This window comes from Xiphias gladius, chromosome 1 (genome assembly GCF_016859285.1).
Source record: "Xiphias gladius isolate SHS-SW01 ecotype Sanya breed wild chromosome 1, ASM1685928v1, whole genome shotgun sequence".
In the NCBI taxonomy this organism is placed as follows: domain Eukaryota; kingdom Metazoa; phylum Chordata; class Actinopteri; order Istiophoriformes; family Xiphiidae; genus Xiphias; species Xiphias gladius.
In genome coordinates this window covers 7,468,869-7,696,545 of record NC_053400.1, presented here as the reverse complement: position 1 = coordinate 7,696,545, position 227,677 = coordinate 7,468,869, and the positions used below count along the sequence as shown (strand labels likewise).

Genomic DNA, 227,677 nt, shown 5'->3' with positions numbered 1-227,677 from the left:
TGACTCTCAGGACAAGTCTTGTATACGAAGCTCGTGCGTTAACATAGGACAACAGTGGTGGATTTTGCCTTAAATGTGGGCAGGAATAATCAAACGGTAAAACAAAATCTACATTTTTGCAGTAGGTGACGGTGGGGATTGGTAGCGTATTTCACCTCGATATATTAAAATAACAGTTTCAGCCAAATGTGTTTTCTGACCATTAAGTGACAGAATTAGGTCTGGCTCTGTGATACTCACTGGATTAGTAAAGAAACGAACAGTTACGGTCACACTTACCAGTATTCACCTCACATTTTTGGCCACGCTAGCAGAATGGCTGTAGTAATGGCTGTGTCGATCTGTCGGTCAGTCCAATACTGTGGCCCAGGCTGAAATATCTCAACAACTCTTGGAGTCACAACATCTAATGAATTATTTGGAATAAAAGTTTGTAGACATATGGTTGCCAGACAATGTATCCTAAGGTTTAGGTGATCCCTTGACTTTTCCTCCAGTGCTACCAAGAGTTTGACATTTGTGGTTTTGAATGAGATGTTTCGACAACTGTTTAATCAATTGCCAGGAAAATGGATAGACACACATTCATGTTCCCTTTTAAGATTAAATGTAAGAGCCTAGTTAACCCCTTAACTTTTCCTCCTTGAACCATCATCAGGTGAAAATTTTATTTTGCCCAGTACTATGGTTTAGTAGTAGCAGTAGTTTAGACTGAATAACTGCAAAACTGAGAATCCCATGAGCCTCGGCTACATTTTGTGTTTAGTGCTCATTAGCAAATGTTAGCATGCTAACACACTAAACTAAAATGGTGAACATGGTAAACATTACAGTTCTTTAACATTATTATGTTATCATTGCATGTTAGCATGCAGACATTAGCGTTTAGCTCAAAGTGCCATCTAAGTACAGCCTCACATAGCCACTAATGGCTGTAAACTCTTGATAGATTTGTGCATCCCAGGATATTATGTATTACAATGTCATGTATTGTTGGATAATAAAACCTTTGTCCTAAAAGTTAATGACCAAAATATAAAAATATGGCATCTTGTAACTGCTGATGGTCACACATTTCCCATTGCTTTGCTGTGACTGTGGTGACTAGAACTTTAAGGTCAATAGAAATGAGAGAACCTCCTTTTCAGATGCCATTAATCATACCTGCCGTGTGCCTATTAGCTAACTTCCCCTGCTATGAAAATGAAAATTGAAGTCAGGTATGACTCATAGAGGCACATAGCCGACCTTGTTTAGGAACTTAAAATAATTGTACATGAGCTTGGATTTAACTGACATTACAGTAGTAAAAACTGACTTTTGTCCACTGAGAATCCATAAACATCTGCATCGTTATTATTTCAGTCCATCATTCCCCATCATCTGGCTGTTAATTGAATCTTTGTCAGCCTAAAAAGCCACAACATTCTCTCGTCATATCAGCACCACCGTAACCTTATCATGTGTTGTATGACTAAGTGACGGAGTGGACCAGTGGTCTAGCCATAGTGACTCATCTCTGGACATGACACGTCCAGCTCTTCTTTTTGTTTTCTGTCTGGGTGAACCTGAGATGACTCTGGATGTATGAGTTATACCTCCATACTCGCAGAGAGAGAAGACAGCAGTGGACAAGCTTTGCCACTCTGAAGGCAACGAGACAGGGCTAAATATATTTCATGTGGGTTTTCTAATTCATAAACCTCAACCACTTCCTCTACTTTTCTACCTGCTACAGAGCAACACTGGAATGGTTTAGATACAGGGTTAATTTGTTTAGTCATACGATAAAACACATTCGTACTTAATATTCCAATAATTAAATCTAAACATTCTCTTTATTGATTGATGTTTACTTGGATCAATTTGTTACAACAATTTAAATAAATATAATTTGTTTGTTTCATATATTAATTTGTCTTCATCCTTTAGTTAAACCTCTCTCTGCCCATTTCTGTTCTTATTCTATAGCAGTTTTAAATATGGCCTGTGGAACTGTAAATTTTAACGGATAATGTAAACGCTTACTAATTCTGTCACAAATGGTCAGTCTATTTAGTCTGGTTCCAGGCCTCACCCAGTGACCACCCACATCTTAATATAGAACTGAAAATGAAATGACTGTTCAGTTTGATTATAGCTATTGGTCTACTGCGGAATCTCATTCCTCGTTCAAAGCTATGTTTCAGAAACATTCTGGCTGCCTTGTTAAGTGCAAACTGCAGTCTACCTTTGTCTCATTGGGTTGCGTTGGACCACTACACAGCAAAACAGAAACTAATTTGACTATAAATTTAATTGTGGCCTATGATTTGCACAAGTTTCGGAGGACACTGAGAATAGCGGATGGCTGCTACTTTCATAATGCTTATGTATTATATTATATTTAGAGTTTTATTTCTCAGTAGTTTTACTTCAGTGATTTCCTTTTTTCAGAACTAAAAGAAATGTTGTAATTGGTGGTTTTAGTGTCCTCCACCAATTTAATCTATCTCACTCAGCTAGCAATAGGAAAGAAGTCCATAAAGTAAAATTTGATCATGTGACTTTGTGATTCTTGTACTTCTGTAATGTACTGTCATCTGCAAACATACTTCTCTTTGTATTGTCTAATTCTACCAGAAACCATCTGCATACAACATCACTGATCCAAGGTGGAAAACCACACGTAACTTTACGGGAGGAGAAGTGAGGACAGTACAAGGAGAGTGTTTCCTGTCATTAAGATTGGATTTTAAGTCACTGGCAGAGTTTATTCTGTGTTTGGGTGCCCAACATTTAATAGTTGATCAAAAAATGTTATAGTGTAAAAGAGTGCCATAATAGAGATACTATCATGTTATAGTAAAGCTCAAAAATGAAGCCTTTATACACAGTGGCTCTTACACCATCAGTTTGATGATGAGTAAAATTAGAGAGATTAATGCGTCTCATCTCTGATTGGCCTAGGATGGGATTTGGCATTATGTGTTTACAAGCCTTTTGTCCCCTGGCTGTAAAGTATTTTCACAGTATGTTAATGATGTCTAGATTGTGAATAAAATGTGTTGGTATTGAGTAGTATTGTATTATTCTGATTGTATTCTTCTCAGATGTGGCAGTGGTGTGCAGTCTTTGTCTGTGTAGATTTATCATCATTATTTCGACTCGAAACTGTGCAGTCTTTTGCCTCCATTGCAGGCTTCATGCTCAGTTTGATTGATAACGCCCACCGCAAAACACCCACGAGCACTTATACTCTCTGCACCTGCTGCTGCCTGAGGATTTTTTCTGTAATCTCAAAGCGCAGATGAGCCTGTTGACTGACTCATGTTGAAACGTGTGTGTCAGTTATCTTTTTTGCCATTTTACATCTGGAAGGTAATTGGAATGAAGGGTAAAGTGCTTCCTTCTTTGCTCAGAGATTAAATGTGAAGAACTGCACGTGAGCTATAGGAGCAGGCTAGGTCAGTCTAGCCTATGATACGAAATAGCAACTGGTTAGTGAACCCTTATTGTCATTAAAAGGTTGCACATGTGATGCTCATACTAATTTTGATTAAGTTTCATGACTAAAATAAAGACATTTACACAAGAGAGGACATACAAAATACTATTATGGGGAGGCACATGTTGACCTGAATGCGTCTCAGGCTCATGTTGAACTGAGACACAGAAAATGAATATGACAGAAGAATGGTATGGTCACCTCTGTAGTGGTTAGGCAGAACAGCGCTGAAAGGAGGCCTTGTTGCTTAATTTTCTCCTCACGTAATCAGCAACGGTAGGCAGACAAAATGTTTCTAGTTGAATAAAAAAATGATAGATAATAGGTAAAAATCAGAACACAGGACAAAGAGTGTTTATATTTTGTGCCCATGTTCTGGTTTAGAAATTTTAAAGAGGTCTTGAAATTGCTGTATGTCCAGGGCATTCAAAACCATTTGCATGGTCCTTTAAAGTCCCTTTTTGATTACACATTATTTTGTCTACCCTTCAAATATAAGCAATAGAGGGTTATTACTCTCTACGCACAGCAGGCAGCAGACCATACATCGAACTATACATATGACACCAGAATTTTCATAACATTGCCAATATTTGCATATATAGACATGACAGAGCAGTACTTTGAGTAAAACGCAAATGTCAACATTCTCACAGTGACTGTTTCAACATGCTGATCTGCAGGTGTAATGGTATAAAGCTTACGATGTTCACCATCTTAGTTTAGCATGTAAGCATGCTAACATTTGCTAATGAGCACTAAAATCAAAGTACGGCTGAGGCTGATGGGTATGTCATTAATTTTGCATGTATTTGGTCCTAAACCAAAATTATGGATCAACCTGAGGGAGATGTGAATTTCTGTGCCAAATTTCATGGCAAACCATCCAATAGTAGTCAAGAAATTATATTCAGAACAACAAATGTGAACCTGTTGAACCGTGAATGTTTGAATGCAGATTCATGGCTGTCCATCTAATAGTTTTTGAGACATTTCAGTCTGGATCAAAGTTGTGAACCAAACTAGTGAGAGACAGACTGACATAACCATCCCTCAAGCAATGCCTGTAACGTGGCTAAAAACATTCCCTTACTATGTGCAATGTGGTAGCCCATTAGTACAATGGGAACACATTGTACTGAACAACATAACAACTGGGTATTAATTGGCACCAAAAACTGACGAAAAACTTTTAATCCCAACCACTAAAGTAAAAGTTAACTGGCCTTATCCGCTAGTAAGTGACTTGCCCATTGCCAGAGGTACTTGGTGCTTAATGTATCCGCTCTGATTCTGTCAGGAGGCTTCACATTACATGGGTCAGCCAGGATGACAGACAGTCAAGCACAACCTTTTTGCCATGTATTACGAAAAGAAAAATCACTGGTGACCCATTTTGAAGGAGGACCACTCTGGATATTTTTAGCACGCAGTCCATTGGAAAGAAACCATATTTTGCTAATCTCCTTACCCATCAGACACTACTTACAGCTTAGTCTGCCAGCAAGTAGACCTAAAGTTTACCTGTCCAGTCTGTTGTCCTATTTATAACACCATGGAACAGAATACACAATAATGCACTATATGTAACAGTTTGGCTCTCTTAGTTACAGAGAGAATTTTGAAAACACAGACTTTCAAACAACGTGTCAACTTTGATATCTACTGTATGTGTTGTGGAAACAACTGAAGTTTTGCAGTACGTTTGTTCTGTCTGTACATTCAGCTACTATCATATTTATGTTGGTGAGTGTGGACAAAATATTGATAATTGATTCAATTCAATAATTCAATTAATATAAAACAAACAATTCAATAGCAGCACTAATAAGTTTCAAAATGACGGCAGAGTTCAATGAATAGCTTAGTCTCAACAAAAACAAAATCTGATAAGCCCCATACAGTAAAGGCATGATTTATGGCAAGGCTGTTAGATTAGATTGCATTAGATGTATTTAGGTTAAGCTGAAAAAGTAGATGTTTACAGAAAAAACTACTGCCAATTATTGAACCCTTCATTGTTCAGTGTTCAGCCTCAACCACTTGGATCACAGCCTCCATAGAGGGAGGAGGGCAAAGTGCAAATTGTATAGTACTATGAACTATGAAGTGTATACAGAAGGGTAGATTTTTGCAAAAGCACTAAATAAAAGAGAAAAATAAAGACAAAACGGTAAAGGCTGATCCTAAGACATCAGAATGGGTAATATAAATTGAAGGAATTGTGTCTTAAGGCACTTCCACTCTGATTGTTGAAACACTTTGATCGGCGTACCAAATTTCTCAAAATATATGGGTAACACTTATAATAGGCAATTTTATTTCTTATGCCATTTTCTTTTCATTTTGTCTCACTAATATGATTGGTCATGGCTCATCAACATCTAATGGCTTTCTTAGATTAAATTCTGATGATGTGATAGTATGGAAATGTTTGGTTTCTCTCTATAATATTGTAAGGTCTTGACCTCATTCTTTAAAGTGCTTTAAGATAATGTATTCGATAATTTGTCGCTTTATAAATAAAATTGAATTGAATTGAACTGTAGATGTTTGTACGTGAAAACATACATACATACTAAATACTGGAGCTTTGTATCTTAATAACTCTAATAAATAAATAAATAAATGCTTAATAAGAATAAATCCTTTATAAAAACTTTCTTGGATATCTGTAGTAAGATAGGCAAATCACATGCTGGTCAGAGTAGCACTTAGCTAGTTTTACCATTAAGACACATACTGTGTGCACACATCCAGCCTCTGTGGCTCTGATGTAGAATCAGTACTTTGGTTATCAGCTGACTTCCCTGTCAGCACCTTTTAGTCTGTTAAATTCCATCTGTCCCACATGTAGGTCTTTATTACAATGGCACATTTTGTTTTCAAATATTATTTTATATTCTAGGTCAAATCAAAACACATAAAAGGGTTTAGTTTTGACATAAAAATCATAAAAGAAAACCATATTACTGCTTAAGAAGAATTCTGGAAACAACCAGTTGAAAAATCTAAAAGTGTCATACAGTGAGAATAAAAACTGAGATAGATAGTAAATTGTTTGCATAGCAATTAAAGGTCCCTGTCGAATTCCCTTGCAAACAAACAAAAATTATGTTTACATTCAGTATTTTTCACCTAAACACACTGTGTTTATCTTTGAGCTCTAACATGTCAAGTGCATTTTCTTCCTCATAAAACATTTGTAAAGCCAGTTGTTGTTATAAGTTTGAACCCTGCATTGTTTACAACCATATGTACTAGCTAGCACTTTTCTTTTTCTTTGCCTTTGTTGGAGCAGTGCTGTATATCTTGGAGCATTACTCACTACTGTTGATCAGTGAAGTAGTGTGAAACCATTGGCTGGGATGATTATTGCATCACCTGTGTGTGCTTGCGTGCGTGTCTTTGTGCACACGCATGAGACAAGCTAAACGGTAACCCACTCATAAAAAAAAAACTGCTCCATAGCATCATTAAAGGTCAAAAACTTGACGGGGTACCTTTAAGTATAGGGTTTTTAATCAATGCACTGGTAACATCTGTGCTCAGGTAAAAACACCAGCAAGTCCTCCAACATACATGGCCATATAGGTCGTTTGTCTCTACCCTCTGAAAAACAGAAGACAGTTGGTTGCTGACATATTTCACTATTCTCAGCAGTGTTATAAGCAGCAGGTCAGGAGGTGTTATGAGTCCAGAAAACTAACCAGTAAGGTCAAGTTGTCTCAGGCTTGAACCAGCCTGGTGCAGTCGTATTTGTTGGTTGTGGAAGAGGAGGGTTTCAGGCTGGATCACAGTGACGCAATGAATGATATTAATACTTAACCTCAATACAAGCAGCGCAATTACTGTGGATTAACGTGAAATGATTCTGTTGTCTGTGGAGCTCGGAAGGTCATAACCTGTTTGGCCATTACACCAGAGTCTAACTCTGCATAAGCCAAGAGCCAGCACTAATCCACCACTGTAGACTGAGGAGAGGAGAATGTGCAGCTGAGAGGTAAGGCAATGACATATCACCAGTATGGCTGTTTTCTCCTCTGCATGGCTACTGCCCAGTGTCCAAAATGGCAATGATAATTACAAAGTACTTTGATGTATCCTTTTATTATGAACCTTTTCCATCCCGTTTGTATTGATTATATCAAATAATTGATTCCACCTACAAGAAAGGCAGCATGTTTTAATTGAATCTCTCCTTTGAACGTCATAGAGAGTTTGGACCAAACACAGGGCATTGACTGGTACTGTTTAGCATCCCATTTCTTTTCACTCTCAGAAAAAAATTAGAAATTCTGTTTATCATTATTACTTAACTGAATCAGATAGAATAGATAATGGTTTAATAAAGGGTTTATGAGAGAGTTTATGTCAGTTTCCTTTTGTTTACGTGAGTTTCTCTTATGCTTAGCAAGAATACTTTTAACAAACATGTCAGTACATTTTTATGTTACGAGGTAGAGTAAAGGCTGAGTGACATCTGGTGCAGGTCCTTATAGATTCAAACTGCACTGGGTCTTACATGCATCACCACTACTTTATCGCATGTTTTTCTACTTTCCATGGTCAGAGGGGAATGAGCAAATGCTTTATGATGCCTTATCATGTTGTTAAAATAATCATCCTGTCACTGAAGAGGAGATTGTGACAGCTCAGCAGTCTATGTCATGGGCTGTTGGTTTGAATCCAGGTCATAACCTTTCCAACAACGGCTTTCTGTCTCAGCAGAATTTTTGTAATTCTTCCCTCTATTGTCTAACTGGAAAGGAAAAACAAGATATTTCCAATTTTCTTTCTTTCTTTCTGCCCTCAGTTTTGTCTTCAGTAAGTGATAAGCATGCTCAGTTGGTTTGAGATCATTTGACTTGCCTGGCCATTGAAGAATATTCAATTTCTTTGCCTTGAGGAGCTCTTTGGTTGTTTTCACTGTATGTTTTGGGTCAATATCCATCTGTACTGTGAAGCACCATCCTATCAGTTAAGTAGCATTTGGCTGATTCTGAGCAGATAGTAGATAGCAGCCCTATTCACTTCAGAATTCATCCTGCTACTTCTATCAGCAGCCACATCATCAACAAACACCAGTGACCCAGTTCCATTGGCAGCTAAACATGTCCATGCCATAACACTGCCTCCACCATATCTGACAGATGAAGAGGTTTGCTTTGGCTCATGAGCCGTTCCTTTCCTTCTTCATATTCTATCTTGTTCCAGAGCTGGGGAGGCTTTTTTAGATGTTTTCTGGCAAAGCCTAATCTGGCCTTTCTGTTCTTGATTGTTACCAGTGGTTTCCACCTTGTGGTAAAACCTCTGTATTTGCATTCATGAAGGCGTCTTTTGATTGTAGACTTTGACAATGATACGCCTGCCTCCTCAAGAGTGTTCTTGACCTGGCTAGAACTTGTGAAGGGTTTTTCTTCACCAAGGAAAGAATTCTGTGATCATCCACTTCAGTTGTCTTCCGGGATCTTCCAGCACTTTTGGTGTTGCTGAGCTTGCCAGTGCAATCTTTCTTTTTGTAAATGTACCAAATTGTCGATTTGGCCACTCCTAAAGTTTCTGCCATCTGTCTTATAAGATTCTTTTGTTTTTCCAGCCTAATGATGGCCTCCTTCATTTTTATCGACACCTCTTTGGACCACATATTGAGAGTTCTCTAAATGGTTCCTAAAGTTCCTAAACAATTAATGCAATATTTTTGTTAAATCCCTTGAATTAAAGCTGGAAGTCTACACTTCAATCACATCTTGATGGCTTCGTTTCAAATCAATCATGGTGGTGTACAGAGGCAAAAAAAATTGAAAATTGTGTCACCGTCTCATTATGTACCTGACTGTAGCTTAGAGCCGCAGCCTATTGAACTGAGGGGACAATAAAAGACATAAATCTAAGTGGGTAGATTTAGTTTAGCTCTTTGCATATAGCATTATTTAATTCACTTTCTGTTGTAGTAACATGGTCAGAGCTAGCAGTAAGACTGTCACAGCCCTCAAGATACTGTGGTATACTTAAAGGCCTATTTCAAACAAAGTTAAAGAAAAAAAAGGTCCTTTTTTGTGTGTAAAGCACCACAATGAGATGACATCCCCACTCAAAATCACATTGTCGGAAGTCCCATTTGGCAAATAAACCGAAGCATCTGCATGGCCCGATATTACTTGTGGAAAGAGAAAGAAATCGATATATTCTTTTCCTTCTGTCATTTGGCTAACAGATGCCAGATGACAGATGTTCTAAGTTGTAGATGTGTAGGAAATTCAGGCTTGATGGCAAAAAAAGAGTTGTTATTGTGCTTTTTTTTATGTAGGAAGCAACACTTAGACAACAGTTTACTTTGGGGCACATATGATCAACAACACAGGGATTTCAACAAAGGTTTTTACACCTTGAGAGCTTTAATCGTGTGTAGGTGCTGTATCAAAATTACTTGAGCAGTAAGACGGGGAAAACAACGAGTCTACCAGCCTCAGTCTGTGTACTCGGATACTTACTGTATGTCAAATCTCACTGCAGATGGCAGATAGCAGCTGGAGGAGGACCATTCTTTCCAGTATTTTCATGTTTGGGCTCTTCTGAGAATGAAATACAGATGTAAGACTGAAAAAGGCAGAAGTGATCTTCCTTTGGCAATGAAAAGAAGAACATTGTGCATTACAGAGGGACTTGTACGAAGGAAATTCATCATAATGAATAAATAATACAGGGTTGGGCAAAACTGAACTCATTCTCATGCAACAAAAGCACAACATAGCCATATAGAAGTTAATTCTACAACTCTCAGGTATATTGTCAAGAAAAAGTAAACATTAGGCTTGGGATGCATCAGTTTGTTGTGTACAGATATTCTAGCTATTTTGAGAACTCATAGTTAATGCAGTTAATAAGAGCAGGTTCGATTTGGTCCTGATGAAAGTGACGCTACTAAGGACAGCGACGTCTCATCGCGTTTGCGCTGGCTGGGTTAAAATGAGAAAACAACTGAACTGACGCCTGAGATGCCCGTAGCCGCGTCGACAGCGCGACGGACGCGCGTAGGGACGAGAAGAGGCGTCCGAGAAACTCCCCTCAGACGGAGGGGGGGCACTGATACAGACCTGCGTGGACGACTGGAGTCTCCTCAGCCTGCCTGGCAGACCACTCAGAAAGTCAGTGCTGTACTCCTCGTAGCCTTGCGCGGAGATGGAGTTCCATAAAGAGGATTTCACTTTGTTTGGTCAGTGTCTGATCTGAGAAATACACTGCTTCACGGACATTAATGTAAGTCTGACGAGGGGATTTCTTGTATTTATGCATTAATACTTCTACTTTACTTTCTTGTCAATACAGAAAAGCAACATTCTGTACAGTTACGCAGGCAGTAATGTGTGTACGTGATATATGTTGTTGAAAGCGTTGTTTTTAAGCTCATCCTTGAATTTTAAGCCTAGAAACCAAATATAATTCACGATAATAAGAATATTTTTAAAAATTATTTCTATTTGCCATCGGCTGCAAATCTCAACTGCTGATTTATACCTTTGCATAATTTGGAAACCACGTTTACTTATGCAAAGTAGAGTCCATTATATCTTGTATTACATGCGATTTTAGCTACTCAGAGATTTGTATTGCTTGCTAAATGGGAAAGCTTGTATTCTAAATACCAGGCTAAGGCTTTCCAGAGAAAAGAAATATGAGCAGAATTTCTTTAAACCATTTTTTTTTTTTTTTTTTTGTCAGATAAGAGGATATTATGATTAGGGTGTAATTAGCTTGATTGGTTGTCAGGTTGTCAGGTGTTGCTGTTGGTGGTGCTACAAATCCAGTGGAGTGAAGGTCAGAAAATGAACGCTTCCTCCTGCTGTGGTCCTCCAGTCATCATGTATCAGCAAAGCCCCGGATTTGACCTCAATGCCAGCTGTGACTGGCTGGCTCCTCACTGTAACTGGACATCAGTGGACAGAGCGCCGCAGCTGCCTACATTTTCAACAGCAGCCAAAGTCAGAGTGATCATTACCTTTATCCTGTGTGGCATTTCCACTCTCTGCAATTTGGCTGTGCTGTGGGCAGCCAATGGCCACAAGCGCAAATCCCACGTCAGAGTGCTGATAATCAACCTGACCGCAGCCGATCTCTTGGTTACCTTCATCGTGATGCCTGTGGATGCCGTGTGGAACATCACAGTTCAGTGGCTGGCCAGCGACCTGGCCTGCAGATTCTTGATGTTCCTCAAACTACAGGCCATGTATTCCTGTGCCTTTGTCACAGTGGTGATTAGTCTGGACAGACAGTCGGCTATCCTCAACCCTCTGGCCATTAGCATGGCCCGGAAGAGGAACAGGGTCATGCTGATGGTGGCCTGGACTATGAGCGCCTTGTTCTCAATCCCTCAGGTAAGGCCAGATGGCACTGGTTTGACAAGACAAATAATAACAGATTGGTTAGTTGGGTTAAACAGAGATTAACCAATTTGAAGAAATCTATTCAGAGAGAAGTACTGGTTTATAGGATGCAGAGAACTGAGCCCTCTCTTGTGTTAGGCTTTTCCTCGTACAACTGAAACCTCTACATATATTATCTCAGTCTCATAGAGGTATTCAACTATTGGAAAACTACACATGCTAGAGGAAATTATAATCTGTCTTTACATTTACTTGAATTGACTTCATATACATGTTTCATCATTCTCTCTGTTTACAGTAGGGCTGCTCCATAATAGTCGACCAACCGTTAGTCAACGAGAAGAGTCATAGTCGACCAAGTTCTGTTTGGTCGGTTGGTCGCGGTAAAAAAAAAAAAAAAAATCAAACTCCACAGGAAGTGGCAACACTCAGTCACTGTCAGTCATGGACAGACAATGGTCCCTGTGGTTATTGGACAGTAATTACATACTGTATGTAACCTGCAGGAAATCCAAAGCATGGGATCCTCTTGAGAGGGTAAGGGACGACCACAAGAAGGTGACAAACACAGCTTTTCATTTGAAAGATGTAAGTCAAACCATTTCCTGATGCCCCTGAAAAATACATATTTAAATAATTTAATTAATATCATAAACATGCAATGACTAGTCGACTAATGGCTTGAACTAACGAAAAACTAGTTGACTAGGAAAATCTTGGGTCGGGGCAGCCCCCAGTTTACATCTCTCTCTCATTTACATAAAATATGAGAAATTCTTGATTCTTTGATCCAGGAAAACCTGCTGCATGATTTAGGGGGCCCACAAGGTCTCAGCGTTAGGGATTAGTGGCTCTATCACTGAGTAACACAAGGATGGGAATCACTAATCCTGGCAGTATAGATGCTTCACTGTAACCATGAAGATAGTTGGTGGCACAGCATGTAAACACTGTTGATCGTGTTATGAGAAAAAAGCAGGAAAAAAAATGTGGCGAAACGATCCAACCCACTCAACCAACTATGATGCAGGATGATTCAGCAAAACACTAGATTACGTTTAATGCCGACAGTCTTAAATGTTCAGTACCAGTTATTTTAAATCTATGATTTGCATATAGCAAATAAAATAAGATTGGAGCTGAAAGGATTAGGAAATCATTATATCAGACAGAAAATTATGTTTATGTCACTTTGGGACATGGGAAATTAAAATGGACATTTTTGATGGTTTTTGACATGTTATAGAGTAAATGATTTATTGATTAATTAAGAAAATAGTTGGGAGCCATAATTATGATAAAATTATGGCGAAGGCTAGGACACGAAAACTTGGTTAATAGTTAGAGAAAAATCTTCTTGATTAAATATGAGAAAGTCAACACTAACTAACTGTTTATTGCTATTCTTGTCACACTCTCCATTCTCACACAGCACATGCTGCACATTCTCATACAGATAACAGTGGCTGATACACTACTCAAAATTCTTAGTAACTTTTGAAACAATGAGCCCTTCATTTCAGACAGATGTAGTCAAAAGCACGCTTCTCATTTCTAGCCTGCAGTTATGCCAGCAGAAATGACAGCTGTCGTTAGCAGGTCATGGTAACAATGATACAACCCGTAGGAGCCTAACAGGGACAGGCGTACCAGACCTTTGTCATCATGGTAACACTAATACACTCGCAGTTAAAGCTGTGGAACAGTTTGGTTGGGCTTATTTTCAAAAACCACTTGGTTAGGAAACGATGATGGTTTGGGTTAAAATAAGTACTTACTTAAGGTTAGAGGACCTTTGTCGTAATGGTTACAATATTTAACATTTGGTTAAGGTTGTGGAGCGGTCATGGATAAAAGAAACAACGCTGACTATTGGTTCCACACGGGAAACTACCAGCAGTCTCCTATGTGAAAGTCCTGTGTTTTTTTAAGCCATCCATCCACCCCAGCCTCCTCCTAATGTGGATTTTGTCGCTCTATATAATGTCACCTGACTTTCTCCTTTGCTTCTGTCATAATTACTACGGCCACTGGACGACAACTAACAATTCAATGTAACTACGGGTCATAATAAGATCCTGAAAACTTATGGAGTAATTTTTTAGAGGACAGTCTCTCTTAAATATAAACTTCATGGCTATATACACAATGTAATGCTAAAAATTTGAGGCTAAAACTGCATGTCCTAGCCAAGAAATCTGCATCCTGGCTGATGAGCCATGTCGGCATTGCTCCATCAAAGTGGCATGGGCCCCGGGACTACAATTATTTGAGTCATTATATGAGTCAAATAATGAATCAATTAACTGGATTCTTCTTAAAGGAAATTTTATTTCAGGACCACTTTCCACCTTCTTGGTTGTAAATGTGTCAAAAATACCATTGAGTCTATTCTCATAGAAATATGAGGCTATTTTTTTTAATCAGAGAGGCTGAGCAAATGCATGATTCTGAAATTAACTTTGATTTTTGTGTTTTTGAGCTCCACTTTCACAGTTCTTTCCAGACATTTTTGCAAATGCGCTCACAATTGACGTAAATTTCCACTCATGCCAGGAATTGAAAAACTCATTCATTGGACAGTAAAGACAGGCACATCATACGTGTGATTGACATTCGTGTGATTGACATCGAATGACTCTCAGCCTGCCAATCACAGTAGCTTATTTTTCTGGGAGTACGTACTGCAAAAAGTCAAACATGATCTTTTTTTCTCCCCCTAGCCTAGTAGGCCCATGATGTTGTTGGGCTCCCGGGCTTGAGCCCGTGCATTAAAACAGCAGTGCATTTAGGAGACAAATTAAAAAATAGCATTGTTCTTGTACTGCTGTGTAGAACTTGTTAGTTCTAGTATTATAAGTATGATTAGGAAAAAAAACTGATATAAAACACAAACAGAACTCTGGCTACTCATTGGACATACTCAAGACAGTGGGTAAATTTATGCTTTACTGTTCATATTTTCAAAAAGTGTATTTTCACTTTAAATGTTACAAGAGAAATTGACGTAGAATGGGGACTAACCACTGTGTTAGGAGAACGCTATCTCCGGTAATGAGTTTTGCTGGGGTTGCAGAAGTACAACTTTACCCAAAACCATTTGAAAAGCAGGACAGAGCTGTTAACATTGACCTACACTCTAACTGCAGCATCCAGGACCTACTTCCACACGGTGGGGAAATACTTCACTGTTGGCGTTTTTTTTTTTTTTTACACCTTCAATGACACCTGTAACATTACAAAATTATAAAGTATGAAATGGTCCATGGTTTTGCTATGATTGGACAACCATAGCGTTTAAAGAACTGTCAGTTGTTTGTCTGAGTTGGGATGCGAACTCAGGTCACGAGTGTCAAAGTGATATGTGTCTAGTACCTACTGTCCACCGCCACTCCATTACTTTTTGCCTTGTTATGTAGGCACACATTAATAACTGGCATTGAACACTGAAATTTAGAAGTAAAATATGTGACCTACATGAATGTGACTCAGAGGGATACCGGGCTGCTTGGTCAAACCACTGGGATATCAGTATGACATAACGCTTTAATCTTTCCATCTCGCCTCTGCCAAACAGACAGGGCAACGAAAATACTGGATGACAACTGCTGCCACAGAGAAGCTATCCTAATATTATTTAATTTCTAAATCCACAGATGTTCATTTTCCATAATGTGACCATCACGTATCCAGCCAACTTTACTCAATGCACCACAAGGGGGAGCTTTGTCACCCACTGGCAGGAAACTGCCTACAACATGTTTACATTCTCTTGCCTCTTTCTACTGCCACTGGTCATAATGATTATCTGCTACACCAGGATCTTCATCCAGATCTCCAAGCGGATGACAAAAAAGAGCTGTAAGTTCTCTGCTGAGGCCACTGTTTGGTTGCTTACAACATAGAAAAGGGGGTCAGGAAAGGAGCTCTCAGCTATCCATTAATGTCTGACTTTTTTTTCTCTACTCTAGTGTCCTCCAATGAGCCACATCTACGTTGTTCAAAGAACAACATCCCCAAAGCGCGAATGAGAACTCTGAAAATGAGCATCGTCATAGTGATCTGCTTCATAGTCTGCTGGACTCCGTACTACCTGTTGGGTTTGTGGTACTGGTTCTTCCCTGATGACTTGGAGGGAAAAGTCTCTCACTCCCTCACCCACATCCTGTTCATCTTTGGTCTTTTCAACACCTGCCTGGACCCCATCATCTACGGTCTCTTCGCTATACGCTTGCGCAAGGGGCTGAGGAGCTGCTACCACAAAGCCACAGTGAAGTCAGACAAGGAAACTAACACAGTGATAATGGAGTCTTTGAAATGTACTGCTGCTGCTCTGCCCTCTAACAGGGGAATGACCACTGGTGAGGAAGGACATCAGTTGTGAACAGGCTGAGCCGAAATCCACTGAGAACAGGTGTCTGGCTGTGTTTAGTCAAGGAGAAGGAGGACAACCTTGCCACCTCAGGGCTGAGAGCAAAATATGATGTAGAGAAAAACCGAGTAGAACCAGTAACTTTATGCTGTTTAATGAACTGGTTAAATTATTTCACCTTTTTTTTCAGTGTTACTTGTTTCTTGGATTTTTTTATTTCATGACAACACCTAACATGCACGTGTAGAATAAGTCTGAAAACAAAATATCCATCACTGTGTAGACTACTGTGTTTGTATCCAGATGCGTCTTTATGTGTGAGGTGCTTGAGGCTGTCCGTCTTACTTCAGGGTTATATAACAGCTTTATGCACACAGTCTGAAGCTGTTTGATGGTTTGCGTGTTGTGTAATAAATAAGTCTGCTATATATAATGTACATTCACCGTACTCTGCAAAAAGCTTCAGGGCTAAATGAAAAATAGAAGATGGTGTTTGTTAGGTTACACAACAGCGTTGACTGTGTTCTGTATGTGGTTACACACTGCCTACAGGTCTATTTGGAAGTCTCAAATTACTGTTGAGTTTACTGAGGCTGTGGATTTGCAGCTTAAAACAAAATAAGACTAGAAGTTTTCGAAATATAATATCCAGTCTGTTCCCTTAGGAGGACAAAGGAGGTACTACATGACCATCATGTTAGTCAGACAGCAATCATACGGTTGGAAGTATGTTAGCGTTAGCATGTAAGCCACAAGTCGTAGGCCATAGCGTTGTTTGTGTAATGAATAAAACTGTGATAAACATAAACAGTATAAACTGCTTGTGGGCGGCTGTTGCTCAGGTGGTAGAGCGGGTTGTTGAAGGTTCGATCCCCAGCAACTCCTGTCCACAAGCTGAGGTGTCCTTGGGCAAGACACTGAACCTTAAGTTGCTCCCGATGCGCAGTCCAGCGTCTTGCATGGCAGCTCTGTTTTGTGTTGTGTCAATGGGTGAATGAGAAGCAAATTGCAAAGCGCTTTGTAAACCGCTAAGATAGAAAGGTGCTTTATAAGTGCAGTCCATTTATAATGATGAGATTTCAGTTCAGTAGCCTGAAAACATGAAGAAAACTATCAAGGTCATGCTGCAGATGCCCAAGAGACAAACTGAATACAAAATCCCCACATTCAATATAATCCATCCACTGGATAAACGGTCAGTCCAACTTTTTATTATGTGTGTACAATACAGATTCCCGCATAAGTTTCTCTAACAGACTTGAGCTGTGACATACAGTATGCTATTACAATGGGCCTTTTTCACCAAAGACTTTTTGTTTTGACTTGTACTACTACATGCACTTTTATACAGATTACAGTTGTATAAGAAATTTGTAATGACATTATTATGTAAACCATTTGACTGCTGCTCATTTTCATTTATGTCTACAATAACTGGTCATGTTAATTTCACCCATACACCTGGAAAAAATGGATATAGTGCTGCTTTTACAACCCCAAGGGGATGGGGCTAACTACCAGTTATTTTTATTACTGAATTATCGGGCAACTGTTTTCTTGATTAACTGATTAATTGTTAGTCAGAAATTGGAAAAAAAAATGCACACCAAAATTTCCTAAAGTCCAAGCTGATTTTTCAAATGACAAGTTTGGCCCAATGAACAGTCCCAAAAATCTGATATATTCCATTTCCTGTCTCATAAGGCAAAAGAAAACATTAAGTCCTCATAACTGAGAAGCTGGCTATTTTCGCTTTCAAAATTACTTAAATGATTAATCAGTTATCAAAATACCTGCCAAACGATTGTCTGTCGATTCAATAATCAATGAATTGACTAATTGTTCAGCTCCAGCTGTTACCATTGGACCCATCCTCCTTCAGAATCTTTGAAATGGCACATGAAGTGATGTGGTTCACCTCCATATTCAGTATATGTGAAGGGTTTTTTTTCCAAGTGTCTTCAGTACAGTAAACAAATCTAATCAAAATTCACAGATTGGGTGCAAGGAAATGTGTGTTGTTACAAATTGCAAATACAGTATATGGCCATTAAATGTATCAAAACAACAATAGGAAAAATGATTGCATAGAAAATTATGCCAATTGAATAATTGCTAATCAGTGAACATTAGTATTTTGTTTCACTAAATGTAAAGATTTTAATAGTTTGTAACAAACGAGCTGCAGTGTAGACTCAACAAAGAACAAACCCCATATAGCCAGTGCATTACTTATTAACTAATTATTGGTAACACAGTTCATTTATATGTATTGGATTACAGTTTGAAGCGTAATGATTCTGTGTTTGGGAATAATTAAATCTGCATAACTGCAATATAAATTTTGATATTCTTTTGTCTCCAGGGGACTCTTAAATATGATGTCTCCAGGTAGCATCAGGTGGCTCCAACAGCTCCAACTCTATCTCATAAAATTCTTCTAAAGGCAAATCCAAGACACACTAGAGGTAAATTGCTGTGGCCACGCAAGAGACAGGGCAAAAAATCAAAGCATGTTACGCACCAGATATCAGCTTAGTCCTTTCAGCCAGGCCTTGTATAACTTAATGGATAGAGCTAATAGAGCTAGGAATAAGGGTTTGCATCCATCAAATCTTGTTAGTGTGATGCATTACATTGTATCAGCAAGAGAGTGCGTGAGCAGCAGTCATATGCGCATTGCAGTGGACCATATGGCTTGACAGGAAGCTGAGCAACAAAGGCAAATCTCTCTTGTAATTGGACAATCTTTATTCCAGCCCCCTCCCTTTCTTGTAGCCTGTAGCCACAATGTAATGTAGTTAGTTATACAACAGTGTACTACTGTATGAAAGAATGTAAGTTACTAATCCCCTATGTAACCTTCTGTCTGTTTGGTTTGTGAAAAATACTGCCAGTACTACCAGGATCTTAAGGGCAGTGGATGGTTGTATGCATAGCTCCAGACTCTGGAGACAAAAATACCTGCAGAAAGTGACAGGAGGAGAGAGGTGTGAGGCGAGAAAGCTCAAAGCTACAGGAGAGAGAAGAAGTAAAAATTAGTAACATGCATTAATGGGATATGAATGTGTATGGATGGAGAGGGAGAGGAGGAGAGAGGAGCTCGGTGCATCATGGGAAGTCCCCCGGCAGTCTAGGCCTATAGCAGCATAACTAGGGGATGGTTCAAGGCAAGCCTGAGCCAGCCCTAACTATAAGCTTTATCAAAAAGGAAGGTTTTAAAGACCCACCCCAAAGAAAATCAAGTGTTTAACCATGTTAACATGTCCATTTGGTGTTTTTAATATGATACAAGACATATCATGACTGAAATAAGCAGTCAATGCCATGGCTGATTATGTCCACCTTGAAACTGCAATTGAAATTGCATTGACAGTCTTAAAAACATGGATTCAGACAGCCTGGGTTTCACAGGTTGAATACCCAAAGAACAAATCCTGTCAACTTGCAGGGTGGAGCAAAAGAAACTTGAAACCTCCGGCGCAGAGGGGACCTGTCAGTACAGAGAGTGACAGTTTGCATATGCACAACCAATACCGCTGTGTCAGCCACTGCCATTTACAAGCTAACAAGCTGAAAAACAACAAAAAAAACCAAAAGATTCTGACTACACTTACTATTCCGATACGTCTGCCAGTTGGCAATTTTTGGTGCACAACAAACTCCTCATCTAATAACACCTGAAAAATATGAGCTCTTCCTGCTTCCATTTTGGATCATCTGGAGAGTCTTTAGAGAGTTGTTGGGGCAGCCTGATAGTAACGAATTGGAGCCAGCGGTCCAGCCAAAATATCAAGCAATCAACACCTCTAAATCTCACTATTTAACATATTTTATTGTTTAATCTGCACAGACAAAAAGAAATGTAAAAACGACAGTAGTGTGATATAGTGTAACTATATCTCGATGATTAGTAGTTTATCTGTCCACCCAGGAAAGCCTTTGCTCACTGAAAAATTATAAATTTTCATTTTTTACATTACTTTTATTATGCATAAGTTAATGTGTGTGCAATGTAGTACTTACTTAATTTTGGAAGTGGTGGTAGGTGTATTTTTTAACCTTTGGAACTGAGACAAATATATGTGATATACTGTAAACTCATTTTGGTTTATGGAATTCGTTTGTTGTGATACCACTTTTGCCGCTGTCTTTCAAGACACATCTGTTATTGGCATACTGGGTAGGATTTTCTGTCCAGATTGGCTTGTGTCTTGAACAGGATGAGATGGATGGTCCAAGTCACTGCCGGTCTCTATGGGGGCTTGTAAGCTCAGAACATTTTATCACTGATGTTGCCATCCCGCAATCAGTCCCACTGAATCCTCTGGAGACCCTGAAGCTAGGTCCCTGTTACCAGAGCAGTCAGCACATGTGGTCAAGGGCGATGATGTTACTCGTTCTGATTAGCTAAATGACTGAATAGCCTTTGGTTTAATGACAGAATAAAAAGATTACACAGCCATAATCACCTACAACATACATGTAATCATGTAATACGTTTAATCTGGTTGGTCACCTGCCAGGAGCCATATCACTGATACAGGAGCTGGAGCCAAGACTGAAAAATACTGTGCGTTGGATGACTGTTTACTGTTGCAGTAGAACAAATTATTGCTTACATTGTCTTGGACCCACAGTTTGGTCTCATCTCTTCTTATCTGAAGAACGCCAACTCATTCCCTGTTCACTGATCCTTCCCAGGCCTGTCCACTCCTATTACATCTCCTAGTAGTGAGAGTGGAGCACACTGTCTGATGAGCACATCATCACAAAGGCTTCCCTTCAACATTTATCTCAGTCATACCACTCACAAAACAGATGTTAGTACCTGTAGCTTGCTAAAGGACAGCTGCTGAAGCCAGCAAACTTGCATGTTTTGTGTTTGTCAATTCAATGTGCTGATCATCATGAAACTCACAAGGATGTACTGAATATGTACAACATATTCAGCCACTTGAGGACAGTCCAGTGTTACACACCACTGGCTCTGTATGAACAGTGCTTTTTTTTTTTTTTTTGCACAGAGTTCATCTGAAATCTGTGCAGTTTTGTAGCTCTGAATCAGCCAGCTGCTCTGGATGGATCTTTTAGCCTCTGGTGAAATTACCACTGCTCACTGCTTCACTTTTCTCACATTATGTCAGCTGTGTCAGATGATGACTGAGATATTAGCCTGGATTCATTCAATTGCCTGCAGTACCTTAGCCATTGTAAGCCTCAGTGAATTCTGTGGCCAGAAGAGTACAGATTGAGCTAGCGATTAGGCTGGAGGGTCTGTTTCGCCAATTGGATTCAAACTTGTCTGTCACTGTTTGTTGACAGTCCAGTTCCTGCTGTTGTGATAAAACTACAATAGGACAAAAGTACATGTAAGAAAGTACAATGATGACTTCTGTAAACTGTGCCTACTGTCTTATGTGGGTGCATTGAACTCTGAGCCTTTAACACTAACTGTTCAGTGTATCGCGCTGAAGGACATTTCTTTTTTGGGCAGTAACACTCTTAAGGAGCTGTGTGGAGTTTTTGAGACCGTATTTTGCAGCAGGGGGGCAGAAGAACACAGGTATTTCTCACCACCTAATCACTAAGTCATTAATGTGATTTTCTGTGCATTGTTTATATGGTCCTGTGGTTCCATTTTCAGGAAGAAAACATCACCTTAAAGTACTTTTCAGTAGCTTTACATTCAGAGGAAGGAGTCTATAAAACTCTTGTTTTACTTGTGTCAGCTAAAGTACCACTTTTTTTTCCCAAAAGTGGGAAATCTCACTTTGGAGCCAAACCCTTTTAATTTTTAAAGGTCACTTTCAGGTAATGGTAGATTTGTTGGGTGGGTATTATCGCTGCAGTTTAACCACTCTACCATATAGGCTAATGCAGTTTTCTCTGTCAAACACTGGTGCAGATAAAGTGCAGAAATAGCTAAAAACCATCAAGGGCACATTAGACTGTAAGCTCAGCCCCCACTTTCCAGAGGCAGGGACAATCATTGGTAATTGGTTTTGTCATATCAAAGTGGCATCAAACACATCTATACTGACCTTTTCAAATATGTCAACACTATCAGGAACTTGACTGCACTTTGAGTCTTCTGCATTGTCAACCTGGAGACATTTGAAGAATTATAACCTACTTCTCAAGTGAATTAATGTTGATTCAGTCAAATAATATTATGGTTATATTTCAATACAGCAATTTTCTTACACTTAATGCTATTATAAAATGAATATTAGCAGTGTTTCTGTCACAAGTAACAAAGGAACCCAAAAGCTGGGCACAAAACCTCTGGCTTTTTACCAGAGGTTTTGGAATTATTTTCTATAATCATTCGACTTACAAAAACGACTAGAATCGTTGCAACTGATGAGGCTATGCATGGCCATCTGACTGATGGTAAATGCTGTTGTGGTGAAAATGTAAAATGGATTCCTGTGAGGCACGAAAGGAGGATGAACTTTAAGAACCCCCTAATATCAGTTTCTGTGGATTATTCAGGTAGGCTGTTTTTTTTTTTTCTCCTTCAGACTGGGGAAGAGAGTTGGTGTGTTTAACCTCACTCTACATTCACTTTACCGATATAATTTCGCGATCTATCTTGTTAAAATGGAAACTCAATGCCATGTTAGTGCAGTAAGTGTTTTCTTTCAGTTAAGTCTATGATAATTCTAATTCAGTGCAAGAAATGTTAAAAAAGGCAAATGACTATTTATACACATATTAGGTGTGAAAGAAACCTTGTAAAAAAACAAAAGCTTGCAGCTACTAAAGGATAAGAGGGCTAAGCACCTCCCTGTGTGAGGGATTTTTAAAGGCAATTTAGACATTTAATTGGTTGTGTACACTGAACTACACAGCCTGATGTGAAAAAAATATTGTATAATGGGAGAAGGAATTGCAGTTTATGCACTGATTGACAATTTATTAGTATATAAACAGCTTTAAGATAATAATCCATAGATAACTGAGTATCTGAGGTCTGGTGAAATCGCTGAAGTTAAGTTAAAGGATGTAGCTGAAATTTGAATGTCGTCCTATTATCCTGAACGTACTATATATTGAACATAATGAACCACTGAACATTACAGCTTACTGCACTCTCATAATCAGAGCAGTGTGAGCTTCTGAGAGCTTCAGGACAACGATCAGTTTTGATATGATCAAGCTGGACGTCATCAGAAAACATTTTCGAAACTTCATTATGCTCCTCGCAGTTAAACATAGAAAACACACAAACATGTACACACGAGAGGGTCCCATCCCACCCCATCAAAATGCGTGGGAAGGGACACGTGTACTATTTTTTTAGCACTGCTTAGCTGGAACAATGTTATCTTTTTCTTTTCTGCATATACTTGCACAAATCTTCAGATTAGAGCTGCTTCCTGGAAATCATGCTGGTGCACACAAGCAAAGCATTTCAAAAATTATTTGATGCTGTTGCTCCATATGCTGTGGCTCTATTTTTGGACACTAAAGTAATGTTTGTTTGTTTTTTAAAATTCAATTACACATTTTTGTGTTTTTGAAAGAATTTGAAAGACTTGTAAGAAATGAAATGGGAAATTAGATTCACTGCCAGCAAGTCTCTATCTACTATTTAGAATATTGAGAAATGGTGATTGGGTTTGTTGAGCTTACTCAACACACAGCACTAATAACAACACAGCAAAAAACCTGAGAAGCAGAAAAATCTCTGCATTAGACTGACTTCTTGTTAATCCTGGTTCTTCAGATGCCTAGATGACACTCCCATCTTGAGCAGTACAGTCAGTCAGTATGGTTCAATGCTTCGATCATGGCCAGTTTCACAGGAGAAGTGGCTGTGGCAGATATCCATCACTGCGTCCTCTCAAGGAAAAATCAACCCTTGGACTATTACGATGTTTAGTACCTTAAAGGAATTATTGAAATAATAATAATTATTTTTTAATTTACAAGTCCTTTGTTGTGCCTCCTCCTACTCATATTGCCTCACTGCCACTACTAAGTGATTTTCAAAAGAAAACTTGGCTGGACTTAAACAAAATATGGGAAGAGAAAGCAGTACAATACTATATTGATGGTAAAAGCAAGAGAGCTTTTAGCTTAGAAAAAGATTAATGTCAAAGGCATTGAAAACAAAACATGTCTTGTGGCTGTTCTGATGGATTCACACCAACCAAAGTTGAGCCCTTGCTGTTTTAAATGAAATAAAGTGTTTAATATAATTACTAAATGTAAATATAAAAATATAAGTCAATAAGCCCAATCGAGTACTTTGTTGTCAGAGACAAGAAAAATACTCGGCTAAACAAAAAAAGACCCTGAAATTCAAGTTACATTGCAAAACACTGTTTTTTTAAAGATTGAAGTGGACCCAAAATTTTCCTTTAAAGGACCAGTGTTCAGGATTTATTTATCTATTGGCGGAAATAGAATCTAATATGTAGAATTATGTTTTCATTTGTGTATAATCACTGAAATCCGAAACTAAGAATTGTTGTGTTTTCGTTAGTATGAGCCCTTCACATCTACATATGTCCTCTTCCATGGAGCCCACCATGTTGCACCGCCATGTTTCTACAGTAGCCCATAATGGACAAACCAAACACTGACTCTAGTGAGGGCCATTCGCGTTTTTACATTACCTGACGGCCACCGTAGTTTCTCCTACACGCTTGGAAAGGGAGGGGTGAGGGGAGGGGTTTTCAGCTGGTTGCAATCTACAACCTCACCACTAGATGCCACTAAATCCTACACACTGTTCCTTTAAACAAATTATCACAGTTTCCCCCCTAAAATAACATGAACATATACCTACGTAATATTTATCATGATATTAAGCACCTAAGCTTCAATAAAGAAAAAAGCTGACCAATTCAACTCTAAGCACAAAAATGTTTGGTACTCTCTATACAGACTGTCTGTAATTGGACTGCTTGAAACTGAAATTTCAGCCATTTGCCAGAAATTTGTCTAGCACAAAGACTGGACACAAAGGGAAAAAGCCATACTGGCTATGTCCAAACATAACAAAATCCACCCACTAGCACTAAAGCTCATGAATGAACAAATTATATCTCGTTTTTTTAATCTGCCAATCAACCGAGAGTAAAAGGAACAAGTTGTGAATGTGGGGTAATGTAGCATGCTATTCATTGGCTAGGAGCAGTAAATTCCTGAATTCTTGAATGGAATTTTACATTAATGAATAACTTAAAATAAATATAACTTAAATATACAATAACCTCTTGAATTATAATAATTTAACATGATCATCTATAGTATAATATAATAAACAAAAAAATAAAATCAACAGCAAATTTTTGAAGTATACATACCAACTAGAAAATAAGCAGTTGTAAAAGTTTCAAGCAGCTGTTACATATAATGATCATTATGTGGAAATATAATTATAGTATTGAAATTCTTATCATTTAAATGGTAATTTTTCTTTTTTTCATAATAGCAAAAAAAGAAATTCCTGCATTATGCCAACTGACATGTCCACAATACTGCTCTCTTCCTTCTTCAGTTGGGAGTAGGGGTGGTTCATTGGTAGGGGTATGTGGATGGGGAGACAGGGCTGCTGAGCCAGAAGCTGCGTCTGTTGGGCCTGGCACCAGGGGCAGGGACAATTGATTCAGTGTTAATAGCTTGCTAAAGTTTGCCTGTATTGATTAAATTTTAACTAAACGAGGAGTGAAATGTAAACACTCTGAATTTTCTTGGAAGAAATAAAGTTAAAACGTCCTTTTGTTTCTCACTCCTGTCTTTCTTTTCTTTCTTTTTGTTTTTGGAAGCCAGGTTTTTCTTTAGGAAGCTGAGACATGGGGTTTTTGGCCAATGCAGAGGCTCTCTAGATGTTTACTTTTTGCCAAAAACAACAAAAGACAAAGAAACCATCAGTTTTATTAGTACAATGTAAACAAAATATTCTATTAATGATGATTGGTTAATAATTCAATATTGAAAAGTAGAAGTAAAAAGCTATTGTTAGGCTATAAACAAACTACACTACAGCTGCATGACTTAAATGTCACCACCACTAAGCTTCCAAGTAATAATTTGATTTAGAACACTTACCCTCTTCTACAAAAGCCTTTCCTCTTAGAAACATTATAACATTATTAATATTTTGCAGGTGAGTAGATCGGTTTTGGTGTTCGGCATGATGATGTTTAATGTCCCTGACAACTATGACGTAATTTATGTTGTAGAATCAAATGTGAAAATGTCTTGGGCTTGTGTTAACCACAGACCTTATTTCAGGCATCTAACCAAAAAACAATTCAAAAGGGAGGGAACCTGAAGTGCAAAAATGCTTATGTTTTTTTCCGGTTTTTAGGACTCATTCCCGCAACACTCTATTAGGTGCTGGTACAGTAGATAGATTTTGTTACCTTTTGACACAGCAAGGCTAGTTGTATCTCCATGTTTCCAGTCTTTGTGCTAATCTAAACTAACCGGCTGATGTCTGTAGCTTCATACTTAGCATACAGTCATTAAAAAAAAGGATAATGATCTTTTCATCTAACTCCTGCCAACTTGAATCTACAGATTTTTTGTTCACTTGGGGTTAGTGCAACAAGCTATAAGCAAAAGATTGAGATCTCACCCTTCACTGTATGTTTTGATGAACTTGTTAGCTATTTACACATCCTGCAGAAATGTAGCAACAATTTATATGCAGTCTTGCTAAATGGCTAACTAATGACTATAAGTCCAGTATTCACTCTCCTTTCAGCTCTGTATTTGATCTCCACCAGTTCTTGAGAAAAATATACGGTCTTAAGCTACTAAATCGTGTTGCCGAAAGCAGTTGGAAAGGAGGTAGATATGAGCATTGAAATTGAACTAAAACAGTAGTAAGTGACCACAAAGTACAACACTACAATCCTCTGTGGATGCATCACCGTGAGCCACCCTTTGCACATCATACGTAGTCACTTGATCGGTAAAAATATTGTTTGAAGCTAGTTTAAGGGTTTCCTTTTCAGGAAGTGAGTGGACACTGGATATTGTCAGAAAATCTGCAGTATGGCCAAATACAACCCAAAAAGATTCATTAATCAGAATGTTGCTAAAATACCTCTCATCTCAAACTACATTTATTTTGTCTTCATTTTCCTCAGAAATGTATTATCTTCTAGAAATCATACCTTCTTGTTTGATAAAGTGGAATAAACAGTATATTAATGGTATTCGGCATATTCAGCTGGAACAAGTCACAACTATCAATTTTGTTAACAACAAATAAGCCTAATTAAGGTTTTAAATAGTTACTGAATTATGAACTGATGAATAATATTTCCATGATTATGATCTTCTTGTTTGATCTTACCTGTGAAACTACTGTACCTAATGGAAAAAAACACATTTAGCATCTGTATTACTGATTGCCTCATTGGGGCGTCTGGGTCAGGAGGTAGAGCAGGTCATCCATTAACCGGAACATTGGTTGTTCGATCCCTGGTTCCTCCAGTCCTCATGTCGGGGCAAGATACTGAACCCTAAATTTGCCCCCAATGTATCATCGGTTTGTGAGTGTGTGTGTGTGTGTGTGTGTGTAGAAAGCGTTCTATGTATAGAAAAGATTGCTGAATGAATGCGTTAGTGTGAATGGGTGAATGTGGTAATAGTGTAAAGTGCTTTGAGTGGTAGATAAGACTAGAAAAGCCCTATATACGTACAGTCCACCACTCTCCGAGAGGACCCCCAAGAAGACCAGGTATCATTCAGTCGGCAGCTAACTGTGATCGTAATGTAACAAGAACATTATGTTTTCATTCAAACTGCACAGACACGACATGCTTGATGATTCTGTTCCCCACACATGGAAACGGTGTCTCCAAACAACATATAACAATGGGTAATACTCATTGAAAGTATTGGAAAAAAGAGCACTGAATTAAAGCACACACACACACACACACACACACACACACACACACACACACACACACACACACACACACACACACACACACACACTAACACACACCCACATAGACACACACACACCTGCATAATGACTTGAAAATGTTTAAATATCCATATGCTTTGTAGGTTGTCCATTTCCGAAAAGCAAGTCAACATATGACAATTTGCTGGCAGGATTACTTCCTTATTCAAAATGCTAAGTCTATATTGTTTGTTAACAATGGAGTGCCATCAGAGTGGATGGTTTGTTGGGGATTTTGAATAAAATAAGTGGCAAGATGAGAGTGTACTAGCTTTATAATAAAAGGGCCTCAGTGTGTGTGTGTGTGTGTGTGTGTATGTGTGTGTGTGTGTGTGTGTGTGTGTTCCTGACAGGTATGTATGTAAACGGATGAGGTAGATGAGGCGGTAGTTAAATGCAATATGGCTGTCGGTGAGTTCTGCAGCTTGAATTTTGCTTATCAGTGTTTCCTTTCTGTCAATAGATGAAAGGGCTGTGTAGGATTAAAGAAAGCTTTGAAAATGCATGCTTACACAAAATATCAAAGTGTGGAAGAGGGGAAAGTTTTTCAGGGCTGGTTTTTGTCCCTGTCAGATGTGGACGTTCATTTGGAGGTTGGTATGCAAAAGGTCAGGGAAGATGTTATGTTAACTAAATTTCTGGATGGAGGATGTTGCCGTCCCACCAGCAACTACTATTTAGCTGTCCTTGAGCGAGGCATCCAACCTGCTCTCAGTTAGACATAGAGCCTCCTCTCCTTATAAGGCAACAACTGGATGTAAACTGGCTTTGAGTGTTTAAGATTCATGCCTCCAATGACAGTATGCAGAGTGACATCTGGTATCTGCTCAGTAAAACCAGTCTCTTGTACCAGTGAAGGAAATATATAAATTATATAATACTGAAATATAATATAGTACAATATGCTGATGGATGAGACGGATGAGTTTCTCATTTCCTCCCACAGTCTCTCAGGGGATTTGAATTTGTGACCTCCTATCATCTCTAGACCAGGATGAGACGAGACAAAATGAAACTTTAATGACCTCAGTGGGGGAACTGCGCCAAAGCAGAAGCAGACAGTAGCACAGAGAAAGCATGCACATGCAGTACAGTATTAGCACATATTACAGTGTCATTACTATCAGGTGCTTTGCTGCCATCTAGTGGCACAAAGTCCAAATGCAGTACAACACTTAAAAACGTAATAGGCTCAATGTAGTATGTTGTAATAGTAGTAAATATGGTGATAGTCTCCCCTCTAGAGACTTTTTGTTGACTGATAGATCCTGTTCATCCCTGAGACTCTTAATTCATATTCCTTCATTTAGATCATATACATTCAAGATGTTTGGTTAAGTTAATCCTCTCTCTGTATATAATTCTCATATAATTTCATTTAATGAATGTGTTTATTCAACCCAGTTACAACTAAATGGCCTTAGTACAGGAAATCTGCTTTCATGGTTGAGTAAGCTGTATTTGCCTTATATTTTCTGTTCTGGGTAATGAGAAATGTTTGTTTCATGTAGGTGCGGAGTTGTTTGCATAAGTAGTATAAATACTGCATACTGTTAGTCCTACTCTGTGTTGAATAAATCATAACTTGAGGATATTTTCTTCTCCTCTATTTCTTACCAAACTACCTTTGGCGATAGCACATTCATTAAAGCAGCTATAATTAAGGATTCTGTTTTGCATAGGAGGTCTTAAGACTGGGATCTTGTAACCAACACCTTCTCTGTCACATCTCAGCCTCGTGCCAGCAGGTATGTGTTTTCTCATCTTACATGGTCCTTCCCAACCAAATTAAAGTAACTCTTATCTTTTTTATTTATCCAGGGAAGCTTTACTGATAGCAATGCTCTCTATTTCAGGAAGGCACTGTGCACACTCACACCGTTCATGATTTCATGCCAGGAGGCCACCCAGTACAACCACATTCTGATCTGTAGCAGCTCCACTGAGGAAGCCGAGGTTTATGGGTCTTGCTCAAGGGCATCTCAGAGGTTGCAGTGAAAGAGGGGCAACCTTTAGACCACCGCTGCCCAAAAATAAAACAACATTAAACACTATTACAATTGTACCACCGAGCAGCCAATGAGAAAGCAATAGTGTGTGACGTTTCCAACACGTGGAGAACTCTTCACTCTAGGATTTTAAACTCTGCCTTTGGGTTACTTAATACCGGAAATGTGACAAATGGAAAACTGTTTTTATAAGTGTGTATTGTGGGGTTTGCTGTAAGGTACTGTTTTCACAGTCAATACTGTCATTTAAATTACCCTTTTTATATCGAATTTAATGGTGGAAAGTAAGTTGATATATTTCCTCAAGTACTGTGCTTATGTACAATTTTGAGATACATGTAAATTACTTGAGTATTCCAATTTTATGCTACTTTATACTCCTATTTCATTCTTCATCCACATTGTCGATATTGTACTTTTTCTGCACTACAGTTACTCAGATAGGATTTTACAAACAAAATATATTATCGGCCCCTAAAGCATGGTGCACGGTTATAGATGAAATGACCCAACATTATGAATACTTACAATTAGCGCCACATTAAACAACTACAATATTTAAATTCTATTTATACATTAATACATCAGTGGAAACAATCCAATACATTAGGAATTATAATAAAATACTATAATCATACCCACAGAGGCCTTTTTTTTGGCACAGTGAGTACTTTTATTGGTAATACTTTAAATTCATTTAGAGGATAATACTTATGTACTTTTACTTAATTCTAATTATGAATGATGGGCTCTTACTTGTCATGGAGTATATTTACATTGTTGTGTTGTTACGTTTACTTCAGTAAAGGATCTGAATAGTTCTTCCACCACTGAATGGATAGTATTGAATCTTTATTGGCATTAATTTTAGTGGCCTCCAGAAGACATTACAGAACACTCTTTAAAATGTGCATGCTGTGTAGGCATTGGTATTTACATTTAAGGCACTTATCTTATCAGATCTGGAGATGCCAAAATTGAAATGGAAGGGCCATGCAAATTAAAACCTTCTCCTATAGCGTTATCATTTGTAAGGCCTTATGATGACCACAGGTTTCAGCTTTGTATTTTTTTTTGTGTGTTGCTTTAGTATATCAGAGAAAGAGAAAAACTATATAATCCTGAATATAGCCTCTTTTTTTCAGTTAGTGAGATATTTATATATGCTCACAGAGTGCATGATGATTTAAGTCCCTATTATCCTGACCGATTAGACATCCCCTGCAAGGTGTTCCTTGATCAGAAATGTGGTGCCGCAGTGGCTGTGGTAGTTTGCTTTTTCTTTTAAGTTTAAGAGAGCGCCTTTTTCAGAGCGTGAATTTTGCTGTCGCACATTGTTTATTGAACTTACTGGTACTGCAGTCCCACAAAGAACTGCTGGTTTACAGATCTTTTCTGTAAGGGGTATTCGTTTGCTGTACATTACAGTGTTAGAAGCTGCTTTCTGTCTGTCTGCTGTGTATTGGAAGAGGGATGGCAGAGACACAGTAGTTGGCAGGCAGGCAGCCAAGGTGAGAGATACCACAGGAAGATGAAAACAGATGGGATGACCATGCAAAGGCTGCCTCTCACCAGGCTAAAGGGTAAACAAATCTGTTTAATAATAATCAATAATTCACCTAATCATTCATCAAAATTTGTAAACCATACTATGTTCTTGAAAACATTATCTTTAAAGCTGATATCTATTGTCAAAAAGGAGAAGAATCTCCTCACTTTCTCCCACCCACTCACATCACACCCCCACTGGGCTACAGTGTCTGAGCACCTGTTTCATTGTGGAGCTGAAATGAGAGATGCCACTCTGAGAGACTGTTAGTGTTCCTGTTACTTTACAGTGGTTTACACCATTAGAAACAGTCCCCACTGGAAGATTTGTTTTCTTGTGCTCTGTTGGCCCCTGCTGAGATTTGAATGTTTCTGCTCATGTCTGCATACATACAAATTTTGCAATACAACACTATAATCTGTCATTTTTTTACTCTGTCTTTATTAGAGACATTGGCTGTTCAATGCTTCTTGCCTTTAGTATATATTCTATCAACTGAACATTTGAGGGAATATGGTAATTAAACCCCAATAAAATGAATAGCATTGATACCATATAGTTATTATACATATTGCTTAATTAGTGATAAGTGGAAAAAAGTGTGGTTGTTGCATTTTAATAATTGTAACTTTGATCAGAGGCATTGTTGTTAGCAGCCGTAGAGCATGTTGATCCTCATGATGTCCCAGTAGGACATGCCCTGCCTTTGGCCGATCTAGACGTTAGGGTTGTTGCTCATGGTGAAGGGGATCATCACTAAACATCAGCAAAGAGTAGAGACAATTAAAAGGTCCTGATAATGTAGCCTAGACATATTACAGTATCAGAGGCTCCTATTTCTACATTGGTCTGACTTTCTGACAAACAGATAGACTGGTGTGTTGTTTTCATTCATTAGAGATATTGCTACAGATCTCCTTGGAGTTGTATTATAGCCCAGTGGTCTCAGTGACAGTCATTTAGTGTTTTAAAATATCACAGAGCTGGTTTAGTGTAGTATGTACAGTATACATTATGTATCACATCCTGGAATTTATTAGAAATGCAAAAAAAATTCGATTTCAAAGTTTATGTGTCTAGAAAACAAGAATACTTAAAATTGACATGTGTTTTAACATCTTGTGATTATTTTCCCAAGAATTTAGTAATTTTTTTTTGTATTATTTTGAAGATTATTTTTTATATATTGTATAATATTATTGTTGCAGTGTTACCCTGAGTGCTTTTTTTTGGGTTTGGGGGATTTTTCTCATTCCTTAGACATGTGTCCAGTTGTAGAGCAAGCAAAGAAAAAAAGACTGCACAGTTACCACATGGTTTTTGTGTCAGTCCCATGAAATTGAAGTGGAAGAGATTGCTACTTCCAATGTTTTGCAGATATTTAACAAGTATTGAGCAATCTATCATATTCCTCAGTGAATGCATACTTGTGCTAATGTGTGCATATGTAAATTTTTTGCAGGCACAAACACTGATAGATAAAAAAATAATGACACATCAGTCATGTTGCTTTATCTTTATTACAGACATTTTAGGCATGTCCGGGGTCATATATTCTTTTGTCTGACCGTTTGAAAGAATGTGGCCAAAGGGACTGTAATCTTTACCACTGGTTCCATGATTATAGTAGCTTTTAATTAATTACAGAAAAAACATACAGAAAAAAGTGTGATTTTTTTTTGCATTTGGCATCAGCATTATTGTTAGCAGCCGTAGAGCATGTTGATCCTCATGATGTCCCAGTAGGACATGCCCTGCCTTTGGCCGATCTGGACGTTAGGGTCGGGGATGGGGGTGATGGAGTCCCTCCCGTACTGGATGGAGAAGGCTGTTTTTCCGTAGTGCATGATGGAGGAGTAGTCGTAGGGAGTGTTCAGGTTGTTGGTGGACTGCTTGTAGAAGTTGTAGGCCATCTGCGGGTCGATGTTCTCCCAGTTGATCCTGACGTAGTAGTCGCGGTCGCTCCTGGTCTGCTCGTGCTGAAAGCCCAGAGCGTGGTTGATCTCGTGCTGGATGATGCCGTGGTAGAGGCAGCCCTGCCTGTTGAGAGAGAGCACCTGTCTGCCGCCCTCTTTGCCCAAAGCGGAGAAACATCCGGCTCTGTTCTCGACGCTGATGTAGTCGTACTCGTTCTGACGGGGGACGAAGCGGATGCAGGTACTGCTGTGAAAGGACTTCATGGCAGCGTCAATTTTCTGCCTCTCCCAGCTGTTGAACTCATTGCTCATGGTGAAGGGGATCATCACTAAACCATTGGAGGCTTTCCTCCAAAGGCAGCTCTTGGACCAGCACACCATGGCGTTTCTGGTTCTGGGAGCTAGCAGGTCTCCTTCCAGCAGGATCTCATTGGTGGCGTTGTTGGAAGTCAAAATCCTAGTGGTAATGTCAATGGTGTCTGGGACTTCTTCTTCGTTTCCTTCCTCTTGGAGAGGATGAGCCTGAGAGAGGCCGAGCAGGAGCAGCAGCAGCAGGCTGGCAGAAGGAGTCATCTTCAGGGTCGGCTTAGGGGGTTTGGCGCTTTTGCGGAGAGGTGCTGTGGAGAGACTCCTTGAAGCTTGATGTTTGACTCAGTGCAGTCCAGGGTCTTTATACACTCCTCTACAGGTGTGTCTTCAGGAGGATTATGGGCTGTGGTCAGCACTGCTAAATCTAAATAAAACTTTGAAGGGAGGACTCCACAGACAAACCCACTGTTTCAACATGGTTTGTTATCTCTGACCATTAGATGGATGAACACAGCTTTACTAGGTGGCATTTTTTCAAGCTAAACACGTTACATTTGGATGTTTTCCATCAAAAAGATCTCATATGATCTTAGAAGAACCACACTTAATGTAAGCACAGTGATGTACGGCATATCTTTATCTCTTTGAGACATCCTGGTGATATTGATATGAACAGATGGTGCCTCTCATGTAGTATTATACCATTTGAGTCACAGACCTAAACATCAGATTTTCTGAAAAGTAAATACCCAGCAATCTTGGAACAAGACTAACACCTCTTCCTAAACTACAGCGAGCAAGCAAACTCCAGCTGATGGAGTGCGAAAAATTGTTCACATATATTGCGATTGATGTAGCACGATGAGGGGATGCAAAAGGAGGGGATGAGAATTCTTTTCGTGCCGGTTGTGATTTCTCCCTCTGAAAATGAGTAAGTTTTATTCATTTCCTCAGTTAGAATGATTATTTTTTGTGATTTGTACACCGTTACATTTTATATAGGTTTATTCTACAGGCTGTAATAAAGAGGGATATTGGTTAACTGTCAGTTTCTGTCAGTAGGCTACTGTTAGAATAACATGTATCTTACAATCTAGCAAGCACATAGATACTAGTCAGGGTTAAATTCACAGATTTAAAACTAAAACATTATATGAAAAAAAGTTGGAGGTGGGTCAAGTGAGCAAAACCTTCACAGAAATAGAGCCAGGGCGAGCGGCTTTTCAAACAAGCAACACAACGCTCAGCTTGTTCACTGACACGCGGAGCAGGTTAGGGCATCTTCATTTGGAAACACAAAAACAATCTGATGTTCGCTTGTCTGCATTGCGCCCAGTTAGGAATCGCTGTAAGAGTTACAGCTGTGCTAGCAGCTCTGTGAGGCTCTACTCAGGCACAGTGAGGCTTTTAGCTAAATGCTAATGTTAGATAGGTAACATGGTCAGAATGACAACGCTAACACGCTGATGTTTAACAGGTATAATGTTTACCATATTCACTATCATAGTTTACTGTGTTAGCATGCTAACACTTGCTAATTAGCAACAAACATAAAGTATAGCTGAGGCCCAATGCTAATGTCAAATTGCTCACATGTCTACAATGACAATGTTGTAGCTTACCAGGTATATGATGCTAACATTTGCTAATTAGCAATTAACACAAAGTACAGCTGAGGCTGATGGCAATTTCAATGGTTTTGCAAATATTTGGTCATAAACCAAAGTGTTGGACGAATTTCAATTTTGACCTGACTGTGGGGCTAAATGAAAAGTTAAGGTATCATCAAAGTCCTTAGGATTCATCCTATGGGAACCATGAATGTCTGTACAAAAACTTTTGGCCAATCCATTGTGTAGATGTTGAGCTATTTCACAAGATAAGGCAAAGCTTTGACCTGCTGGTGGTGGTAGAGATAAGTTCAGGCGATCACTAAAGTCATTAGGATCCATCCTCTTGGGACCATGAATGTCTCTACGAAATTTCATGGCAATCCATCCAATTGTTGTTGAGATATTTTAGTCTGGACCAAAGTAATGGCTGACCAATCAACTGACACACCAGCACTGCCATCCCTGGAGCTGTTCTTCTAGCCTGGCTAAAAAGCCCTGCATGCAAAATGTCCAAAAGAGCTTTTCGGATTTTGTCATTATCTTGGTTTTTGTTCTTTTGTTTTATAGACACTTCAAACTGACTTCATTTTAATCAGAATTTCAGACACATATATAGAGACTACAGCTTTGCATTACTGCCCAAATTAATAATCCATGTATAGGCAGAATTCAATTGAACCATTAAACATACAATACAAATATTTAAAGACATCAGCAAAGAGTAGAGACAATGAAAACGTCCTGATAATGTAGCCTAGACATATTACAGTATCAGAGGCTCCTATTTCTACATTGGTCTGACTTTCTGACAAACAAATAGACTGGTGTGTTGTTTTCATTCATTAGAGATATTGTAATAACTTGTGTGTTCTGTACAGTCAAAAGCAAAGCTATTAGCTACAGATCTCCTTGGAGTTGTATTATAGCCCAGTGCTCTCAGTGACAGTCATTTAGTGTTTTAAAATATCACAGAGCTGGTTTAGTGTAGTATGTACAGTATACATTATGTATCACATCCCGGAATTTATTAGAGATGCGAAAATTTCGATTTCAAAGTTTATGTGTCTAGAAAACAAGAATACTTAAAATTGACATGTGTTTTAACATCTTGTGATTATTTTCCCAAGAATTTAGTAATTTTTTTTTTATTATTTTGAAGATTATTTTCTATATATTGTATAATATTATTGTTGCAGTGTTACCCTGAGTGCTTTTTTTGGTTTGGGGGATTTTTCTCATTCCTTAGACATGTGTCCAGTTGTAGGGTAAGCAAAGAAAAAAAGACTGCACAGTTACCACATGGTTTTTGTGTCAGTCCCATGAAATTGAAGTGGAAGAGATTGCTACTTCCAATGTTTTGCAGATATTCAACAATTATTGAGCAATCAATCATATTCCTCAGTGAATTCATACTTGTGCTAATGTGTGCATATGTAAATTTTTTGCAGGTACAAACACTGATAGATAAAAAAATAATGACACATCAGTCATGTTGCTTTATCTTTATTACAGACATTTTAGGCACGTCAGGGGTCATGTATTCTCTTGTCTGACCATTTGAAAGAATGTGGTCAAAGGGACTGTAATCTCTACCACTGGTTCCATTGATTATAGTAGCTTTTAATTAATTACAGAAAAAACAAACAGAAAAAAGTGTGAATTTTTTGCATTTGGCATCAGCATTATTGTTAGCAGCCGTAGAGCATGTTGATCCTCATGATGTCCCAGTAGGACATGCCCTGCCTTTGGCCAATCTGGACGTTAGGGTCGGGGATGGGGGTGATGGAGTCCCTCCCGTACTGGATGGAGAAGGCTGTTTTTCCGTAGTGCATGATGGAGGAGTAGTCGTAGGGAGTGTTCAGGTTGTTGGTGGACTGCTTGTAGAAGTTGTAGGCCATCTGCGGGTCGATGTTCTCCCAGTTGATCCTGACGTAGTAGTCGCGGTCGCTCCTGGTCTGCTCGTGCTGAAAGCCCAGAGCGTGGTTGATCTCGTGCTGGATGATGCCGTGGTAGAGGCAGCCCTGCCTGTTGAGAGAGAGCACCTGTCTGCCGCCCTCTTTGCCCAGAGCGGAGAAACATCCGGCTCTGTTCTCGACGCTGATGTAGTCGTACTCGTTCTGACGGGGGACGAAGCGGATGCAGGTACTGCTGTGAAAGGACTTCATGGCAGCGTCAATTTTCTGCCTCTCCCAGCTGTTGAACTCATTGCTCATGGTGAAGGGGATCATCACTAAACCATTGGAGGCTTTCCTCCAAAGGCAGCTCTTGGACCAGCACACCATGGCGTTTCTGGTTCTGGGAGCTAGCAGATCTCCTTCCAGCAGGATCTCGTTGGTGGCGTTGTTGGCAGTCAGAATCATGGTGGTGATGTCGATTGTGTCTGGGACTTCTTCTTCGTTTCCTTCCTCTTGGAGAGGATGAGCCCGAGAGAGGCCAAGCAGGAGCAGCAGCAGGCTGGCAGAGGGAGTCATCTTCTGGGGTCGGCTTGGAGGCTGTGGCGCTTTTGCGGAGAGGTGCTGTGGAGAGACTCCTTGAAGCTTAATGTTTGACTCAGTGCAGTCCAGGGTCTTTATACACTCCTCTACAGGTGTGTCTTCAGGAGGATTATGGGCTGTGGTCAGCACTGCTAAATCTAAATAAAACTTTGAAGGGAGGACTCCACAGACAAACCCACTGTTTCAACATGGTTTGTTATCTCTGACCATTAGATGGATGAACACAGCTTTACTAGGTGGCATTTTTTCAAGCTAAACCCTCTTTCTTGTCTTAATCCATTAACAATTCACATTAGGTATGTTAACCAACCCCGATTTAAAGAAAGAAAGTGTATGTCTGCCTCTTTGAAACTTTCTGTTAATAAGTGTTCCATACCCTTCATTTTTCTTGTGCCTTTTTTAATTAAAATAAAAATGTCTCGGTTAAAACATCAGTACAAAACGGAATTAAATAAAAAGGATATTTAATAAAATTTCCAGAGATTGCAGGTTCCAATCTTGGCTTTTGATTTTCAAGAGTGAGACTATTCTTCTCTGACAGTTGAATCACAGATTTTGCCTTTTATTTTTATTTAATTCGATTAGAGCTAATAAAATGATCCTTCAATTAATCGATTAACAGTAAAGAAGTTTTAAATAATAGATTAATCGTCAATTTTTCAAGCGAAATGCCCCAATATTGTTTGGTTCCTGCTTCTCCGTTGTCAGAAATAATTGCTGCTTTTCTTTGTCTGAAGTTCATAAACTGAGTGTACGTCAGACAAATAGGAAATTGAACGACATCACCTTGATCTTTATGAAATATTGAAGGCCATTGTTAGCAATTTTTTGACAATCTACAGACCAAATGATTAAGTGTTATATTGAAAAAGTAATCACCAGATTAAGTGAAAATGAGTAAGTTTACATGTCCACTAGTTTACCAGTTTTAACTTGGTTATTCATATCCCTTTATATATGAAAGTATCTAGGTTTCTGATTATCTGTGTACAATCGTGTCTTGATTTCTCAACATATCAGCCACTCTGTTTTGTATCAACAAAAAATGTTCAGAAACCTGGTAAGGTATTTACATGCTACAGTACCCTGGTTTCTATGGAAGTACTACAGCTGGAATTTCCAGGTCTCTCAAAACTGGGATAAGGTCTTATCCAGGATCCTGAAACCAGGGTATGGTTTTTTCCATGTGCAACACATAACCGGTATATTCCAAAAACCTGGTCATAATCAGGATAGTAGTGCGAATATAAACTTACTCAATGCAAACAATTGTTAGCTGCAGCATTAAATTTGTTTTTTGACATGTTATGGTAATGTGGGGCCCTGTTGGTGCATTGATCAGAGGTTTGGACAATAGACTGTTGTGTTGTTTTCATTCATTAGAGATATTCCCATAACAGGTGTGTACTACAGTATAAAACAAAGCTTTTGGCCACAAATCTGCTGGGACCTGTTTTACAGCCCTCTGCTCTCAGTCAGAATCATCATCTCTTTTTAATATCACAGTGAGCTGGTCCAGTTCTCTTGTTGACGGAATGTAAAATGTTGTAGACAGCGTGTAAAATGCCAGCCAAATTCTCAAATCTGCCAGCTCACATATGTCATTTCAATGGCGCTATCCATGAATGAAATTTCCAGTGAGGTCAAGAGTAGAATGACCTCGAGTCTCTACATCAATAACATGACAGGATGCCAACAGTAAGAGGGTCACTGTCAGAGACACAGCGTCTGTCAAAAGACTCCCACATTATACAGCTCACAGATACCAAACAAAACTGTTACTGGTTATGTAATAAAGGCCACTTGAAAAGTGATGGCAAATGTACTTCTTGGCCATATGGTTTTTAAGGATGACTACCTTACACTATGTAAAAATACTGGTGTAGAACCTGCATTTGTTATTTTGGTGTATTTATGCTGAAATTCTGATAAAGCACTAAGGAAAAAGCAAAAACCAAAAGTTTAGGTGTTCAGCACAGCTTCAACATGGTTTTTATGTCAGTCCCTTTAAAATTTAAGTGGACATTCCAATAGATCCACTATTTTACATAGATATTCAACAAATTACTGCAAATCAATCATAGAAAAGACATACTGTATATATGTAATTATATTATTATATATTAATATAGTATTCTGAAAAAACAACAATTATAGCCTACAATTGTCTCTGAGTATGAGTCCAAAACCTACAAAGGGCATCAAAATTTTCGCCATTCAGAATAAACTCTGACATCATTTACATCTATGTTTTGGTGATTTATTTGTTTGTTACAGCAGAAATGCATTAATGCATTCTTCTTTCAGTTGACCTTGTGATTAAGAGGCATCCTAAAATAATGTCCTCAGTTGCCATGCACTGCATCAGCAGGCACTGTGGTTGAGCTTAAATCACCCCGGGTCCTCTGAATGACTCCATGAGAAATGGACGTGCTTCCTGCTGAGTCCACAGTTTGCCTGATAGATTGTGCAGCTTCAGATGCTATTGAATTGGTCCTGATAGAGCATCTGAATGGTCCGAGGAATATTGTGAGCCAAAAGCTAGTGGGTGAGTGGTAAGTGACCTTGGCAGTCAGTGCTCGCTTATTTCACAGTTATGATGGAGTACTTTCGCCCTGTGTTTTTTACTGCTGTGTCAGTGGCACTCTGTCCCGCCACTCTGCTGTCATTTTCATTTCTTCTGCTTGACAAACTTCAGAGCAGATGTACTTCATCATTCAGATCCCTGACAAAAAAGAAAACTAATACTTGGACATATTTAAAAAAAAAAAAGAAAAAAGAAAATTGGTGCTAGGACTCAAAGTGAATGTTTGCATTTTATAAAAGTAAAACATGTAAATACATTAAAAAAACAACCAGCCTAGTGTTAAATTTGCCAACACAGAACAAGAGATGATAGTACAGCCTATAGGAGTATTACACATGGGAGCCCTTTTGGAGTTGCTGCTGGTCTAATTCAACTATCACATCCATACCAGATAACCAGGAGGCATTAACTTTAAATAGCACAATGGAGAGTGACATTACATCCGCTTGACTGGTAGCTGGATAGCTTGCAAAGCACCAGCAATACCAGTAGTATGATTTTTTTTTTTTAACTTTCCTAGAAAGGAGGAAGCACAATCAATGCATTCATTGGACAGAAGCAACATGGCAGTTGTTACCTGAATGCAGGCATGCTGCCTTAACGGTTACAATTTCCGTTCTCATAACAGCTATTACGCATATATGCCCTTTAACAAGACACGCACCACCTTTTCATCATTAAGTCACTCGGAAGAGTGACAAAATATCGCAACTCGGAGCTTAAAGTGTGCACTAGAAATCATGAAATAAATATGGTGTAGATTGTATTGGTCCCTGAGCATTTGTCCACACACATAGGATACTAATTCATAGTGAATGTTTTCATGTAGAACAGCTACAGCAGTACAACACAGTGGGCTGCTGATGTGTGTAATAGAGTTCTTGTGTGGCAAGTGTTGAATTTTTAACCATCCTGAAGTCAGCTGAGTACACTTCAGTCAAGCATGAAGTTAGATTACCTAAGCTAAAACTACTATTACAGTAACATAACACAACACGATATAACATGACACTGGCGTGCACAGGAATGGGGCTGGGGGGAGGCTTTTTTTGAGACTTATTTAACCAGGAAGTATCTGTGCCTTAGGACACGTCCATGCATCGCATTTTCCCTAAAGACACTCCTAAATGTCCCCCTAGTTGGCCTAAGGGGCCCTGTTGTTAGTTAAAAAATGCCAAAGCAGTAGAAGTAGAGTTGCCCCTTTTTCTTTTCTGTCTTTCTTTTTTTTCCCCTGCCCCTTAGAGAGTCTGTGCATGTTGCTGAGCCTTTATTTATGCATACATGTCATAAGTTAAAGCGTGCTGCATTAAGTTAAAGCAGCAGGGACATCAGTGCTGATTGGACTTCAGATTATGTGGTAAGTGGTAAAGATGCACTATAACACTCAGCCATTTAAAAACTGCAGAATTAGACAGTGACATATGTTGAAGAATGGAAAATGAGCACAGGCCACTTTCAGTTTAATTCCAGATAATTGAACTTTGATCAGTGAAAATTACACATGTAAAATCAGTTGCAATAACAACATATAAGAGCAGCTGCATTTGCTCTAACCATGGACAGATAATGGAGGAGAAACAAAACCATAACAGGTGGCAGGTATTTAATAGTGTAGAAGAATAAGGACTACAGTGCTTACGGTGGTAAGCAGTCATAGTGCAGTAGTAGAGGGAAAGCTCAAACAGAGACTAGGTAAGTCAGGGAGGTTTTCCAACTTAGCAATAAGTCTAGGTCCAGGGAATTGTCCCACCTCTTTTCTCTGTGCATCTTTCCCTTAACCCTCTCCTTACCCTACCATCCATCCCGCTACTCACTGTTTGATTTTTCTCTCTCTCTCTCTGATCTTAGTGGTCTTTTTTTTTTTATCAGAGCCAAATATAAAACATCTCATACAAAAGCACAATAAAAGTCTTACAATGACATCAAACCGTCCCTCCAATGCTTGCTGTAAGTGACAGGTTCACCTCTGACATAGTTTGTCTGCATACCTATTACCAGGGCAACTGAGCCTCTTCATCAGCATCTCCCAGTGTTGAAAATAAACTAATAAAACAGTAAAATTGTGCAATAGGGGGCTGGATTATTGTGAATCACAATAGTTTGAATGAGGCGACCTCAGGGCCTAAAAAACAAGGTGGCCCTTTCTCAAAATCAATGTCCACCCAAATGAATTGTGTTGCTCAGGTCCGTGCAGGGGACAAGTCCAACACAGAACAAAGTGTGATGGTTTTTTAAATGTGAAATGTGTTTCACAGTGGCAGGTATTCGTGTCGTCGAAGGATTAAAATAGCCCAAAATGAATAAACAGGAGAATTTGTGCTATGTCATTACACCGATCAGCCACACCACTGAAACCGTGGGGGCTGATCGGTGTACAGTGTCTCTGTGGTGATTTGGGGGAAACGTCAGTGAGCTCACTGATGAAATGTTGCGTTTTTGTGGCAATGATTAAGCTGAAAAGTCTGCACAGGTAAAATGATGATGTGGGTGAAACAAGTTGAAGGAACAGGGAGAAGGAGAGAGAGGGAGCGGGAGAGGGAGATTACACCTCTCTCGTCCTGCTTTGGTGTATGGATGGGAGGAGCGTCATAGCAGACGCTGTGGGATGCAGAGCTGCGCATCGGGACCGGGCTGAGAAACCAGGACCAGTCGGCACCGGCGCTGAGCGGAGATGTAACGTCCCGGATGTGGAGAAGGAGAGTCCTGTAGTTCTACGTCGAGTATTAGAAGCCGTCATACATACACATGCGTAACCTACGTATTTAAATATGATGTAGCCGATACGCACTGGCTGGGCAGGCGGCGAAGAGAGGTCGCTGACGGTGTGCGCGTAATGCTGAGTGGACAGCAGTATCTGTCGCTGTGTATTTCAGCCTAGACGGGCCATTGACAGGAGATTCGCACTTGTTCTGCAGTGCAGCTCGTCATCAGAGCCAGATGCGCTCCGCCGGGCCGGACCCGTTCAGTTTCATGCCGTCCAACCCGACCGGAGCCCGAGCCTGAGCCTGAGCCGAAGGATGCAGGTAAAAAGCCAGATCTGCACGGAGCGGAGCAGCACCGACGACCCGGAGCAGGATGACAACCAGAAGAAGACCTCGTGTTTTTCCAACATTAAGATTTTCCTGGTGTCGGAATGTGCGCTCATGTTGGCACAGGGCACCGTGGGCGCCTATCTGGTGAGTTTCCACAGAGCAGCCACAGTGTGGGTCTGAAGGAAAGTCACATCTCAGTATATCTCATGTAGGATCGGGTGAACGCAGCGCCCTTCAAACAGGCACAGGCAGACAGTGAGAACCGCTGCGGTGCTCCAGCCGATGCGGTTAATAATCGTGTTATTCTGATGACATTAGAATAATCACATCATCCAGGAACCACGGGACGCGGCGCTTTCTCTGATCGATGAGCGGCTGCGTATTATCCATCAGGCCTATGCACCATCTGCATGACACGAAGCGCGTCACAGCGGCCGTGGGCTCCACGTTGTTGCTTGGAGAATTTTATATGCGTATATGGATGGTGTGTCGGAGAGCAGGTTACGAAACACCGGCCAGGAGCCCCATCCACAGCCTGCCGGCTCTGCTACGTCCTGCACCCATATGTTTCAATAATGCAGGAGGCCTTTGACACTAGAGGATAAAGGCCTAGGAGATGACGTGATCACCACAACAGAAGCGACAGTAGCTTATACTGTATTTTCAGCAAAGATGCCTTTCATTTTTTTGTTTTTGTTTTGCATTAACACTGCATTACCAGCGACAGTTTGATCAAAATAAGGTGCATTGATATCATTAGATTGATGTCAAACTGAGAGATAAGCACTTCAATATGCTCAGATGGACAGATGCATATTGAAGCGCTATGAGACTAATGATCGTTCTCTATGGTGTGGCCAAAGCCTTAACCACAGCAGCTGTTAATGTTTTCATGGTGACATTTAATCACATTAGTCAGAATTGACCCAACCACTTAGGGTAAATCTGTATCAATCTGGAAGATACCATTGTATTTAGGATTATTATTTTCCTTATTAAAGCCAATTCCCCTGACAAGTGTATTGATACTGCAAATAACGGACGGTTCATTAGAGGATAGGGCTGAAAGTAATTGCTCTGATCTCAGGGACAGCTGTCTTCTAGATACACTACTAAGTGTCGATAATCAGAAATGCTTCTTTAAGTGAAATCAGCACAGAATAGGAAGCATTTTGAGAGAGGCAGGGGGAAAGGTCAGGGCTTCGACTCTCATTAGATCAAGCCTTTATTTTGATGCAGCAAAAGACCCGAACTGTATGCAAATAAACCCAGTAACAATATGGGCTGATCTCCAGGAGCCAGTAATACTGTCTACCTCCACATTGTGGTTTAAATGTTTTGCCCCGGTCAAAAATTTAAAGCGCATTAATATTTTCCTGCAGTGGAACATTCTCCTTTAAAGCAGCATCTCATATCAAAAGTGCACCTTTAGCAAATCCCTCTGCAGACAAAAGCTCTATAGAAGCATTGTCTGTCCTCTCTTGTATAAAATATCGTTTGTCATCATCTTTTATTCCCTGTCTCGTTTGAATTCAGCCACTTTCTTGGTTCACAGGGCGCATTTATTTTCTCCTCCTTTTCCAGTGGCGCATTATTTCTTGCAAATTAGAGCAAAACTGAACTAAAAACTAAATCCCTGGAACAGGAGAAAGCTGAAGGTCATCACAATTTGTATCAGCTGTAAATATAAATATGTCTGAATCTGGAATATAAAGTTGAAACATGGCTGTTCTCCATCAGCATCCAGCATGAGGCCACAATTAAATGTTTCAGGGCCACAAGAGTAATTTTTTACCCTGTATTCCAGATGTTGTGACCTCTGAACTGTGTCCTCCTAGCTTTTAAAATCAAGGAACTCTGAATTACAACTTTGTCATAATTCTCCATAAAACTGTGGACTAAACCCAAATGTTCAGTACATGTAAAGTAATTTGAACTAATAGGCTAAGAGCAGTAACATCTTGTCTGTCAGTCCCCACATGTCGGCTGTATGGTGACGGGCTAAGTTATTGTTCCACAGTTGGAATAATAGACCCATGATGGCCATCTTCCCATTTTAGAAGTCGATTACGGATTGTTCATCCTTTTTTGGGAAGCGGGGGGGGGGGGCTGTCAGTCGTCTGATTTTGTGACTGTTGTCCACACACCTCTGGTGACCTTATTCCAAGGACAGACCCAATACAGCATGACTAGGCTGAGGGCATAGTACTCAGGCATTTCTCCTTTAGCATTAATATAATTTATAGCTTTTTAATAAACATATTGTAGCTGTAGTATTGGTTTACCCAGAAACAGTTTGCTTCTACCAGAATACCATTTGAAAGGTAAAATTAACTAAGAGCTGCTTTGTGGGCCATCTTTAATAAATTAGAAATGGTTCTCAATCTTGTTCTACAACGTATGTAAGCTTTCTGCTAGAGCTGAAATGATTAGTTGAGTAATTGATTAGTTGATCAACAGGAACTATTTCTTATCAACTGTTTTGATAACTGGTTAATTGTTTAAGTAATCTTTCAAGCACAAATGCCAAACAGGACCTTGTTTAAACATGAAAATTGTTAGAATTTGTAGCGATTCTTTGTTTTAAAATGAATATCTTTGTGTTCTCAACTGTTGTTGGGAAAAAAAATAGAACAGTATAGCTATGATCTTGGGCTTTAGGAAATTGTGAAGGGCATTTTTTTTATTGATTTCCTGACATTTTTAAGAGCAAACGATTAATCAATAATGAAAGCAACCCTACTTGGTGATAAACAAAACAACTAGAAATTGTCTATGTTGCAATGGACAAGAGAAAGAGGGTAAGAAATACAGAAAAAAAAGGTGAATTGATATTATACGTCATCTGTTTGATTTTACTTGCATATTCATGATTAAATTCTCCTTTTTATCAGGAATTGCCTCAAGAAGTCTCTGGACTTGGACTGTACCTTTTGCCGTGGGTGAATGATTAATGAAAGTTTAAAATAGTTCAACCTTTTATTGTCAATCTGGTAGATGAACCAGCTCACATTTGATGTAGGGGGGCAGTTCATCACTTACGCACACCGAGAACCCAACTGGTATGACGTGTTTGTGCCCCTTGCATAATTAGAACAGCTGCATATGGTTTCTTGCCTGAAGCCACACACATGCACTTATCCCTTCCTCCCAGGCTGGCATCGGGCTAGCCTCGAGGTTGTTTTGGGAGAAGGACGAAGAGTATGGGGATGAAGATGCTGGAGGCAGATCGCCCCGCGGAGCATCTCAGCTTCTGTCTGTTATCAACAGGTTGCTGATGTTGGTACGAGCTCTGAGAGAGTGACAGATGGCTGCGTTTCCACTCTGCTTCTACCGAATAACACCTGAAGCTAAATGCTCTGCCTCAGTATTTTACACAAACACTAAAATGGAATGGAAAATATATAAAACTCATATTCCTCTGAGAATAATTACAGCAAGAAATAAAACTACTGAAAAGTAGAAAACTACTGTATAGAAAATCAAGTGTATAAACCTGCCTTACAAAGTTAGTGGGTTGGTTATGATGTAATTGGCAGTCCTAAATGGCTACTGTTTGTAAAAGCACTTCATAACGCTCTCTCTCTCTCTTTCTCTCCCTCTCTCTCTCTCTCTGCCAGGTGAGTGTTCTAACCACTCTGGAGAGACGCTTCAACCTCCAGAGTGCCGATGTGGGCGTCATTGCCAGCAGCTTCGAAATCGGCAACCTGGCCCTCATCCTGTTTGTCAGCTACTTTGGCGCCAAGGCCCACAGGCCCCGCCTTATTGGCTGCGGTGGGATCGTCATGGCACTGGGGGCATTGCTATCAGCCCTGCCGGAGTTCCTGACTCATCAGTACGAGTACGAGGCCGGGGACTCGTGGCACGCTGAGGACGGCAGAGATGTGTGCTCCAACAACTCCAGGTCTGAAAACCGAGACTCTGGGTTTAAATGTGGCAACCGAGCCAATACCAACATGATGTACCTTCTGCTGATCGGAGCCCAGGTTCTGCTGGGCATTGGAGCCACACCTGTCCAGCCTCTGGGAGTGTCCTATATCGATGACCACGTCCACAGGAAGGACTCCTCACTGTATATAGGTGAGTCACACTGAGCTACTTTACAACCGTATTTATGGAATTTATTGTTTCATTTCCAAATGAAAAACCTCATTTTTATCACCAAAGCCTCAAGCTGGACTGAGCTTGCTAAAACATCTCTGTTACTGACTGAATCCAAAGCTCTCTGCATTGGGGCTCCCCTCGTTGCTGGCTAAAAGCACTGCTGTCAGCTATGCCATGATAGGCAGTATCTTCCCTCCTGGTTAAAGGCCTACTGAAAGAACTCAGATGCCACAGAAACAATCAAGATGTGATAAATGTGATGTAGGTAGCTCGCTGAGCTATGAACCCTTTTAACAATACTTAGCAAGCAACTGACTTAAACCAAGTGAGATTCAGAGACCGAGCTGAGGACAAAACAGCACCTTCGTCTTAACAACTAATGCAACTAGTTGTTTTTACATTTCTCTTTGTGTACAGATTAAATGGTGTTTGATCGGTTATGCTAACGCTTGAACTGCATGATCTTTGAACCAACCTGAATGAAACGATTGAAATCAGCAGTGATCTGTAATTTCCACCTCCAAGTACTAACAGTGTTTACATTTGAGAAGAACATAGTGGCGTGCTCCACAATGTTCTTCCATAGTGTCGCCCTTCCCTTCTGGGGTCTTTGACAGGACATGGGACTTCTGAAGTACATATTTTTGCAGGGAAAGGCATCTTTATCCCTAAGGCTTAAACATACTGCCACGGATGTCAAATTTGGCATATTCTCAAAGGCTGTTGAATATGGCGCTGGATGCAAATGCCAGTACACTCAGTGACACCAGATGTCTGTCCTTCCTTACCAGAGGATGGATTGCACAGGTGGGGTGAAATAAATAATGCAGAAAATAATTTTGACAGTGATATCCAAAGCAGCCATAACATTGGCCCTGGCTTAGCTAAAATCTGTAGCTCATAATGACAAGTAGGCGATTTAGAAGAAGTCCTAACAACAAAAACAGAAAGGTTCCTTGATTCCTGAACAACTAGCAGCTGTCAAATTCCTTCATGCTCTTGCATTTGGCTGACTTGCGATTCCAGTAGCTGGAAGTCATAAGAAACAAAAGCTAATGGCACAATAAAACCTGTTAAATGACAATATCTCTCAAAGTAAATGGGATGATCACGTTGGCATAACTGAAGCATGAGTGTGACATTAATCGTGCAAGTGTGCACTAAATGATCAGCTCTCGGAGGCTCATTTCAGAATTACAAGATTACAATATTCTATTAAACAAAACCTTATGACCGATGTAATCTTCAGTGAATCATAATTAGTCATTTGCTGGACAAATGGTAAATACTATGCTCATGCTGCAGAGCAAGTGACTAAAAAAGCAGTGGTCAGGAGTAGTTGGCTTGAGGACCAACTCCAAACCCAAAGCAGTAGGTAATTTAAGTCTGTACTCACTTAGCTAAGTCCTTGTGGTTGTGGTGTTTCCAGAGTGGACTTCCCAGAGATCCCTTTGTCTGTCCCGTGGTTCAGTAGATTCATTTTCTTGAACACTTTCAACCACATTTTCTACCGCAGCTCATGCCAACTGCTCAGCTCTTCTCGATACTGATCTACACTTTCGGCTTAGCCTGTCCTGTCCTCTCCTCTAGCCCACATCAAAACCTATCATGTGGCATGCAGCGTCAGTGTTTGTGTGTGTGTCCTTGTGCCACTTACCTTCTTAGCGAATCTGACTCATAGTTTTGGTGACATTGTAGTCTGATCATAGTTGTCTGTCCAGATCAAAACAAAAATATCTCTAATAGAATAACAGAAATAATAGAGGAAGTAGAATACACATACAGTACATTAATCTGCTCTGGTTTCAAGGTGATACATATGAATGAGTCACATTATAAATAATATAATGACACATTTGCTTTAATTTTTACAAAAAAGGAAATTTCCAGCTATCCAACTACTTTTATACACAATTTTATTTCTCAAAAATTGTATTTGAAAAAAAGATACAAACTTTACTATAACTGAGTGTAATTTTGCAACATCCACATCTAGGAGACGAAGCAGGGCTGGCGACATGTTTCTGTGATACTGTACTGCACAGTATTGAACTTAGTTTTGCCCTGCTCAGATAATGTGTTTAGACAGTGGATGGAAATATTCTTGGCTATTAAACATGTTAGTTGTGTGTGTGATGGGATGCATGAGCCCATCAATACTTGTGCTGTTTTTTGCTCTTCTTTACTAAATGGTGTCATGCACTACAATGTTGCGAAGTATTTAGAATTTATGTCACCGGTCCCATATGCAACAATAAATGAGAATTTTAATACTACATTCCTTGATTTGGTTATAGTACTCAAACTGTCTCCCAGCTCACTGTTATTGTTTTGAAACAGATCATTTGTGAAAATGTGTGTTTGGTGCAATGACAAAATCGAGGAGTGTTTTTCTTTAAGGTCAGAGAAGCAGTCTTGTGAACTGACGATTACTGACGAATAATCGAAAAAGATCTAATTTTCCCTGTAATCGCGGTTGAGAGGGGAGTTGTGGGTGCGCGACCTCGCTCACAAAGGGCCCCAAGAGCAAAGCACTTTATACCCAACTTCTGCAAATGTTCACAGGCCAGCAGCAGAGGACTGTGGTTATACTTACCGCACAAACCAAGTGGCTGACATAATACACATTACAGCCTGTCTCACAAAGTTGCCAAGGCAACAGTACAGAGAATGGCACTGAGGCTATCTGCCATTCCTGTTCTTCTCACCGCTCAGCGACCTGCTAGTAGCAAGGCTCCATCTGGGGAGATGGAAAGGATGAGACAGAGGACGAGAGAACAAAAGAGACTCCTATTATTACTAAAAAAAGAAAAAAAATGTAATGTGTACGTTACTTGCTTACGATGTTGGTGCAGAGCATGGAGAATCCCACTAAATATCTGAAATGTATATTTTCCTGTGAAAACAATAAATGATTTCCTCCTTTATTTATAGAGGTGAATGATATAGAGGTGGCCAATACATTATCTTCTGATAACTGAGAAAATGTATTTATTGTTAATGTTCTGATAAAAGAGTTTCAGCCAACAATTACATCAGATAATAGGCACCCATTTCTTACAATAGCTGCTGTTCTTCTGTGACTGTGACAGAACACAACAGGAGTAATCATATCGCAGGCAGATTGATACATGTCAAACAGCCAGTTTGATGCAGAGTATCATGCAGCAAGGAACCGTACAAAAGTGGGTGCATTATGCAACAACACACGTTGCATGTTGTATTTTGTACTTTATCATGTTAATGTGTGGACTCTCTCTCACTAAAAAGTGCCAACGTTGGGTTACCTGCAATTTGTTGATAAAAATTGTACGGACAGCGGGAAACTAAACTGGTCAGCCTGAGAAGTTAGCTTTTTTGAAATTCTATATCTCTACTTGGTGTGGTTCGCACTCAGCTGCAAATTTATGACATCTAATTATTGCATGATAATGTATACAAGTCAAATTAGTTCTGATCTCCCGATTCCACTTTGTCCGGAACTGACTCATTACAATGTGATTCAATTCAATTGGATCAGAATATATAAAGTGAACATTGTAGGCTAAACTGTAAACATATTTCCCGGTTATGAAACTGTGGACAAAGGATTTATTTTCCTTGGCAAATTCAAAATGACTAAAACATCATACATCTATATCTTTTAGGCCTGCATGTGAAAAACAGCAGCATTAACTCACCAGCAGGGACAGACTGAGCTCTAGATTGGCTACGAGATAGCCAGAGTCAGCTAACCATCGTGAGTCACGCCAGTCATGTAAACTGCAGCGGGTCCGCGTAGACTTTAATTATTTATGTTAAAGTTTATGAGACTGATGTGACACAAGATGCCTCATAGCAGCTATTATCTACGTTACTTTTGAACTTAACCTTTTTGTTATAAGTGGATTTCAACAAAGCAGACACGTTACATCTCATGAAGCCCTAACTGAACCTCTGACAACACGTAACCACTGTCTACACATAATATTTAGCGCAGATGTACCATTTTTCCACAGAAAAGGTGCAAATGCAAAGGTTGATCTTGGGATTTTAAGAATTGATATTGAATCTTTCAAAATAAAAATTGAGAAAATAAATTTTTTTTATGCCTCCGTGCTGGCAACAATCATGACCAGAGGCATTATATTTTTGGGTTGTCCGTCCATCTGTCCTTCCGTCCGTCCCATTCTCTTGAACGCCTTGAGGGAATTTCTACAAATTCGGCACAAATGTTCACTTGAACTAAAGGATTAACTGATTAGAATTTGGTGGTCCAAGGTCAAAGGTCAAGGTCACTGTGACCTCACAAAACACATCTTTAGCCATAACTCAAGAATCTATTCACTAATTATGACCAAACACACTTAATACCTATTATTAAATTCCCTCAAAGTCTTCACTTCATATATTATATGAGTCAGACACGGATGTAAACTGCAATTTGACTGGCTGGCAGAGGCATACAACCACCAGGCGGTAATTCTAGTCCTGATCCAGCCCTACTTCTACTTCCTTAAGATTTTCTGCTTGCAGATTAAACGATTTAATGTTATAGGAGGAACAAAAAAATGACACTCTTCATTTTTGGCTACCATGTGGCTAGTTGCACCTCCTCACAGTCTTCTCTGCTAGTCCTTGGCCAGTTGATTGTCCCTGCTTGCGTTTCAATGCAGACCTCTTGCAGGGTGAGAAGGCCTGCGGTTTGTTCTGTACATGCTTTGATCTGCACAGTCTCTGCCAGCAGCACTCAGAGTGGAGGAGAGGAGGGAGGAAGGGATGGACAGAGGATGGAGGAGTGCAAACGAGGCTAGCACAGCACCAAACAAACCCACCCTACCCCCTGCTTGGCTAGAGGCCAACTCATACCAGATGCCTGATGTTAGACATTACACTTGTTATATCTATGCTATTTTAGAAAATTTACAGGAATTCACTGCTTTTTTTGAATATGATAATATACTATAATGTGATAACCCATCAGCAAAGCCACAAAACATCTGTAAAATACGTTATTTTTTTGTATGTAAAAGAACTAAAGTGATAGCTAGTAATAAAAAAACATTGTAATATAAAGTAGTGGTTCAATGGTTATCAACATTGTCTGTTCAGGAGGGTCCTGGGTTTGAATCTCCTTCATGCTTTCTGTGTGGAGTTTGCATTTGTATTGTATTTGTATTTGTACACATTTCTTCCAGTATGCCAAAAAAAAAAAAAAGCATGCTTTTTTCTGTTTTTTTTGAATGTCTGAACCAAAATTAACAGCAACCCATCAAATAGTTCTTGCAAATTTTCACTCAAAACCACAAATGTCAACCTCCTGCTGGCACTAGAGTAAAAATCAAGGGATCACCAAAGTAGATAGGATGTGTCCTCTTGGGACTATGAATGTCTTTACAAAGTTTCATTGCAATCCATCAAAATCGTGAATGACCAACAATGTGAAAATTTTGAAACTACTCTCTGGCATGACATTTGACAGCAAAAAGAAATGACTAACTGATTTCAGTTTGGCCTCAAGTGTCAGAACTGCCTGTAAGTATGAATCTGATTGCGTTTGTCTGTTTATGTTAGCCCATTGATGGACTGGATCTGACAGTCTAGTCAGTCATCCAGGGACGTCTCTTAACTACATTCCTTAAAGAGGTACTGCCATTTGTTGCTTTTTTCTCACTCTGGAGTTGTCACTTAGTTTGGAAATTAGCATATATTACATTTTGGACCGACATCTTGACTCTGGTTTGGTATCAAGTGCACTGTTGTATTTCCTGGCTCAGTGCAAATTTGCCTTTGCCAGTCCATAAGGAACTGTGTCTTTCATAACATCCCCCAAGCTTCTTCCTTTGACACTTACAGATAGTCTAATATTCTTTTCTCTCCACCACCCCCTCTCTGTACTCTCTTTCTTTTGACAATACATGCATGTTGATTGCCATGGTTACCTCCTACAGTGTCACCGCTGGGTCGTCTGTTGTGGCTCAGTAATTGCTTGGAGCCTACAGTACTTATGTGTTACGTGCTGCTTAGTATTTCTGCTGCTTCTTTTTCCCAGTCTGATGGCGGGGGGATTTTTTTTTGACGAGCTTGACGTGTGAAGACACAGTGTAAGAAAACCCTGAATAATACAACATGACAGACAAGCAGTTAGGAGTTATTTAGCAAACAACAGATGATCAAATATTATACGAGCAGCTCTCCACAGGCTCACTAACAAACCAGATGATAGATGGAGAGGCTGCTCTGTTGTGGCCACATCTTCACCGCACATGGATCAATACTGCCTGAATGAGAGGCTGAGGACACTGGGAACACTCAAGAGCAAACCAGGAAACACTTAACAGTTGTCATGGTACAGGTCCCCCAGTATGCACCTGTCCTATAACTGCTCTGTGTCATTACTGCAGCCTGTTCTTTCTTAAGTCTTTTGTAGGCTTTCACTTAGTGTCCATCACCTTGGTGTGTGTGTTCCTGTATATATGTGTGCGTCCAGTCAATGTGAGCAACAGATCAGGCGGCAGACTGGTAAAAAGAAACAGAGACTGTTTTCTCTGGTAGCTGACCATCAAATCGTTCCTTGTGCCTCCTGATAGTTGAGAGAGAACACAAACAGATTATACTGATACACTGCAGCATAAACAATACAGAGTGGGATCCGTGCGATGAAAGGTGTCCATAGTCTACAGTATAGCTAGCAGCTCTGTGAGGCTGCACTTAGGCACAGCAGTGCTTTGAGCTAAATGCTAAATTCAGCATGCTAAATGAGCACAAAGACAATGTTACCTCTCTGATATTTAGCAGGTACAATGTTTACCATGTTCACCATCCTCTTAAGTGTACTAGCATACAAACAGTTTCTAATTAATGCTAAAAACAAAGCAGCTGAGGCTCATAGGAATGTCATTAGTTCTGCAGGTATTTGGTATAAATAAGTATAGAATTAATTGCAATGTCAACCTCATGGTGGCAAAGTAATTAAGATTCATGGGAACCATGAACACCTTCACAAGATTTTTCTGCCAATCCATTCAGTAGATGTTGAGATATTTCGATGGATTAGTACAAATTTGACCCGTTGGTGCCACTCACGCCAGATGATCACCGAAGCCAGTAGGATTCATCTTCAGGGTATCATGCATGTCAGTACAAAATTTCATAGCAATCAATCCAATAATAGATATTTCAGCCTGCACCACAGTGATGAACTGACTGACAGGCCAACAGACCAACGTACCTACAGTATATCGCCATCCTTAGATCCTATTCTAATGGAAATTGGAGCAGCTGTAGTACATGCATAGTTTTAGGCATACAGTATGTTTGCAAGCACATACTGTATGCATCAACCTACATGAAAGTAACAATGTGTCAGTTCAGTGTCTATTTAATATTTAAAGTCTTGACCCGTGGCTTATATGATCAGCTGTCATACATGATTATAGAGTGGAAAATGGCTTCCCAGAGAAACACTAACCTGCTCCTGAGCTTTGTTGACTATAATGTCCAAGGTGGATTGTAATTGGATTATTGATTGCTTTACACTGCTTGACTGATACCTGAGGCAAAGGCAAAAGCCCTCCTATCCATTGTACTGCTCACAGAACCTCCAACAGAAAAGTAGTGATTAAGTATAGTATTCATGCTCTGTGCCGTTTTTACAGTACAGCTTCTGCTTTACATCCTAATAGGGTTCAGTATGTGGTGCTGTGTAAATGTTTGCATCTTGCTAATGGGAGATGTAAATCTTGTTTTGCTACACAGTATACACTCTGGTCTTTTGGGAGGACCCAAGCAGCATGCCGGTAAATTGACTCAGTGGGCTACTCGAAAGCTTCCACTTTTACTTGGCTTCCATACATTTACATTTGTCTGCTATATCATGAAAGCAAAATTCCTTCTTGGAAACTGATCTGTCAATTGAAAAACAAAGCTTTAAAAAAACACTTGAACACATTAATTTTACCAACACTACTGGTGGGGCTGCGGCGATGGCAATGTTGAACTGTTACTCAATCCACAATTTTGGCCCAGTCTGAAATATCTCAACAACTACAGAATGCATTGCCAATAAATTTTGCAGAGATATTCATGGTCCCCTGAGGATGAAGCCTAAAGACTGTGGGGATTCTGTGAGGACTTTTTTTCCAGTGAAATATCTCAACATCTTGTCTGCATTCATGGCTGGTGATACAAACTTTTGTACAGATGTTCATGCTTCCCAGGAAATTAATCATTAATGACTTAGGTGATCCCCTAACTTTTCCTCCAGCACCACCATGAAGATAATATGTATGGTTTTAAGTTGAATGTCTCAGCAACTATTGGACTGCCTTGACATTTGGTATACACATTGAAGTTCCCCCTCGGGATGGACTCATTAACTCTGAGGATCTCTTAAGTTTTCATCACATCATCATGTGTAGTAAGTCAGGCTAACCACCATACTATTTTTAAAAAGTTTGTTAAGGAAGTAAGATTTCTTTGACAAACTAGCATACCCCACTTAAACCTTCCCATCATCATGTACATGCATGCTACCTCAGACTGAGCTACAACAGAAATGTATAACAACTGCAGCAGAGTGCAAAATGGCAGCAACAATACAGTAAATTATAGTATGGAACTTTAAGTAACCCACAGTACATGACAGTACAGTAAAGTAAAAGGGCAGCCTACGGAGTTCGAGGGGTCCAGCTCTGCAGCCGCTGGGTCAGCTTCTCTCTTCCTGCCTCATATCTCTGCCTCTATTCATTGCTATAAAACGCATAATGAAGTGCTGGGAGTCCACTGCAGCAAAATGTTTTTACTCCAGTGCAGTTATTTCTCTTCCACTGTAGGACAGCAGAGGAAGGAATGGACGCTGACTCAGCGCACACTGTCCATTCAGACCGGCCCAGGTTGTTTTATGTGTGCACCTTTTAGAAGCACCTTCAAGTGATACAAAGTGCCAGTGATTGAACTCTGACATAATATGAGTCTGAGAGAGAAATTATTCATGTGATGGCAGTGTGACCAGGTAGAGGAGCCCTGTCTCACACACTATGATCTTGCCTGTGCTGCACTCATCACTGCTGCCATCAGGTTAGGCTATTTATTTGGAGATTTTATTGGAAAAAAAAGTAACAATATTGAACAGAAAAATGATCAGGTGTCTACTATTTTAATAATAAATAATAAATAGAAAAATAAAATACAGAAGCTTTTCTTTTGATGGCTGGTGAAAAGGGGGGGAGTGCACTGGGGGAAATTGGACTCATAACTTTTAATTGATCATGACACTTTGTCCAAGAAGTATTGATTTAACTCTGATATTTTTTATGCTGAAGTTTGTACTGACTTTGCATATGATTGCAATATACTGTGAGATGTTCGTAATATTTCTGCTCCTTCACATACTGTATGTAGATAAGTTGGAAAATAATCCTGTTATGCTGTTTGTTTCTAGTAATTAGTTATAGCTGAAAGAAAATTGGTCTCTGGGAAAAGGCATTGGTGACCATACGTACACAGTGTATTTATATTATTATTATTTCTAATATTTTTGGATTTTTGTGTGTGTCTAGTATCATCTGATCCGGCAAGGTGGACCACAAAACTGGCATTATTTACTCTTCATATTCTCTATAAATAACCCTCCAACAAATATACCATATGGTTGGATATCTAGTGAGCTGGTGGCTTGACATTACTCCTTGTGCTTGTTTTTTTTGTGTGTATGTGTGTTTGTGGTATAATCAATGTATAATTGTAATTTTGATATTTTAGAAACTTGTGACAGCTTCAGGCCAAGCTACTGGCCTATATTATACACTATATGGTATTAAACCTACTTAGCTCCACAAGGAGGAACTGTCAGATCCTCTACAAGCTCTCGGCTTAAGTGGAGTGTCTCTGCCTGCCATTTCCAAATAGCTGGGTCAGACAGACAAAGACTAAGCTGACAGAGTGTTACATGGATATCAGAATTATCTCTAAAGTTCTAAGTCTTCCCAAATTATCTGTATTTTAATAAATGATACTGTGAATTGTACATTTATGTCGTGCACAGGTTTTCTACCTAAATTTGCTGCCAAAGTGTTGGTGGTGCCATCACTAATACATAAGCCTTAGCAGGACGGTCACGCTCAAAGGCTAGTTTTACGATCATGACCATCTCCCTGTACCTGAATTCTGCTGACTGCATGTTCCAAAGCCATCAATCCTCTGATATGTGCAGCTGCACCGTAGCTCAACTGAAAGCACTGAAAGCCCCTACAGCTTTCATCCCTGGTTACTCTGAGGCAGAACTGCAATCACTGAACAGTCAATAAGTCCAGAGAGATTTACAGTCAGTCTCTAATGAGCAATCAAAAGTTAAACCAGTCCTGTGAAAATGAACCTATCTCAGAGGCATTGATTTTTATAATTAATGTATTTAAAGATGCAACCACATCACAATTCCAAAATCATTGCAGCGGATGCTGTTGTTTGCACAATTTGTCAAATTATCATGCAGCCACTTTTACTTCAAGTAAAGTTAAAAGTTTTTAGGATACTAACATTAAGATGACACAATTTTTTTCATTAAAAACTCCCAAGCTTTGAGAAATGGTTCATTTTGTTATATTTCTGAAAAGTAATGTTGCTTAAGGTTTTCTTGAGAAGGATTATAGACATTACACAGGTGTTCTTACAACTGACTTTTTAGTAGCAGGATAAAACAGGTGTGTTTTTTTCCACATCAGTTGAAAATGAATACATTTTAAAGTCATACTTTCTGTTTTTTCTTTTGGGGAGTGCTAAAGTTTTCTATAATTTTAACAGTTTTAGACAATTTAGGAAAACAGTACTGGGTTCAGGCCACACCTAATACATAATTGCCCACTGTATAATCACAGAAAAATATAATCCCATACAATTTGTACATTTTTAATTTTATAAAAACAGTTCCTGAAGGTCAACATTAATAAATTTCATCACAATTTTAAGCAAATATTAAACTCTGCAACTTTAATAATAGTTATAATTTTACATAATTTAAAATATAGAAACAGCAGGAAATCTTTCTTTCAGCAGAGTCAAGAAAATGCATATTTGAACACTGTATATCGTTTTTACTATACAGTAATTAACGTTTTAGTCTATAGTTAAAGTCACTTTAACTTTACAGCTCACTTTAAAGCTTTCACCACTATGACCCTTCAGTCATTCCTCCAAGGCAGTGGCCTTAGATGTACCAACTGTTGAGCCCAAACAACAGACTGGCTTCTCCTGATGGATGTCCAGCAGCTGTTGCTATAGGATTATGAGCTTTCTGTCTTTTCTCACAGCATAAAAAAAAGCTTACCGGTAATTCTCCCTCATCATGCTTATTGCAGCTATTAACATCAGCTGTTTCACTTTGAAGGCCACTCCAGGCTCTTACCTTATTCCACTGTATCGAGGAAACAGTAATGCTGATTGTGCCCACAGGGAAGTTTAGAGAATATGGAGCTTTGGTGCACTTTAGATCCGACTGGCCGGCACCCAACATTTTCTGCTGGTTCACTGCCATGTTTTTGTGTGCGTGCGTCCTGCATCGCATACACTATGGATTAGTTGCGCTGTCCTGTGTTTGTCTGTGATTTGACCCCTAGTGGAAGGCAGAGCAGGACTTAGGAGGTTGTTCATTGGGTGGTGGTTCAGCTGGCCCTGCTGTAACCTCAGACCCTCCTCGTCACCTGACTTCAGCCCCACTGCCATCAGTGACTGCTGAAATGGACATAATTTATCTAACTGACAGAGAATGTCAAACAGGGAGAGGATGACCAAATTCCACTATCATAGTTTAATGATTCTTATCCTAATGGGAATGATGTGTAAAGCATATTGTCCATTATTTAGTTTGAATTTTTTTTTTTATGTATAACCTATTAATTGTAAGAATTGTCTTTTCGGCCGACTCTGTTCCACTGTATCACTATGCACTACTGTTAGTAGTACTGTCAGAACACTAGTGTCCCGGACTAAGTACAGTACGGCTACACTATGTCTTTAGTCTTGAATTATACTATTTCTGCTCTAGACAGCAATTAACAGAGTCATTCCCTCACTTTACACATTCCAAGGATTGTGATTATGATCACAAAACGGCCACACTGGGCCACTCCATTGAAAGTTGTACATACTGTACATTTTTAGCTATGCTAGCAAGAAGTAGTGTGGCTCTAGGGATTGCAATGGCAATCAACTGGTCCACCTCTTTGGTCCAGACTGCACATCTCTACAATCGGATCGTTTGCTATGAAATCTCGTTCAGACAGTCATGGCCCCCACAAGGTTAATTGTAGTAACTATTCATCTTTCGTCATGATCAGGTCAAAATTTCAACATGTCCAGTACTTTATGACCAAATACCTGCAGAACTAATGACACTCCCATCAGCGATATTCTGTGTTTAGTGCTAATTAGCCAATGTTAGCATGCTAACATTCTGAACCAAGATGGTGAACATAGTAAGCACTGTACCTGAGAAACATTAGCATGTTAGCAAGGATGCTGAGCATATGTTAGCAAGTTGACCTTAGCCTTTAGCTGGGAAAACCGTTGGTGTCATTCTCCAACTTTATTCTGAGTCAGAGATATCAGGATCTTCTGACACTGACGATATCTCCCACCTAGGAAACGAACTACAGACATGTCAACAAACTGTTGGCAGAATGGCTGCAAATGCACCATCGCTGGCAGGTATATCAAAATAAAATCCAATATCAACACTAATACAATCCATTCAGCTCATTTTTTAGGAGCTATACGTTGTTTGTATCTGGTTTCACTTGGTAACAAACTGAAAATACGTCATGCAACAAAAGTTGTTAATTTAGGCTAATTATCTGGTGTGACTGCAAGGTTAGCACTACCTTGGTATAAAGCGTGAACACTCCCAAGTCAGACTAAGAGGTGTAAGCATTGCTTGAATGCAGCATATGTACAGCCTTATCGAGCCGCTAGCATAGCTCCATCTTGTTAAAAAAAAAAAAAACCTACATGAAAACTGGACCATGTACAATCTGGTTTTATAGGCCTACTAGTAATCGTCACTTTCTTTATTAATAATGTTGCGAAATCTTTACAAGACTGTTAATGTTTAGCTTTATGTATATGAAACCAATATGTTTTGGGGTTAGGGTTGGGACTTCTGGCCGTAGTGATTAGAGTTACTAATTGTTATTATTATATTTGAGTGTGTGTGCTCTTGTAAGACCCAAAATCTCTCTAAAGAATTATAGCTGGGGCTAAGGCACTGACCATAAATCACAATGTCCTGTCTCTCTTAACCCCATTTTCCTGGCATCTTTCTACTGTGTGTCTCTTATAAGGGAATAAAAAATGCCCAAAAAATACGTAAAGATCAGTTATGGATAAAAATGTGTTTTTATGGTGAAACCATTTTGGAAACCATTTTTCCCTCTGCATCTATAGAAATGCATTGATAACACCAGGAAAAAATGAAGCAGTCATTCTGCTGTCAGATTTATCCCTGGTGATAACCACAGCACTAACCATTACATCCCTCACAGAGAAATTGACTGGCCGTCTCACTCTATCAGGAGGGAGCAGCCCCCTCTGCTCTGGGCTCTGTTAGTAGCAGTGAGGCTACTGGAGCTCACTGCTACTGTTCCACTTACAACCAGCATGGATAACTGAGTTTCACTGCCACACACACACACACACACACACACACACACACACACACACACACACACACACACACACACACACACACACACACACACACACACACAGACACACACACACACAGACACACAGTCCTGAACAGTCTGCTGCTTATTGGAAACCTCTCAGCTTCTAGGCCAAAGCAGGGCAGCTTTGCATGGAAGAGAAAGTCATACAGAGCTGCCGTATCAGTGCTCCCCCACTGCTCTTACACTAAGAACCCATTTCCTGCTTAATTATTTATGATCCTGCTGGACTGATCTTGGATCAGTTACCCTGTGCAACCTATGAGCTGCATATTACCGTGACAGTGAATAAATCTTTCAGTGGAAGACATCAGTTGAAATTTAAAGTCTTTTGGCATGGATTCAATGCCTAATCTGTCCTTCAGTAGAATACATTTAGTTCCCAATCATACAGTGGATTTTATAACAGAAGTGATCTCTGGGGATGGAAGCCTCATGTTACAACATATTTAATAAAAGGGCCTTGTTACAAACACTTTACAGTCTTGGTACAATGCTGCCCTCTGCTGAAAGATCAGGTGAAATGCACTTACAGCTAGGCTAAGATAAAGTCAACTAAATTATGATAATTCAAAAATAACACTAACATTGGAATATTATGTTTTTGCTGTTGCTTCTTCCATTTTAACCGACTGACATTTTATATTCTTCTGTCCCTCTTGGTCTTGCAGGTATTTTATTTTCAACATTAGTGTTCGGCCCAGCCTGTGGCTTCATCTTAGGCTCCGTCTGTACCAAAGTCTATGTTGATGCTGTCTTTATCGACACCAGTGAGTTGACATTTACATTTTGCTTGCATTTCTTGGGATACATTCTTGAATTGTGTTCACTGTGTGATATTGGTATTTACACAAATGGAAAATTAAGAATACAGCAACATTATACCAAAATGAAAACATAAAAAAAGACAACACAGGCAGAATTTACTCCTAACGGAACCAAAGTGCTTCACATTGATTCGTAAAATTTCATTGTACAGCCTCATTCAGCATCTATTCATTGTGGTAAATTCCCCTACCTCCTGTTCAGGTAAGCTGGACATCACCCCCGATGACCCTCGCTGGATTGGGGCGTGGTGGGGGGGCTTCCTCCTCTGTGGTGCCTTACTCTTCCTGTCGGCTCTCTTCATGTTCGGCTTCCCCCAGGCACTGGACGAGCAGGACATGGATGGTGGAGGGGAGAGTGAGCAGGCCATGCTGCCTTCTTCCCTGACCCTGGAATACCAGGGCTCCAAACCCAACGGGGCCATTCATGGCTTTGATATAAACAGTGGACTCTCAGTCTGTGAGCATCTGAGAGGTAAGGGGGAACAGAGGGAGCAGAAGGTGAGTGTTGACGAGAGCTGATAAGCAACTAAATATCCTTATCTTTTCTGCCATTTTTCTCTCCTTTCTTCCCCGTTGCCTCAGTAATCCCCCGCGTAACCAGGCACCTACTCTCTAATCCGGTGTTCAGCTGCATCACGCTGGCAGCCTGCATGGAGATTGCTGTGGTTGCTGGCTTTGCTGCCTTCCTAGGCAAATACCTGGAGCAGCAGTTCAACCTTACCACCTCCTCAGCCAATCAGCTGCTAGGTAGGCAGATCATAATCTTGTAGGAGAAGCAGGATAAGGTTTTGCAATCTAAAACATTTATTTTAGGTTTGGTGGAAGCAGTGGACATCCCTGTCTTTCTCTCCCCAGGTATGACAGCTATCCCCTGTGCCTGTCTGGGTATCTTCCTTGGGGGGCTGCTGGTTAAGAAGCTGAACCTGTCTGCTCTGGGCGCTGTCCGTATGGCTATGCTGGTCAACCTGGTGTCCACTGCCTGCTACGTCTCTTTTCTCTTCTTGGGGTGTGACACGGGACCTGTCGCAGGGGTTACGGTGGCCTATGGCAACGAGTAAGAGTGATCTGAATGAGGAGTCTTTTCAAGAATTACTTGTTCTATATGGTCCTTAGATTATATGCTTGTTTGCAGTTTTACAAGAAACATATTCTAGTTATGCATGACTTGCACTCCAAACATGCAACTTTTTTGTTTAGTTGTAGTTATTATTACTTTTGTATTTCCTCAATTTCTCTTTGAATTAATATCCGAATATATAATGTACATCTATTATCCATCTGACAGCTGTCAGAAATATTTGCTTTTGCATTAGTGATGACATTGTGCAGTTAGTGTTCAGTGGTAGAATATTTAGCCATGGGGTGCCCTATATAATCAAAAATGAATTAATGTCCATGTAGTGTCACAATGATACAAAAGTGAGAAAAAACAAGTCTACAAAAAAAGCGAAATTTGATCTTCAAATTGGTGCCCTGGTTTTCATTTGATCGTACCATTGTACACATATGTCCTCCCTCATATGACCTTTGAACTCCTCCATAGGACGTTGCAGTCCTGGCAGCGACCTGAGTCAGCATGCATCAGTAACTGTAACTGCTACACAGCATCAGTGAGCCCTGTCTGTGGTTCCAATGGCGTCACCTACCTCTCAGCCTGCTTCGCTGGCTGCACCAAACCAGTGAGTGGAGACGATAGCACTGACCGTATAATGAGTACTCTGGACACTGGACACATTCATACGGTGCAACAACCTTTTTTTTAGACAGTGGAGTAAATAAGCGCCAATCTCTTTCTCTTGTCTTCGTGTCAGAACCTGACCAGCTGTACCTGTATATCCAGCAACAGTGAAGAGGCAGTGGCTTTACCAGGGAAGTGTCCCAGTCCGGGCTGTCAGCAGGCCTTCCTCACCTTCCTATGCGTTATCTGTGTGTGCAGCATGATCGGAGCTATGGCCCAGACGCCCTCCGTCATCATCCTTATCAGGTGTGAGACTCGCTGTTACACATAAACTCCACAAGAGGGAGCTGTTGACATTTATGGCCGATCAAGGGCAAAAAGACGGCGTCGCAGTCACTTCAGGGGTCTCAGGTGTAGAGGAGAGGTTTGTCAATGTGACACTGGTACAGAGGAAAACTAACAGTCAAGGCAACATTAAGTTATATACAGTGACAAAGAACATTGCAATGTACAGAACAGATAGTTGAACAGATGTATATGGATATCACCCTACATAATGACATCTGTCTAGCCACTAAATGATTCATCTGTTAGTAGTACAATAGTACAATTGCTATTGGCTTTGAAAACAAAACAAGACAAAAGAGAAAAAAAATCATGGTATCTTAATACCAGACAAGCTTCTGTCTGTCTCCGGAGTGTTGGGACAGTCAGTGATATTCTAAAGTTCCAAGTTCATTGACGACTGATGTTGCACATCATGTATCATTTACTGTTATGATAAAATGGTTAAGTACATAGATTTTTGTGAACCTGCTAAAATAATCTACTATGAAGATTAGTTTTTTACTAGACATCGACTGTTTTGAGTAACTCGGTTTTGTCACTTTTCCAGTTGAGAACATCACAAACTCAAAACCTGCCTATAAAGTATTAGAAATTAAAAACATAAAATATTTTTTATTTCCAATGAGGGACTATTACTGACATTTTTTCTTTTACATCCAAATAAAGTGGTTTAGATAATCTGGCTAAACTGTTGCAACCTGATTGATTTCCGACTTTGCTGAGAGAAACTACTTTACTGTCAACAACTGTATCATAACCAATAGAACTGATGGCCAAATGTACAAACCCAGTCCCTAGTTGCAGTGAATTAGAATTCCTCTTTAACTGTAGGGTATGCAGCTCAGAGGCCTCTGCTTAACCCCAGTTGCAAAGGAGGCCCTGACCTGGACTCTGTGTAGTGCCTTACTCACCCTGCTCAAACCACAGATGGCCACTTGCTCAGATGCAGCGTTCAGATTACTGTTACACATTGCTCATCCCAGATGGTTCTCTGTTTCAGAACTGTAAGTCCAGAGCTGAAATCGTACGCCCTTGGAGTTCTGTTCCTGCTCCTGAGACTTATAGGTAAGAAACTTAAGTTAACATTCAGTTCTTATACAACAGTCTTATAATATACTTCAAATCGTATATTTCTTATACTATTTTGGCAAGCATTTATATCCACAGGGAATCTATTCTTTGTTCTTTATTTGTATTGGTGCACATTCTGTAATAAGTCTCACACTCTTGTGTTTGTCCAACCTGCTATTGCCCTGTAGTTTTTCTCGGTCTTGTTAATGTCAGAGCAAGTTTTCACCCTGGTTGGAATGAACTTCACTGGTCTGTCTGTGTGGATATAAAGGAACACTCAACTCAAACCGGTTCTCTTTTCGACCTTCTGACCTGCTGTCTGTCCACAATCCCCCCTCTCCAGGCTTCATCCCTCCCCCTCTGATCTTCGGCATGGGCATCGACTCCACCTGTCTGTTCTGGAGCTCGGTTTGCGGCGAGAAGGGAGCCTGCATGCTGTACGACAACGTGGCCTACAGGCATCTGTACGTCAGCATCGCCATCGTCCTCAAGTCATCAGCCTTCCTCCTGTACACCACCACGTGGCAGTGTTTGAGAAAGAACTACAGGAAATACATCAAGAACAGCGAGGGTTACCTCACTCCCACAGAACTCTTCGCCTCCAACTTGACTCTGGACAATTTGGGCAAGGAGATCACCCAGAACCCAGCCAACAGGACAAAGTTCATATACAACCTGGAGGACCATGAGATGTGTAACAACATGGAGTCAGTTTTATAGTGGCGCTCTGCACTGGAGCTGCAGACAAGAGCCGTTAATGTGCAACTGACCTGATGTGCAATGTTTCTTTGTTGTCGTATTGGTTTAGAAGAATGTCCTTAGTAAGGGTCTTATCTTCTTCTCACCCAAAACATCAGATATAATGAAAAAATTTAAGAGATGTTTCCCAAAATGCTCTATATCCACATTGCACTCAATTTTTTATTTTCTACTTTTTACTAAAATATAAATTAGCCAGTATTTTGTCAAAAAAAACAAACTTCCTTGTTATTTTGGCATTGTTTCCTTATTTAACACCAGGGTAGGGATTGACAACAAACACTGGGAGCGGAAGGAGGAATGACACATAAACTCCACCAAATTTTAAACAGGGATGTTGCAGTTATGTGTTATCCATCCCAGACCATTCATCTACTAGGTAACCCCTAGAATGATTTTTTTAGAGTAAGATCGTTAAAAGTTCAGTGAAAATAGTCATATTAGGTTTAGATATACTTCAAAATCAGAGGTGTGTGAGAAGCAGACATCTGTTTATTCATCAGCTTTATTAGACAATTTATTTTCCTTTAGAAGGAAGTATTTCTCAGGTCCAAATGTCGGATAGAAAGAGTGAGAGTGAACCTGGTTGTTCATTGTAAGATGATGCATTTTTCGCTTATTTTTGGAGCACTTTTCAGATAGAAAGATCAGACAGCAGGGAGTGTCACTTTTGTAACTGGTACCAATACTAGTGGTAACACACTTTCTTGCCAGTAACCCCCCCCCCCTTTCCTTCCCTTCCCTTCCCCTCACTCAATTTGTTAATGAAATTTAACAAACAGAGAGGTCATAAGTTTAGGTGGACCTGTTTCCTGGCTACATCGTTGAAGAGTTAGGATAGAATGGAAAGAGAAAAGAAGAAAGTATCTACCCCTCTACCCCAATACCAAACCAGTTTCTAACCCAGCGTAATAACTGTACTTGTCTTTAACCGTAACCCCAGTGATTATCATAAGGAGTGCAAAACAAATTGAAAATGTAGTTTTGAAACTAAGTCATATTACTTGTAACTTTATTGTTCAGTAGCTGAAAAAAAGCCAAAAAGTTAAGTCTACAAAACATGTTTTACCAGTACAGTCATTTATTTCACATTTTTGTGCTAAAAGTGGGGATGACTTTTTCTGAAAAGGTGGTTATCCCATTTTGGAGCCAAGCTCTTCAGTTTGATCGCTCATATTGTTCAGATTTTAGAAAATAAGGAACAGTCTTTCTTAATAGCTTTCAGTGTAATTGGCCTGTTCTTGTTCTAGAGGGCCTTTTAGGACATTTGTTGAAGGAGGGGGAGGCCGAGGCGCGTCGAGCCAGTGTATAATAATTATCTCTTTACTGTGTCATAGTGTGGAGTTTAGATATGAATGCCGGACAAGATTCCGAGACCACGTATCTATTTGAGAGCCACAGAACTGTTTTTGTTTTTTACATCACAGAATTCAGTGGATACTTTGTTTTTCCTTTATAGAAATTACGTCCAACTTCCAGGAGGTAATTTATGTTAAAAAAAAACTCCTTGTCACTCATGTCATTGGCAAATGAGATAGAAATACAGTTTGACTTGGTGGTGTAATTCCACTCTTGGGGATGCCGCCTTCAGAAGTAATGCATGGAATACATAGCAACATGATCAATAACAAGCAGGGAACATTGCAAATAAGACTCTCCGGGGTACATGTACTGTATGTAGTAGGGCTGACGCAGGTGGAGGCTGACTGAGAGTGTGAGGGCTTTTAAGTGGAACGCCAAGTCAACACAGTGACACGTGATGATTGTGGTGGGCTAGCTGTCAGCAGACACAGCATAGCATGACGCACTGTGTCCAGCCAGAATTAGTTCTTTTAAAAGCATGCTGGTAATGCATGTAATGATAAAAAATAAATATTCAGTATGTCACTAAGTTGCACACACTCTGATGGACATGGATATGGTTAAATACACATTTAACTCTAGCAGCCTGCAAACTCTATTTTTGACCATGGAAAAGCTTTATAATGCATAGTGCATTGTGATGTTGACATTTAAAAAAACAAAAAAACAAAACCTCAGCTGACTCATAATCACTCATACTGCAGTGATTGTCTGAATACAGTTTTTTTTTTTTTCAAATAATATTTTTTTTGTTAGGGAATTCTATTGGATTCTGATTTCTGACATATCCAGTATATATAGAGTATATTGTTTTTCCTGGCTTACTTTGTAAGTATTTAATATGTTTTGCATCAAAAATATGGACATTTGTCCAGCTACTCACCATTGCAATAGAGTTGATTTCCAAAATGTTTAATCCCTTTGGGGTTTGAGATTGGGGGGTTAAAGGAGTATTTTATCGTTTTGGGAAATACACTTACTCACTTTCTTGCCTACACTCACTGCGCCCCACCAAGGAATAGCAATGCACAAAACCCCCCATTAAAATGAAACTTGTCAGTTTTGCACCTGTTTTTTGTACGGGTAATGATACAACATGTTAATATGTTAGCTTTAGAGGTGGTCATGGGTGGATTTTGTTACTGGAGCCAGGTTATGTGTTTCCCCCCTGTTTTCCATCGTTGTGTTAAATTGAGCTAGCCAGCTGCTGGTTGTAGCTTCATATGTACTTTACAGACATAAGAGAGGTAACAGTCTTCTCATATCTTGGCAGGAAAGCAAATACTGTAAGTGTATTTCCCAAAACTTTAAACTGTTCCTTTAAGTTAGTTAAAGCCACCTACCATTGTTTGAAAAGTTCCACAGTTTGGTTTCAGTTTATGCTGCCACTCATGTTCTATGAGTCATTATCGCTAATGGTGGGGAATTAGCAATTCTAGGAACCACACAGCTCAAATGATGTATTCAGTTTAGCACCTCATTGAACCAACAGACTTAAACTATACACTGATGCTGTTTTAGCATCATAGATAAAACAGAAAATATTTATCAAATGGGGAAAACAGATAGCTGTTAGAGAATACTTGAGATCAACTCTTGATGGACCTACATTCAACAGAGAGCCATGCCAAACCTGACCAGACTAATGTCTGCTTGGCTTGATGTGAACTAAAAGACTAAAAATACAGCTTTTCAGCACTGCACTGAGACTTGAATCCTTAAAATGGAGGAATTTTTGGACGCTGCTTAGGTAGTGGCTGAAACATTTTCCAAGCTCAAAATTTGATCATCCCTGACGGGAAGATTGGCTCCTAGCTGGACATTCAGGACAGCCAGACATAATGCTGAGATGTTAAAACAATTCAAAAGGAAGCTTCAGAGAGGAGGGTGATAAATAGCATCACCAGCTGGTTACCATCTCCTCCTTCGCAACCCCCAACAGGTGGCGCTGTTTTTGATATCTGTAATGTCCAGTGTGTCATAGTGCTGACTCCTCTGTACATAATAGTGCCATACAAGTGCCAAAGTGACACCATAGGCGTGTTCTGTAAAGTCCTGCAGAAATCTTTGTCTCAATACGCTAGAGCTCAGAGCAGATCCTCCAGCTGTATGTAGCCTTTCTGTGATATCCCTCCACTTACTTTCACCATATCATACAAAAGTGTCCCAAAAACATATTGCCTATAAAATATTGTATATTGGTCTAGAAAACAGTATTATTTAGGATGTAATAACTGTTAATATGTAGGACTTTTCTACTAGTGAAGGTATCGTTTAATTTAGATTAATCTGTCTTTCCATCAGTGGCAAAGCTTATAACTGTTTGTTGCTTTGGTCCAAATGACAACAATACTTTGCTTGAAATAAGTGGCACCAATGTTGAGCTATAGCCTGACATTGTACAGTAAATAAGGTTGACTGTAGAAAATCAGCCAAGCTTCACTGATAGCAGTCCTGCACCAGTGCCTGGATATTAAGCTCTACTCTGAGACTTTCTAATGGGAGGCGATGTTGTGCCATATCAACCTGTGCACTGTAACTTTCAACACACACAAAGAAGAAGCTAACATATTGTAGGTCTGTCTAATGCGCTGGCAAGTGAGGCAGCGCTTGCTTGACCTTGTATTCACCTGCGGCGACAGGACTGTTTCTTTTGGCACCTAAATGTGCTTGAGATTTTTTGCCTTGTGATGAGAAAATAACTTTGGAGCATAAAGGGTTTTTTTTACATCCTGTTTTTCCCATTTTTCTCTTTTGATGACATTGCCTTTTGGTAACAGCCGGTTGACTTTTATAGCGGATCTTTAGTCACAGAAGTATTTACATATGAAGAGTTTACTGCTAAGATATAAAATTTTTGGGCAAAGATGTTCTTATCTGAGGTGTTTCAAGAGACATGGCCAACAACGGACAGTTATCCCATAAATAAGTCCATAATTAGTTTGACATTTTGTTGCTATTAATCATGTCTTATGGTTAGTCACCTTTTGTAGATGAAGGATTGTTATTTTGGAAGGAAGCTCTTCATATGTAGATAGATAGTCCTTTGGTTTGAGCCTTTAGGCAGCATGTTGCCTTTTATTAAAGTGAAACCATGTGCTAACCATGTTAGTGACGGTTTTAGAGTGATGTGTTTGCTTATGTTGTGGGTGGTATTCAATATGTGAATTTCATGGCTCTTTGCAGGGGACCTTTGAAAAGGAAAAGGGCATTGAAATAAGAAAATATCACATATATTTTCAAAGCATCACGAAAGACTTTTAGATATGCGCTTCTTTGGTTTTGTTTTCTTTTTTCCTTTAAATTACATGAATTTATATTGAAAAGCTTTATGTTCTGTATATTTCTTGGAAAAGATTACATGATTGTATGTTTATTGTAAATACATTAAATATACTATTTTTGTTTTTATTATGACCTTTTCTGCCAGATTATTATCAACAGACCTGCAAAATCAGATCTCAGTGTCATTGTGAAGTGGTTTTCACACCAATAAAACCTCATTGGTCATGTTCATTAGGCCAGAATCTTTAGGCCTGCACCCTTAAGCCAGCAATAAATAGTTTTCATCTGATGATTTTTTCATATTAAAATAGTTAATTGTGTAGAAAAAGTGTCTATGGCCACACTAGCTGCTCTGTGAGGCAGTGCTTTGAGCTAAATGCTAATGTCATCCTGCTTACATGCTCAAAATAATAATGCTAACATCTTGATCAGCAGGTAATTACCATGATCTGCAATAGTTTAGCATGTTAGCATGCTAACATTTGCCCGCTAACACTAAACAAAAACTACAGCTGAGGTTGAGGCAGAATTAGTTTTGCAGCTATGGTATTTGGTCGTAAAAAAAATTATTGGACAAATTCAAATTTTGACTATACAATGGTGCCATATGAAAAGTAATTACCCTTCATCCTGAGGTGGACAGGAATGTTGAAACTGTCAACAAAACTGCAAACATCAACCTCATGGTGGCACTAAAGTCAGGGAATCCCAAACCCTTTTAGATTCATCCTTTAGGGAACATGAACATCTGTACCAAATGACCAAAGTGGTGGACCAGTCAACATATCAACTTTGCTGTCCTTAGGGCCACATGTGTCACATGTTTTAGCATTTAGCAGAAATTACTAGTATACACCCATCAGCACCATCATCATCAATCCAAGGAACTGGGGACAGTATATTTTCACATATACAACTTGCTTTTTTCATGTGAATCACAAGATAGTTTTACCTTCTCGGGATTCTAAAAAGGCTGAAAGTCAAACAATCTGACAAGGGATCGCTTTTTGGTTGAAGTGCTCACAGCTCATATACTGTCACGGTGGGCTACATACTGTATGCACCCTGTGATGAGGTGTCATGAGTAGAAATGTGTTGGCTATAAGAGTCACAAGAAAAAAAAAGTTAGGAACCACTGAATTAGATGATGATATGGAGACTACAAGATACTTCATTCTTACTTGGTTAAACAGTTTTTTCATACACAGACAATATGATGAAGTTTTCTATTCTTTCTTTTTCTATTCATTCTTTTGATAAAGGGCTTTATTCACTCGGTCAGATAAGGTGAAAGTTCGCATTTTCTTTTCCCGTCCAAATGCACTGACGGATGAAGATAAATCCTGACATCAGTTTAATCGAAATGTGCTTGTGCTTTGCCATGATCTAATTTTCTGTCATCCAAGCCCTCTGGTTGTCCACGGGCCTCCCCGAGGCCTTACAACAGCCAGCGGAGATAATAGCGGGGGTTACAGATTGACCAGTGAGTCACCTTGTACCGCTGCTGTGAGGGAGCGATCAGGACGCGCCGTACGTGTTCGGGGCCAGGTTGCAGCGTAGCTTTTATGCGTGAACCGGGACTGAGAGCTCTCCTGTTTCTCGAGTGCAGAAGGGGTCCTGCCAGGGCCATGGTGCAGTGAAATGGAAAGCATGCCATTCCCTGTTCCACTTGATGCCGAGTGACTGTGAGAGGTTGTGTCATGTTCCTTGGCTATTGACTCAATGACTTGGGACTTCACGACAAAAGCCTGAACCCATGCGGGCTTTCTGTGTGCTGACAGAGAAATGTGTCTTCCACTTGTCTTCACATTGACCCGAGGACTCTGCTGGACTGACGTGTCCACATCCCCAAAGTCTCACCTCCTGAACCTGGAAATAACCTTTCCACGACCTCGCCTGTCTCTCACGGTCTGTTAGCCATGGGTCTGTCTGACTGCTATCGAAACAATGCACTGAACTGTGTTTTTTTTCCTGAAAGACGTAGTTATGGATTACCTGTCTGCGGCAGTCAACCTATTCAGCTTCCGCTACATGGATGACATGGCTGCGAAATTCAGCCTTGTGCGCAGCACATTATTCACTGTCACAGTGGGTTGAAAAGTCAAGGCACAGAGTAAGCACAAGCCATTAGCTGGTACTGAAATGACAGCAAAGGGAGCCAGAGCTTCATGGCTGTCTCTGCCCTGAGGTTCATCCAGGAAACAAATCACCATATGCCCTTCATTTGTTGTAAAAATCTGGATATCTGGACATGCGAATAAATTATGATGTATTCCTCTTTTCATTGTATGCAAAAGGATCATTTTGCATATATGAGTAATGTCTTCTCTTGTGACTTGACTGCGACAGCTGACCTGATTTATTGCAATGTTCCCCACATTGTTAAATAAAACAATCTCTGACTCAGTGACAACGGCCCAATTATCCCTTTCATGCAGAAAAGGTCCATATACAAAAGAAGCTGTGAATTGCAAATCCAGTTGCTGGCTATCTTGGCTCTCCTCTAATCTAATAATGTGATCCATCATTTCAGCAGTGACGGCTCTACACCCCAGGCATGGAAAAGAATCCCACAGAGGATTAATATTATAAATTAAACACAATGTTTGCATATCCATATATGCAGTCCTAAGAGGGTGTGTGGAGGGAAAAAAAATCACAATAACATATTGATAATAATGTGCCAACTCATTCATTTGCATTTCCTTTGATAACGACTCAAAAAAGTATTTCTTGATTATATCTTTTCAGTCTACACTGTTACTGGCTGTCACTAACCTTCCAAACACACTTGACCTCCATAACCAGAGATGTCTTCGAGAAAGCTAGGAGCTCTGTTTCCAGTCAGGAAAACCAGTAAAATTCTGTTTCCTGCTCAGTAGTGGCACTGTTGGTTGAGGGATGGTCCTGTTGCAGAATCATCCATTACCCTGATGAGCCTGCAGCCCGAGCTATGACAACACAGCCGCACGATGAGCGAGACAGCCGACTGCCACTATTTGTTCCGCTAAGGCATTCATCACACTAATTACCCACAGTGCCAAGCAGCTCCTGCAGCCCGGTGAAGCTTTGGCTGCTCGTTTGGAGCCGAGGTGAGGTAGGGAAACCTCACGTGAGTCTACACAGGAGGCTGTCCCCTTTTTTTCTGGCTCTCCTGCACATAATTAATTCAGCACTCCAGCAACTTGACAAATTGGAATGATGAATCTGGCCTCTATGAATAAATACAAATACATAATCAATCAAAATACCAGACAGTGTTTTTAGTCTGAGCAAATGTGCGGCCGTGAAGGACAAAAGAAGTCTCTTTGCTTTGACATGACATTTGGCCATCTGACAGAAAAGTGTGAGGGGTTTTGTGTCTTTGTTGTGTTTGTGCTGCAAAAATGTAGAAGCAAGTCGGTGCTAAGCGGGTGGTGCAGAAAAAAGTGGCTGCAAAATCTCACCATTTCATTATTTAAATGCCAAGTTAAAACCTTTAGACTGTCATTTCCCATGCATAACGCCTGTTTTAAAGGGCTGAACATGTAACCTGCCTCCCATCCTCTCATCAAAAACTAGAAGTTTCCCAAATGCAGACAGATCCACAGTGACAGTCTCTCTGAATTACAGTCATTTATGCCACCTGACCTCGAAAAGCCCCAAGAAAGATGTTTTTTGAGTTTCCATGTCACTCATACAAGCCTCCAACTGTCTGTGCCCCTACCGGCCTCCACACAGACATCTGAACCAATGCAACATCCAGTGCATCACAACCTCCCAGCGCCAGCTCCCTGCAGTGGTCACACATCAACAGATCAAGGACAAGGAAACTTAACTTGTCCTTGACTGACCCAATCCAACCCACCTCTGAGCCATACTGTGAGAGATTCACTGCTGCTCATCAGTGAAACGGGGGGGCGGGGACCACTTGTCTAAAGGAGTAGTTGCTGAAACACTGTTAACCCTTACATGCATAGGACATTGAAACCTACACTCTTCCATAAGTGGGTCAAAAAGACCTGTAGGGGAATAACAGTTTTTGTTAAATAAATACATGTCAATTTCACACCAACATTATTTATTGTAATGTTCAATTGTCATTTTCATCATCAAGTTATCAAACTTGCAAATATTAGAGTCTGTCTCTTAGTTATGCTACTAGGTTAGCTAAGCTAGCTAAGCTACAGTAGTAAGCTATGAAAACAGTATAACAGTTCAGTCACATCTACAGCAACACTGGCTGGCAAGCTAATGTTAGCTTACTCCAAAATAGAGTAATTTGATCATGCTAGCAGATTCTCATTCACCTTATAATGTTATCCAAAACAGCCATCAATTAAGTGATTTCATTTTTCTGGGGTAAAAAAATGTATAGATACTACTTCATGTATCAAATGTAAAATTGTCTTGCTGTGTAAAATAATGTACAAGGGTGGTGATGTTAGTGTGGTCCACAGTAAAGACTGTATACCTGACAGAATTAACTGAAAAGGATGAGATGTTCTTATAAATTTACATAGGAAATTCAGAAGGGTCATTTTTGACAAACTTTTAGAAAAATTGAGGTGATAATACAAAGACTTAGCGTTAAAAAAAAAGGACAGTTGAGTAATTTATTAAACTAAAAACTAAAAAATTCAATTTCCCTTTTTAGCGTAGGTGGTATGTGGTATTTAAAGCTGTTAATGTGTATTTCAGGCAGTAAAAGAGCACAAAATACAATAATGAGCACAAGATACAATTCTAACTTGTACTTCTTCATGATCTGTTTACACCTGTTTGTATTTATAAATGCAATCAACGCACATTCCCCAGTTTATAATGGCAATAATGTGTTTTTATGCATAACACTTCAGGACAATGTGCAGATGTTACAAATTGAAACATTAACAGGGATGCTTAGAACATGAGACAGACATAAAGGGCTGATGGTACTTCACTGGTAATAGAAAGCAGCAATAGTCATTGTTTGACAAATATATTACTTCTTTTTCTAAAAAAAATTCCGGCTTATTTCACTGCAAAGATTGTGTCTTGTTTTAAGCTTAACTTGTGTGTATTTTGATCATTTACTCAGTTATGTGGGTTAATCTTGTGCTAGATAATGAGTTCTACTCTGAGTGAGGTCAAAGGTTAAGTAGGACTTTGTACAAGTCCTAATGAGTCCCTACATTTTGCCAGGATGGCTCTGTTCAGAAAAGGGAAGACCGTTGGCGCTGCGTTACCATCGCACACTGACCTGTAGCACAATGTGTCTCTCAAGCATGAAATTCACCTCATGATGAATGCCGCAGCAGCCCTGAAGAAGTCAGAGGTCAGTGGTCTGGGGTTAATGAAAGGTTAGTGACGGCCCGGCTGTCACAGGTGAAGCAGTGGCTGAGGTGTACTAATCTTTCTGGCTGAACTACGGTTGCTCCCTGCCCAGGATTTGACCCGGCTCAGGAACCTTAGAGATTCAAGCTTTGTTTCAGTGGCTGCCAAGGTTAACAGCAAGGAGACCTTTTCCCCGCTGTGTTTACTGTCCAATATCCACTGTCAGATTGTGGAATATTTTGAAAAAGGATAGTCACTAATTACTTTATCACTTACGACTTCAATTGTCAATAAAAATTACATTTTGGGTACAAGTTCACCTTTTAACGGGACGATTACTCAACGTACATATGATTGCCACATCCATATTTTAACTTCAGCTTAATAGAACTTTGTTCACACATAGCAGGAAAAGCCCAGGTGTAATTAATATCATTAATGATGGCTGCATGTCATTTAGGAGTTCCCTGCTGACGTGCATGTTTCCTTACTGGCATTGCTTACTGGGCTACTTGAATTGAATGGAGCCAACTTTACACCTGTGCTTTTAATGCTTTGACAAAAATGTCTCCTGTGCAAAGGTCTATTATAATAGTATAGTAACATAGTAGTCTATTATAGCATAACTGTCAATGCAAAGCACAAACCTCTGTGACATTAAACTATAAGTTTCAGAATTAGTTGTGACCTTAAAGCCTCTACATACCCTTAGTCCGCCTACATAGTTCTTTTCACTTATCTTGCCTGATTAGATCTCTTCTCAGGACAAGCTGTGGTTGACTGACATCTTCCTCATTCTCCTGTTAGCTGTGTTGCCCCTTTCAGGTTGGGACAACTTAGACTGTTAGCATTTCCAGCATAGCTCCACCCATGTCCACCTGACTAGATGTCTAATCAGCCAGGATGATAGAAACAGCTTCAACAGTTTATATCCTCTTTGCCCTTGCAGAGCATGGCAAGACACTTGCCAACTAACAGGGTCTAAAATATGTATGTATGTAAAATAAAATATAATTTCAGTGCTGCACCTGTGATGGTATACACCGACTGTAACCTGACCTTTTTGAACTCCCTTTAGTGTCCAAATCAAGGATCTTGAGAATGAAGAAGACAACAGGGGACTCTGTATGTTACAGTTAACTTTGCTTAGGAATCATCACTTTGGATAGCCCATTACTATTGTATCTTATTTTGTACCTTTACCCTACTTAGGTTCTGTGGCTTCCCATCCTATTTTCAAGGGGCTGCCAACCCCCTGGTTTTGCTCAGCCTGTAGGGTTTGTTGCGCCCAGGTCATACACTTGTGTGTTTGTCTCCCATTCAGGTCCTGGTAGGTGGAGTGTGTGATAGTGCAATTGTGTGCCACTCTCCCAGCATGCATTTAAGATCAGCCTTTCTACTTTCTCTCTCTCACTCCCTTGCTGGCTCTCCAAATTTGTTTTAGGCTACACCAAACAACACAATATATTCACGCATCCACTAACAAACACCACAATTAATAACCAATTACACATATTAGATAGTATATTTGTGCTGTTGTTTGATTTTCCCATATCATTTTTGAGCTTCCCTTTCTTCGCAGATGCCTCAAGGCAGGGTTGTGACCTTGCTAGATCTGTACGCTCTCTGAGGCTCTGACAAAAACCATAGCAGGAGACATCCACCAGAGGATGTGCAACAGGTTGCAGTGCACTTTTAGATCACGGCCATTAATCTCATTAAGATAATGAGCTTACACCACACTCTTTTACTCTGAATGGCAAGGGCAGTGCTGCATATTCCTAGACTATAATGTACACAATTCTTAAAATACTCTCAATAATAATTTCTTGTCATCATACTAATTAATGAGTGTATTTTGTTTCTCCTAATTCCATCAGATAAACTGGCCGAGAACCCTAACAGGCGAGCTACTTTTTAGTTTGATTTGGTAGACCGCAACACCAAACTTTAACAGTTTCAAAATTACAAAAGTAAATTTGCAGCAAAGTGACCTCTCTAGGTTTCCTCAAGTGGATGAGCAGAGCCCCATCTCTCTCATCTCAAGCAGACATGTCGTAGTTCTACGATATCTCTTAGATGGGGTAAAGAGCTTAGTGAGGAGCTGTATTCAGTGTAAAAAAGACCGCTGCAGATCTCTGAGCAGTAAGCCAGCGATGCCTCCCACTGTGCTGTAAACAGCCACATCCTGGTGGTTTTGCGCACACAGCAGGTCTCCTCTGGCCAAACTCTCCTTCACCTTGTGTCCATTTAGCTCGCTTTCAGATCCCCAATGGTAATAAGTCTTAAAGGGCACCAGATCACCAAAAACGGTGGGATTTATCATCTTTAAACTCCCAAATCTGTGATTAATGTTAACTGGACTTTTTATGAGATAGAACGGGGAGGGGAGTTCAGCGAATTAAACTGTGGAGGAGTTAATCATCCCCATCCAGTGTGGTAAACACTTTGGCCATGACCTTCCACTGTTGATTAGTCTTGGACGTCAGCCGTGTGTTTTGTTAGCAGGCAGAGCAAATTGTTTTGTGTGTGAGCAGTTGCTGGATGACTGCAGCGCTGGCCGTCCGGATGAACATGACAGCACGCTCGGCCTCAGGACTCGTAGAGCATGAGTCAACAGTAAAATGGTCAGGCAGACCTCTTCACATGGAAATGACTTGCTATCAAAGGCCTCCACGAACATCATGATCATTCAATCATATAAAATACAAAAAATGGACAGGAATTAGTCTTAGTGACACTGGCTCAGAAGCATGTCAGGATTTAACTGTAGTATGCAGAGACACAGATGGCACAGGGACAAGCGGACAACGCTGTTACTGCAAATAAAGTGTTCAGTTTCTGGGTGCAATCGTACAGGACTAGCTGTAAGTTAACAAAAAGTGGACTATGCTCAGATTTCATTCTTAGAATTATAAAGCATATTAACAAGACAAAAATAAAAAACAATGAGAAATTTATATCATTTTCCCTTCTTAACTGGCTGGTCATATATTGTAAGTGGCCTCACATTTGGTCAGTTTATAATGCACAACTTTCTAAATTAAATGAAAATGTAAACCCCATGAATCCATGTAAAAAAAAAAAAAAGAGTTCACATTTGCAAAACACACTAAGAAAAGTCCAATTACAAAAATAAAATTGCAGTCAGGGTCGATATACTGCAGAAGAGATTGGGGGGGGGGGTGATGAAACTTAGCCTACTGTCCACATATGTGTGATAAACACTTTAAGTAACGATTTACATGCTGAATGTTGGTGACAGTTCATTAGAAATGTAGGCTATCTCCTTAAGCCATGTGAGTTAAGTGCACATAAGGTAGTTTCCTGTGTAATTTACTGATGACACTAGGTGGCATCAAATTACTGCAGTTAGGATCTGCAGCGTCTGTCTCTGTGATAATCCTCATATGAGACTAATAAAGTGTGAGCTGAAGTATGAGTTATCTCCTTATATCTCAGAGTAGGTTATATATGACGGATGTCCGACAGAGCAACAGCAAGCCAGACACGCGCCCGCGCTCGCACAAACACACAAACACACACACACACACACACACACACACACACACACACACACACACACACACACACACACGCATGCACAAAGAAAGACACCAGAGAAGATCACGGGGAAGAACTGACAGTGCACTGCAACAGTGACCCAAACTGAAGCCCCACGCCGCTGCTGCTGCTGCTGCTCCCAGACCAGCTTGTCCTGGCGTTAGCCCCGCCCCAAACCGCGACGTCACCGAGTCACTGCCGTGACGTGCGGACGCACCACTCTCCTCCTCCGTCCCGGAGCAAAGCATCATCAAAATCATCATCCATCACCCCCTCTCTCTCTCTCTCTCTCTCTCTCTGTCTACCCCCCTCCGTTGTCTTTTTAATGTAACTTCTGACTGATCGGGGGAGCAGGGAGCGTCTGGAAAGCCTGGCCCCGCGACTCCATCACTGATTTGAGGATCTGCTCGCACGGTATTCTCTTAAAAGCTGGACACACCGGACAGAAGGGATCAGATTACATATTTTTGGGATAACGTTGCTTCCCCTTGTGGATTTTGGCTCAGTGTCGAGTGTCTTTATGTTTCCCTCTGTGGATGTTGTAGTGCATTATCTCGGTCTGAATGAAGCTTTCTTTTTGGATTTCCCTCGCGCCGAAGCTGTTTCTGGGTGACTGCTCATTCTTTACTTGTGAAGTCGCGCGTTATAATTCTACTGCCGTTATCTTATGAGCTCTATCCCCATTTGGAGCCGCAGCCTGTGGGCTATTTAATTTTGTCAAATAATGGTGGTTTCCGCGAATGTGTTTCAGTAGTCCATGCCGACAAACTGCGTACGATAATTATTGCGTAAAAAGAGGAAAGTTGGGCGCGCAAAGTTTCGGTGAGGGTCGATATGGCTATGGTGGCGTGGAGAAACCCCGAGGGCGTCGGGGACACTCAGGGGACCCTGTCCTCCCCCGTGTCCCAGGTGGCACCTCTGTCTCTGCCCGGGGAGCTGACGGGACACATGAACCCGGCCTCCTCTCTGGAAGTACCTCCGGCGGCAGCGGCACCCCAGGGCGCACCGCCGCCCAATCCGTCCAGCACCGCCACCGCGACCAGCACCACCAACAATAACAACAACACCTCCTCCTCCTCCTCCTCTTCCTCGTCCATGGACAAGCAGCAGAGCCAACAGATCGAGTGCATCGTGTGCGGGGATAAATCCAGCGGGAAGCACTACGGACAGTTCACATGTGAGGGATGTAAGAGCTTCTTCAAACGCAGTGTCAGGCGGAACCTGACCTACACCTGCAGGGCCAACAGGAACTGTCCCGTAGACCAGCACCACCGCAACCAGTGCCAGTACTGCCGCCTCAAGAAATGCCTCAAAGTCGGCATGAGAAGGGAAGGTACGCGCTGGCATCCTCCTCTTGTCGCTATCGGTATTATCACATCATATTATCCAGCACTACACGGCCCAGGACACTGTCCGGTTTCACACATTGCTCTCTATCCACTGACGTTCATTTCTTTGAACACTCTAATTTTGTGCATGCTACATTTGTATAGCCTAGCTAGTGTCTACATCATTTCTTTCTGGACACGGTTCATGTACGTACTGCCTTTGTCTGGTCCCTGATAGTGTAGAGATATTATTCCCCGCCTGTGAATATATTTCTGTAACATATCTATTTTTGTTCCCGTTGGTCTCGGGCAGAAGTCTCTTACTATCTACGCTGTCTGACCTGTGATATAACGGGGTTTGGTGCGTTCAGGCTAGCGCCCCGTAGCATGTTTAGTATATTATTGTTGCTATTCGCCCGCCGTATGTCCGTCATGCACGGCCATTGTGCGGCTGAAACAGCCCGGAACTGCTTTAAATGTCACATTTTCAAATTCGGCAGCAGTGCGGCTACATTTAGTTTAATTTAGATGTTTTTGTTCCCCCTTTAATTTGTAGCCTTCAAGTGCTCGACGTTTTTGGTAGATTATGTGTGCGCATATTGCCTGTGTGAGTGTGTGTGTGTGTGTGCGTGCGTGCTTATTCATTATGCATGCTGATGGTACAGGCCCAACGTAGCCTGCTACTACAGCTTCCAAAAATGTTATTCTAAATCCGAATAAACTTTAATCCAGATTTCACAACAAAAAAAAAAAAAAAAAAAAAGTCGGGTCAGTGATTGGCCAGTGAAGCCAGTGCCGGAACTCGCACGCTCTCGTGCTCACCCCGAATGACGGGCACACAGAGAGGGCCGGTGAAATACCCGTGGTCCTCCCGCCCCCCGAGATCTGTCCCGGCAGGCCTGGACCCGTTGGCCAGCCACGACCCTGACCCGCAACCACTCTGAAACCACTCGCGCGGCCCCGACCTGCAGGTCGCGACCTACAAATAGATTTCCGAGCACCGCGCTGAATGTGACATTTCTTTCCAGGAACTGTCTAAAAGTTGCTCGTGTCCATTTCTGAAGAGCCCGGTCTGCCCGAGGCTTCCCCTGCACGCACTGGACTCTAGTGGCTAAACGGGGGAGGGTGGGGGCATACGATGTTTTATGAACATCTCTGTTGTTTTAAAGATGTCTGCTGCATTTAACTCTATGTTTTTTCTTTAAATGTCATCTGTGTTGTTTTAATCGCCTTCTAGCTTGATTTGACATTTCTGCTGTTTTTCGTCGCAGCTGTCCAAAGAGGCAGACTTCCCACCCAGTCTTATCACGGCCAGTTTGCTCTGACGAACGGAGACCCTCTGCAATGCCATTCCTACCTGTCGGGATACATCTCTCTCCTGCTGCGGGCCGAGCCCTACCCGACCTCCAGGTTCGGCTCGCAGTGCCTGCAGAACAACAACATCATGGGCATCGAGAACATCTGTGAGCTGGCGGCCCGCATGCTCTTCAGCGCAGTGGAGTGGGCCCGCAACATCCCTTTCTTCCCGGACCTGCAGGTAGCGGACCAGGTGGCCCTGCTGCGCCTCACCTGGAGCGAACTGTTCGTGCTGAACGCCGCCCAGTGCTCCATGCCCGTCCACGTCGCCCCGCTGCTGGCCGCCGCCGGCCTCCACGCCTCCCCGATGTCTGCGGACCGGGTAGTGGCCTTCATGGACCACATCCGGGTCTTCCAGGAGCAGGTGGAGAAGCTCAAGGTGCTGCACGTGGATTCGGCAGAGTACAGCTGCATCAAGGCCATCGTGCTGTTCACCACAGGTAAACTCTCTGTTCCTAAGCAGACATGGAGGCCTGGGCGGCTGCAGTGGGTTTCTAGGAGCTCTGAACGCTGAAGTGTGGACGGTGGTGTGGTGTGGTAAATAAGATGACATCCAGGCAAACGACCACCATTAGGGACAAAATACAAATCTTTCCAAAAGAAGAAATGAAGAAAGAAAGAAAACGAAACTGAAAAAAAAGGCCAACCTATCACTCTATAGCCGCAAAATAAGAAGCGGGGGAAGACCGTCGTATTGTAACGGAAACGACCATCACTTACACTAAAACGATTTCAGGGAAAAAAAAACTATACTTTGATAATGATGATGGTCTGAACATTGACCCTTGGTGTAGTGGGTCATAAAAAATGCTGGTCAAAACCTCTAAACATACCTTTAAAGAAAAGTGTCGTTTTCTAGGAGAACCGTGAAACAAAATAAAAATATGTAAAACAAAACAAAACAAATATTAGATGCGAAAAATTAAGACATTTCTTTTTCGATGCATTTAGATGCGATCAAACTTCCAGGATCACTGTGTAGAATTAAATAATAATAATGATGATAAAATAAGTAGAATAAATCAAAGAAAGGGAAAAAAAAAACAATTTAGTTTATGTTTTGTTTGCCTTTAAAAAGTCTTATGTAATTTGCTTACTACTGACTAAGACTTATGACCTCATACAGTTTGTCAGCCCTTAAAGGAGCACAGTAAAATTTATCAGTGTTATAAAGTGTATTTTTATCATAACATTTAAGTGGCTGGGAGTGAGGTTAGATGGGTCTACATCAAATCCCTGCAGCCCCTGAAATAAAAAAAATATAAAACACTTAGCATGAATCATTCAGTATGCAAATGAAAATAGGGCTGGGCATTTAACTTTTGACAGCATCTAATATTTTACTCCAAGGCTGATGTGTCTTTTATGTGAAGCAGCAAAGCACTTTATCAAATAGAATTTTTTTATCCAATTGACACGTTTGTTATTTTTATTTTAAGCCCCAAACTAAATTAAGTTGTAATTTGTCAGCTTTAATTTTGGCATTTATTTATTTATGTATTCATTTATTGATCAAATAGTCAACTAAAAGATTTTTTTTTAATTTATTGATCTAATTCTTTTGCTTTAAACATGATTTGCACAGATATAAATGCAAACAGATATACTTATTTTTGCTGCCACTAATTCTTCCACAAAAGACCTTTATGACTATCCTTACTGTCACTGCACTGACAAATCTAAGCTAGTTATTTCAGAGCCTTTTAATATAGTTGGAAAGGTTGATGGCTGGATCCAAAGGACAAGCAGCAGCAGAGTAAAAAATAAAAAAGGTCTCCTATGTAGGTCCATTTCAGTCCCCATGAGCACATGTGAACACGTGTCTTTAAACTGGGACACAGTAACCGTTCTTTAACCCCTAGTACTTCTGCCCTGCAGCTTTACAGTACAAACAGAGGGGTCTGCTGTGTGTAGAAATACAACACATACAGTCTCTAAAGGTCTTATACAGTAAAGCAGTCGATGCTCTGAATGCGATTGTATTGTTTCCTTATCTATATGTTCTGAACATTATTTTTTTTGATTTGATGGAATCAAATAGCGCCATCTTTGATCCCTGATGGCAATAGATTGAGGGGAATTCATTTATCCTATTGACGGGGCAACTGTATGCAGATTTTTTTTCTTCAGGCTGTTGTGTTTTTGACACAGCAGTGATCCTCAGTGCAAATTTAGAGATTTTATTTATTTCTTACATTTTGACACCCTTGCACTTGCATTGTATATATTATTACCTGACCATGTCTCACTGAGTGATTTATTCACTGTCTCATATTGTACACAGGGGCTGTTACAGTATGTACCCACCTTACTGTTCTATTACTGTCGCACCCAGACTCACTCTTGTTATAAGATAATAAACTATCTGAACTCAGCCACAAATGCTCAGCTGTCTGCGATCCTGCCCATTCCTTTAATATATTGATCAGACATGTAGGAGGTGAGTAGTATCAAGTGAAAAACAATAACTTTTAGGAGCAAAGCCATACTGTGGTTCTTCTGAACATATAACAGAGGTTTGCTTTTGGTGGTTTTTTGCCTCGTGATGATCATGGTTCATCCATTTTTCATGAAAGACTACATTACCCACTGATTTAGTTCTGTCTCTCCTATACTGCTGTGTGTTGTACTCACTCACTCACTCTGTGCTAACCAAGCACCTATGAAATTAACCAACTAACCGAATACCTCTGAAATTAAACGGTTTAGAATTTTTCTGTTGATCCTTTCGATGCTTTGTTGAACCTCTGGTCTTGACCACTTCTACTCCTGCCTGTTGTTTGTCTCGCTTTTGTTCTCTCTGTCTGTAGATGCTTGTGGTCTGTCGGATGTGGCCCATGTGGAGGGTCTGCAGGAGAAATCCCAGTGTGCTTTAGAGGAGTATGTGAGGAGCCAGTATCCCAACCAGCCTAACAGGTTTGGGAAGCTGCTGCTCCGCTTGCCTTCCCTCCGCACCGTCTCCTCTTCTGTCATAGAGCAGCTTTTCTTCGTCCGTCTGGTGGGGAAAACCCCCATAGAAACTCTGATAAGGGACATGCTGCTGTCGGGGAGTAGCTTCAACTGGCCTTACATGCCTATTCAATAGAGGAGAAAGCTGCAGCGGTGCTGCAAAGGTCAGGAAAGGTCTCACACCTCACATCAAGTCATGTCAGCTACTGCAGCTTAAAATGTCTGTTGCTTTGAACAAGGAAAAAAAAAACTTCCAGTGGACTGAGATAATTACAGAAATGTTCAAGTTAAAAAATGTGTTTAGTTTCCCCATTTTCTTGATACCAGAGGAGTGATCTGCCTTATTCTGCGTTTCGTTTCCTACGTTTCTGGAAAGGTCCCAGAAAAAAATGAACCATTTGGGCAACGAGGAACGATCTGACCCCACTGGCAGAATTTTTTACTTGTTCAAATTAAGAGAAACAATATTTCATGGGATGAAATGACTGGTTATGATGGACATTTTTTACAGCGTGGTGACCACTCACCATCTATGGTTTTTGGGATAACAAACAATATTTATTGGACCCTGTGTGTATATTTATCGTGCTTGTAAATTATGTTAGGGCTCCTTTTCATTTTTAATGTTTTACGTATTTTTGCCCCAGCTAGTGAGAAAACTGCAGGGATTGTCTTGTGTTAAACTGTTTTTTCTTTTGTTTGTTTGTTTCATACCTTCCAGACATGGCACTTTGGACTAAAGGAACGTTTCAGAAAGATTTCACATAAGTGTTTGAAACCCAGCGTCTTCTGACTTTAACCTATTTGCTCAATTGTGTACCGACAGAAAGTCGAGATTTAAGGCTCCATTTTAGGTCATTTGGGTTCTTATTCTGTTTGCATTATCAACACTGAAAGGATGCAAAGGAAAAAGAGCAAAAATATTGGGAAAATACACTTCTCATGATCAGTGTTAAGTTGCGCCAAGTAATGCATTACTTGTTAATCATTGCATAGGTAGTATCATTACTTTTTTACATTAATATTTCCTTAAATATTTTAGTTAATACTTTCTGGCAAATGTAATTATTTCTTTTTGTCACAACGTTCTATTTTACTTTTTACCTTTAAAAAAATATTAATTATTTTTTTTTCTCCATTGAATGATCAGAAACCATTTTTCTTGTCATATTAGTGAATTTTGCCACTCAGAGAAATTCAGCCTCTCTTGTTATCTCTCATCTATACTGAGATTTGACAATGAGGCTAAATATGGCAAAAAAGATAAGGGGATGGAGGCTGAATGTTCGCTAGCCATACATTAATCTAATCTTAATCTAATTTTTATATTTAGAGTTAAATTTTAAAAAAATGTATTCTTTTCACTGGTAACTTGTAGCAGTGAAAAGTAATGACATTACTCTACTGGATTAATGACTGATGCATTACCTCACTCTTGTAATTCATTTGTGTTTCCAGGTCTTTTACACTGACTGTCTGAGAGAGATTTTAAGAGCACTGGGCCTGATGTATGACTACAGTTTCTTAATGGGATAAATGAACGGTACACAGCTTCCCAGGTCAAGTAACCAATCTATTTCATTATAATTCATGCATTTATGAGCCCAGGCCGCTTACTGGCACAACAGACCACTGCAGGGTATTGCTGAACTGAAAGTGTGTGTACATGCGTGTGTGCGTGCATGCGTGTGTGTATGAGTGTGTATTTGTGTTTACTTCTTTTTGACAACCACTCTGATGTACTGTGAAAGCATATTGGTTAACATATTGGTACCGTGTTAAATTATAACGCAAGATTTATAAATAAAGTGTATTTGGTTTATTTTGCCATTTCAATTCTATGCTGTTTGTGACTGCCCTCCCTCCCCACAGAAAAAAAAAAAAAAAAAGGTGTGTGTTTATAGGTGTGTGTGTGTGTGAGTGAGCACATGGGTTTGTGTGCTGAAACTGAGTAAGAAAATGAAAGCCAAGCAGAGCTGTCTGCTGCTCTGGAGCCCGTTTCCGACTGGAATTCTGCCGCTAACCAGACATTTGAATCAAACAAATTGCTTTCCATTAACAGGCGTCATGTGTATGTCAGGGTTTATTTGAATTTGCCTTATTTGAAGGAAAACACTTAACTTGCCTTGATCAGGCAGCTAACCAACTGAAACATATTTAATACTTTAGAAAATACACAAAAACGTTCATTTTGCCCAGCTGCTGCAGGTTTTGGATTCTGTAATAGAATGTGATGTCTTGTTCTTTAGACAGTTACTGGACCAAATTCATTCTTTGCATATTAATCCTTATTTAAAGTGTATAAAAGACAGCGAGACAACCATCAAAACAAACAAAAAACAACATTATACGGCGCAGACCACACATAACACTAGAAATACAAATAACGATACAGTAGAAAACTATAAGGTATAAGCTCCAGTTATACAATGCCAAAATAAAAGCATTAAATAATGCTTTTCCCTTGTAAAAGTATATTTTCAGCAGTTAAACCAGCTTTTACTGCTTGTCACTAACTTAACACCTCTTAACAAACATGTTTTTTACTATTGAGGATTCTGTTAATTCGTGAAAGGCGGTTAAACTCCGCATAAGAGAAGAGAGCAGAAAGAAAATGGAATTATAATCGTGTCTGTGTTGCCAGATTGAGGGGCTGAGAGGATTAAAGCAGCTTCTTTGCTTCTTAGTGGACAGAGACCTAATGAGGGGCCCCTGAGTGCCCTGTCACTACAGTTTATCCTGAGGCGGATGAAGCTGGGCGCTCGACGGCCCCTGTGTTTTCTGAGCCAAAGGGCCAACATGAAACAGTGGAGCATTTTCCCACACACGTACAGATCCAGGGGAGGCAAATGCCGCGGAGCATGTAGGCTGATCCGATGGAGGAGAGTCGAGACATATCTGAACTGCTGCTCGGGGGGATTTTCATTTGCCTCTGTATTCACGTCGCTTTTCTAAGATTGGCCCGCGTCGACGGCGTTGCTGCTGTTTGTGCGTTTGGAGCTGCGGCTGGATCCGGTATCAGGCAGCACGGTTTGGAGTGGGCCAATCAGCTTTCAGGAGTGAAAGCGTGTAGCCAATCATTGTCAAGTGAAGACTAACTCTTCAGATTAGCGTCTGAAGTCTAAAGGAAGCTTTATTGGAATGTTTACAAATGTTAACAAACATTTATCACATAGAGCAATATTAAAGGTATATCTGATAATGTCCCACACGATTATCCCCCTTCAGTGTTTGTGTGTGTGCGTGTGTGTGTGTGTGTGTGGTGATGTAATTCATCTTGTTTATGACGCAAATCGACCTTAGGATAACAATAATATATACTATAAATACAATCTCTTAACGTGGTGTTAATGTGTAGGCGCTTCTGACAATGACTGAAGAAAGTAAAACTGTCGAAGACAATTAACATCATTTTTAGCAATTTAGTTTTAAGAAAAAGTATATTTCAGAAAAAAAATAGGATGTAAAATATTGTTACGGTTGTATATGTAGTTACTAGGCCACATAAAGTAACTAATAATTTCGCATTGTGTCGTGTTCATACGTGCCGCCTGTCTCTCTGCTGTCTTAACCGCAGCTGCAACTGAGGAAATGACTGGAAATAAGCCACATGGCTTTTCTTTTTCTTTTTTTTCCTTCTTAATAATGTTTTATCTTTCTGATTTTTTTTTTTTTTTAGCTCTGACAGCCCAGTGGTGAAACAAAGCCTAAATGTGAAAACTGCAATCTAAAGTTAATAAAGGATACAGCCTACTGTTTGGTTAATGGGACGTGGCGGCTCTACTGTACTTTATTTGTGATGTAATGAAACTGCTGACTGCAGCTTTTTGCAATCGCTTCAATGACATGTTTTAAACCAGTAATTATCACCTCAAACCCATAATGATGCCGAGCTGCTTCATGACTATCCCCAAAATCTCATCTCAGCACCATCATGTTGACTATGTATATATATATATATATATATATATATATATATATATATATATATATATATAGTAAAAAAATTTTGAAATTCTTTTTTATATTTTATATTTTAAAATAATTTTTTAAAATATAAAAATCATATATTTACAAAAGATGATCAGAGAAAAAAGGGTTCGGGATAACGCTTGGAATGAAGAGAGAGAGCAAAAGAAAGCGCGTCACCTTTCCTCTCGAGCGTCGTCTTTCCGTTCTAAAAAAAAAAAAGAAAAGAAAAAGAAAACTTTTATCAAGTCTTTTCTTTTGTAAAAAAAAAAAAAAAAATCTAGCATACGTTACCTGTTGTGAAGAGAAGTGGCAGCTCTACAGTCGTGAAAGGCCTGAAAAAAAAAACAACCATCCTGAATATCGTTTGTTGTTGCAGTTTTACTTTTCTTTGATGAGAAATCCATAGATGAGGAAAATCCGCCTCGTCCGTTTTCTTCTTCTCTCGTGTCCCTGTTTTTATCATTTTCATTTTTCTTATATTGAAGATGTGTCCCAGCTTTGGTGGAGCTGAGTGTCTTACTGTGGGATTCGTGCCTGTTGAGACGTCTAACGGCAAACGTTTATAATGAATAAGCACTGATAATTATTACAGGGGGAAAAAAAACTAGACCGTTGTGAAAAGAGTTGTGGCTGAAATATTTCATAGTTGAAAGAGAGCCCACTTAGTATCTGATAACTTAGAGCCACTGTACAGTTTATAGACTTTATGCAGGAATGAGAGTTTTACACGAAAGGTACTTTTATTACTATTACATTTTTTTTCTAAGAAACCTCCTGTTCCCAATTATATAATAGATAAACAGCTTCTTTCCTCCTTCCACAAGGCTTAAAAAAAAAAAAACCCAAAACATTTTTTTCTTTTCTTTGCGCCATTATTATTATTATTATTATTATTATTATTATTATTATTATTATTAAATGTCGTGTTTTTTTATAGATTCTTTGTCTTTATAGATTAAAAAAAAACATTATTAACTTGTTTGTGTCAAGTTTCTATTGTTAAAAGCAAGTCTAAATGAAAAAAATAACCGTAGCTTTATAATGGAAGACTTTCATTAGCCTAACTGTCCACAACAAAGCTCCATGTTGGGAATAAATGATCATATAAAGTAGTTTCAGAGTAGGAGAACAACAGGCTGATCAAAAATTACAACAAATATTCCCATAGTGACCCAGAGTGCGCGTGAGCGCTTGTGCCTAAAGAAAGAAGCTTCATCTTACTTTATGGCATTTTAACTCCATGACTCATTTGATATTTACTGTACATTAAATTTAATTACACATCGTTATAATATGTTTATTTTTATTGTAAACGACCCTGGACCGCTTCACATTTTTTATTTATTTTTCTTTTTTTTTTTTTTTTTCTTTTGTGCTTTTATTTTGACGCATGTAAAGGTTTTAAAGCGCCGCAGGTCTGAACTTTGTCCGGTTCAGGAAAAGTTCTACACAACCGCACTTAGTGTAAACTGGTTTAACTTAATGCCTGTAATCAGACTTACCTGGGACTGGAGCTAAACCAGACCAAACTTGGTCGGAAGAGTTCACGTCCCTGTGTGACTGTATGGATCTGAAGGTGTCATCGTTGTCAGACACTTTGCGTTCAGGTGAATTAAAAGCGCACTGCCTGCTGACACGAAGCTCCATCGGTCTGGGAGCTGACAGTGAAGGGACCTGCGGGCCGCAACGTCTGAGAACCAATTTCACATCTTCTTCAAAAGCGAAATCTCTGGGACGCATTTGACACAGAAAGTTCATCAGATCGAAGAAGAAAAAAACCTTTCATCTTTTACAGGTGATCTATAGCTGCACCTGACACTTAAAAGGTACATCTGTTGTCATGTTATTACTTATTGGAAATACATTACATTGTGTAATGTGTGTGTTTGTCCAAACTTCATCCATCATTTGTTTCTTTCACTCTAGTCTGAGAATTAGACTAGAACCATGATTCTGTCATCCATTTATCATCTTCATATGTATATGGATGCAGTCTATCTCTCTCTCTCTCTCTCTGGGAAAACCGAAGCTGCTGGGGAAAAAAGGAAAAGAGAACAAAGTCTTTCCTTCTTCCTTTATTTCTCCTCCTTGTCCCCAAATTGCCCTTCTAATCCTGTTCTATGTGTCAGACTGACATCACACCACTCTGGCTCCCTTCTCCGATGTCTTCAAGCTGACAGTGTGAATCAAGAGGTTCCCCCTGGCTTCCTCCAGTGACCTTTGACCCCGGACTACCCTTTCCCTGACACTGGCTAAAGTGGGGGGTGGGGGGTATTATAGTGGTGGATTGTTCAGGAATGATGAGCTGTAGCATCGAACCACATGACGTCATTGATCAAAACTTGAAAACCTGACCAGTAAGAAGGTCATTATTAATCATCTTTAGAGGGACATACAAACAGGACAAAATTCAGTCTCTCTTTTGTTCTGAACGGGGTCTTTTCTGTCATTTTACTCACTTGAATAATGCAAATTTACTGTTAGGGAGGCTAAGCTCCAACCAGTGTGCCACGCCCATCTGACGCTCATGGAGACAAAGTCTTAAAAGCGGTGAAAATGGGAGGAAGCGTGTGTGTTGAGGAGCCCCCTCGCAAAATATTTCAGATCCCTGGGGGGTGGGGGGCACGCACCAATCAACTCAAGGACTGTACAAAGAGCGGTCTGCTGTTGCTAAGAGACAGATGCAGAACAACCTCCACCAGAAACCTGACCATGACCCTTCCTCCTCTTCCCAACAGTCTCTCCCTCTCCTACCCAATTACGACTGAACATTAAAGCCCACCTCTGTCACATTAGAGCTGAAAGGGAGGGAGGCGAGGGCTGGGGTGAGGTTTGTTTTAAGAAGAAGCTGCACAATAGATTTTAGATTATTCCTTACGGCTAAAAACAAACCGGCTTTCCTGTTTTTTTTCTTTTTCTTTTTCACACGAGAGAACAAATCTGGTTTGGGTGCAGCAGGCAGGAAGGGTTGATACTGGTGTGCGTCACGGAGGCTGGTGTATGGGCGGAGTTTGGGTCGGATAAGAGGAGGGTGGGGGTGGGCAGAGGGAATCTGTCATACGAATCAGGAGATGAAGATCTGACAGAGAGGTGACAGAGAGTTCAGTTTATGCGAGTCCTGTCGATTAGTGCGTTTGTGGCTGACAGGTGGAATCCCAGGGGCGCGTCTGTCACTGCAGTTTGCTGCCAGGCCCGGCCGCAGCAGCACCACCGCCGCCGCAGGAGACACACAGGCATGGGCGGGGATATGCTACAGACACCGCGGCACCTCATTGGCCTGGCCCCGGCAGCCCGGCCTCCCAGTCAGAGCCTAGATTAAAGCTTTATTGTGCACAGAAAGCAGGGCGAAAGTCATGTTAATCCCCCACTAATTCATTGCTATCAGTGATCTGTTTTTACAGCACGATACAAACAAGCTCCCTGGAATGGGTTTTAATCTAACCAAGGGCACAATAGATTTTTGAGCCCATGCAAAATAGTATTTTTGTTGGTTTTTAACACATACTGTTGCAGCAGTACGTGTGACGATGAAAAGCGCAGTGCTGAGAGGGCCTCTGCTGTTGCTAAGATCCATTAAGATGCAAATCTATTTCTCTGACAGACAACTGGGGCAAAAGGAGAAATCATACTGGGATGAAGAAAAACATGCCAACAATTAAATTAGACAGTATGGCAAAGTCAGATGAGTCTGGAGACAAAAGCAGGCCTCCGTGGATTCACTGGGGATCTAGTCATGTCAAAGATCTAACTGAAGTACTGGTTGCTTGCTGAAGTTCTACGCATAAAACAGCGTTGTTGCATGTCTGGAAAAACAGTCATGACAGCTCGCAGATCCCTTTTTAAAAAGGAACTTATTTTACACAGAAAAGTTCCTGGAATATCAGTATAACTCTATTGCTTTGGTCCTGACAATAATTTCAGTTGTGAAGGAAGTTTTTTCAAATCATTCACAAGCAGTGGAAAGCATCAAGCAAAGTGCAAGTGCCTCAGGTTTGTACTTCAGGACAGTACGTAGTGAAGCACAGCTTTCTTACTAAAGCTGCTTTATGATGAACAAAATGCAGTCTAACCTGACAAACATAAGCGACCAATGTTCTTGATGAACCGTTAAACGCTCAAAAACCCTTCAGCTGTATGATCTGTGTGGTTTGTTTCTGAAAGGGTGTTGACAGATGTGAGCCATGGGATGCATATGTTAACTGCTTCCCCGTGGCTATTGTAGAGATAATCAATTCAGAATTAACTTTAGGCCCTACATGTTAACGGTTATACACTAATCGTACTAAAAGCCAATAAAACAGATCTGGAGCAATATTTTTCCTGTCTAATTAAAAAAAGTGTCACCACTGAGATACCGGTACGCTCACAAACATTTAATCCAGTTACACATTTCCAAAACATTGATAATCTGCACATGATGAAAATGTAAGACTGTTAAAAGCCTGTTAAATATGGGATTTTTATGGTATCAGCTATATTCCTATAAGTAAACAGACAAATATGTCATATGTAAATATACTGCCTCTTAAATTCCATACAGATTCCACCGCAGTGATAAAATTAACAACAGAATAGAGAGCAGCAAAAAATCTTTTCAGAAACTCATGAAGTCATACCTTTAAAAAAAAAAAATCCCACACCGATTCCCAGCTGATTCAACCTCTCTGTGGTGACAAAGTCCTGAGTGTTTCAGCCTCAGTGTCACACTACACAGCATGCTGACTCTGTTCCGTGAACTCCCTCCATGGATAAATCACGCCTCTAAATATAATGCTCATAATTAACTTCTTTATCCACCAATTGTACTCCATTCAGTTTGAATGACTTTTTTTTCTCCATTTACTATCACATTTTTTTCTGTTTTAAAGGCACGTAAAAAAAGGTTGAAGTGCTGATTCTCTGCTTTTGTCCCAGTGACCTGTGAAGACTGGGGGGAACTTTGAACGTGACGCCAAACTATCAGATAAACATGTCAGTGTATGGGGGCAACGATTCATGTGGACATTCTTAAGCCCAAAGTGACATGTTCTTGCACTGTTAAGACAGAGGAACCTTAGTGTACATTCTTCTCCTGTGCTTGCTGTTGCCTATAGCATAGCATCGTTCCTAACAAAGAAAGTAAGACTCTGATTTCCTTCCCAGCACTTGTTAATCGTCCATGATCATTCATGGGTCACAGGAATATTGTCTGTGTGCTGTGACCTTTGACCTCTTTATCTCTTGAATACTGGTCAGTTGTAATCTTGCTGTGAAGGAAATTGTATGATAGTGGATATGTAAATAAACTAAATCCCTCGAATTCAACTTCGTTCAATTCAGAAGTTGTGTGCTCTGTTTCTCTTATTTTTCTCTCATTTTTTAGGGCTGTTTTGTGCTGAGACATGGGGGGGAGACTCTTGGTACGTACAGGCACAAGCAGCAAGCTGAAATTTTGACTATCTTAAAGTGATAGAAAATATGGTGCAATATGCGGGCTTGCATACTGGCAACCTTAAAGTGTCATATTGGGAACAGCTTGAATGTTGTAAAACAAGTTTCTGACAATAAACTGCCGTAGCCTCAGCTGGTCTCTGGCTGTTGTGTGCCTCTGCCAACCAGGCAAGTTGCAGATTAAATCCATGTCTGTCCAGACTCATATAATATATGAAGGGAAGACTTTAATGGAATTTAATAAAAGGTATTAAGTGCGTTTTGTCATAAGTAGTGGATGAATTCTTGAGTTACGGCCAAAAACGTGTTCTGTGAGGTCACAGTGACCTTGACCTTTGACCTTTGGCCACCAAATTCTAGTCAGTTCATCCTTGAGTCCAGGTGAACGTTTGTGCCAAATTTGAAGAAATTCCCTCAAGGCGTTCAGGAGAATGGGACGGCAAAGGATGGAAGGACGGACGGAGACGCGGATGGACGGAGGCATGATAAAAACAGAAGACAACACTAATGTGTTCCAGTCACTCTTGACACAGTGTAGGAGACACTTGTAGATTTTGATCTCATGGGATTCCAACCTGGTGTAGAGTGAGTCAATGACTTGAATTGTCCTCCCGCGGTACATTTTTCCCGAAAAGTACTCTGCATGGTCAAAGCTCCGTTTTTTATCTTTCTTTCATTGTGTCTTGCCCCTTGTTTTTTCCTGGTGAAGATTTCAGACTGATTGGATGAGAGACGCCTTTAAAACATGAAATGTAGGTGAAATTTCTCATCAATCACAGACATTTAGATGTCAACAGGGCCAGCTGTTTCACATAAGGTTTGTTACCATATATATACTGTGTTGTTTTTATTTAAAAAGCAGTGTGGTAGTTCATAATGATATGAACATGCATTTATAAACTACTCAGAAGCTGAAAACCAGATGTAGTAGTTAGCAAATGGGTTAAAACTCAGTTTTTTCCCTTTAAATTTGATGTTTTGATGAAATTACCATTGGTGACCTAACTGATATCAGGTTGTTACTGGGGTAAAAGGTGAGAGTTGCTGGAGATGGGACTCTCCTTAAGCTTATGAGACATTTGGATTGGTAAATTAAAGTCCTGTTTAATGGACTCTTGAGAGGAATAAAGTGATGGTCACCTCAATCAGAGAGATAAATCAGCGCAAAATTCAAACTTTGCTTCTGCATGTGAGTGCGGATTGAGGCATTAGCCCCCTGAGCTGGATTCTAATGATATTACATCAGTTTACACACATTTCATTAGCTTTGTAGGTCTTATTTATAGTGTTGTCAGGGTAACTTTAACAACAGTAACAGCAGTATTAAAGCATAAAAGCAATATTCTACATAAGGCAAAAGACATGAAGAGCTTTACTTTTTAATTTAAAATATCAAAATCCAGCAGATGTCAGGATTATTGTCCATCCTTCTACAAAGTTTTGCAGTAGTTTGTGTTTAAAGTACATCTGGATTTTGAGTCTCTGCGTGGCTATGCCCCATTCTCTGTCTCTAAGTAATATAATATAACAACACACTATTACATTTTTCATTTAATAGTGTAAATATTCACAATATTGTTAAAAAGTCTCACTTTTAAGTCAATGATGTTAAACAAATGGAGAAAATGAATCTTAATCCTGAAAACTAGCAACAGTGCTTTGCACTGGGTTGTGTGCAAAGAGCGTCTCTCCCTTTAGATGTGTTATGTAATGGGAGGCTGTAATCTGTTATATAATAACAGACTAAGTGAAATGTACTTAAATTAGTGGGCTCCGGGATTTGTTTTTATCTCACAGCTGGAAATGCTTTTCTCTTAAACATCTGTAAGGTACCAAAATTTAAAGTAAATATTAAAAAGAGAGGACATGGTATAAAATGCGGGTCACAGTGGCTGTCCTTTATTTTGACACAGTTCCCACAGTGCTGCTGCTATCAAATAAAGGCAAAAATGCAAAAAAAGTAAAAAATAAAATAAAAATTCACGGGGAAAAAACATCTCAAAGTTGTAAGCAGACAGAATCTTGCCTCAGATGTCTTTGCTCTGAGCCAGAAATAGATTTTTTTCACCCAGTGTTCTGTGCATTAGAGCTTCACACACCTTGATCTTTTTAGAAAGGCTTCTCTTGGTGGCCATGTGTGAAGGAACGTTTTCCAGAGGAAACAATAGCCGTAAAAAAAAAAACAGAATATGACATGGGTTGGCCCAGTGCAGCGAGGGAATGTGGTTTGGGCTGAGCCCACTGATTTAAGAGAAAAGCAGAATGTGTTTTCACAGCTGTTTATCAGAAGCCTGAGTCTCAGGAAGTATTAATTCAGTGCTGGTACTAACATACTAACACAGTGACACACTGCCCAGGACATACAGAACCACACATACAGGACATATGGGTAATATGCTGTCCAAGTAATGTAGTCAACAAGTTTATGGAATATGTACTTTATTACTGATAGATATTGTAGCTCGCACCTTAACTATTTTTTGGACCTCAGCGATGCAATGGCCACACGATGATGCTTTCAGTTATTTGAACTGCTGTCGTCAAACACAAACTGCTTCACGTTTAACTGTGTGTACGCCGGATTTTTGGGGATAAAAAAGGGTTGATTTTACTTTGACATAGGCCTGCAAGTGTTCCTCCTCTCCATGCCGACCACTGAAAGACCCCTTCCTGCTGCCATCCCACTGTATTGGGGCCGAAATCCACAATCCTGATTCGGTGTCAAACCACATTGTAAAGTTCAGCTGAAGAGGCCTTTGCAGTCTGAGTTAACCAAACATTCATTTTGTGTGAAACTAGGTGCTCCGGCTGTGTTCACATAGCACACACAAGCATTTTTCATGGGCTGGATATCAGTTGAATCTCTGTCTGTTATGTAACACTAAAGGCTAGCAAACCTTTAGTTTAACATTGTTTTATATCATTACGTAACGTATTAGTTAGTGTAAATATATATGAAACTCCTCGTTAAACAGTTGAACAAAACGGATGCACAATCCCGAAGATCTCAAACTGCAGTTGATCTGTCAGCTCCGTTCACACAGCAAAACACAACCCAGTTCCTCTCTGTTACCTGCAAGATGAAATCTGACTTCATCATCAAGGCAAACTGCATGAATAAACATTTCTCGCCACTGCGAGTCAGTTTGGAAAAAGTCATTTCATCCTCAGCAGATCGAATCACATTCTGTCAGATAGGGTTTGAGCTGTTCGGTATACTCGCAGTTTGTCTCTGCAGAGGGTATTTTTGGCTCTCCAATGTGGCGAGCGGGGAGATGCGCAGAGAAAGGAGAGAGAGAGAGGGGGAGAGAGAGTGATGGCTGTCACAGGGAGAGAGAGTCTCACAAAGTTCCCCCGGCAGGCAGTGTGTGAGATCTGGGGCCCTGAGGCCCTTTGGATGGCTCACGCTGAATGGGTGCCCTGGCGAGGTGACCAGGCTCTTTGAGAACAGGTTACAGGGGGAAGGGAATGCTTTTGCTCTGCGCTTGGCCCCCTGACCCACTGTCCAACGTCTGGCTTGGCAGCTTTGAAACCCAACATATTTATTTGCAATGGTCTGAAGAGAGAGGGTGGAGCAGCTGTCAGAATAAAGTCATCGTTCTGCTGACAGCTTCATCTGCTGTTGAAGGGCAGCTATGACGGGCGCACAATGCTGCTGCCTCGGACAGCCCTGGGCGAAGGACTGTCATATGTGGACATGAATCTCGCAGCCACCTCCCCTCTCTAAACCTCCCTCGATACGCCAGAATTATTTCTTTTGCCCAGTTAGGAATGTTTTTTTATCTCGGTGTACAAGGATGGCATCTGGTTAACGTGGGAATTTTCGTTTTCTTAGCTTCTCCATTCTTAGCTTGTTTTTGTTGTTTTTATCATTATGAGAGGGACGAGGCAGAAATGTATCTGTAAACCACGTCTAAATATATTTATGTCAATATAAATATCTACCTATTGCAGAGTCATAAGTTTTCTCTCTAAGTTGATAAATGTGCTGTGAGCCTTGTCTGAAAATGAAAAACTAATTACAGTAAATTCATGTCAGTCTACAGCCAGCGCACCATGTATGTTCAGATAAATATGTTGCTTAATTTCAGTTAGATGCACACTGGGGAACTCTGGCCAAGAAGTCGCTCAAGATATAAACAAAAACCGCGTAGTCTGAGCTTTAAGCGTCAAGTTGAAAGTCTGAGCTACGTTTCTGAGTGCAAACTATTTTCTCTTGATGAAGAACGCTTTTACATTTTGGTGGCAAATAAAATGCGATCCAATTTAGATAATTGACGTCTCTTTAAAAAAGAAGATTTATAAAGATCATCGCAAGATAATAAAATACTCAGCAGTGAGACCTCTGCACAGGCCATACACAGATGAATGCATTAGCAATGCTCTGGGTGGTAGTGCAGCGGTACTACGACTAGCCGGCATCATGCTAATGCACGCAGGGAACCCAGCATCCTTTCCTATCAATAAGTCATTATCTGAGCCGTGCCACTGATGAACGTCCTGCAGCCCTCTCTGCAGCTCAGAAAAAGAGGATGGAGGGGCAGGAGGAGGTTTCAGCGCTGGACTGCTGCCCATGTATGAGGTGTTATTCATGCCACAGTGCAGCAGGACCACCACTACCCACCATAAATGGACATTCAGACTGAGATTAGCACTGCATTTAACATATGGTCTGCATTGGTCCTCGCAAGTCCTGGTCTAAAAATGAAATATGATCAAAGACAAGGGTATAATTCAAGGGACAAGGCATGGAGGGACCTCCCCCTTTCATTTTCAAAATCCTACTTTTGTCCCTCCCCTCACTTTTAAAGTTTCAGTTCTATTTACTCAATAAGATCTCTACAATCACTGTCGCTATAATCAAGACGAATGAAGATCTGAGTTCGCAAACGTGTCGACAGACTGACTCACCTTAAATTACTGCGGTGTGTTCACAGCAATTGAGCTGCATGAGCAGTAGCAAGTACTTTCTTTTTTATGCCCTGTATTTCGCCTCTCTGGGAGCGTAAAATTCTTCTATTGAGACACTAGAATTGAACACCAATGATAATGCAATAAGGGACCATGCTCTGTGTTATAAAGATGGAAATACAACATTAATTATTATAAAGTATATGGTGTCTGTCAAGGAAATTAAAAATAATTATAGGGTTAGTGTATTTATAATCCTGCAAATTACATAGTATATTTATTTCTTTTTTTAAATTGCTAACATTCAGATGGCAAACATCATTAGAAAGCATGACAACCAATGTCATTCTTTTTCTAGTCATTTACTAGATCGGCATAAAGGTATATAAACGCAGGTGATAGCATTCAATCGTATTTATTTATTTTGGTTGAAGAAATTCTGAATGCATTGTTTCCTTTCTCGCCTCTGAAACCAAAGCTATTGATCCAGGAATTCCAGATACGATATGAACTTCCATCCACATCATAACTGGCATTTCAGTTTATAAACTTTATAGTTTTGAACCAGGATCTTCAGTATCGGAATCAACAAGCTTGTGGGGAATGAAGTGTGCGAAATTCAGCAGACTGCAGCTGTTTATTTCAGCGCGGCAGACACATATTTGTTCAACACTGCATATCTTCTGTCGCTATGTAAAAATATAAGTACCGTAATTGACACTGCATCGACTGAGTCTGGGTCCTGAAACTGACATGGAGTGAACAGAGAGAGAAAGGATGTATCACTCTGTTGGAGTTGTTGGAACTGCAAAAAACATTTAGTCCACTCACGGTGGTGCAGCCTTGTTACAGAGCAGAGCTTCTTCCCTCACAAGTGACCTTTGGCTGGGTACAGATAACAGCTGCAGAGAGCCCACCGACCGACAACAGACACGTTTAATTTTGAAATGCCACCAACTTTCCCCATGGAATTAACATTTATTAGCGACAGCTGATATGACCTGCCACCAGCGATGTCATTTGAAGCAATGGTCAGCGCCACCTAAAAAAAGAGAAGCTGTTACCTGAATGTTTTGTACACGGCTATACTTTGCAAATGAGAAGCAGAGAGTAGAGGCAGAGCTTAGCAAATTCATGCATGTTCCCAGCCTGGACGTCGGAATTCATTGTCACTTGCACAGGTGCGCCCAAATAATTTTACACATTTTCACACTCGCATAGAGTATATGCTGGGAAATGCTTGCAGCGTACGGCTGTCGTAAAGGGGAGCGGTGCTGCAACACTGGCAGGCTGGGGTGGACATAGCAGACAGTATATCAAGAAAGGAATCTGCATTTGATCTGCTTTATTTTAGTTAATACACAGGCTTCAAAATATCCTGATATCCCCGATACCAATCCTTAGGATCGGCTCCGGACAGCTAGCAGGAATATGGCTCGCATTTAATTCAATTTGCCGACACAGTCCGTTGACAAACAAAATGCATTGTTGCTTACAACTGTGCCAATGCATTGTGCTTTTTGACAGAGTGTTGGCCTGAACGCGTCCTAGGAAAGAAGTAAATTCAGAGGAATGTTGCCTCACTCCAAATGCTGCCACAAAACAGCTCAACAAAAGCTGGGCTTTGTTGTGACATTGACTGCCCCCCCATACACCCACAACATCCCCGCTAAGCCTCTCAGCACTGTCTCCACCATCAGCTCAAATTACCGTCCACCTCTAATTGATATGAACAATAACAGAAGAAAGCTTGTTAATGGTGAGCATAATTGTCCCGGACAAAAGGCCAAACACTGCAAATCACACTTTACAACAGGAGCAACAGAAGGCGACGTATGGGCTGCAGCCAGTGAACGGGGAGAGAGATTTCACTACAGATATCCATCTACCACCTGAATCACATTTCATTACTGGGTCACCCATTAAACAGGACACTGGACTCCAAAAGCCCCAATTTCACAGTCAAATACACAACATGGCACTGTTTCTCTTGGCAGATTTAATGTTTTAAGAGTGTACAGTACATGACATAGGCAACATAGTGACTGCGGATGTGTGTGGACTAAGCATGAGTATGTGGATGGAGGTATGCTGTGTAACTGTTTACCTCATGAAATGTATCCAAATTTCAGATTTAGATTATTAAACAAGTCAAAAGTCAGAAAGGCTGTATACGTGAAAGGTTTTAGCTATTGTGCTAAGATCCATTTTCACTTATTCTTAATCTCCTGTGGAGTCCTTACTGGTGTGTGCACCAGTGTTTATCATTAGGTACATTGCATTTGGCACCACGAGAAAAAGCTCCAGCCCCCTGGAGATGTTAAATGAGGTAGACAAGGCTTAAATCCTCCACTGCGTTGATAACTGGCTCACCACTCTCTTTTTCTACCGCACTGCTGAAAGGAGGAGGGTTAACTATCAGCTATAATGTGTAACTGAAGATCAGCTTTCCCCCGCGGCTCCACTGCTCACCACCACTCCCCTCAACACCCCCCCCCCACGCGCACCCCCTACCCGCACCCGCACACCCCCGCCCCCACCACACCGCACCCTCCTCCCCCATCCCTCCCTCCCCTCCCAGCATCCCCTGCTGCTGTTGTTGGGGTGGTCTCTGCTTCTGCTGTCACCAAGCCGCTGGTCTTTCAGCCGCCCAGCTCCCTCCCTCCTTTTTTTTTTTTTTTTTTAGCCGCTCTCTTAGGCGTCACAAGATTACTGAAGCAGTGCTGACATCTCTATCAGGCTGACCTAACACTCTGCCCTTTTCCTCCCACCCTCCATCTCCTCTCCTCCTCCTCCCCCTCCTGCACTCCAGGATCCATCACACTCTGGCTTGAGCCTCTCACTACCGCTACTACTACATTAAAGAAATAATAAAAGGAGAAAACAAAAACACAGAACACACAGAAAGAAAAATACAACAATAAGAGTACAAGTTTTCCCTCTCCAACAGACAGCACTTTACTGTTGCCAGCCCTTGATGGTGATATGGATAAAACTGCTCTAAGTCAGGAGGTAAATCCAGAACATCTCAGTAGTTTAGTTTAAATCTGAACAGGGACCTTTTACTCATATCATGCTCATACGCACCCATTCATCAGTTTTTGTTTGTTCCTTTTCTTTTTTTTTTTTTTACTGTTAATTATGCAATAATATAGATATGGCAGGAAAATACTCTTTAAAATAAAAATTCCACAGAAATCCTTTTTAAAAAGTGCTTCCATTAAACCTTTAAACCTTGCTGAGTTTTGTGGTTTCATGTACTGTACATGCAACAAAGCATGTACACATTTCTGACATGTCACTGAATCTAAAAATGCAATATGACTTTACCAACCTCCAAATATGACCAATATTCACAGAAGAGTAGATCAGAAAAGCAGTGGTAGAAAGTAATTACCTACATTTACTGTACTAAATTTTTTTTGGTACTTTCAGCATTTCCATTTCATGCACTCTATACTCCTGCTCCGTTACATTGATTTGACAACTGCAGTTACTAGTGACTTCAGAAATTAAGATTTTACGTAGAAAACGCATGAGCTTATAACATATGATGCATTGTTATAGATAATACTACCGGACAGATTATAAAATACTTTAAATTAGCTCCGCCTCAGCCAACTACAACAGTAAAATGATATTTACACATGAATGCATCAGTAACAGTAATCCAGTAATATAATATATAATAGTATAACGCTCCCAGAGGTCATTTTTCTGCAATGAGCACTTGTAATTTTGAAATTTTATGTACATTTTGCTAATAATTCTCAAGTGAGATGTTCAATACTGAACTTTTATTTGTAACAGAGTATGTTTATATTGTGACTTAAGTAAAAGATCTGAATACTTCTTACACCACTGCAGAAAAATGGCTTCTTTTCATTCCTCTTTCATCTACAAGAAAAACAGATTACATGAGGAATATACTGTAAAGCTGGAGTCAAAGCCCGGCTGTCTTGGGGAAGTCTGCAGGCACAAGGCATTTGGATATTGTTGTTTTGAAAATACGGCTTTCTCTCAGACCACCATCCACCACCCAGGTTATATTGTTCACATGCCACATTTTCTACTCAGAGTAGATGAGACATGGCTTCTTACTTCATGCAGAGGATGAAAACACTCTTGTGGCCTGACCAACGCAGACAGTATTGGGTACTCTTACATTACACCTAATGCTTGAAACAAAAAGTCTGAAAAATTATATGATATACAGTATATGCTGACATTGATTGCGAAACTTTGACTTTAGTCCGGCTATGTTTTCGTGTGTTATTGGGATATGGGGATTTACTGTATTATAGTATATGTACATTCCCTGAAACTGCATGTACTTCATCCCTATGGGAAACTAGAGCAACCGTCAGACAGTCAATGACTGTTACATCATCTCTAAAACTTCTCTGAATCATTCCAAACACGTGCGGCACTAATATTAGCTGTCAGTATGTCTCTGCTCCGGTTTAAGAAAAGCAAATGCCTGCAATTTTATTGTTCCTGCTAAATGAAGTGATTCTAATTCTGGTCTTCTCAGACATATGACCAGTTTCTCTTTTCATATGTTATATTGAATTTCCCCCTGCTGAATGCTGTCCTTGCTCCCTGGCTGCATTCATCCAATCACCCCCCAGTGTTAGCTTTAGAGATTTGTGAGGGGAATGATTTTCTTCTGCAAATAAACTGCTGTTCTTGATAGAATTCCTCCGTCGGTCCAGCCTGAGTGTTGTTATTAAGCAACTTAAAATGACACAGTCTGCTGGGGGGCCTGCCAGTGGAAAGATGCTGTCCATTAGCTGTCAACAATGACCACTGGGTCTACCCTCCCATGGGACTGGCAAGCAAGGCATCGTCTCATCTTGAGTCTAGCTGAGAGATCACACAGGCCCCATTGTCTCAAACAGCCTGGGGTCTTATTGTAGCAGCGCTTCTGGGAAAGGACGAGCCTTCACGTCCCTGGTCTGTTAAAGAATGGGCTTTCTCCAAGCTAAGGCCATGAAAACTGTAAGGGATGAATCTAGGGGAATCTGGGGGCTACAGAGTAGATTTGGAATAGGGGCACCTCTTCTTAGACAAGTTTGGAGTCCCCATCCAGACCTCCCTCTCCCAGCACTGACCTCCCTTCTCCACCTCTGTTTAATAATGCCTGGGCCTTGGTCATTATTTTGGGCAGATGGAGACGGGGGCAGGCAGTGAAAGGACCTGGTGTCACTCCTGAGGAGAGGATGGTAGGGATGACAGAGAAGAAAAAGCAAATCAGAGAAAAGATCAAAAGCAGAATCTCCCCTTTCACTCGCCTGAAAGCGCTAAAGAGGATAAGGAACGATCAGGCCTTGGGTCTCCTGTCCTCTCTGGCAATTAGACTCAGCTGATGGAGAGAAAGGCGTGAATGGCAGGGTTCAAGGCCCTCTCTAGGACTCACACAACGGGAAGGAGTTTTTTCCCCGACGCTTCCTTTATCTTCCTCTCCTTTCAGAGTGTCAGAAATGCAGCTGAAATATCTCTCCAAAAAAGACAGCACAATCCCCAATGCCAAACCTTAATCACAGTGGCTGATGAGATTGGGGGGGGGGGCATTTGAGAAAGAACACATTCTTTTCACAATTCATCTTAACACTTTCTATGAGGCCAGGATTCAAGGGAGGTGTAGTAGGTTTATACGTGATAATTAAATTGAACAAATTACATCCAGGGTATGTAGTTGAATACCAATAAAATAAATATATTTCATAAAGTTCGAAAATCTATCTCGATGTTTTCAAGGGATGGAGATATCTGAAATTAAATGAAAATCATTTATTTGGCTTAGCCCATTCATTCTGAAATGAAGGGGAAAAAAGAGTAAACAAGAAAATGAAAGGTGCGAAAGTTGAAACCAAGATGCATCAAACTAATGGACAACAAATTCTATGAGAATACATAATAAATTAGCAAGCATGCGTCAGTAAACAAATGTTACTGGTATACACTCTGAGTGTCCCTGATGGAGGGGCAGCCATGACGGTTTCATACAATTTACTATTCTATTTTTTTGACGAGAGAGACATCTCAGGCACGGCCACAGCAACATGTCCCACAGGAACCTATTACCATCTTCTACATATGCAAGAGTTTCAATAGGCCGTCTATCATCCTCACAGAGGGACATGCTGCTTTAACACCTTGTCATAAAAGAGGCGCAGGGGATTTCAATTACACAGGTCATCAGAGAGTGAGCGTACAGTATTTGGGTCACACAAATTTAACAACTTTAATTTTAACACATATTCTTTGATAAAGGTTGTGAAAAAGTCATTTGTAAAGCAAACAAACATAAAAGCAGCTGAGGTAAGTGTAGCTAAAGAGTAATTAGACACACAAACAGGATATGGACAAAGAAAAACTCTGGGGAATTAGATGCTATGTTTAAAAAGTAGGTTCGTCTGTAGGGTTCCTCCCTCCAGAGGTTTGTTTAGGCCTAGCAATGTGGACCCCAGCCCATAATCCTCCTGCAGACACACCTGTAGAGGAGTGTATAAAGACCCTGGACTGCACTGAGTCAAACATCAAGCTTCAAGGAGTCTCTCCACAGCAGCTCTCCTCAGAAGCGCCAAAGCCTCCAAGCCGACCCTGAAGATGACTCCCTCTGCCAGCCTGCTGCTGCTCCTGCTTGGCCTCTCTCGGGCTCATCCTCTCCAGGAGGAAGGAAACGAAGAAGAAGTCCCAGACACCATCGACATCACCACCAGGATTCTGACTTCCAACAACGCCACCAACGAGATCCTGCTGGAAGGAGATCTGCTAGCTCCCAGAACCAGAAACGCCATGGTGTGCTGGTCCAAGAGCTGCCTTTGGAGGAAAGCCTCCAATGGTTTAGTGATGATCCCCTTCACCATGAGCAATGAGTTCAACAGCTGGGAGAGGCAGAAGATTGACGCTGCCATGAAGTCCTTTCACAGCAGGACCTGCATCCGCTTCGTCCCCCGTCAGAACGAGTACGACTACATCAGCGTCGAGAACAGAGCCGGATGTTTCTCCGCTTTGGGCAAAGAGGGAGGCAGACAGGTGCTCTCTCTCAACAGGCAGGGCTGCCTCTACCACGGCATCATCCAGCACGAGATCAACCACGCTCTGGGCTTTCAGCACGAGCAGACCAGGAGCGACCGCGACTACTACGTCAGGATCAACTGGGAGAACATCGACCCGCAGATGGCCTACAACTTCTACAAGCAGTCCACCAACAACCTGAACACTCCCTACGACTACTCCTCCATCATGCACTACGGAAAAACAGCCTTCTCCATCCAGTACGGGAGGGACTCCATCACCCCCATCCCCGACCCTAACGTCCAGATCGGCCAAAGGCAGGGCATGTCCTACTGGGACATCATGAGGATCAACATGCTCTACGGCTGCTAACAATAATGCTTCTGATCAAAATTACCCTTTTGGAAAACAAATTGACAAGTGAAAAGTCTAAGTTTCTTCTATATTCTTTCACAACTAAACAGGAGGATGTACTGTAGGAATAAGTCTATTAATGTATGAAACATCTGATCTGTAATTTGACTCACAATTGTAATAAATTCAAGCAAAAGATAATTTTTTGTTTCTCTTGCTCAGATATCTAGTTTTGCTTACAAAACTTATGTCACTTATGTAAATAAGCTAAAACATACAGTACATAGGTAAAAGTGCAAACCCGCATAACATAAGGCTCTGATGCAGACAAGAAAACCTTGACAGTCTAATTTCAGGACTCTAGTAATAATCTATATTTTCCTTATTGCCAACAAATCCAATGAAAAGTTCCAACCGAACAAAGAATTGGTCCTACTAACAAGTGTCAAGTCAAAGCCTGATGTAGCTTATTGTTCTGTGCCATAGAGCTCTGTTTCCAGAAACCAATGCAAACACATCAATGACCCACTTAAAGTCTCACTTACACCATCCCGCTTTATATATGTGTGTGTATATATATATATATATATACATATATTTGCACATATATAAATACACATATAAATACAAACACACACACAAAATATATTATATATATATATATACATACATACATATATATATATATATATAGCTGTATATGCATACATACATATACAGCTCTGGAAAAAAGACCACTGCAAATTTTTCTGAAATCAGCATCTCTACATGTATGACTGCCATTCCATTCCAGTGTCTGTTGAATACCAACTCAAGCACACCTCATTCTACTTAATGTTGTACTGATTAGGTGATCACCTGAACCAAATCTTATTTAACAAGGAAAAGTATAAAAACGACTGCTGTAGTCATCACTGTCCTCTTGCCATAGGACCAGCTGGATGGCAAAAACGGTGCTAGTAGTACCTCAAAAGTAACTGTAATCAAAAAATAACTATTGACCATGCCAAAAGAAAAGTTTTGAGTGAGGAAAAGAAGGGTTCAATTCTGGCTTTACTGGCAGAGGGATACAGTGAGCATCGGGTTGATTCCATCTTTACAATTTCTAAGACGGCGGTTTATAAGAACAAGGTCAAGCAGCAGACATTTGGGAAAACAAAGTTAGTGACCGGCAGAGGGCGAAAACGACTCTCCACTGACCAGGAAGTCAACTCATTCGAATGTCACTCAGCAACCGTATGATGACATCAAGTGACCTACAAAAAGAATGGCAAATGGCAGCTGGGGTGAAGTGCACGGCGAGGACGGTTCAAAACAGGCTCCTAGGGGCAGGGCTCAAGTTGTGTAAAGCTAGAAAAAAGCCCTTCATCAATGAGAAGCGAAGGAGAGCCAGGCTGAGGTTTGCAAAAGACCATAAGGATTGGACCTTGGAGTAAGGTCATCTTCTTTGAGTCCAATTTTCAGCTTTGCCCAACACCTGGTTGTCTAATGGTTAGACGGAGACCTAGAGAGGCCTACAAGCCACAGTGTCTCGCACCCACTGGGAAATTTGGTGGAGGATTGGTGATGATCTGGGGCTGCTTCAGCAAGGCTGGAATCGGGCAGATGCGTCTTTGTGAAAGACGCATGAATCAAGCCACGTACACGGTTATCCTGGAAGAAAACTTGCTTCCTTCTGCTCTGACAATGTTCCCCAACTCTGAGGGTTGGTTTTTTCAGCAGGACAATGCTCCATGCCACGCAGATAGATCAATCAAGGTGTGAATGAAGAACCACCAGAACAAGACCCTGTCATGGCCAGCCCAATCTCCAGACCTGAACCCCATTGAAAACCTCTGGAATGTAATCAAGAGGAAGATGGATGGTAACAAGCCATCAAACAAAGCTGAACTGCTTGAATTTTTGCGCCGGGAGTGGCATAAAGTCACCCAACAGCAATGTGAAAGACTGGTGGAGAGCATGCCAAGACGCATGAAAGCTGTGATTGAAAATCAGGGTTATTCCACAAAATATTGATTTCTGAACTCTTCCTTAGTTATAGAATTAGTATTGTGTTGTTTAAAAATGAGTATGCATTATTTGAGGTCTGAAAACACTGCATCTTTTTTGTTATTATGACCTTCTATCATTTTCTGCAAACAAATGCTCTAAAAATTTTTTTTTTTTTTTTTTTTTTTGGAGAAATGTTGAGTAGTTTATAGAAAAAAACAAAAATGTTAATTTTACTCAAACACATACCTATAAATAGTAAAATCAGAAAAACTGATTTTATATATATATATATACAAATATATATATATATATATATATATATATATATGCATATATATACATACATACATATATGTATATATGTGTGTGTGTGTATATATATATATATATATATATATATATATATATATATATATATATATATATATGTATGTATGGGAATTCGAGTTCATCTGAAAGGCCTGTAGAGGTATATTTGACAAATAAGTGTTGGGAACCACTACACTAGAGGATCAAACGTGTATTCATCCATGGCTGAAAATGGTCCCCAACAAATGCACTATGTACTCCAGTTTGAGTGAAGTTCGCTAAAAAACTACAATGCCCAGTGTTTTTAGGGAATTATTTAGCCTTTTTTTAATATGCTTTTTTTCTAATGCTGTGGATATAATTTTCAAGTGTTTTGATGTAATTAATTTAAATAGTTATAAAAAAGGAATGATCTAATCACTCACATTCTGAGGATCAATGGATCTTGCCTGTTGTGGAGAGCAAAAGCTATAGACAAAAATAAACACTTCAGAAGATTTAAATATGGCAACAAACAGAAAAATATGACTATGATTGTTCCAGTTTCTTTGAGGACGGTATGAGGTCTGCGGTCCTGTACAGAATTTTACTATGTAAGTCAATTTGCAGTGTATCACTGTAAACCTTTAATACATTTACACCTTAAAGAGTGTGATTCTAACACAATTTCGGGAGAAAGACTGTTTACACGTAATATTCAGGTGCCTGAATGGAAACGCATAGCAGAACAACACATATGTGCATGTCCTCTGTCAATCAGATCTCTTGGCTGTTCATAGCCTCAGGCTCTTCTGGATCAAGCGCTTTGATGTTGGCCTGCTCCGGGACAGCACAGTCGCCCCACAGCCTCTGGGCAGCAGCACAGTCAGTACATACTGTGTCTGTGATTTACCTGGACCCAGACTCCCTACAGGATTTTTAACACTATGGGGAGTGGTCGGGTTGTATGTGGAATTTCCACATGGTCAAAATCAAACTCATTACTGAAACGACATACAATTAATGATTGTTGACTGAAGATGAAAAACTTGTGAGCAATGAAATATTTTAATCAAGAATTATGACAAAATGGCTGATCACAGAGGTAATGAAACAGTTCCTGTTGCTGTAGAAAACACAAGTCTTTAGCTGAGAAAATGAGAACTCTAAATACTGATCTTTTGAAGGCAGAGTCAGCTATTTTTGGACATATGCTTATTTGCTTTCTTGTCAAGAGTTAGAGGAGAGGATAGAGGAGAGGATCACTCGCATGCCTTCTCACTAAATATGAGACGTTAGCCCGTCTTAGAATTAAGACTGGAAACAAGGGGGAAACAGCTGCTCTGACTCTGGATCTACACCTGTCTAGCAGAACCTCCAAAGCTCAGTAATTAACATGTTAGATCTAATTTGCTTAATTTGTAAAAAAAAAACAAAAAAAAACTTAACTGTAAAAATCAATCGTGGTTTGGCAAGGATTATGTACTGGTCTATTTCTTGGCTGGGCCCAGTGACTTCCTGGGGTATCTGCTCATTGCCTGGCAACCTCACAGTGACAAGAAGAATAGATCTTGCCTGTTTTTATACTCTGGTTTGCACTGTGAAAGACTTTATTAACTTTGGATAAAGCCAAGCTAGCTGCTTCCTCTCGTTTTCAGTCTTTATGCTGGGCTAAACTAGGCATCGACATTCCTGTCTAAAGCGAATCAGCAACCAAAATGTCCAACTGACTCGTAAAACTGAAAAATACCTGAGGTGGTGATTTATTTTCCTTGGAAAAAAAAAAAGAGTACTTTGGAGATAATTACTGTAGATTAGATTAATTAACCTTATATGCTTTGCTGTATTTATTTTCTTAATTGAAACATAAAAGTTCATTCAACAGTACATTCAGCTGCTCAGGTCAAACTGCTCACTCCAACCCTGCAGTCTGAAAAGCCTTCCTTTATTAAAACATAATAGCAGCTGTTAGCGAGAGGTCAACAGCAATGATGGTAATGATGCTTCTCTTTATCAGATCCATTCCATGATCATTACACATCTCTTCTGACGAGTGCTGATGTTTGGGACAAGATGTGAAGAATAAGAGTGAAGATGTATTCCTGACATTCTACAAGCAACGGAACACCTGACACGAGCTTAGCAGTGTTTTGACTGTAATCTGCTTTCAGTCTGAAGGTTAACCATATGTAGAACTCAGTTTACATAGAGTTTCAAACAAGCAGCCACAGTCTGAAGGTGAATTGTCATGGAAATCGGACAAAGTGAGCCAGAGAGCCACAACAGCCAACAGCTTCCTGCTGATCTGCAGTTTGCTAACTGGCAATGTCTTTATGTTTGGAACCAGTTAAACACAACGTTGCCTATTAGACCCCTCCATTGCACCTCCACACACAGACACACACACACACACAGAAATGGTCCATGCTGGATGAAGTTATTAGAGTTCATAAAGACATTCACACCCTCTACCGAGCTTTATATGCAGCTCCTCTCTCTGTACATACTCTCACTCACACACACACTCAGACACAGCTGAATGTTCTCAGGTTTGATATTGAGTTGTAACAAGTCTTTTGAGACCTATCAGCCGCTGTATCTGTGGCTCATCAGAATGCATGTGCCACATCACATTAGTCCCCACGTGTGAACCATGATTTTACTTGGTAATTTTGAAGCATCTCGCTGCCTATACATATTCATGCTGAGCCTATAAGTGTCAAATTGAGATGTCCTTCCAGTGTCCTTGACAGCGGGTTATTAATATTGAATACCCAAGTCAACATTATAACTAGATGAAGCAATATACAGGTCATCGTCTGCCACGTTCTCCACACCCTCTGTCCTCAAGACAATTGGACAAATGATCAAATTATTTTATATGGTGTAGCATTGTGTGGGATATTATGTGAAAACAGTTTTAAGCTGTTAAAGGATATCTAGTTTGTTTCTCTAGAGGAGTTATTTAAATCTAGTGTTCATAGACATCCATTATACTCAGAACAGTGACATCTTAAGTATCTTATCAGGTCAATCATCTATTACTTTCCTATGCAGGACATTTGTATAGCATTTGATACAAAAACCAGCCGATTCTTACTGTATTTAATGAGAGAAGTTTTCTTCTAATTTTACTCATTTCTCATTTAAGAGGCTGCTGACTGAGAGCCCACGCGCTCTGACTTAAAAGCCATAAATCCCAGGGTATTACTCTGAACGCCAACATCTAAACCATTCCAATTCTCCAATCCTTAAATTGGTGCAGCTGTTGTTGCTTGTGGCTGCTTTTAAAATCCTCCTCCTGCTCCTGAGTGCTGTGCAGCCCAGAATCGGAGCTTTGTCAGGCTGCTGTGCTTGATCGGATGCTGGCTCCAGGCATCTCGTCATAGCAGCTGAGAGGAGGTCGCAGAGGTCCTCCTGCTCGTGGCGACGCCCAAGGGCCATCAACACAGCGGGGGAGCCCTGGTGCCGGTGAGGTCTGGAACCGCCTCGCTTCGCTTTGTGAAAGCCTAATGAAGAGAGGGGGCTCGGAAACTGTGCTGTTAGACGCCTGAAAACCTGCAGCACCGGCGCACGGAGAGGATGAACACGGCGTGCGGGGGAATTCAGGGAGACACAGAAGGGCAGAGAAAAGATGCTACACTGTGGGACTCTGTGCATTTATTGCTGTTAGAAGTGAAAGACAGGAAGTCTTCATCAGTGCCTGACATTAATAAATAAAGTTAAGTGTGTACAGAGTACAGTGCATCCTCTGTGTAGGATGAAAGACAATCTACAACCAAATGCAGGCACTCACCTTTGCATGTAAAAATAGATCCATACTGTCATGTTGAAAGAAAATGGGTCCATCAGTATTGTATGCACATAGCTCTTTATCCGTTTCCAAAGGATAATGGAAGAAATACAGGAATATGATGTACAATATTTGCTACTAACTTTTGATATGTTGCTGTATGGATATACAGTATGAAAGGTTGGAAAAGCGACTGTGGCCTGAAATAATTATTAATATTTAAAACCACAAAGACCATGCACTTAAAAACAAAACTAGTTTCTAAAAAAAATGCATTATGACTCCTTTTAAAGTAGCCCATAATGAAAGTTACTTTTAAACCAGCAACAATTTAGATGAACAATCTACTTTAGACTTAGAGTCTTCATATCTGTAAATGTAAATTATGTAAAAATATACACACGCAAATGTTACACACCACACATATACATTCAGTATAATACAGACTGATTTTTCAGTTGGTTTTAGGAGGACACAACCAGGGACCAGGGAAATAATATAAAATACAGCAGCTTCTGATCTAAAAGAATAAACTGTACATACATTAACACACCTACAATCTTTGGAAATATTATTATAAATTGCTCCAGAAATGCATGGATAGACACATTCGTAAAATGTGGTAAAGTAATCTCTGCAGGGTCCTCGGTATGGACTTCTTTGGTTGAAAGGTCTTTTAGGTGCTGGTCGATATGAGCGGTGAGGAGCTGTGTATCACCACAGCAAATTAAGATTCAAACCTACCACAAACCCTGAAACCAGTAAAAAGTGAGTCCTCAAGCAGATCCAATGGGAACTCGGAAACCCACAAACAGCAGCATCAGGTCCTGTTTAAGAGATTTTCTTCTTCCTGTTGCCTCTCATCTCACTGTACTGAACCTGCAGGAAATAAGAAACTGTCGCTTTATTCGCCAAGTACCAAGGGAGTGAAGCCATTAGTCTTTCTGACACATTTTCTTCATTCATCTAATGGTGCTTTTATTGTTATTACAATTGCTGCACAAAAATATTTTTACTTAGGTAGAGTGTAGGATGATGTTGTGTACTGAGCAGAAGGACTACACTCAGATATAGACAGAACAACAGCGGCCAGTGGAGAGAGCGCAGAGTCAAACGGAGACCCAAGGGCTTTAAAGAAGGAAAGTGAGGAGACAAAAGGGGTCAACTGCTTAGAGGGAGAAGGACAGACACAGAGAAGGTCAGGAGGAGAGAAGATGGTGTGTAAAAAGAGAAAAAGGAAATAACGGAAGAATAGATGTCAGCGCAGCAGAACACAGATGAAGGAGGAGAGATTTCATTCTTTCTCATACTTTTAAGAAGAAGTGGGTGGTTTTTTGGACATGAGATAGCCATTTTGGACCATTAATGCAAAAATCCTGCAACCTTGATGATGACTTTTGTAGGAAAGGTGTTACAATTTTTAGTATCAAAGTGATATGAACTCTTCATCAGCTAAATTTACAAGCTGATTTTAGGGGAGACAGTGTGCTGGCTGATAGTTTGCTCATGCTGGGTTCAAACAGGAGACTCCAGGAGCAGCGTCTCCTGTCTCAGCCTGGGAACAGCCTGCACTGCAAAGCTGCTAAGCAGCAGACCTCCACCAGGGATGTATCATGACCAAAACACAACAGAAATTATACAGGGCTACGTAATTATACAGATGAAGCTAATTATACAGATAAGAGTGAAGAATGCCTGGGAGGTGTTGTAGTAAAATGCAAAGCTAGCGGGCTCTGGGATTTTGGGCTTCCTGGCCGGCTGATCCAGCGGGGCTTACCTTCTGCACATCTGAAGGCACCCTCGTCAGGAAATCAAGCACTTCATTGTTGTCGATGCTGTACGGGTTCCGTAATTTCTTGGTGAATTTATTGATACCTAAAACAGAAATTCACACCAACATATCATTAACAGTAGTCTCTTGTGGCTGCACTCTTTGTTTCCACACAAACAAATACCTGTGGAGGAGGCTCATGCTGTCCGAGAAATATTACTTCCAGTACTACAGTGTGTGTGTCTTCTTGTTTTACTTTCACTTTTTAGGCTGGAAGAGCAGCAACTTTATACAATCTAGTCGTCCAGCCAGTATTTTAAGTAGGCCATTTTAACAATAGGATATGCCTCAGGTCATCATTATAAGCAGCTAATGTTAAAGAAAATATAGGTAGCAAATAATCCTGTGGCCTTGTATAACAGAGCAACTGGAGTAGGAAAATGACTAAAAAATAAGGAGAGAGAGAGGAGAATTTTTCTGTCAGAGCAAATTACAGTAGTTAGCGGAAGGGGGATTTATGGGGAGATGAGCTAAAATGGAGGCAAACAGACACATAAACACCAAGCGGATACCTTAAACAATGCTTGACACTTACCCCATATTAAAACTATGTAGCGTACAGGGATGTAGTATGTGAGGATTGTTGCAATGACAAAGACCAGGGAAGCCAGGCCGGACAGGAACGGAACAGAGCAGTTGAATGTGCTGACAAATGAAGATCAGAAACATCAGTGAGTGCCTGCGGAGATTTTTTGTTCCAACCTAATTTACTGATTGCACATAAAATACAGTACTGGTAGAAGTAATAATTAAATGTAACTGAGGCCCCTCTAATGCAGACTTTTATAATATTCCACATAATTACAGGACAGAACAATTAAAATAACATGGTAAAATATTTGGTATGTAGTACAGTTCAAGAAAACTGCATTATTACAGGCCCTTTTATACTGTGATCATGAACATTTGAGACCCCTCTGGCTGAAATAAAAATAAATATGCAATAGTATAGAGAAACAAAATTCAGATGGATCTTTAATTCTCACTTTTTAATCCTCTCCCCAAAAGAAGCGATCTCGTCCAGTAGGTTTTGAAGCGTGATGATGGTTTCTTGTACCATGTGGATTTTCTCCATCAGCCCCCTCCTCTCTGAATCCTATAGCAGCAAGCGGCAAAAACAATAACCATTGCTTAGAGGATACTTGACTGATCATATTTGGTGTTTTGTCTGGTGTGTATTGGTAAGGAACGTTATTCAGGGGAAGTAGATCACCTTTAGCAGCTGAATTTGACCACAGAGAGTAAAAAAGACCAAACAGATTTATACACGGATGTGATTTAAGTAATGAATAGTAATAGTATAAATTGTACTGTGAAAGATATTATTACTGCTGCTATAATTCCTTTTGACAGCAACAGACACACAGCTTGTTAACTGAAAAAGAGAGATAATTAATTATAATAATAATTACATGCTTTGTTTTCACATGCTCTACTTTCACACAGGCAGTCAAACAATTTTGAACACACTGTATTTTATGAGTTCTACTATACACATAAGATATGATATGATAAAAAGGGAGGTAAAACTCCGATACAAGTAACAATTCAATTCGTTCCTTCGCTACATTTTGTTACATGGAGTTGCTTAACATTCATGCTCTACTGTGCTATGTGTGTGTGCTCTGATGGGACTTTGAGTTAATTATTTTACACTGCCCTTGTAATTGAGATAATGTATCTCAAGGTAATTTCTGGCTCAATAAAGATTAAATTGTAAATTTCACCTTTAATTATTTATGTTCTTAAATTGAAATGTTTTGGTATTATTTATTACACAGCCTAAGTAAAACAGGTATTTTAAAGTAAATGCAATTTGAATATCTTAAACATCTTGATTTCGTTTGGTTTGTTAAAAAAAACAAAAACAAACCAAGAGGTCCAAAATTTTGGAAAATTTGGCTATAATTTGTCAGCTCAAATACAATCTATTTGAGCTTTTACAGCTTTGTCTCGTCTCGATTGTTGAGACATTGTCAAGGCCACAGGTTTGATCCCTGCAACACTTCATGATAATGCCCGTCCAAGTGTCTCTGAGAAAGAAACCAAAACACTGAAAAAGACTCATTCAATGCCGCTCTGGATAAGAGTGTCTGCAAAATGGGAATGTAAATGCAAGATACTTTGAAAGCAAGTTTGAACATGTCTTTTTGAAGTGAAGAATGGGACTGGACTTCACATTATGAAAAAGAAGAGGTACCGTTCTCAGGCTAGTCCAGATCCCAGGAGGGAAGGACAGCTTTAACATAAACAGAGGAGACCAGATGAAGATAGCTGCCGTGAGAGCCGGGCTTCAGACAGAGACACGGCCACATGCCCACATCAAATGCAGAGGAGGGTTATAGGACTAAAGAAAGGAGTTGGGGTCTGTGGGGATGGTGGGGTGGCAGTGGTGGTTATTGGGGGAGTGTTTACTGGACATAGCCATGGTCTTTGTCACTATGTGATCTCTGTGATACATGTTTACTTCTGCTTGGAAACACTAATTGATTGCTGGCTCAGTGCCATCAATACTTTGGGGATGTGCCTGGGAAAAGAGTTGCAGTAGGGATCAAACCAGGGATCTTCCAGATGCACAGAGACTATCAGTCTGAAAAACCACATGTAAGACAGTTTAGCTTCACTTCAGTCAAAAATCCATCACTGCACTAAACCATTTCAGCCATATCGGGGTCATGTTCCCACTGGAACCAGTATGACAACCGCTTCACATCAGGCTGACGCAGGGCATTCACAACATTAACAATAAACTGCTGTCATTCTACAGGAATATTTCATTCCCTAAAAGCATTCTAACACTTTCAACACAAACTTTCTAAATGAGCTTTGGAAAAGCATGTCTAAGAGCTGTCATTAGTTCCATATTGATGGTATTATATGGTGTGTTAAGCTCAGGGACTTTCCCAAATGCAGCAGAACCTTTTCCCCCACCCCTCTATTAGCATATGATTGCGTTGTGACATGTGGAAACGGGTCGGTGAGGTCTTCATTAAGCCCAAATGTATTTTGGTAACCACAAGTTTACAAAGAAATACAGCTAGCTGTTGGCAGGAATCAAAATGCATCCGAAGATTTTGTCATGAATAAAGAGCTTAACAACATGGAACCATAGATCAGAGGCAGATACCTTTGTCAACATAAAAAAAATAAAGCTAAATTCTTTTCTATTCAGGATACAGAAATACAGTCAACAAAGAAGTGGAAGAATAAACAGCCAGCGCATGTACGCACCTTCTCATCGTCCTCATCCTCATCCCCCAAATCCATATTGTCCTGAAAGAAGAAAAAAAGAGTTGTAATGGAGAGGCGAGATTCTAGTGATTCAAAGATCTTCTACATGATAAACTTTGTCTCATTGTGACCCTGGGACTCTGTATTAACTCCAGTGGCTCAGTGGTGACCCTGAAGTCATCTGCCTGAAACACTCAGCACTACAGGACACAGCTGACTGACACAACTGGCTCTTTTTTTTTTTTTTTTTACAACAAGCCAAGGCAAATGAAGGTAACCAAACTCACACTTCTATACAAGAATATGTTAAAGCAGCTATAATCTGTATTTTTATTTTAACTGCGGATCACAGGTTTACTTGTATGTGAAAGGAGTCCCCCCCCACATGGCCAAAAAATAAGTTATTTTAGGTTTCAAACTATGTTAGTACAGTAAGAACAGAATTAAGCAAAACGTTTAAAAAAAATCTATTTTCTCATCGAGCTTCATACTATGAGTAACCTCCTTGGTTATTTCACATGAGAGATATTCTATAATTTCTTTGTTTTGCCTGGTCTGAAGCGGGTGGGACTCATAGGGAAAAATGTGATAGCTCATTTTCTGTGCACCACACAGGACTGAGCAACATTTGAATCAAAGTCTGACCCTTGTGAAGTTTCTTGCTCTGTTTCCAGCTCTGTGAATCACATCTGATCAAACTTTACCCACGCAGTCCTGGTGCAGCAGATTAGCTTGAGTGTTTGATTTAAAGTTAAAGAGATTTAGAAATCACATTTCCAGGAGCTTTAACTTAATTCTAATTTAAAAAAAAGAATTCTATCAAACTTTTATCCCATTGTCGGTCATACATTTAAAATGATGAAATGACACCGGGAGCTGTTAGTTATTTTAAAAAGATTGTTGAAATATTTCATACGGTATAGCTATACAGTAGATTAATGAATACGGTTGTAGAGCTGAAACGATTAGCAATTTAATAGTTTAGTTTGATGATAAAATAAACTGCCAATCATTTTGATAACTGATCAGTCGTTAACCTTATTTATCATTGTTTTATGCAATTGTAAATATATCTTTGTTTTTAGGACTGTTGGTCCAATTTTAAAAAAACAAACAAACAAACAAAAAAAACTATTGGAAGACATAATCTTGGGCTCTGGGAACCTGTGAGACAATTTTCACTATTTTCGACGTTTTAGTCTAAACAATTTATTAACTGTCGACAGATTAATTGATAATAACATAATCATTAGTTGCAGCCCTGCCTAGTTATAAATCAGCACATATTTCATTGATTTGACATCATAATAAAGTACGTTTTTGTCTGAACAGTACTCTGTGTATATAATTTGCTATAACCAACAGTCTGTGTTCAACTACCATTACTGTAAACAGTAAATACAGCTGCTGTTCCACACTGGGTGCAGACAGAATACTACATCATAAAAAAAAAAAAACCACTGTTAATTGTGACCTTCTCGGAGCAGAGTGCTAAAAACTTTTACTTAGTTGACCAGTCCCAACAAGAAGAGGGCAACAGACCAATTACAGTGAAGAAGAGGTAGGATTCAGGACAATAACGAGAAGTGGACTGCAAAAAGAGAAAGTAGTGTTAATAAAGGATAAGCACTGCAAATTAGCTCAGGCTATAATGATACGTTGCATTAGTCTATTCAGTGAGCTTTCTATGCTTCTGTATTAAGTTTTATTTTATTATGTGTTATGTAGAAAGGTGCAGCTGGTTGCAATGGAAACAAACTAGCTTTTAATTATGTGACCAGGATGTGGTTGACGTAGTTGTTTTTCTAGAAAATAGAGAAAGGAGTGTGAACAGGAGCCAGCAGGTCACTAGGCTGAAGGAGAAGAAGATGGATGAGGCTGACAGAGCTGCTCTGGACTCACCAGGTCTTGGCTGAGCCGGCCAGAGCGGATCTGGAGGTAGTTCCTCAAGATGAGCAAAACCAAGAAGAGGGGCAGCATGTAGAACTCCCAGTACCACACTGTCACCACGAACACCTGCAGGCAGAGGGCGGCAGAAAGCCAGATATCAGTCAGGTCAGACACAAGGGGGGTGGGAGGACAAAACAAACCGCTCTTCATTAAGTCACATTCAAAGGCAATTTCAACAGTTCCTAAATCCCTGCTGGCTAAAGGTTGATCCAGTCCACTATTGATTACATAAGCACTGATCAAGCTGATGAGGGCTACCATGCCACTATCAAAGCCTAGCTTCAACCGTGCAATTATTCTGCATATGCTGTGCAGCACGGCCACTCTGCTCAGCGGGACTGACTCTCCCTCCAGTCCCTGCGTACGCACTGACATTAACCACGGAAGTCTAATTGCTCTGCCTCTCTCTACATGTGAACATTGAAGCTGACCGCATGATTCACTGCAGCCACGGGGGGCCTGTGTGTGAATTTGTCATTGACATCCGTAATGGCACTTGTGATGCACGTTCCACCTGTGTGTGTGGCTCAGGTAAAATGTATTAAGAGAATTGAGAAATATGGCTTGTGATATCTCGATTGCGCAGCTAAATGGAACTATAAAGTAATCCTGTCAGAGAGGCACCGCCGGCCAAAATGGCAGCGAGCCAAAAAGGCGTGGGGAACGTTTTACAGATTTTTTTTAAATGCTAATAAAAATAGAAGTGAACATCTGGTAAAGACATCACTCTCCTCTGAGGCACCAACTGACATAAAAGATGGCAGAGCCCCCTCCTTCCCGCCTCCACCACCGCTACCACCATCAGCTTTAATGTGCAAAAAGCCAAGCACGCTCTTGTCTGCCTTATCACAAGCCAAAACAGGGCCTGGGAGAGGAGATGAAACCAGTTCCTCTCTGAAAGGGTTATGTTTTATTAGTGAGGACTTTGTAATGAGTAGGAGAGCTGGGACAAGGGGAATGCCAAGTCACGCTTTGGTGGAAATGTATACTCAGCCCATAAAGATTGTGATAACTGCAGCCCATTTCAGCTTGAGAGGCATTACACTGTCTTAGACAGCAAAAAGGGATCTGGAAATACAATCCAGATCAGAGGAGATAAAAAATATGAAAGGCTACCTAATGTTGGGAGAGCTACTGAACTGGAGGGTAGCACATTTTCAGGATGCAGCAGGATTTCTACGCTAATGCTTTGGGGAAGGGTTTGCGTGGCACAGAGGTAACTCAAGAGCACAGAAATCACTGACATCAGTGAAACTATTCACTGATTTAAAGCCAGAACAAGTAACCTTTGCTGAACAGCAACAAGTACCAATTATGGGACTATGCTAAGTGGTAAAAACGTAGTGTAACAGTAGGACAAGTGGATAAGATTCATAAAGTCAGTGAACTGCACTATCTAGCCCTAGTCTGCAAAAATGAGCTAGTATTAGATGCCATAAGCTAACGGTCATATAGTAAGGATGTAGCAGCAAAACATTTTTTCTGAAAGTTAAACAGCACTCATACAATTTAAGATTTACACTGTTACTACCTACCCCAGTAGGTTGCACACAGTAGACTCTGTTTAAAAGATTGATGGAAATGAAGGGGGTGATGAGGGTACACTGGTTGATGCACTGTTGACATCAATTTTGGTTGATGAGGACTGTTACATGGCTAACATCACAAGTGAGCAATTTGTATGCCATCCAGACTTTATATTTTAGAAGGCGTTGACTGGTTGGCAATAATGATTGGATGCCAAAATGATGCCCAAGACCTGGAAAACGCTTGAAGAGCCTCCTTTTCGGGACTAGGTGACAGACAAGTTGCTGCATTTGAAAGAAGGTCACATACAATATGTAAGAAGACAGATAAATATTTCCTCAAGTAGGGCATAGTAAGATGATGAGGTGGACGCTCATTGATGACACCATGTGGGAGTTATGCTTTTGTTCTTTCTCTCAGAATTGTTGTGGTGCCTTTTTTGCCTTGCTTCTAACAAAGCCACTTTGTATTTTGGGTGACTCCTCTTGTTTCTGTGTTTGGTTAGAGTGAGAATGGGAAGTGCTATTTGGAAATAGGCTGCGTCTTTATTTTCTGGTTGACAGAACTGATGTTATACGAAGGTCTAACAATCGGCAGATGTTGCAGGCAGTTTGTCACTGTATCCTGTCACACAGAGTGAAGCTTTGATTCATTGCTCTTATGTGGCGCTATTAAGCAGGCATTTATTTCTTCTCACTGAGGCTTGAAAAGGCAGGGAGCGTTAGTGTGAAAACATGAGTACAGATGGCACTGTCTTCCAAACACCGAGATGCAGTGGGAGGATGTGTGTGTGCGCGCTGTGTGCTTGTTCATGCTTGTATGATTTCTACTTCAGTGTGTGTGTCTGAGCTGTCAGCTGAAACAATATCATCCCTAAAAATTAACACTATTTATAAAAGAGAGGGGACTGGGTATTCTTCAGAATTACATGATGTAAGAATCTTTTGCCATCAAAAAGTAGTGCTCCATTTTGAGTACCTGCACATTGACTGTGGTTTAAATATTTAAATTGCAAGCAGATCCTGGTTAATGTACACTGACCCCCATCCCCATCCTTGACCACACAGTTTCTAGAAGACCAAGTAATCCTAAATTATAAATCTAAACGCATGACAAACAGCTAAAACACAGAAAATGGCTTTGTTCATTTAACAGATCTGTGCTGCAGCTTGCATTTTTTAAACTGAAAAAACTGCACTATTGGCTGGCATACAGTATCTCTTCACCAGTCTCATCAGAAAGTCCTCAGATGCTGAGAAAAGCTTTAGTGCCATCTACAGGACATCAGCTGTTAAAACAAAAAGAACTCTGCATGACCTTGATTGCCAGCATTTTTAATGCACAACTTGCTGTATGCCATTTTGATGAAGCTTGATTCAGGAGAGAATAATGTCAAAAAGATCAGCACCCACTTCACTTTGCACTTTAAACACAAGGGTTGAAAGGTGACTCCTGTGTTTCTGTCGTCACACTTGCTTAACACTTGTATTGAACAATGGAGAATCAGTCTTATCTCTGAAGAGCCTTTTAATTGGACTTCTCTCGGCATAATGGGGTCTAAATCAAACCAAGCATAGATTGGACAGAGGGTTAATGAGTTGTCAGGGAAGTAGAACAAAAATAGACTCTATCTCGACTCCACTGGGACTCTACTCTCTACAGCTGAGGCTTAACTCTGCATCCACGACACAGAGAACACTGAAAGCGTCCACTCCAACACAGAGCCCTGGCCAAACCTGCGTTTCTGCTGAGCCCAACACCGCATTGATTAAGATATTCACTGGGAGAGTTCAAGTAGGGGTTGGCCAGACTGCAGTTGTCTTCCGCAGCCTTAGAGGGAAAACAGAGGGAAATGTAGACAGTATGTTGATAAGCAGTTAAAGTACTTCACCAGGAAGGCTAGCAGGCTCCTCTGAACACTCTCCCACTGGAAGCAGCTTTTGATGTACTGCAGAGTGGACATGATCGCCCTGTAAAGTGTCTGAACACGCAGCACGTTCCTGGCCAGAGCCTGAAAGATACAGATTATAAACATGCAAAACAGATACATATTACAATAGTTATGTTTAAAATATGGATAATAATACACTTAATGACGTTTACATCATGCCAAACAGGAAACATCCGGTCAGCTAGTGAAACAGTGAGAATAGCTGGTATGTTTTGGCATGAGCCATTGTTGGCAAGGGGCAAAATATGTCAGTCATATGACCCGATTTTGTCAACCAAGACTTTCAACATTTAAACAAACTCAAAACCTGCATGTTACAGTCTGAGTCCTCAATGTGTAAGCCAATTTAGACGTTAGTGAGCAATGTATTGTCTCACAACAATGAGTCTTTGTGCAAAGTACAGACAGTCAGGCACCCTGTGTCGCACCCTGTCTTATACCCTGTATATCAAACTAATGTTGCAGCGCAGTGGACAAGAACTCAGTCACAGTTGGGGTCAATTAAAGCTCAATTCAACTAATTCAGGCCAAGGAAAGTCTTGCTTCTGGAGTTTTTGTTGTTTTTAGAGAAAATTAAGGTGAAAGGTATTCATGTTAGCGCTGACTGCTAAAAAATATGGTGACAGTTTTACAACTTTTTGTCTACCTCTCTCTGTCTCTAAGCTCTTTTAAAAACAAATTTAATTATTCAAGCATTACACAAATCTTGTCAGAGTGCAGTGACCTCTGACCCCTCACCTCCTTACAACTGGTTCCTTCTGATGTTTAATGTTATGGAGTCTAGGGCTGCAGTTAACTCTTATCTTCATTATTGAGTAATCTGCCAGATACTTTCTTGATCAATTAATTGTTTGGTCTATAAAAAGGTAAAAAAATGTGAAAAACGATTTTTCAAAACCATAATTTCCTAAAATCCAACCTGAAATCCTCAGATCGTTTGTTTTGTCCAAACAGTTAAAAATTCAAACATTTTCAGTTTACTATCAAATATGATAAAGAAATCTTAACAACTGCAAAGCTGAAACAAGAGAATTTTTGGCATTTTCCTTTGAAAAATGACTAAAAAAATTAATAAAATATCAAAATACTTGCTGATTAAGTTTCAGTCAATCTAATCTAAACTCTAATTAAGTTAAATGAGATTTACCAATCACCCAACTGTATGCTGCTCTGGCTAATCAAACTAAATGAAGGACAAAAATTACATGTCTGTAGTTTGTGTTACAAAGTCAATTTTAATTTTTTTGTCTGCATGCAAACTGATTCCTCAACCCTAAATTTATGACAACTCGGACTTACCTTTTTGGAAAATTTGGGATTATCCTCCATGAATCTTCTCTCTCTGGGTTGGAAGGTTCTTATACTTGCTCTGACCTGATTAAAAAAAACAACAACAAAAAAACAAAAACAAAAACATAATGAAGCAATGAGAAGCAGACAGAGCCAGGTACATATTTCATATCCATCATGCTCCATGTCCCCATTGCAGGGTGAACTTTTACTTACAGGGTTAAAAATAACCTCCAGCTCCAGAGTGATGCTCCCCTTCGACAGTACACCTAAGTCCTCTTTCTTCAGCGGGAAGGTGATCTGTTGTCCCCTGCGGATCTGCAGGACAGAAAGGGCATCAGGTGCTGAACTCAGCAATGAACCTGACCATCAGTCATGCTGGATTACATCTTAGCAAGTCTTCAACCCACTGGAGTGTTATTGCCCTCTTCACTTTAATTTAGACACAGAGTGTAAATAGATTAGTCTATTGTCTGCATGACAGACTCTTAGTGAGGTAGTGTGTACCGAGAGCAGGGGAATTGCAACTTTTCCCAGGAAGTCTGGCGCCTTGTCTCCATCCTCATCAAAGATAGTCACCACCAGAACATCATGAATGTCTTTGACAGGGCTGCAGAGACAAGCAAGGAGGTCAGGTACTCTTTACAAACCAGCACACAATAGAATCAATCCCAATTTTTGAATTTGTAGTAATACAGCAGGTACAACATAAAGCCCACATGTGGTTCAGACTGCAAACATCATGTATTATTAATGATAAAGTGTGGTTGGAAAGAGAAAGCCGAACTGACAATGTGAAGACTTTATTCCACTCTGGGTTGAGGCTCTTATAGACGGTGTGGGTCTGAAGTCTGTCATTCCTCAGTTCCAACACACAGAAAGGGTCACTCTTGCCTACATGACACGACAAACAACAATTTAACGCTTCGCTCCTGCCCTCCATTTGACTGTAACAACAGAACAAAGAAAGAACTTAAATACAAATTTGTGACATACCGTTTAAATCAGCAGCCAGCAGATCTGCAGCCTTGATAACTTTGACTTGAAGGAAACCAATATCATGGAGGTTTTTCAGGGACCTTTTCAAGCTCTGTGTAGACAGTAAGCAGACAAGAGCCATTATAGTTTGGAAACATTTAGATTAGAAAAAAATTCAGAGAGCACATCTCCTCCGAGATTGCAATCATCTACGGCATATCTGTTGTTATATTTTAATAAAATCATTTTTAAAAATCTGGATCTGCAACAAAATGTATACATAGCGAGAGACTATCATAGGATGTATGTGCCAGATTTTCTTTTCATTCCAACGCAGTAGTGAGAAAATAGTAAAAGTGTTCAAACATGTTCTATGTTCAATTGTTAAGAACTCTTTGAAAGAAAACTCTTGAATTCACACCTGGATTTAATATCTCCATCAAAAGCTAAATACCTGTTCCCAGGCCCCAGCTTTCTGTTCAATTTAACAGAAATGTATTATCAGATTCACATGTCTGTATTGTCTATAAATGTCTACAAACTAGTGAGGTCACCAAAATCTATTTGCACATTATATACAGCATATATAGATATAGTTTTATCTGTCTATGCAAATTTAGGCCGAGCACTGTGTTTCCTTTGACAATAGAAATACGTTACAATAAATGTTGAAAGGGTGTTTAAATAAGTATTTGTGGGAAGCTTTGACATCTAGTTTTGGAGAGACCGGCACTAAAAAGCAAAAAAAAAAAAGCTACAGTATGTTGCTTGGTAGTCCTTAGGCTTGCTGAAGACCTGAAAGGAATCAGGTGAATTAGCTCATGTGCTCCAAACAGCCAGGGCTTTTAATTGCACTGATAAACTAAAATCTAACTTCTTTTAATTAATACAAATAAACACTCACCATGATGGATTACCCATCTTAAGCAAGTCTCAAGTCACTGCAAGTTTATTTGTAAAATTCTCTGGCATGAACTGAAACCAGTGGCTGCAACAAAGGGGTAACAGGATATAACAGCTACAAAAATATGTTATGCTTTGGAAATTGGTTGGTAGCAATGTAAAGTATGCATGATTTTTATTTAATGGAATAAACCATAAAAAATAAATAAATAAATTAAAAAAACGTGGGACGATAAATGGAGCTTTTGGTAACAATGTTTAAGGCATCTGATAGCCTGGTGCAGTCGTATTTTTTTCAACTTTACCATTACCATCACACTTTACCAGGGGGGATTTTTGAATATCTCTTTTTCTCATAGTGCACACTTTCTCAGGGAAACCTCAATTGCAATCTTGGCCTCTCTTGTCTTTGCTAGAGCCATGACACCCGGCGGTATCTTTACGAAACATTTTAATATTCTGAACTCGCTAAACAAGTGCCTAGCTGCTGTTAAAAACGGGACATGAAAAAAACCATGTCTTTAGCTCAACACTGCTAGAGCAGAAATCCCTGTCACAGGCTCTCAGCACTTTGACAGACACATACTGCCATCTCTTGGCCCTTCAACAAAGAACACAGAAAGTGCTCTCTTCAAACTGACTCAAAATGTGAACCCATAATTGCCAATATTCATGTCATAGACACTGAGATTATCATACATGGATGCATGGAAAAAAATGCGGACTGACAGCAGATTCATCAGAGCTCAGTTTACCTCTGTCACTAAAGAATAAAGTGGTGGTGAATAACACCACGACTAATGAGTGTTTTGTTGTTGCCTTTTGTAAATACAGTGGATGGGGGAAAAAAAAAATGGATCTGGATTTTACTAGGTATCATGGGGCTGATATCAATCAAATGTCAGAAATCTCACATATACTGACACTTCTACTGTGACATACAGGGAGTGAAGTGATGCAGCTACATAGTACAAATAAAAGATACACAGTACAGAGAAACTGACATAGTTGTCCAGCTGGTTCTGTCGTTCTTGAGGTTCATCAAGAGGTGCAGCACAGAGGTCAGCGATGGAGACGCCACTGCACGTGTTCAGTGTGAGGAGGAAAACTAGACGTCCTCTCCCCTGTTCCAGGGTGTGTGTGAACAGCTGCCTCTGGTTCAAAGGGACTTTGGTTAGGTCCACTTCACACCTGTACACACAAACACACAGAACAGCCCACAGGAACTTGTACATAAAACATTCAGTACATACGTCTACACGGGCATAAATGCACATATACACATGTGCACACAACCAAGCACATTCAAAATGTTGTGTTAAATTATAGCAACTGCTCTGGAAATGCTGCCAATCTCTTAATTGTCTAACAAGATCAGCTTCTAAAAGAAGTGAACCGCAGGTCATGCATTAACAATGTCGTGCCTCAGTTTATATTTATAACACATACATAGTTGTTCACGAGGTTCAGGCATTTCATGGCATGGTGAGTACAGACCAGAATCTTGTGTAAACTGAGCTTGTGACATGTAGTCTGTGAAGTACATAATGAACATAAAAACACACAGGTTCAGAGAGCTGAATAGAAACTCACGTTCCCAAGCACTCTTCAGTCCTTCGTCCTTCCTTGGACCAGAGCTCCACCTCCAGGATTTCTGGACTGTCCAAGAACCGATTAAAGGTGAATCTTTCTCTCCACTGAGGATTGGCCACTTTGCAATGATTCTGAATCAGAAAGAACATGAAAAATCAAAAAATATTTCACATTTATGTGTGAATACAGTGAACAAGGACAGTAGCCATTTGAATTAAGCTAACAGAGCCAGACAATGTTGCTACCCTAATTTCTTTAATAATGTTATAACAGTAATTGACTTTTTCCTCATGTTATAAAAGTCTATTTATAATCAGTCAATTTCACAAAACACGGACTTTTATGACAAGTTTGTAGTTATCCAGTATTTTCACAGCTAAAATTTAAAAAATTAACTAGTTGAAGTATGTCCAGATTTTCAACTACGCTGGTAAATTTGATTTTCAAAAAAGACTAGTGTGTGAATGTTTTGTTGTTTAGCAGCATTAGAAATTCCCATTGCATGTTAAAGTGGATAAAAGATTAGTCACTTTGAACCTGCATATAAGGAAAGAAAAAGAAAAGGAGAAATACTGCTCATTAGCATCCAGTTTGTGTCTGTGATGGATGATGTTGCAGAATAGCAAGATAATCATCAATGACAATAACTACAGAAAGCAAGCATCACTGCCTGACATCATCCAGCTACCTGGAAGAGCAGCAATGAGAGCTTGGGCGTTTTGTGTTACACACTAAAAATCCACTCTCTCTCTCTCCTCGGCTCTATTGCATTTCTTTTCCCAGGACTTCCCTTTTACATCATTTTACAAAAGCAACAGTAAATCTGCTCAGCATCAGATCAGAGATAGAGAAACACTCTCTCCATATCTGGGTAATTCTACCATCATGACTTGGCAGATCCAAGTCTGTTAGTAGTGTAATGGCATTAACCGTAAAACGCTGAGTTATGGCCTTTTGCTGGAAATACATTTTAATCCAACCAAAGATCGAGGATAGTTTTAACTTACACAGCAGCTAAAATTTACCTTTCTATGATTCAAAAAAAACTTAAACTAACCCTATGGTATCTGTCAGGAAAGAACTGGTGGGGGTAACATCCACTTTGAGTTGAAGTCAAACGGGGGCTGCAGCAATTTTCAGTGGTTTTGCACTTCTATGAAAATGGGGGAGACTTGTGAGAGACAGATTTTAAAATGGAATGGTCAAAATCAGTTCCAAGATATCTTGACTCTAAAGTCCCTATGGATCAAGCTCCAAAAAAAAATCCTACACTTGCCATGACACACCTTGATAGCATCTTTCATTAGATGCTCACTGCTTGCAAATGGCTATCTTTCTAGCGTCATTCAATGCAATGCAGGCTTTCCATTAAAGGAGCTATACTATATGTAAGTTGTTGCTATCAATACATGCTGTTTTCCAATTTACCAGTCAATTAGAAACATTGCGAGTTCAGCATCAAATTTCATTCTCCAGTGGTGGAAAGCAACACCAACGTTAACTCTTGTTCTGCTTCTATTTCTATCATTTCTGTTCTTCTACTGAAGATAACATGCTAACCAGCTAGCCCCGTCCCGTCCCGTCTCGTAATACCACTTTGTGACAGTGAGTAACGGTAGCGTCCAGTGGGCCCTCAGTCCAACATGAGAGGATGAAGACGTAGCACTGCCCAGAGGGTGTATTCTAACTTCTTGTTTTGTAAATGCAATGATGGCTGAAGCTCTTGGTAAGTAAACAGCTGTTAATGCTAACGCTGGCTATGTAGCGATAGCAAAAACTTACATATAGCACCTTTAAAAAGGTTTTTAGTCACCAAGCCAAAGCCAAGATAAAACTGATGTCATCAGGGTATTTTCTCAAACTTGATAAAGCTCCTCCATTGCCAGGCAGAATACATGAAACAACTTATTTTCATATGCTGAGTAGTAACCCCACATAGTAAACTGATCTTCACGTGTAAAATCACTGGATAACTCCTTTATTATCATCATCATCATCATTATCATCATTATCATGATAGATAGTAACAGTACCTTTTTTAGTCATAATTATTTCATAGGCTTTGTGTGTCTACTTTAGGTGAGGTTCTCTCTTATCCTGAGTGTTACAACATTATTTGTCCAATAACTAAAAATTATGTGCAAATTAATAACTGACTGTGAGAATTAAAGCATAAATCACAGTCAATATAAAAGAAAGTTTGAGGAAACAGTAGAATTGAATGGGTACAGGAAAAGGAAATGGCATATGACAAGAAAACAATAGGGAAGGATAATAAGGGTTTTTGAAAGGGGGGTTTAAGTAGTAAAGAAAAGTGTTCAGAATAGGAGGAGAAAGGGAAAGGAGCAGAGGAAGGGGAGTGTGAGAAGAAGAAAGGGGTAGAAAAAGGAAAGATGAGGGGGCTTAGGAATAACAAGGACAATTCAAGAGGAGGAGGGGGTTGGAGGAGATGAAAAGCATTAGTCCTTCATCCAGTACCTTGCTTTTGTATCTCTGCTCTCCCACACTGAATCGAACAAAGAGCTGACCTCCCTGAGTGTCCAGCGGCAGCTCCTGACCCTCAACCAGAGTCACTGACACAACAGAAGTCCACAACTGACTCTTCTTCAGTGTTTCTGACAGACGAAAGCTCTGAAGGGAAGCTCCTGACTGCAGGAGAGGAGAGGAATAAGAGAAAAGAGAGCAGAGGAAAGAAGGAAAGGAGGAGAAAAATGACAAAATTCAAAAGACAAATAGAAAAAAGGAATCTAATTCCTTTCACTTTTTACCCAAATTATATTTTTACTATTTAACCGACAGAAGAGAAAGAAACTGATACACAACTACCTTCACTATTATAAGGCATAAATTAGATGGATACATGCTCCAGATCAATGCTTTGGACATCACAAGCAGCACCATACAAAGGTGGCCATTTATCAGTCCAAAGCACTCAGACAGACAGCTCAAGGAGAAAGCATTATCTCTTTTGTCCTGTGAAAATTAATTGAGCCTTCATTTCACTGTGAGATTAGGTAAAGGTAGCTACAGTGCAGAGCAGCATCTCTCTCATCCATATATAGTAGGAAGCCAAGCCATATTCTAAGATAATTAGCAGAGCTTACAAGAAGAGACAGCACTGTAGAGAGATAAATTTAACCTAGATTTAATTAACACAGATCAAGCTGACGCTGCTGTCTTGTCTGACTCTGTTCTGCCTCATGCATAAGCAGAAAGTAATGTCTCAATTGAGAAGCTGCACTGGATGTGCTTGGCAGAGTACAATAAGTATCTGAAGTAGCAGTGGAAACATGCAAAGTCAACACTTTATTAGGTACACCTGTTTGGTAATGAAAACAACTTCCAAATACAGAATTACGTGGCCGCAACTAAATCTTTAAACATGCTGACACGGTCAACAGTTTCTTGGCTGAATGAGCAAAGATGCTCGAAGTGTTGGTTGTGGTGGTCTCAGAAAGAACTGCCATTCTCAGACCAATAGATTCATGCACTGCAGAGGATGGCGTGCACAGAGAATGATATAATAAGCAAAAAAGCATGCAAAGTAACCACCTAATCAGCCAAAAGTGAGAGCACAATGACTAATCTACGGGATAAGGCCAGCCTTTTGATTTATTTTATATTATATTATATCATATGTGTCTCTCTCTCTATAGCTCTCTCTATATAGAGCAAACTTTCTGACCATTCTGTACTTGCGCTCCTCTTACACTATGTTTTAACTTTTACCACTACTACTACGAAAAAAAGATACTTTTTACCAATAGATACATATTCTCTCTTTAAAAGATTAAATCATTTCCTACAAAGTATTTGAGGCAGCAGGTTGGTGTATGTGGGATCAATTAAAAATAAACTACAGTGCCTAAAACACTACAGTGTCTGAAAAAAATATTGGTCAACTACGAGACACCAGGTCAGTTGCCGTGTACCCTTTGGAATCAATTTGATTAGCCTGAGCTGTATCAGAAGGACACCAAACACCAAACACAATGGTGGAAGTGGAAACTCTGTATTTGTCTTTTGACCTTTCATTATAGCTTTTTAACCTTGATGCAGTGAAGTCTCTTCTACATTTTGGAATGCTAACCAAAGTAAATGTTACTTAATGTCTGTCCAGTCTTTTCCCTCCATGCCTTACCCTAATACTTCGTTTACGTGGCCATCGCTGTCAACAGGAGCATGCATGTTAGGTGCAAAACAAAAACAGCTTGGTTAGTAGCATATAGACACAAAAATTGGGTAAAAAACATAAAAATAATAAATATGATGCACAAAACTGCACTATCCCTGTTGCTAGAAAACAGTAAATATACATGGGAGCTTGCCATACTTGGCCTTTTTTGCTGTCTCCACCTCTGAGTGACAGACTCATGTCCACCAGCACGATGCCCATGTCCTCCTCCAGGCTGTTTGGGTCATCCAAGGGCAAAGTCAGCTCGTTGACTCTGGGGGGGAAAGAAAAAAGCAAATTTCAGCTTCAATTTAAGTTAAAACAGATCTAGATTAGAGAGGGGCAGAACAGAGAGAGGAAGATTAACCAGCAGTCTTCTACTACTGGGCACTGGTGCAGATGTGGGTTATGTGGTTAAAATGGGTTGTGGAAGCAGGAACATTATTTATAAAAATATGCACTGAGTTACCAGATTATTATTAAAGTACACCTCTACGGTCTAATATAATCCAATACAACAGCCCTGCAGTAAATGGTACTTTTATACCATGTTCAGTTTTGCTACCGCAGGTTCAGAGACGTGGCTGTAGTTAGTCATGTTGTTGTATTAGCTTGCAATAGATAAGTGGCCAGATTTACCTCTACGACACAGTGTCAAAAGAAATGCACAAAAAAAGATTCACAAAGATAGCATTTATTGCAGGGCTTCTGTATTAGACTGAATGTGTATGCAGAGGTGGATTGTGCAAGAATGGGCTGGTTAAGAATTGAGCTGGACTTTTGGTGGGATATGAAAAGGTGGCACATAATGTATTGTATTGCACTATGTTGGTTTTTATTATAACTAGGGCCCTAATACAGACCCTAACAATTTATGCCATACTGACTGTTAGCACATACTATACAGTATATGCTTGAAGTAGAGACAATACTCATCAATAGTAAGCACGACTGATATTTTAGCACACTACAGTGGTTCCTAACCTGAGGGTCCGGTTGAAAGATACATCTTAGGGGTCTTGAGATGATTAGCAGGAGAGCAAACCAAAAAACACATTTCTACTGCACAAAAATTTTACATCTTTAGGGCCAAATAAAAGAATTTGCATCTTCAATTGAAATGTCCACCGTGCACAGACATAATGCAATCTCTCACAAGGGTTCGGCAACTACAGAAAGAGGGCGTTTTCAGTGGTAACAAGCTAAAAGGTTTGGGAACCACTGATTTAGTACATAATGGTTAAACTGTGAAACTGGAACTTCAGTGTTCATATTTAAGGGACAACCATTCCACTTACACTCCATATTCCTAATACTCTAAACGAATAGCTACAGTTGAGCTTGACCAGGTTGGTATATTGGCCAGTAATAGCTGATTTTATTGCTATTAGCATAAATGTCAGCCAATAAGTAACAAGAGACTGCAGTACAGAGATGTCAAAGGATGTGTTTGAGGTCATTTTGAAAGGTGTCTACATTACATTGTTTGTCCACCAGAGGGCACTGGCAAGTTTATTTCAACTGCATAGTGTCCCCCTCAGTATATACCATGGTCACGGTTCTTAAAAAAACATTTAAGGGATCGTTATCAAAAAAGTTTGTTATGAGAAAACATCACTGTTTGCAAATATATTTTCATCAGATTTTTTTTTTTTTAACTCAAGTATTTGTATCAGTATTGACCTCAAATATTCAGTATCAGTTTATAAGCTTACACATACAACATTTATAGTGCACACTCAAGCTGCTTCACTCGGAGTTAACCACCACACTCTCAATGAGGTACTCACTTGTCAATCACCAGATCACTAAGGATGACACTGGCAGAGCCCATAAAGTCATCACTTGTCAGGTCACGGTCATATACCTGTGTCACGTCAAACAACAGGAGAAGGCTGATACAGAGAGCATCATGGAGACAGTTATTGTAATAGTGAGTGGCTGACTGTACTACTGTCTGTGGAACCTCATGCACCCCGATGAGAGTTGTTTTATGTCTGTCAGTGATGGGCAGAAACTGACCAGGCATGGGCTTTTATAACATTACAACAAAAAATGTCAGTGAAAATATGATTCGCTGAAAGGAAATGCTGCAAAGTAGAAGACATACACTAACATGCTCTAAGGTTTCAGCTTCAGGTGTGGGCAGGTGAAACTACAGTAGGGGTTAAGTGCTGTGGTGGCAAAATCCTTGCTAACAAAATTGATAAATAAAAAATTTAATTCATGTTTTGATTTATCCCATATAGCTGAAAAATCCCTAAACTAATTCTGCTGTGGGAAAACACTAAAATGCAAAAAGGATGTGAACACCTGATAAATCAAACACAAGTAAAAACCTTTGCAGGGCTTTTCATATGTTGTTCTTTGACAAGTTAATGCATTTAACTCATGAAGAGTGACACAGAAGTTACCTTGATGTACAGCTTCTGATTGAGATTCTTCACAGGTAGAGAGAAAGTCTCATTCCATGTGGGGTTGAGGTTTTTAGAAACCACTTTGCTTTTGTAGAACGTTTTCCCATCTAATTTGAATTTCACGTAAGGGTCGCTGGTACCTGAAAATGACATACAACATAAAACAATGAGGTTTTGATTATTTACTGATAATTCTTGCTGATGTTCGTTATAATGATCAGACTAGTACCACTGGCATTTCACTGGGACACGTAATTGTTGATGGAGATAGTTAATGTTTATTCTGCAGTTGCAAAAACTAACAGGCCACACTGCAGCTGTTGATTTAGCCTGAAAATGAGCCCAAAAGATTTTATAAGCTGAATTGACTGATCAGGCCTAAATTAAGTGATGGCCAACAATTTCTGAAAAGGTTTTGTTTTAGTTTTTAGGTCACAAAATATTCCTCCTGAGCTGTAATTTTCCACTGGTTTGGTTGCTGAATTCATAGTGACAGAAGCATCTTACACCAGCTTTGAAAAGCAGGGCTGACTTGTCATTGTGACTGACTAGTAAATACCAATGAAACCACCCCACTTCTAATTTCCAAACTAGGTTGCTAATTTACTCGTTTCTTAACTTCTCGGGAAATGTAACAGTTTCAAGTAAGATTACCTCCCTCCTCAGTGTCATTTTGTGTCTGTATGAAGGATGTGGGTTTTTTTTCCCTCCTAAAACTGAGGGGACCACAATTTCCTGAATCAATAGCCAATCAGATTTCCACTGTGAAGTGACAGCAACTGAAAACTTTTTTTTGACGTTACATGCGTGAGGTTGCATGTGTTTATTGAGGTCTTCTGATCTGACTACTGTGTCACATGCAGACCGGGCAACAGGTAAAGGTGATTGTAGCAGGAGTAAGAATACCGAATCTATTTTGTCCTATTTTATATTTATTTATTTAGCTTTCATGAAAGTGTTTTATACTTTTGTACCTCACGTTTGTTGCTGCTGTGGCGAATCATTTTCACCTCAGAGTAAAGGAAGTACAATATGCAACTTTTAGCTGATCTGTCAATTGACCAGCTGAGGGCAGCAAGCAACCAAACACAGTTTGCGGACCATCATCTTACACCACTCTGCATCCACATCCTGTACGATCACGCAAGGTTCTGTGTGGTTTTGATGTTACAATACAAGCATTGCATTATAACCCCATTGCACAGCAGTTGTCCATCGGCAGCTGTCAGCATTTGCTATGAATGCAGTGTATATGATCTGATCAAACAGAAAAATAAAAGGTTGTTCATGCACTGCTTTTAAAAGAACATTATGGTTTTAACACCCCCCCCCCCCCGTATTGTCTTTACCCAAAGCCTGGTTGTGTAAATATGAACCCGCATGACATAGAAAATTCAATCCAAATACGTCCCCAGAGTGAAAGGCCTGGTGTACTGAATGCTGGGTGTGGCTCAGACAGGTCGTAATATGCTGTGTGGAATCCTGCCCCGGCTGTTACAAGAGCTTCACGGCTAACCCGACACTTGCCTGTCTTTAGTGTCCCTGGAGTCAATAACACTGCGTGTAATCAAACAGACATTCCTGGCCGTCATTAACAAGCCAAGGCTAAACACCCAAACGAAGGCTGATGCAAGCAGAAAACACGCGCCGGAAGAGGACACAGTGATGTTTTCTGGCAGGTTCAAACATCCCAAACGCTCCTTTGAGGACAGGTAATCTCAAAAGCTTTTTGAGTTTAGGAAACTAATCTAAGATAAGGCAACATTAAAGGGTCAGAAGTAAAAAGAATATAACAATACGGCAAATGTGAAAAACACAGCACACAGTATATACTATACCTGTTGGGAAAAATGCTAAAAAAGTGTGTACTTTTTCATTACTAGTTTTGGAGTTCAAGAAACCTCCAGGCAGTGAAATCATATGGACAGAAAAAGTTAGTGGGGAGGTTAAAATGGTGAAGTTCTTGCCAAACACTGATTTTCAGAGTGAGGGTGGGAGGGTAAAGTGCTTTATGAAAATGAAGACAATTCAACTACTACACTGCTCATCTGCTGTTGTGTTTCCTGACATGCTAAAATATTATTTGCTTGTGCAACAGCCCAGTTTTCTTGTTCTGACCATTGAAAAATAATTTACATCACGGTCGCTGAAGATCCCGTTGAGTTAGAGTTGTTTGCTAAAGATCAGACTCAGAATGTGTTCCAGGTATTTTACCATCTTAACATCTACATACATTAAGTCCGTCCATTGTGCTGCATGAGTATGTACTACAGAACAGCTGCCACCTTCTGCATGCAATACTACATGATTACTTAGGTTCTTACCACAGCGGTCCCTGATGACCAGGTTGCGTCCTTCCTTCAGGTTGACGGTGAGCAGGAAGGACCTGGGAGAAGCCCTGATGCTGTCCGACATACTCAGAGTCTCATTGGCCATCCCATACTGGAAACACACGCCGATACATTACCATTATTTATTTTTATTAATACTAGTAGTGGCAAAGCATTAGTACATCAGATTTTATCTAGAGTTTCTGAGAACACACATCGTGTATAAATGGGGCCTATCATTGTTAAATACAGTACCTGAGTTACTGAATTGAAATATCTGGTCAATTAAATATGTAGACCATTGCAAATCTGGCAAAACACTTGATGCTAGCTTGTGATAGTTGGTGCTACGTACACATCAGTATCAAAAAAGTATTGAGATGGATACCCAGCCATGAGGGTGAAAAAACAGCTCTAAATTTCCATGTTGACTTTCATTATTTCCAAATTCTTTAATGTACTATGTTAGTGTTTATGAGAATTCATCAAATCAGTCATACCGTATTTTGCTAGTTATCCTTTTGACTCACTATATTCTGCTATTAATTTGTGAACTCACAAAACGCTGGCATTAGGGGGTTTAAGCACACAGGGACAGTTTTGGTCTTGTGCTTGTTTATTTCTTTTTTTATATTGATAATTACTGTGTGTTAAATTAGATGTGTTAAATTAGATGTGGTTTCCACACCGACACAAGCGCATCCTATAAATGTTAGCAGTTCTGGGCTTTAACCACAAAACTGTCACATGGCTGCGGTTCTATTGTTTTGTTCTACTTTCACTAATTCATTCAAAACATATTCACTTGTTGCATTACTTCTATTACATCTAATCAATATTTTTTGACCATGTTTTACTGTTGTTTTTTGACACAATAAAAAAAGAACACTCTATGGAGGGCTTTCTGCCGTTGTATGCTATCTGATATTCCTGTCCATGCAATGGATTATTTAATCACTATTAAGCCTCTCCACCAAACCAAGTATCTTTGAGTGAATAAAACCCAGTTGCCTGGAATCACCCAGCTCAGCTTTCTAACTCTGACCGGCCACAAAAGTCAGGGTGACACACTGAATAGCGAACCACACACAGCCTACTGTCCCATCGTGTCCTGCACACACCACAATAATCTGGAATTAAACTTTGACATGAGTGTGTGTCAGCCAAAGCATAATATTGCTGTCTGCACGATACATTACAGAAAACATATCACAGCCATTTGACAGAAACAGTCTATTGTAGAGTCCTTTTAAGTACAGAGGTGTAGCCTAGGATAAATACCTACACGCACCTTTTCAGCACAATTTTATTATTTGTCCCATAAATCCTCAGTAGAAACCATAAATAACATTAAAATTTTATCGGTTCAGTAAAACAGAATCACTTTACAAAGTAACAAATCCCCAAATTGGATAACAGCACTTACATTTGGGGTGTCCCCGTCCTTTAACACATGACTGTTGGCATCATGATTATCATACTTTGGAGACAAAGATAAATAAATATCAAAAATCTATCATGTGATATAAGAAAATGATTTTAAAAGCATGTGAAAGTCCCAGATGATGAAAAACAAAAATTTCAGTCTGTTGATCGGCTAAAAGTTCAGGAACTGATTTCTCTTCGGCATTACTACCACTGGAACAAATCCTCTGAGCATTTATTAAAAATTCCTGCATCCTGGGGACTGAGCAGAGTTAAACCAAAGAACATAGTAATGAAAAAAGGTCATTTGTTTTACTGCTCTCTTCATGCCCTTTTGTTCTGTTCCAAGTAACTACTATTCTGGCCCTCCCTATAGAATTTAAACCATGAGAGACTGAGGATTTTGCCCTAAGGCAAATTGCTCACTTTGTTTTTGAAACATAATTTTCAAAAACTTAAAAAGGCATAGTATTATTCCTTGCTATTTTTTTTTCATAGCCATGTCCAGCTATATCCTGTATATTATGCATTATTTTCAGAAAAAGAGTGGTGGAATGTAAATGTTTATTTAAATACTGTACTTAAGTACAAATATGAGTTACTTGTACTTTGAGTATTCTTTTCATGCCACTCTATCATTCTACCTGACCAAATTTCAGAGGGAAACATAATACTTTATACTGCGCTACATTTATCTGACAGCTTGAGTTACTAGTTACTTTGCAAGTTAAGATTTTTACATATAAAAACATATGAAGAGCTTATAAAATATGATCCTGAGGCTCAAAAGTAATTGGACAATTGACAGTTTCATGGAAAGGTGTGGCCTCTTCCCTGGTTATTTCATGACAAAAAGTTTTTTGTAATGCATTTAATTTGCATTTGGTAGCTGTTCTCAGGAACTCTCTGTCATCCAAATAGGTGTTGGTACAAATGAATCATTGGGCAGACAAAACAAAACAATCTTCTAAGACAGATGGCAGAAACTTTAAGAGTGGCCAAATTGACAATTTGGTACATTTACAAAAAGAAAGATTGCACTGGCGAGCTCAGCAACACCAAAGGGCCTGGAAGACCACGGAAGACAACTAAAGTGGATGGTCACAAAATTCTTTCCTTGGATGAAGAAAAACCCCTTCACAACAACTAGGCAGGTCAAGGACGCTCTCGAGGAGGTAGGCGTATCATTGTGAAAGTCTACAATCAAGAGATATTGCAAGAGGAATTCAGAAATGTATAGGACTATACTATCTACTCAGAATCAGCAAAATGCCGCAAAAGAGATAGGACGGTGTACAGATGGATACTGACCCAAAACATACTGTGAAAGCAACCCAAGAGCTCCTCAAGGCAAAGAAATGGAATATTCTTCCACGGCCAAGTCAGTCACCTGACCTCAACCCAACTGAGCATGCTTTGTACTTACTGAAGACCACGCTGAGGGCATAAAGACCCAAAAACAGTCAGCAACTGAAGGCAGCTGCAGTAAAGGCCTGCCAAACTTCCCAGACAGGTAAGGATTTTCACCCGGATATTAAAAATAAACCTTATGTTTATAATTATATTGGTTTGTCCAATAACTTTTTAGCCTCTGATAATGGAGAGACTGTATAAAAATGGCTATAATTCCTAAACGGTTAATGCAATGTTTTAGTTGAACGCCTTGAATTAAAGCTGAAAGTCAACACTTCAATCACATCTTGATGGCTTCGTTTCAGATCCATTGTGGTGGTGTACAGAGGCAAAATTATGAAACTGTGTCACTGTCCCAATACTTTTAGACCTAACTGTATGTCTGTGGATGGATTTTGTCACCAGGATAGCATCATAACCGTACAAGATGCAGTCACAGAACTTTACAGGTGTGTAGTTGAAAACAGATATCACTCGCGCTATAAATGTTTTTACAGACTTTTTTTTTTAACATTTGCTAGCCTTGGTCAATTTGCAAACTCTTAGCTATGAAAAAGTTGCTGTTCCTGATATAACTTGTTGATTCTTACTGATTTTATAAATCATGACACACAAGATCATATTCATTCAGTGATAAATTAATCACTCTCACCATACAATCATATTGGAAGAAACATTTGCCCTAAATGTCATTAGACGGGATATTTTAGATAAGTCCTAAAAATTTCTAATAGTATCTAACTGACCATATCAGATATTATCAGACCATGTCAGTTTGGAACCATGCTCAGATCCACATCCTTGTCACTGTCCAAAGTGTCATGATTTTAAAAAGATGTGAGTCATTAAATCTCATGCTGTGGGAGTATTAAACACACATAGCCAGAGTTTGCCCAGTGCTGCTGGAGACTATTGATTTTGGAAGGCACTCCTATTTCAACTCTATCCAGCTCCTCTAAGTTAAACTTTGTATGTCATGTGCAAACACACCTGACACCTCACACCCAGCAATACTCAATCTTTTCACCTGTGTGTTACAGGAAAACAATATACACTACTATACAAGCTTATGTTAGTCATACTTGCTGTTAATGTTTCTACAAGGGCATTAATTGAAAAATTGATGCAGGGATCCAAAATTATATTTGGAAAAAAAAAAAAATCTCTCTCTGAGTGCTACCACTCAAGAAACTTGAATCTTTATTAGGCCATCTGAAGACCATTGGTTATGTACTAAGAAGTGGTCTGTTTTTTAAATACTCATACAACTTTTCACATGAAGTTTCTGTACCTGTGAGCTGTCCTGTGAGACCTCCACAGAAGGAAGGTCCGGGCTGTAGACAGTCATCATCTCCGGCAGGGCCAGCTCCTCAGGCTCCATGCCCCTGGCAAGTCTGTAGTTTGACTCCGGAGAGCTCTTCTCCACCTCACAGAGACTGCTGAGTGACTCCTGGGAGGAAGCCCAGTCTGTGCAGTCGGCAGGCACGTTAAGTCTGTGTTCACTCCTCCCAGCTCTTCCACCAACAACTCCCATGTTCAGGCCACTCCCACCTCCTTCCTGGCCTCTAAAAGGCTTGACACGCGGTGTGGAGGGGTTGCTGTAGCTGGGAGTGTGGTATTGAGCGTGCTGCGTGCTAGAGGAAATGTGGGCATACTCCTGCCTCATGTCCCTAATGTCGGGAACAGAGGAGCTCATCCGATGGTCCATGGTGTGTGCGAGGTGGGCAAGCGGTTTACTTGGGCTCGTCTTGCCTCGCCGGAGGTGTGGCAGCATCTTTTGGCGGAGATGCTGCAGCATGCCCGGCTTCTTGGAATCCATGATGGGAGGGAGCTTCCGGTCTTTGTCTAAGATCTGGACATCACTGATAGCTATAGTAAAAAAATAGAGACAGGAGAGTCAGTCACTGTCATATACCTGCAGCTGTGACTGTCATTAAGCTACAATTCGTCAATGTCTGTCTCATATTCTCACAATTCCAGGGAAATTCTCAGTCTTCTGTCGTCCACAAGTAACTGACACGAATTCTTATGAACATGCAATAAAGTTCAATTTTGAAAATGAAAAAAAAAAAAAATGAGAAAAGAATCCTGATTAACTGTTACTCTGATATAATTTTGCCTTAAATCCTCTGTGGAATATAAACATGGGTGAAAACTGAATCAAAACTGTCTTAGTATTTGCTTTTCATGCCAAGACTTAAACAAACAAGATATAATAAATCTTCTGATCCAACTCTTGTCAAGAAAGCAAAAATCCATAACTATTTCAAGTGCTTTCTTAAGTGTTCATTCTTCTTAAGTCCTTCTAAGACTCATCACTCAATGTTTGACCTTCACTAACATTCAGTAGTGACCTTTACTGTAACATCAGTTATCGCTGAGAATTTATACTATCATCACCTAAATCTCAGGAACAAATGCACTGAATGGCAAAAGCTTCAGAAATATGATAAAACATATGTCTAAAAGTGTGATTTCTACTGTGCTGTCAGAAACCATTGCATATTTACAGTAGAGATCACATTATCAACTCTTGGAATTGAAACAAATGAGCAAACAAGGAAGTAGGGAAGGAAAGAAAAAAAATTTGCAGCAAGCCACAATATAAACTCTCTTTTGGAGGTTGATGATTAACTCATACTGCCCAAGATAATCATAAAATAATAAATCGCTCGATCAAATTTAAGCAAGAAATTTTACCTCTTCCATCTTTATTTTATTTAGTCTTAAAAAACACTTACAACTGTGAGTTTTTATATCAGATATAAAGCACATGCAACAAACTGCAGTGGTGCTTGAAAGAAACTGTAAGTACTAAATGTAATTATGTAATTGTACCAAAGTCATAACAATTAGGATAATTAATACTTTCACACCCAGACTCCTTTGCAATGTTGAGAAACAACTTTTTCACAACAGACAACGAGGGCTCCGTTCAATTCAAGTGTCCCAAAAAGCCATGAAGGTGTGACAGCGAGCTCGTAAGCACAACAACGGGTCCCCGAAACTGAAGCAGCTAAAGGGAATTTGGCCATTATTAACTGCATTGTTTACACCTGTGATTTTCCCACTGTGTCATGTCAGAATATCTTAGATTAAAAACAAACATGACTGAAAAATGTTATCCTTTTGAACACGATTCTAAAAGCTTGCTGAGGGCTACTTGAGCAAGGGACGCTAACCCTGGCCTTCAACCTTTTTGTATAAAAGCACCAAAAACCTCGGTACAGTCTTTTACGGTGAACCATAAAACAGACCCAGTATTTTGGATTTAGCCATTTTATCACTGTTGACCCATGTACCTGTTAATCCATTTACTAACCACACCTGATGCAGTATCATTGGATAACAAATATTACTTACATTAGCAAGCAACACAATCACAATCCGTTTGATAGTCTGCAGGAGTACGCATCTCAACAAACAATTGCGTGAAAAACAGTTGCGTATTTCAAATGCGACTCTAATGTTTTTTCATCCACGTGTATGGAACCTCACACGCCCATCAGCTGTACCTTTGATAACATATATGTTGCTCTACGTTATCAGCTGTACCTGTGATAACATAGAGCAACATATAGCAGCAGACACACTACACAGTAATAGCCCTACACACAGTCAGTCAAAATTAAATGACACATTAACCGAGTCATAATGCCCTAAACCACAGCCCTAGCATGTGTTGAACTTTAGGTGCAATTCCCATAAGTTAAAATTAAAAGATGTTTTGCACAACCTTTCAGACAGTTATGAAAGGGAGAGCATGTGTGTGATGCAATAACCATGCCAAAAGTCTTTTTTCATACTTCCCCGTATTAGAAATAGGTTTCATATATTTAAATATGGAAGTTTGCTTTTGGCCTGTAAACTGTTCGTGTTACAAAATAATCTAAGTCACAAGGGCCCTTAGGACCTTTTTTGGAACTTTCAGTGGTTGGAACGTCTGACAAACTGATATTAAGCAGACCTTTTAGATTAGATTATTTTGCTACCCAAATTGCATACTTGATTTATTAGAATGCATTTCTATTCATGTTTTGCAGTATGATAAAGCTGGTTCCAACATAAAGTAGCCATCAAACGGAAAAAAAAAAAGACACTTCCGCTTCATTATGTCAGTACAGAACGTGAACAATACACAATTCTGGGCAAAAGCACTACATCTATGCAAAGCATGCACTCTCTGGGTGCTGTGCCATCTACAGTGAGATCTAGTTTAAAATGTTACTGCAGCTTCACTCAGCCACATGAGAACATCCCCTATTAGACTCACCCCAGAATTTATGTAGGGGAAAACAGGTTTGAAATACAGGTTTTAATTAGCATTACGTAAAAGGTATTTAAATGTTCCTGTTATTTTGTCAATAAAGGAAGTTTTTGTGTATCAAGGTGCTTTAAATTTACTGTACAGGTATTTTGTCCACATCTTGTAGGTTTGCCTAATGTGATCTTCAGTAAAAACAAGGTGGGACTGAGATCTCATCTCATTTTTGGAGTGCGGCCGCTGCAATGTGTTTAATGGCTTGTTCCTGAAGCCTTTGTGAACGTATGTGAGTATTTGGATGAGTCATCCATCATTCATTCACTGCGAAGCCACTCAATAGGTGAAACAAGATCTGTATTTCAAATGAACAAACAGTCAGAAAAAAAATCAGTCAGTTCAAACTATGATGCCTCATTAATACTTCAAGCTGTCATCTCTCTGAATGATCTCTGTAATATAAACAGGAGCAGTACCCGCCCAGAACTGCTGCTGCTTCTGACAAAACCTGATTTTTTTTTTTTTAGAGCAACAGCCCCATAAGCCTCTAAATGGCTTCATACTTCACATTGTCATTAACTGTAAACCATGACCTCCCATGTTATTAGCTGGTAAGGGGAAGTGGAGGAAGAAGCGGGGAAGTAACAAGATAGGAATCAGTGTTTACAAAACCAGCAAAGAAGGTGGCAGACGTCAAGGAGTGACACTTAAAATAGGGTTTGATTATGAGAGTCCAATCATTTTAAAATTGGACAGCTAATCTCAGATGCTAACATGTAAATCAGTAACAACTGACATATTTTTCCAAAAAAGAGATAGTAGTATCTGGAGTAGCCAGAGGTGAGCTGAAGTAGTTTTCCCAGCAATCAGTTAGTCTCCACTCATTTATTTCTATATGCAGTTTGAGAAAATTGGTAAACTAATGACTCTGATATCTGTAGCCTAGATTCAGAATTCTCTAGCCTGACCCAAATATAAAGGTTAGATGATGGATCACTGAAACAGTGAGATAAAGAAAGCTTGCCTTGCCTTTCTGTGTTCTGTTTAGCTTTTCATTTGGCTTCTAATACTAGATTTTGAGAATGTTAAATGACAGACAATTTTCTAAAAAACCTCAAACCACTACTGAGACAGAATCATCATCATCATCATCATCATCATCATCATGAGGTCAGGAGAATTGACTTCTTGTTAGGCTTTTTAACTTTAAAACCCCCAATTCGAGACCTCATTATTCCTTATCTGTTAAATATACCCATAATAGTTCCATTGTGGTTTCTGTCGTGACCTGATTATCCTGAGAAAGTGTCCCGGAGAGAGCACCAGTCGGTCTTTCCGGTCTGAAAACAGGAAATGTGTGTGCCTTTACTACCATTACTGCTGTATTGGTCACAGCGGACAAACCAGTTAACCTGGATGACTGCCCACAGAGCGAACAGCGTGCATCCCTTTCTCATCATTGCAAATTTTGTGTGGTTATTCCCTACAGCAAGACTCACATCAGAGCATCAGACAAACAACTCATATTCCAAGATCACTGATATGAACAACCAACAGAAATGAGGCCAAAGATCAAAGGAACTATCAAATATGACTCCAGAAAGACCAAAAAAATAAATAAAAATTGCGAAAACAACCAACATCTCCATGTTGCTAAATTCAATGCATTTAGCAGCTGTTTCAGCCAAATAATTTTGTGTGCACTTGCTGCAGTCAAGTCTGCTCAGCACCTACGTAACATAGTTATTCTCAAGCACACTGTGGTTACTGGCTGATGTGGGGAACAAAGTTGTAGTGTGTAGGTGGACCTTAGCTGTGCTCTTTACGCTGCACTCTGGAGTCTTTAAACAAAGACCCTCCACATCAGTAATTAACTTTGAATAGTCCCAATATCCCCACCAGCCCAGTTATGAAGCATTGCAACAGTCGTGAGGATTTACAGAGAGCATCATGGGTACAAAGAAAATGTACACAATAACTATGAGTGAAGTACTAGTCGAGATTCATTAAGCAGGGCACTGAACCCTTGATTTCACAAAAAAAAAAATAAAACTAAATGAAGTGTAAATCGCTGTATGTATTAGATGTGTTTCCAAAAACATTTAAGTGACAGTCCATTGCTCAAAAACAGGGCCCTTGTGTGATCAGGTAACTGAGATAAACAACCAGGTGGCCACACAGCACACTATGAACACAGACTGACCCACTGACCAGGTATGGTTACAACTGCTTCATTTCCAATTTCTCAAATGGGAAGAACTATACTTTCATTAAATCTTGATTTATATATATAAGCCAGTTTAAGTTTAAATGGTAAATGATGTTATATACATTGATTTTCCAATCCCTTTTACTGTATATCCCTGCTGCCAGCACATGCAGTGAAGATGTGAAGGCCGTAGCACAAACCAGCCCAGTTCAAGGGGATGCTGAGGCCGTCAATCCTTCCTGCAGAGAACCTTGTCCTGAAACCCGTCTGACCAACCTCATTTGCATCACACAGTCATTTATCTGACTCTTAAGTAAAGAGACATTAATTGAGGTGGCAAGGAACGAAGACTTTATCTCGTAGATCGTGATAAAAAAGCAACCACTAGTGCAGATGTCAAAGGTCAGATTGTTAAATAAACATAACTGTGAACCTAAAATGGATGGATGAAAAATGAGCATGAACAAACAGTGACTATGAGTGGTTTGAATTGAAAAAGTAAACATTTGCATTTGATGATAAAATGGAGAGACTGATAGTATATCTGAGCCAAAATCATATGGGAGCATGTAGGACAGAAGAGAACAAACACCAGTTAACCTACCTGTAATATATATAAAGTCTATAATGCTATTTACGAAAAAAGACTAATATTATGGCATGTGTCTAATTAGAATACACACTACCCTTGAAAGACTGCTGATTCTACTGATAACAAAAGTACATGCACTTAGGTGATAAAACCGTCCACATGGATTAAAGAAATAATGTTCTGTGGCTGCTATTGCTGGTATACTGTATGCGCCGGAAGAGTGACCACTGCAAAGTAGACAAGATGCGGTAGAAGTGCTATAAACTGACGAAATAAGGTAAATATATACAGTTTATATTTTGGATTACAGGTTTTGCCACAAATAAGTAGGTGATAATCACTGGGAACATGCGTACAGCTCATCAAAATATATATTTTTTATAAACTGGCCGTTTAATGCTCTATTCAGGGATTTTTCCCTGTTTTCGCAGGTATTTTTTTCCTTTACATTGCACGAAATCTGCACGAAAAGAGCCTGTGTTTAAATTCATCTGACTTCATGAGATTCAGTATAAACTATGCCTCAGTCCCTGTTACTACAGGTGCTGGGGCAGGATGGCACATGTACCAATGAAAAACACATACTGCATTTCTACCCTCATTCCCAAACGAGGTCACCACCATTTGATAAAAACAGAGACACTGATTTTACAAAATGCCCGAGAGAGCACAAATAACAGATGATGGCTTTTTAAAAGGATACCGGGTTAATCTGACGTTAAACATGAGAGCACATCTGCTGCCTGGATCCTCCAAATTTGAGAGAACTAAATGATGAATGAGCAATGGTTTATTTAACCCAAGCCGGACACAAAACAAAGGAAACCGGTCCAATTTTGAAATGATCTCTGCATGAATTCTCATTATGAAAGCAGATACCCTAAATCATGCGGAAATATGCTTTCAATTTAAAACCCCTTATGTAAACATCAAAGTTTTCATATTAATAGATGTGTTTTATTAGGAAGTTGTCTTAAATGCTGTTGGGGGTTGGGTTGGTAAAGGCTTTAAAAGCCCTTTTCTTTTTTCTTTTTTTTTCGTCTATGGGCTGAGTTGAGCAAGAATGTGGGCCTTCGTGTCAGAACAAGAGGAAAAGCTATTTCCTGAAACGGTTTCAGCTTGTGGTTCCTACACTTTGATATGGGGCGAGCCCACAGCTCACTGGAGCAAACGCAGATCAGATATAAAATGATTCGCGCATAAATAAAAAGGAACATCAAAAAAAAAAAAAAATCTGCAGTTCTGGTGGGTGTAGAAGTTCTGGTTGTCGGTTGCATGGTTACAAGCTTCATCTCAAACCCTGACTGGGTCGATGGGGGGGTTCTCCTCGGCACGTAAGACACGCTGCCCAACGAGAACCTGCCGTTTCAAAACACTTCACCGAGGAGCTTCTCGCTGCGTCCAGCGGCGTCCTGCTAGAGGACCAGCGGGAGACAATAAGTCGACAGCGTTCTCATGGAAACGAGTCGGGTTTGTCAGCTAGCAATGGCGAACTAACGGCTGAGTCCTATCGACAAGAAATCTTTTTGAAAGCTGTTGCACAAGATATTTAAGTTTGTGTGTGTGTGTGTGTGTGTGTGTGTGTGTGTGTGTGTGTGTGGGGGGGGGGGTATATTATTGCCAGATGTCTGAACGGAGTCTGACTTCAAAACTCAGCCTCCTTCCACACAGAGGTAGCCGGCAGAAAGCGAAGATTCCCACGAGGTGACAACAAGTTAAGAGTTCAGAGTGAAGGTGTTGAGACTTCTCACCTGTCCGCCAGGGGAAAATGTCTTCCGGCCGGGAAGGAGGCTCACCTGAGCAGCCCCACCTCAAGGACCCCCTTCAGGTAACTCAACTCGGTACCTCTCTGCTTCTCGCCTACAAAAAAAAAAAAGTAAGAGTGAGTCAGCTCTTGCCCTTTTCCGCTCTTGCGAAAAAAACTCCGGCGGCCGTTTCTTGGTCACCTCATGGCCGTTAGACACCGTGGCCGTGAAAAGATAACAGTAGCACCTCCGCTCATCGACCGTAATGTGCGCCTCAGACAGACTTCCTCCCCTGCGCTTACCATCTCATTTGAAGCCGGACACCACGAAGCCTCCGCTAGATTACGAATTTCAAAACAAAGGCCCTTCCGTCGAGCGTGTGCGGCAAAAAGTAGAAGAAGAAAAAAAAAAGACCCAAGTCTAGAAAATGTAGATTTTGGACGGGCAAAATGAACGAATTTTGAAACAGTCTTAAAACAGGCATCTAAATATCTGTGAGTATAAGGTGTAGGCTATATACTGTATGTCGAAAGATATTATGATATTATGTCTAAAGATATCTACACATGTTTAGCAGTCAGATAGCCTGGGCAGTCTAATCCTTTCAGAAATCGGTGGTTTAACAAATGTAAGTATCATAAAATTATGGTAGTAATCCGCTGCTATTTAGTCAAAGTTTGCTTTATTCAACTCTACCAACTCTAGGGCAGTTTAAAAATAAAAGTATTTCCACTTTATTTTTTCAAAAATAAAAAGATAATTTCCGGTAAGGTGTCACTCCAGCTAACTTGACCGGGATGGGAGAATAACTTCGTTGGCTTGTACCTTTTAGCGAAGGCAAACTTGTGTTGCACTTTTTTACCCGAAGTCGCCCCAAGCGACGGAAAATACTGCATCTGTTTCAGTGAGTCGACGGCGTAATCATGCCAATCTGTTCCGGATACGTCCATGTAAACCTGAATCATAAGTTACTGGTCCCACTGATATGTCCAACAGAAATCTAAGGAAAACGCTTCTTTTAGTTCGCTCGACTTATTTCCAGACCGGTCTTTTGTGGCTCTCATGAACCTAATCCTTTTGGTAAACAGATGTTTGCTCTCACCATTGCCATTTAATCCATCCACCCTCCCGTTCTCCACCTCAGTGTACTGAGTGAGTGAGGTCTTGGCCTGTGTGCTTTTCTCTCCATCTGAACCAACATAATTCCCTTGCTCCTCTCTTTCCTACAACCACACACACTTTACTTTTCATAAAGTTAAGGTCATCAGTTAATGTGTTTTATTTATTATGCCTAAATTATACTGGCATTTCATATATGTTTATCACATTAAGGACATCTTGTACCTTTCAAAAACTATTAATTTGACTAAATAAAGGCAAATGTAGTCAATCAACAAAATAATTCTAATATTAAAGATTTTACCACTAAGCTTTCTGTTTTAATCACAGACTTTATACGACTATTTATTTTATCAATTGTGCTGCTTTAAGAAAAGTAATTCACATGACCTTTTTTTCCTGTGCTCACAAGTAACTTCTACACACTCATCTTTTCACGCAATAGATCATCACTTACGTGGCAGGTGTCATCAGGGCTTCCCATTAACCTTGGTACACCACCAGCCAGAGGTGTTACTTATGACACCTCTCACATCACACAGCCGTCTGTTCTGAATTCTCAACTTCCTCCGCCTCATTCACGTCTTACTTCCTGATGGATTCTGGTCATTCGATTCTTGTTCCGATTCTCTACCACCTAACACACATCGTATAAGACAGGTCGGCTGTTCACCAACAATACCTGACTTACCCAGTGCGTCCTCACTGAACCACTATAGTTCCTGTCTGTTTGCAGCAGGCTGTGGTCTAATGATCTTTATAGTCCAGTCTGGTACATAATGATGCTGTGTATCAACACTGGCCTTCCTGTGTTCAAACAGTCAGCAGAGAGTTTGTTTATTTTTTTTACTCCCTCTAATCGTTCGTGCCTTCCCATGAACCAATCACCATGACTTCCTCCGCAGTTATTATTTAAACAGTCACCACATTTTTAATTTATCGTCACCTCTGCATCTGGCACATCCAGATACCGGATGCCCTTCTTTTAAGGCCGGTATCATTTAAAAGGCAGCAATGCTTTTGAAGTTTTTTTTGTCTCTATCTTTCTGGTCACACAGAAAGACTGATATGCTTCCCATCCACGCTAATGTTCAGTGGAACCACTGTGGTTACACTTGAAGCTGTTGTACTCTTGACCATATGTGCTACCTTGGATTTACCCACATGTATCATTTTCTCAGTTTCAATCATTTGCTACTCAGTCACTAAGATGTTCAGTAAATTCCCATCTCCAAAATTTATAGTACCGTGCAAAATTGGTATTGCATGATGGATAAGAATCCAAACATCTAAAGTGCCTAAAATGTTTGTTTTCACAGTACTATATTTTATCCAATCTGTCCCTCAGAGATCTTTTAAACTCATTCAATTAATTGTCCCATTGCCATACTAATGTACATCGACATATATGACAAAAGCATCAGTGGTGTGTGCATGTAGATATTTCAGTTAACCACCTTCATCCTTGCTTAAAGACTTATATGTACATTAACTTTTGTTTTATTTAAAAAAAAAAATGCATTAAACTCAGAGGAATTTCATCACAACCTTGTAAATATTCATCAAGTATGAATTTCTGCTCAAATTTCACTCTGTCTGATTAAGTTTAATTCCTTCATTGTGCATTTAAAATACACACTAGGAGAGGTTACCTCATGCACCCAAAACCACATACATAAGTGCAACCTTTGTTGTGCGATGGTCACTTGATCCTTTTTTGAAGGTGTTTGGTCTTTATCCTCCTGCGGTTAATGTGACACTTAAGTTTCTTTCTGCAATTAACAAAACAGAATTCATCTTGTCCCATATGCTCTCATGTGCTCTCACCTTATCAGTTTGGCCAGATTTAGCCCTGCTGAGGCCATCAGGCACAGAGTTTTTTTCTTGTCTTCTCATCATCCTGGTCTGGGTTTAGAGTGTGCCCCTTGTTTTCTTAAAAACAACTTCTGAGGAGCTAGATTTCTTTAATTCGTTAAAAGACGTTTTCTAGAGTGCATTTATCTTTCACGAGAGAGACGTGGTTTCAAGAGAGTGCAGCATGGCATACTTCACAAAACAGATTTATCCAACAGATATCCTCCATGAGTTAGGAGAAGACACTGCCTCGCAAATATGGCAATCTTCCACAAAAATATACTTTTGTAAAATCTGGTGGAGGTGTCATATTTCACCCAGGCAGATACAACAGACAGATTAACAATATATAGTTACACCAGAAAGTGATATATATATTAAAGACACTATATACAAACAATAAAGACACATTTCGATAGTACATATAGAACAAGTGTCCATGGCTTTCAGTTTTAAATCTGAATGAAATATTATCTTATTCTGTGCACAATATAAAAACACTCACAAACAACATAAAAAAAGCATACTGCTTTGGCTGATATAAATAAGTGTTTTTGTAAAGAGAAGTTACGGGAAAGATGATGTGGAGGGAGTATTGCTTTCATGCTGGACTCAATGTTTCAAACCCTGAGAAGATAAGAAATGAATTGGGTAACACCCAGTGGGAGACATCCATAAGCGATTCCCTGGTTTATCATCCAAGTCATGAACAAGACTGACAGACAACGCTAAACTCACCATTTTTCAGTATTCTGTGTACATCAATGCATCCCACTGGATAAGAAGAATGACAGATTGTAATTGCATTTGGACCCATATTTTCAGTCTGTGATGCTTAAAATGATTTATGTTTCAAAAGGATGGCATCTTATGTTTATGCTTATGTAAGTACCACTGAAGAATTCTGAATGTTTCTGACAGATGCACAATTTCCAGAGCAATGCTGCTTAAACCTTGTCATAAATATGACAAAAAAACCCCCAAAAAACAAAAAAAACAAAACAAAAACAGAGATAACTTAATGAAAAATAACAGAACACGTCGATAAAATCTACATTTCGTTTGCATAAAAGTGTCCTTCCTGTGTTTGCCCCTGGTGTTGTGTCATCATGTGACTGCAGGCTCTATGTCACCCAGCTGTCCATTCGCATTCGTTTGACCGTCGGACTCTCCCTGCCCTCTGACCGACTCACGGCGAACGAGTGGAAGTCCGGCCGCCGCTGCTCCTCCCGGTCGCTGCCGCCCTCGTGGGAGCTGCAGGAGGAGCTGACACTGTCTGCAGGAGACCTCCCCGTCTCCACGCGGGTGGATAAGGAGTTGGAGGAGTGAGGGTGAGGAGGGACGTGAGCCTGGGTCATGTACGCAGACTGGCTGAGGTGGTCACGGGGTGGGGAGATCGGCTCGGCTTTGATGTTGATGTTGTGGTTGGTGCTGATGGAAAGATTGGAGCTCCCCGGCCTACAGAGGGCAAAGAGGAAGAGGATTGTTTAAGGCTTTCACTGTAGGGTGAAGACGCCCCCTAGTGGAGAAACAGGTATGTAGATAGAAAAGACAACTTTGGCCAATGCTGAAACTTACCTGGTGGCGGAATGTAAGTACATTTCCTCAAATACTGTATTTCATACAAATTGAGTTACTTTTACTTTACATGGGTTTTTGTATTTTATGCATATATGTTTTAAATACATGATGACCTTAAAAAATATGATCAATTTCTATAGATTAAACCACCCAACAGTGCATAAATCAGTTAAAAGTTAGCTCCACCTCGACCAGTTACAACAGTAAAATGTTACCTAAACGTTAATGCATTAACAAAAATAATCTAATACTGTAATTTATCATTTTAAAACGCTTAGGAAGGAATTGTTTTGCATTTAGTACATTTACTTTACTTTTTCTGATAATGCATAAGTGGCAGAAAGAACAATCTTCCTCTTACAAACGAAAAATTGTACTCCTAAGCCTGTGGAGGGCTAAATAAGACAGATACTGCAGTATAACCAACACTGTACAACTCTTCTCTATTTGTTGTACTGTTTCACTCTGTTTTAGCATTGACCATTATCCCATAACTGTCACTTGTGGCCACACAGCGGCTGCTGCTCAGCAAAAGCTACATAGTCTCAATTTACCTTGTAGTGGCATATTTTTACAGTGTCATGTTGACACTTTAATTTAAGTTAAGGTTCTGAGTACTTCCTCCACCCCTCATCTTGTCAGTGTGAAGTTTCCATCAGTAGTCAGTCACATATTAGTCCTGCAATATGTTCAGTTTATTACTTAAATCATTAGCCTTTCCCTTCATTAAGTCAGTCCTCTAAAAACAGATTCCTATAACAGAATCAGAGAAACTCTGTAGGGCATTTGTTTACCTGTTTTGTATGTCAATTTATTTTTAACTTAGTGTAAAGAAACTGTGTCAACTAACAAAATGAAGATAGCAAACAATGCAACAGTAAAACCTGTTATCTGTTATTAAAAGCGAAAAGTCAACTGTGTCAGGCACTTACCCCAGTGAGCTCAGCTGGTGTTGCTGCCATGCTGCCATGGAGCTCAGAGACGGGCCTGCTGGGGAGCTGAAGCCTGACAGCTCTGCACTGTTCAGGGAATAATCTGACAGAGAGGGAGGGGGGACATGTAACACAATGGCCCACAAAAAAAAGCAACAGATTCAATAGATACGACTTCAGTATCATTCTAAAAGCTAAGGTGTAACTTTGCTCACGTTGAGCTGCTGCACCACCTGAAGCTATTTTACTTTCAACAACTTTTCCTGGAAAGTGTTAGTGTTCCATGATGCACTGACACTCCTTCCTCAGGAAGAGAAACACTCTGATGATACATGACAGATTGGACTTGGTTGAGGATTTGGGATAAAAATAATCATATTTAAAGATACTATTTATCTTTATATACATGTGTATCTATATTTTTATACCATTACAAAATAAAGATATAAGTAGTTTAACCCCTAAAAAAATGTCCAAAGAAGCTGCCTTTTCCTTTGTAATGTTCTGAATGTCTGACCCATCTTAGCGCAGCACTGTGGGGTGCTTTGAGTAATATGGTGGATAATATACTGTGTCATTCTGGTTCTTCTGCTATGTCATTTGGAGTTTAACAGTGCGTAAGTGGTAATGTACACACCTATGCATTAAATGAAGTATGAAATAAATAACGAAAAACAGCAACATTTCATTGTCTTTGATAACCATATTGTGTCCTCATTGGGTCAGCAGGGGCTGCGCTCATGACATCAATACAGTACAAGTAGTAATACTGCTCAGGTACCATCGTTGTAGGCAGAGCTGATGCCAGAGTACACCATATTTTGGTGAGGCAGACTGGGTGTGGTGATGGCGACCACTGGGGTGGACAGGGGCTGGTTGGACTGACTGCTGCTCAGCCTCTGGTTGCTCTGGAAAAAGAAAATAAAAACAGGATTATACTGTCCAAGGTTATTCATTTAACTTCAGTGACTCTAAAAACTGTATCATCTCCGTGTATTGCTTTTCTGTGCTTTGACTGTCTACAGATACACTGTACAGTGCATCACCTAGAGCTGAACTTGGGGTTGTGATAGCCCATTCCAACCACATGATGTCAGTATAAATTCATCTTCCCATGAAGTTTTTATACAGCGAGTGACTTCTGTTTCCCTTCCGAGAAAAATCAAACCTCAAATACTGTTGCCTACATTTCCCGGAATGCCTCCAGCTTCCAGAGAGTGAGGGTGATCTCGTGGAGGTTAAGCATCTTGCTCAGGAAAACTCTGGACAGAGCACAAGGCTGATGAAAGATGATGACTGTTTTGGATTAAAAAACAAGCCTGCCAGGAGCACACCAACCTGTTAGGGACTTTTTAGTTCGTTTCCAAAACCCTATAAAACCTTTTATAGGACAAATACCTGATCGTCACGACTTAGTATTTTCTAAACACAGAGGGTCTATCTTGTAAGACAGTTCTTGAAATGAAAATACTTGTGTCCTCTAAAAGCAATCTTGTACTCTAAATTACTTGGTTCAATTTTGTGCTCTATTGCAAGATTAAGTGTTATGCATTCCAATAGGGAGCAGTCTCATTAAGAAATCATAATCAGGCCCACTGCTACAACCTCAGTGCTAATTTACTTGATTGAATGTTTTAACACTTTATCTACAAACCACTAAATGGCAAAAGGCAATTCATTCTTAATCAGTAACTGTATCAAATTAAGCTGGAAACCTGGGCTGTTGACGTTCCAGCCTGATAATGTCAGTAACGACATCACCCCAAATGAGGTCATTCACAGCTGAACACTCGCTCACGCACACAAACAGTGGGTTAACCAACTTGTACATGCCTAAAACTAATATATTCTCACAGCTAACCCAGTGTGATTCCCTGGAGCATTGCATTGTGTCTCCTTCCCCTGTCCTTGTGTTGTCTGTGTGGAATCCCTGTCAGTATGTACTAGAGAATTCAAGTTCGAGCTAACGTGGTAATGCTGGTAAACACTGACAACAATGCAGCCTTTGAAGAAAGGCCAACCTGCTTACTTCTTTATGAAAATGGCTTTATGCAAACTCAATGAACACATTTAAATATTTGCAATCCAAAACCGTTGTTCTTACATTTTTTTGCAAAACACACACAATGCACAAAGCATACTATACGCACTTGCATGCACACATTGTCATAGAGGAGGAAAGGCTGTTTCAAATGATCAAACCGAGGAGCAGCTGTCTGACCACAACTCACCATCTTTTATTGCAGTGAATGAAAAGCAGAATCAAATACATGTCATGATCTGAGCAGCTACCCTTCTCCTCTGCTGGTATAAACATGGTGGAAACAGTAGCAGGGAATTGTTTCTGCTTTAATGCATGCTTCAGTTGCATGCTAGTGTCAACCCATAAAAGCTGACATTTAACACACTCTCATTCAACTGAAAAAGACCATCCTAACTGCTAACTGCTTATTTGACACCCATTGATCACCAATAATCATCCCAGAAAGGACGGAATGGATATGATTGATATTAATGACTATCTCTAAATGAGTCTTAATAAAAAGCTTTTAATAGTAACCTATAATAAGCTTTCAATTTCTTGTCCATGTCTGTAAATTCTCACAAAAATCACAAATCCTCTTCTCAAGTCACAAAGAACTGTTACATTATTTATGTTCATGTTTCGGTAAAGATTTTTTGGACGTATACTATTCAGCTACTATATCTACCAAAATGCCAGACTTTTACATTAATGTTCATAACAACAACTACACAAACTGTTCTCATGTCCTTTCACTGATGGATCACTGCTACAGGTAAAAATCCCCTTGATCTCACAGCCAGCACAGCAATGGAGCCGCCTGGTCACCATAAAAAAAAAAAAGAGTAAAAAAAAAAAAAAAAAAGTCTCTGCTTCCATTGTTTGCTAATCGTTACATCATGTTTGAGCATAGTGTGGGAGGGAAGGGCAACAGTAAGGGAGTTAAGGGCAAATCAATAACTTCCAGCCAGTACAGCTGCTGAACGTACAATCTGAAGGAAGAGAAGCGGGCTCAGGAAAATCTGAAGAGGAGTCACTCCACCAAACCATGAACTCTGCCTCTAATCACCAGAACTTCTCGTACGGTCTACTCACTTTATTTTCGCCACAATTTGAGATCAATGCAGAACGTAACAGCATATTATTTCTGCATTTGCATTCTATAGGAGTTGTGTCTATATTGACCTGAGCTTTCACAGAGCATGTGCACTCCCTTTCCAACAAAGTTGACGAGTTGGCCACCTACTTGAAATATCATCAGTCTTGTTGTGTGTGCAGCCTGTTCTCTGCAAAACCAATTTTACTGTAAATGACAGGATTTCTGTATCACTCAAATGTATAATTTTACTTTATGAGGTTTACTGCCTGCAAATGCTAGCGCAGGCTACAGAGTTGGTACCTAAAGTCCGCCACAATATAAAAGATAATACACAAGATGCTCTCGTGATTACAATTGGTGACCTCAACTTTGCTGTTTTGGCTTAACAATCCACCAAATTAATGTTTTTAAATGCCAAAGCCAGGGTTATAAAATAGAGGAGATACTATGTGTTAATGTTTAGATGATGAGTGTTCAAGTCCACCGTCTTGAACAGTGAGTTGCTATTTAGTGCTGTGAACAGTGTATTATACCAAATCAGTCATTATGTAGATTTCTATGATTAAATAGCGTTTCATGTAAAGCTATAAAGTGTTTAACTAAAAACAACACATAAATATTGAAAAACCTTTCTTAGTAGAGACAGAATAATACATGGACTTAAGACATTGAAAATTGATACACATATATAGTCATATAGTGGCGGTGAACTGCTGAAAAGGGTAGCAATACAACAATCAAAGAAGAGTAGAAGACCACAAGCCTAAACCATAAGCCTTAAGAACGCACACAATGCGTTTGGGTAAAAAACACTGAATGTAAACAAATCTATCTTATTTCACAATGAAAACTGGAAAGCTAGAGAGATATTAAGAGGGACTATGGATCATGAAGGAGATTACTGGTTATGATATTTTTTCAGTCTAGAACAGAGACAGATCCTCCCCTCTTTAAAAGAACAATGATTTTACTTGCAAACCCAGCGACCATCTGGTCCAGATGGTGTCAAACCAATTGTTCTGAAAAGTTTCTGACCGACTCTGTGGTAGTGTGCATCATCTATTCACCCTGTTCTTGCCTGCGTCCAACATCCCTCAGGCTTGGCACACCTCATGTAGTGTTCTGGTTCCTAATAAAACTCAGACTCAGGCACTGAAAGCCTTTAGGCCTGTGTTCAATTTACAGCTGAGAAGGGCAAGACTTAATCCACTCCAATATGCTTAAAAAGGCCGGAGTTAAAGATGCTCTCATTAATGTGCTTCATTATATCTACAGTACATTTACAGGGACAATTGCTTAACATAACAACGTCATATGTTGGTGAGAGGGAGGTGGCTGTGAATGTGTCAGCTGGTTTTGACAATTTCCTGCTCTCTAGTGTCCACAAATCAATTTATGCAGCTTTAAGTATCAATCTAAAAAATGCAGGATATTCTTCTTTGCTATTAACCTTTGTGGGGACCTTTGTTGAGGTCCTGAATATATGAACCAAACACACACTTACCAGTGTTTGCATCATTCCTTTGGATTGGGGGATGACCACTCGGAGGTCAGTCTTGCGGCTGGTAGGGACCATGCTGTTCCCAGGATGTGGAAGAGGAGGAGGAGGAGGAGATTTGGGTGGTATGATCTTCCCCAAACTGCTTCCACCAGGGGACCCCACAAAACCGTTCACTGAACAGAGAAACAGAAAAATACAATGGCATTTTAAGACTGATGGTGAGGAAACACCAGGAGAATATGAGTTTATCTGCACGGTCAAGGAGTTACAGTGTATGTAGTATCTGTGCACAGTATATCCATGTTAATAAAAATTTCGCAAGGGATGTTTGCTGAGACTCTTAGAGTCCTTTCTTTTTAGTGAAAAGCACAATGTGTCTTGCCCAAGTTTAGAAATATATTAAGATTTGGGAAGTGTTTTAAAAACAAAACGGTCCGATACAAGGCTCTGAATGGAGAAAAGTACAGCTATATATTATACAAAAGATACTAATGAATAATTGATCTTTTCTTGCTCCTGACATTACATAATGGCAGTGTTCATACAGTATGAGACATGCTGTTCTGGGAAAGGGAGACGACAGGGAGGATAGTCTGTAAGGAGGGCAGAGAGCAGAGAGGGCTGAAGACCCAACAGTGAAGTCAAATACAGCTGACAATCCAGTAGAAAGATGCATCCAGGTGCCTCCACTGGCCTTTAAGCTGTGACTGTTCAAATGTTCTGATGTGGAGTGGTGACCTTCACTCCACAATGAGATATCTATCATCGTCCCACAGCATTCTGTAGTAACGTAGCTAGCTCCAGTTCCTGTTTGAAACATGATAAATTTACAGAGCACAACCTCCAGATCGTTGGCTCCCAACCTGGGGATTGGGGGGGCATGAGATGATTAACAGGACCGGAACAGAAAAAAAACAAAAACAAAACAAAAAACCCCCCTTTTTTTCAGACTTTCCTCTAATCTTTGCCTTTTTCCCCCAAGATTTTATTGGATAATTTTTAATAAAAAAAAAAATCACTCTTTGGTAACAAACAGTAGACATATCCAACTAAATATCCAGTTCAGGGACTGGTCTGACTGCATAGAAATACATACACAACTACATATGACAAAAGCCCAAGATTTTAGTTTTGTGAAAACATGGACTTTTTTCACAGATCAGGTATGTTTGCTTGACTACAAGTATCAAAAACTGAGAAGTGCACTGAACACTGAAACATCACTTGAACCAATCCAACTGCATTAGTTTTACTAGCTTTAAACAAGGATATATAATATTTTCATAGATAAAATGTTATTATTATTATTAGTAATAAATGCGCTTTTTTAATGTATCTGGCTTGTTTTGGCATGATAATTTATGCAATGTGATCTCAGATGAATCCCACCACTGAATGTCTTTAAAGCTCACAGCACAATTTTAATAAAGGAGGTTATAGCAGGTAAATCGCTATCAGGGAGGCTGCTGGGTACAGCATGACTGTAGTCCAGAGACTTGGGGGATTGTGGAGCGTGTAGTGAAGTAGTGTGATGTATGTAGACAGACAGGATGTTTAAGCGACTGTCAGCCAACATCCTGTCTGTCTACATTGCCCTGAGGAGGAGGAGGAGGAAGAGTTCTGAGGATTTTCCTCCTCTGAGAAGCCTAGATTCTCCACCCTGTCCAACTTTTACAGGGGATGAGAGGAGCAGATGTGAGTGGTCGGAGTGTGTGTGTAAGACTCCGGTAAGATACTGTACATACCAACTGGTCCAGATCCATTCTGCAGAGCCAGATCAGAACTGCCCTGCAGGCCACCTGAAGATCAACACACACACACACACACACACACACACACACACACACACACACACACACACACACACACACCCAGCTTGTTATTTGATTTCTTTTTCTACCAATTTGTGTCCTGTAACCACTGACCTGTATGAAATGTTTTGGCTTTGCTGGTTGTCAGAATTTGTTTTGCTAGTCCTTCTCTTTCCCTTCTATTTCTTGACCATTATCTATTTTGTTATATCTTTGCACATAAAGTAAATACAGCTAAACTGCCTTTTTGTCAAATATGCTCTTACACACTACATGGAAGAATATTCACAGGGAAAGTAAGGATGCACTCTAAATGTGGATATAAGCCCCATTAGGACAGGGTTTCATTTTCTAGAGGAGGTTGACAATTGTAAAATTACATATGCTAGGCAGTGATATTATTCCTGTCCACTGCGCATGTGTGCATGCTTTTTTTCTCCCCCATCCCCGAGAAGTAATACAGTCCGATTTACAAAGTGTTTTTTTGTAAAGTTGTTGGTCTTCCCATAATTTTAAGTCCCATCGAGAAAAAAAAAACCCTAAAAATTTACATGCATGTTGCATTTCCTGTGATTGAGTGTCATCAGCTCTGTTTAACAATGTGTTCAAAGAGACGATCAAAAAGCAAAACACGCACACACCTGTGTTTCCAGTGCTGGGAGGTCTTTGTGGAGAGTTTCTGTGGAGATGTGTGTGATGTGAGGAGAGGATTCCACTGTCAGCCAGAGCTGCTGTGGCTGCAGCTAGAGCCTGGGAAGTCACACCTCCTCCTCCTCCTCCTGCACCGGGGCTGTATGACATGATGCCTGGTGCTACATGCATGAAGTTCTGCTGTGGAAGGCCTGTGGACTAGAGAGACAGCAACAGATAGAGGCATGTTAATATGCTTAAGTAATACTTGAATTGCTATTCAATGTCATGCTTGTTTTTCATGAAATTCTACTTACAATTTTATGACTCTTCATCATGTTGTCAAATTCCTCATTAATCTTCTTGTATTTCTCCTCAGTATTGGGGGTGAGGACGTAGGAGGCCTCAGCGTCAGGGCTGTCGCAGCCTCTGTGCTCCTTCTTGTTCAAGGCCTGTGGGTGAAATAAGCACCAGGGGGAAGGGCAGTTTGGAGAAACAAAGGATTAAAAAGTGCTGAAATTACAACCACATCAACAGGTCTTTAGCACAGTTTACAGTGTCCTGCAGTTGAGACTCATAATAAAGCCACACTTTCCCAGAGAGCACGATAAGCTGACTACTGAGATTCAGATGAAAATTAACTTGTGTTTTGTTTTACAGCAAAGCACTGCATAAATCATAATAAAACCAGTTTGTTTAAAATGATTTACAAATCTATCTGAATTTTTTAAATGAATTCTTTCTGATTGGAAAGAAGCTGATCGTTCATTCAGACAACGATGTCTACAGTTCAGTCCATTTACAGAGCACCTACAGATCTAAACACATCAGTAAAGTGTCTTTGTTACAAAGTAAAGAAAAAAAATACGCACAAAAAACAGAGTAAAACAAACGTAAAAAGAGCCCAGCTGAGACAGAACAGTTTGAACATGTAACATAGTAATAACCGATTATTCCTATATAATAACATTTGTCCATATCACAAGCTGAGGTATTACAGAACACAGGATGAGTATGGCTCTGGCTGGTCCCTATTTCATATGTGGTCAAAGAGCAGGAAGGACAACTAACCACTCATGAGACTAGAAACCAGATCTGATTCTCAAAAGGTTCAGAAAATACAGATACTTCCCTGCCACTGAGGCCATATTTACATTACCTCAGTTCTGTAAATATAAACCCGATAAGCTCTTTGTTTTGATTCCAGTGCGGATGGGGAAAGAAATTTTTATTCTGAGGTAAAATGCCTCTAATGCGTTAATCAATTTGAATTACATTACAAAAAGTAGCTGGTGTTTAGTTCATTACACATTATGTATTTTTTATTTGGAAAATGTTTCTAAGGACTTCTCAGGCAAATCAACCAATTGCTGGTTTAATTCACATTTTTATGAAGTATTCAATTGTCTGAGAGTCTCTCTGGAGAATCCATTGGTAACAGTCTAAGACCAAAAGCTTGCAGCATAGAGTTGGTTATCCAAAAAATAAAGCACAGTAATTGTTTAATTTTTAGCTACAATACCAGCAAGTCTCTAGGATGTCTGTCAGTCAGTCGGTCCACTTCTTTGGTCCAGGCCATCATCAGGTCAAAATTCTAATTTGTACAGTACTTTGTTTTATGACCAAATACCCACATAACTAAGTCTAATGGCATTCCCGTTAATCTTAGCTGTACTTTGTGTTTAGTGCTAATTAACAAATATTAGCACGCTAACACACTAAGTTATTATTAAACTATTAATTATTATAAATTACAAATGGTAGCACTGTCATTGTGAGTATGTTTGCATTAGCATGCTGTCTTTAGCATTTAGCTCACAGCTGTGCCTAAGTACAGGCACACAGAGCTGCTAGCATCATTACAATACCCATCAATACAAACTATAAGGTAGTCGATGATGGCTAAACATGTATCAAATCTCAAAACTATTCTTAACAGTTCTAAGGCTTCTTACTCAGTCTGCTATGAGGAATAAACCTCCTGTCTAGCTAACTGTACCAATGCAGCAGTAGTTTCACCCAGAGGTGTGACAAACACTACAATTAGTATGAGTCTGAATAGAGTCAAATGGTCAAATGCTGTTAACTGAGATACTGAACCACTTACCTAGTTATTCTCTGGGATTTACAGATCTGATTTTCAGTGTTCTATAAATCACAATCATAACTGCCTCCACTTACAAATTCAACGTTATAGTTTGAGAAATGCGTTTATGTTTTGCATGTACAGTAGTGTAAATGCTGCATTCATGCTTCAGCCAAATATCATCTGCTTATAAGGACTACGTATTATTCTGCTCTTGAGGGTCTGACAGTTTGTTTGACTTTATGAGCTTTGAAGCAGCGTGACAGTCAAAAAGCTGGTCTGTGTAGTCCAGACATTAGACATCTAGAGTTTTCCTCTAGAGATGCTGCTCCACATTGCAGTCCTACTCATCTATATTCACACCAGCCTTTTAAAACACAATGGACTGGAGTAAGCAGATATTTTTATAGCAGGTCTGAAACAACTTTGGATTTGGTTGGGTGTTTATAGGGGTGCAGGGAAGAAAAGGGAAAGGGAAAGAGTTGGCTGTTAATCACAGAGATGTAGTCTTTAAATGAGATTCATTAGCACAAACTCCTCTCTCTGTAGAGGATCATATAACTGTGAGCAGCACAGCTTTCCCAAATAGCCAGAGCGCTGCAGAAAGGCAGACCTGTTAAAGAAAATGCTGCCTTGTGAAAGGAAGAACCTGAACCTAACATCAGCTCAGGTCCTTTACAGAGGTTTTATGCATCATTAATCATAAACAGCAATTATAAGTATGAGCATAGTATTACAGATAAAAATGTACACGCATGTGAATAATGACATGGAACTGAAACTTGTGACATTTAGATGGTCAGAAATTACTACATATATTTGGAACCTCAAACCACAGTGGCTTTGACAAAAGTTAAGAAATCATCAGTTTTAAAATATAAAGAGTTTCATAGTTTCTTGGTAAAATGCTACTCCTTTTCTTTACTTTCATACCATTCCTGATATATTTTTCGTATTGTGATATCTAACTTACTGTTGAAAAATCATAAAAAGGCAGCAAGTTGGTAAGTTTAGAGAAGTTAGTTTGTGAGGTGCACTAGATAAGGTAAGTTAGAGAAGTCAGTCAGTCAGTCTGTGACTGGGATGTGAATAGTCTGAATTTCCATCTATCTATCCAATATCTGGAGGCTGAAAATGTAAAAAAACAACAGTCCATTTCTGGCCACTTGGAGGCTGCAGAAAGAAGCTATAAACAACACTCACCTACTGTATTATCATCTTTTAATTTGATTTGATGAAATTGTTGTCAAACATGCAGCAGATACAGAGCAACGTTAGCATTCATTCAGTCAAGCATTCATGTTTTCGGCCACTATTCCAATCTTCACTCTGCTTTTAGCTCTGTTTTGGTCTTCACCAGCTCCTGAGGGAATTATCTGTCTCTGTCTCTAAAAGCTCCACTATGTTCACCTTACCAGCTGGTTGCAAACTTTGTCTCTCTATCTAACGTACAGTGTGGTTTTTTAGAGTTTTTTTTTTTTTTCTTGGCTGGAAAAATCTGGAGGCTGTGACAGGATACAACGTTGACGAGAGTGAACCAAAACAACAGGCCGTAAAACCAAAACAATGAGTCAATCCATAGAGACAAAGTTGGTTCAGTTGGCTGACAGTTCTCTGTGGGTTCATCATTACAAGCAACACCTTTCACATTACACATGTTTATGTAATCTATCGTTAATACACAAATGTGAATTATAGAAGTCTAAAGCTGAAGCTTGTGTGATTGCACATTTCACAAAGAAAATATGTTATTCCCACTGGCTTCCCAATGAAGCCAAGTAAGGAATTGACATTGTTCAAGTGGTTTAGAAAAATTAGGGTCACATAATTGGTTTAGAATATGGTTGGATGAATTGATGGGTGAATCGAAGTCGGCAGCACCTGGACCTGGGTACAGGAGTCACTGAAAAAAAAAAAATCAAATCATACCAACATTATGCAAGCCTTGATGGTGACATCACCTCTCTGGTATCCATCACCTCATCTCTGCTCCTCATTACATTACACATCATAGCGTGAAAAGGATGGATTGACAGACCAACTCACCTGCCAGCTGTCTGTCTGTCTGTCCACCACATGTTCTCTGCATTCCCAGACACTAGTAGTTATTAGAAGCTTTAAACACACACTTGCGAGTCTATTTTCACCATAGGCTTGAAACCCCACTTTACCAACTGGTGACCACTTAAGAAGTCACACTCTCAATTCCTGCTAAGTTCAGTGGTTGTTTTCTATTTCCACGCACTAGTAAACATCATGCTGGACAGTTTAAAATTCAAAAAGGACGCACACAGTGTTTGGCTTGTTCAGTTCAGGACAAGCTTTTCCTCAGTCTGTCAGCCTCTCTGTTTGTTGGACCATTTGTTTGACAATTATGCCAGTTGGTGTAATTATGGGAAGGTACATTGTTGTACATCTTGTGAGTTACTGTGTAGTGGTGGCAGCGATTATCAGTGAAAATCAGAGGTGGAGAATGAATTATCCATCAGTGATTTAAAAATACTGTACATTGTGGATAATATGGCCTTGAGACATTGTAACACACAAGGTGAAGGTAAAAAAGACTCATGTATATTTTAGTGTGAAAAGGACAATGCAAAACATACACTTGTTGCATTTTACTACATTTCTTGCAGAACTTTTGCAGCAACGTTTGCTTTTAAAAATTGTTTGACCGCATTCTTTCACCCAATTGCCAATAACAAGACAGCTAAGACTCATAATTTGGAGTTCCAATATACCAATTATATTTTACTATTTACATTTCACTACTTATTCCTTGCAACAGTCCAGTTATATCAAAGGCCCTGCCCTTGCTACAGTAAAGCATCAAAGTATCAAGTGTCATTTTTATCACAAGCTTACCGCAGGGAGGTACTGAGATACATAACCTGGCATTGAGATATCACATAATAGTCTGTTAATGTGTCTGTGTGAACAAAAAGCGTTGAAGTGCTGTTTAAATATTCATCTCTGCTTTCAAATTTATGTCTGTCATGTGAAAAATAAATAACATTAAAATGATCAGAAAACAAACAGAAAAAAATGCAGGGCTGATCACAATCTGGCTGTCTGATTGCAATCATAACCTGGGAAATACCTGCATGTGGAGGTACAGTATATGTAAGTAGCGCAAGTGCATTGTAAAAATTTCAATAAGATGACACAACTCCAGAACAATATGCAGCCTTCCGTTGTATAACAGCTCACCAATTATTATTACTTATACGAGGACAAATGAGACATAAAACGGCAAATGGAAAGTTTTCAGTTACTCAGCATCAGGAGTTTGTTACTCTACAACCCTTCTCTGATTCATGTGTGAACTCAGCTTGACTTTACCAGCAAAAGAGGAGGGTGTTTCTATTAAGGACAGCTGTTACCAATCATATGATGATCCCAGTTTCTTAAATGTTTCACAACATTCTCAGGTAGCTTTACAGTTTATGTTTAAATATGGGGGAGGTCAAACTCCTATGACAGAAGTTGTTTTCTTTAGAGGAAGGAGAGTGGACAGTATGAGGGCAGAGAGGGACACAGAGTAGACCCAGGAGAGGAGGGTCTAGGGGGATTTGCTCTGAGACCCATTGGTCTATATGCGGCTCCACAGATGCTGGTTTAAACCACTACATCATGTCTGGGAACTGAAGACTATCTTAAAGTGTCTGCTATGGGATCTGAGAGAGTGTGTGTCTCCTTATCATCTCAAATGTCAAAGTCAGCTTTAGTGGATCACTAAAGGCATCTGGATCATTACAACCATCAGGCACAGGCTGCAACATTAAGCATCTTAACATATGAGGGTGATGCCTTGTTGCTGTTGGGGCTGTATCAAAGATAAAATAAGGCTCCTTCTTGCCCTGGAGTGAGTCTTTTCCAGTCGGGTGATTGCCCTATAGGCTAAGAATAGGGCAGGGATGGGGGAGTGTTTGAGATGTGATTTGACACATCTCTGGCAGAGCTAAGCTCAGCTCAAACACTTTAAAAGGCCAGTCCACACACAGTTTCCACAGATTGTTTTTTTTACGAGGCATCCTACAGATCACACAGAGCTAAACCCAAGCAACTGCTGTGGTGTATGCCACAGTGTCTGTCTTTCACTGTATTATAGTTTTCACTTTCTGTTATGGTTCCCATTCATCTCTGGGCTCTGCAGGCCGAAATGACTGCACTGCATACCTTGGACAGCTGCTCTGTTATTGTTGAAACTCAACTCTGCAGCACACAAACCTGTTATTATTATGAAAAAAGTAATCTGTTTGTGAGATTAGCTGACCAGCAGAGACTTTGTAGTTGTTATACTGTAGCTGGCGAACCATCATCATCATTATTTATTTATTTATTTATTTTTAAATCTTCCTGGCTTCCACCTTCACTTCAGGTTGACATTATACTCTTATCTCATCCATATGGAGATAGATCTGTAGAGTGCATTTCAAAAGAATCTATTGCTTAAAGTCAAACTGAAATTAAAAGTCAGTTTTGCAAAGAAATCAGTATACTGTATATCCATGGTCATGAATTTTTGGTTCCAACTGACAGTGTTGGCACTGGTAACTTGATTGGTGCAAATCTAGTTGGACAGGCGCTGAAAGAAATTATAAAAATTGTTAGCCACTGCTTACCCTACATTCTTCCATGACTCTTTAAGTTACACCATCTTGTGATTCATAATCACTGCTCGTCGCTGTGAGTTTTGACAGTTTGGTCATCTAACATCACCACAACTGGACCCACGAAAGAGACAGCTAACAATAGATAGACTCCTTACAACTGTGCTTTGTATATTGTGGGACAAACACAACATTGAGTGTGCAGAAGCTGTCGATGACTCGGGAGGGGTTGAAATAACATGAATGAAAGCAAGATCTGGTCGGAGTCCGCGCTAACAATGGCAAGTTACGCTAAGCTTCCACTGTCTGAGTGTAAGCTAGTTAGCCTAGCTTGGCATTCTGAGTGGAATTAACATCATGACGACTCCCAAATGTTGAATACTGTACAGGGAAAAACAGCTTAAAGGAATAGTTTGACATTCACTTTCTTGTCAAGAGGCAGATGAGAAGATTGATACCACTCTCATATCTGTACAGCCAGCATCTGGTTAATTTACCTTGGCACAAATTAAGACTGGAAACAGGGGGAAACAGCTAGCCTGGCTCTGTACAAAAATGTAATAAAATCAACCTTCCACAACCTCTAAAGCTCATTAAAATATTACATTTGTTTTTTTTAGTCAAACCTAAGTGTAAAAACCAACATATAGTTTTATGGGGGGTTATGTGCTGGACCGTTTCTTGTGCTGGTACCATACAGACAAGTGAGAGGTATCAATCTTCTCATCTAACTCTCAGCAAGAGAGCAAATAAGCCCATTTCCCTAGATGTCTTTGTGTTTTAAGTATTCCTTAAAACACAAATGCTGGATAGCTAATTTTGTGTGGGCTTGTTGAAAAGAGGAAAAATTGCTTTGTTCTATAATTTGCAAGACATACAGTATCCTCCTTTAAAAATTAAAAAGAGCAAGATCGTTATAGTTTATATTTCCTTACACAAAAAGTGAGTACAATTCAAATTTCAATTTTACTTTAAACATACTGGAGCAACCAAACAAAATAAAGAGACCATGTTTATGCTGGATGTGGTAGTGCTCATGTGAAGACTGCGTGTGTGTGACAAAGAAACTTGCGAGCTGTTTGTGTTTTAGCGGCAGAGAGATAACCATCAGCAAACATCATGTTCCATCAAACATTGACAAGGAATCCACATAAGCTGTCTGCTGGTCCTTCCCGACACGAGATGTCTGTTGCAGCCAGTGGGGTATTACTTTACACATAGTCAAATTCCATGCTTAGATGTTGCAGATGGACTTACCGATATGTAAAAGAGCAACCTCCCACTTTCCACGCTTTGTTTTAACCACTTTGTCCTATGTGTGACATTTGTGGGGAAAAACAAATAAGGGCTCGAAGTAGGCAAATAGAGCCTGGCTAATGGCTCTCAGAGCTGACACAGGTGTCTGCATGTGGTTTACAGCAGGACAATAGACATGATTATGTTATTTAGAATCATCACAGTCAATATCAATGGTGCATATTAAAAACCTCTACCACTACTATCACTACATCTAAGGCAATGAATTCCTCTTCTGTTTATCCCTAAGCCTGTATTTGTTTCAGGTGTTTTTTTTTCCCTTTTTAGTCCTATAATTGTCTGGGAAGGTTAAGAGTCTGTGAACCTGGTAAGATAGAAGACACTGAGAGAGGAAAGAAAGCAGATGGAAAACATGCCTGGACTCCCCCTGAAACACTGAAGCGTCTCTCTTTTTCAGGAAGGAGGAAGAAGCATTTCGAAAATAAACACAGTTAATTTAGGAAGTTTAGCTTCCTTTACAGTTGACAGTTTGCATTCAGTACAGTACTGCTGTGTGTGTGTAAGGTACGCTGGGTGGGAGCAGTAAATAAAGGCCCTCAGCAAGGCAAACACGCATCAGAAGCTAACATAAACAGCCAGAACGTGAGTCAAGATGACCATTCATTTTTAATGGTAGCGGCAATGAGTACGTGCTGTGAGAGACAGGAAAGTGCTGCACAGGGACCATGATGCAACACGTCTGTTGTCACCACACTGATGATGCTGTAGGACCCCACAGAGCAGGCGGACAGCTGGATCTTATAACTCAAAACATTTGCTGTATGTCTCCAGTAGGTAAGCTATGACGGGGGTATGTTAATGCTTAATACACAGATGATTTGCATTATCCAAAGTTGGAAGGCCAAGTTGCAATCTATATCCTTCAAATATGCGATGTGAAAATCTCAGTCTTCATTATTAGTTTAATCAATGATCATAAAACTCTTTAACAAATGTATTTCATTCTTCATATTCTAATGGATGGATGTTCTAATTTGTAATCTCTTTCATTCTTTTATTCCATATTATGAGTTAATTTTCCCACAGGGTTTCAACAGGCGTTGTCACATTAAGTCCTGATAGTCTCTTGCAGCCCTATTGTTCTGCACCATGTATAAGGCAGCATGAAATGACCCCACTGCCTGTGTTGTTACAGGGCCAGTATCAACTAGATTCAGTTTGCATTTTGTGTTGTACATCAAGTTCAGCATTTATGTGTTCCATTGAATGAAAAAGATACATAAAATATCTTTCAAAATGTATAATCTTTTGCGCAAAATTTTAAAAGAGGTAAGAGAGCACTGAAGGCAGCAACAGCTGGACAAATTCTGCTGAATCCTCAGTTGTTACACTTTCTAGGAATTCATCTTTCTAAAGCACAAACTGCAGACATTTCATTCCTTAATCCTCTAAATGGATGCTAACAGTTTCAGAGCTTTCAGAACAAATATTGAGGGATTTTCAACCCCGTTGAGAAAGTAAAGAGTTTGAGCGTAAATCCTCAATAATGTTTTACAGTATCAAGAGTTTTATCTCTCTTATGCTCTCTCTCCTTTTTTGACTTTCTCCAACTCTTTATTTTATTACTTCTCTTTCACTTTCTGCTTGTCCTCTTCTCAATTACTTCTACTACTGTTTTCTTTCTTTCTCTATGTTACTCTCTACTAAATCTGCCCATGGAAAGATACAGAAAAAATGTCTAGGGTCACCCATCTGTTGCCCTGATGTGATTACACTCTTTTAAACCATAAAATGACAAAAACTTAACAAATGTCATATCTTTGCTACCATTTCATGAGTGATACTGAAAAACAGGTCATTGGATGTGAAACATTTAGGCATTTGGGCATTTAGCTGGCATTCACAGCACTATTAATGCTGAAACAGCACAATAGGTTTCAATAGATCAACCACCAAAAGTAAAGAGGAACAAGAAAGTCTACATTTTCTCTACAAACTCAGACTGTACATGAATAATGCTCTGTGCCATATTTTGGTCCGTCTGAAACTCTCCAATGACAACACTTGCACTAACATTATGACATGAGTTGGAGACTATCAAGAGATGTCTACCACTCACCTCTACAATATCAGAGTTGGTTCTGCTCTCATGGGGTTCGTTGTACTCGGTGTATTTCAGCAGGACTTTGTCCATGTCGGTGCTGGCATACTGAAACAGCTTGTTGGAGCTGTTGAAGATGATCAGGGCGATTTCACAGTCACACAGAACGCTCAACTCATAAGCCTTCTTCATCAGACCAAACTTCCTCTTCATGAATGTCACCTAGAAAGTAAGGATAAGTCTAGTTTTATTCAAATATCCACTCCACATTTTGGAGAGACAAGGAGTTTAAATGCAAAACTGCAGTTTAAGGCCTGACTGCATTTTTAATTACTTTGAAACCATCATCATTTTCTCTTCATTTTTTACCTAAAGCACATCCTAACGCAAGAAAACCCCATTATTTGTATAAACAAGATGTTATGGTGGAAGAAATACAATAATAATACTAAATTGACGTGTAGGGGAGGTGGAGGCCAAAGGGCAGTTTACAAAAGTCTTATGTCTTTGAGCAGAAAACAAATCTTTTAAATGTTTTACAGACACAAAATCTCCCAAAATGGAGGGATGTCAGAGTTGACAGCTAAATAATACTTTTGTAAACAGCCGATCACAGTGTAATTCAGCATTTTTTTGTCATCTGATTGCTTAAGGATAAAAAAAATGGCCTTGTCTTTAAGGTAATGAAATCCAAATAGCTTATGGCAAAAGGGCAGGTAACCCAATGTGCATTCCATTGCAGCCTCTAATCTGAAGGATGTGGTGTGGTTGTCAAATTCTGGTGCAACAATAGTAATAAAAACACACATTTGCAATGACATTTATGTTTCATTTCAGGCATTTAACAACTGCTCTTACCCATAACAACTGACTATGAGTCAATGAACACTGTCAGCATAGACAACTGACACAAGGTCAACGCCACAACCTCATAGTTGAGATTCAAAGAGATTCAAAATGTGTCTGTGTCACGCTAAAAGGAGAGAATAAGGAGGGAGGACGAAGGTCAGGAAGGAAGGAAGTCCTGTGCAAGATCTGAAACTAAACTCCCCAAAGCGGGTGGTAATAATCTGTAAATTTGTTTCTAAATTTGTGACTTTTGCTAATGGAAAATGTCATTGATTGAATGGATAGGAAACGTGGGTGGTTAAAGCAACTCAGTAAAGTTTCCCCTCCCTTAATGATTACTATCAAGGTGTTAACCCTTGATAGTAATCATATACCTTGAAAGTCAATAATACTGTCACTAACCCCCGCCTTGTAGATGTAACCAAAAAAAAAAAAAAATCCCAAGTTTACAGTTTTTAACATTATAGCAATCATTCTTGCGACCTAAACCATTCCAGGCAACCATAAAGCTAAAATGCACTGTTTGGAGTGGACCATTTACAGCTCACATTAAACCTACATACAACCCACAGGTCACACATCGATCATACTCTCATCCCTTTTTTGGTGTGTAGCTAACGCCCTGCAGTGAGTCAACTGTATTCATCTAGGTTTGTCTTCCTTGCATCATAGCTTCTGGGATCCTTACTCATATCACATGTAGAAGCTTCCTCAGACTCTCCTATCTTCTCTCACCTCTAAGATTTCTAGCAATGTTGAGTATCAGGTGTATGTCATTCGGCCCTTGCCTGCCTAATTCATGTTCTCACATTTCCAGATGTTCACAGCTCTGCAGCTCACAGTCTTCTACTGTTTGCTGATGACCAGTTTTTCTGATGGTAGTTCAGGTACTTGCTCAAAGGCACCACAACAGTTGTTGGTGATGTCAGTAAGAGTCTTTCAATATGATTTTCAATATGTAAGCAAAACAAAATATAAATATTAAAAGGGAGCAAAGCTACACCCGGAAAACAGTCGAATTCAACAAAACGACAAACAAAATGAGATATACTGTACAATCAATCCACAGTTGTTGGTCGAAAAGTAGTTTTTCCATTTTCAGTTTCCCAAAAGGTTTGAGTTGGTGTTGCCAAATGTTGCAATTCACTGCTGGGAAGTATAAAATATCCTCTACTTATAACTTGGAAGAGGAGTTAGGAAGAGCCGGAACCTCCTAAACAGACTGTAAGACTAAAGTGGAGTTTCAGGCAAGCGTGTGTGCTTTAGACTTCAGTAGAAAACACCCACTCATCTCCCATATTCTACTGCTCTTCATGCCCTTACATGCTCCTGAGGTGAACAAACAAACTCCTCTTCATCCTGGCAATTCCTCACCATCATTGGCTATTCACTGGTCACAGGAAAACCCCCCTTAATCTATATATTCTGAGCACTGACCTCCTTGCAAGAAAGGACATGAAATGCTTCCATCAATGTGAACCTCACTAGAAGTCAGATAATTGGAATATCCAGATCCTAAAGCATAGGTCTATGTATCACAAAGCCTGTCCGTTTTAAGGTTAAATGTGTGGAACTCAGTAACTTAAAGCTACTCTCCATCTCCCGACCCATTTGGAGGCTTTTACCCAGGGAACTGTAGAGAGTAACACTGTATGCATGATAGCACTGTAGCTTTATATATTCTCTACCAGAAGAAGGCCAGAGAGAGAATGATTTACTGTTAATAAGTGATTTATTCTCCTTTTTGGTCATAAAACTACAGATTTCTTAAAACATTTTAACTTTTTCCCAATGGGGACGATATAATGTAATTTGTCTGTTTGTCTGTTTTTTTGTTTTCGAAATGTCTAAGGAGCAAAGTGTCCTAAGTCAAGATGTTGGAGCTCCGGTAACCTTACATGTTCAAGTTAGGGAGCAAAAGCTGCATCAGATGGCCAACCAAGTTCATGTTCAACCAAGCTGAACATTTGCACTAATGCCAGAAATATTTGGAACAGTAGTACTTACTGAATAAATGTTGCATCTCATTACAGCAACTAGATTATATTATTGGTAGTAAATGCCACAGTTTTCACTATGATTACAACAGCAGTTCATGTTTGTTGGCAGAAAAGTTAGTTTTTTTTCCAATTTCCTCTTAAACAAAGTTTGTAATTATATTCATTATTTCTTGAGCATGACTTACAAATATATTTCTGTGAAAAGAGATAACAAAGAACTACCTTGTCCCTCTTTTAGACTATATGTTTGTGCTGATAGCTTATGTATCCCTGGTGAATCTTTCTACTACAGCAATTTCATTACCATATAATCTGCATAGTGTGTAATAGTGTGATAGTTTTAGAAAGAGGAAAAACAGCTAAAAACAATTGATGCACTTGACAGATAAAATGAGAAAAACAAGCCAAATTCCCAAAATAGAATGCAAGAACCTAAATATACAGCAGGCTCTAGTGATAGTGCACACCCAACAGCTAAAGCAGTGTCTATCTAAAAATGATCTGGCCAAGACAACCAAACATCAAATATAAACATCATCCCAGATATTTATTTTCCAGCCACATCCCTATTTCCAGAGCCTGCGCCTTCCTTCCAGACAGACTGGTATTTGTTGTGCTGTTGGAGGTGATATATATAGAGGAGACAGACAGAGAGGGATTCCAGTGGGCAGCAGTGTGGCTGAGCAAGGAGACCGTGAGGAGAGAAGGCCACTGTGTGTCCCTCACGCTGACCCACCCTGCTAATGACAGGGTGCCGTTCGGACCCAGCTAACCCCAAATTACTGCCCTCGCCACCAGCTGGGACCACTGCACTCTCAGAAGTAAAACAGCTTTCAAGAATCTTTGGGAGTTTTTAAACTGAAACTATAGGGGATCCACATAAGGTGAACCTGTCAATACTTGCACATCCATATAATACTTTAATGTTTTTATCATAAATTTTATAGGGCTACTTTTAAAATATCGACATCAACTGTACTTGTTCCTTTGGATTTTGGAATAAACGCAGTGAATCCCTAATCTTAGAGTGGGCTCTTAGCAGGATTCATGGGCCACACATCAACACATCAGATATCATGAAAACTAAATATTAAAACCAAAAAAATCCAAAAATGCAGCTAGATGTTGTTTTCCACAGCAGAAATACACTGTATGTTTTTGTATGGATGCATGTTGTGATACAGAAGACTGAGGAGATAGTTAACAGAGTAAATGTCTGGAATAAGGAATTTATCAATCCTGTAGCTTATGTGCATAGGAGGTCTTTACCCTCAAACAGCACACAATTATAAAATGTAATATAAGAAGACATAATGAGAAGAAGACGCTGACCTGTCGGTTCCTCTCATCTACGATCCGGGTGATCTGGATCTTCTTCCTCCCCATTGCCAAAACACCTTCCGATAAAAGCCGAAGAAGAATTTCAGTAGGCTCCAGGTAGTAAAGGGTTCAACAGACAATCCTTAACATATAGTCCCACTGTCAGCTCTGTTACTCCAGTATCAGCTTGGCATGGCTTGCTGAAAAGAACAAGAAAGACACAGGCAATTTAATCTCAGTGTTATTTAGCCCTCTCGGCATGAACAATGCCACAAACAGTTTTTTTTCAGCAAATGCTTTCCAATATTTGCACTAATCATATAGTGCATTTTCACAAGAGCATAAGTAAAGAGTCATAGATTCCTTGCATCTAGGTTGCCAAATCCAGGTTGTTTACAAGCAAGATGATATTATCAAGAAACTAAATTCAGTAAAGGACATCATTACAGCTTGCTAGACACAAAACATTTATTTTCCCATATTTTCAAATGGCTACGTACTAAAAATTACAGTGCCACAGAAAATAATCTGTGCCAGCCTGGGTGCACCTGATGGATCATTCTTACAATGAGTCTTCAGGCTTTCCTTTTATTTTTTATTTGCTATTTTTATTCTCAATCTTATACTGTAACTTCCCAAGGACAGCTGGTTCTTCGCCTGACTGCAAGGAGTGCCGCCAGGAGGGCCTTAAGCACACCAAGGTTAACTGACCAACCAGCAAGACTTGCTAGTCCAGCAACAAGGACATGATCCCTCACCAGCTTCCCATCCACAAACAATGCCAACTGTGTTTGTTGGAATCCACATCTCTGCCATAGAAACCTTTGTTGTCTTTTCCACAGTACCTTTGGCCTTGGCCTCGGTCCTTTGCTTTGGAATTTAAACTGTAACCACTGGAAAGAAAAGAGGACAGAAAGACAGAAAGACCAAGGGAGTTCAATCTAGTGCACCACCTTCTTTACGCACTTTGTCTAGCTGGCTCCAAACTCTCTTCCACAGCAGTATTCCTTCATGTAAAACAACTTATTCAACCCTGTAGTGTTGACTGTTCTCGCCTCGGCTCTCCTGCTTTCTCCTACTGCAAGAGTGCCTACCTGCCTTGCTGTGTCCCTCCTCAGCCTCAGTGTTTCTCAGCCCTGCCTTCCCCCAGAGCTCCTTAGCTCTTGCCTAATCTCATCTGATCTGGGAGGAGGCAGAGAGTGAGACGAAGCCAGGCTTTATCCTAACCCTCCCAGGATTACTGCAGCATGTGGAGCCCAGAGCTGAGCCACCAAAAGCCCCACCGCAGACCCAGTTCACAGGGTTGGGAGATGGGACAAATGCATTTGTCATGCACCAGTGGAAATTTATCTGTGACTTTTGCTGATTTAAATGACCTTTATATTTGATAAAAGATAATACAACTGAGTGCCAGTCACCTAAATGCCCCATACAGCAGATAAATAAAGAATAAATAAAATTAAATAGAAAATCCAATGTTGATGAAAAATGCATTTAAAGCCTAGTTGATATTTCCTGAAGCCTTCCTTAGCCTGCTCTGGTATTGTCTCATTTGAGTGATTGTTTCAGTGCTACCTGTTGAAAATACACTACCATCTCATATGTCATATTTTTCTTTTTTTGTCCTTGAATGTTTAAAAGCTAAGTTGTATGTAATGGTGATTGGTTTGCAGGAGGCTGCATGCTATTGTCTCACCCTTCCAGTTCACCACCAACCAAGTCAGTTCAGGGTACACACTGTAACAGACAAAGACTCCTTGCATATTTGGGATTTAGAGGTCACGAGGATTTATCTGTTTTACAATCTGGATGATTTGATGGCAAGACACAAATATTTTGAAAAGAGAAGAACAATCCTTTTCACCACTCTCCTGATATTTTATTTCCATGAGAAAAGAGACAACAGACATTTCTTTCAGCACGTGCTCTTGAGTGATGGTTTAGTTTGATTGCTATGTTATATTGCTAAATTTGAATTGGCTAAATCCTTGTAGCAGCGTAAATCACTCTTTAGTGCTCTGGTCTTGTTAGGTTAGCCCTGAACAAGCAAGAGACACTTTCTAGCACTTCTGTAACATATACGATAGGCATGTAATAATTGAGTTATTGCGTCATTAATAATGCATTGATCTGCTAAAAGATATAATGCACTCGCTTTAGCAATAATTGATTTGAAACACTCTGAATCACAATAATCAAACTAAGTCGACACTACCCTCTTGTCAGGACAGAGAAGTTGAAACTGGGACTGACACTAGACTGTTAATGCTGACATTAGTTTAAAAAAAAAAAAAGTTAAAAGTTTTAATTATATGTTTAGTTTAAATTATATTAAAGAAAATTAAGAAAAAATAGAGAAATAAACTCAATGATCACTCTTGAATTTAATTGCCTATTTGAAAAACTGAATTTAATCAAATCAAGCAATTCAAATCCCTCATCAACACTGCCAGCCCTGTGCTACTTGTTTGTGTTCCTAAATACATTTTGTATGGAAACGTAACTGCTGCCTGGATTATGTTTCCTTGCAATGTGTTTATTTGAGTGCTACGCTAGTGATAGAGAGGTGATCGGGGTGGATGTTGGGACCAGACAGTTACACCAGAGATAGGGGTTCATATCCTGACTCCTGTGTGTGGTTAGGTTAGTTTTTGGCAACAAAAGCCCTCTGGTGAAGGTTTAGGGAAACCAAAACTCCAATTCATTTTCTAACCTTAACCAAGTGCTGTGAGTGCCTAAAGAAATATCATAAAAAAGGTTTTTAAATTCTTGTAGTTGCTACAGGTGGATATTGTATTGCAAGATAGGATACTGTGGGAAAACAATACATGTTGGCATTGAACATTATGAACAGTTTGTGACTTTGCCAATATGTTCATTAACAACATTTTCTCATCATATTTTATGATTTAATAAAAAGAAAATAATTCAAACGGCATTACATTTCTTACAAAATTTGTTTACAAATTAGACAGGGGTTCCCTAACAGTTGATCATTGTAGTTATGATGGTTAAGATTCACTGCTCATAGTGACAGTAGTGTCTCCATGCTGTCCTGTGACTAATATTGTTGTAATGTAAGTGAGAAATGGAAGCTTTAATACACAGTACATGCAACAGAAATAAAATACAAATTTACCAATCCTCTCCGTGTGTGACAACAAATCTATGTCTCAGACTGCAGAGTCTGTGTAGTAACACTGGTGCCTGCTCTACATCTCTTGTGCATGTGCTTCCCAGACAAGTTGTCCTGATCAGTGCAGATGTAATATGTTACTATGGCAGAAACTCTATCTGGCTGGCCTGAAAATCAATACAACCCAGAGGGATGAGCCAACAGGCTGCAGCAACCAACACTCACACAGACATCTGCAAGGCTATTTATTATGATTTCATTATATCCCAAAGAAAAGTCACACCTAATCTAATACAATGAGTAGCAGAATTTAAAAACATTTTATGGCAATTCAGGATACACTTGACAGTTGTTAGTGTCCTTTGCTGACTAAGTTATATTTTTCCATACTTAATCTTCGTGAGTCTCATTATTTTTCTGATTACTTAACCTCTTGCCGTGTCTTTAGGTTATATATTAAAATGGATATGTAGCGCTTTTGAATAAACTGTTGATTTTACACATTCACACTGGACTGGAAAACAACAGAAACACAAGGTACATTTGAGTCACAAATTAATCTATGATTCCTCTATGATTTTCCTTTGATCATAGATCAAGTATTTTTGGTATCTTACGTCCTTACTGTGTAGAATAACAGTACATTTGTACAGTAATTATTTATTTTCTGAATATTTTTCTTTTTCGAAATTAATTCTTATATTTATTTCATTATTTCCAAAGGCCAGAGAAATTATTAAACATCAATGACACAGCTCTGCAGTTTTCTACTCTATACTTGCTCTGACCTTCTCAACGCCTCTCTTTAACTTCAAAATACACCCTGCCTCTGGATGTATCCTTAACAAGAAGTGCTAAGCCCCCAGAGCGTACCTCACAGCCAAATGCACTCCTCTTTATCTCACCCATGAAATCCAATTCCCGTGGATCTTTGGGAGCATGACCATTATTTGTGAGGGTGTGAAACACACTTTTCCAAGGTTGGGTTGTACAGGATTTTATATCTGTTATTCCTATACAATAGAAGAATGTCACTTATTGTTGTTTTGGTAAATGGAGTCTCAGAGTTTCCATATAACATTTTTCTACATATGAAGTATACTGAATGCTGTACATGACTGCATGATGAGGAGAAAATAAACATGTTTTTGCTCTGGCTGCTGTAAACAGTATATTTGATGGCTAACATGGAGTAGCTGTCATTAAGTATGCTTATATTTTACTGCCCCACTGAGATATTAGTAATTTGAAAAAGTGACTATTCGTGTTTGTTCACTTGAAAATAGCAACTCTTTCATATTTAAATATGAAGGTGCAGCCAGAAGATGGCTATCTTAGCTTAGCATATAGCCTGGAAATGGGGAACATCTAGCTTGGCTCTATCCAAGAGTAACAAAATCCATCTTGTCATCACTGTGATACAGCCAGGCAATGAGCAGAGACTCCAGGATGTTGCTGTGCCTAGCCAAGAAATAGTCCAGCACATGACTTCCTATAAAACCACAAATTGTCGTTTTTACACTTTACAAAGTAGGCCTTAGATTTGCTGGTAGGTTTTGTTGCTTTTTGTGAAATTACTATTGACTAATTGATTGCTATACTGTCACAATAGCAGGATCACTTAATAATGATCATTGATGGTCATTTGAGTAAGGTACGACTGAATACTACTCTAGAAATGCTTCGTGGTAACAGCAGAAGTCCATGAACTATGAGTGTACTGAGCAGTTCAGAAAATGTGAGGTGTAGAAAGTGGGAGTCTGAAACAGAACAGGGTGTTGCTGATGAACTGCTTGGTTTTCGTTCTTCGATGAATGACTGAAAGTTAAACCATCTGTCTTCTCCTCAGAGAACTAACAACATCTCAGTCATTCAAGAAAATGTTGGAATTACTTTCACTATATCAACCACTGTACTATATATCCTAGAATCTTAGCTAGCTCTAACATTAAAAGTAAGAAAAGAATATTGATTACCCACCTAATGATGACAGCAGGACTGGACACAGCAAAAACATGACATAAGACTCCTCCGCACTGCCAACTTCCTGTTAATTCTGACAACTACAGAACCTCCTGTTTAATGACCTATCTGGCAGTCAAAGAGGGAGCATGAGTGGAAGTAACCCTCTCACTGCCACTACCCATACACACCACCATTAAAATTTTCTTATTCAGCTGAGCATACATTTCTTACCGAATCTAAACAGTAAGAAATGAAGCTTATTGTACTTTTACACTGACTGCAAAAGAGTAAGCTTCAGTTCCTACAGCTCAACAACAACCAAAGCCAACCAATAGACAGGAAATCAACGGATCAGCTATCACTTCTATCATTCCTAGATTTCTGCTACATTTTATCAACAATGAACTTTTAGTAATCAGAGTAAAAAACACAACCATAAAAACACTTCCTTTAAACTAAGCCAACCACCTAGGAACACAGATGACAGAGATAAACATTTCAGCAACTCAGACTCAGTTTGTCTTCACTTCCGAAGCTTACTGCATTTCTGTGATACAGGGGAAACTGCTGGACTAACGTCATTAGTTAAAATCAGTTTCTTAGAGGTTGTCACAGTTTCATTTATAGCAATAAAGACACTGTGTTTGAAGCCTTCTGTAGACTTTGATTGCTCCTAATTAACTTTTCACACTTCAACACATACTGAGGGGTTTTTCAACCTTCACTAATTCTTAAAGTGTTACCTTTAACCTTGCCAACACTCTGGCAATCATTCTACCAATTATTCTTCAGATAATGGTTTGTAAGTCCTCCACACACAGTGCAATGCATTTCATCCACCCACCACAAGAACATGGCAGCCCCCCTCTGACACTGGCCTGTTGACCCCAATAAACCCCAATAAACGGGGTCAACAAAGAGCGTAAAAGTAACAGTTCTAATAACAGTTGTAACATCATGAGCACTAATTAACAACCTCCCTTTCAACATTTCCTCGGGTAAAGAAAAAACAAAATTAAAGTTGGTGAAGGTTAATCATGCTGTGTCTTAACAGCACCAGGTTGTTTTCAGTGCAAAACAGTACAGTAATTGGCAACCCGTTCATCCCTCCTCCTCATTAAAGACCATTGGTTTGTCTGTAATTGTGCTGACCCCACCGTGACCCCTGTTCCAGTCACTCCAACAGCGAATCAATGAGGCTTCAAGCTGATGGTACCCAGCATGCACCACTAGGTAACTCCCTCCAATCTTCTGCTACTAGTAGAATAAAGAAACCACTGTGTCCAATGTGCAAGAGTGGACCTCATTTTGGTTTGGTAGATCACGGAGCTGATCCTGGTTATCAGCACGGAAACAGCCATGGTGAGATTCATGGCCATTTGCTGGAAGATTAAAGAGTCTCTGTTTCATCACCATTTGCGAAAGTGTTAAGGACTGATGACACAGATTATATTCTTTATGTGTATCTTTACCTTCCAAGCAGCTTTGCTCATCTCCTTGCTCTCGTCTACTTTCCTTTTGCTCAATCTGATCCTTCTTTCTCTAGCAGCTTATTTGCATCATAGCCATGAGCAGAGAGAGATAGCTCAAGGCAGACTGATAGAAGATTCTTCTTCCCCCCTGGCAAACACGGACATTCTTTGAAGTTCTCATAAATGGAGTTTTTATATAAGTTCTTGGGGGAACTTATTCATGGTAAACATGCTGGCTACGTGGTGGACCTACTCCCTGAGGGAGATGGAGTGAGATCAGGCTTGTTTACTGGCTGAAGTGTTTAACACTACCCTGTTTACAGTACAACCCTCCCCGCATGCCCAGTTGAGAATATGAGTTTTCTTTGATGTAACGAAAGCGAATGACAATTTATGTAAAAACATAATGGAGTTGCAGCAACTTAAAAGCACCAGTGATGAAATTAGCATTGTATTATGCAAATGATGCTCTGGCACAATGAACAATCTTTTAATAAGCAGAAGTTAATACAAACATCACTATCAGCAACGACATCTGCAAATGAGTCTCCTTGTAAATCTGTTTAATGACAAAACCTGAAATTCAGTTCAGTTCAATCTTAAAAATGTTCCACTTCACCCTTTTCTGTGGCTCATTGAGACAGGAACATGTCTTTTATAGCAAGACAGGAACAAGGAAACCAAGTGCTGCTCTTGTCTGCTGCCAAGCACGTCAGGAGCATGGACTGTGATTAATTCATTACCCACAGTCAGACAGGCTAGCCTCTGCTATCACGCAGCCTGAGTATCGACGCTGGCCTCTGTTGCTTTGCAGGTCACTGAGCTAATGAGTTTTTGCCTGAAACGTAATAATTAAAGTCATCTCTCTCCACCAGCAGCCCCAGCATTTAATGCCAGGCTGAAGGCCAGGCAGATTAGATGGCTTAAACTGTCATCTACCATACCAACTGACTCCCCCAGTCAGTTAGCCAACTAAGATCTTGTGTTACTATGTTAAGTATGAAGAGGGAAATGAGAGTATAAAAACTAAACCAGCCCAAAGCTTCAGGCTTGCATTCATCAACACCCTATTCTCCCGCACGCTGCAATGTTTCTCACAATCTCCCAGCCTAGTAAAAACTCCAAGACAGCAGTCTGTTCATTTAATTACTGGCGCACTGTGATGTCATTTCATTATTTTGTTGCTTTTATGACAGTGGGATAAGATTTTCCTGTCTCAACACAGAGACACTGATGTCATGCCTGCAACACAGACTGAAACACAAGCTACCCTGTAAAATATGCTTCCCCTTCCATACTCTGTTCCTTTCATAAAAGACACAAATTTGTTTTCAGCTGCATTTTCCCCAATACTTTTCACTCTCTGCCAATGTCATGTTTTCTAACTGCTAAGTGGTGATACTTACTTGCAGTGATTGTGGTACAATAATAATAACAGGGAAAAATGGACACAGCTCTGCTGGACCATTAAAATTAAAACATTTCCAACTCCAACTGCTCCCAAACAGCCCCATGTCGAGGGTCCTCAAACACACACACACATACTGTAGATATTTCCCTCATGAGTTGGTTGAGACCAGACCAGGATGAAACTTCCTGTGGACTGCTTGGTTTTCAAAACCATACACCTTTATGTGCAAACTGAGGGGAGTAGGCTGCATTAGTCATGTAGAGTGCGTGATGTATCCTGGGCTATTTGAGCTCCTCTGTCCCTGGTGTGTTCCCTGTAAATGTTGTTTAGTGGTTCCTGGCCCTGTCCGATGATTTTGCTGCTGATGCAAAGAATCTTTTGGAGTGGGATTGCGTGAATGTGAGTTTTTACTGGAAATACAGGCACACCTGAGATTTGTCAAAGATGAGCGTACTTTTGTGTTTAAAGGAGAGTCATGGTTAACGATGGTGGTGAGATACCTATATTCGTTCACTCTTTCGATTTTCCAATGACTGACTTTCCAGCTCAGGATTAGTAGATTTGCTCTGTAAGAAATCGATAATTATTTCTTTGGTTTCAGAAGCATTGAGGTCAAGATAGTTCCCTCTGCACCACTCAGAAACCCCATTTCAGTCTGACGCCATCCGTCAGAGTCTGTGCCATCCATAATGACTTTGTCATCGAGGTGTTTGAGGTACTGTATCTAATATCTGGGTCCTGGCTTCTGCAGTTGTCCATGTACAAGGCCAAAAAAACAGGAAAGATAACAGACCTCTGCGGGGCTCCTGTAGAAGAACTTAAGTGGCCCGTATCAATGGTCACCTTCCTACCAACCAGAAAAAACAGGACCAAGAGGATGAAGTAGGGATTAACATTCATTCTGAGCGGCTTTATCCCATCAATTGGGGTTCGTCTGTATTACAAGCGCTCGAGAATTCCTCAAAAACATTGTGACTTAGGTCTTAGCTTCTCTAAGTGGGTGTAAGTGCCATGAAGAAGTGTTAGGACAGCATTGTCCACACCCCTATGATGTTTGTAAGCAGTGGGTCAATGTGTGTCTCTATCGCCTACTGTTCCGTGGGAAGAATGAGTCTCTCAAAGCTCTTTGTCACCAGAGATACAGATACCAGAGCTACAGGGTGGCAGTCATCGTTGTATGCCTTGATAGGGTTGTTCTTCATTGATATTGGCCAAATGATTGGAAGATTTCCATACGGTAAGTATGAAATGTTCAGACAGGAAGCTGTTGAACAAATGGATTCTAATGTTGCTCTGTAACAGCTGGATGTGTATATAAGCAACTGTTAATCATATCATATTAAAAGGTGATGATATATCAGTGCACAACTTGTTTCCACTGAAACCAAGTGGCCAAAAAATCTGTTATTGCAGTTGGAGAACCCGGGGAAGTTTGAGAAGTCGCATGGCGTTAATAACACCCTGGATACTGAGATCACCCCAAAGTCTAACCATAAGGAGGAGGAGACACACATCCTTATTGTGGAGGGCTATCTGCTTTACACCTACAGACCTTTGATCGACGTGCTGAACCAACGTTACTTTATTTCCATCCCATAAGAAGAATGCAAAAAGAGGAGGTGCTCTAGGAACTACACAGTGCCAGACCCCCCCGGCCTGTTCAATGGCCATGTCTTGCCCATGTATTTGAAACACAAGAACTCAATTTACTTTTAGATCTAGACCAAGTTTGGTTGAATATGGCAACACTGCACCTTGTTTTGCTCCAAGCTGCACTGACAAAATGCTTTGAATTCACAGCAGCTCTGTTTCGTGCCTCTGACTGGCTTCAACAAGCAACAACAGCCGAGGCTCGTGGGTATTTTAGTATTTAGAGCTGTCCACCACGCCAAACTGATGGAAAAAACACAATTTCCCAGAAACAAAACTAAACGGATTAAACTGGTGGCCATAGTATAAACCTACAAGTTTGTTACATTATCTAGGAGAGTCGACTGTTACTACATTGACTAACAGTAAGTATATCCATAAAGGGGAAATTCAAATAGGAATACAGAATGGGGAAAAACATGGGTCTTCCAATTTTTCATCTGTATTGTTACCGTTAAAGAACTCTTGTTTGTTTATTGTTTCAACATGAAACAGATTCACTCAACTTTTTTTCTGTTCCACATTTTTCACCCTGGTCATGCGAACCCCTTTTCACTAACTCTATGCCCCCCCCAGTACTAGACCACAGTTAAGGAACACTCCTCTCTAGATAAAATGCCTTGTCTCAATAGCAGTGCTAAAGACTGAATTGAGGTGGTGCTGAAGATTGTAGTATAATATCTACAGAATCAGAAAGTAAAAGCACTCCCAAATCATACATTACTATCATACAAACACTACATATACAGTATAACCAATCTTTTCCTCCCTTCTGCTTAATGCTCATTCCAGATTAGTCTGCAGAGCCCCACAACTTCATCACAGAGCAGTATCTCTAGCCTCGGCTCAATCTTTTGATCTAGTAAATGATATTATAATGAATTCTTTAGCATTTTTGTTTGTTCCTGCTCTCATTGAAATTCTGCGCTTTCAGCAAAGTAATGTCTTCCTTTTAATGTTGTGAAGCGGTGGTAAGTAGATCTGAGGCCTCTATCCTAAGGGTCCTCCAGGCAACCTTCTATCCCCCCACCCCTGACTCCCCTTTACACACATCTTTCAACACTACCATCTCTCTCTTTGAGATTACTGGGTAAACACTGGACTCTTTTTCAACTTCGTGTATGTACAGGATAAGTAGAGTTCAGTTGGAGCCATTATACAAGTCATTCCACATGCATACACCCTGCATCAATATCATGTCGGTGGTGTATACAGAAGTAATGAAGACACATTCAAAGCTTTAGCCTATGTTTGAAATGGTTGAAACTGTTTATGGCAAGCTTGAAGCTATGTCTAGAAATTTAAAGTTCAGCCTTGAATTTGGAGTGTGTGACACTCAAAACAGCTATTTCTGCTGATCAATAAAAGGGTAATAATTGGGTGTTTCTAATGTGCAAACCATGGCACACACCTATAAGGTCAACCATGAGGATTGAAATGAAAGTTGTGCATTTAGCCAAGAAAATGAGTGCTCAAAACATACAGATTGATTAAGTTTTTATGGATGTTTTTCAACACAGCTACTGTTCTTTGTAAGGAAGGAAACTACTAAATTTTAACAGCCAAACTTCAGTGTTTGAGTATTACTTTATTGATCAGTCCTAAAGGCAACACATGTAGCACACACAACTTTATCAGAATGAAGCCTTACTCTCATTATATGTAAAGATGTCATTTTAAGTGCTTGCAAATACAGCAGATGTTAACAAAACTTTCTGAATTTGTAATATAATATTCAAATTTAAACTTGAAAGATGTTTGTGTGATTTCAGAATTGGTTAGAATTTGGTAGCAGCTGGTAGCGCATTCATCCTGCAAACTGACTCCAGACTATTCTGGGGAGAAATTATGAAGCTAATGTTAACTGTGTGCATTTGCTCACTGTTATTTCTTGTCCACTGAATTGCTGGCATGAGAGAAGATATTACAGCTGGGATCACCTGATCAGTTTCTGGGTGACCTGGGATTAGGGAGTATATTTGCTGAAAAACGTATGAGATCACGCTGGGTGCTTCTGCTGGAAATTAACATCAGACTCAACAACCAGGCTACATTAAGGCAAGCTGACTTCAGTTTGTAGTCGTTGTTTAGGAAAACATATCAGAGGTGAAAAAAACAAAGAAAAAAAAACAAAGAAAAAAAACACATAACAGGAAATATTATGCACTTATCATGCAAAAGTGTTTCATCATAAAAAAACAGTAAGTCTGGAAATTAACACTACCAGTAAACTAGAGGTATGTGAAGCTGTTCAAAATCCTCCTAAAATAATAGCAAAATAAGGCAGAGAATGGATTTAAAGCTACAATACGTAAGCGTTTTCTTTTCTTTCATTTTTTATTGTTGTTGAAATATGCTCCAAAGCTTATCTTAACTGACTTTTAGCTATTATGTTTGAGGAAAGTTGCAATTTTGCAGTAGTTTTAAAAGTAAGCTGGTTAAAAAGGAGACATACATTTTTATTATAAACTCTTATTTTATTAGCTCATAGTCAGAAGCACTCTAACATAAACATGCTACACTAGAGTGTATGGAAGTTGCTGGCATAACCTAGTCCTCAACTCTGCATGAAGTGAGAATCTTCATTTACAGCCAGCATTAATGAAGTTTTGGCAACATTAAGAACCGTGTCAGGACTCTGAGAAGACCCAAACTGCTCTCTGGTCTGGAGCCTGTCTCTGCAAATCAACACTGAGTTTAATTAAGCCAAGCCACGCAGCCATTGACCCAACATTGCTGTTTAAGTTGGCAGGGCCAAGGGGAAACCTATTTACTGGGAGCAACAAAGGCACTGTTATATGACTGCAGGAAAGTACATTGCAAGGCTAATATTTGGAAATTGTTTTATTTGATTTCTGTATTTATTGAGTGTAATTTCTGAGCTCCTCTGCGGCAATTTTAGCATCAAACGTGCAGGTGTGTGGCCCAGACGGCAGGAAGCCAGAGGTTTAGCTGGCTTGGAAGGAATACGAGGATACTGGGGCAACCCTGCAGGAAGAGTTCTCAAGTCCAATAGCTTAGGAGCTCTTCCGGAAACCACAGCAAGAGGAGGAAAAGAGAGGAGAGAATATCAATCAACAACTTCACTGCTAGGAGGTATTGCTCAATACAACAAAGATGATTTCAATCGTACTTCCATATAAATATAAACACATCTAATAATTCCCTGAGCCCTCAACACTGTCTGCAAGTAATTTGAATCAGGAAAACCAGCGTTTCATAATGCTGTTCTGAACATTTTGGTAAATATTCTGTGAAGGATGGGACTGATGTAATCTAAGATCAGTGTGGCTAATTCAATTAAAGGAAATCCTGTCTTATAACATTTATTACCTTTAAGGGGGAGAATATGACCAAAGTATATCTGAAATTGAGGACCAATCACAACAACTGTTTTGGTGTTGGATGTCAAGCAAACTACAAGGGTTGGATTTTGCAACAGCAGTTGCAAGAAAAGTATTCAATGATTTTATATAGAGATATCTAGAAGTGTTATGTCCCCTGACAGATCCAGATGAGAAGATATTACAGAAAGTAAAATATCAGGTGAAATAGAAAGTGGTTGATGAATGTTTTGATTTTAGATCTATGCTACAACTTAAGAAGAAAGAGGTTTTCAATTCTGGTTGGGAGAGAATTTCTTTTATTCTGGAGATCAAATGAGAGCAGTAATTCACCTCTTAAGAGCACTTCTCACATTGAGAACAGACTGCTTTTCTTCTCACATGAGTCATAACACGTGCACACATGTGTGCACATAACTGTTTGTGTGAAGCCCATCTGTAATGAATGAAACCATATTACTGAATGTGAAGAAACCATCAGTGAAAATACAATAATTTCCCCAAAACAGATATGATGTCTGTGTTATGAAATCACATCAGATGGAAGGGGTATATTCCACGTGTCATTAAAACCTTAACTTGAAGATTTAAGGGCAGCAGACTGAACTAAAATGAGCCTGTGCTGTTCCGTAATCACATCAGTCTGAATGTTAGCATCAGCACAGACAAGTAACAAGCAAACGACAAGCCTGCACAGCAGGAAGAGTCAGCTAAACCTCTCGTCTTCTCTGCTCTCTGTGACACAGCATGTGATTGGTTTAGCCAGGCATCGACACAGCTAATCAAAGTGGATAAGAAATGCATTAGTCCACACAGAAGCAGCCTGCATTAGCTTGAGCCCACTAAAGCAGGCAATGTAACTGACTAGAAAAAACTAAGTCAGTCATACTTGGAGGGCTTGAAATAGCCTCTCAATAAAATACACACACAGCGAAGCCTCTATTTCTTGAGCGTGTGGTGCAAAAAGAGAAGCCTGTCCCTCAGAAGTGTTGCTATTTCTGTTTACCACAAGGCCCCAAATATTCTATCATTAGGGAAGCTAGGACTGGAAAGGAAATACCACTGGGGAACACATGGGCTCCGTACAGCCACACAAACAAACCTAAGTGAAAGGGTGGACAAGTGGTTAAAGACTGTCATGTTACTGGTAACAGGTTTTATTTCCACAATGTGTGTCCATTTAAAACTGTCACAAAAGCAATATTTTTTTTCACTTCTTGTAAGATATAATTTGCAAAATCTCCTTTTTTTCCACAATCTATACTTGTTTGATATGATGCACTACTGCTGTAATTAGTAAGGTTGTAGTAAACCAAATGAAATCCTGGTCAACTGAAATCATACCTACTCTTCAACCAATCGACTGGTCACGGGAAAAAAAAAATCTGTACGTTATCTCTAGATTAACTAAATCAGGCACAGTGCACTGAGTGCACTCTACCTGGTTATTATTAGCCTAAATTAATTATAAATAAACTTAAAATGCCGATATTGGCAGCATATTAGGTCATTTTAACCTAATTGTTTTATACTGAAATGATAAGACTCAGAACTGACCAGCATGCACCTGCCCATATTCATATGATTTCCAAAAATAGAAGTATATCAACTGGTTATCCCAGCACAAGAACTATTGAGGAATATACACTCAAAGCCTCAAGTGTTAAACACAAAAGTTGACGGAGGATCTTTAAGCAAAAAATTAACCCTACTGTTTTAGATGATTTGCTGTGTTGGTTGATTAGCTGTGGTATGCAAACTGCTATTTGCAAAGTTGATCTTCGAGTTTCTGGTAATCTGTTTTAATAAAATGCAGCCACACCAACGACTTCTTTGACATGGTGTCAATTATTTTGGATGTAATGTGGCCATATGCAACCCATATGCATCCTCCATGCATCTTGGGTGCACTCCCACCCGTACTTAAAGCTGTCCAGTTGTGGATCACCAAAGATGCATGTTAATGTCAGGTATGAACAGGGCCTCAGTCTCTATTGGGTTGGGCTGGTTCAAAGTTGTGAAACCCCCTCCCCTCTTTTCACAGGTAGTCTGTCCACCCACCACCGCAGCAAATAATGCATTAATCCTGGAAGGATACTAATGTAGGGCTTTTCTCCTTATGACATTAACACCGATGACTATCTAACCAATGAGAATTTGGTTGGACGTCAACATATCAAGCTTAAACTCATCCAGTCAACTGTGAGACTACAGCCCTAGTAAATACCCAGAGTTTGGTGTAAATTTCATGTAGAAAAACAAAAAAAAAACAAATATACTGAACATGGTGTATAGTGCCAACTGGGTGTCGGAAAGTGAGCATGAGCAGCAAACACCAACTTTATGGCAGAATCAAGCAGCACCACCCAGACTGAAAAAAAAAAAAACTGTGAAAAAAAACTATGTGAAAATGCTTGAAGATGCAGTACAATGGATGGCAGTTGACTATTTATTCTACAGTAACTTGTCTTGTCAGTGTATGTCTTGTATTTATGTTATTTTGCAGGGTGGATTGTTGTTGGACATCAAGACTGGCACATTTTAGTTAGTTGGACTTTTTTACTGCCTTTCTACATGATAAGTGATGTCTGTTCAAACTAGAGACATTACACTAGAGGTGATTAATTTTCTACCATTTTTTTAGTTCCATGTATTAAAAACAGCATGATGCAAGAAAGGTATAATGTACGCCTTTGGTAGCTAGCGTGTATTTAATGTTTCCAATGGCCAATTTAAATTACAGGCATCAAAACAATCTTTAGCAGTAGATGTAAAGAAGAAGAAGTATCTATCTGATCCGACCAAAGAAGCCTAAAGGGACAGAGACAGAAATCACTCAAAGATGAGGGTGAATATCAGTTCTCAAGCCTTTACATGGTGAAAACAATGAATATGTGGAAGTCAAACACAATTAAAGGTTGGAGAGCTTCATTTGTGGAGGAACTAAAATCTGAAGTCTGCAGCTTAATATTCAAATAAATGGCGATAAAAACCATACCCTCATGTGCGGCCATTAAATACAAGGTGGAGTCCTTTATCCTGTGGGCAAAATTACCAACACTGTCCTTTCCTTTAGCATCCAGGTTCTAATGTTGTCTGGTTTCAGAGGTCAATGCATAGATCTCTCTACTCTTAATTCTCTTATTTTGTGATGTCCGAGTTTCTTCACCTTTTTCAGTTTATATAACTGGCACAAATAAAGCTTAACCTCTGACATCCTCCAACCAACATGACATTAACTGACATAAATCACTTCTATGACTTAGGTAATATGCTAAACTCAGGTAAGAAACTCTATCAGTAACCAAAATGGCAAAAAACAAAACTGACATACCAGCAACAGATGGTATGCGTCAAATTCATACGCATGTAACCACATTTCTCTTGCTAAGAGACCAAGTGCATTTGATTAAATGGGAAAGGATCCGAGGAATGTTTCAAGCTAGATTACATTAGGACAAAGTGAAGTTTTGATTGTCATGCAACAATATCAGACATCCAGCAAACCGTTGCAGAGTATGATAACCAGTTTCTGGAGGGTGTCCTGTCTCTTTTGGCAGACGGATTGAAATGTCTATTAATGAACATTTAAAATATTTCTACTATGTTATCCACATGCTCAATATCTTGTTAATGGTTTTTATATGCAGCACCGTGTAATCCTGTTTATTTTAACTGATGCAGGGATCACCAAGGGTTTGGTCCTTTTGTGTCCCATCCTATTCTATCAATAGGCCGACCTAACTATGAAGGGAAGTTATGTTCCTTTAAATGCGAACAGAATAAACTTCTTTATAACATCTTAATCAGATTTACAGTAATCAGAACATTATGTGGATATACCTACTATGAACAAGATTGTGCAATGAACAACTGTTCTCACTGAAATACATAGTAACATAGAGTATGTGATGCACCTTGAAGAATTTACAGTATCGCCCACAAAAAGTCCAAATTTTATCAAGTTTATGTTACTTGGTCACCTTTAAAGTGTAATGCATTTTCAAACTTCAGAACACAAGATGTTTTGGGTTTTACTCTTGGATGACTCTAAAATTATCTAAGACCTCCACTATGCTCACTAGATAGTGGCTAACTTTGTCTGTCTGCTGTTTGGTGCTGGACAGGTAGTATACAGTAGGTTTTTAGAGCTTTTTTGCAGAAAACAGTTGCCTACTGCGGCTGAATACTATGCTGATTAGAGCTGCAAGAGTGAAACAGATCAGTAAAGTTGTGGTTTAGAAAACCAAAACAATGACCTGAAAGACAATAAAACGCTTCAAATGTCTGAAGGGAACTGCAGAGTTAGGAGATTATTCTTTGTCGGTTCATCACTTCAGACGATAGCTTTCACAGTTTCATTCGGTAAGTGTATATCGGCAGCAACAAAGGCACATATGTGCTAACCCTGGCTGTGTTATGGGCTCATTATAGACACCCATTATCCTTAATGCCATTCACATGATAAATGAACTAAACTCTAAAAGGAGGAAAACATCAAAACATTACATTTTACATAATGTGTTGTACTCCAAATTTCAGGATATCTAAGCCCAGTATGAGATAATTGACTGGAGATGGGAGCATTCTGTCTTTGCATATGCTCCCTGTGGTCTCAGCAGCCTGACAGGGTGACAGTGTAACCATGACCTGATTACCTGTCCCCTGAAGCCTGTAATCACTAAAGCCAGCAGACAGGCACTGTCGGTCCACTGACAGGGAGGATAATTGAAGGTGACGCTACATGCTGCTAGCCCAGCTAATGAAATATGAAAACAAAGAACAGGGAGAATGCAGCAGGGCATCAGAGATGCCTAAACTACAGAGCAGGACATTTTCTGTCTAGTCACCAGCCACTTTTCATTTTACCTACCAAACAGACATTTAAAATTTTGGTCTCTTAATGATAATGAGCTATGTTTAAGACTCACTTACAAGCCTATATAATACCTTATTTAGTGACTGGTCTTTTCCATAGACATTCCCATCAAGTCTCAGGTTTTCCCATTACTCTTGTTAATCAAAGACATAGTCTTAGTTTGGTGATACAAATTCTGATGCACTGCAGAATGCCCCTCCTGGCACCACAGGTACAGTGTTGACTATTAAAAAAACATTAACCCTTCCTCATTAATATCACTCATAATGTTCTGAAGGGACTCCTTTACAACTTGGATGTGGACTGTGACGGACCTCTCATACAACAGCAAAAAACCTCCAAACAAATACTGTATCTTCTTAAACACCTCAACATCTTGTGAAAAAAATTCAGAATTTTCATTTAAAAGAAGTTGGAGGGCATTTCCCAACCTGCTAGAATCTGTCCCGACTGAACTAAGAGGTGTGAGGCTCAGAAGGCACTCAATTCAAGAAATAGTGGATAGATAAAGCAAATCATTCCAAAACATACTATCAACTTTTTGAGAATCCCTCAGTACCTGCCAGCCTAAATAAGCAAATCAGACCATCTTCACACGGCCTTTAAATACAGCTCTCTGACAGAGGGAGATCCTCTGCGGGACCCCAGTAATCTTATGCATTTATTGAGTTATACTGGAGGACAATATTCAGAAATACTAAAACCATATTTGCCTTGAGGCACAAAGTGTATTGGAACTTCTGCTCACCCACTCACCAGTTGGTCAAGTTCCAACCCCAGTGCTTATCACTTATCTCAATGAGTTGTCTAGATGAGCTGTCTGCTTTATGGACATTGTAACATTGTAAAGCCAGAACAGGCACTGACAAAGCAAACACAGCCAGTCTAAAATAAAAAATGAAAGGTGTTTCTGAAAACTGAGCTTTGTCATTCTTTCTTTTCTTATTGCCATTGGTTTTGGTGACTTGATTTCCCTGCACCGGATAAAAGGCTCCGGACATCATTGAGAAGGGTCCATTTGGAGCAAATATGAGAGATTTAGGACTGTACACACAGACTCACAATATATCCTATCCTAATTAATTTGAGAAAAAAAAAAACAATCTAAGGGGTCCATACCCAGTCTGTTCATGTTATGCGTTCATGTTAAAACAGTACAGTATTACAGTATTTAGATACAGTATTTCATTATTGTATTTTTTAAACCAATATAAAACTAGCAATGAACAAATTTCAGTATCTCAACATCTCAAAATTCCAGTATCGGTCAAGCCTATAGTCACATCTCAGATTTAACACTCAATAATTTACTGTGTTTACAACTATGAAACAATATTTACTAATGGTCTTGAATGTGTTCAAAATGGAGATGAATTACACTTAATCTAATTTTCCAAACATTTGTTTGATATTGTTGCTGTATTTTCTGCATGACATACAGAGAATTAAGAGTAACTGTTTTGAACGTATTGACAAATCATTAAAACCGCCCTTCTCAGTTAAACGGTCAATACTGAATTATTTCAATTAAGTCTCTTGTGGTCAGCATTTCCTGCTCAACCTTTTTGCTCTACATGCAGTTTCAGTTGGTCATGTACGGCCACTGGCTAATGTTAGCCCATGATAGCTAAAGTTAGCTGGACATTTCTGTGTAACTGATGTTACTCAGGTTGTTTGCCGACTTTAAGAGTATTCTCTACATTCGCTCTGAGCTTTAAAGTTTCACAGAAGTGTTTTTATTGATTTTATCACAAGTGTAAAACAAAAAATAAATACAGTAGTTCGGTAGAAGGCTTGATGTTTCCTGTCTCCGATTAAGGCTTTGTCTTTATTTTCTGGAAGTCACTCGGCTATTTGCATTACACGAGTCTGTTAATTATGACACTGAATACATTGCAGTAGATAAAGAACCTAGTTTGTGATAGAGACTCGTAATGTATAGTTTTAGTGTTACTTGCCCTTCTCACTCTGTGCAGTCGGTGGGCTTCTACAGAGTTGTTTTCGGCCAACTCGGGAGAAATTTGCTTTCAGTGAAGTCATTTCGGTCCTGGAGGGGACGCTGCTCCGCACTTCAGAATGACTTTAATTAAAAAAAACCCTCAAACTCACATTCCTGCAGCGCGACTGTGTGTGTTTTGGCGTTGTGCCATTGGTAAACTGGTCCAACAACCGCACTTTTGAGACTACTGTCAGGGTAATGCATTTCATGCTTTTCCCTCCTGTGAAGTCACTGCAATGGCACTGTAACGGTCCCGCGGGGGCACCCAGTAATAACTGTGCCGCTGAATTGTATTGTACTTTACCGTTTTAGCATGTTAGCTAGCACCGCAGCCTACACGGGGAGATAAGTTACTCAAAGTTTTAGAAAGCTCTCCATCCCGGGACTAAGGCGCATCACATGTAGCCCACAGTACGCGTACTGTACTCGCACACGGGGACACCTAGCCACACAAACCCAACGCAAATGGACGACCCTCGTCGAGCGCTGACCAAACAAGCACACACTACCTCCAGCCGAACGGAGCATTCGCTGCCGTCGTTTTCTGGCCCGCTGAGGCAACATAACGGACCAGGGCGACAGCTTGTCAAGGAGACAATCGCGACGTTCGCGTCACATGAAGTGTTGTGGCTCCCCTTCCTCCGGAGAGGGCAGACAGCAAGCGGACTTCCTCGCGTTTTAAGACAGATGTGTTTGCTCCACTTACCCTTCTGCCCTCCGCGTGAGTCTGTAAATACGGATACAATTTTTCTTTTTTCTTTTATTTTATGAAAGTGTCTCCGGTAGTCTCACACACAGACACAGCCTCGTCCGCTATATTTGGGAGACTGACAAACTCAAGAGCAGCAGAGGTTTAGCTCCTCCCGCCAGAGAGTGTGAGTGTGAGTGTGTGTGTGTGTGTGTGTGCGTGCGTGCGTGCGTGTGTGTGTGTGTGTGTCAGGGATCCTCCCACATATGAGAGCCCGTGATGTGTATGCATCGTGCATGTGTGTTTTTATGTATTATTGTGCATAAATAAATGTGTCAGTACCTGTGTTAATATGACTGATGTGTACCTTTTAAAAATTGGTTCTGTGAATAGACCATCAGAGAATAGACTAATTATTCAGAAAAAGTTCTCATATACTGTGGCTCGTGGTTTATAATTTTATAATGTACAAGAAGAGTATAAACCTGGGATGTGATCATATGAAAGCCGTGGTCATCAAGCCGAAGTGTTGATACCAGACTTTGCAGCTGGAAGTGTTGATACCAGACTTTGCAGCTGGCAAACAGCATGTGAGTTGCCTTCAACCCAAACACAAGCCCAGCTTAATAACTGATCCATTGATATTTAATTTAGCACTTAGCCTAAAGGAAGGAGAGGAGAGCTCGTGACTGTGAGGCAACAGGTCCAAGTGTCTGAACCAGATCAGAGGATCTGCTTTGCCACGCAGTGTTACTCTCCTCCCAGTCCTGAACTGATAAGCAATATCTGCCAAACAGACACATAAACACAGTAAAGGATGAAAACATGCTTTAAAACTGTTCTTCTGTACCATCTTCTGTAAACCAAAAAATGATGGCAGCTTGTAGGGAAATCCTACTCTCTCTCCTATCCCTCTTAACAGAGGTCAAAGGTCAAGGTCAGCAACAATAATGCAGCAGGAACTGGAAGGGAAGCAGTGACCTGCTTAAAGACACATGAACGGGACTTGTTGTTTGGTTGACCTGCAACCACTGTATCTATTTATTTTATTTTCTTCGCCGCCTTTTTTGAGTTGGTGATATGTAATCCAGCATTCAGCTTATTCTGGGCAGCTGCAACGATCAAACTTCTCCCAGGGAAGTAGAGTAGAGAAGACTCTCACCTCTGGTTGTCAGTGCTGAACTGATACACAGGCGTCCAAAGAGAAGTTTAGGAAAACAAAATCGGAATCTGTCATTAAAACCAGCATTGTGTTGCTGTCATGAAGGCCCGGAGGCTCATCCCTAGGAAAAGACCAAACAACAAGTACTGACACATGCTCACATGAGTCTGCTGAGAGCCCGAAGCCGATTGGCTGGATAAAGAGACTCGGGCCTGGAGACGAGATGGAGCATTGTACAGTTCATACATAGAAAAAGTGTTTCACTCTAAAATTAGATACTTGAAATATGTTAATGTTTTGTTTTGATATTTTTTATATTGCAGTGACAAATAAACCGTGGGTCATAGGCCGAGAAAAGCTTCTTTAGACCTGAAGAAGCTTTTTAGGAAAGTTTCCTCAATAATTTACAACCTGCCAACTTGCCTTTGACTAAACTTGACTATCCATGACAGAGTGGCAGGAAAGATGCCCAGCCCCTCATTTCTTTCAATAGGCGTAGTTTCCCCTGTATCCCCTCCACCAAAGGACACTATTATCTACAATAATGAAAGTTAAATTTGTTCCCCACAGCATTGTTTCTCTTGTGAACCACAACCTTCACAACAACTTTGGTATTGTTATTCATTTTTAACCACTGAGTATTGGTGTGTTCTTTCCACTGTTCCTTTTAAATCTGCACAGTGGTCAAGTAATGGGTTTTCACCAGCGCCAGGCTTGGTTTTTCCTAATCTCCTCACTTTAAATGGAAAGTCGTGAAATCAGATTACAGAGGGGAATATTCCATTATTTGATTGTCTTTTCCTAACTGCAGTAGAGATATCCCCAGCTCCAGTATTGTGCCATTTTGAAATTCATGAGGAGTGATTAAGCAAACTCATATCACATCCAATAAATTGATGGGACATGTAAAGAAATCAGATTTTTTAAAATAAATAAATAAAAAAGTAAATCACACAGGATCGTCCTTTAAGCTAAAATACCAACTAATCCATGTGTAAAATAAAGTCTACCTTTCAAGCATTTCTTAGATACAGTATCCTTTGTCCAGAGGGGATAGATATATGCATGTCAGAATACAAAAAGAAAGGCACATTGTGTTTGAAACTAAACCCTTCAAAGAAACATATTTCAAGTAGTCCCTCCATCACTGGGCTGTCAGGTGGAAGAAGAGAAAACTCTGGTGCCATCATGTGTCCTTGAGCGAGACGACAGCTGAAACACGGGCTAAACGTGCAGGAGAGACAGAGAAACATTTTGCCAAAGCTCCAGATCTGTTACAGATGAGGATTACACCATTAATCATGTTAGTTTCACTCGTTTTTGTTTAGTTCAATGTCTAGAATGCAGTGTTATTAAAAAATAAAGCACACAGTGAAACTCAATATTGAGTTTTATGGGTTTTAGTGTGTGTGTGTGTGTGTGTTTGACTCTGTCTCCCCCCACCGGCCGGTGACATAGAGACGGCTGTCTTTTCATGGCCTCAGAACAGCCCTTCCTCAGCAGCACCCGTTGTACCTGCGGAGCACTGGTGGTACGGATTACAGGGAATAGCATCATCTCCAGTTTGGTTTGACTCGAATGTGTCTATCTACCAAACACCTCTCCGCCATCAAGGATTGCTCGTATAAAATGTGAATTTGTATCGGAAAGACAAACTTATCCCATTTAGGTTATGCAATGCTATAAGGATCCAAAATGTTTGGCTGAAGGTGTTTCCTCATCTTCTGGAGATTAAGATTTACAGTTTCAGTGTCATCAGATTATCTGATGGCCCTCTAATTTTTTGCTATTGCTAAATGACTTGTTGACCAAAAAAACTGTCAGAGACACCCTTTACAAACACTACTGATTCTTTAAACTGATTTCCCTACGCCATCATGATCCTATTTCATTTGAAATGATTAGGGTTGTCCCTCTCAGCATCTTTAATTTGTGCTGAGATTGTTAGGACAGAGGGGGTCTGTTTCATCCGTCTCTATCTGTGCTGATTCCACTCATCTGTCACACTGAGGATGATGTATTTACTTTCATTTTGACTGTTGTATCTACTTGGGACTCTTTCTGGACATTTTGGTGCTGTTGGCCAGACATGTATGTGGTGTCCTTGGGGCAAATTATATTTTCATTATAATGATTTTTAATAAAAGCATAATATTTTATTTTAAGCTTATATTTTTTTCAACGTCACGCAACTTCTAGTCATGGCATCAGCAACACAGTCTATCATTTTATTCAGGGCAGAATATGCAACACCTAGTTACTCATATTCCTGACATTCACATTTTAACACTTTTAACATTTCAACATGTGTATTTGACTCCACATCAAAGACAGTTTGTGTCATATTTGTACTGAGCCGAGGTATTGTAAGTATGACTTTCACTTACGGTATGAATATCCAAACCACATCTTATGACCCAATACTTATATTTCCCCCCACATTGTACAGCTCAAGTGCACACTTTAGGCCTGCATTAAAGTTAGGGGATTCATTTAGTCATGTTTTAATTAAGTGTAGCTGTGCATTAAAAAAAAAAAAAAAAAACTGCTGGTTTTCTAAAATACTTTGTATAACAAGTTATAATATTTTCTATAATATCCATCAAAAGGAGGCCAGTGTGGATCTGGTCCAGTGTCTAGTACAGTTCTGGCAGGATAAAACATGACCAACATATTTTATTTTAGGTTAAGTTTACAATCATTTTCATTTGTTCCTTCAGCCTTCAGTCATGCATGACTCCCTTTTTGTCATTTACTCTGGGCCAGTTTACGACACTCATTCTTAACCAGTCAAGTTTCATTCTAAATCCATCTTCCTCATTTCTCTTGGACCACCAGGGGTAAAAATTGCCCTGTGAGTCCTCCACAGATAGCCTATGGGTTCCCTGTGCTGTGTTTCAAGTTCTCGGGTGTTTGCATCAGCTGAACTGAACTTCATGCATGTTTTAATCAATGTTATGATCCGTGTAAAAGTTAAAACTACGCAATAAACTAAAATATAATTTTGGTTATTTTATTATTTTTTCCTCTTCCTAAACTGGGTCTCTATGCAACAAGAGATCTGCTTGAGCATGAAGTCCTCATTAGATTAGCTCTTAACATGCTTTTTTAAAGTGAGTCATGCCTTTATATTTTTATGAGTAAAGATTATATATATCTAAATATGAATATTGTGTATCCCCATGGTTTTTATCACGAGTGGACTGTGAGAGGATGGAGAGCGGAGAGATAAGAATGGATCGAGAGAGCAGACTAGGATGAGACCCCACCACTAAAACACAATAACCATCGCTGAAAGGAATGTCATGCCTTAACAGGATTTCACAGCAGAAAATCCTCTTGGATTTGATGCCCATGTGTGTGAAATTCTCTTTTAAAGGAGGCACAATCGTAGTAGCAAACTTTCTCTATTAGCTGATCCTCCAACTCAGTCAGCAATTCCAAATGTTTTCACTGAAGTGGATTGAGGGTGGTGGGTCAGTTGGTGAAAATAACAGAACTGCTAATGCAAAATAGGCAGCCATAGAGGATGTGAAAATAAGCAATGAGCGATATTGAGCTTTAATTTTCCTGCAAAGGCAAAAAAAAAAAAAAAAAGTGTGATTGATGATAGTTAAAACACAACACACAGCAAATGGAAACTTGCAGATTACCGTGATTTGTTAATGTCTGTATGTCTGCAATCAGCTAATTTGATAAGAGTTTTCTATATATAGTTCTTTAATTCAGTATTTATTTCAAAAAGCATATGTAGTACATATTCACACAGCAGACTGAAACTTCACATGTAGTTGTTTGCAAAGTGGCGGCAAAGACATAGAAAATCAATAAATAATATGTTTTAAATAAACATGAAAGATCTTATCCACTCCTATGAAAGGCCCATGAAAAACAATGTCCATTTATTTGTTTCAGTAAACAGGTGAGATAAATGTACCGCTACGGACATAGTTTGAAAGGTGAAAACTGCATTAATTAAACCACATCTCTGCGGCTCATTTACACCTGATACCAGCAACCCACTCCAGATTATTACCTGAGAATACTGATTAAGAGATGGCTGTGTAAATGAATAACTATTGTTATTATTATGTTACAGTCGTCAATTTGCAGTTGGAGTTGCGGTTGGTGTCACAGGTCCTTTGGGGTTCAACTGTTGATAGTGTTAGCAGCTGTGAGGAGTGTTGAGAACAGAGAGTCTGGTCTTTGCTTCAGCACATCTGGGTGGTCTAACTCGACTGCCTGTCAGACACAACACATACAGCACTATCAGAGTAGGTTCATGATTATATTCACTTATCTTTGTGTATTGGTGTTTGTTTTCTACCTCTCCATTGTCCATGACCAGAATACGATCTGCATGCATCACAGTGTTGATACGATGGGCAATGGTGAGCACGGTGCAGTCCTGGAAGGCCTCTTTGATGGTGTTCTGGATCAGAGCGTCTGTCTCTGCATCAATGGAGGCTGTTGCCTCATCCAACAGAATGATCTGTTTGACAACAGGAGGGAGACTTAGAGTGGATAAAAGGGATGGGTTTTCAAACAGGAGAGTTAGGATGGTATAGGACAGAGAAGGTTTGGAGACAGGGATTAGTTGCAGATCCACAGATTGACCTGTAGAAAGGAACAAAAAAACTGAGAGCAGTGATGATAATAGAGGAATCACAAGCAATTACAGAGTTTGACTGGAGATGCAGCACACAGATAAGTAGAGGTAATTATCCATTGACTGAATTGTTCAATAACTCCAAATTTTTCAGGTGTGCAAATAAAAATTAATCAGAGGCGGATCCATGTACAAACCTTGGAGTTACGGAGTAGTGCTCTAGCCATACATATCAGTTGTCTTTCTCCTACAGAGAAGTTCTCACCATTCTCCAGCACGTGTGCCTGTAGCTTCCCCTCCAGTCTGGAGATCTGAGGAAACACAACAATAATCATAGCATTACTTTTACTAGTGCAACTTTTACAAGGCTGACTAGACTGAAAAATAGTTCAATTCACAATTTGGGAAATATGCTTTTTTTTTTTTTTGAGGAGTTAGATGAGAAGGTCAGTACCACTCTCACAGCTTGGTTGGCAACAGTTAGTCTGGATAAATGACCACACACTGTAACAAAACTGTGCTACACATTGTACTGGTTTCATACTGAGTCCTTCATGTAGGTCTTTTCCAGCGCTGCCCAGATCTCCTCATCAGTGTAGCTATTGAAGGGATCCAGGTTGTACCTGTAGGCAGACATATTATCACAGCTGGTTAGCCAGTGACTAGTAAGAACAGTGTTTGCCTGTGTTTACATAGAAAGCTCTGTGGAGTTAGGGGTTAACCCAGGGTACCTGACTGTGCCAATGAACAACACAGGATCCTGGGGGATGATGGACAACTTGCTGCGCAGATCCCACAGACCAATGTCCATAATGTCCACTCCATCTATTGAGATGGCTCCTGCAGCTGGCTCCACCAGCCTGAACAGAGCCATGCCTAGAGAGGACTTCCCTACAGACGGGAAGTAGAGAGTAACCAAGTGTAGTAACCGTTATTGTGTAGAGAGGTAGGGTTTCCCTCAGCACCGTAGTGTCATGGCTTGACAGAATAACAGTGTCATTTAAACCCAAAGATTCTGCAGTCAAATTTGCCTTCTATAAGAAGAATTATGATCAACGTAGACTCTAGGTTTAGTCATCTACTGCATGTATGCTTACTATGTAATATGACATATTCAACTAATTCTTATCCCCCTGTAGCTGAGTAATACACCGAAAAAGGAATTGTCAAAATGTGTCAAAGCTAAGCAAAAATTCAGTGTGTATACACTAGTTTCAATCGTCAATCATTTCAATATGTCTAAATTAAGTAAATATAGGCCAAATTGCCCATTTACAATATCCTGAACTGTCTAAAAGAACAAAGTTACGACTAATAAATGCTGGAGTCAAGGTCTTACCAGAGCCTGTCCTTCCCACAATGCCCAGCTTCTCTCCAGCTTGGATGAGGAAATTGAGCCCATTCAGGACAATGGGTGTATTCTCTCTGTACCTCATCTTGTAGTCCTGGAAGTTGATGGATCCATTCTTTGGCCAGTCCTCTGGGATTTGAACCTCCTTTATGTGTCTGGGGGTCTCAGACTTGCAACTCTGCACACAATTAACATCAAATACTTTGAGGGAGGAATCTCAGAAGATAATTCACTGCATAGAACTTTCTGGCCTCTTTAGCAAAACCACAAACAGCTTTAAGGGACAGTCTCAAGAAGACCAGCATAGATGGATGGACCGGTAATAGTAGCAAGCCAACCTGTGTGTAAACAGCCATTATTTTTCTGAGGCAAAGAAGTCTAGAGTCTGACCGTGATGTATTCCAGTAACCGCTCGACCGAGTTGAACCTTGCCTCTACCTCGGTCGCCTGCCTAACTACAAATTGGAGAATGCCTGTCAGCTGGAAAACACACAAACATTTTGTAAACAAACATGTTGGATTTACTTTCAACGTGTCTTTGAAAAATAAACCAGTCATAAATGAATTTACTGTCCGAAAGTACCTGTATTGTGTAAGACATGGCCAGGCCTTTCAAGGATGGACTGATGAAATCGTTACTGCTGAGCACTACAAACAGAGCCACCAACAAGGTCATGGTCAAAGTCATGAAGTCCAGCCAGAACGAGAGCAAGCGTGTCCCAGAGTAATAGAGGAAATAGTGGTTGGAGTTGATGTCATTCAGGGTCTTGAACCTACAACACGGCATCGGACAGGTCAGGGTTTGCGAACACCACCTTACCCCAACTATCAGTAAGAAAGGATGTACAACACAGACCACGACCAGACACTGTGACTAAGAAATCACCTACTGCTCCTGCACTGCATAAATGTAAAGCAGGGAGGAATTAAAATGCAGCGTACGTTCTCAGAAAGCCTGAAAGGTCAGCAAACAAAAAAAACCCCAAAACCTAAAGTATTTCACGTTAAGGAACTCTGGTATCTTACAGTTTTATGTGGCTGTCTCTTAGGTTGTAGGCATGAATAGTGCTGAGGCCCTGCAGGGTAGAGGTGGTGAGAGAGATGCAGGGAGATCGACTGATGTTCTCCACCTTCTTCATCTGACGGATACTCCTCTGGAATATACTGCAGAGAAATCACAACTGACCATCAGAATGCCTTAAATAACTCTTCACTGTCCATTGATGAGCCTGCTTTTAAGGCGTGCAGCGGTTTCCATGAAAATCTAAATCTTGTAAATTGCACAGATTTCCAGTGGTCCCGGTAGCAATTGATTTTTATCATGTTTAGTATTATCTGGTATTAACTCACAAGAGAATGAGGGTGAACAAAGCTCCCATAACAACCACAGCTAAAAGCAAGGGGGGGAAGACAGCTGAGATGGTGATAACTGTGAAGATGATCATTAAAGAAAGCTGCAAGAAAGAATCCATGTGGAGGGGAAGCACACAGTCCACCTCATCTTGATCTTTGGAGAAGCGGTTGAGAATGCGGCCTGCTGGCGTCGTGTCGAAGAAACTCATGGGACTGTCAATAATCTGAGAAAGGAAAAAAAATCATCTTCATTATCAGCACCTCATCTGTAGATACTGTGGCTTCTAACAGGTCTAAAAGAGGCCATCCTTTTTAAACCCAAAACACAGTATTAGATGGTTAGACTTTTTTTCTTTTTTAGCAGATTTTTGAATGATCACATATTTAATTTACTTGTGATGAGTAAACACTGTTATCTGCAATGAAAATGGTGATGTTTGAATGTTTGATGGCATACAGATCGCTGGAGTTCAGCCATTGCACAGTACCCTCTTGAACATGGTGTTGTGGAGTTTGCAGGAAGCATTCAAGGTGACGTGAGTGTAGAATAGGCATCTGATGATGGCAACTATCACCATGACAACCAGCAGCAGGCCATATACCAGTTGATAGAAGTGCAGGTCTGGGTTTTGTGAGATGTCCCCCTGGTCTGAAGTGGTGCTATTGGGTGACTGGGACCAAACAGAGAAAATATATGACGTTGGTGGAGACCAGAGCCATAGAGATAATTGATAAACACAAAACCATTTTAATTACAAGAAGGATTTTTATGCTATTGTGAATATTGACACAATATGGAACAGGGGTGTGGACATAACACATTCTCTATCTGCTCATGTGTGATCAGTGAATACACAGTTGTGGTTCACAGTATAAGTCAATACACATGTATAATTGCTGTTTAATGATTACAGTGAGACATGAATCTGGTTTTCTGACACATCCTGGTGACTACATTTATGTCCAAAGTTAATTTACTTTATGTGTAGCCATTTATGTGTTGTTCCTTTGCGGGTGAATACTGGTTGAAATAAACCCAATAAAAAAGACAAATGGTGAATCTGTATCTGTTTAGGACAAAGGGGAACAGACATAAGATAACATGATGTACTAAAAATCACCACCTCATACTGTTAAGGTCAGATAATAATATTTTGCAGCCTGGCAGCTGTGTTATGGTTCTTTTTCAGAGGGCTGGCAGGCAGTGGACAGTAGTGGCCAATGTTAATGGGATAGACATGGGAAAGTCTGTGCCTAGGCCTTTAAGCAGGAATCATTTGGTTTAGACTGCATCATCAGTTTTAATTGGCATTATTTCTTAGTAGATGGTTATCATCACGGGGAGATGGGTGTTGATCCCACACACAAGGATCAGCTGAGTTGTACTACATAAATAAATTAATAGTAAAATAGTAAATAAAATAGTTGTAATAAATAAATAAATTTGAGTTGAGTTGATTTAAATAAATATAGTGTGTAGGTATAGAAATATTTTATATCTGTCCTCATTGTTGTGCAAAAATTGATTATTCCATGGTTTTCGTCCCACCCGTTTTGTCTGTCCTCCAAAAGCACACCGCCTCCATCACTGCCAGCACAGACGACTGGTGTGGTTCAGCAGTAAGCACGGACAATGAAGTCATGTGTGAAAAAAAGAGAATTTGTAGGGCACCTCAAGCTGTGCACACCTGACCAACCACTGCAGAGGAAGTGTGTCACTGTTGGACTGTCAGTTTTGGAAAAGTCAGGGTGACACAGGTTGTCTGCTCTGAGACTGTCCAATCAAAATGCCTGATAGAGCATATAACAGTCTCTGTGGTTTCCAGCTGTGGGAGGTCACACAGTTGCTGGGAACACATCCAAATTTCAACCATGGCTGGTGAAAGGTTTTTTGGATGAATGCATGTGTGTGGGTGAGAGAGACACAGAGAGAGAGAGAGAGAGAGAGAGAGAGAGAGAGAAAGAAGGTTCTCACCCCATCACCCTGCCCCAGCCAATAGCTGAGCCACCAGTTGCTGAAGACTGTGGATCCGACTGTCAGGACGGTGCTCAGGATAGTGAGGAAGGTGATAATGTAGCCTGCAGCAACAAATTGACACCAAATGTCATCAGCCAGCTTTTGCCTGTGTGAACTGTTTATTATTGCATGTGTGTGTGTGTGTGTGTTGCATCAGACCTCCAGCTGCCTGGCAGTACTGCTGGTAAACTCTCCGAGAGACGGCGCCTTCTGTGGAGGACTCCTTACTGACCAGCTGATCATCAACCTTGACAGCAGCTTAAGAGGAAGAAAGAGAATTTACAGAATCACGGCATGATTAAAGTGACTTTCATTTGCATCGGCGTATGTCCTGACTAACTGCACTGTGTTCCTATAGAAAAAGAATATTAAAAAAATAGCCGTACAAATGTACACTAGCTTCACTGAAGATCCAGTCACCCAAACATCTGCTACGTTCACAACAACGTGTCTCGAATTCACATAACTACAGAAGGATCATAACTGTGCTATATTTATACAGACACTCGGATGATCAAGCCATCTGTCTGGATTTAAAATCTGCAGCAGTATTTCTGTAGTAATGGTTTTAGGATTTATAAACTTGGGGCCAGGTTATGCTTAAAAGGAAGTAGTCTAAACAATGAGCCGTCTGACCACATTAGAAGACAAGTGTTTATACTGCAGCTGTTCCCAACAGTCACACTCGAAGGCAAAGTGAAAATCCAACCATCTTAAAAAGGAGCGAGACGTGATAATTGTTTAAATATGGGAATAGCGGCATGTATTTTCTCTCCTGGAAGGCATAAATGGTGTTGCTCTTGTTTGCTGTAAAGACGACAAGTGACAGAAATAGCTCCGTCAGGAAAGAGAAGTTCAAACCCTGTTTACCTGCTCACCTCAACAAACCTGGCCAGTCACTGCAGAAAGTGTGAATGTGTGAATGTCGGATTGTTGGCTTTTGAAAATGACAGAAATAGTTGGACACAACCCCCGATTCCCGTGTCGGAAAGGTGTGGGGAGAGGGGTTCCCTGAACCCGGTCAACCAGCCAGCAGGCATCCAACTGGCCACTGAACTGACACACCCTTCATCTTTTAGGTTCCGACATTAAAATGAAACAATATGAGCCTGACCTCAGTGTCGAGAATGCATATATCAAATCTGAACCCAAATTACATTTGAATGAGTTTTGTGGACTTACTTTTTTGTTCAGCCGTTGTTCCATCATCCTTTTCATCTGACATGTCAAATGCTGAAAGGAAGCACAGGTGTCAGTCATTTGCTCCTCACAACTACAGTTTGCATGAAGTCGCACTCTCATTTATCAAACACGTGATCTGACGTAACTACCTCTTGTGCTGGTTCAGTGAGCATAAAGAAATGTAGCTGGATGTTGGGGGAAAGTGTAAACAAAATGACAGAACATTTTCCTTTCACAACTCCCCTTTAGACTCTCATACAGGCATAAAAATGCTCAAAAAAATACAATAATAACTGTTTATTGACACACAGGATTGTAGGTTTGCTGCAATGCAAAATGATGAACCTTCCTTTTGCCATCCATCGTCCCTCTGTTACCTGAATGGACTGCTGGCACTGCCTTTTACCTAATCATGGTTAAACATTCGCTCCTTTGCAAGCCTACACTTGTCGTGTGTGTGAGTGTGGCGACAGTTTCCTCCACAGAGCATTGTGCCAAGAGTAAAGGAACATGTTGCACCTATTGCTCCCTAAACTGCTTTTAGGGATTTATTTCAGACACTTATTATAGAATGTGCAACACTTCTTACTGATTATTGTGTCTTTGTAGTAAACTCTATAACAAACTTTCTTATATTCATTCATTTTAAGTTCTTTACCCATGAATTGAGGCATCACAACATATCCTATACCAAATGTTTTGGTCATTACACTAACAAACATTTTTCCTAGCTTTCCCTACCCAGGTTCACTATCCCACTGTCTGTGTGATCTCTTGGCTCGACCTCCTTTTGCTGGGCAGCGTCTTGGGGTGAGGCTTCCTCCTCGTCTTTCGGAGTCTGTAAATGATAAGCGTAAAGAGGGCAATACTCAGGGCAATTCATGCAAAACACTTGTTCATGGCTCCAATGAACCTTGAATCTCTCCATGTCTGAATTACAGCTAACACATAATGTACCAGCAATACTGAAAATGTCTGTATTATAACTGAAATCATGTAACAATTTGGTTATTGTTTTTGAGCTAGTAAAACAGTAACAAACTGGTGAAAAGGTTTACCGGCTTTTAAAACACTCATGGTGAGAATAGCGGCGCTATAGCACATTCCAGTTTTGTCCTGCAGGTTTTGTGACAATCTTACTTTGGCCCATTCCATCTGGTAGTTGCTTATCAGCTGAGCGTAGCGTCCGTTGGCTCTCATCAGGGCCTGGTGGTTTCCAGCCTCGCGGATCTCCCCATCCTCCAGAACCAGGATGTCATCACAGAACTCCAAATACTAGAAAACAAAAGTGAGTTAAACTAAAGATAACAGCATGAGATGAAGGGGCAGCAATCAGACACCAGTTCGTGATGTGTGATTTACCATGGCAGACTGGTTTAGATCTTATTTTTTTAGGATGATTTTAAATATATAAGGATTAATGTTAAAACTTTACTTACCCAGAATACACTATAAATATAGACAGGTTTGACTAATTTGTTGAAAAATACAGTGTTTAAGAAATTTGTATACATTTTGGGAGAAACTGTCTTTCTAACCGAGTCTCCGCTATTTTGGATTCACTTTCTGCTACAGTATAAAGCAGTGTCTGTAGTATTTTCCTACCTGGAGCTGATGAGTAACCAGTATGACGGATTTTCCCTGGAGCTCCTTCTTAATGCATTCTTCAAAGATATGTTTCCCCACATGGGCATCAACAGCAGACAGGGGATCATCAAGGAGGAAGATGTCCTTATTGGAGTAGACAGCTCTGGCCAGGCTGATCCTCTGCTTCTGCCCCCCCGACACATTGAGCCCCCGCTCTCCAATCTGCCAGCAACACAGATAAAAACTACTAAGACCACTGGCCACAGGGTCTGGTACATCTCAAAATCCCCTTTTCACCTTCCAATTTTACTAACTGAGCCAGAAAACATCTTTGCCAAAAAAATATATAAATAAATGAATAAAAAGACAGTGAAGACAGGAAGGTGCTCACAGCTTCAAATACGCTCAGAAACATCAGTTGGACTTGAACCAAAATTGAGTTGACCTGGTATTAAACTTGCAGTTAATTAGTTTAGACTCAGACTGGAACAATAGGATTCATGTCAACCAGTTTTTTGTCATGCAAGGCCTTGTTTTTTTCAAACTTGCTGTATTTTGCACAGCAGAGGATTGTTCTGTCTCCCTGAACATCTAGTTTTATTTTCACTTCCATGGAAGACTTGCAGTAGAAGATAGTGTAAAGTAATATCGTTGGCATAGTTTGTGGTTATTTTTTTGTTTGTTTGTTTGCTTTCATTTTTTGAATCGAGATGCTATCCAGAACAATTTGAGCATCAAACATTATACAATAATTAACAAAAACACAAGGTTCCATGGGCTTTAAAACTGTGCAAAGAAGGAAAGGCTGAGCTTATCATTGATTGTTCGCACTAATGTTTAAATACATAGAACATAATGGCTTTAGCGATAGAAAAAAACCCACTGTGGCACAGCAAAACCATGTGTTTGAATGGCTGCAGGCTAATGATCAGCTTGAGTGGTAAGTGTTGACAACATTTACTGCAGCTCACCTTTAAACAGCAGATTACGTGTTTTAGTTGTTCTTCAGTTGTCCTAGTGATCTTAACTTAGGCACAAGGGGCTATGAGTTACTCTCTGTTAGTGACACTGATGCACTTAGCTTGAACTTTGAGTGATTTGGTAGGAGCTCTGAGAACAGAGCTTAACACCAACACGTCTTCTAACTATAACATTTTGCCCATATTATTATTTTAAATGTGATTCAACACTTGTGACTCATCTTCATCCACCTAACTTTTCACTTGACCTCAGACTTAACTATAAAAGTTATAGACGCTTTCAACCCTGTAAACCTATAACTTGAGAATAGGACTAGTTTTAGTCAACAAGTCAACAAGTTTCGCAAGTTTTTTACTTGCGAAATGGTGGCTGAAAAATGCAAACTTCCCAGCCACAGACAAATACCGCAGCGTGGGGAAAAGGGTAATACTTATTGAATTATTGAATTAAGAAAGGTCTTCACAAAGTAGGGCTAATCCAGGCCAACTCCCACAACAATGAATTTTTTGTTTAATTCAGAGGTACTTTTTAGTGTTGAATCATTGATATCATGTCCACAGGAGTTTCTTACCTCACTTCAGAGGATGTCATTCCACTACACTATTGGGAAATCATTAAACTGCATTAAAAACAGTCAGTTTGGACAGTTGAGTGTATGAGAGAGAGCTCCTACCTCGGTTTGATCACAGTATGGGAGGATTTTCAGGTCAGCTCTGAGACTACAGACATCCAAAACTCTGTCGTATCTGTGGAGTATCAATGCAAAACAATTGACTGTCTGACAGCCAAGGGGCATTCAACAGACCCTTTCTCGAGACACGATTTAGTCATTTCCTTCAGTTTAGTTAATAATAAATTGAAACTAAAATGGGATGTATCACTTTGTATAATTAAAACCGATTACTGGATTTAACGTTGTGGCTGATTGGTGTATACTTTTCATACTCTGTGAATGGGTGACTGGGAGGCAAGTTGTAAAGCGCTTTGGATAAAATTGGTATATAAATACAACAATTTATGTCAGTTTTCTGACTAATTATAACAGAAATGTTAACAATGCTTTGAAATTGTTTTTAGTCAGTCATACTAAGTGTTGCACTATATTTAACAGACTCCAACTGAAAAGATGCAGCAGCGCAACTAGTATTTAATTCCTGCAGATATGCTCAGACACACTGTCCCTGGCAGTTTATGAGAGGCAATGTGAGAACAAACTTGTTCTCTACTTCTCACATGCTAGAGAGTGGACAAGCAAATACAAGACGCAGAAAAGCAGCATTTCTGTACGTAGTTTCAGGAAACACTGTCAGGCTCCAATGTATGTTAGGTTCTCCTACGGTATTTACTTCATGCATAATAATGATTGCAGCCCAGCTTTACTGACCAACCACAGTCATGATGGCCATAAAAGTAGCATGACTCGTGAAATACTAGGCACAGGTCAGCAGTCTCGTCCCTTGCCCTCTCTGCGAGCCTGGACTGGCTTTCCATTGGAAAACCTGCCTGATAAAGGGCATGTCCTCAGCTCTTGTTTGACTACCTTGCCAGATGCAAACTCAAAAAGATAAGAGGAACTCTCTGTGAGTTAAAAATTTCTCAAAAGAAAGGCCTATTCAAACCTTGTGTCAAAAGTCTGTGTCAGTGCAGCCATGAAGAACTGTTGCAAAACATTAACATCACAGATGTTTCCATATTCACCTGTCAAGGTTATCTGCAGTTATTTATAATTAGTGGCAATGAGTTATGTTGGTTAAGTGGTTCATTACTTGGCCTGGTCAAAAGGTTCCCCCATCAGGATGTTTTCTCGAACAGTTCCATGGACTATCCAGGGCTGCTGGGAAACGTAGGCAAATGTTCCGTCGGCTGTGAGGGAGCCCTGAAGAAGGTGCATCTAAAACACCAAAATGAACAAACAACCAATGAGAAAAGCTACGTGCTGCACAACATCAGTAAACTCTGGTTTAGAGTTAACATAACGCAAATCAGGAGCATTACTTTGCGTAACATTTGCTTACCAGAGTGGCAGACAATAAAATAGTGTAAAACTACAGCCAAAAAAAAGGCCATAAATCATGCCAGGCGCTTGCAGGGGGGTTAAAAAAGAATAAAGGATAAAGGAAGAACTAACCTGTTCCAAAATGCTGGAAATCAGTGACGTCTTTCCACTTCCTACATTCCCACAGATACCGAGTAGGTTGCCCTTCAGAAAATAACACAGATTTTAACTTTACTTGTCGTCCACTCTAGTTAACCTCATGCATCCTTGTCAGTGGTAAAGCACACCTTGGGCAGCGTGAAGGAGATGTTCCTCAGGGTTGGCACGGTTTCGGTCTTCTCATTCTGGGACACCTCATCCACCTGGTGTCCCTCCACCCCATTGCCTGTGCTGGGCACGGGGTCTGGCTGTCTGTCTGCTTTGGTCCAGGAAAGTGTAGCATTTTTTATCACTATGGCCGAGTCGCTGTCTTTCCCCTGCATCAGGTAGGGCTCTGGATTCTGGATCATCAGTATTTTCTGAAAAAGCCACATGTTGTATTTCTAAGCTTTGTTTATGTTATTAAAATTGGGATTTTCATTGCATGTGAGACCTACAACAGCAATAACTACAATGAATGCTGTATTTAAAGTTGCAGTGACAAACCCTGAACACACATACAAAAAAAAGAAAAATGCCTCCGATTGATATAAAAACTGAAATACAATGAAGTAAAACAAAATTTTTTTTAAATTTAGTTTTGCAAAAAAGCTTTTGAAGGCAACTGTAAAACTAAGACAACAGCCAAAGAAGCATTAAAGCCACATTTGTACTGCAGGTTGTAATTACATGTTAAAACTATATACATGCTGTTAAATGTGTGTAAAATAAGTGCAGACGAAATAAAAGCTCTATAAAAACTAACTTCATCTTGTGATCCTGTGGATTATGAGCTTTGAAGGAGGAAAGCCATTCAGATGTCATTACCTATCACTAGAAGACGAGGTATGACAATCTGGCAGTTTGCATTACTGGATGACATCATAGCAAAACAACCTTCATATAAGTTAAAAGTAGTAATGAATACTACCTTGACTGCTTAAAACTGTTGTCATAACTGCTGAGCGGTGCATAAAAAGAAGAGTTTACCCTCAGTCGTTTCAGTGACACAGCAGACTCAGCCAGAGCCTTCACAGAGGGAGGCAGCAGAGCCAGGCAGAACCTCATGGAGTTGAAGATGGCGATGGTGGTGAAGGCCTAGTAATTACTCAGAGAGTGATGCTAAAGCAGTACGTGACAGCACACAACAGTGGTCGTTTCTTGGTTTTAAATAGACCACAATACTCTAGTGGCAAGCACCTGTCTGTGGCCTGCTCTGGTTTAGTGCAAGCACAAACAAACAGGAGCAAAGAAGGCGCACTAAATAACTGGTGACCAAACTGAAAGGTAATCATCTAAGCACACGTTTTATGTCTCACACATACACATTCTTGCAGCAACTACTTACAGCAATGCACCTCTATTAACCATTTAAATCACAAAAAGGGCCTGTTGGCAAAGGTTGTTATGGTACTCACATCGGAATTCTTGAGGCTTAAGCCCAACAAAGTGTGTACTATGAAGGTGAGAACGGTGGCGAGGATGGGGATGATGATTGTGATGCTGGAATTAATATTCTGGACGTAATTGACCCTCTGCAGTTGTTTCTTCTCATTTTTCCTTAAGCCTGTAAGAAAAAATATCAATATTTGTAGAGGGTTTTTTTTGTTTGTTTGTTATTGCTGGGGTTTTTTTTGTTTGTTTGTTTTTTTTAAGCTTTACTACTTACTACTAATAAATCTGCTGAGCTTCTAACCCAGACCCCCCACATTTTAGTCCACAATTGTCCACTGAGCATCTTCACTGCGCCAACTGGGGGATACGTTATTGGCTCAAAAGCAGCTAGAAGGTATTTACACTATCCAAAAGTTTACAAGTTACATACTTGTGTGTGCAAAACCATGATCAGATTTAGAAAACTCAGACACACAAATACATGCAATTTCACCTTTTTAAATCATGATCAGCTGGAAAATGCGCACACTAGGATGATGCCTCATATCCTGCCTGCTTCCATCCAACAATTGACCTTGAGTGGTAGTATCTTTAAAAGTGCTTGTGAGTGAGGCAAAGGTCAGGAATCTGTGTAAATTTGTGGATTTAGCAGCAGTATCACAGACAAAAGAGAGCCTGGCTACAGCAGCTTCTCATGCAGTCAGTTCAACAACTGAAATGGAAACAAAGTACAGTGCTGCACAATTTTCTCTTCAACTGTGCTTTTAAAAATGCCCAACTTTTCCATGGAAAGGGGGGAACACAGATTTGAGCTAACACAAAGTGATCAGTATAAATGCTGCCCCTGATATTTGATATACAAGTAACTTATCTGACTGGAAGACAAAGTCAACATGTGGCTGCCTAACTTGGTACCTGCAATCTTCTTCTCAAATGAATCTTCCCAGGCATACATCTTGATAAGTTTGATGCTTTTGAGAATCTCATTCATTGTGTGAACACGGCTGTCTGTCATCAACATGGCTTTCCATCTGAAAATGTTAATGAGCTTGGCCAAGAAAAACTGAAAGCAGAAAAAACAACATCAATATCAGTGACGATGAAAGCAGCGAATGCTACCGAATTTAGAGGTGCTTCTGTGGCTGAGTCAGTTAGCAAAATACGCCACGATGGAGGGCGTGAGACATTAGCCTAGTGGTAGCTCATTAAACTGCAGACAATTGTTTTACAGAGATGTGAGACAAGACGTTCCTACAAGCTACAGTTCTGTCATATTTCTGAAATTAAACAGAATGGGTTTATATTAGACACTGTATGTTTTCCTGCTAATTTACCACCTTTAAATACCACGAACCTTTAGTATTGGTCAGGACAACAGGAAACAAAGACTAGCTGGAGGCTATTTGGGACCTTAGTTCTATAACATGGTAAAGATCAATTAGACTAGTATACATTTTTGTTTGTACGAAATCACGTCAATAACTCTTCTTCACACAGCGTCATGTAGACCTTAAGTCCTTGTCTATACTGGACCATTATGAACAAATGCACTGCTTGTTTACTATAGTTGTTAATAACTTTTGATAATTCAAATACACAATTTTAGCTCTTATTGTGATGTGCCCCAGATAAAATCTGAAAACCATTCATTTTACACTGCTTATAAAAAATGTATCTATTTTTGAACTCTTTGCGAAGTTTCTAATGTACAGACCTGTATGGCGAAGAAGATGAGGAATGTGCAGACTCCAATCAGTGCAGTGTAGCCCAGAATGTAGCATGCGTAGATTACACACACAATAAGGAGCACTGGGGTGGACAGCAAAAAGCTCCCGAATAATACGAACTCAAATAGTCTGTAGCCATCATTAGTCAAAACATTAATCATCTGGATGGGAGAGACAGAGAGACAGAGGGGAAGACTGTAATCTACATTTGCCGCGATTGCATAGCCAGTGCAAGATGCTTGAATTAAGTCAGAGTGTGTGAATTCCACAAGATATGTATTTAAAAAAAGTTTGGCTTCCATATTCATGGAGGGAGGACATCATCTCTATAACTCAAAAGTAAGGGAAGGATAAGTTGGTATGTTCTAGCTATAGACCCATAAGCGTCCTTAATCAAGATTATACAGTATACATGTCTGTTGATGTACATATAGCATCTTGAAATTGAAATCGAAGACTAATTCCTAGAGAATTGTAGGCACACTGCATTAAATAAGCATTAAACCTTACGTATGTAACACAGTGTCACTATCTGTTCCTCAGTTCCCCTTGGCCCCTTTCTTCAGCCCCTGCTCACTTCTTCCAGGCCATGTTCCTCCCCTCATTTCTCCAGACCTGCCATCCTCTAGCTGCCTTCTCGGGTTTTGACCCTTTGCCTGTCTCACCATCCTGGAAGTCTTTGTTCTTCTTTGTGTACATAAAATCCCTGAGCTACATTAGCTCTACCTCTGACATCTGCATTTGGGTCCTTTCCCCTGTGTTCCTAGCACCAGTTGTGACACACAGTCTGTACCTCTCCCATTGAAATGTTGCTGTGCACCCGCAGAGAGATGACTTTCTGAAAGGCCACTGAAGAGAAGGCACCTTTCAGCCTGACAGCTGTGCGCAGGTTTATCGCCCACAGCAAGGATATTAGGTAGGCTTTGCAGAACTCTGTGGCGAACAGAGCCAAGGACAGCCCAACACCATAGAACACCGTGGACTCCCCTGGATCATCAACATAGTTTAAGATCTTATGGACCACAACAGCCTGAGAAGACAGAGGCAGAAGTTTGTAACATTTGAAAAGAACATTCAACAGTAAACAGCAATTAAATGGCATCAAACGGTATTGTTGATGTTGTTGTTAGGGTCACTGTGTGCTTGTAACATAGGCAATGTTTAAAAGTAACACAAGTTTAGGGTATCATTGTTAAATTTACCTTGGCTTGGATTAACATCAAATAAATACGAGTAAATAAGAGGTTTTGACTGTTTTACCTATGGATGAAACAGAAACTCAAACTCACAGTAGTTTTTCTGCCATTATTAAAAGAATGCTTGAACATACATTGCATTATTGTTTTCTGGGCAGTGACACAATTTACAGTGGAACAATTTAACTCTGTCCTTTGCAATAGTTTGATTGCATTTCTTGTGTGGCTCTCGAAAAACTGCAATTTTACCATTTATATCACATTAAAAAATGTAGGAAAAAGAGCTTGGCAATAATTACTTCCATGTGCTTTCAAAAACTGCATAAACTTTTTCCTGAATGTATGACCCACCACCTGCTTGTTACTTATTATTACCCATTTCTACACAGTCAGGAAGCTTGTATTTCCATTGTGTTTTCTTATATGATTAAAACATTTTCCAGCACTCCACCTAAACCATCATCAACTCCCGCCCTACACTAACACAAATACAACGGACAACTTTTAAGTGTTGTAAAGTAACTAAGAACATTTGCTCAAGTACTGTACTTAAATGCAGTTAAAGGTCCTTTTATTTTACTTGGCTTTTATGTCACTTTATACTTCTATTCTACTACATCTAAGAGGAAATTGTACATTTTACTCCAATGTATTTATCTGACAGCTATAGTTAGCTGTTGCTGTTCAGTTTATGACTTTACCATGCTCTCATTAAATACAGTGCATTGTTAAAGATTAAATCAGTGGTTTCCAACTTATGACTGTTTACAAGAAAAAAAATGTCAAAATGGAGTCCAAAGTCACATTTCAGGTGTCTATGAGTTGTAAGTAGTTCCACTCGAGACATTTCCCCTCTAAACTCCTCAGGGGGTTTCATTTCAGTAACTGTTTTAAGCTGAAAGAGGTACATTTTGCTGATAATACCTGGTACTTTTACATAAGCAAGGTTTTGAACACAGGACTTTTTTTTTTGTAGTGAGACTTTTTACAGTGTTGAAATGCTTGTTTTACTTAACTAAAAGATCTAATTGTTTCCTCCCCCACTGGTTTTTTCACTCACCGGGCCCAGAAACAAAGCCACCATGGAAAGAACACCGGTCATGACAGACAGAATCACCCTGGTTCTTTGAAAGCGAAGGATCACACGAACCAAAGAGGCTTTCTCCTGGCCTACTTTTGCCACTTCTTCGTCCCAGAATCTCTGTAGCCTGCACAACGCACACAATCAGGGGACAGTTTTTGATAGTGCAGTACACTTGTTTTCACAAAATTATTTAAACTTACGTCAGAGTCAAATCTTTTGGCCTTGTCTATTTATTACCAGAGTAAAAACACACATGAAGCTGTTCTATGTTTCATGATATTTTCCTCTCATTTTCGTACATTCATATTTATTTTCCAGATATGAATTCCATCAACTGCTCCTGTCATGTGTCCTTTCAATATACGTGCTGTAACTGCATCAAGGTACATTAGAGAGATGTGTGACCCTCATGACTCAATGAGAGAGTGCCATACCTTTCTCCGCTGGTGCTGGATGCATCCAAAGGAGACAGGTTGAGAGAGTTCATGTCTAGCCTATTCCTGTACATATCCCACATTATCGGGGTCATCCAGGCAAAGGTTGTAAAAGACAGGAAACCTGCATTGTCCAAGGGGTGGGACCTAGACAAAGAAACATCCCATGATATAAGCCCTACGATGTGTAAAATATGTAGTAGGCACAGCAAAAAGAACTGGCCAAGTACTGTAAAAATGTTACCTTAAAATAATTAATCAGATTATATTTAAGTGCATCAAAAAGGACAAAGAATGTCATCAATGAGACTGACTGAGAGGAGGACCAGCGGAAGGGTTTGAGGGTCTGAAGGCTTTGGTGGTATTTTCTGAATGGGGAACGGTGGGGTATTTCACTGTTGTTCTTATCAGTATCCGTATGTTCTGGACTGGAGGCCAAAGATAGAGACCTCCATCTCCCACCATCTATGGCCTGAAGAGTCCGAAAAAAAAAGAGATGGGGTCAAAGCATCAGACAGCCAGAGCTGGACAGAGAAAACAGAGAGATTAGAGAGGGAGTGTGTGCGTGGGCTTTCTGTCAGTATTCCAGCTAAAGATTCTTAAATAGTACGTCAAACACATCTGCCACAAAAACACAGGATGCAGGAGAAACAATGGGCAAGGAAAAGATCTCAGGCACTGAAAGCAACATGTGAAGTGGTCAGGAGTGTTCTGGTGGAAGCTGCTGTTTCTTCTGTACTTACAAAAGAGACGTCTCGATTGCCATTCTTCTCCAAAGAATAGTCTGTCTTCATTTTGTCCTGTGCCGAGGTGCTGAAAGTGTGCAGAGGCACAATTTTACTAGTCAACTATTTGTCAAGAAGAGACATTGCTTGAAGCCAAATTTATCAGATACAGACCTTAAAAAGTATCTAACCAGAGGCAGCATGTCTCATTATGTTATGTAATATTTGTAATGACATGACTAGATTATTATGTATTCGAAGCTACATAATACATTATTACATGGGACTCATTCAGCTGTGTATGTCACTGAAGAAATGACAACCTAGTCTTGTTAAAAAAAATCATCTGACTGAGTGTTTACAGTGGGTCACCTATAACTCCTAAGGTAATATCTGAAAATGCAGTGTCAGTGAATTACAGATGTCTTCTTCCTGCCTTCCTGCCTCTCACCTCCATTCATACTGTGTGAAAGTTCCTGCAGCCAAATTAAATCACGTACATTAAGATGTGTACATGAGACCTTTGTTACTGCAAAGTAAATTCATGAAGAGGTAAAAAAGCAAACCTTTACAACCTACAGCCTTCCATGCAAAGTAAAAGGAACAACTTTTTCATCAGTTGTAATACCACAGTATGTGTTATAATGCATTATGAGGATGGGTATAAATATGAAAGACTTGGTGTGTTCTTTTTCCTAACACACAGACCACCAACTTCTAAACCAACACAAAGCCATAGACAGTACGACCAACGGGGGACTGCATGGGGGAAGACAGTGACACAAGTCATTCGTCATAAATCCTGAGATGATTTTCTCATCTCCAACAATGATGACTTGAAGCTGGGTCATGTAAACTGCATTAAGGGCTTCTGTACGTCTGAGAGATGTTGCACAGCAGAGAGAAGCAACAATGTATCATTGCCTGAAAACACATTTAAATTTGAGACTACATTTGTTTTACCACTTAGTGAAACAGGTTTTTTTAAAACAGATTTCCAAAATTGCATCTTTAGATGTCCTATAGCTTTAGAATTTACATCTCATCACGTAAAAAACATTGAATAATCAGACAAAAATTTTGGCCAAAGATTTCAGCACTATTTTTCAAACATGAATTATTATTATTATTTATTTCAAGGATATAATAACAAAATATATCCACAGCCGTAAAGGGGTAACATGGAAGTATTATGCTATTACTCTCTCATTCAATTAACCTGAACTAGACCTATCAAAATTGCTGTTTGAGCTAATCCTAAAATAATTAAATATAGTTAATTTCTGTAAATAAAACTTGATTAAAGCCTGATTAAAATAAGCTAAATTACGCAGAACTAACTCAGGTACTAATGCTTAGTTAAAGTGACAACCAAAATAGTCTCAATTAATATAGTTGAGCTCAAATACACCGAAAAAAGACTTCACTAACAACTAAACAACCAAAGCTGATCAAAACTAATTACAACTAAACTGAGTGAAACGCTTGTTGTAAAGTAGCACACTGAAATAGAACAATACCTCTTTCTGGAGGACCAGGAAAATGCACTGACGCTTACCAACACTGTATCTGAAGCTGCGACTGTAGAAAAAAGTAACTCAATTGATCAAAGGTTAACCTGTTGAAAGGTCACTGGTGTGTGTATTGCTGTGGGTGCATGTGGCGTGTGTTTTGAGGGGGGGGGGGGTAGGCGGTGATGCCTTCGGTGTGTGGAGCTAAAAAAAAACTACTAAAGTTAATATATATACTGTATAAATTGTGTATACAGTGTATACAGAAGGTATTCAGAACCCTTGACTTTTTTCACATTTTGTTATGTAGCAGTCTTATGCTAAAATCGTTTAAATTAATTTTCTTCTCTCATCAATCTAAGCTCCACACACCATAATGACAAAGCGACAACAGAATTTTAGGATTAGGATTATTAAAAAGGAAAAACTGTCAATCACAAGAACATAAGTATTCAGACCCGTTGCTCAGTACTTAGTTAAAGCAGTTTTGGCAAGTATTAAAGCCTTGAGTCTTTTGGGTTTGACGTGACAAGCTTTGCACACCTGGATTTTGGGACTTTCTGCCATTCATCTCTGCAGATCCTCTCAAGCTCTGTCAGGTTGGATGGGGACCGTCAATGAACAGCCATTTTCAGATCTCTCCGGAGATGTTTGGTTGGGTTCAATCAGGATTCTGGCTGGGCCACTTATGTAAATTTCTAAAATTCTGCTTTGTCATTATGGGGTATTGAGTCTAGATTGATGAGGGGATAAATGAATTTAAACAATTTTAGCATAAAGCTGCAAAATAACAAAATGTGAAAAAATTGAAGGCGTCTGAATAGTATCTGAATGCACTGTACATACATCAATCAGCCACCACATTAAAACTGGTAACCAGGGGTTAAAGTGGGCCGGAACAATTCTGAAAGGCATTCTGGCACCTTCGAATAATAAATACAGCTTAAATAAATCTGATTCGCAGTGTCATACATAATGATGTCAAGCAGTGATGTACTGGCCATTGGTCACTGCCCTTCTCAAGCATCGTTTCACATACAAACCCTCTTTAGGTGGGAGAGGGGTCCTGAAGATTCTCTGTGCCATCCTCACCTCTCTCTGAGGGACTTCTGGTCTGAGGCAGTGCAGCTCCATACAGAGATGCAGCTGGTCAGGATACTCTCTGTGGTGCCTCTGTAGAATGTGGTGACGACAGGAGGGGGGAGTTTTGCCTTCCTTATCCGTCACAGCAAGTGGAGGCACTGTCGGGCCCTCTTGATGAGGAAAGCGGTGTTTGCAGTCTATGTCAGGCCATTTGTGATGTGCGCCCCCAGGAACTTGGCGCTCTTGACTGACTCCACAGTGTTGCCGTTGATGTTGAGCGGACTTTATACTGCATGGTTCGTCGTCAGTGATCCTCTTTGTCTTGTTGACATTCAGTGACAGGTGGTTGTTGTTGCACAGGACGATGAGTTGGTTCACTTCCTCCCAGTAGGGTAAATCATTGTCATTGCTGATAAGACCTACCACTGTTGTGTCATCGACGAACTTGATGATGTGGTTCAATTTGTACTTGGCACAACAGTTGGGAGTCATCAGGGTGAACAGCAAAGGCCTCAGGACGCAACCCTGGGGAACCCCTTTGTTCAAAACGATGGTCTCAGAAGTGTTTTTTCCTACTCGTATTGACTGGGGTCTGTCTATGAGGAAGTCTAATAACCCGTTAAACAATGGGGTGTTGAGACCCAGTGGGCCAAGTTTTCTTAGCCAGTTGCTGGGGGAGGACTGTGTTGAAGATGGAGCTGAAGTCAGCGAAGAAAATCCACATATAACTGTTCTTATTCTCCAGATGTGTCAGGGCCAGGTGAAGTGCTGATGATATGGCATCATCAGTGGAGAGATGAGGGCGAGGTGCAAACTGGAGTGGGTCAAGTATTGCAGGGAGTCTGGATTTTGTGTGTTCCTTGACCAGCCTCTCAAAGCTATTCATCATGAGTGCTTCAGTGAGTGCTACAAAGCCGTAGTCGCTGAGGCTTGACACTGGAGACTTCTCTGGCACTGGTGTGATGTTGGTGGCTTTGAAGCATGAAGGGACAACAGCTTGACTCAGGGAGGTATTGAAGATGTCTGTAAGGACGTGTGTTAGTTGTCTGCACATTCCCTGAGCACACGCGCTGGTATGTTGTCCGGATCTGCAGATTTCTGTGGGTTGACCCTATTAAGGGTCGTCCGGACATCAGCTGGGTCGAGACAGAGTCCCCAGACTGGGGATGACTTTCTTTGCTGGTGTGTTGTTCCTTTCCTCAAACTGGCCTAAGTAGTCATTTAGTGCACTGAAGTTGGTGTTGTCATTGCAGGATGGTGGGCAGGTTCTGTAATCTGTGATAGACTGGATACCTTGCCACATGCGCCTCGGGTCTTTTGAGGAAGTTACTCTGGATTCTCTGTCCATAAGCTCACTTTGCTGCTCTCATGGCCCAATCAAGTTGGCTCTGGCAGATCTAACAGCATCTTTGTCCCCAGACATATTATAGCACATAAACATTACAGTGCAGACAAAGAAAAAAAGAAAGCTATCAGACTGGGCCATGCTGACACCTTATTAAAGGGCAACATGCTGTATCCATGCTGGATTAATGTCAAACATACTCAATTCTGCTGAATTCTGACATATTTCACCAGGATCATTGTTGGATGTTTTGCTGAAATTTGTGAAGGTGTTTCTGGTAGGTAACACTTTTTTTTGGGCCAGAAACTTACATTTTGTCCATTTCAGAGATTTAAATATGGAGTATTTATGTCTGCTTTTACATCAGTACCGATCAGCCACAACATTAAGACCAGTCACTGGTTTTAATGTTGTGGCTCTATATACATATATATACTGTGTTTTGGTAGTATATACTGTAAGTATGGAGTGCAGACAGAAAGTAGTCAGGATGACGTTACTTGTTTTATTGGTGTTTATGAAAGCACGTGTGCCTATGTTTCTTGCTGACAACACAGTGGCTGAGAGGCTCAGTACTGTAATTTGGCTGACTGTTTTGTTGGTCATATTTTCCACCTGACATTTTGGCTGACGGTAGGCTGTTTAGATTTGCTGGCAAGCTGCATTTTCTACTGTTACACCAAGCATTAGGGATATCCATCATCCCATTACAGCTGTCACACATATTTGAGCCGCCGCACTGCCGTCACCCTGCTCTGTGTTCGTCAGCAGGGATTTGTGGTACATCTCTATACAGACAGTACTCTGCCTTGTGGTTTCAGTCTAATCCAGCAGGTCTGTGGTTGTATCAAAAAGGTGATGTTATGCACTTAGACTTCGTCAAAGAAAAACTCATGTCTTTATCGCTTAGCAATTTCTTTACCTCTGCACAATATAAACCCACTGGTTTAAGTTCTATGTTGCAGTGGAAAAACAATCACTGTTACACAAACTATCTCAATTAAGAAATCTTTTTGAGTCAGTGACAGAGAAAACAAGAGGCTCATGAACAAGGAAAAATATGCTTTATTGTTTACACAGTAAATTACACCCTGCCTCAGAATTTACACTGATAGATAACAAGGAAAAATCATATGAAATTTTAGACAAGCATGTATAAAATACATGTATATTTCCATATATATATATAAATACTTACTTTACGTTAATTCCTTTGAAATACCATCAACAGTCTCTTCCAGATAAATCACACATGTCATTTTGATCAATTTGAACATGAGTCAGTTTTATTTCCTGTGATAAAAACATTTATAGAGTGTGTAGATGACATGTCTTATACTATACCCCCCCACACACACAATCACACCTGTAGTTTTTCCTTGTCTGTGGCTTCTGTACAATGTAATATTGCTACTGTGACAATGTTAATACCATTACCATATGTGTCCAGCAGATGGTACCATTGGCTATGTTCTTTAGGCTTCATCAAGCTAAATTTTGCAATTCTTTTTTCTATTGTTCATCTATTATGCTTGGCATGGTCTGTTAAACCCCGAGGCTCATTTAAAAAGACGAACATATTTAAAGAAAAAAAACATACAACAATCTTTGAAAATCTCACTGTTCATTAAATCATGAAGTCTTTCGGACAACCCAGACTGATGTCAGGTATATTTTGCCACATTGTCAAAACTGAGCTGTGTTATTAGGTGATTTTTATGATTTTTCCCATTTTATTCTTTCAATTTTTCATATTTCTTTTACTGCAAATCTTTTGCTCAAATCAAGTTTTCCCTGGAAGTGTTGAACGAACTTGCCTAAAAAACTACGGCCTCCACTTTACAGTACATATTTGCTTCTATGAGAGAGATGTCAGAAATAACTACACTGTAGTTAAAAACTGTTGTGAGTGTTTCAGAAAACGTTGCAAGTTTACGATGGTTTCATCTGTGAAGAAAACTCCCGCTGGCATACTGTATGTCTGCAGGCTAGCATGTTGACTGAAACTAGTCCACAGTAAAAGCCCACCTACAGGGTTATGGCTCTAAGAGTTTTAGCAATAGAAATCTAGCCCGTGCTTATGCTTTTCATCCAAGGAGTTGTTTGGGTGGTCTGAGTCAGATTTAAAGACGGACCTTCTCTGGAGCCCAGGGTTTTGATGAGAAGTGAAGAGGGGAGGCCCAGAGCTGTGAGGCTGGGTGGATGAGGTGGTCTCATCTGGAGCCTGAGAAGGCCAGCCAGGAGAGGCGTTGCCAGAAACGGGCCATACGTGGAGGCCCGCAGTGAGTCTTGAGTCCAAAAGTGTCTCCTTCATCTGCCGGTTTTCTCTGGTTGCTGCCTGCCACACCACCTCCAACTCCTCCTCTACTTCCCTGGAGAAGCAAAGAGAGGAAAGGAGACAAAGGAGTCAGTCAGTCAGTCAGTCGGGCTATTTATTATATATGAGAAAGCAGGTTGTTGGGGTGACATAAGTAAAATGAAAATATACAATTAGTTTCTGAAAACACTTAATTAAACAATGGAAAATAATCCTTATAACATACATTGATGAACTGAATTGAACAGAATTGGTTGGCAAAGCAATAAAATTAAGAATGAAAAAACAAAGAAAGTGAACAGACTGAGGTGAGGTAATACAGTGAAGGTAAGTGTTGGTGTGGTAGTGAGCAGGAGAGGTGTTTTTAGTTTAACAACAGGTGATATACAGTGTGGCTATGGTCATGAAGCTGATTCATGCATCACTGTGGCTACATTAAGTGATCAGGCTGACCACAGGAAGAGTTAAATGTGTATCTCTACTTTCTGATACAGTGGAAATCCTGAGACATCTTTAGCCATCACTAATGGCCAGTTCATTTTAAGTGTTTTCTGTCTACCTTCATATCAAACTTCAATCACCATTGCACACTAGTAAAAGTACCTCAGGACTCCATATTCCCACCACTCCTAACTCCTACTTATCCAAAAACACTGGGCTGCTGGGAATACAAATGCATGCTTCATCTCCTTTCCCAATTATTTCGAAAGCAGTGCTTGAAATATTGTATTCATAATTGAAGTGGTGAAAGGCCCACAACTACAATGAGCATGCTGTGTTAGAGCAGAATCCTGGCTTTAGCGGGTTTGGTTAAATTTCACAAAGGCAGGTCTACAAAACTTTATGAGCACGAGCAAATTCCGAAGCGTCATTCTATCCATGTGAGCACAGTCTCTCTGTCATGTGAGGTGCACTCTTTATGTCAGCAGTGAGGGACGATCACACAGATAATAGGAGGAGATGATAAGTACAGTAGACTGAGAATTATGCTGAAAATTTAGCATTGACTTCTTTCTCTCTGAAGTGTGCATGTAAAAAGGGTTGTGGTGAGAACATAAAACAAATTAACAAGTGAAATATGAAGATCACAAGACTGACCCAAGTGAAATTTCTGAAGATGTAATTAGAAGGAGATACTCTTCAGCTCTGCCTGTTTGTTTGTTTGTTGTCAAGGTAGCAAACATTTTGATTAGATTTTTAACTAGACACTTTTCAAACCACACATCTCTCTCACACACACACACGCACATGCACACACACATGCACACGCACACGCACACACACAACACCTTCTTCAATTAGAGTTGATAAATAAAACATCAAGCTTTTTTCTAAAAATCAGTGTGTCTGTTAGCCACAAAACTCACCTTCATGTTAGAAAGGATTTTTTAGCTAAAGCACAAGAGCACTTCTATATCAAATTAACTCAGCGGGCACAAAGCAGGAAAAAGTGGAGTGTTTCTATATAAAGTAGCAATCACTGGGCTTAGCCTGGGTGTTCACTGCATTCAGATCATATGGAAATAACTGTCAGAGTAGCATGATGGTTAAAGGCTCTGACTTGGAAATGCTCACACATTCACATCTCAGATGAAATCATAAAACCCAGTTTTATGGAATTTCCTTCCAGATCAACTCAGATATGAAGCTATTTCAGCCTAATCAGCTCAATGAGAGGTGTATGGACATTTGCGTTTGGTCACACCATGGTCATAAAATAAGAAGCAATATTGCAAAATGTAAATGTAGTCTGTCTGTAGTGAGATGTGTTTTGTTTCCTGGGCTAGGATAAGTAACTCTACACACTTCACAGTTATGCAGCGGTCGAGCTTTTGTTTCGAAAGACCCTTGTAAAAATGATTAAACAATGTGACCTTAATCCAAAGTTTAAATTGTCTATACCTAACCATTGTTTTTACCCCATTAATACCTGTTCTGCCTAACCATGATATAAACCATAACCAAAAGTTACCTTACTTACTAACTAAACCCTGCCAAAAGGGAACATTCATATGACATCATTTGATAAAATAGTAATAATATACATATATACGACCTTTGTGAGCTTAAGAATGTTCAGGTTTTATTGAGACCCTGTCAGAGAGATGTTGTTTAAGTTCCTCTCTGTTTGTACAGTATATGATCAATTCAAACACCATTCCACTAATGCCGGTCATGTGCTACCTCTCATTATATTTATGCTTGCCGGTTGTTATTTCAAAGTGCAAGTAAAACACAAAGTGACAAGTACGTGCATG

The 227,677-nt window shown here is 39.9% G+C and overlaps 9 protein-coding genes and 1 pseudogene across 22 annotated transcripts in view; 4 read left to right on the top strand and 6 right to left on the bottom strand.

Moving 5' to 3' along the window:
- The first annotated feature begins 11,310 nt into the window (after positions 1–11,310).
- On the top strand, positions 11,311–16,355 carry LOC120789676 (annotated as a pseudogene).
- Positions 16,356–33,451: 17,096 nt separating this feature from the next.
- LOC120790782 (high choriolytic enzyme 1-like) lies at positions 33,452–34,237 on the bottom strand. The gene has a single exon (XM_040128630.1). The coding sequence runs from the start codon at positions 34,235–34,237 to the stop codon at positions 33,452–33,454; it is 786 nt and encodes a 261-aa protein (XP_039984564.1).
- Positions 34,238–37,274: 3,037 nt separating this feature from the next.
- On the bottom strand, positions 37,275–38,057 carry LOC120790522 (high choriolytic enzyme 1-like). Its single transcript, XM_040128122.1, has one exon. The coding sequence runs from the start codon at positions 38,055–38,057 to the stop codon at positions 37,275–37,277; it is 783 nt and encodes a 260-aa protein (XP_039984056.1).
- Positions 38,058–43,538: 5,481 nt separating this feature from the next.
- LOC120790520 (solute carrier organic anion transporter family member 3A1-like) lies at positions 43,539–66,145 on the top strand. Its single transcript, XM_040128106.1, has 10 exons — positions 43,539–43,844; positions 47,321–47,780; positions 62,173–62,271; positions 62,531–62,800; positions 62,911–63,075; positions 63,184–63,382; positions 63,872–64,007; positions 64,140–64,312; positions 65,355–65,419; positions 65,769–66,145. Exons 1-10 carry the CDS (start codon positions 43,686–43,688, stop codon positions 66,143–66,145), a joined length of 2,103 nt encoding a protein of 700 aa, XP_039984040.1. The 5' UTR covers positions 43,539–43,685.
- A 14,353-nt stretch (positions 66,146–80,498) lies between these two features.
- Positions 80,499–85,904, top strand: LOC120791166 (COUP transcription factor 2-like). Of its 5 annotated transcripts, XM_040129423.1 has the most exons (4): positions 80,784–81,023; positions 81,096–81,135; positions 82,306–82,814; positions 85,185–85,904. In XM_040129423.1, exons 1-4 carry the CDS (start codon positions 80,786–80,788, stop codon positions 85,457–85,459), a joined length of 1,062 nt encoding a protein of 353 aa, XP_039985357.1. In that variant the 5' UTR covers positions 80,784–80,785; the 3' UTR covers positions 85,460–85,904. The 5 variants fall into 5 exon arrangements, with proteins under 5 accessions (XP_039985318.1, XP_039985327.1, XP_039985357.1 ...); XM_040129384.1 differs by lacking the exon at positions 81,096–81,135 and having other exon boundaries at positions 80,499–81,023; positions 82,290–82,814; XM_040129393.1 differs by lacking the exon at positions 81,096–81,135 and having other exon boundaries at positions 80,499–81,023; positions 82,272–82,814.
- A 20,344-nt stretch (positions 85,905–106,248) lies between these two features.
- LOC120790901 (high choriolytic enzyme 1-like) lies at positions 106,249–107,031 on the top strand. The gene has a single exon (XM_040128881.1). It carries the CDS (start codon positions 106,249–106,251, stop codon positions 107,029–107,031), a length of 783 nt encoding a protein of 260 aa, XP_039984815.1.
- A 5,919-nt stretch (positions 107,032–112,950) lies between these two features.
- LOC120802140 (multiple C2 and transmembrane domain-containing protein 2-like) lies at positions 112,951–150,625 on the bottom strand. 5 transcript variants are annotated; one of them, XM_040149856.1, is made up of 23 exons: positions 150,483–150,625; positions 148,913–149,021; positions 141,391–141,968; positions 137,256–137,373; positions 134,929–135,071; positions 134,305–134,381; positions 132,674–132,788; positions 132,482–132,508; positions 130,819–130,989; positions 128,341–128,471; positions 127,752–127,938; positions 125,863–125,956; positions 125,658–125,760; positions 125,374–125,476; positions 125,083–125,184; positions 124,876–124,950; positions 123,517–123,636; positions 120,051–120,164; positions 118,149–118,190; positions 115,904–116,013; positions 115,453–115,562; positions 114,864–114,961; positions 112,951–113,965 (listed from the first exon to the last, which is right to left on the bottom strand). In XM_040149856.1, the coding sequence occupies exons 3-23, from the start codon at positions 141,916–141,918 to the stop codon at positions 113,918–113,920; spliced, it is 2,616 nt and encodes an 871-aa protein (XP_040005790.1). In that variant the 5' UTR covers positions 141,919–141,968; positions 148,913–149,021; positions 150,483–150,625; the 3' UTR covers positions 112,951–113,917. The 5 variants fall into 5 exon arrangements, with proteins under 5 accessions (XP_040005790.1, XP_040005880.1, XP_040005619.1 ...); XM_040149946.1 differs by lacking the exon at positions 150,483–150,625 and adding an exon at positions 149,209–149,259; XM_040149685.1 differs by lacking the exon at positions 150,483–150,625 and adding an exon at positions 149,108–149,222.
- A 932-nt stretch (positions 150,626–151,557) lies between these two features.
- Positions 151,558–196,372, bottom strand: LOC120802376 (myocyte-specific enhancer factor 2A-like). The gene is made up of 10 exons (XM_040150162.1): positions 196,245–196,372; positions 175,695–175,882; positions 171,532–171,735; positions 161,774–161,908; positions 161,468–161,675; positions 160,761–160,814; positions 159,019–159,188; positions 155,174–155,300; positions 154,393–154,495; positions 151,558–153,337 (listed from the first exon to the last, which is right to left on the bottom strand). Exons 2-10 carry the CDS (start codon positions 175,746–175,748, stop codon positions 153,004–153,006), a joined length of 1,389 nt encoding a protein of 462 aa, XP_040006096.1. The 5' UTR covers positions 175,749–175,882; positions 196,245–196,372; the 3' UTR covers positions 151,558–153,003.
- Positions 196,373–201,057: 4,685 nt separating this feature from the next.
- On the bottom strand, positions 201,058–222,049 carry abcc12 (ATP-binding cassette, sub-family C (CFTR/MRP), member 12). Of its 6 annotated transcripts, none has more exons than XM_040134602.1 (31): positions 221,718–222,049; positions 219,182–219,251; positions 218,753–218,910; positions 218,439–218,585; positions 217,981–218,128; positions 216,518–216,754; positions 215,712–215,885; positions 214,913–215,060; positions 214,021–214,169; positions 213,593–213,700; positions 212,752–212,982; positions 212,597–212,668; positions 212,235–212,359; positions 211,142–211,214; positions 209,506–209,709; positions 209,041–209,175; positions 208,642–208,738; positions 207,901–207,951; positions 206,878–206,976; positions 206,677–206,780; positions 205,190–205,372; positions 204,699–204,925; positions 204,375–204,512; positions 203,932–204,121; positions 203,739–203,828; positions 203,337–203,526; positions 202,729–202,888; positions 202,542–202,620; positions 202,195–202,308; positions 201,716–201,880; positions 201,058–201,630 (listed from the first exon to the last, which is right to left on the bottom strand). In XM_040134602.1, the coding sequence occupies exons 2-31, from the start codon at positions 219,230–219,232 to the stop codon at positions 201,538–201,540; spliced, it is 4,140 nt and encodes a 1,379-aa protein (XP_039990536.1). In that variant the 5' UTR covers positions 219,233–219,251; positions 221,718–222,049; the 3' UTR covers positions 201,058–201,537. The 6 variants fall into 6 exon arrangements, with proteins under 6 accessions (XP_039990536.1, XP_039990524.1, XP_039990514.1 ...); XM_040134590.1 differs by having other exon boundaries at positions 221,767–222,049; XM_040134580.1 differs by lacking the exon at positions 221,718–222,049 and adding an exon at positions 220,684–220,722.
- A 2,130-nt stretch (positions 222,050–224,179) lies between these two features.
- The window catches only part of cep89 (centrosomal protein 89), a 60,773-nt gene continuing 57,275 nt past the window's right edge, over positions 224,180–227,677 (bottom strand). Inside the window, exon 18 of the mRNA XM_040136695.1 lies at positions 224,180–225,474. Coding sequence (XP_039992629.1) covers positions 225,156–225,474 — 319 coding nt within the window. The 3' untranslated portion in view covers positions 224,180–225,155. The remainder of the gene's footprint in view (positions 225,475–227,677) is intronic.

Excerpts from the sequence above, each read along its gene's own strand:
- LOC120790782 (XM_040128630.1), bottom strand. The coding sequence starts at position 34,237 with ATGACTCCTTCTGCCAGCCTGCTGCTGCTGCTCCTGCTCGGCCTCTCT.
- LOC120790522 (XM_040128122.1), bottom strand. The coding sequence starts at position 38,057 with ATGACTCCCTCTGCCAGCCTGCTGCTGCTCCTGCTTGGCCTCTCTCGG.
- LOC120790520 (XM_040128106.1), top strand. The coding sequence starts at position 43,686 with ATGCAGGTAAAAAGCCAGATCTGCACGGAGCGGAGCAGCACCGACGAC. Across the intron at positions 47,781-62,172 it reads GGACTCCTCACTGTATATAG|GTATTTTATTTTCAACATTA; the intron begins GTGAGTCACACT and ends TTGGTCTTGCAG. Across the intron at positions 65,420-65,768 it reads CCTGCTCCTGAGACTTATAG|GCTTCATCCCTCCCCCTCTG; the intron begins GTAAGAAACTTA and ends CCCCCTCTCCAG.
- LOC120791166 (XM_040129393.1), top strand. The coding sequence starts at position 80,525 with ATGGCTATGGTGGCGTGGAGAAACCCCGAGGGCGTCGGGGACACTCAG. Across the intron at positions 81,024-82,271 it reads AGTCGGCATGAGAAGGGAAG|TGCTGTTTTTCGTCGCAGCT; the intron begins GTACGCGCTGGC and ends ATTTGACATTTC. Across the intron at positions 82,815-85,184 it reads CATCGTGCTGTTCACCACAG|ATGCTTGTGGTCTGTCGGAT; the intron begins GTAAACTCTCTG and ends CTCTGTCTGTAG.
- LOC120790901 (XM_040128881.1), top strand. The coding sequence starts at position 106,249 with ATGACTCCCTCTGCCAGCCTGCTGCTGCTCCTGCTTGGCCTCTCTCGG.
- LOC120802140 (XM_040149856.1), bottom strand. The coding sequence starts at position 141,918 with ATGGATTCCAAGAAGCCGGGCATGCTGCAGCATCTCCGCCAAAAGATG. Across the intron at positions 123,637-124,875 it reads ATCCCAAATTTTCCAAAAAG|GCTCTGGCCAGGAACGTGCT; the intron begins GTAAGTCCGAGT and ends TGTATCTTTCAG. Across the intron at positions 118,191-120,050 it reads GCCGGCTCAGCCAAGACCTG|GACAATATGGATTTGGGGGA; the intron begins GTGAGTCCAGAG and ends TTCTTCTTTCAG.
- LOC120802376 (XM_040150162.1), bottom strand. The coding sequence starts at position 175,748 with ATGGGGAGGAAGAAGATCCAGATCACCCGGATCGTAGATGAGAGGAAC. Across the intron at positions 171,736-175,694 it reads TAGATGAGAGGAACCGACAG|GTGACATTCATGAAGAGGAA; the intron begins GTCAGCGTCTTC and ends CTTACTTTCTAG. Across the intron at positions 159,189-160,760 it reads GAATGGATCTGGACCAGTTG|TGAACGGTTTTGTGGGGTCC; the intron begins GTATGTACAGTA and ends TTCTCTGTTCAG.
- abcc12 (XM_040134602.1), bottom strand. The coding sequence starts at position 219,232 with ATGAAGACAGACTATTCTTTGGAGAAGAATGGCAATCGAGACGTCTCT. Across the intron at positions 218,911-219,181 it reads GCAATCGAGACGTCTCTTTT|GCCATAGATGGTGGGAGATG; the intron begins GTAAGTACAGAA and ends CGGACTCTTCAG. Across the intron at positions 202,621-202,728 it reads TTGTTCATTGGCACAGTCAG|GTACAACCTGGATCCCTTCA; the intron begins GTACCCTGGGTT and ends GTCTGCCTACAG.